This window comes from Leptonotus elevatus, chromosome 5 (genome assembly GCF_054856555.1).
Source record: "Leptonotus elevatus isolate MCC_2025b chromosome 5, RoL_Lele_1.0, whole genome shotgun sequence".
Taxonomy (NCBI): Eukaryota; Metazoa; Chordata; class Actinopteri; order Syngnathiformes; family Syngnathidae; genus Leptonotus; species Leptonotus elevatus.
The window spans coordinates 18966315-19224147 of NC_141243.1; the positions used below are offsets into that span (position 1 = coordinate 18966315).

General features: G+C 40.0%; 5 protein-coding genes, 1 long non-coding RNA gene and 93 other non-coding genes across 102 annotated transcripts; 4 read left to right on the plus strand and 95 right to left on the minus strand.

The window, feature by feature from the left end:
- Nucleotides 1–11604: 11604 nt before the first annotated feature.
- Nucleotides 11605–15586, minus strand: LOC147174026 (uncharacterized). The gene is made up of 3 exons (XR_015094910.1): nt 15460–15586; nt 15239–15395; nt 11605–12188 (listed from the first exon to the last, which is right to left on the minus strand). It is a non-coding gene; the product is annotated as an uncharacterized LOC147174026 (long non-coding RNA).
- A 61898-nt stretch (nt 15587–77484) lies between these two features.
- Nucleotides 77485–87330, plus strand: ccdc92 (coiled-coil domain containing 92). Its single transcript, XM_086077230.1, has 4 exons — nt 77485–77814; nt 81025–81162; nt 81926–81967; nt 84783–87330. The coding sequence occupies exons 2-4, from the start codon at nt 81027–81029 to the stop codon at nt 85589–85591; spliced, it is 987 nt and encodes a 328-aa protein (XP_085933356.1). The 5' UTR covers nt 77485–77814; nt 81025–81026; the 3' UTR covers nt 85592–87330.
- Nucleotides 87331–89060: 1730 nt separating this feature from the next.
- On the minus strand, nt 89061–93649 carry chmp7 (charged multivesicular body protein 7). The gene is made up of 10 exons (XM_086076239.1): nt 93172–93649; nt 92654–92825; nt 92119–92304; nt 91900–92033; nt 91529–91577; nt 91313–91432; nt 91142–91240; nt 90997–91054; nt 89671–89863; nt 89061–89573 (listed from the first exon to the last, which is right to left on the minus strand). Exons 1-9 carry the CDS (start codon nt 93432–93434, stop codon nt 89673–89675), a joined length of 1272 nt encoding a protein of 423 aa, XP_085932365.1. The 5' UTR covers nt 93435–93649; the 3' UTR covers nt 89061–89573; nt 89671–89672.
- A 410-nt stretch (nt 93650–94059) lies between these two features.
- Nucleotides 94060–102278, minus strand: lgi3 (leucine-rich repeat LGI family, member 3). The gene is made up of 9 exons (XM_086075984.1): nt 101875–102278; nt 101402–101473; nt 99105–99176; nt 97643–97714; nt 97462–97533; nt 97184–97353; nt 96942–97106; nt 96755–96845; nt 94060–95745 (listed from the first exon to the last, which is right to left on the minus strand). Exons 1-9 carry the CDS (start codon nt 102075–102077, stop codon nt 95016–95018), a joined length of 1647 nt encoding a protein of 548 aa, XP_085932110.1. The 5' UTR covers nt 102078–102278; the 3' UTR covers nt 94060–95015.
- Nucleotides 102279–112837: 10559 nt separating this feature from the next.
- trnam-cau (transfer RNA methionine (anticodon CAU)) lies at nt 112838–112910 on the minus strand. Its single transcript has one exon. It is a non-coding gene; the product is annotated as a tRNA-Met (tRNA).
- A 695-nt stretch (nt 112911–113605) lies between these two features.
- Nucleotides 113606–113678, minus strand: trnam-cau (transfer RNA methionine (anticodon CAU)). Its single transcript has one exon. It is a non-coding gene; the product is annotated as a tRNA-Met (tRNA).
- Nucleotides 113679–113993: 315 nt separating this feature from the next.
- Nucleotides 113994–114066, minus strand: trnam-cau (transfer RNA methionine (anticodon CAU)). The gene has a single exon. It is a non-coding gene; the product is annotated as a tRNA-Met (tRNA).
- Nucleotides 114067–114382: 316 nt separating this feature from the next.
- trnam-cau (transfer RNA methionine (anticodon CAU)) lies at nt 114383–114455 on the minus strand. Its single transcript has one exon. It is a non-coding gene; the product is annotated as a tRNA-Met (tRNA).
- Nucleotides 114456–114769: 314 nt separating this feature from the next.
- On the minus strand, nt 114770–114842 carry trnam-cau (transfer RNA methionine (anticodon CAU)). Its single transcript has one exon. It is a non-coding gene; the product is annotated as a tRNA-Met (tRNA).
- Nucleotides 114843–115429: 587 nt separating this feature from the next.
- Nucleotides 115430–115502, minus strand: trnam-cau (transfer RNA methionine (anticodon CAU)). The gene has a single exon. It is a non-coding gene; the product is annotated as a tRNA-Met (tRNA).
- A 314-nt stretch (nt 115503–115816) lies between these two features.
- On the minus strand, nt 115817–115889 carry trnam-cau (transfer RNA methionine (anticodon CAU)). The gene has a single exon. It is a non-coding gene; the product is annotated as a tRNA-Met (tRNA).
- A 314-nt stretch (nt 115890–116203) lies between these two features.
- Nucleotides 116204–116276, minus strand: trnam-cau (transfer RNA methionine (anticodon CAU)). Its single transcript has one exon. It is a non-coding gene; the product is annotated as a tRNA-Met (tRNA).
- Nucleotides 116277–117142: 866 nt separating this feature from the next.
- On the minus strand, nt 117143–117215 carry trnam-cau (transfer RNA methionine (anticodon CAU)). The gene has a single exon. It is a non-coding gene; the product is annotated as a tRNA-Met (tRNA).
- Nucleotides 117216–117911: 696 nt separating this feature from the next.
- On the minus strand, nt 117912–117984 carry trnam-cau (transfer RNA methionine (anticodon CAU)). Its single transcript has one exon. It is a non-coding gene; the product is annotated as a tRNA-Met (tRNA).
- Nucleotides 117985–123932: 5948 nt separating this feature from the next.
- On the minus strand, nt 123933–124005 carry trnam-cau (transfer RNA methionine (anticodon CAU)). The gene has a single exon. It is a non-coding gene; the product is annotated as a tRNA-Met (tRNA).
- A 314-nt stretch (nt 124006–124319) lies between these two features.
- On the minus strand, nt 124320–124393 carry trnam-cau (transfer RNA methionine (anticodon CAU)). Its single transcript has one exon. It is a non-coding gene; the product is annotated as a tRNA-Met (tRNA).
- Nucleotides 124394–124706: 313 nt separating this feature from the next.
- On the minus strand, nt 124707–124779 carry trnam-cau (transfer RNA methionine (anticodon CAU)). The gene has a single exon. It is a non-coding gene; the product is annotated as a tRNA-Met (tRNA).
- Nucleotides 124780–125583: 804 nt separating this feature from the next.
- Nucleotides 125584–125656, minus strand: trnam-cau (transfer RNA methionine (anticodon CAU)). Its single transcript has one exon. It is a non-coding gene; the product is annotated as a tRNA-Met (tRNA).
- Nucleotides 125657–125970: 314 nt separating this feature from the next.
- On the minus strand, nt 125971–126043 carry trnam-cau (transfer RNA methionine (anticodon CAU)). Its single transcript has one exon. It is a non-coding gene; the product is annotated as a tRNA-Met (tRNA).
- Nucleotides 126044–126357: 314 nt separating this feature from the next.
- trnam-cau (transfer RNA methionine (anticodon CAU)) lies at nt 126358–126430 on the minus strand. The gene has a single exon. It is a non-coding gene; the product is annotated as a tRNA-Met (tRNA).
- Nucleotides 126431–126745: 315 nt separating this feature from the next.
- trnam-cau (transfer RNA methionine (anticodon CAU)) lies at nt 126746–126818 on the minus strand. Its single transcript has one exon. It is a non-coding gene; the product is annotated as a tRNA-Met (tRNA).
- A 702-nt stretch (nt 126819–127520) lies between these two features.
- Nucleotides 127521–127593, minus strand: trnam-cau (transfer RNA methionine (anticodon CAU)). The gene has a single exon. It is a non-coding gene; the product is annotated as a tRNA-Met (tRNA).
- Nucleotides 127594–127907: 314 nt separating this feature from the next.
- On the minus strand, nt 127908–127980 carry trnam-cau (transfer RNA methionine (anticodon CAU)). Its single transcript has one exon. It is a non-coding gene; the product is annotated as a tRNA-Met (tRNA).
- A 314-nt stretch (nt 127981–128294) lies between these two features.
- On the minus strand, nt 128295–128367 carry trnam-cau (transfer RNA methionine (anticodon CAU)). Its single transcript has one exon. It is a non-coding gene; the product is annotated as a tRNA-Met (tRNA).
- Nucleotides 128368–128682: 315 nt separating this feature from the next.
- trnam-cau (transfer RNA methionine (anticodon CAU)) lies at nt 128683–128756 on the minus strand. Its single transcript has one exon. It is a non-coding gene; the product is annotated as a tRNA-Met (tRNA).
- A 314-nt stretch (nt 128757–129070) lies between these two features.
- On the minus strand, nt 129071–129143 carry trnam-cau (transfer RNA methionine (anticodon CAU)). Its single transcript has one exon. It is a non-coding gene; the product is annotated as a tRNA-Met (tRNA).
- A 314-nt stretch (nt 129144–129457) lies between these two features.
- trnam-cau (transfer RNA methionine (anticodon CAU)) lies at nt 129458–129530 on the minus strand. Its single transcript has one exon. It is a non-coding gene; the product is annotated as a tRNA-Met (tRNA).
- Nucleotides 129531–130337: 807 nt separating this feature from the next.
- trnam-cau (transfer RNA methionine (anticodon CAU)) lies at nt 130338–130410 on the minus strand. The gene has a single exon. It is a non-coding gene; the product is annotated as a tRNA-Met (tRNA).
- A 314-nt stretch (nt 130411–130724) lies between these two features.
- On the minus strand, nt 130725–130797 carry trnam-cau (transfer RNA methionine (anticodon CAU)). Its single transcript has one exon. It is a non-coding gene; the product is annotated as a tRNA-Met (tRNA).
- Nucleotides 130798–131111: 314 nt separating this feature from the next.
- On the minus strand, nt 131112–131184 carry trnam-cau (transfer RNA methionine (anticodon CAU)). Its single transcript has one exon. It is a non-coding gene; the product is annotated as a tRNA-Met (tRNA).
- Nucleotides 131185–131499: 315 nt separating this feature from the next.
- trnam-cau (transfer RNA methionine (anticodon CAU)) lies at nt 131500–131572 on the minus strand. The gene has a single exon. It is a non-coding gene; the product is annotated as a tRNA-Met (tRNA).
- A 315-nt stretch (nt 131573–131887) lies between these two features.
- trnam-cau (transfer RNA methionine (anticodon CAU)) lies at nt 131888–131960 on the minus strand. Its single transcript has one exon. It is a non-coding gene; the product is annotated as a tRNA-Met (tRNA).
- A 315-nt stretch (nt 131961–132275) lies between these two features.
- trnam-cau (transfer RNA methionine (anticodon CAU)) lies at nt 132276–132348 on the minus strand. Its single transcript has one exon. It is a non-coding gene; the product is annotated as a tRNA-Met (tRNA).
- Nucleotides 132349–133051: 703 nt separating this feature from the next.
- Nucleotides 133052–133124, minus strand: trnam-cau (transfer RNA methionine (anticodon CAU)). Its single transcript has one exon. It is a non-coding gene; the product is annotated as a tRNA-Met (tRNA).
- A 304-nt stretch (nt 133125–133428) lies between these two features.
- Nucleotides 133429–133501, minus strand: trnam-cau (transfer RNA methionine (anticodon CAU)). Its single transcript has one exon. It is a non-coding gene; the product is annotated as a tRNA-Met (tRNA).
- Nucleotides 133502–134307: 806 nt separating this feature from the next.
- On the minus strand, nt 134308–134380 carry trnam-cau (transfer RNA methionine (anticodon CAU)). The gene has a single exon. It is a non-coding gene; the product is annotated as a tRNA-Met (tRNA).
- A 314-nt stretch (nt 134381–134694) lies between these two features.
- On the minus strand, nt 134695–134767 carry trnam-cau (transfer RNA methionine (anticodon CAU)). The gene has a single exon. It is a non-coding gene; the product is annotated as a tRNA-Met (tRNA).
- Nucleotides 134768–135080: 313 nt separating this feature from the next.
- On the minus strand, nt 135081–135153 carry trnam-cau (transfer RNA methionine (anticodon CAU)). The gene has a single exon. It is a non-coding gene; the product is annotated as a tRNA-Met (tRNA).
- A 314-nt stretch (nt 135154–135467) lies between these two features.
- Nucleotides 135468–135540, minus strand: trnam-cau (transfer RNA methionine (anticodon CAU)). Its single transcript has one exon. It is a non-coding gene; the product is annotated as a tRNA-Met (tRNA).
- An 845-nt stretch (nt 135541–136385) lies between these two features.
- trnam-cau (transfer RNA methionine (anticodon CAU)) lies at nt 136386–136458 on the minus strand. The gene has a single exon. It is a non-coding gene; the product is annotated as a tRNA-Met (tRNA).
- A 314-nt stretch (nt 136459–136772) lies between these two features.
- trnam-cau (transfer RNA methionine (anticodon CAU)) lies at nt 136773–136845 on the minus strand. Its single transcript has one exon. It is a non-coding gene; the product is annotated as a tRNA-Met (tRNA).
- A 313-nt stretch (nt 136846–137158) lies between these two features.
- trnam-cau (transfer RNA methionine (anticodon CAU)) lies at nt 137159–137231 on the minus strand. Its single transcript has one exon. It is a non-coding gene; the product is annotated as a tRNA-Met (tRNA).
- Nucleotides 137232–137545: 314 nt separating this feature from the next.
- On the minus strand, nt 137546–137618 carry trnam-cau (transfer RNA methionine (anticodon CAU)). Its single transcript has one exon. It is a non-coding gene; the product is annotated as a tRNA-Met (tRNA).
- Nucleotides 137619–138463: 845 nt separating this feature from the next.
- trnam-cau (transfer RNA methionine (anticodon CAU)) lies at nt 138464–138536 on the minus strand. The gene has a single exon. It is a non-coding gene; the product is annotated as a tRNA-Met (tRNA).
- A 314-nt stretch (nt 138537–138850) lies between these two features.
- On the minus strand, nt 138851–138923 carry trnam-cau (transfer RNA methionine (anticodon CAU)). The gene has a single exon. It is a non-coding gene; the product is annotated as a tRNA-Met (tRNA).
- A 313-nt stretch (nt 138924–139236) lies between these two features.
- Nucleotides 139237–139309, minus strand: trnam-cau (transfer RNA methionine (anticodon CAU)). The gene has a single exon. It is a non-coding gene; the product is annotated as a tRNA-Met (tRNA).
- Nucleotides 139310–139623: 314 nt separating this feature from the next.
- Nucleotides 139624–139696, minus strand: trnam-cau (transfer RNA methionine (anticodon CAU)). Its single transcript has one exon. It is a non-coding gene; the product is annotated as a tRNA-Met (tRNA).
- A 315-nt stretch (nt 139697–140011) lies between these two features.
- Nucleotides 140012–140084, minus strand: trnam-cau (transfer RNA methionine (anticodon CAU)). The gene has a single exon. It is a non-coding gene; the product is annotated as a tRNA-Met (tRNA).
- A 314-nt stretch (nt 140085–140398) lies between these two features.
- On the minus strand, nt 140399–140471 carry trnam-cau (transfer RNA methionine (anticodon CAU)). Its single transcript has one exon. It is a non-coding gene; the product is annotated as a tRNA-Met (tRNA).
- A 314-nt stretch (nt 140472–140785) lies between these two features.
- trnam-cau (transfer RNA methionine (anticodon CAU)) lies at nt 140786–140858 on the minus strand. The gene has a single exon. It is a non-coding gene; the product is annotated as a tRNA-Met (tRNA).
- Nucleotides 140859–141171: 313 nt separating this feature from the next.
- Nucleotides 141172–141244, minus strand: trnam-cau (transfer RNA methionine (anticodon CAU)). Its single transcript has one exon. It is a non-coding gene; the product is annotated as a tRNA-Met (tRNA).
- Nucleotides 141245–141959: 715 nt separating this feature from the next.
- Nucleotides 141960–142033, minus strand: trnam-cau (transfer RNA methionine (anticodon CAU)). The gene has a single exon. It is a non-coding gene; the product is annotated as a tRNA-Met (tRNA).
- Nucleotides 142034–142347: 314 nt separating this feature from the next.
- trnam-cau (transfer RNA methionine (anticodon CAU)) lies at nt 142348–142420 on the minus strand. The gene has a single exon. It is a non-coding gene; the product is annotated as a tRNA-Met (tRNA).
- A 314-nt stretch (nt 142421–142734) lies between these two features.
- trnak-cuu (transfer RNA lysine (anticodon CUU)) lies at nt 142735–142807 on the minus strand. The gene has a single exon. It is a non-coding gene; the product is annotated as a tRNA-Lys (tRNA).
- An 806-nt stretch (nt 142808–143613) lies between these two features.
- Nucleotides 143614–143686, minus strand: trnam-cau (transfer RNA methionine (anticodon CAU)). Its single transcript has one exon. It is a non-coding gene; the product is annotated as a tRNA-Met (tRNA).
- Nucleotides 143687–144000: 314 nt separating this feature from the next.
- Nucleotides 144001–144073, minus strand: trnam-cau (transfer RNA methionine (anticodon CAU)). Its single transcript has one exon. It is a non-coding gene; the product is annotated as a tRNA-Met (tRNA).
- A 314-nt stretch (nt 144074–144387) lies between these two features.
- Nucleotides 144388–144460, minus strand: trnam-cau (transfer RNA methionine (anticodon CAU)). The gene has a single exon. It is a non-coding gene; the product is annotated as a tRNA-Met (tRNA).
- Nucleotides 144461–144774: 314 nt separating this feature from the next.
- trnam-cau (transfer RNA methionine (anticodon CAU)) lies at nt 144775–144847 on the minus strand. Its single transcript has one exon. It is a non-coding gene; the product is annotated as a tRNA-Met (tRNA).
- A 704-nt stretch (nt 144848–145551) lies between these two features.
- Nucleotides 145552–145624, minus strand: trnam-cau (transfer RNA methionine (anticodon CAU)). Its single transcript has one exon. It is a non-coding gene; the product is annotated as a tRNA-Met (tRNA).
- A 6976-nt stretch (nt 145625–152600) lies between these two features.
- trnam-cau (transfer RNA methionine (anticodon CAU)) lies at nt 152601–152673 on the minus strand. Its single transcript has one exon. It is a non-coding gene; the product is annotated as a tRNA-Met (tRNA).
- Nucleotides 152674–153374: 701 nt separating this feature from the next.
- On the minus strand, nt 153375–153447 carry trnam-cau (transfer RNA methionine (anticodon CAU)). Its single transcript has one exon. It is a non-coding gene; the product is annotated as a tRNA-Met (tRNA).
- Nucleotides 153448–153760: 313 nt separating this feature from the next.
- On the minus strand, nt 153761–153833 carry trnam-cau (transfer RNA methionine (anticodon CAU)). Its single transcript has one exon. It is a non-coding gene; the product is annotated as a tRNA-Met (tRNA).
- A 314-nt stretch (nt 153834–154147) lies between these two features.
- On the minus strand, nt 154148–154220 carry trnam-cau (transfer RNA methionine (anticodon CAU)). The gene has a single exon. It is a non-coding gene; the product is annotated as a tRNA-Met (tRNA).
- A 314-nt stretch (nt 154221–154534) lies between these two features.
- trnam-cau (transfer RNA methionine (anticodon CAU)) lies at nt 154535–154607 on the minus strand. Its single transcript has one exon. It is a non-coding gene; the product is annotated as a tRNA-Met (tRNA).
- Nucleotides 154608–161300: 6693 nt separating this feature from the next.
- trnam-cau (transfer RNA methionine (anticodon CAU)) lies at nt 161301–161373 on the minus strand. Its single transcript has one exon. It is a non-coding gene; the product is annotated as a tRNA-Met (tRNA).
- A 314-nt stretch (nt 161374–161687) lies between these two features.
- On the minus strand, nt 161688–161760 carry trnam-cau (transfer RNA methionine (anticodon CAU)). The gene has a single exon. It is a non-coding gene; the product is annotated as a tRNA-Met (tRNA).
- Nucleotides 161761–162074: 314 nt separating this feature from the next.
- trnam-cau (transfer RNA methionine (anticodon CAU)) lies at nt 162075–162147 on the minus strand. Its single transcript has one exon. It is a non-coding gene; the product is annotated as a tRNA-Met (tRNA).
- A 312-nt stretch (nt 162148–162459) lies between these two features.
- trnam-cau (transfer RNA methionine (anticodon CAU)) lies at nt 162460–162532 on the minus strand. The gene has a single exon. It is a non-coding gene; the product is annotated as a tRNA-Met (tRNA).
- Nucleotides 162533–162845: 313 nt separating this feature from the next.
- On the minus strand, nt 162846–162918 carry trnam-cau (transfer RNA methionine (anticodon CAU)). The gene has a single exon. It is a non-coding gene; the product is annotated as a tRNA-Met (tRNA).
- A 313-nt stretch (nt 162919–163231) lies between these two features.
- On the minus strand, nt 163232–163304 carry trnam-cau (transfer RNA methionine (anticodon CAU)). The gene has a single exon. It is a non-coding gene; the product is annotated as a tRNA-Met (tRNA).
- Nucleotides 163305–163617: 313 nt separating this feature from the next.
- On the minus strand, nt 163618–163690 carry trnam-cau (transfer RNA methionine (anticodon CAU)). The gene has a single exon. It is a non-coding gene; the product is annotated as a tRNA-Met (tRNA).
- Nucleotides 163691–164392: 702 nt separating this feature from the next.
- Nucleotides 164393–164465, minus strand: trnam-cau (transfer RNA methionine (anticodon CAU)). Its single transcript has one exon. It is a non-coding gene; the product is annotated as a tRNA-Met (tRNA).
- A 314-nt stretch (nt 164466–164779) lies between these two features.
- trnam-cau (transfer RNA methionine (anticodon CAU)) lies at nt 164780–164853 on the minus strand. Its single transcript has one exon. It is a non-coding gene; the product is annotated as a tRNA-Met (tRNA).
- A 312-nt stretch (nt 164854–165165) lies between these two features.
- Nucleotides 165166–165238, minus strand: trnam-cau (transfer RNA methionine (anticodon CAU)). Its single transcript has one exon. It is a non-coding gene; the product is annotated as a tRNA-Met (tRNA).
- A 314-nt stretch (nt 165239–165552) lies between these two features.
- On the minus strand, nt 165553–165625 carry trnam-cau (transfer RNA methionine (anticodon CAU)). Its single transcript has one exon. It is a non-coding gene; the product is annotated as a tRNA-Met (tRNA).
- A 314-nt stretch (nt 165626–165939) lies between these two features.
- trnam-cau (transfer RNA methionine (anticodon CAU)) lies at nt 165940–166012 on the minus strand. Its single transcript has one exon. It is a non-coding gene; the product is annotated as a tRNA-Met (tRNA).
- A 313-nt stretch (nt 166013–166325) lies between these two features.
- Nucleotides 166326–166398, minus strand: trnam-cau (transfer RNA methionine (anticodon CAU)). The gene has a single exon. It is a non-coding gene; the product is annotated as a tRNA-Met (tRNA).
- Nucleotides 166399–167486: 1088 nt separating this feature from the next.
- Nucleotides 167487–167559, minus strand: trnam-cau (transfer RNA methionine (anticodon CAU)). The gene has a single exon. It is a non-coding gene; the product is annotated as a tRNA-Met (tRNA).
- A 313-nt stretch (nt 167560–167872) lies between these two features.
- Nucleotides 167873–167945, minus strand: trnam-cau (transfer RNA methionine (anticodon CAU)). The gene has a single exon. It is a non-coding gene; the product is annotated as a tRNA-Met (tRNA).
- A 313-nt stretch (nt 167946–168258) lies between these two features.
- trnam-cau (transfer RNA methionine (anticodon CAU)) lies at nt 168259–168332 on the minus strand. The gene has a single exon. It is a non-coding gene; the product is annotated as a tRNA-Met (tRNA).
- A 312-nt stretch (nt 168333–168644) lies between these two features.
- Nucleotides 168645–168717, minus strand: trnam-cau (transfer RNA methionine (anticodon CAU)). Its single transcript has one exon. It is a non-coding gene; the product is annotated as a tRNA-Met (tRNA).
- A 700-nt stretch (nt 168718–169417) lies between these two features.
- Nucleotides 169418–169490, minus strand: trnam-cau (transfer RNA methionine (anticodon CAU)). The gene has a single exon. It is a non-coding gene; the product is annotated as a tRNA-Met (tRNA).
- A 313-nt stretch (nt 169491–169803) lies between these two features.
- trnam-cau (transfer RNA methionine (anticodon CAU)) lies at nt 169804–169876 on the minus strand. The gene has a single exon. It is a non-coding gene; the product is annotated as a tRNA-Met (tRNA).
- Nucleotides 169877–170190: 314 nt separating this feature from the next.
- trnam-cau (transfer RNA methionine (anticodon CAU)) lies at nt 170191–170263 on the minus strand. Its single transcript has one exon. It is a non-coding gene; the product is annotated as a tRNA-Met (tRNA).
- A 315-nt stretch (nt 170264–170578) lies between these two features.
- trnam-cau (transfer RNA methionine (anticodon CAU)) lies at nt 170579–170651 on the minus strand. The gene has a single exon. It is a non-coding gene; the product is annotated as a tRNA-Met (tRNA).
- Nucleotides 170652–170965: 314 nt separating this feature from the next.
- On the minus strand, nt 170966–171038 carry trnam-cau (transfer RNA methionine (anticodon CAU)). The gene has a single exon. It is a non-coding gene; the product is annotated as a tRNA-Met (tRNA).
- Nucleotides 171039–171351: 313 nt separating this feature from the next.
- On the minus strand, nt 171352–171424 carry trnam-cau (transfer RNA methionine (anticodon CAU)). The gene has a single exon. It is a non-coding gene; the product is annotated as a tRNA-Met (tRNA).
- Nucleotides 171425–171737: 313 nt separating this feature from the next.
- trnam-cau (transfer RNA methionine (anticodon CAU)) lies at nt 171738–171810 on the minus strand. Its single transcript has one exon. It is a non-coding gene; the product is annotated as a tRNA-Met (tRNA).
- A 313-nt stretch (nt 171811–172123) lies between these two features.
- Nucleotides 172124–172196, minus strand: trnam-cau (transfer RNA methionine (anticodon CAU)). The gene has a single exon. It is a non-coding gene; the product is annotated as a tRNA-Met (tRNA).
- A 314-nt stretch (nt 172197–172510) lies between these two features.
- trnam-cau (transfer RNA methionine (anticodon CAU)) lies at nt 172511–172583 on the minus strand. Its single transcript has one exon. It is a non-coding gene; the product is annotated as a tRNA-Met (tRNA).
- A 315-nt stretch (nt 172584–172898) lies between these two features.
- Nucleotides 172899–172971, minus strand: trnam-cau (transfer RNA methionine (anticodon CAU)). The gene has a single exon. It is a non-coding gene; the product is annotated as a tRNA-Met (tRNA).
- Nucleotides 172972–173285: 314 nt separating this feature from the next.
- On the minus strand, nt 173286–173358 carry trnam-cau (transfer RNA methionine (anticodon CAU)). Its single transcript has one exon. It is a non-coding gene; the product is annotated as a tRNA-Met (tRNA).
- A 313-nt stretch (nt 173359–173671) lies between these two features.
- Nucleotides 173672–173744, minus strand: trnam-cau (transfer RNA methionine (anticodon CAU)). Its single transcript has one exon. It is a non-coding gene; the product is annotated as a tRNA-Met (tRNA).
- Nucleotides 173745–174057: 313 nt separating this feature from the next.
- On the minus strand, nt 174058–174130 carry trnam-cau (transfer RNA methionine (anticodon CAU)). The gene has a single exon. It is a non-coding gene; the product is annotated as a tRNA-Met (tRNA).
- A 314-nt stretch (nt 174131–174444) lies between these two features.
- On the minus strand, nt 174445–174518 carry trnam-cau (transfer RNA methionine (anticodon CAU)). The gene has a single exon. It is a non-coding gene; the product is annotated as a tRNA-Met (tRNA).
- Nucleotides 174519–179768: 5250 nt separating this feature from the next.
- trnar-ucg (transfer RNA arginine (anticodon UCG)) lies at nt 179769–179841 on the plus strand. Its single transcript has one exon. It is a non-coding gene; the product is annotated as a tRNA-Arg (tRNA).
- A 529-nt stretch (nt 179842–180370) lies between these two features.
- Nucleotides 180371–180443, plus strand: trnar-ucg (transfer RNA arginine (anticodon UCG)). Its single transcript has one exon. It is a non-coding gene; the product is annotated as a tRNA-Arg (tRNA).
- A 12745-nt stretch (nt 180444–193188) lies between these two features.
- fgfr1a (fibroblast growth factor receptor 1a) lies at nt 193189–221143 on the minus strand. 4 transcript variants are annotated; one of them, XM_086075420.1, is made up of 18 exons: nt 220523–221143; nt 214383–214563; nt 208331–208594; nt 208153–208242; nt 207830–208002; nt 206034–206157; nt 204673–204863; nt 202873–203017; nt 200081–200271; nt 199619–199761; nt 197941–198062; nt 197610–197720; nt 197203–197393; nt 196972–197094; nt 196821–196891; nt 196605–196742; nt 194467–194572; nt 193189–194373 (listed from the first exon to the last, which is right to left on the minus strand). In XM_086075420.1, exons 2-18 carry the CDS (start codon nt 214534–214536, stop codon nt 194197–194199), a joined length of 2514 nt encoding a protein of 837 aa, XP_085931546.1. In that variant the 5' UTR covers nt 214537–214563; nt 220523–221143; the 3' UTR covers nt 193189–194196. The 4 variants fall into 4 exon arrangements, with proteins under 4 accessions (XP_085931546.1, XP_085931543.1, XP_085931544.1 ...); XM_086075417.1 differs by having other exon boundaries at nt 199619–199760; nt 200074–200271; XM_086075418.1 differs by lacking the exon at nt 202873–203017 and adding an exon at nt 203775–203925.
- A 27068-nt stretch (nt 221144–248211) lies between these two features.
- On the plus strand, nt 248212–253423 carry npy8br (neuropeptide Y receptor Y8b). Its single transcript, XM_086076362.1, has 2 exons — nt 248212–248478; nt 251803–253423. Exon 2 carries the CDS (start codon nt 251928–251930, stop codon nt 253023–253025), a length of 1098 nt encoding a protein of 365 aa, XP_085932488.1. The 5' UTR covers nt 248212–248478; nt 251803–251927; the 3' UTR covers nt 253026–253423.
- Nucleotides 253424–257833: the final 4410 nt, after the last annotated feature.

Below are 257833 nucleotides of genomic sequence, written 5' to 3' on the forward strand. Positions count from 1 at the left end.
TTTTGCAAGGTCCACAGAATATTCTGTTATATTGCTATAAAAACATGGAACCTACCTAAAGAAAAATTTGAGTTTATTCTTTCATCAGGAAAAACACATATATTTGTATCTGTTCCTGTTTTGCAGCGATTTGCATTAGAATATAGATAAGTTTCATCATTTTTCACAAACCTGCTGAAAATACTGGCAAAAAGAGCTTGTTGCAACATGACTCTGGCTGATCTCTTATACTCTGCTGCCACCTGCTGGGCTTTTTTGTTGTTGTTGCAATAACTCCCATTGCTTTAAGCGACCTCTTCATGCCAGAAGCTGTATCAACGCTTCTGTATGGTCTAGCATAAAAAAAAATGTATAACTACATCTTTGGGACACTTACAATATTTGAAATATAACTTATTTATACGTTTTTGGGAGCAAATGAGTTAAGCATTTACACTTTGAAGCGTTAGGTACAAGTCGCTAAATTGATGTGTTGAGTCTGCTGTTCTCAGACATTCACTTGCATTTACCTAAAGTCTGCTAGCTTCTGATTGGTTAGTGTTAGTCAGCTGACGCGGGGCCAGGAAGTGTTGTCGCTGTAGCTTACCGTGTGTAACGAGTAAAGTTTAGAAATCCGTCTCCATCCTTCCTTATCATTTTATTAAAAATTGTTCTATTAACCACCTACGGAAAAAATACTTTTAGAAATGTCTTTGCATATGAGCTTGTTCAATTTGTTTTTGTTTTGTTTTTTGTTCTCAATAAAGAAGGGTTCGGCGAATGTGCATAGGAAACTGGTGGGGTTCGGTACATCCAACAAGGTTAAGAACCACTGTGCTGTTTCAGGAATGGGTGGAGGTCGGTGTGAACGCTGTGCTTCCACCATTTGCTGAACGAGTAAATGTTTCACGCACACGCCGAGAAAGAATTGAATGCCTGTTGACGCTTTCCTCCACATCATGTTTGGCCTCTCTGTACGTGCTCTTACAAACAGCAACTCTGCCAAAAAGGAAATCAGAAGGAAAATTCGAGCCTGGCAGTGCGCAGGCGACCGCGTGTGTGTGTTTGCTGTGTTTGATTGTGAGCGTGATGGTCCAGCAGCTCTCCATGGTGATGAACACGCAATTGCCAGGAAATCATGCGTGATGTTTGTTCACTTCTCATTACGCGTGTGCAAGATACACCTAATGGCACCCAAGCTTTTACTGCGCTTCCCTTTCCCTGCCTGCCGTTATTGTTTGGGATTTGCAGCAGGCTGTCAGATATCACGTCAACCTAAAGGGAGCAGTATGTCGATCCTTAGGCATTCGGGGAATTAAAGATGAGATCTGCTACAGATTACCCAAAAGACACTGGGATACACATGGTGCGCTTGTGGGGGTGTAGTGGGCGTGTCTGTGGGCGGCTCAATAATTGCAGCTTCAATGAGAAAGAACGACAAGAGGGAGAGCTGAGAATGACCAGAAAGAAATGCATGGAAATCTGCAGAATAATTAGAGTGGGGGTGTCCAAACTTTTCATTTGAGGGCCACATACAGAAAAATTGAAGGATGCATGTTGAAATTCTTTGACAGTACATCTTTTTTTAAACTTCAAATAACCTAATGTATTGCTATGAAATTATTGTATCAATGACCTAAAAGATACAACCACATTTGCATTAGGTTAACATTTTTCCACTTTTGTTCTGAACAAGATGTATGAGTATGAAAACTGTGATTTTTATTGTATATTTATAACATATCAAATGTGTGTTTAATTTGCGATTAATCACAAGTTAATTATTAAAACCATCTGACTATGATTTTTTTTTTTTTTAAATCAACTAACAGCCCTAACATAAACCAATTTATTAGTATTAGTGATGCCTATTTTACAACATTCTTTTATTTATTTTTAACCTAGCCTTGCAGGGTATGTCAAATGTAATTTTTAGTATGTGCCACACGCCTCTGAAAAATGTATGATGGGCCTCAAATGGCCCCTGGCCCATAGTTTGGACACCACTAATTTAGAGTGCTAATTAATCATTACGGGGCACTTATTGAAACACTTTACATTTGCTATTTCAAGTCTGACTTTTTCAATTTGCTCTAATAATATTTACTCAATTACATTTTGCGTCATTTCATTGCAAAATAGAACCGTAAAAATGCCATTATATTAATTAGTTTCATTCATCCTTTTTTTTTTTATAGTGCTATTATTAGGGTTGCAGGTACTTATTTGCACATGTACAATATATTCAGCATGAAACCAATACATTTCTTAGTTTGTTTGTTTTTTAAATGTATTTATTATGAACATCAACGAATGCGACTAAAGACAAAACTATACAAATTATTGTATGCATTTTTTAATTGATTTGTACTCTTAATATACTCAACCCAGTTTCATCTCCATTGAGTCGGGTAGCCTGTTTTTTATTCAAATAAACGGCTGAGGAGTATTTATCATTATTTTCAAATGGCCCCCCGTTTTCACCCAGCTTGTTTCTTTAGTTAATACACTGTTACTGAAACCTTTGACCTTTTCCATAATGGATTGTGGATGTGAGACTATGCGGAACAAACACTTTCCACTTGGCCAAGAGGTTGCCTCCATTATGTAGCAGTTGATTGAAGAGTTGTGCCATCAGGATTGTGTTCTTGAGCACTTTGAGGTCCCGCAAGACTTTTAAGAGAGACACACGCTGAAGGGGAGGACAAGTTGTCTGCTGCATCATTTTAGACTCTTTTTAAGACACTCATGCTGACCTTTGCAGATGTACTCTATATGCATCATACCCCCCTAGATGCAAAAACTGTTTGTTGCTAGAAATGCACAATCAGGACTTTGGAATATTTGAAACGTGAGTGAGAGGAGAAGAAACGTGCATGTGCTGTCTGGACTGCCTCTCAATGTAAACAAAGCACAGAGCAGGCAGGAAGGTTGCTTGAGTCGGCAGGGACGTCAGCAGTGGTTTCCGCACACAACCTTCTTCTTCAGACTCACAGGCAATCATTCTCAACATCTCGCAGATAGGTGACCATTCTCCACTTTGCTTTTCACACAATGCACACGTCAACACTGGACACTCGCTCGCTGGCAGCCTTGGCGTGCCCATGCAGCTGTACACGTCTGCGTTCGGATTGTGGGAATGTTTTTGACAGATGACACTGGTAGGATCCAAACTTCAGAGTTGGATCCACAATGCATCTCATTTCTCTGGATCTGGCTTTAATGGCTGGAAGACACCTTCCACCCTTCAAATTAAGAGCAAACACAGCCAGATAACTATCATTGATGATGTTTTTTTTTTTTAATAATCTGATTTATTACAATTATTTGATTGTTTTTAAACAAAACAAATCGGATTATTTGATGATGTCTTATTTTGAAAAAAATCGGATTTATTACAATAATTTGATGTTTTATTTATTTATTTTAAATCTGATTTATTACAACTATTTGATGTTTTATTTATTTTAAATCTGATTTATTACAATTATTTGATGTTTTTTTTAAGAATCTGATTATCACAATTACTTCATATACGCTGTCTCCCAAAATTCCTTGTAGACCTCTTTTTTTTCATAGCAAGTTTCTTGAAACAGGATCTGTTCTTGATAAACCATGCAACTCCTAGAACAGGCATTTATGTGACGCCTGTGGAAGTCAGGAATCATAACAGGAATGTTCTCAGAACAAATGAAAAGAGCCAAAGTAGTCCCCCTCTTCAAAAAAAGAAATAAGAATGTTTTTTTTTTTTATTACAGAACTACTCTCTCTACTCTCTACTCCCAGCTGTCTAAAACATTGAAAAAATTGTAACGATATTACAACTATTTCGAAATTGTGTAAATGTATTTTGTTTCCAGATGAAACCACTTTATTTTATGCCGGGAAAATTATATAATGTATTACAAACAACAGAGAAAGAGTTTAAGAATATTATGAAGTGGATCAATGCCAACAGACTGTCTATAAATATTAGTAAGAAATATAGATGTGCAAGCGACACTGAGGGTATAGAATTAGATAGGACTAATGAAATTAAGCTTCGAGGTATTATTATTGATGAACATATAACATGGAAATTACATATAGAATAATTTTCCTAGGGTATCCCAAACTGTAGCCGTTTTGCATGAGGTTAAAAAATCATTGAACAAGAATGCCTTTTTATTATATAATTCATTGATTGTTCCACACCTGCATTGAAGTGTGGGGGTGTGCTGGCAAAACTTACACCGAGCCCATTTTTCTTTTACAGAAACATGCTATTTGTGTCGTTTTCGGATGTGGATACAGATACATCCAATATTTATACAACTAAAAACTAACATTAAATGAATTGATGGAGTTTAACCGCCTTAAAATAATGTATAAAGCCCATCATGAAATTTGACCAGTAAATATACAAATCAAATAAAAAATATATATATATTATTTACGCATCCATTTATTTTGGTATTTTTTTGTACAAGTATCTAAATTGATGTGTCGAATCTGCTGCTCTTGCATTTATCTATTGTATGCTAGCATCTGATTGGATAGTGTTAGTCAGCTGATAGGGGATCAGGAAGTGTTATCGCTCTGGCTGCGCTGAATAACGAGTAAACTTTTAATTTAGGAATGAATCCGTCTCCATCCTGCCTTTTCATTTTATAAACAGTGTCCCATTAACCACCAATGAATCTTCACATGATTAGACTATAGCTACGCTACGTGTATTCCTCGTAAGTTTTTTTCGCGCAAATCTGCCACTATATAAAGTTGCAAATTTGCCACTTTATAAAGTGCGAGAAAAAAACTCGGAAATTTGCGAGTTTATAAAGCAGCAAATTTGCGAGGTTTTTTCTCGGAATATTGTCCCTGCCTTCTAAAAATATGTATATATACGTGGCCCTAATACGCCGTCGTACCGAAGCATCCGATGAATCTTTTTTTGGGGGGGGATGATGATGAGTTCCACTGCAGCCCTCTGGATAGATTTTCCCTGGCTTTGCACAAATGCCTGCTCTATGAGTTAACACCATGAATTACCAACCACAATATTTAATTCATTCTTGTTCCAGGATACTTAAAATGGGCAAAGACATCCTATACTACACTGACGACAACATTACCACCACTTGCGCAATGTAATGATATCCAATACTGTACTATATATTTACTGTTGTGGTTGTAGTTTGCAGTACTATAGAACTGAATTGCGTCATAACAAGAGTTCAGAGATTAGGAACCGATTTTATAACGATCCTCACCACCACAAACTAGAGCCATAATAATAAAAATTTTGTTAAATCAGTACCTCACTGACAGCATCAGTATAAAAACGTTCCAATATTCTTATTAAAGGCAGAATATTTGATACTGCTCTTGTATCGGATATTATACTATTCAAGTTGTCATAATTTAGTAGCTGGCTTCCTTATTTTGTGAGCCAGTTGCACAGACAGAAGCTGCAAATATGCCATATTGATAGATGAAATGTTTCCACGTTGGCTCTACTGCTACTGTGTCAGCAGGATTAGATAAAAGCTACTAACCGCAAACGTTGCTGGGGATTGGAGTATGGACCAAGGAAGGAAGGAGGAACTATTCAACTTTGGGGCTGATCACAACAGAGGGACAGATCCAGGAAAGTTTATTTTCCACCATGTTTATGAACGGCGGTCTGTGCACACTAAAGAGTGATAAAATTGTTTTTTGTGTAACCCAAATAAACCACACACGCACACGCAGTCACACTATTGTTAATAGTCAGGTCTTAATTGGCATATAATTAGATGGAGAAAAAATATTGATTTTAATTGCATCAACTTACATCAACTTTATTTCGGTATTTAAAACATTGAATTCCCAAAGTGGATGCACACAAAGCAGAAGGCAGTGAAGCACAAACAAGCTCAGGTGTGCTTCCAGCTGGTGACTGCAATTTTGCATGTTGCTCCTCCACGACACTTCACCTGACATTTCACTTCCTCTTGGCTTTATGCCAACATTCAGTAGTTAAACATGAACATTTATTAGATTTAATGTTTAAGTACATACATATGACAGACTGTCTTTACTGATATGCTTATATATGTATGTATGTATGTATGTATGCAAGATCGCGCACCTCACGTTCGCAGTACCAAGACTGACCTATGAGAGGCAGCATGGTTGTCACAGGGCGTCCAGATGGCTGGAAAATGCAAAGAAGAAGAACAAGTAGTAATAAAAGGAAAAAGCTATTAACTTTTTAAGAAACCAAATTTTGCTTGTGAACTGATTTTTGAGTGACAAACGTTCCCCGACTTTGATTGGAGTTTGGGAAATATGTTAACATTTAGCCCAATTAGCAGTGCAAAGTATGTATTTACCTTGTTATAGGAATAGGACATATTATTTAAAACAAATGTCACAACAATAAAGGACAATGACAATCAATCAAAAAAATATATAATAATAATCTTACGGCCATGAATCTTTTCACCATGTCAGACTCAGTAGGTGGCAAAAGCCATTGTGCTATCCGCTAGCAAACAAACACTTCTACATACACTATGTATTTTCTAGCTTAGAGCAGGACACTATTAAACATTTAAGAACACAGGCTAAATAGCTTGAATGATGATTTTAGCCTTGGTCCCTATTGCCGTAGTTTGAATATGTGAAGTCTTAGTCAAAAGATGTTATTTGAGGTACATCGCTTTGAAGGGAGACGGATGCTAACTATAATTTTACATTTCAACAGGGAAGTTGATAAAAAAAATAATAGACAGATAGTTCACATGATCATTGCGGAATGTCTAATTATTACTTTTACCGTCTGCTACTCTGATTGTTTTTGACGAGCTGAGATTAGCTAGCTACTTAACCCTAGCCATTGTTTTGCTAGTTTGTCCTACTCAAAAACCCAATCAAAATTTTATGCATACCATGTACAGTGTTGGGAATAACTAACAGCTTTTTTCATAAACGGACTAATTATTCTACCCGTATTTGAAACACCATTATCGTTATTGTATGTGAAATGCGTTGCGTTAAAATTCATTTATTAGTTTCAAGGCTCGAAGTAAACTGCAAGACGTTGTGCAGTCGTGTGCTGCTCCTTTGCCAAATCTTGCTCTAAAATGTCATTTGCGCACAGTTAGAGGCAATTTTGTTGTCGGACCTCGTCACAATAATAGTGTCTTGACAGCTGAAATGTATGGTGACTTTTATTTTGGAGGTGCCGCGGGAAGTGTGTCATGGCGTGACGAACGTGTCTTCCTTTTGGAGCTTAGTTTAGCTTTGTAGTAAATGTGTAGAATTATAAACTGAAGATATATCACCATACTCTTAATTTAGAGTATACACAAGTTTTTCAGAGAGATGAAGTGGAAGCTGATGATTTTGAAGCTGATTTCATCTTCATTTCATTTTATTTGAAAGGGACAATGCACATTGATGAACAACAAACTAAGTTGTATTGTAAATATGCCAGATTCTAGCAGCAGTTGCTAATTTGCAACTGTAGTAGATATTGCAATGATTTTGGCCATAATAGCATTAAGCACTGTATATTTCATAGCATTGGTGATTTATTCTATATATTATTATTTTAGCCCGCAACAATCAAAAAAATGCCCATGACATCCTGGAGGGACTGGCTAGGACTGGCTACACATTACCTATAGTTGACATATGTGCCACAAATCCCCATATGTCCACTATTTATTTTATTATTATTATTATTATTATGATTGCTGTAGTAATTGGCAGTAGTAGAACATAATGAACATCACCACTCCAAATGTAATGTAATGTATTATTATTATTATTATTATTATTATTATTATTATTATTATTATTATTATCCATCCATCCATTTTCTTAACTGCTTTTCCTCACAAGGGTTGTGAGCCTGTCCCAGCTGGCTTCGGGCAGTAGGCGGGGTACACCCTGAACTGGTTGCCAGCCAATCTATTATTATTATATGATATGTCATTATGGATTAAAGCATTTGTGTGACATACATTTTCACAAAAATAAGGAAACACCCTATAGCCTGGACATTTGAATTCCTTGTATAAAAATATAATAATAATAATAATAATAATAATGTAAAAAAATTAAAATCCAAATTATGTATGTTTTTTTCCCCAAAGACGAATATCCACTAAGAAAAATGTACTTTTAAAAGGAAATTCTACTAAATTCACATGAGAACGGTGTGTTTATGAGAATGACGGTAGCGCCGTTTCAACAGTTTTACACAAAGAACATGAAGCTACAGGTACAATCTGTGCCTTGTGTAAGTGTCGATTATTTATTGAGCGAACAGTGAACAATGCGCACAGTGGTTGCTGGGTGGGTGGGGCAGAGCGGAGGAGCAAACAGCTGAATGCAGGAGGAGGTCACAGTTGGGGTATTGGACGGAGAGATAAGAATTGTTTATGTTTCTTGTCCCATTCATCTGACTTCAAACACATTTATTGACATTGGAGAGAAAAGGGCACTTTGCCTCTCTGTGCTTTTTGAGGATAAACAAGAATGGCTTCTAACTAACTTGGCTAATAAATTAGGTTTTTTTTAGGTAGTCAGTTTTTTATTTTACAGTGACAATGAGGCATTCATAATCTCCTACTTAATTTGATCATATAAAGCGTTTTTCAGTCAGTTTGATGTCAAGCCAAATGATGCACGTCATACTGTGCATTGATCTCCGATTTTCACTGGAAGTCACGGCAAGTTCACGAGTTCATGACTTGACTTCTGCCTGTCTGACAGCACCTCCATGCATTTTGCCATCAGGGAAGGTTTCCCATGGTGCTTTGTGTTTGCTTCCTCGCCTGCAGCGATATTATAATGGCAAGCAAGGACCACCCGTGTCTGTTTTGCTCTGCATGTTATTAACAGAATCCCCCTTGCTTCTCTCCGTGTGTAAAACAGGGGGGGGGGGGGGGGGTGATTATATCCTTTTATTTTGAAAGGTTGGAATTATGTTGCTTACATGAAACACACACAAAATGACTATATTCATGAGATGAATATTATATAGATCCTCATTTTGTAACTGGGACCAATGGTGCCATGTTGCAATAATTATGGAAAAGCGCGTTTGTTTGTTGTGTATCCTAGATAAGCAAAAAGTAGTACTTACTGGACAATTAACTGTATTTGAAATTTAAGTTAGTAAGGAGGTAAAAACAAAATATTCTTTACACAAAAAAAAAAGAAGTCAATGATACATGCCAACGTCTTTACACTCAAATAATTTCATCTATTTTTCAGGGCAGTGATGTAAAATAAGTTGTAAAATATTTTGCGCTGTGTTTATTTGTAAAACTGCCTCTCGGGATATCAAATATGTGCAGATTTTTTACAAATTGTGTCTGGGTTGGGTTCCAAACCCATGCAAACAACGATTGTTCACTCCATATCATTGTGCAACATTTTGTCACTGTCACAAACCAGAACAAGATGAAGAAACCGCAAAGAATGTTTGATGTCTCATTAAGACTTACATCATTCAACTTAATGCAGTCAAATTTACACATAAGCAAATGATTCTAGCTGATGGCTTTCTGCACACGCGTAGAACGTCTGGGATGCTACATCTTATATGTTTAGTATTCCCTCCCTAAAAGTTGTATACGACCCAACAGTGCAGGCCAATCTGAAACAAATAATCATTTGCCTGATTTCGATGCCATCTGACTTGGACTGATTCTCTGCCAATCACAATGTGATTGTGAATGACAAATTGAGTGGGAACTGATCTCAACATTTCAAGTTGAACGGTTTCTATTATTGATGAGAAATAAATCATAATGGCATTTGGGAATAGTACTTAATATAAGTCATTTCACCAAACATAAAAATTTGTTGTTCTCGCAATGGCTTAATGATTGATCATAAAGGCTCGAAATAAGCAGCTTCGCATCATTACAGTTTGCAAGTCAAAATTTGTATTTTGTGCTTCATCAAAACCCCATGAGTAAAACAAATGAGAATCACTGATTTATTTATAATGGAACCGCTGAGACAGTCCCAAAAAGCTTCACTGGGCTGGACGCGCGAGCAGTTGGAGGTCAAGGAAAGTTATGATATTTACACTGCGCAAGCTAGCTAGCAACGAGTTTTGGCTGGCTACTAGTGCAACATTGCAGAGTTGCTATTAAGTCTGTAATCATCGCCTCCATGGCAGCGAATAAACTACAATTATACTGACAAGTATCATCCCATTGAAGGGATTACGCGAAAAGACAGAGAAGTCGTGCTAATACACTTTTCACAGAAATCTGTCTGGAAACGTGATTAAAGCAGAGCATATCCAACTTTGAGCAGTAAAATAGCAGGGAATTCAATAAGTGTCTGGAGATAAAATTACACAAAATGACGCTTAACTGGAGAGTGTAAATGAATTATGTTTCACTACAGCGTACATCAGACAGCTAGGAGTGGCCTATAAGCTTAAAAGTATATCAATGTAGTGTAAAATACTTATAATATTAGTAATGCTATTTGTTTGTTTTCAAAATAGTCCTGAGTTTTGATTTAGACTTTTGAGGTATGCACAATAAACGTTCTCAAAATTACATTACAGTAGATCTGACCTTTTGTTTTTTACTATTATTATTTTTTTTTTATGTAGCTTTGCTAAAGACACCACAACACATTCAGAAATATTAGGTTTAAACTGAAATGTATTGTTATGTTTGAAATTGCCCCACTGAAAATGTTTCTAGACAACAAAATACAGTTTGCTGCGATGCGCAATGTGAATTTGCGGAGTAGTAACTCTTGATTCAAAGAAAACCAATTGTTCAGGCGAAATGTTGTATCTTTACTGTTTACTAGAACCGTTGCTTCAGGTCCCTGGGACTAACTTCTCGAAAATGTATTCCTCAAAACTTTAAAGGTGCTCCTCAAATGAAGTCATTGATTAGCAAAACGATGAAAACAAGTTATTTCAAGGCCATCAGAGCGCAGACCTTTGTCATGGCCAAACTATTAACACAAGTGAAAACGATTCATAGAAAGCTGCGCTGTATTTGTCTATTTGTTTAACAGTCATCTTCAGGCTACTTCCTGGTTAAATGCGGACGACGAACCAATAGGAAGTGCCAACCTGATTGTGAGAGTTGGATGGTTCCAATGATGCCATATTGCCTCATATTAAAACAAAAAGATAAATTATCCCTTCCCCAGATGTTTACCAAAATAGATTGAAATGTCATTGGTTGTTGAGATGTAAACTTTTGTGGACATCGTTTTGTATGTATTTGTGTTAACCTGCTGTAAACTGAAAGACTTAATAATTCCTCCATGTCAACTTTTTCTAATTCATTTCAATTTTTGCAGATGATTCGCATTCACACACACAGACACACACACTCAAAATTGTCTAAATTGTTATTCGTGGTATTTATTACTTGTATTACCGGCAATTGCCTTCATGTAATGCCACGCTGTCATCACAAAAGTCAGCATGTGCTTCACAATTACTAAGGCGTTGCGTAATCTATTCAGTGTAAGGGACACAGGGGGCTTAGGCGTCGCCCCCCCCCTCACCCACCACCACCCTCGTAGAACCACCACTGATCATTTGTACATGTTTAAACTGCACAATAAATACATAATGTCAACAAAATGAGTTTGAATTCAAGGTAGAAATTTTACCGTTAATTTATGTCAGATCTGATCATTAAAAAAAAAAAATCATACCAAAATTGTTTTGGTTAATCTTCAAACATTCAGTGTGGACTGTTCATCTTTGTTGCTTTACACAACTCATTAAAGAGCTCCTGATGTTGGCTCAATTTGTGAATAACGGGAAGTGACAAGACATAAACGCATCTTTCATCTGAGGCCATGATATCTTTTTCCTCCACTAGTCCCTTTGTTCCATTCCTTTTATTGCGCTTTTTTTTTGTTTCTCTCCACTCACTTGCACAATTTTCCATCTTCAGAAAAAGCATCAGCTCTTCACTGAAGTGTTGACCTTTCACCTCACTGAAATGGACCTGGTTTCCACTGGATGACGCTTCCTCTCACGCTCTGGTCCTTCCTGTGTGTGTGGGTGTGTGTGTGTGGGGGGGGGGTGCTTATTAGGAGACTTCCGCTTGTCCATGTGCATTTTTTGGCACATGTGGAGCCTCGAGCCTCTTGTTTGTGTGTGGAGAAGACACACTAGTTGGCAACAAACCGCAGCCCTGCTTTACATCTTGGACTGTGTGGAAAAGCCTCGCCTGCCAAGTGAGAACATGAAAAGAGAAGAAATTCCTGACATTTTTCCTTTCCCATTGTCGGCTCAAGTATGAAAAAATGCAACTAAACAGAAATATTCATGCCAATGGAGATCACTTATTGCGTTTATATATATATATATGTGTTCGGCTCATATTAAAAACAAATCATTCATCATTGAAGAAATTTTGCATTGTTTTGTATCTATTTGTCAAAGCTCTTGTTTTTTTTGTGCCGCTGTCTTGCCTCAGGCCTCCCCCAACTGACTCACACACACACTTCTGAACGCTTTCTGCAAGTAAACAGCTTGTGTTTAGATACCCGTCTCAACCTGCACATACGCAGACACGCAAAAAGGCAACAAACACATGGAAGGTGGGAGCGTGTCGTAAGGCGCCACACCAAGCCTCTTGCCACGACGTGTTCCACAGAGTAAACATACAATCTCACACACATGCCAAAGAAAAAGAATGGGAAAAAATATATGTTGACCTTTTCTAGATTCCGTCCCAGACTAGTGAGAACAACATAGACGATTATATATCATGCATGAATCCACAGCAAATCCCTGTCCTGCAAAGATAAACAGCTGCAGAGCAGTAAATCGTAAGCATTGTGCTGCTGACTGCCCGAGAACCCAGCTGAGAGATATTGAAGTAAAATATGATCATGTAGCATGTTCACATATGTAACAGTAACAGTCCCAGCATGCACTTGACACACTATTCATTCACCCGTTCACCTTGGGAAAACATATTGCAGCCTCCAGGGGGAACATGTGCTTTTACTGCATGGAGACCGCTTTATTAATTAGCACACATCGTTAGAAAACATCGGGAGAGTCTGAGAAATTTGGTTATTGTTATCCAAAAAGAAGACATTAAGAAAAACTTTAAGGTTTAACAATGAATTACATACATTTATTTTTTTAAATAAAAGTAAATTATCTATATTGGAGCGCATCACATTGCTTTATTTTACATCATAGCAGTGGTGATTGCTCAAAGACTGCAAAGGAAGCTCAGCTTCCCCTAAATGCCCCTCCCCCTGAAAAAAATGAAGTGAGGAAATATGCACTGCTGTATGTACAATTTATGTGCTGTAATGCCGCCACATTTTGTTCAGAATCAGCTACTTATCACAAAAAAACGGTTACGAATTCCTTCTAATTCATCCCTGCAGTTCCACGGCACTTTTATTTATTTATTTACGCAGTCAGACGACGCTTCGTAGAGTGGGTTGGTCCACTGCGCAAAACTGGACGGTCGTTGGATAATTGCCGGGCTGGCCTAGACATTCGGCCTACTGCTTGATGATTGGATGATCTGTCTGAGGCATAAAAAAAAGAGCTTCCCCTCATTTGAAAGACCAGCAGCCGCCACTGCGTTACACTATTGATTAGTGGTGCAACGGATCATCATTGATCCGTGGTCGGTTCGGATCAGGCCCCACGGTTCGGATCGCGTACGATCCATACCATTTTGACATGTCAAGCAAACATATTCGATGTAACACGCTAAGCCTAACTTTAAAATAACGTTTACATAATACAGTAATACATTGACGGCAATGCTAATAGCCGTAGTTTTTATTTTTAAGTTGGAAGACGTCGTGGTGTGATGGCTAGCTTGACTTCCCTTCTAGACGTTTCATGATCATAGTTGATTAACATTGTAGTTGCGACCAACATCAACACAATGCTATCCCAAACTCATGTTAGGATGCTAATTAATTATGCCGTCATTGTATGATACGGCAGAAGTATCCGACGCAAGTGCAGCGGCTAGCTGTTAAAATTACCGATGAGTGTCTGGCTGGTAAGTGAGTTTGACAGCTGGTACCTAGCTTACTTTAATTCTTTAATTCTTCAATATTCTGAACCAAGGCTACTTTGTAATTCACTCTCCATGTTTAAAGGAAGGGAATGTGCCTTAAATTGCGCATTGAGGTCTTTTCATTATATAAAAAAAATAAAGATAAATAGAACTTTTACTACTTTATTTTATAAAACACTTTTGCCCGTTAAAAAAAGAAAAACATTCAACTCAAAATGTAAAACTTAGATATTCAGATTATAGGAACACTTAATAGCCATTAATACCTTGTTATTTTACATATGGCCTATGTAAAAATAAGAATGTTTCTACCTCATATTGCACTCAAAGTTGTGTTCTTAAATCCTAAACAGCTATATTAAACATTTTGAATTGATTTTTTTTTTATGAATGGGGAAAGGCATTTTACAAAAAAACCCACAAAGTACTAGTTACATTTTTGTTTTTTTGATGATCCGAAAAACAATCTGATCCGTGACTCAAATCCGTGATATGATCCAAACCGTGACTTTTTGCACCACTACTATTTATATTTTTAGATATTTTTATAATTTAGATTTGGCCCTTCTTCAATTACAGTACTGTCAACGTTTTTCTTCCTTTGTAGCTCGGACGGTTTGTTAGTTTGTCTTCTCTCTCAGAAACTAGAAGAACTGCAAACAATGCCAGGTAGAATAGATTCCAGCTGTGGTACTGTAGTATTAGTATTAGTAGAATGAGGGTTCGCATCAGGTAGTGTTATTTCACACTCTGAGCCAAAGAGGCTGCCCTGAAAGCAGATGCAGTCATCCGTCAAAATATATGTTTGCCTTTGCCTTGAGAGTTGTTTCCTGAAAGCAGGTCAGTCAGTGTGGCCCACAGCTGCTGACAACAGTGCCCACTGAGACTCACTGTGGAAGCAACATATTCACACCGAGCTTTTGAACTGGTGCTAATATCAGCCAGCAATGGGCTAAGCTTGCTTGGGAGCATTGCATAAACAGTTTGGAGTCAAGCGTGCTAAATTAATGGATACGATTGCAAATACTTGACATCACTTGTGCAGTACAAAACCATCTGGTGCTAGTAGTCAAAAAATACAAGTCTGATATTGTGGAAATGTTACGTTAGAACGTGATCCTTTGTTGCTCTGTCTGGACAGACTGTGATTACGTATTGTATTAGTAAAGTGTCAATGCTATTGTGGTGCGTTTTTACACAGGCTGGGAGTGACTCACGTTGCTTCAGTCTGATTTTGGCAGCTGTGTCTGTTCAGCTGTGTGGTACTGGACTCATGTCAAGTCCTAACCGCTGTCCCAACCGACCACGCCGACCCCGAGTGACCCTCCATAACAAGCAGCCAACAGCAGCACCATCACAGCTGCTGCATTCAGTCTGTGAGAACAAGCCACGAAGGAAGATTAGGCCATATGTTACTTATAAAGAGTCTCACCTTTACCTTTGGACTATTGGGCCCTATTTCTTTTGGCAAGGTGGAATTTTGGGATGGATGTGCTGCTATTGGCTGTGCCGCGTGGATCATTTTCCCTCATCCAGTTTCACGGGCTGCATCACAAAGCCAAAATACCACAAAGAAAATGATCCGGGCAGAGTTCAAAGACTGTTTAAATTTCATATTTTTTCTTTTTAAAGGAATATGCCGCCCCACACCCCCTCTCTACCTTATCGTGGTAGAGTGGTTTGTGTGTCCCGATAATCCTAGGAGTTAAGTTGTCTGGGGCAGGGTCACACATGGCAAACAGGTGAGGGACCAGACAAAGTATGGCTTTTAAACTGCCTATGATGACTGATACATTTGGACTTCGATTTCCCTTGCCTGGATGTGGGTCACTTAACATACGGCTTGGGCTCTGGTACCAGTCCTCTCAAGAGAGACTAGGCTCTACTCCATTCTAGAATTGCCCACAGTGAGAGGTTCAGAGCAGGTGTGGGCATACTTACTAGACCGCGGCTCTGTGGCTGAATGTTGGAGTTCACCCCGGTGGACGAGAGGATAGCCTCCCTCCGCCTTTGCATTTCTGACTGTTGTTTGTGCTTATGCACCAAACAGCAGTTCCAAGTACCCACCCTTCTTGGAGTCTTGGAGGGAGGTTGCTGAGGCAAAAACTTGGGCATGGAAGGAGTTCGGCAAGGCCATGGAGAATGAATTCCTGATGGCTTAGAAGAAATTCTGGTCTACCAACCACAAGAGGGGGAAGCAGTGCACCATCACCCCTGTGTTTAGCAGGGATAGGCGCTGCTGACCTCAACTTGGAACGTCGTGAATCAATGGGAGAATACTTCAAATAACTCCACAATTCCACCAACATGCCCTCTCAAGTAGAAATCTAGTCTGGGGTCTCTGAGGTAGACTCTCCTATCTCTGGGATATAATGTAAGTCACCGAGGTTGTTCAAACGCACCTTGATGGCAGGCCCCTAGGGGTGGATGAAATCTGGATGTTGTGGGGTTGTCCTGGTTGACATGCGTCTGCACCACATCGGAGACAGACTTGGGTGGTTATTAAACTTTTTAAGACGGTCGACCGGTGGGTGTGTTCCAATTATAGGGAGAGCTCACACTCCTCAGCTTCTTTAGTAAGGAGAAGAGGGTCCACTGGGAAGTCCTATCTCAGATTCAGGTGGAGCAGTGTGGTTTCTGTCCTGGCCATGGAACACTGGACCGGCTCTGCTCAGGGTCTTAGAGGATGCATGGGAGTTCACCCAACCAGTCTACATGTGCTTTGTAGACACAGAGAAGGCCTTCGACCGTGTACCCCAGGGTATCTTGTGGGGGTTCTCCAGAAGTACGGTGTTCCGGACACCCTAGTATGGGCTGTCATGTCCTGGTGTCAGAGTTAAGTCTGCATTCCCGGCAGAAAGACTCTTTTTTTTCCCAGTGAGGGAGGGGCTCTACCTTGTGTCACAGATTCTGTTAATTAGAATCCCTTGATGCAGAAGGTGTTGAGGGATTTGCTGACACCGTATAATGGCTCTGCTTTTTGCAGATCCTGTTGGCTTCATCAAGCCACGATCGTCAACTTTCACTGAAACGGTTCACAGCCAAGTTTGAAGCAGTTGGGATAAGAATCAGCACCTCCAAATCTGAGACCATGATCCTCAGTTGGAAAAGGATGGAGTGCCCTCTTCATGAATTCCTGCCTCAAAGGGAGGAGTTGAAATATCTTGAGGTGCATCGGTGCAGTGATGCAGACCCTATCAATCTGTCATGGTAAAGAAAGAGCTGAACCAAAAGACAAAGCTCTTTATTTACCGGTCGATCTACGTTCTTACCCTCACCTATGGTCACAAGTTGTGGATCATGACAGAAAGAGCAAGATCCTGGAAATAACTGGCCAAAATTAGATTCATCCACAGGGTGTGTGGGTTCTCTCTTACAGAGACTGAGATTTGACTAATCGTAATGTTTTCCCAAGGGGAAGAGGGTTTGGAGATATCATTATAAGAGCTGGCTCCTCTGCGTTGAATGAAATAATGTTCACATAAAAGCAATTTTATTTTTTTCAATGTCTTCTTTTGCAGTTATATAAAATAATTGTCCTGTTTTGTTGCAGACAGTTCTTGTTACAGTACAATATTTTACAGATATATCTTGAGTCGCTGTCAATCTTCACGTCATTTGAAACGACACTATGCAAATTGAGACAACTATATATCAGAAAATATGGTCATGCTGTTCCTTCCCCAAAAAAGGTGTGATCTAATCCTGTGACCAACTGAAGAAGTTGCTAATAACCCAATGGCGCTAGTGCGGTATATTCAATTATCCATCCATTCTTTTACGCTTACCCGAGGTCAATTTGGAGGTGCAGCACCTTAATCTCCCTAGCCACTTCGTCCAGCAACTGCTGTGGAATCCTAAACTGTTTCTAAGTCAGCCGGGAGACATAGTCTCCAGCGTGTTCTGAGTCGTCCCCAGGGCCTCCTTCAAAGTGGGACATGCCCTGAACACCTCACCAGGGATGCGTCCAAGAGGCTTGCTCCTCTCAATGCGGACGAGCAGCTAGCTCAAACACTGCAGGGTTCTACACTAACTTTTGCACTGGTGGCGCAGGTGATAAGAAAACTGTTTTCGTTATAAAAGATGACCACTTTTTTCTATGACAGTTTGGGGTTGCTTTGTGTTCTATTGATATTTGCTCTCCTCGTGGTTACAATACTAAATCCGTCTGTCCAATGTGATGCATGCTGGTGAAATATTGCGTATAGGTTGTAACATGAAGCTAGCTCCGGGCGGCTAAGTGACAGATTGAGAGTTTGCATTGATGCCTGGGATTTGAGATGAGATGTTTATGACAGCAGCCATTCATTAGGCTTACAACACTGTCAAGGATGTAGTCCGCCTTTCACCCAAACTCTGGATGCATGATGTACAGTATTTCTTCAGTCTTTTACCAGTCTGGTTTAATACCAAGTCAAACAGAAGCAAAAACTCATCTTAGACTCTGACCACTTGAAGGCACATGGGCCATGGACAAACACAAATTTTGGGGCATATTGTTATGAAGCATTTCTTTTCACATTTACTCTTTGATTGTTGCCAACTGGGGCAGTCATGGGGAGTGACATAGTATTACCCCACAATTCAGGATCGTTTCTTAATCATGTGACACATTTTTATGGACTTGATGCAGGTCTATGCTATACTCAGCTGTAAGAGCTCTCTACTCAGTTCTATTCTGGTTGTGGTTGTACTTGGCAGGGTGTGGGTAGACTAAAATGTACTCTAATATTCTGTCCCTCTCATTTAGCTAAAAATGGTAACCAAACACCTCTTGGCATTATATAGAGCAGTTTCTCACCATCATACATACCTTTCAGAGAGTGCCACTCAAAATAGCATTACATTACACTGAGTAGTGTTTCTCATTTTTGGGATTCAGTGTGGTACCTCACTATGTGTTTATACAAAAAGAGAATAGCTGATGCTTACCTTCTAATTAATCTTGTTAGATGGTGCAACTGTACCTATTCCGGTGCAATTTGATGAGAAATATGCTAAAGCTGTTGGCAGAAACATGTCAAAAGCAGAGTAGACAATTTTGTTTTGAGGGGCACACACAATCATACGCGCCTGCACACCTGAACTGGTTTGTGTCCCAGATTCATGTATTGCTGACTTTCAACTGCGTGTCAAAGTAAACAGGCTTGGCTTTTTAATGTTTCCTCCAAATGTGACAGCATGTGGCTCCGTTTAAGGAGGGACACAAAACTTCCAGCAGGACACTTTTAAGTGTGCGAGCTTGCTGCTTGTTAAGGGGCACGTACGTACACACTCCCACGAAGAAAGTTCTTGGTTTGAATCCCCCATTCTATGTGGTGTTTGTATGTTATCTCTGGGTTTTCCCTTGCTAAGTTCATTAAAGACTTGAAACTGTCCATGGGTGCAAACGATCGCCTGTATCTCCTCTCAGAGTCAGCTGTGATAGGCTCTGGCTTCTCAGTGACCCGCTACAGTTTACAAATGTTATAAAAGATGAATGGATGTTTTGCAGAAATTTGAAGTTTGACATGTAACAAATAGACCTACGTTTGTGCTTATATTTGTGTTAACTACAGCATTTTGACCAACTGAGGTGTAGTTTTTTCCATTTATTTTGGTATATTGCATGTTCTTTGATAGGCCTGATTTTGAAGGTCAAAGTTCCCAGAAGTAGGTTTTAAACCAATTGCTACTTAATCCAGCTCTGTGCAGTGAATATTTTTCATTTGTGACGCGCAGTAGCTCAAGAGGGGCGTTAACAAGACTCCCTTATTGGTAAACATAAGAGTTCAGGATTCAGTTGCACAAACACAAATAGCTGACTATTGATAATAATAATAATAATAATAACAATAATAATAATAATGCATTGGATGTATATAGCACTTTTCTAGACACTCAAAGACGCTTTACAATGGAATGGATACATTATTCATGCACTCACACATTCACACTGTGGTGGCGGTATGCTACTTAAGTAGCCACAGCTGCCCTGGGGCAGGCTGAAGGAAGCAGGGCTGCCAGTGTGCACCTACGGCCCCTCCGACCACCACCAAACATTTGCACCTTCCATACACCAGTGTGAGTAGCACTGGAGACGATGTGTGTGAAGTGCCTCGCCCAAGGACACAACGACACATGACTTGGGGAGGGCGGGGATCGAACAGCCGACCTTCTCTACACCCTGAGCCACGGCCGCCACGCCGATAGCACGAAGCAGCACATCCAGGAACACCAGCACGCCATGAAACTCAGTGTTGCCCCTCAGACCTGTGGAATGAATCATTGGCTTTTTTTGTGTGTGGGACTGGAGGGTAGATGTGTTTCAATACAATTACCTCTTTCTGGATACGTTGTTGTCTTCTTCCTCTAGTCACTTTGTCTTGGCATGTTACCTCCAACCTGACATACATGTAGTTTGAGGACAATGAGAGATCATGCAGCAGAGTGCATTATGGAGGTATCAAGTCTGTTTCGCAGTAAGGTGGCATTTTCATGGTGAGGCATCACCTTGCAATTACCCCCCACAAACCACAGCAGGGGGTGTGTAATTTAGCACTGCAATGATTGATTGGTCTGTTTATATTTTACTTTGGCCTGACAGGAATCTCCCAAGTTCAAGTCTCAAACTCCAAGCAGATGGCCCAGGCAGGTCTTTGAAGGAAAAGCGTAATTAACCTTTGCAGGAGAATAACAAACTGGAACACAGTTTCGCTGCGGCCTGGCTGGGCCGCTTTGATGTGGTTTCTGTGTTTGCTCCATCATGCTCTGGATGGGGGCAAATTCTGGTGACCTGGACTGCCGAGGGGGATGTCTCACCCCGTGGGTCCATTCGCAAACAGTCCAATCTACAAGGAAATATAGAGACATGTACCGCTATATTTATTTACTATGGAGTTTGGACAATAATAAAACTAGCTTAGCTTTATTTGCACATGAGATAGCATCATTTATAGTCTTGTTCAGAAAGGTTACAGTGTTTGAATAAGTGAGCACAATTTGTTTACCTAAAACTGGACACTATATTCCAAATTAAAATGTTTGCTTGATTTTATTTATTTATTCTTTTACGAGCTTAAACATTTACTGTATATCCCTAGCTAGCTATTGTGATATGTATTTTTTATATATATGCTATATATAGCTATTGTTTCTGATTGTCTCCATCTGGTTCCAGGAAAGATTCTGCTAAACTTCTTGTCGGGTTGATCTCTGACCAGTTGTCTTTGATCTTCTTCTGCTTTGCTTGCGGATTCCACTCAAAGGCCAGACGTGCTCTGTTTGTTGTTGGTTTCCTAAGTGTGCGTCCTACCATTTCCTCTCCGAAAAAAGGCAACATTACCTCAGGTATTCTGATGAATGCAAACTATTCCATGGTGCCCGGCATGCGATACAAGCCATTCAAGAATACCATTTGCAAACCTTTTTCAACCTCTGTTCAATTGAATACACTACAAAGGCAAATATTTAATGTTCAAACTGATGAATATTAGTTACTGTTTTGTTTTGTGTTCTTTTGTAAATATTCTCTCATTTTGAATTGGAGATCTACAGCACGTTCCGAAAAAATCTAGGACAGGGCCAACAAAAGACTGGGAAAGTTTAGGAATGCTCAAAAATTTGGAGCATTCCAAAGGGGAACAAGTTAATTGGAAACAGCTGAGTGTCATGACTAGGTATAAACGGAGCGTCCCTGAAAAGCTCAGTTGTTGACTTGCATGTAAGGGGGTGAGGTTCACCAGTTTGGGAACAACTGCTTGAGCAAATTTCTTCATTTTGTTTCTCAGCATACAATTGCAAGGAATTTAGAGATTTCATCATCTATGGCCCAAAATGTCCTCAAAAGTTTCTGTGAATCAGGAGAAATCTTTGCAAGTACGCACTTGAAGGCCGAAAACCAACACTGAACGGCCGAGCCTTCGATCCCTCAGATCCACTTTATGGGTCAATTTGACTCAACTTTATGGGTTGTTTTATACAAAATGACCCAATTGTTTGATTCAAGTAAAGGATCTTACCAATATTTATGAGTTGCTTTATGCTGAAAAACCCATTTCTTGACTCAAAGTTGGGTCAAATCGACCCAAGTAGAGGATCGGTCAATTTTTGACCCATAGTTGGGTTATTTTTGACCCAACTGTTTTTAGATTTTTTTGTCTTTAACAAAACCTGTGAGAAAATACATAGACGGTGTACTGCAGTACCATGAACTTCACAATAATTATCATACTGTGAGTTTAATACCACGATGAAGCCAAACCGTGAGCTTTATATAACCAGCACCTGTACTTGGAGAAAATGAGTTATTTTGTAGTCTGAATATGCTAACCCTTGGGTCAATTGCTTCAGAATGCCAATATTCGCTATCGTGGCTATGCATATGATAATTGGGGGCGGCATGGCTCAATGGTAGAGTTGTCATCTCCCATCCGTGACGTTGCGGGTTCGATCCTCACCCCTAGTGACCATGTGGAAGTGTCGTTGAGCAAGACACTGAACACTGATTTGCTTCCAGAGAACCTGGCAGCGCCCTGCGTGGCAGTAGCCGACCACTGGTGTGTGTGGTTTAGAACCCTGTAAAGTGCTTCGTGTCTGTAAAAAGTGCTATAAAAATGAAGCTTACTTACGTACTCTAAGTATATTACATCCCATAATGATATTCTTAGTAGGAGAAGCAGGGTTTGCCTAATGAAAATATCATTTCAGCCTGCAATTGAAGTGTTAGGAAATAATTTGGCCCTCGGCCAAACTTAGTTGCCAATCCCTGTCGTAAAGAATATTGCCATGTGTGCTCAGGAACACTTGAAAAAAACATTGTCAGTTCACACTGTTAAAACTCTAGCATGCAAAGCAAAAGCCATATATCAACACCAGTCAGACATTCCGCCGGCTTCTTTGTGCCCAAGCTCTTTTGAGGTGGAATGACACAAAGTGGAGTAGCGTTTTGTGGTCTGACAAGTCCAGATTTCAAACATTGATCTTGTGTTCCCCAGGCTAAAGAAGAAAAAGACAATCTGCATTGCTGTCAACGCAAAGCTCAAAAGCCAGCATTTGTGATTGCATGGAGGGTGGGGGTGTTTGTGCCTATGGCAAGGGTAACTTGTGCATCTGTGCAGGCGAAGGTGGAAGCCAAATTCTGCATGTGGTACAATGGCGTGCAAGTACTCGACTGGCCTGCCAGCAGTCCAGACCTGTCTTTTTGGAATGTGTTGCAGTCATCAATTTCAAAATGAGTGAATATTTACAAAGAAACAAAGTTTATTAGTTTGACCATTATTATTGATGCCTTTATTAATTAAATATAGGTTGAAAAGAATTAGCAAATCAATATTCTATTTTTATTTATGTTTTACACAAAGTTACAACAATAGTTTATAACGTGCAAAAAAAATTGCTAAACCATACACATGAGTTATGCCTGCAAGATAATCACTTTGTACCTGCCACATTTATGCACAATCCTCTCCTGCCACATTATCCGGTGGGTTTTGTTTTTACTGCAACTGTCAGATTATAGACTGCAAACTCTAAAAGACTCCATCAAGCAGTGAGAGCTGGAGGCTATTTTCACTCTCAGTGGTGGCTTTTAATTTGTTGGATTTTTGTGGGAGCTCCATCACCAGCAGACCGTAGAAAATGCAGTGCTGGTTCTCTGCTCATTAGCCCTGTGGTGCAGCTTTCCGCACGACAGCCTGAAATGTTGCGACGCATTGCAGACACCTTCTTTGAGCTCTGTAGTGATCACCGCAACGTGCGACATTCACTCACTGGACTGGTGCTTGTCAGTAGTTCTTGTTTCAGTTCAGATCAATAACCTGATTTAGTTTGAATGCTATGTGATTTGTAGTTATCAGAGGTAAATTAAGTACTAGAGACATTCTGTTGAAATCAATTCAGCGTTCACAAACTCTGGCTTTACATGTGACACATTTTTGTGGAGTAAATGCTAAACCGTCCCACTGGATTCTTGACATTGCCTTGTTTTGCTTCTTACTTAGCATTAGCCGCGTTTTCACCGCAGGGCGTTTGGGTTTGGGGAGGGGGGTAGGGACTTTCACAGGAACCGTCCTCTCAGCCGGCCCGCTTGTGGCTGTGTCCCCACTGCGGAGTACGACCTATTTCGCGACGTCACGAGTTTCGATCGACACGTAAACACCGTGCGACGGTTTCTCCCGTGACGTCACCCAAGCACCGCACGACAAAAATCACAACGAGGAAAGAGAAAAACTTTAGGTGGTTGCTGTTTTTTTCAGCTTTTTTTCTGTACTTGGAGTTGATGGATGGTTTGAGTGAGAGGAGATGGCATCTAGATGAAGAATTTGAAAAGGCTAACAGTAGAGTGGAACGAAAATAGGCAAAGGATTAAGCCGAGAATGCATGCAATGAATTGTCGCGCCTGAAGGTAAAACAATTTTTTATACTATATCATTTTTAGCCGATGAGCCCGAAAGCCCGATCAGGAGTTTATCGGGCCAGCGTAGTACCTACCCTCAAGTAGGACCTGCGCTCATCCCCGTAAGTTCCTGTAAAGGCCTAGATACACCAATCCGACGTCGACCAAATGTGACCAACGCCTACCCCCTGTGGCGTCGGCCCAGACGGTCGGCACGTCGCGTAAATGATGTAAATACATACCTTCAGCGCATGCACGAGAAGTAATTCCCCTCCGTACCATCGACAGCGGTAGTCATTATTCCTTAAGGCAACCGGCAACCTCTTTACGGGGGCGGGATCCCTCGTGCTGTTTCAGGAAGGGACGAAATAGAAACGTAAACTCATAGAGATGTTGACAGCGGCGCCGGGGTAAACGCGGCGGCCAGCTGGTGAAGCGAATACGGGTGCTGGAACAAACTTTGTTCCCTTCTCGTTCCCGAACGCATGGATGTACTCCGTTGTGGCGTATCCCGGATCCTGTAGACTCCTGGCTGCTACTAATCGTCGGTTTACCCGAAAAACTTTGACCGTGCTGCCCTCCGCATTTTGGACGCGGTGCCGACCTCTAGCTTCTGAAGGAGCTTCCTCGAGAAGGGCCATGCATCCCTGTTGCTCCCACAAAGATCATTGACTAACAAAACCTTTATTTTGAGGGAGTTTTTCCTTTCCAACAACTTGGATTTCCTCTGCCTGACGGAGACCTGGACTGTCGCTGGTGTCCACCGCTATGATTGAATTACTACCGCCTGGTTGGCTGGGCTTACTTGGACGATCCGAGGACGTCGGGCTGAGGTGGTGGAACGGCGACTATTAAAAACAAAACAGACAAAAAAACAAATTTAAATGTAAACAATGTCTATTTACCACATCGATCACAGCTTTGAAGCCACCTTCTTTGAAATCGGCCAAACTGTCACTGTGCTGTGCTGCTCATTTACCGACCTCCAAAATACAAGGACCTTACTTTTTTGCAAATCTTCTTGCCGAAATCATGATGAAATATGATCATATCATCTTTATGGGGGACTTTAATATTCATGTGTGCTGTCCTGAAAAAACATAAAGTACTTGAGTACACTTGCTCTTCTTGCCCAGTGCGCTGATTTGCTAGCTAGCAGCCAATCACAGTGATCAAATGCGCCCGACTGATCAGACGCCGCATGCCGTCGGCCCAACGCTGTCCGACTCCCGACGTGTGATTGGTGTATCTAGGCCTTAAATGTGACCCGGTTGGGAAGGCGACGAGCACATACGGGGCTGGCCCCGTATATTTACCCCGAAGTTCCTGCGGTGGAAAAGCGGCGATTGTGTGTTAGGCATTAGATTAGTTTTTTCGCACCCTGCTTGTCGAAGTGAAATTTCATAAATATTATTCACTAACACTACTGCAGCAACCCTTGTATGTGGTTCACGGATTGTCTGGTTTCCAATGGACTGGAGGGACTGTGAAAGCAGTGTGAGACTTTTTTGTAAGCTAGTTAGTGCGTTGTTGTGGTCTTGGCCAGTAACTGTTCCAAATTGTTATTAAGAGTTGTTGCTAGCTTGCTTCTCTGCCTGATTATTTCCTAGACGCTACAGTACTAATTAGTGCCTCTTACAAATAGAAACTGTGGTTTATGGAATAGTGATTTAGATGATACTTTATACAGGAAAGGGTGATGTTGTTTTCTCAAGATGTTATCTTGCAGCAGCTTGAAGTCTCTCCCACAGAGCGCTACAGTATTTTTTCCCCCGTCAACGACGTCTCCATGCGCATTTTTAACAGGCAGAAGGAACAATGTGGGCCTTGTGAGGGCTTTCCATGAGGTTTTCTTTTTTTTTGTTAAGGACGTGGCATTTCAGAAAAACGGCTTGCTTTCACTCCTCTACAATGGAAACGGCTTTTATGTGTCAATTCGGTGCACAGGCTGCTGAAGAGGAATCACATGTCGTTTACTTGATTTTGATTCAAACATACAAATTGACAACTTGTATGTGCTTCTTTCCCCTTCCATGAGTGTTAGTCTTTGAAAAGATTGTGTCCACAGTGGGGAAAATGTCTGTGGGGGTGGAGAGCAATGGTTGCAATGTGTACAGACTGACTGCTACTCATTTCTATTTGCTGCAGTGTATAGCTTATATTTTGACTAAACGGGCCATTTCAACACCTTGACACACGACCCACATGGGTTTCAGTTCCTCTGTCATCTCATCATGCTGTGACTTGAAATGAACCCATTTGGAACGCCACTTGATTTGTTTTTGTCCGCGGTCAGGTTGTTACACTTGACTTACAAGTAGTTTTAGACAGTATGGATAGGTTGGTAACACTTTATAATATTGATTGTTAGTTCATCATTTGTGATGCATGTGTTGTTTGTTGATAACAAACAATAGCATGGTAAGCAACTGAACATGATTATGTGTTGTCACTCGACTAGGGGATGAAAAAGATTGGGAAATAATATGTTGTTGTTTTGAAAAGATAGTTTGTTAATGATAACAACTAGTAGCAGAGCACATGGTCAATTGAACATGTGTTGTCCTCAGCATCTTCTTTTGGACACACCCAAGTCTTGAAATGCTTCTGTGTGTACGAGATTTGTTTGAGGAACTGAAGCTTCTTTGCTTCCGTCCGGACGGGGTCTAGTTCTCATGACTTCATCTTTAACTAATACATTGCAAATGATTAACTAACAATTGTTATTTATAAGTGTTATCAAGTTGTTGTTTTTTTTTTAAATATAGTTTTGATTGACAGGAAGCATTCATCTTTGCAGCCCTAGTGATGCATGGCGTGCCTTCAGGGCCAGGCGGTATGCAGCATCGGAGATCACTTGTCAGAGAAGTTGTATTTGCACCTGCATCACTGATGAATTGTTACCATAATATTACTTTAATGATAATAATGCATGCTGGATTATGAGTATCAATGATTGATTTTTGTGCGTATTGAAGCAGTTGCACCAAAATGGAGTGTGCTGCTACTACTACAGAAATTGTTATTGATTCAGTCTTCGACTACTTTTAATGCCAGTCTGGTCTTCGCATTCTTCTTGCTAAATGAGTGTGGAGTATTTTGTAGTGTAGCATAGCATCTGTACTTTGTTTATGTTCGACCTTCCCTCCTGCCTTCTCGAGGTTGTTCCTGATGTCACTAACAGCTGTATTAGGGTATTTCTTTACAACTATCAACTTTTTTTTCCATGGGCCACTGCTGGGGTTTTTTCCGTGGTAAACCCTTTCGACATCTGTTACTTAGTATACCAGTGATTTGTTTATTCTTCAGAATATTTCAAATGGTTGTATTGGATATGTATGTTGCTCTGATTGATTTCCTGATGTTCTCTCAGCTTCAATTGCATGTTTTTCACTCACTTGACAGCATTCTGTTTTTCACTACACCTTGAACGAGTTATAAATATTATGTTCACATGGGCAAAACCTTACAGACAGCCAAATCCCCTACAAATGCACTGTATCTACGGCTAGCACCCATAATAATCATATACAAATATGCCCACAAAGTTTGACAGTTGAGCGCAGTTTGCACCTGATTTGCTACACATAGCAATCCTGGATTTGCTCCAAAAATACCATGGCAGAATAATAGCGGTTGGGAGAAAGATTAAATGATCGGAAAGCGAGTTTGGACCGAGGAGGTGCCAAAGCAGGACTGTCGGAAAGCAGCATATGGGCATACGTTTACCTCATTAAGAGCTGTTAAGCTGTAGTGAGAAGAGAGGAATAAACGTCATTCATTTATTCATTCATTTAATGTCCCTAAAATACAAATGATCCCCACCCCCCTACTTGATCGTTGATCAGCTCAGGCTACATCATGTCTTGCAGCACTAGCTACTAGCGCTAGCATGTTACAACAAAAACAACATTGTTGATTCATCACTTATTTGCATACACTTTAACTACAATTTAAACTTTTGGGCTGCTGGGAAAGGAAAATAGAGACCTTAAGGAGAGTATTTGGAGAGATTTCAAAATCTTGACCACTAGATCTATTTTTAGCTAGAGCTAGCCATGGATAATCATTTTTACCATCTCACAATGACACTTACCTTAACCAAAATGGTCAGAACACACTTTGGTAGACTATGTCGGTTGGAAATCCTTTCGATTTATCTTTGCAATTCCGGACTAACCTCAGAACCAACCGGCAGATCTGTTTGGGAAAGTAGGGACATTTTGTACAATACTTTGAGTTGATTGGACGATGCAGCATCTTTGCACGTTTGTTTTGACCAATCACGGCAACGGATGAAAATTTCGGTCTCGTCTTAGGGGGGTAAAAATGAACTAAGATAACCTGATAAAAATGCATGAAACACCTCTCGCTATTCAACATTCAACAAGGAAACGGTGAGTAATTCTGCGAGAACAGAATTAATTGCAGCGTCCATTCATCTGTCGACAGCAAAATGGAAGGCGAGCATTGAGGGGAGCACTCTACATCGAATTTCCTTGTTCCCTTCTCCTAAAATAAAGAAGTGTAGTTAGCATTTAGTGCAACAGGTGACTGACTATACATGCACTGAGGGACCATATAATTACTTGTTAAGTGTTAAATCCATATCAAGTGGCTTACATGAATAAGCTGCTCTATTTTTTTGCCTGATGGTCTGCTTGCCAATTTTTGCTTGTTGCCCTGTAGCGGGACAAGTTCCCACCTGAGCAGTTATTCCGCTATGTACAATAACACGCGATAGAATTTATGACTGAAAGGCTCAGTTGTAATCAAGTGGAATTTTCCTGAAAGTGATGACGGTTTTAGTTTAAAACAAGCATGTCAAGTCGTTGAGAAGCCAAGGAGTGATGTTTGCTCTCACAGTGTTACCGGCTCTCAACTGATTAAAAGTATCGGTATGTTACTTATTTTACAAATATCATTGCACATTTAAAGTTTGTGTAAAGTGTTAAACACAATACTTGTGTAAGATAAACTGAGTAGACACTGCACTTACCACAGTGGGTCTCAACAAACATTCAGTGATTCAACCATTTTGACCAGAATGGGCAGTAAGCTACTTAATGGAAGCACAAAAATAAATGCTCATTTTAAAACCAGACTACAGCTACATTTGTTGTGGATGCATAGACCGATAAAAGAAAGGATACATAAGACACAGAACAGTATGTCTATAAGGGACTGGACTCGCTCCTAAATTCCTGACTCACTAAATCATGCCAACGTCAGCAAATGAATTCCAATTGGATTTGTAAATTAATATGACGTAGTTACTTGGGGTGGAGACGTATTGCCCAAGGAAAAAAAATACTTTTTACAAAACCATTAGACAGACAGACTTTCAATTATTTCTACACCTATTTATTATAATTAGCAGACACATTGCTTCCGTATTGTTCTTCTAACTATGAAACAGTTGTGCTATTAAGTTTCAAATGGCTTAAGTAGAATATTGTGTTGTGTCGTGACCAACGGTAGAATCTGGGTCGTTTATTACACGCTTTGGCTTTGTAAAATAGTGGTAAATAGTCCTCGTGGCAAAAATCCTGAATGCTTGATGGGTTAGCATATGCATGCTACCTGGTACAGTAGCTAGCTGCTAAATTTAGCTAGCCAGAGCTAGCTTTGCCGTGTGTTTGGCTCCAATAAGTAAAACATTCTAAGTCATTGAATTCTTTAGCGATTTTGATGCGGATTGTTTTGTTACAAACTTTAGACATGCAGCTACGATAAAACTTAAGTGTCATTTTATAATAGGAACTTTAACGTAGAGACCACTGTGGGGCTCTCCACTGAGTGAAGGCTCAATATGTATGCCGACAGCTGCTTGCCTGAAATGCATGTGTTTTGCTTCCTTTTTTGAAATCATTGTGAAGCACTTCAAAAATGTCTTGCGCATCTTGGCTACTTGCTTCTTTCTATGTTGGCGTTTGAACTAACAACCGGGTAGAAAAAAGCTTCAGGATCAACACGCACATTTGAGAATATTTGCAGAGCATTGTAAAAAGAAAATGAGGTATCATTTCATGTGTTTGGACACCATACACATTCTCTCTCTTAAGATGCGTCAACTGGCGTTCCCACATTGTTTGTCTGTAACTGTCATAGAAAGTGGGCTTGCGCTAAACAGTGACCATGTAAACGAAGCACAGGTTCCGGTGATGTCACACCATCTAAATTAGGATTGGATTCTTTATTTGACACGCCCAGTTGAACAAATGTCCGAATTACCGCCCATTCGTGCGCAGCACTAATGTCTATCACTTTGAACTGCCTGAAAGATGAAAACGTTAGAGACTTTCTACAGTGTTTAACCTTCAGTCACCAAATGCGGTACTCTACATTATGATATTTAATCGACCCCTCCTCCAAGACCAGTAAAAATCAACTCTTGTTTTTAAATCCTGCAGCAGACAACGAAATGAAGACACCCTGCTGTGTGGAGTCTGCGCCTCTTATGAGTGAAGATAAGGTCAATGGATTACTGGCACGGAAAAGATCCGTTCTGGTTCCCCACTTTGACAGGCCGCTGTTGGTGGTCTGAGCAGGACTCGAGTTCTGTATCATTCATATCATGTTGCCCTGCTAAGTCAGTTGCCCTCTCCACTCACGAGCTAACGTTGCTGCAAGAACAGCCCCCACCACTGACCATCAATCACCTCCCTGACGGCAACAACAACCGTGAATGGCCAAGCCACTCGTGCGCTGTCTTCGCAGCCATCTCATCTCTCTATTTGTGTCTTTTTACATCTCCTTTTCCAGAACCGCTCATTGCAATCATGCCTTTTCTTTTCATCGCACTCTTCTCATGTGCCACTGTATGTATTATGGGAAACCGTAGCATGACTTTACCGAAAAACTGAATCCTCAGTAGAGGACCAGGAGAGGTTTATGGTCGGTCATGGTGGGCCCACCTTTAAGAGTCTGGCTCCAGCACACGTCTTAAAACAGACAGATATGTGTTTTGATCATGTGCCGCCACTGCTTCGCCATCCGGTGCCCTCCAAGAACTTTTCACATTATGTAATTAGGACCACACATACGGGCCAGCTCAGTGCTGCAGTTCTGCCTGCAGGTGTGACCCGCTGTCCCACCTCAATCTTGTGATGGCAGGCCATTGGGATGGTGGTGGGCATGTGAGCCATGCTTGGAAGGTGACTCCTGGTGCCAGTGTTGGGTTTCAAACTCGACCTACAAAGGGAGAAGCTGTCAGGCCAGCGAGGGAGCAAAAGGGGTCCTAAGAGGGTGATGGAAAGGTTTTGGGAAAAAAAAAACAGAAAGAAAGAGAAGCTCGCACTTTAGAAAGCCCCCTGCTGTTGCTATTCATGCTGAGAACTAATGTCTTTCATCAGAGAACCCAGTCGTCATCACCTGTAACAGCCCATTTTTTTTAAATGAAGCACCCCCGCCCTTTTTTTTCTAGCTGGTTGTTGTTTGATACATACTGTCCTGCTCACCATTATTGGCACCCAAGAAGGTGAAATATTTATCAAGTAAAACTTTTTTTTTTTTTTTTTAAAGAACTTGTGTTTTATCGGAACGATCAAATAATTAAAAAACAATAAACAATGGGCGGAAATAATAGAAAACTTCCAGATGCAATGTGTACTCTATAGTACACTCTAAAAACAGTTGGGTAAAAAAAATAATAATAATTGGGTCAAGAATGGACCAACCCAATTTTTTGAGTTATTTGACCCAAAAAGTTGCATAACCCACAAAGCAACCCATTTTTGTGGGTTGTTTTGTGGGTTATTCATTTGACCCTACTTTTGGGGTTAATTGAACCCAGTTGAATTAGGTCCAAAAATAAACAATAATAATAATAACTGACCGACTCTGAGTTATTTAACCCAAAATGTTAAAAAACAAAATAACCCCAAAGGTTGGGTGAAATTCAATTAATAACCCACAAAGCAACCCAATTTTGGGGGGGGTTGTTTTGTCTGATATAACCTTTTGGTTAATTGAATAACCCAATTGAACTGCGTCAAAAGTGGACTGACACAACTTTTTGAGTTACAGTATTAAAGCCAAAAAGATAGGTCAAATACATTTTTGGGTTGTTTTGTGGGTTATTCATGTAACACAAGTTTTTGGCGTATATTGAATAACTCAAAAAGTTTGTCCCTTTTCGGTTACTTTTCATTCTACCCAATTGTTTTTAGAGTGTACTGTTTAATTTTAACTGATTTCATTACACACGTCAGTACGTTGGTGCACGTATAATGTTGCGTTCATGTGCGCCATGGAAAATCGTCAACTCTTCCACTGCCGCACAGTCACAACTTTGAAAGACGTGCTTCAGAACCGAAACTTGGCACCTAGGGGTGTAACAAAAAACAATTTGAACCTGAAATCCGGTTTTGAGTTTAACGATGCGAGTGCGCTGGCACACGGACTAATGAATTGGTCCAAAAATAGCTTGAACCGGCCGACAACAACATTGGTCAAATTATATTCTTTATGCTCGCCCTTTGTATCAGACCAAATTATTAATATAATATTTTTATTATTAACGTGAACGTGAATCGGCAGGCAGGAGCCCACACATTAGTTTCAAAATCACTCATTTTGAAATCCGCATGTAAATAAAGAGTATTAACATCATCTTAAATTGACTCTTATAGTTGATCAACAGCAACTCCAAATTTAAATTTAGGCCATTATATTATATATAGCACTGACTGCCTGCCTTTATTACTAAGGGTGTCTCAGAGTTGCAATAATTTAATATAAAAAGTAGCAAAACTTAAATCCATTAATAGAAAAATTAACAACATAACTATATTAAACCTTGTCTGTACAAAAATAACCCATAAAAGAGGCAAAACACAATCTCAAGTGTTACAAGTAACAGCAACAAAGCATGATGGGAAAGCCTTCTAAGATTACCGTTAGCATCAGTCAACTAAGTAGTGCACCAAAAGTGGTGAGAATACATTTCAGAATAAGAGTACAATGTTAGCTACATTAATCTTGCTGGTTTAACTTCATTTGGTAAGTTTGTCTTGTGAAATGTAAAATGTCCTTTTTTTGCCCATTTTATGTCCACATTCTTGTTCAAATAAACAATGATCGTGCCCTTGTAAGAGCATTCAATTGTAAATGACATTTTTGATCAAATGCAATATGAATATCGTTGGAGGCAATGCTCATCTATTTTTACATTAATACACAAACTGTAAAAGTGTGTATTTTCATTAAGATGTGAACTAAAGTGGGCCGGTCTGAGCTGTGAAATTCCAGGGTTGAAAATGAGTCCCAGTCATGACGGTAAATTGGGAGTACACAAAATATTTTCTTTCTCCCCTGTGGTGGGTGGGGCGTAACAAAAAACACTTAAGACGCATTGCAATATATACATTTATTTTTTCAATTTAAATGTGCAATATGAGAATATTACTAGAAGCTTATCCTTAAGCCTGGTTCACATGGCAGGAGAATTGGCCCGATTTTAGCCCCGAATTTCCCCTCCCGACAATCGTAATGACGCGCCGACACGCAAACGATAATCCTAACAGATAATCCTGCCGTGTGTGGTGTCACACACGGCCCGTACAGATATCGGCCCTCGGAAGGACCGCCGATTTGAAATCGGGGCTATTCAACATGTTGCATTGTTTTGGCAGGACTTTGCTCCGTGTGCGGTGTGCCCCGAGGACAAAGCACCGCACAGACGGTTGACGGTGATGTGCAGCCAATCAGACAGCCGGCGGGGAATCCAAAATCAAGACAGTCATGACGCAGCAGAAAAGGCTCCATACACGCATTCTATTTATTCTCGTGATGTTCATGAGGAGCCGTTAGTGTGACGTGACCACCTACAAGAACTGTGAGGTCTCGCGAGAGTCGAGGCGGGACATTACGAGAACTACGCCTCAGAAGCAAATCACTCTTCAATGGAAACACCTACAAGTCAAAACGATCACTCGATATCAGCAAAAAAAAACATCACCTTTGCCGCCATGTTTCTAACCTCTTAAGGCCGAAGCAGTCGATTAGACAAGATTTGAGTGAATCAGCCCTGCCCACTAACTTTGACGGGCGAGTTTGACAGATAAAATAAATTCATGAAACGCTGCAACGCAGGAACATGAAATAAATAAATACAGAAATAATTATATATATATATTTTTATATATATATATGTCAAAACTAATTTAAAATCAGTGTACATTATTGTTGTCTGAACATTGTGCACATTAATTATTTTTGAATAAAGGAAACCTTTAAATAACTGTTTGCTGGGTTTATTAGATTAAAATCGATTAAAATCGTAATCGTCCTGAATATCTGTAAAAATCGAGATTTTATTTTTGGCATATCGCCCAGCCCAACTGTGTATCGAGATTCATGTCGTATCGGACTCATGTCAGAGATTCCCACAACTAGTATCGACCAACCCTACTTTATAGTGTATTACTAAAATGGCTGGATGGCCTCAATATGTTCTTGCAGTGAAAAAGCTACAAACAGTTATTTGACGTTTGCATGTGACGTCATAAACTTTCTTTCAAATGCTGCTTCTATCGGTCACATGACGCTCCGCGGCAACTGTATCCACACAGCAGACAAAGTTCCCTCTTCTCCAGTGTCTCTCAATTGTCCGTTTATAAACAGCAAAGTGAAAGAGACAGGGATACGGTAGTGTGATATATCGCCGCTGGCGACAGATTTGACGCCAACACTCTGCCACCTCTGTTGCCTGGCCTCCCACGCTCCCCAGGAGTTGCCGGCTCAACTGGGCTAAACTTAACTCCGAGCCCAGCCTGAATTTTGGACGCTCATTACCGCACCCTTCCTTGTCAGTGCCGCCGCCGCCGCCGCCTTCTTCCCAAACACATGCGTTTGTGTGCTCGCAGCCAAAGCAAAGAAGCAGCTGCCAACCTGCTGTTGCTGGCTAATGGTGAGTCTTGACACGTCCAGAGCAGAAGAGAAGAACACGCCATGTCAAATGTAAAAGTGAATTCTAAATAGAGCCCGTCTATAAATACTTTGGAGCTGCACCAACTAGGAGACCGGTGGCACCATCCAGAAATATATTGTATTGTTATTGATGGGGACTGCGACCTCCTCTATTTGGCTGTGTGTTGGTGTGGGTGGGAAAGTGGAAACAGGGCATGGCTTCTTCTTGTCATCCACGCAAACAAGTTAAGCAGTTTTCTCAGAGGTATGACTGAAAGGAACATTGCCCAGAGGTGTCAAACTCATTTTGGTACCAGACAAGTTTAGGTACGGCTTCATTTTATGTTATTGCTTGTTACGTGGAACTAAATAGGTGTTTAACTCATTCACTGCCATTGACGGCTATAGACGTCAAAGATCCATTTTAGCTGCGTTGGCAGTGAATGGGTTTATAATCGAATTATATTATGAGATATGCACAACAAATTGATGGATTCCTAGTTTTGAAATCAAAAGCCAAGGATAACAGTTTGTTCAATTTATGTAAAATTGGTAACTAAAACTAATAAAAAAAACAAATTGCAACATTATTTATTACACATAACAATTCGAAATGTTGGTACAGATTTTAGTAAGGAATTTTTTTTTTCTTACAGTTATTCAGGACGATTACTATTGTAATCGATTTTAACCAAATAAACCCAACAAATGTGTATTTAAACATTTCATTTATTCAAAAATAATTCCTGTGCAAAATGTTCAGACGACAATAATGTATACTGATTCTGAATCAATTTAAACACAAACTTAACATTCGTAGTTTGTGCTTAATTGCCACAATTTAGTAGTTGGTAGTTATTGTAAACATGTCTTTGCCACTTGTGGAAAATTACAACTCACAATAAGATCTGGATGTAACAGAACATAAGAACAAAAGCTTTTAACTCATTCACTCCCAGCCATTTTCATTAAAGCAACCCCCTTCACTCCTGGCTTTTTTACTGGATTTTGACTGATTCTGTAAGGCCCACAGAATATTGTGTTATTTTTCAATAAAAACATTATAGTCTCTTATTTCATCAGGAAAAAAAATATATTTGTATCTGTTTCAGTTTTGCAACAATTAGCATTAGAATATAGCTAAATGTCATCATTATTCACAAATCTGTTTAAAACTGTGGGGAAAACAGCTTTGTTGCAACATGGCCCTGCTTGATCTCTTATACTCTGCTGCCACCTGATGGATGTTTTTGTTAGAACTACCATTGCTTCTACCCTTCTCTTAAGTTCAGAGGCTGCACCAAAGCCTTCTGTATACTCTAGCATAAAAAAACAACAACAAAAAAACATATAAATCCGTTTTTGGGAGACTGGTAATATTTAAAATAGAACGTAATTATATACGTTTTTGGGAGCAAATGAGTTAATAGTCCAGAAGACATAATTCAATTTTAGACAAGAGAACTATCATTTCATCACTTTTTAACAGGAATATTATAAATGTTTATATTCGAATCATTTTTAGCTGAAAGAAAGACTGACGAGTATGCGAATGAGTGAGTGTGTTTGCATATCCCAGAGTTGTTATCAAGAGTAAGAGTGAAATTCATCCAAACGTGCCATCATATATCTTCGCTCTGACTGTTGAGCAGTTGAGTAACTGGGGAGAGAATGATGGATGTTTTCATGTTTTCAAAATGGACGAAGCAAAACACAATCTGTTACCTAAAATAGGCTCTTAAATGCCCTTTATTTCATCTAAGTCCTACAATTCAATAATTCCTGCATTATTTCATCATTATCTTATCACACTCAAATATACTGCCCGTGTACCCATCGCTCGAACCTGTACGTTAACCGCAACAGCTGGAAAAAGTTCAACAGCCAGATGACAATCCTTCATCTTTCACACTGACCCGCATGGACGACCAAAAACACTTGAGCATGCGTATGCCAGCACTGTTGATGTACAGAAACACTTCACACATGCGCGCCAGCTGCACGTCGTCCCGCTGTGATATGTGTGACATTTCAATGAAGACTTTGGTAAGTAATGCGCCTTCACCGGCTGCAGAAGCGCCGCAGTAAATCTTTCCTGGAGATGCACACATGCCATTACAGCGCCGTCTTGCGCCGTGATTGCTTTGTCATGTGACACTTCATATGCACGCAAATGTGTTCAGAACCGCATCAGTCACATGAATGATGATGTTGACGATGTTCAAGTGGTAAATAATCAAATGGTTGAAAACAGTGCAATGTCTTCGGACTATTTTTTCAATCTCTTGTTTGGTCATGTCCATGCGTATTTTTCCAGGTGTTTTAATAATAGATGTCAGTGGCACACTTTTGTCGAAATACCCCAAAGGATAAGTAATTACAGAAATAGGGCCCGATTTACTTAGATCCAAAACATCTGGCGCTAAATTGCATGTTCACTCACTCTAACAGATCGCAGCAACAGCAGGTGTAAAAGTGGTGGAGACCGCTGTGTTTAAAAAAAATAAAATAAAAAGGGTTATGCGCTTTAGGTAGTGCTTTTAACAATGGAATATTTAGGAGCAAGATCACAATGACGATGATTAATGGATTTTAGAGGAAGAAACAAACATTTTACTGAGTTAAAGAAAAATATATCATTCCGATAATTATAGAAAAGCCAGAAACCTTTTTTTTTGCCTGCCCACTTTTTTTTTTAAACCAGAGATAACGCTGGTCAACAAATGTATACTAAATGTTTGAATCTGAGATGCATACTTTTCTAGATGAATTTTTTGTGCTGTTTCTGGATCTGCCCTTATTTTTTTCTCTAGCACCTAAGGTTTTCATAATAATAATGATAATGATAATAATAATAATAATAATAATAATAATAATAATAATAATAATAATAATAATAATAATAATAATAAGGCCTTACACGATTTTTGGGGGCCGAAAAAAACGGAAAAAAGCGATAATCACCGATCTGATCAGAAGATGGAGTAATTAATCTTCAGTATTTAAACTACCTCCATTTACGGGTGATAGGTAAAAAAAAACAATGAAACATTAAACTATGCTAAACATGAAATATAACATGAAATGTCTTATTTCATTGAGCCAATTTATGACGTCATTGATCAATCGGCCAAATTAAGACATTACAGCCGATCACTGATTTTGCATGTAATGCGAAATATCGTCTGATCCCGATCCAGCCAATCAATTTCTGTTCCGAAATGTCATAGCTATAAATTATGCATTTTTGAAATGAGCATTAAAAATACACTTAAAGCCATCTCTGATTAAAATTTGCTGTTGACCAGTGAAAATGGAGTGAACATTGCTGTGGACGCAATGGGCCGAATGCAAGCCGATCTACTCTTCTGGAAGCCACAACATGTGTGATAGCTGATCCAAGGTCAGCAAAGACGCTACTTGTGAAGGAGAATACGCTCACCTTGGCTGCTCACCTGGTTGGGCGGGCCTGTTGGTGGCGTCCGGGGACCGATTTACCAATTCCAAATGTTTGGTACTAGCTGCAACTTATACATAGACATTACTCAAGATGAACTGAGCGAGGAGTGTGTAGACTTAAGTCTGGGATTGATAACGATATGAATCAATGACTATCATAATCAATGTATATGACTGATGCGTATAGTAAGAATCAATGGGGACGGGTTACTAATAAGCCATGGCTTCTACCCGTCAGTTCTTCTTTCGGATGTCAATGTTGCAAATGATATGATGGGATCGATGTAACCTGTAATAATGTGTCTGAAAGGGAAAAAATGAATAAAACTAATAAATAAAACAAAGGTAATTTAATATATTGCTTATCTAATATGGCTATAATATAATATATAAAAAAAAGAAAAAAGAAATACAAATATAATATAAAATGGCTACAACCTCAATATTGAAGACAAAAATAACAAATATTGTAAAATAAATAGTTGAATACCTCTCTGGAAGTGTCTTTGAAAAGGAATAATTTTTAACTCCGCTTTTGTTTAAGATCTTATTAGATTATGCAGGCAGAAGAAATATTAGCACTCATGTTATGTAATCCAATTTCCAAGTGTTTTAGTGTTCGCGGCAGTGCCTAATAACCTCCTGCTGATGGAAGTAGTCATGTCATTTATTTTCTATGAATTTGAGCTGCTTTGATATTCTAACAACATTGACCGAGCTCCCAGTGAGAACAACCTCAACTTACTGTGTCAACAAGGTTTGTCCGGTGCAACCATGAGAACGGACGTCTGCTGGACGAGTCAGCCGGTGGTCACGGAGGGGCTCGCTGACTCGACTTGCACTACGTAGAAGAAGAAGAGGAAGAGGAAGAAGAGGAAGAAAAGGAGGAGGGGAAGAAGAAGAGGAAGATTTTTGATTTTGAAAAAATGACATTTATTTGCCGCACTTATTTACATTCTTTTCATAACACACAGCTCGGGCAAGAGCAATTAAATAAATAGATAAAAAAATTAAAATAAAATGCGTTTACATCAGAACATCACTAAAACATAGCGCCTCCTCATTCACGCCGCACAGTGCCCTGTTAACAGTCCACATCTCACAAAAACTATCCAAATCTCCTGCTCTCTTGTAAAAACTAAAATCAATAGTGGAATCGACTTCTGCCCCATCGTCAACTTTCCTTTTACGGGACAACCACACACCCATCTTGGCCTGGCTCAAAACAAAGTTTAAAACCCGGCTTTCTCTCTTGATCTCTTGTGGTTAAAACCATAAATAAAAGAGTGCTTGTGAAAAACGACTTTACATTGGGTAAAAACCCAATTAACCAAATCAAAAACAGATCGCAAACGCTCGCACTGATAGAAACAATGAAAGACTGTTTCCCTGCGTCCACAGAAGGGGCAGGCATCCTCCACGGCTGGATTTATCGCGGATACAAAGGAGTTCACGGCCACGATGCCGTGGAGGATCCGCCACTGAACATCGCCGTGTTTTTGGACCACTGGGCCCTTGTCTAAGGTGCCCCAAGCTGGCTTCAGTTCATCATCCATAACTCTCCTCCATGGAGAGTCCAAGCGTCCATTAAGTTTATTTTTATGTAAGGTTTTAACCATTGTTCGGTAGAATTGTTTTCCGGGCGCGGCACCCAAAGAAACTGCTGGATTGTTCTCCAGCAGGGGGCCGCCGCAGTCACCCAAGTCTGGGAGCAGGCCGATGTGGGGGAAGCCGTCCTCTGAGTTCGGAGTTAGGGAACCACTGCCATACAGACTGAGGAGGGAGCGCTCATGTCCAGCCAGTCTTCTTTTCCAGTGGTTCAGCAGCTGTTTAACGACCCTCAAGGAATGTAGCCCCAGAATGGAGGCCAGCGGAACGGGGTCCTCGAGACTGGGACCGGTCAGCTCCACCACTTTGCCAAGCGTTGCGATCCCTGCAGCTTGAAGGGTCTTGGACAGAGTCGCTCCCCCCCAGCTAGGGTAGTCCAGTAGGGTTCCCTGTAGGACAGGTTCTTGCATGAGCCAGTACAGTGAGTCGGCCTGCTCCGCCCGCTGTTTTTTCAGGAAGTTCCAGACTTTGAAAGCACTCTGATAGAAACAAGGCAGAGAAGCTGTGCTCGTGCGAGACAAGTCCATTAAAAACGAACTGAAATCCAGGCCATGCAAACCTAAACGCTGCAGGGTGCATCGGGCTAATGGTCTCCACAGAACATCCCTGGGGCCAGTCAGGAGCCTTTGTATAAACTGGAGTATGAAAGCAGCGCCCCTGATGGCCACATGCACCAAGCCCTGCCCCCCCTCCCCCCCTCTTCTTTAGGGAGGAAAAGGATGCTCTGTGGAACCCAGTGCCTCCTGCCCCCCCCCCCCCCCCCCAATAGAAATCAATTAAAATGCGCTGCAACTCTTCCAGGAGAGAGGCTGGAGGATCCAAGACCATTAGTTTGTGCCACAAAGAAGACGAGACTAAGTTGTTGACAATGAGGGTTCTGCCCCTGTAAGACATTTTTGGCAGCAACCATTTCCACTGTTTTAACCTCCCCCTCACCGTCTCCAACACATTATCCCAGTTTTTCTTTTTGTAGGTCTCATCCCCCAAAAAGATGCCCAGATATTTAAAACCCCCTATTTTCCATTCCAGTTCGCCCAGCAATTTGAGCTCGGTCTTCAGCCCCTCTCCCACCATGAGAGCCTCGCTCTTCCCCGAGGGTGATGATGGCCCTCCTGCAGCTCAACGGGAGTTTCCACTTTTTGATGCTGTCGTTCATCACGGCAAGCAAGTCTGGTCCGACAATCGGCCAGAAGGACTTGTAAAAGTCCACCGAAAGGCCGTCAATGCCAGGAGCCTTGCCACACTTGCAGGCTCCCCATGGCAGCTTCCAGCTCCTCGAGCCTCACCGGTGCCACCAACTGGGGGGTTTGCTCCTGGCTCACCTGAGGGAGACCGTTTAGAATTTTGCTGTGTGTCTCTGGATTGTTTGACCACTCATTCCTATAGAGGTCTCTGTAGAAACCGGCAGCATATTTCCTAATCCCAGAAGAATCAGAGACTTCGGAACAGCTACCCGTACGTAAGCAATGAATGATCTTCCTTTGTCCATTTTTCTTCTCAAGCCCAAAGAAAAACTGAGAGGGGGCATCCATCTGCGAGATGTTCATAAAACGCGACCTGACCAGCGCCCCCTGTGCAGAAACCCCGAGCAGGCTGGCCAGCGCCAACTGTTTGGACTTGAGGGAGTGTTAAAGCCCTCGATTTCCTGTAGAAGCAGCTAAAGACTGTAACTCCTCTACCTGTCTCTCCAGACCCCTTACAGTCCGGGTCAACTCACCCGTGGCAAAGCGAGTGAAATTCTGGCACAGTTGTTTGGTCTGAGTTTTTCCGTAATCCCACCATTGCTGGATGGTGGGAAAATTGGGTCTGCTCTCTCTGTGGGATAACCCCAAAAACTTAAATGCTGTTTTAAAAGCCTGGTTATTCAAAAGAGCTGCGTTAAAATGCCAATAGGCGCTATGTAAGCGAATGTTCTGAATAAAAACGGAAACAAGAGACAAGAAAATTATCGCTAAAACCAACAGGCCGAATCGAGCACCTTTTAAAAATATTTAAAAGGTGACTAAAACAGTAAAAACGATCCAGTCTGGCGAGGGATAAATAATTCTCATTCCGATGGCTCTATGTGTACTGTCGTGTGTTATGATGAAAGACTCTCCATAGGTCAGACAGCTCGTGGTCTTTAATGAGCTGCCTGAGTCTGTGAGACAACCCAGGATGTGGCTCAGGATGATTCCTGTCCAGAGCGGGATTTTCAGTGCAATTAAAATCACCAGTGCTGTGCGTTTCTTGAAGAAACAACACATTTAGTCGATTCAATTCCATCATCTTAAAAAGAGCAGCTCTTTTGTACCATTCACGTTCAAAGTTCCCATATTGAAATCACACATAAATGGAAAAAATATATAGTGACCCATTAGGACAACACAGCAATGACAAAAAAACAATAAAAGGGGATTAATCACCAATTCCATCATTATTCAATTCATCTCTGGCTTTTGCTATGCTCTTTCTGAGCCGATAAATTTCTTGGTCGGTGAGCATGTTTGCCGTACCCCTTTTGTATCTTCAAGAAACCTCCTAATCATTTCGACAGAGTAAGGTACATCGTTGTCATCTTTTTTTTTTTAATTCTTTTTTTTTATTATTATTATTATTATATTTTTTTTTATAAAGAGCTCAGTATTGTTCATTCGGTAATGTCATCATCATTGCTCTTTTTTTGTTTTTGTTTTTTTTTGTATGTGGGTGAGTATGTGTATGTGCGTGCGAGTGTGTGTGTGTGTGTATTCGTCACCAAAAACCTATTTAAAAAATCCCATACCGTTCACCTAAACCGAACACCGCCGTCAGGAGACCCGAGGAAGGACCAAAGAAAAGAAAGGAAAGTGAAATCCAGCACAGACCAGACACCACCCACCCGGCCACCAACCAGAGTTCTTCACCAACCCCAGAAACATCTAAATTCCAACAAATCAGGGAGACCTCAAGAGACCAAAGGAGAGACTGAGGAAAGGAAGGAAGGACAAACAAAGCAGAGTGAGATCCACAGACACCAGACTCCACCGATTCAACGACCAGAGGAAGAATCAGATTGTGTCTGAGTTTCGATAGATGCTGGTGTGGTGGATCTGGCATGCATGAAAATCTCCACCAAAGAGGGGAGCCGTCGACCCCTGCCAGGACAGAGCAAGCGCAACACCTCAGGGTCCCCCAGGCCGCGGCAGCGCCAAAGGACGACCCCCGGGCTCCGCCAGGGCCACCGGCCGGAGAGCAAACCCAGGAGCAGGACCGCCCCCCACCCCAACACGGCCCGCGCCCCCAACCCAACGCAGCAGGACGGGGCACTGCAGGCCTGCCAGGCACCCCACCGGTCCACATCCCACGCTCCCCCCACAACCCCCCGCCCCCCATCCACCCCAACCCAGCCCCCAGACACCCCCTCACCCCCAGCACCCAAGCAAACAAACACCATGTACGGAAAATTATCAACTTTAAAAGTGCATGTCAGGTTCAGCTCGCCTGTCGTGTCTTTAAGCACCACGTGCACCTGTCTCCGGTGACACACAACGTGCTTAAGCTGCGGTGACTTGCAGCCCAAAGACACCATTTTTATCGGCGAAACGAGTTGACCAAATCTCGACAGTTCTTTAGCCATTACCTCGTTTTTAATGAACGGCGGAGCATTCGAGATCGTTACCTTCCTTGCAGGGCTCACGAGGGGGAGAACGGGAGTGAAGGTGTCGCTTATCACAACACCGCTTTCGACCACCTGGCCCACCTTGTTAGTGTCATCAAGGAAGATAACGATCGCTCCATTCATTCGGGACGCAGATTTGATGCTGCTGTATCCCACCACCTTTCCAACGGCCAGTCCTGCCTCCTCCACCGAGCAGCCCACTGCCGGCAACAGTTTAACTGCGTGCCGGCGAGTGAGACGCTCGAACTCGGCAGTGGGCGTTTCCACCACCGGCATGTTGCCTACCGGCGACGCCGGTCCACCACCAAAAAAACACAGACACTAACCACTACGTTTTTTACAAAAATAACTACAAGATAAAGAAAAACCTATTACACAAAAATTTCAAAAAAATATGAAAAAAGTACTTAGAAAAAACACCAAAAAACGCTCAAAATTCCTCACTTCTCCCTCTCTCTATCCCTCCCACTCCTCACAGAAGAAGAAGAAGAAAACGAGGAAGAGGAAGAAGAAGAAGAAGCTTGTCTACCTGGAAGCTTCTGTGACGTTATTCCCCTGTAGTGGCTGTCTGAGTACTGGAGAACGATTGAGAAAGCAGGCAGCTGTGCAAACATCGACTCCAGCAGGTTCGTAACAGATGTTGAAGGTTCCATTGTGTGTAGGAGATGAGAGCCACAGAAGGAGACTTTATCTTTGCTACCTGATGCTCACTGGCCTGATTAAATGTTCGCCCAGACTGCAAATGTGGATTTCATCAAAGTATGGGAATGGAACTTTCACTTCAATGGCTGATGGCTGTATGAGTATTGGAATTGTTTCTTGTTTGGAGGTTTTATTTTTCCGTAGCCCCTTCACATCTTATTTCTGCTGCGCAAACTTTTGACTCTTTAAGAACATGGAATTTTTTATTTTATTTTTTTCATACGGCTGTAGCGTGTTGTAAACTTACCAAGCTTATATGCAACATTTTTAACATGAACATCATGCAAATCAACTTGCGATTGTGATTGGTTAGTTGAGATCCAATCATGAACCAGAAGTGGTGATATCATCCAAATGATGCGTTTTATTGGTCTAGACACGCAAATATGTCATGTCCACTGCAACCATCTGTGGGTCTGAAGGGGTTAAGAAAAAGGGCGGCCATACATGCACAGGATGAGCCCAGGTGCAATCACATCAAATATCCACCATGCAGTAAAAAAAAAAAAAAAAAAAAAAAAACTCTGGCATTTTCCTTTTGCTGATTGCCAGATTAACTGTGGCCACCACAGTGCACATTTTTCCTTTAATCATTCCCATGCACGTTCCTGGGATTGAGAAAATTGCTGTCATAAGCGGCATACAGAAATATTCGGTCCCCATGTGAAAGTAAACACAGACCAAATTCACCCTCATTTGTTTTTCCAATTGTCTGTAATCAAATCATAGTAAAAGTGCAAATGGTTTTTGAACAAAGGATTTTTGTTATTGTTGTCAATCTACATAAAAAAATAATAGTCCGAGGAGTCTTCCCATTCATTCTTCCTGCATCTCCCTCTTTCTTTTCAAGCCTCTCGTCTGCGCAGCCTCTCATTTCCCCATGGCCATTAATTAGCGCACACTTATAGGAAACAGATGACTTAATACATTAGCGGCATGTTTTAAATTACTTTAGTACCTCCATTGTGGTTCTCAAGCAGAAACAAGAAAGCATTCCTCTGCCCGCGGGCCAAAATTCACAGGGGTTGAAGAGTGGCAGGACAGCTGGGCTCGGCCTTGTGGACCCACGTTCACAAACGCGGCTCGCCATCCTTCTTCTTCTTCTTTGTTTTCCCATGCACACAACTGTGTTGTCCCACACGCATCACTCACGGCTTGACAGGAATCCGTGTCTTAAAAGTAATTCCTCTTTTCAGATGTGATACTGTACCTTGACTCCCCCCCCCCCCCCAACTCCTTGCAGACATTCTGCGGTTTCATCTCAAGTTCTGCACTTCAAGGAGATTTTCCTGATTAGTGTCACAGAGCCCGGTGGATGACATGCCTGACATTTTGCTCCACTTCAGCCTCTGTGCAGCTCGACCCATGTGGTCTTCCATCATATACTGTACATATACAGGATTAGTCACGCATGGCTTTCCCTATTTTGGCCCGACAAGGAGCTCTACAAATGCAACTGTGATCCTCCTCAAAGATTTCCAATGTTATGTCCGCTTCTCGATTGGTCAACAACTCCCACTGCCTTTCATTCTGCTACTGGACTTGAGCTCTGGTTTGACCTATGTTACAATTCTTACGCTAATATTACCTCTGCCAAGCACGTCACAGAGGTATACTGTTTTGATGGTTTGTTGGTTGGTTGGTTGGTTACTTTCGAGGATGGTCGGAAGTCGGATATATCAGAGTTGTTTTTTCCCAGTTCCGACCCGAAAGCGTTCGAGGCAAAAGTAAACAACCAAAATGGCGGATAGAGATCAATTGTTTTTTATTTTGGTCCTCAAAAGTCATTTTGACCTCCAGCAAACTTGCCTTATCGCAACTTTGCAATTTTTATTTCATAAGCATTCCATACAGTTCAGTAGTTTACCGTATAATTTCATGCAGGGAGATAGCAGCATACTGACACTTACGTTGTGTTACGTCAAGTTATGTCGAATATTTATGAATGAAGAAAGCTATCGTTTTGTACGTGAGAAAAAAATTTGTTTTACCATTCACATTGTAGGCCGTCGGTGAAGTCGGGGTTTCACAAGTGGGATTTCCGAGTTTCCGTACAAACTTCCTGGTTTGAGCTCGAAAAAGTCCGAATTCCGACCATCCTCGAATGCAGCATTAGTAGACTTTACATCGATCTGATAGACTGGATCGTGATCGGATGATATTTTGCAAAATCGGTGATCGACTGTAATGTCATAATTTGTGCGATAGATCAATGGCGTCATTGATCGGAGCCATGAAATAAAACATGATAGTAAAAGCAACCTCGATCACTCATGACAAGATTACGTATGAAGTCAATGCAATTTGCGTAGATAGAAGCAAATCTGTGCCAGACCGAATGGCTTCACAAAGCGTCCTGTGAACAGAATGTGGAACCAAGATAGCAATCGTAGTTAGCAGTAGTGTTCGCAAAACACTCAGCGATATTCATGCATTTTTTCCTATTAACGTCAGAGAAAGAGATGTTGTAAACATTTAGACATCGCATGTTATATTTAATGTTTATCAGCATTTAATAAAGCAAATAATTTGTGGAGTTTAATTTATTATTTTTTCCAATGCATTTCAATGGGAGTCAATTGTACGTAGATTTTCTCTATGCGGGGGTCGACGGTATGTAGGCTAAATCTACAAGTTATTTAATAGATATTTTCATCATCTTCTAATCGATCTGATGATCGAGTATTGTTTGTTTTTTTCAAATTCGTTGAACAATCCCAAAAATCCTGATCATGTAAAGCCTAATTTTTAAAAACTGTACAAACAAGTTATTTAAATAATATTACTCCATCTTGTGATTATATCGGTGATCGTCTTTTCTTTTCTTTTTTTTTTACTGCCTTATCGTGTTAGTTAGTCCACCCCCCGCCACCACCACAATGCAAATGATACAGTCTCGATCATTTCTTGCTATATGATGTCATTCTCCATTAACAAAGAAGCAGCCAGCTGATTATAACACAAGCAAAAGAACACTTTTAATGAACTTAATTTCAATTGTTGCCTTCCACCGACCACAGGATCAAGATTGGTACACACCCAACGGTCATCATGAACAAGGAAGTAGCCTGCTAACTATCAAACAGGCACTAAAACAAACAGAAATTTGAGACTCACCCCCCCCCCCCCAAAAAAAACCCCTTTATTTTAGGGGAATTTATTTTTCTTTTTACTGTTTGAATCATGATGGAACCATTACTCCTCCCCAGAATAAAAAAAAAAAAAAACAATCCGTTCCCATCATTCTTCATGAACCAGGAAAAGGATTCCTCAAAATTTTTATTGAAAAACACAAGCAAATTGTGGCTTGTACTTGTTGCCAATATAGCATCGTACTATAAAAAATATAAACACAATACATTTAGAATTTACATGCAAATGTACAAAGTAATGAGAGGCATATAGTGCACAATATTGTAGTACTGTATTAGGAGTATGCAAATAATTATGTGACCTTCCAGTGCCACATGGATGATTGCAGTAATCACCAACTTATGAGTCAATGATTTAAAAAGTAAACGGCAAGCGTAAAGAAGCTGTTGAAATGTCCGGTGCTTTTGTTTGACAGTCGTAACTTGGCGGCGGGCTCCAGTCTTGACTGCGCTTGGTCACCTACAGCACCAGTGAAGCTCTTTTCTTTTCCAAATGAGACAGATCATTTCTTGGCACCGGCTGAATGTGGTTACACTTTCTTATAAGCCAACTTTGGGTTCCAACTTTTAGGGTTTGAAAATACCACAAACCGAGGGAATTACCTTTAAATGTTTGAGCTATTGACATTTGATTTGGTTTACAAACTATTACTTAAGGTACTTCTTTTTTTTTTTGGTGCGGTGTGAATCAACAGCTATTATACATTTATGACTCCTCCATCTGGTCCTGATTAAGGTAATTGAAGTTCAAACTGTGTATTTAACATTTATATTATTTCTCTAACCTCCTTTCGTGTGCTAGCAAAACTAATGTAGCTATGCTGATGTTTTTGTTGGTTGTTAGGATAATGCTTACTTCATTCATATTGCCCACTTTCACGCTAATAAAAGAAAGGTTAGTGTTAACAGCCAGAGCTGCCTGGTTCCGAAATGTAGCTCAAGTAAGCTACGTGAACTTCCCAACACCAGCGGCCATGCTAAAAGAACCTGAACACTGGATTTAGAATTTTGTTTCTAAAAACATTATACATAATTGAAGGAGATTGCTGAGTACGTAGTACGTTGTACTCAGTTGTGGAAATATAGCATTAAAGTGTCACTGTTTCACTTTTCCTGATTTTTTTAGGCTATGGCTAAAATGGTGCCGAGCGACACACTTCGGTTCAGGCATTTGAGTCCCCCCCCACACACCACTAAATAAGAACTCGAGGGCCTTTCGTCTGCATTGCTGGCTATTCGGCGCAGTTGCAAGTAAAAGTTATAATTACTTGGCCCAATTCCAAAAATACAGTGTGTAGTTAACTAGCTAGGATGCCACAAATGACAAGTTCCTTCTCCGGTTCCTCCTGCCTGCGAGTTAATCTCTGCTGTCGAGGAGGACACCTGATTCTCTGCTGCAGTCTGTTATGCTAGATAAATGGGTGTCTCTTTCAAAATATAATTTAGTTTGTGTGGTGCAGGGGTGCAGCTGGGATTTTTGAACTGGGGTGTAGCTACACACTAGGGGTGTGAATTGCCTAGTACCTGGTGATTCGATCTGTATCACGATTCATAGGTCACGATTTGATTCGATACCGATTAATCCCGATATGAATCTATAAATCGATTATTGATATTTTTTTCAGTAAACTTACAAGCATGCTAAGATTTGTATGAAAATGTTCTTCAGGCTCATAACTGTATTTAACAGTACTTTGAACATGATTGAAATAAAATATTATGGCTTAATTTTCCATTAATATAACATTCTTCCATGCTTAACTCATTCACTGCCATTGACGTCAAAAATTCATTTGAACTATTTCTATTAATTTTTTTCCACTTTTGTTAACACGAGTATGAAAACCTAGAAAAAATGTATTGTACATTTAGAACAGATATAAAATGTGATTTAAGTTAATTATTGAAGTCATGCGATTATTTACGCTAAAAAAATTTAATCGTCTGACGCCTCAAATTTTTTTCTTTTTTCTTTTTTCTTTTTTGTTTGATTACTTAATTATTTAAACTCAAGATCTGTTCTAAATGTACAATAAACATTTTTTTAGGTTTTCATACTCGTTCCGTTCCGTTCCGTTCCGTCTTCAATTCCTCTTATCCGGGGTCGGGTCGCGGGGGCAGCAGCTTTAGCAGGGAAGCCCAGACTTCCCTCTCCCCAGCCACTTCAGCCAGCTCCTCCGATGGGATCTCAAGGCGTTCCCAAGCCAGCCGTGAGACGTAGTCTCTCCAGCGTGTCCTGGGTCGTCCCCGCGGCCTCCTGCCGGTAGGACATGCCCGGAACACCTCCCCAGGGAGGCGCCCAGGAGGCATCCGAACCAGATGCCCGAGCCACCTCAACTGGTTCCTCTAAACGTGGAGGAGTAGCGGCTCGACGCTGAGTCCCTCCCGAATGACCGAGCTTCTCACCCTATCTCTAAGGGAGAGCCCGGCTACCCTGCGGAGGAAACTCATTTCGGCCGCTTGTATCTTGATCTTGATCTTGTTCTTTCGGTCACGACCCACAGCTCGTGACCATAGGTGAGGTCAAGAACGTAGATCGACCGGTAAATCGAGAGCTTTGCCTTTCGGCTCAGCTCCTTCTTCACCACAACGGACCGATACAGCGTCCGCATCACTGCAGACGTTGCACCGATCCGTCTGTCGATCTCCCGCTCTAACCTACCCTCACTCGTGAACAAGACCCCAAGATACTTGAACTCCTCCACTTGGGGCAGGACCTCATCCCCAACCCGCAGAGGGCACTCCACCCTTTTCCGACTGAGGACCATGGTCTCGGATTTGGAGGTGCTTATCCTCATCCCAACCGCTGGAGATCACGGCTTGAAAAAGCCAACATCAGCACATCATCTGCAAAAAGCAGAGATGCAATGTTGAGGCCACCAAACCGGACCCCCTCGACACTCCGGCTGCGCTTAGAAATTCTGTCCATAAAAGTTACAAACAGAATCGGTGACAAAGGGCAACCTTGGCGGAGTCCAACCCTCACAGGAAACGAATTCGACTTACTGCCGGCAATGCGGACCAAACTCTGACATCGGTCGTACAGGGACCGAATAGCCCGTATCAGGGGGCCCGGTACCCCATACTCCCGAAGCACCCCCCACAGGACTCCCCGAGGGACACGGTCAAACGCCTTCTCCAAGTCTACAAAGCACATGTGGACTGGTTGGGCGAACTCCCACGCACCCTCAAGGATCCTGCTGAGGGTGTAGAGCTGGTCCACTGTTCCACGGCCGGGACGAAAACCACACTGCTCCTCCTGAATCCGAGATTCAACTTCCCGACGGATCCTCCTCTGCAGCACCCCCGAATAGACCTTACCTGGGAGGCTGAGGAGTGTGATCCCTCTAAAGTTGGAACACACCCTCCGGTCCCCCTTCTTAAAAAGAGGAACCACCACCCCGGTCTGCCAATCCAGAGGCACTGTCCCTGATGTCCACGCGATGTTGTAGAGACGTGTCAACCACGACAGCCCCACTACATCCAGAGCCTTTAGGAACTCCGGGCGAACCTCATCCACCCCCGAGGCCCTGCCACCGAGAAGCTTTCCAACCACTTCAGTGACTTCGACCCCAGAGATAGGGGGGCCCACCTCAGAGTCCCCAGACCCTGCTTCCTCAAAGGAAGGCGTGTTGGTGGAATTGAGGAGGTCTTCGAAGTATTCTCCCCACCGATTCACGACGTCCCAAGTCGAGGTCAACAGCACCCCATCTCCACTATACACAGTGTTAATGGCGCACTGCTTTCCTCTCCTGAGACGCCGGATGGTGGACCAGAATTTCCTCGAAGCCGTCCGGAAGTCGTTCTCCATGGCCTCACCGAACTCCTCCCATGTCCGAGTTTTTGCCTCAGCGACCACCGAAGCCGCATTCCGCTTGGCCAGCCGGTACCTGTCAGCAGCCTCCGGAGTCCCACAGGCCAAAAAGGCCCAATAGGACTCCTTCTTCGGCTTGACAGCATCCCTTACCGCTGGTGTCCACCAGCGGGTTCGAGGATTGCCGCCCCGACAGTCACCAACCACCTTACGGCCACAGCTCCGATCGGCCGCTTCAACAATGGAAGCACGGAACATGGTCCATTCGGACTCAACGTCTCCCGCCTCCCCCGGGACAATGGAGAAGCTCTGCCGGAGGTGGGCGTTGAAACTCTTTCTGACAGGGGATTCTGCCAGACGTTCCCAGCAGACCCTCACAATACGTTTGGGCCTGCCTGGTCGGACCAGCATTTTACCCCGCCATCGGAGCCAACACACCACCTGGTGGTGATCAGTTGACAGCTCCGCCCCTCTCTTAACCCGAGTGTCCAACACATACGGCCGCAAATCCGATGACACGACTACAAAGTCGATCATCGAACTGCGGCCTAGGGTGTCCTGGTGCCAAGTGCACATATGGACACCCTTGTGCTTGAACATGGTGTTCGTTATGGTCAGTCCGTGACGAGCACAGAAGTCCAACAACAAAACACCGCTCGGGTTTTGATCGGGGGGGCCGTTCCTCCCAATCACGCCCCTCCAGGTCTCACTGTCATTACCCACGTGAGCGTTGAAGTCCCCCAGCAGAACGAGGGAGTCCCCGGGGGGAGCACTCTCCAGCACACCCTCCAAGGACTCCAGAAAGGGTGGGTACTCTGAGCTGTTGTTCGGTGCATAAGCACAAACAACAGTCAGGACCCGTCCCGCCACCCGTAGGCGGAGGGAGGCTACCCTCTCGTTCACCGGGGTAAACCCCAACGCGCAGGTGCCTAGCCGGGGGGCAATGAGTATGCCCACACCTGCTCTGCGCCTCTCACCGTGGGCAACTCCAGAGTGGAAGAGGGTCCAGCCCCTCTCGAGAGGATTGGTACCAGAACCCAAGCCGTGGGGTGGAGGTGAGTCCGACTATATCTAGTCGGAACTTCTCAGCCTCGCACATCAGCTCGGGCTCCTTCCCTGTCAGAGAGGTGACATTCCATGTCCCCAGAACTAGCTTCAGTAGCTGAGGGTCGGACCGCCAAGGCCCCCGCCTTTGGCTGCCACCCAACTCACTGCGCACCTGACCCCTTTGGCCCCTTCCACCGGTGGTGAGCCCATGGGAAGTTTTCATACTCATGTTGACAAAAGTTAACTAGTAGAAATAGTTCAAATGAATTTTTGACATCTATAGCCGTCAATGGCAGTGAATGAGTTTTAAAGTGTGAACTCTAACCCTAAGTAGGATGTTTTGTTTAATATTTCCATCAAACATTGATGTTTAAGCATCGATTCGGCTGCATATTGAATTGATACGAGAATTGCACGCTGTATCGCGATATATTGCCGAATCCATTTTTTTTAAACACCCCTACTACACACTAAAAAGCCGTTGTCAAATTCTTATTTGAAATAAAACAAATTTAAATAAATAAAAAAGAATTGTGTAAAATCTTCGTATGTGAAATTCACACTTAATATAAAATAAATATAGCAGGATTGGGATTTTTCTCAAGTGCATTAAAAAGCAAAGCGTAAAAAAAAAAATTACATTAAATATGACGTGAGGAGCAGATTATGTTAACTCCACTGTTTCATAATAGTGGCTCAAAGGTGCATGAACGGCTCGCTTACAGACACGTTTTCAGAAATCGGCAGATCATTTACATGGTTGTTTAAATTAACACTTAACGTGTGGGCAGGCACTCCTGACACCCAACTGTTTACATAAAAAACGTTTAAAAAAAAAAAGTTTCCATAATATATCCCTCTAAAACAACTAACTCAAACAGATTTTACAGGCATGTAATGTTTTTAACAATGCATTTTGTTCACACAAAATGGCGTGTAAATTGAGGTATGGTATGGATTGGTGGCAGCTGGCAGCTCCGTAGTGATTTCTGTATAACTAGAAGCATACTTCTTTGCTTCCCCCTTGAGAACAGAACACATTCCTGCCACCTCCTGTTTCACAATTCTGTGAATAAAGACGCATTTTGCTGTGCTGCATTGCAAATGAGAACTCAAAGAGAAACGCACACTTCCAGTAGTTAACTTCCACTTTTATTGCTTTTAGGTACCCACACGGGGAAGGTGCCATGTGCATGCATGTTCACTATCCACAATTCACAAACATGGTCAAGTAATGTCAAGCAGTCATTGTCATTTGACAAAGAAAATGTTGTGTTTTTTTTATTAGGAGTTATCAAATCCTCGGGGCCTATAGGTTTCTAAAAGAGTGATTGGAGCACAATGAGAGGAACACGCCAAGGGAAAGCCCAATCCCCCAATTCTTTCACCCCCCCCCCCCATCCTCACATTGAATGTTGGCAGCCTCACACTGAACAAATATACAAGCCAGTCTGCTCCTGCTTTGTTTCCTATCCCTCCCTGTGAACCTTCACTGACTCTGATGTCCTTGACGTTGTACTCAATGTCTTTGGTGCTTAAACCCTGTAGCTAGCACAATAAACACCTCGCGGATGGGCCCAAACATTGAGGAGGTTGCACTTCCTGTCAGCATGCGGTATTGCAAAGAAAGAGGAATGACAGGAAAGGTGACTGAAAACAAAAGTAGAAAAAATGTAAAGGGAGAAAACGAAGCAAGCCCGAAGGCAAAGGCCCGATTATCGTATGTCACTGAAAGATTATCCTGACTTCCTGTGGTTTGCTTAAGAAAGGCTTGAGCTCACAATCGTAAATATTAAGTCATTCACCACAAAAGAAATGTCAAGTTAAATGGTTTTCAATAGCCTAGCTTCTTCTATATCTTTTCCCGCTACTTTCTCTTCTTTGTATTTTCTGGCTGTCTGGAATCCCTGTGGCACCATGCTGCCTCTCACAGGCCAGACTAAGTACTACAACAAAAATCTGTCATTGTAGACTCGTGGTTGTCGATGGGGACATCGTTATGTGTGACGTGTGCACACTACAAACGCAGAAGCACGCACTTATCATGTGTGGAGTCTGTTTCATTTTTTCTTTTAATCTGTTGTTACCCAACAAGATGTATCTTGATACATTACCAGCAATATAATATTCACTCTACTTAAGAAGCACACACTTAATACTTTGAAGCCTGGTCACTCTTTACATCAGTGTGGTATGATACGATGCAATGCGATGTATATATAAATATGGCCTCACATCACCTGTTTAACAGTAAGTAAGTAATCTGGTGGTGTTACTTTGAATAACTTAAACACTATTTTCTGCCATCCAAGCATGACGAATGTTAAAGACGTCCTCACAAATTTGCCTACCTGACATCTCTGAATTCTTTTTACTCCATGTTTATTTTTAGACGGATAAGGATCGCCGATGATCACAGCGCGTGCTTGTCAGGATTTACGACGGCGAGTCTATGCAGGACAGTGTGTACGTTGCCTCCCTTTCGTTTCAGATATTTGGCCGCGCGCTGCTTTAACATTTCGTGGCTAGGCCAGCAAAGCAGGGAAACCCCAGCACTGAAATAAAGCAGTCAGCAGTCTGAGGCCAGACAAGCTCATATCAGCTCTTCGGTTCCTGCCAAGAGATGAGGTCCAGAGGAATGACAGGCCTGGTGTGGAGAGAGTTCATTTCAGTGTCGTTGAAATCAGGGTGCGCGTGTGTGTGCGTGCGTGCGTGCGCGCGTGTGTGTTTGAATGGCAGCAAGGCAATCCAGCTGTTGTGCACCATTAGCTCTAATCAGCTCTCTGAGCACTCTGGGTGTTCTGAGACACTTCCACACACTGGCACTCCACAGGATATCACTCAACACGCACACACAAGACCACAAGCACTGGGTTTTTACCTTGAAACCAGCAAACAATATTGGTTTGTATCAACTTCCTGTGGTAAATGAAACTTTGGAAGAACTTGGGAGTTTTGTACAAATGTGTGTGTGCGTGGTTGTTTGCATCCTGGTCTGAGCGTGCTAGCTATCCGGTCTGTGGCTCTTGCTGCGTTCAAGCGTCAGCATGTGTTGCACACATGTTTCCAGGCCTGTGAATCAGTCTTTGTGTAGAGCTGCATCCTTTACAGCAGTTAGTGTATTTCCTCCTTTTACAAAACTGCCTGAATGAAAGCATTTTCAGTCCTTTATGGGTCCACGTGTATGCTAACAAACCTTGAGCAAGGAAACAAGTTGTGACTCCTCACACACACACACACACACACACACACACACACACACACACACACACACACACCCACACACACACACACACACACACACACACACACACACGCAAACATATGCACACAACGGATCGGCGCTGATCCCCTTTCAACTTGGACAGTGACTGATCCTCATGGGCCGTTGGGGGCCTGTCCATGACATTTCTCGTTCCCTCTGTGTGTGGGCCCATTCAGCCCGCTGAGGTTTCCCCAGCAGACATGAACCACCGCTGCTCTGCAACAGCTGCCCAGAAAAATCAGAGCGGAGGAATTCCAACTTCAGAAAAGCCTGAGTGAAATATAATGTGTACATTGTAAATGAATCAATTATGTTCATGTTGAGCCTGTGTTGATTTTTTTTTTGCTTATCTCATTCACTGCCATTGACGGCTAATTATTTTTAACTATTTCTATTAGTTTAACATTTTTTTCCACTTTTGTTAACAAGAGTATGAAAACCTAGACATTTTTTTTTAAATAATCTTCTTTTCTTTTTTTTTTAAAGAAAAGATTATTAGAAATTAGGGGCGTCAGGCGCTTAAAATTTGTAATTGTAATTAATTGCATTTAACTTCAATAGTTAACTCACGATTAATCACAAATTGTATATGTTCTAAATGTACAATCATTTTCTTCTAGGTTTTCATACTCTTGTTAACAAAAGTGGAAAAAAAAGTTTAACTAATAGAAATAGTTAAAAATTATTTTTTGACGTTTACAGCCATCAATGGCAGTGAATGAGTTAAAGAAAGTATCCAAATTCAAGGAGATGAAGGGGTTACATGTGTGTATGGGGGAGGAATGGGGGGGGGGGGGCGGGGTTACATTTAGCTACAGTAATTTCTGGACTATAAGCCACTACTTTTTTCATTGCATTAGACTCTGCGGCTAATACAAAGGTGCGGCTCATCCATCAGATCACAAGGGGTCGCACTATAAAGGAAGCACAAGAGCATCAGGCAGAGCAAAACAAACCAAGTGAGCCCAAACACAGTAGGAGAGACAGAGCGAGACAATTTGCGCCCTTATTATGGAAAAGAAAGTAGCGGGAACCCGGTGCGGTAACATTAAAACACATGCGGCTTACAGTCGGGTGCGGCTTATATGTGTAATAAACTTGAGTATTCCCCAAATTTAGCTGGCGCGGCTTATAGTCAGGTGCGCCTTATAGGCCAGAAATGACTGTACATAGTGGTTGTGAAAACGGTGTTCTTTTAAGATATGTAATGCCCAAATTTTTTTTTTATTATTTATAAAAATGCAATGGTTTTGACATAATTCCTCCACGGAACTAAGGACCAATCGAGTATGGTTCGCACGCATGTTTTTGGCGTGCCGGACTTATGGGTGACTTCCATGTTCATCTTTGAGTAATTTTGAGAAGAATGTACAGTCAAGTGTTACGTGACACACCTCTTTGGTATCACAACAACATCATTTTCGCTGACAGTCTTGCAAGGATATTTGTCCTGAAATGGATCGCGCAAGGAAGCAAACGGCTGTAAATAAGCAGCCATATGTCCCTATGTATTTTCAAAAGCAAGTCTTTTTACCACATAGCCATATTTGCAGAGATAGGCACTGGCGTGGTCAGCACGTCTGGCATTTGGTTCTTCTTTTTTTTTTTTGGTTCACATTTGCACATCACGTAAACTAAGCCCACAACATTATATATACATGCATACAAAATAATACATGTTTTAAATAAATTATAAAGATGAACACATTTCATTTACAGTCTCACTGTAGACAGTAAATCACAGACGGCAGACAGGAGTCAACAACGTTTTCATTTTTCACCCACCAATCAGTGGAGCACATGCAAGCCGAACCGTGCATGGAGTGTAATCCATACACATCACGGATCAAAGATGATCTGTTGCAAACGCCAAAGTGGCTAAAGTTACAGTGTCAACCGCCACAGCTGAAATTCAACTGCATTGGGCGGGTTGGTGGGTGTTAATTTCAAACCCTGCTGTCAACCTGTGCACACATGCACAATTGATCTAAGTGGACATGCATACAGTAATGGAGAGAAGTTAGAGAAGGTCCGAGTGCTGGTGCCTCAAGAACCAATTTCCATGCTTGGTCTGCAATGAAGCTAAGTCCTTAGACTGAGCTACTGTCATAAAGAAATAATCAGAAATTCTTATGGAATTTGAAGGAAAAGGCGCCTGCTGCCATGGTAACAAGGACTCAAAGTGTTGTGTCCTTTTTAACTCATTCACTGCCATTGACGGCTATAGACGTCAAAAATTAATTTGAACTATTTCTATTAGTTTCACATTTTTTCCCACTTTTGTTAAGAATATGAAAACCTTTAAAAAAGAAGAAAGAAAAAAAAAAGGAAAAAAAATAATAATATGAAAACCTAGAAAAAAATGTATTGGACATTTAGAACAGATATAACATTTGTGATTACTCTTGAGTTAACTAGTGAAGTCATGTGATTAATTACAATTAAGAATTGTAATCGCCTGATGCCCCTAATAAAACAATTATCATTAAAAATTTAGGGGCGTCAGACGATTTTTTTAAAAATTGTAATTAACTTCAATAGTTAACTCACGATTAATCACAAATTTTATATCTGTTCTAAATGTAATTTTTTCTTTTTTTGGTTTTCATACTCTTGTTAACAAAAGTGGGAAAAATGTGAAACTTATAGCAATAGTTCAAATGAAGTTTTGACGTCTATAGCCGTCAATGGCAGTTAATGAGTGAAAGTGTACGTCCCCTGGTTACTGTTAATTAGCAGCTGAGCGCCTTCAGAAGCAAACAACGTCCACAACGCAAGAGCCGAGTCGTCTCACATGGCCTACTCCTCTTCACATAAACATGCTGTTCCAGCTGACTCACCCGAAGCTCCCCTCACACACATCTACACACTCTCACAAATAAACATACACACAAGTGATGCGCACACCAACACTTGGCCAGGACGCAGCTCGGCACATTCTTGCGGGGCATGTTGACACCCCGACAGGCAGGATCTATGAGGACTTTCTGGCATGGCGAGCATTTTGTTATTCCAACAAATACTGACTCCCATTGCTCGCAGCCACAGAGCAAATAAAGAATCAAGACAAGTTTTTCCGTGGCACCACACGCAACATTGGTGACTATTGACACATGTGATTACTTCTCAGAGGCAGAAGGTTTTGTGTCATATTTAGTCAGAAAGGTATCTGCAGACCATGTAAAGACCGTTAGGACCCACACAGTAAATTCTGTAGTATACATTTTACTCTAAACAGTCTATTTGGTCCCACTCTAAACAGAGTAAAATTTACACTTGGAAGAGCGTAAAATATTCAAAGTAAATTTTGCTCAAAGTATTTTTGCTGTGTAGCCTACACGAGAGAATTTGCCTATCCCGTGAAAAAAAAATACTGTATTGAAGAGTTTTCACTCAGAAATTAAAATTTTGCAATGAGAGATTTGGACTCAATCTTACTGTTTAAATAAATAAATAAAAATAAAGTCACTCAAGTGTTGAGGAACAAACCCACGACTTCAATCTTCTCCCTGAGCCACGGAGCTCTTGCTGTGTGTTAGTATATCACTCGTCAGCCGAAATCTTTGTAGCCTACCTCCAAGACATTGATTCGGATGTTAGCGTTTAGCAAACAGTAAGAGTGGCATAGCTCAGGTGGTAGAGTAGCAGTCTCCCAAGTTGAAGGTTTGTGAGTTTGTTCCTCAACCCTTGAGTAACTTTAAATAAATAAATAAATAAACTAGTCAAATGCACACACAAAAATCTCTTCTAAAATTTACTTAGAATTAAGGAGTGAAAACAACTTTACTGGGTTTTTGTTATGGGATAGGCAGTAAAAATACTTTGAGTAAAATTTACTCTGAATATTTTACTCTCTTCCAAGTGTAAATTTTACTCTGTTTAGAGTGGAACCAAATAGACTCTGTTTGGAGTCAAATTTACTGTGCGGCCTGTGCAAAAACATAGCTAAAGGTGTACAACCAATAGGAACACTAATTCCTAAATCCTATGATAATCAATTAGACTGGTCATAATCAAATGTAATTATTTTAATGTAACACTTTTGGGTTATCATTGGAATGTGCCGTTAGTGATAATGTATGGGCATATTCAAACAAACTGCATAGTTTGACAAAAGGAATGTACTCTTAATGTTTTATTTTTTGCCAGATATGACAGGAGTGTGTAGAAACATAAAACTGCACACACAAAGTATATGACTACCCAGTAATTTAGGAATCAGATCGAGTTGTGCAAGTTTCGAAATGCTGGAATTACAAAGCCCTGCAATTGTCCAGCCTCTCACCCAAAGTCTGCTGGGCTAGGCTCCAAAGCCCCGTGACCCCAATGAGAACAAGATGGATGGTTGGAAATTACAGAGCCTAGAAAGCAAGAATCTCAATACAATTGGAATGCAGAGAGTTGCAATCTATTGGGCTACAGTATTGTACAGAACATTACCGTACAAGTAGGAGGCAAGCGTGTTCACACCCACAGCTGTGGTGCCTTTGAGCAAGCCGACAAAACCCTGAACTGCTTCCTAAGGGTGACAATTGTCACACCATGCTGTCGTGTCACAATTGGTGTTTATACTGTTAAGTACAAACTTTGCTACATTCTTCATTTTAAGTGGAAGTCAACCTTAAACATTTCTTGACAATAATGACCTCACTAGTCTAAACATGGCATTCCTATTAAAATTATTACATTTGTGGAAAATGAGTTATGCAGCAAAATCCAACCGTTTTTATCCATCCATTTTGCCACTTGCTGTCGACTGATGATGACATCACAGTTGCTGAGGGCTTAGGCAACGACCAATCACAGCTCAACTGTTTTCTGAAACTGACTTATGATTGGTTGTTACCTGAGACCTGAGCAACTGTGATGCCATTTTCACTTGCCAGCAAGTGGCAAAATGGCCGCCTTCAGATAATGATAAAAACTGCTGTATTTTGCTGCTTAACTCATATTCCACAAGTGCAATATTAACCAGAATACCGTATTTAGACTAGTGGGGCTGAATAGAACATGTTATTGTTGAGAATTTTTTTTTTTGTTGATTTTCCCTTCTTTTTTTTTTATAGGGTGAACAAATGTCCTCTTTTTCCATCCTGTTGGGCAGAAGTGGTTATAAATTCAATTCATAAAAATGTCTGGTTTTCATTGTGGGACAAACGGTGATGTTTCCACAATTGGTGGACCACAATCTGCTCACAAGACAGAGATCGCGAGAGATGTAGGGGGGAAAAAGTGGGTTTTGGGTGTGTGTGTGTGCATGTGTGTGTTATTATTGTAGTTACTATTGGTCATCTTTTTACATACCTCACTACCTGAGCTTTCAAATAAGGTCTTGAGCTACTTCAGCGGCCCGGAATTTTAGCTCACTGGTAACACTCTGAGCTCACAAAGCGGAGCTATTGTCCAAAAAAAAGAAGACGGTTGGGGTTAGAACTTTGTGTCGTTATTTATTCATTTGTTAAGTAAGACTTCAAAAGAGTTATGTTTTTTGTTTTACTTTCTACCCATACATAGGAGGCATACTGTATGTATGTATATATATATATATATATATATATATATATATATATATATATATATATATATATATATGCACAGTTGAAAGGCTTGGCAGTAGTAAAAAAACAAAAACATTACATTCACCCATAATCAATAGTCTCTTGTCAATGTTACAAATATCAGAAGTACGTACAATTGAAGGATTTGTGATCAAAAGGGATATCATCCGTGACACAGCCGCTGATTTAGGGAGGAATTTAATCTGCTCGACGACTTTCACTACGTCTCCTGCTCTAACTTGCAATGCACCAATTATCTTGTTGTGGTCTTTTCTGCTTTCATAAATAGACTTTCTTACGCCTGAGGCTCCTTTCAGGCTCTTTTAATGATCATAGGATGTCTATTCTAATGTGAGGCAAAGAAAGGACTGCTAATGCTAAACACATGCGCGCAGGGCTTTACAGTGAAGACGGCTCGTCTTTTAAGTGATAATTATTTGAATCCTCCTCTGCTTCTCGCAACATGTGCTTTACATGTGAGCCAGCCTGCAAGACAAGTGTAAAATGTTGGAAGACTTTCAAAGCCACAAGTGCGTGCGTGTATGTATTATTTCATGGAGATTAAGAGAATCGTGCCTTTCTTCGTTTATTTCGCCCTTATTATTGACAGTTTCTCTCCATAGTGTGTGTGCGTGTGTGTGTGTGTGTGTGTGTGTGTGTGTGTGTGTGTGTGTGTGTGTGTGTGTGTGTGTGCAGCCCACTGGTTCTTGGCACACTGAGCGCTGGCTGGAACATGACTCAGATGCCACTGGAGCAGGGTGCGTCTCCTGTTGCCAATTGCACACATTTTCAAAGTCAAGATATGCAAAGGCCAGAGTTACCCTTGTTTGTGAGGAGAGTCAAAATTGCTTGAGCATTAACAGCAATGTTTAAATTACTGTATGTTATTTTGCTTCGTGTAAATGCAAAAGAGAGCTCAAAAGGCCAGTGAGTGCTGCAAAGGCTGATTCTCGGGCCTTGTGTGCCTCCAGCCCATGTCCTGCCTAATTCTTCACTTCCCACACAGTTTTCCTGCCTTTGAAGCCGACGGCCAGACAGGATGGCCCACATCCTGTACGAGACAGGAAGGAGCGCTTTCTGTGCAGCTCCATGGATGACCTACAGCACAGGTAACAAACTTAAGACTTGACAGCCGAATCTGGCATGCCACATTATTTATCAAGCATTTGTGTGTCTACTTTGTTTCTTGCAAAAATCTGTTCTAAAAGTTTTTTCACCTGTAATAACTATTGCAAGCGTATTTTTGTTACCATTAAAAAAAAAAATACAGTAAAGTAAAAATTTTCGTTGACATCTGATTTCAGATAGCCATCAATTTGTTGAGGGCCGTGGATAATTAACTCATTCATTCCCAGCCATTTTCACTGACGCAACCCCCTTCGCTCCCGGCTGTTTTACTGGATTTTGACTGACTTTGCAAGGCCCACAGAATATTGTGCTCTATTGCTATAAGAACATGGAACTTACTAAAAGAAAGATTAGAGTCTCTTCATTCATCAGGGAAAAAGTACATTTGTATCTGTTTCCGTTTTGCAGTAATTAGCATTAGAATATAGCTAAGTTTCATCATTATTCACAAGCCTGGTGAAAACACTGGGAAAAAGAGCTTGTTGCAACATGGCCCTGGCTGATCTCTTATACTCTGCTGCCACCTGCTGGCCGTTTATTGTAATAACTACCATTGCTTTAAGCAACCTCTTCAGGTCAGAAGCTGCATCAAAGCCTTCTGTATGCTCTAGCATAAAAAACTTTTATTTTCTTTTTTAACAAACATATTAATACGTTTTTGGGACCATGGCAATTTTGTAAATAGAACGTGTTTACATGTATTTGGGAGCAAATAATTTAAAGGGGAAATCAACCTTAAACATTTCTTGACAATATGTTATATGTGACCTCACTAGTCTAAATATGGTTTTCTGATTAATATTACATTTGTGGAATATGAGTTAAGGAGCAAAAGCCAGTCGTTTTTCTCCACCTCAGGCAACGGCCAATCACGGCTCCCCTGTTTTCTAAAGCTGAGCTGTGATTGGTTGTTACCTGACACCTGAGCAACTGTGATGTCATCTTTAGTCAACAGTGCCAAAATGGCAGCCCCCTGAGATAGAGAAAAACGACTGGATTTTGGTGCTGAACTCATACTCCACTAACACTATATTAACCAGAATGCCATATTTAGACTATTGAGACTGCGGATGTCTGATACCATTCAACTCTTGAGTAGTCATTGATACCAAGTACCGATACCACTGTGATACATAAAATGTCCCGCCTAAAAAAAGATGACAGATAATTTTAAAGACCTGCTGATATTGCATTTTTCCTTACAATTACTTGAAATTAAAGGCAATTTTATATTCTTCTCATTTCTATTTCCTGGAGGTAAAATGGCCACAAGAGGGAGGCCGATAATGGTACAGTTAAATTATTTTATAAGAATTCATGATTTAAATGAAACGTAACATTCGGGTTTTAGGATATATCACAGTCCTGAGACAGCCTTGATCAAGGTTTTAAAAAATATTAGAATGGATATGGACATGGGCATGCTCTTGTCTTAGTCTTGCTGGATCTAAGTGCTGCCTTTAACACTGATGACAGATAATTTTATGTAACCCTGGGTGAAGGCTCCTCTTCAGAGAGACACGACAGGGTCTGTGGTGTTCCCCAGGGCTCAATTTTAAGCCCATTACTTTTTAATTTATATCTCTGTGTCTCCTGATGACCCAGGATCACTTGATGTCCTCTTCAACTGTATTTTAGACATGAAGTCCTGGATGGCAGCACATTTCTTACAGCTCATTCAGAACAAAACTGAGGTTTTAGTAATTGGTCCTGAAGCTCAGAGAGAGAAACTTTTACCTAAACTATAACATTATGTGTTAACCCCTCTCAACAAGTTAAAAACCTGGGTGTTATTTTCAACTCTGATCTTATATTCCACATATTAAAAATGTTATAAAAACAGTTTTTTAACACTTAAAGAATATAGCATTGGTTCCCTTTGTCTTTTGGGATCGATTTTAAGGTTCTGTTATTGACTTATAAAGCTCTTAATGATCTGGGTCCCTCATTTTTATTAGATCTGCTTTCACCATATCAACCCTCGCGGACTCTGAGGTCCTCTGGCACTCGTCTTTTAACAATTCCAAAATTTAGAACTAAAACCCATGGTAAGGCAGCATTTCAATTCTATAGTCCACATATGTGGAATGGCCTGCCAGAGGACCTCGGGGCCGGAGAAAATGTCGATATTTTTTAAAGGAAGCTCAAGACCCACCTTTTTAGTTTAGCGTTTGGGTGGTTTTATTTAATTTATTTATTTTTATATATCTCTTACTTGTTAATTTTATTTCATTCATTTATTGTTTTAATTTTATTTTCATTCTGATTTTATTTATTTGTATGTGTTTCTTACTTGTTCATTTTATTTTACTCATTTATTTATTTCTATCCTTTTCTGTTTTAGCTCCAGTGTTCCTCACTGGGGACTGTTCACGTTGGGGGCTGTGTTTGTCTCTGGCTGTGGGGTTACCACCATGTTGGGTGGGGGGGGGGGGGCTGGCTCGGCAGATGATGGTTTTCTCTGTTTGCCTGGGCTGGGGTCCTCCCTGGGGTGGCGTCCTTGCGGCTGGGGGCTGGGCATAGCTCCTGGTGTGGACGTCCCCCAAGGTTGGCGTATCCTCACTTGTGTGGCAATTAGTCAGTTTGTTATACTTATGTGTGGGAATATGATGTTATTGGATTATGTGTCTAGAGGTTGGGTGGGTGGTGGAGGGAGTGTTTTTTTTATTGTTTTTTTTTTTTAATATGTAAAGCACTTTGAGTTGTTTCTTTACATGATAAGGTGCGATATAAATAAAGTTGACTTGACGATACCTGGTATTGGTACTCGCCCATTCCTGTGTCAGAATGTGATGAGACAATTATACATTGTACCATGACAAAAATTGCTTTGACCTACATTACCTTTTAAAAATAGACATTCTTGAAGCCTCTTATTAATATCAAGAAAACATACCCAGTTTATGGCGGTCATGTTTGTGATGGACCATACATCAGCAAGGAACAGCTGACTTTTTATTTCATTGGACACGGGCCCAACATTCATGTTCATATAGAAAGCTGATTTTTATAGCCTAGATCACAAGCAGTTTTGAATTTGGATATTATCTTCCCACAAAGCTTTCAATAAAAAGAAATGACAGCATTATTTATGCCATTATTATTTTTGGATGCAATTAAAGGGGGCAGTAATATACACATTTTTCCACTCATGTTTCATGATTGCAATTTGCAATGATGATCTGGGTCATTTCAGAGAGAAAGATGTAACATTAGACTTTATTTTTTTATCGGGTTATGCATTTAGATTTTACTACCAAATGTGATATGCACCCACTATATTCACTCTACACCACCATCAACCTAAGCTGTCTTTTTTACTACGCTCTACACTGGGGTCTGTGTTCCCATCCGTCTGCAGTTTGATGTTAAAAGGAGCCAAGTTGAGAGTGCAGTTCCTTCCAAACCCTTTTTCATGCCCATCGCTTGTTTTTGGACATGCAGGCATGCCACTTTTGCCAGACTATTGCTTTTCAGTGTAATGAAAACGGGCACACGTCCAAAATGCTTGGCCGCCATCCAGGAAGCAAGAGTGACAGTGGCTGTTGTGCAGTTCCACAGCTGAGGGCAAAATGATTGCTGTGTGTTTAGCGGCAAGAGTCCCACCTCTGGCAGCACAAATCGGATTTGCTGCCCAGTCAGCGCTCAAGTTTGGGAACCTGTCTCTGCCAAATATACAGCTTTCATTTAGACTATCAAGACACAGTGCAGCGGTTTTGAAGCCACAGCACTGCAACTAGAGACCCCAAGGTTAATAAAGAGAATAAAATAAGCTGAAAACGCACATCACCACTTTTTTTTAATATATATATATATTTGTAGTGCAACATATTTACTTCAAGTGTAAGTTAAGATTTGTTTTAAGATTTGCTGCATTTTGTTGACAGTGTACAACCAAAACAGCTCAGAGCCCACTGTGAATCTAAGTGAAAAGAGCCCCCTTGTGGCAGTGGTGAAGTAGAACTTCCTCAGTTAAATTTAAGTTAGTCACATTTGTATTATCTTATGTGGTATCAAAAAGTTCTGCCGCTGCAGACCCAACTGTTTAAACGAGCCTGGCGCTATACTGCAGTGGATGGAAAAGCAAACCTCTTCGACCTGTGCAGATTCTCCAAGAATGCATATTGATCAACTCTAACCCAGAAGCCAGAACTCGTCAAGAAAGTTTTCCCAGAAAGCTGGTGGGAATTGGCAATGAAAGTTAAACACCTGGGGCAGTACAGGAAACAGAGCAAAGTGTTGCAAACTGTTTGTTTGCCAAGCTGAGGCTGCGGTGCAGACGTGTCGGCGAAGAACAAGCTGAGCAAGCGCGGATCCCTGCGTGGATCCAGCAGTCATCCTCTTCCTGGCACTTGTCAATGCACGCCCCAGCGAAGAATATGAATAGAACAGCTGGCTGACTAATAAAGCGGGATTTGGATGTGTGTGTTGTTTTTGGAGGGCAGTTATATGTCAGATCTGTTTGGTATGCAGATCTCATTATATGGTTTGTTTTATGAGGGGAGGAAATTGTGTTAATCAAAACTGAACTTCAAAAAAGGAACTCTCCTCTTAGCTCCACAACGTTACGTCCTGCCAATGAAAAATGAGCGTCTGGGATAGGCTCCAGCGCGCCAACACCCCCCGCGAACCTTGTGACAAGCGGTTAAGGAAAACGGATGGATGGAGGTGGATTTGCTGCTTAATTCATATTCATATTTATAGCAAAATTAATCAGAATGTCGTGTTTACACTATATTGGGGGTGGAACATATTATTGTAAACATTAAAGAACATTTTCGGTTTATTTCCTCCTTTAAAAAAAACGTAACCATTTTGAAAAGTGATATGCCAGTAACAAAGCGCCTCATTGAATCATGGCAAGAATATTTGTAAACAACATAATAATAGATACACAAGAGTGCGTTTGAAAACCAAACATAGGCATATAAATATCTGGTGTGTGCAATGAATCAAAGAGCAGAGGGAAAGGTGACAGGGGCCATTTGTTGTTGTGGCTTATAGTCTCAAGAAAGTGACAGCAGTACCCGAATGTCAAGCGGTGCTCAAAGTGGGTCGGTGCTCAATCACACAGTGCCTGTATGATATACGTACTACATCACAAGCGCACCTGTGCAAACATTGAGAAGGAGGGGCAGCAGAGGCCTTACCTTCGAGTAAGTTGCGTTCTGCACACTGTAATTCTCTATATCTTTGTTTATGTCTGTTTGGTGCAGTAGTTGCGGATGCGAATCAGGATAAAATAGTCTATAGTGGCGGCTCTGTCTGCAAAAAAAAAGGGAAAAAAAGTAAATTTTCTAATTTGTCAGCGGTGGATGTAGTCTCGTCTCAGGAAACTGCTGTCTGACTCAAAAGATGAACTTTTTCCTCTCATGACTGCCAAGACCACAGCAATTTATTTTATAGTTTTATTTGCATCCTCAGGTTTATGTTCTTTGTATTTTATGGTTGACAGCCTATATGGTTTCTGTGACTCACCCCCACCCACCCCCACCCCCCAAAAAAGTGACTGATGCCAAAGCACTGTGGTGTGAGTGATTGTATGCTTAGGCGTGTCTAGAAGGACCAGGGTGTTATTTTATGTCAAAGGTCTCTCCATTGATGGATGCAGAATATTTCTCAGAGCCAAAGGTTTCTTTTACAACTTATAGAAGAGGGAAAGCAGACTACAATACACTATTTTATTTGAGATGAGACAGAAGAGAAACATGGAGCTTCACGCTGCACATTTGAAGCCGGAATGAATAAAATACTGCTCATGGAGAAATTAAGGGAACACCTAAATCACACATCACAGTTGTCAAATCTAACCTTTTAAGAACCAAACCCACCCAGACCACTGACTTAGGAAGGACTAGAATCAGTGTCCATGTACTAGTAAGCTCTTTGTTGTTACTAGTAGGCCAACTTTTGCAGTGGAGTAGGTCAATTGCAGGTTGCCAGTGACAATTGTATGCTATTAGTGACATTCTCGAATTGTGTTCATTAACATCTAGTGCAGTGGTTCTCAAATGGGGGTATACGATTATCCCTGGGGGGTGCATGGAGGTACAGTACTTCAGGGGTTACGAGCAATATATTGAAATTGATTTAGAGCTTGATCACAGCAGTTTCCTGCAGGCTGCCAATAGGAATGACAAAGATTCCCAGTGAAGCACAAGCCCAGTGGCACACTAAAATGTCTCATTAAGTTCAAAACACCCAGTTCAGCGCAACAATTAAAAGTTTTAAAATTGTCAGTCTAATTTTAAATTATTATATACATTAAGTTTTTTTTTTAAGGAGTTTCTGCGTTTATTAAGAATTAAATTATTTTTTTCTTTTTGAGAATGGATCTCAAAGGTGGACACCTTATGATGATTTTTTTTATGTGCACAAATCTTTATAATTATTTATTGTTATTTGTTAGTTATATAGTTTTATTAGTTATATTTTATTAGTTGTAGTCTAGAGATACTTCTACAAATGGAGTTACAAAGTTTGATATATCAGACAGGTCTTTTTTTTCTCTTTTTTTTTTAACTAACTTTGCTTTGTGCTAGTTAGGTGGTAGTTGGTTTAAAAAATATTCCACAGAGGGTATATCATTGAAAAATGTTTTAGAGCCACTGGCCTAGTACATCGCGTACTAGTAGCAGATGTCAATTAGTGCACAGTTTTGCCTCACTGTCGTTTCCCTACTAGTATGTCAAAGTTGTCCCACCACGAGTGTGCAGAAATATCATACGATAGTGGGAGACAGCAGTGCAAGCAAAATATTAGTAAGACGCAGTCGTTCTAAATGTGTGCTCGATGATCTGAAATGCAAGCAGGAGGATTTTGAATTGGATGCATGACTGAACCAGGAGCTGTTGGGGGACAAGGGTGATGATGTGTTAGATGGAGGGAGCTCGGGTTATGATGCGGGCTGCTGAATTCTGGGCCAACTGAAATTTATGGAGGTATTTGTGAGAGAGGCCAAAAAGGACAGAGTTGCAATAACCCAGACGAGAGTGCGCACAAGGATGGCGGCAGTGTGAGGGGGGCATGGAGGGGCGGAGACAGTTGATGTTCAGTAGACGGAGGTCGGCGGAGCGGGTAATTTTCTTTAGTTTTGATGTGGGATTGGAAACATGTCAAAGATGACTCCCAGACTTTTAACTTGGAGTGAAGGTGAAACGGTGGCGATGTCAATGGTGAGGGGGAAAGCTGGCTGTTTTGGAAAGACTGGAGTTTCACGAAGTTTAGCGTAAACCAAGTTTTTCATTTGGGAAGAGGAAGAGGGTTTGGTGGGGAGGTATAGTTGGATGTCATCAGTATAAGAATGGAATTTAATGTTAAATGTATGGAAATGATTGCAGATGAGGAGGAGGAGATCGATGAGGAGGAGGTGGGGCCCCAGGACAGAACCCTGGGGCACACCTGAAGTGCCAGATGGAGGGAAGGATTCCAGGGATTTGAGTTGGATGAACTGATTTTACTAGTATATGGACCTTAAGCTGGATATTGAAGAAATTCTCAAACACTTTTTCCTATGCCTTGTGTTTAGTGCAAAAGTGTTTCCATCTGTGAAGCGAACAGGAGCAAATAGAACATCAGCTAATTGTGTTCTCTAGCAAAGGACAAACAGGCTGCATGTGCCAGGCTGTGAGCACAGGTCCTACTACGTGAGGAGTCTGTGTCTGAACATTTTGAATTTGGAAAATGGGTCCATCTGAGAGAGCGCCTAAAAGTGGTCCTGCTGGAGGATCCGCCTGGTGTACTGGCCTGTCTTCTGTTATCATCTCCACCTACTTGACACTGTTCCTGGGGAAGTGACAATATTGACACGCTCAATTTTTTGTGTAAAAATGTGTAAGAGTGTTTTTTTTTTTCCAAGACCAAATAAAGCCAGAAAGCTCTTTGGGTCAACGCTTGATAAATTCCAGACTCTCGCAGGACTAAACATAACAAATGAAGACCAGCAAGTGTCACCGTTAAGTCAGGGATTCTGGATAGGGTCAAATTGGGGGACGGTCACATTCATGTCGCTGGAGTCTTTCAACAAAGTTGCTCAAAATTGATCCTGATATAACCGGGAGGGAACGGCCTGTGTTTGACACACAATGTACATGTTTGAGCCTTTATTTTTCTTGGTTTTCCTTTTTTTCAATCTATTTATACTGCATTGATCTCTCCATCTGAGAAAATGTGTGTAAAAAGTGGTGCAAGTCTCTCTGTCCATGTCTCTTGATGTGCACTACTAAGTCAAAAGTTTTACCCCAGAGTGTAAACACTTATACAAGGTTATTCAAATTGTCAGTTTGAAGGGGAAGGTAGCCGCCCCACAATATTTTCAATAACATCCTCTTTAAAGTTTTGCTATTTTCGTGTGTAAAGAAACTACTTAAGAATTGTACATTTTAAAAGCTTTATTTCCTCATTTGCACTTTCCTTTTTGGGTCACATTCCGTGTGGAAAATGTCCTATAACCGTTTACTTGTTATGAATGTACGTGTGCTCATAAACATCTTTTTTTTCCCCCTTTTTTTTTTCTGCTGATTTTTTCCAAAGGCTAGACTCCTGGGCCAGACTTGCCAACCCCTGTCATTAAGGGAAGAGAACGTCTTATAAAGTGGTTCATTAAAAGTGTTTATAACTCCAAGTACATTAGGCAGCCTTTTATTTCAAAACACATAGAATTATTTTATATCAACTAAACATTGGCATAAGATGGAGTAAAATAACATGCTGTATAGCAGAAGGTGACTTTATTTCGGATTTGACCGTTTCTCTGTAAGCTGCTAGTTTTCTTGCACTTACGTTGAAAATCCTGAATAAGCAGAGAAGAGGGGAAAAATCTATAAAGAGGTCTTGTTCACCTGACCAAACAGCTTCTGAACAAACAGCCGTTTGTGTTGTAATTTTGGCTTCCCCATCCCCACTTTTAGAAAGAAAGGTAAATATACCTCTCCGGGCTATATAGGGTGCACCATGGCAACCAGCAGATCTCCAGTTCATCGGAGCCAGATCTGGCAGCTCATGGCAAAAGTGCCACTAATGCATACATGCACTCTCAAATTCCCCAAAACACAATTTGCAGACCACATACTACATATCCTTGCATACCTTCAATATGCTGTTGATCAGAAGCGTGTCATACACATGTTGCTACGTTGTCGTATGTGTTGGCAGACACAGGCCTTCATTTTCCCAGCAGTAATAAGTGAGTTCACGTGCGGTAATCATCAGCTGTGTTGTCTGCAGATGTGTCCTCTCCGCCCCTGGTGGCTCGGTACTGTGGGAAAACCTGTCGGATGATAGAAGACCCCGACATACGTAAAAAGGTTACTGAAAAGAATAGAATGTTAGCATTTTGCTGAAATTATTCTTATTCTGCTGTAGGAAGAAACTCTAACCAATTCACCGTACCAGAGTGTACTGCTATTAATGTGGGGCCATGGTGAGGCCAGACTAAGTGGCTTCTGTTTATTTATGTATGAAAAATACTGGAATATAAGATGGCTGGCCTGCAGACACAGAGGCCCTGCAGACCTTCTTCCAATGGCAAGAAAACCAACTGGGCCAAAGAAACTCTCCATGACACCACAGCTTTATTTTTAGCCAAATGTACTCATTCAACCTCGTACAGTAGCAAATATTTCTGTCAGTGAAATAAATAAATCATGACATTTATGACTTTAATGCTTGCTATACAATCCCGTGTGTATTGTGTGGTATAAAAGCTCAATTTCATACTGAATCCTCAGAGGGGAATACTGCAAGCCGGTTTAGGAGAAGAACGTTAAAACCAGTCCTGAAGCTTCTCAATAAAGTATCCTGTGAAAGAAAAAAACAAGAGCTCTGCTATTTCAACAACATTAGAACATTCTTCAGTGGCATTAGAAAATATTTGGAGAAACCCAAGACATGAGCCCGTGGTGCTGGGAGAGCTATCGGGCACGAGCTGCCAGGAGAAGATGTGGCTTGGAGGAATGTGCACAAACACAGTTGCTCTTTTGCTGCATTGCAACTGCGCCTCTCTTGATGTGTCTGGATTTGCACTTTTCACATCAATTTCACAAACTTTACCAGCACAAACCACTTGATCACTACCTTGTGATGGATAAATGAAGCTTCATGAAGCACTTGTGATATTTTTTGACTCCTCTAGATGGCACTCTTGGATTAAAGATGCAGCGGAAATGTAATCAATTTCCATTTTAATAGCATTTCTTTAAATCAAGAACACCGTCTAGAGGAGTAAAAAAAAATGATTGCAAGCGCTTCATGAAGCTTCATTTTCCCATCACAACGCACAAACGACATACTTTTATGGTATTTTGTTTAACTAATCAGATCCCAAATATAATGCCAAAAAATGTCGATATGGCAACAAAAACAATCACATTAAGCAAATGTGCACTTATGTAGCACTATGGCAGTTTAAAGATGCTATTTTTTTAACACAATTTATTGTATTAGGCCAACAATAATCCCTCAAGGAGAAAGTCAATTTACAGTGTACAAAGCAAGGTCTGGAGTTTGGTGTGGAATAACCTGTAAGCCCTGACTTAAACCCCATCAAACTCTTTTTTTTTTGTGGTTAACTTGAAAAAGATTGAGACCGAGACCGTCTCGTCCAACAGTGACAACATTCTGTTTTGACCAGGTGTCCCAATACTTTTGTCCATGCACTACTTCTGGTTAACTCCGTTAGGCCTTCCTAATTATTTTGCGGGCAGATGATGGTTTGTGGCTGTTGTTTCTGGCCCTTTTTATTGCACCCTGTCAGGTCACCAGCTGCCCTCTCAGCAGACAGCAACTGTGTTTACACAACCTCCAATTCCAGCGTTTTCATCTGTCAAGTTTGTGTAAATGAGTCAGTGCGAGTCAAGCTTGACGGCTGTTATTTTCTTCATTGCACAGCGCGGTCACATGCCGGTTGGTGCTCGCACAGAATCATACCTTTGTGGAGTCAAACTTGATCTACTGTGTAGTTTGCCACGTGCTATGTGGTAGGTCTTGTTTTGGACACAGCTGGACCATTTTTGATGCACCAGGTTCAATTTTCACGTTGCATTACCACGGCACAAGGCATTTGATGTTACACACAGTGATGCCGGTAACACGTTACTTCTAAATGTGCAGTTATCACGGAGCCATTTTAAACTAATGATTAGTAAAATATAGAAAAACACCCGATTCCTAACACTATATATTACTCACTAAAGTCACTAAACAAATAGATTGTAAAACACCAAATAAGGGGAAACTTGGGTATTGAACAGAGAAATGCATTGTGGGAATATTCAAATTAATATTGCATGTGACATCGTTTTCAGTGCATTGACCTGACCATTCTTGTGTCCATAAACAGCAAGAAAGCGAAAAAGTTAAGTACAATCACTGATTTGAGTTTGTATCAGCTAAAACCAAAATATTAAGGTTATCTACATAGCTTCAATGACAACATGTCAAAATTATTTACAGTCTCACCCGATTGTGACAGCAGGAAGTCTCCAAATGAAATTGTTATATTTATGAACAATGTACACTCGAAATGTTGAATTTTGCCATTACATCAATAGTTAATTGTTAAGTAAATAAGAATGCTTTTAATTTAGAAAATATTACAAATGTATTATTTGCATCATGAGATGATTTTGGCAAAAAAAAAAATGCATAAAAATGACTGAGGCAATTATTTTAAGAGGGTGACGATATCATAAAAACAAGTATCAAATGTGTTAAGTGAAATCCTGAAAATATTTTGTAATTGACATAATTATAAGACAAAGAGGTTGCTGTCTTTATTTATTTAGTTAAGTATGGTGGTCAGTAACTGCTAAATATAACTATTAAAGTAACTTGAAATCTAACCAACTTACTTTTATAGCAAGTAATCAGTAAAGTAACTAAGTTACGTTTTCAAGGTAAGTGTGGCAACACTGGTTTTAAATAAAAGCATGCGGGAAATGTATGTGTGAAAATGCTGGTTTACTGGTGGTTTGTTTTGGATTAATAGACGCTTGAAGTAGTTCTGGCAAGGTGTCAGTTATGTAATATGTTGGAGTGAATGGCAGATTAAGGTTCTTTTCATTGCGCACCCGTGGGGACTTGTAATAGAATTTCAAGGCAAAGCTGTGCCCTTGCCTCAGTGAAAATACAGCATGGAAGGAATTTCCTGAAAAGAAATTCAATCCATTTGCCACTAAACAGCACAATATGCACTGTAGGAATCATCAGCATACTGTAGCATCGGGTTTGAGGTACATATGCAATAATATCTCAAATAGTAGCTGGTACAGTTTGCATTTCGAGCATTAAAGCATTTGTTTCTTAGACAATGTAGATCGGTCGCGTATGGACGGATCAACGGGCAGTCAAGGATGTCAGCGGCTTCACTGAAGATGGCTGAGGAAGAAGCGGTAGTAATCCACGGCTTTCCTGTGCGGGTGAGTCTCATGGAGCGCGGCTGGTGTTGAGTTTCCATTCAAGCAGCTGGGCCAGGGTGTTGTTTCGTGGTCATCCTTCAGCCCTCTTTTGAAAGAGGATCGTCAAGCACGAGCCGCTCTGTGGGGCCCGAAGGACTGGGCCACCTCTGTCCTTACGTGCCTGTTGTGGACATAGCACCTGTGATCTTGGCCTAATGTGGGAACACGAGATGGTGTGAAGGCGGTTCAGGTGATGAGGAAAGACAGGACGGCGAAAGTAAATGTTCTGAGCTCAGACAGGGTGTGGACAGCGAAGCTGTGAAGTAGCTCTCTCGCTGGGAGAAGAACTTGACGCTGACTTTTGCAAGATTAAGATGAAGCTTGACCATGTGGTGATGGGAATTTCCCCAACATGGGAAAACTTCAGGGTTCATTTTTTTCCCTTGTATTTTGTCTGGACACACACGGTAGAAAATAATTCTGTATTTGGTTTTGTTTGGCAGGGCTCTCATGTTTTATTTGGAGCCATGAACTAAAGGATGAGTAGTGCAGTTAGACCAGACGGAGCCCAGACACCACTGGAGATCTCAGAAGCACTAAAAATACTGTGTGAGACATATAAAACAGTCTTTTTTATTTGCAGCCTTTCATCCTCAGGTGCCTCCTGGGATATGGAGTCCTACCATTGGCAGCTCTAGTGAGGAGCCCCTAACCCCTGTGGAAAGCCCCCTTATAGTTTTTTTTTTTCATCATGAAGTCAAATCTACAACGCCACTGAACCCCATGTGCTGCAAAAGCTCAAATCAAAACTCCCAATTAAAGCAACTATTTCCTGGTTTGTTTAATCAATGCCAACGTGAAGATTTGAATTTCCCTTCAGACATGGTCAAATGTAAGCAAATTGGCTGCTAATTGTACACTTGACCAATATCACAATGGTTGAAATATATAAATTATGAATAGGCCTATTGTATTAAATACTTAAAGACTAAGCCAGATACTGAGCCCTTGTTTTTATTCAAACGTACTTTTCTCTCCCACCTGGAGAATGTTATTACCATCCCGTGAAAGGGGTAATTTCCCATTTGACAAAAAATAAATAAAAAATAAAATTCGTCCAACCCAAGGAGATAGCTGCTAGCAGTCAGATGATAAAACAAATGGCTGGAAAATAATTGTTGCTCTTGAGAAAGTGTTTGTTCTCCGCCTCACTTATTCTTCAGGCTGTGGATGTAAATCATTGCCAGCCTGAAGAATAGGTGAGGTCAAGGCTGTAGGTAGGCAACATGCCACAAACACTTAAACTAAAGACACTAGATGAATTTAAAAGCTATCACAATCTAATGCTGTGCCAGGAAGGACCTAAAACAACATTTCAGCAGGTAAACAATACTATACATAATGAATCGATGGTTTTATGTCTTAAAACTGAGATTACTTGGTTGGGGAATGTATCTATCTATCTATCTATCTATCTATCTATCTATCTATCTATCTATCTATCTATCTATCTATCTATCTATCTATCTATCTATCTATCTATCTATCTATCTATCTATCTAACTAACTAACTATCTATCTATCTATCTATCTATCTATCTATCTATCTATCTATCTATGTAACTATCTAACTATCTATCTAACTAACTAACTAACTAACTAACTAACTAACTAACTAACTAACTAACTATCTATCTATCTATCTATCTATCTATCTATCTATCCATCCATCCATCCATCCATCCATCCATCCATCCATCCATCCATCCATCCATCCATCCATCCATCCATCTATCTATCTATCTATCTATCTATCTATCTATCTATCTATCTATCTATCTATCTATCTATCTATCTATCTATCTATCCGTTTCCTACTGTTTATCTTCATTGTGGTCTCTGGTGAGCTGCAGTTGATCTCAGCTGACTTTGAGCGAGAGATAGATGGGGCGTCACCTATCAATACACATTCATACCAATTGACAATTTAGTCTTCAAAAAAAAAACTAGCATACATGTTTTCGGATTGTTGGAGGAACCGAGTTACCCGCTATGAGTTCAGATTGCCTTAATCTGATATTCCATATTTACTATTTTATATCATTTCAAAAAGTATTTTAAAATGCCGAGTTTAATTATATATAATGCACTATGTATGGACGATCACATATTTGGCAAATAAAGAAACGTAATCTTGATATTAAAACACGCCTTACGTAATCAAGTAAACGTCAGAAGAACCCCTCCCACTTGCTTTACCTACAAAATCCAATGCTGCCACTAGATGGCGGAACATCATCATTTATGAACATGTGACAGTCTGTCGTTATGGCAATGACGCTGACCAGTGCAAACCGTAAGCACCTCACATTATCTTACTAAATATGATTGTCATTTCACCTGAGTACATTTCCATGGCTTATTTGCTTACATGTACTGGTGTTGTTGGTAAATAAGATCATATCAAACTTTCACTAAACACCTCGAGCTGAGATGGTCTCTCCTTGCTTCCCATGATGCATCGCTTTATTTAGCGTTGTCGCTTAGGGAGATGATAGGAACCTGATCCAGACAGCCAGACGGACACAGCCGTTCTCCGCTCTCCTCACCCTTCGGCAGCATCAGCGACATGCTCGGCGAGGCACAACATCCTTAAGCCGCGGTGGCTTGTCTTGTTTCACCACGATTTGCCCGTCTTCGGTCAAATTGTCCACGGCCGGAGTTCGTTTCAGCCTCAAGGTAAGCAAGCACACGACGTCATATGTTACCGGGGGCGAGGGGTGTGTTATATTATCGTTAGCTGTCCCCGGCTAAGCTAACATCCTCACAAAGCGTCACACGGGAACTTCCCATTCTATGGACGCGCAATTGTTTCATTCAAAGAATGTCGTTATCGCCTTCGTATTGTGTTTAAATGGCCCGTGCACATGCGTATATTGTCAGTTCCGCATTCCAAGCGGGTTGCCAACTCTGATATGTTCAATGCGAAAGGCTTTTATGTCTTAGAAATGCCCTTCATCAGTGAATAAACGATGATGGTATGTGTCCAAAATGCTGATGGGTGCCTTCCTGTGGGCCTCGTCTCCACGTATCGTCCACAATGCACAAACCACCTTGCATTAATTGCACCCGTTTTCATTTTCAGTAACAGCTACTAGGACGTCTCTTTTGACCCTTTCCAATGAAGATACGAGCATAAGACAATGTTCGTTTTAAGGCTGCACTGGTGTCCTGATAAACAAATAGGAAGCGATCTGCTCCAAATGTAGGTTAAGCTGTGCCGCTCGGCACGGCCTTTTGTTTACCACTACCGGGACTTGAACATTTTTAGCTTGGTACCGATAAAGATGCTCGTGTGTTCGGTTTGGACCTTGGCAAGATTATGGTACGGTGTCGTCCGGTTGATGTATGCCGCCTGGATGCAACGTCACGTTGTGTGTGGCTGGCTTTGGGTGCTGTCCGCAATGCAGAGGTGCTGAAAGTGGAAGTGCACTGCGAAGTATGCAGCATCCACCCTTACACGCACACGCACAATCATACACACACACACACACACACACACACACACACACACACCCACACACACACACGCGTATTAGGTATACTTGCACAATGATCAAAAATGAATATGTTCCTTGCTAGTTAAGTAGACATTTGGCTTCATTTTTCTGACGATATTTTGATACTTGAAAACAGACTTTGTCAAAATAGGATCAGAACTTTTTTCAGCCTTCACTGTTAAAAAAATGAAAAGGAGGAATCTTGATTGAAATACTTTGCCATCACAAATCCAAAACATGTCAATCATGAGCTCAAAGCCGTACCTAATGTTGTGTCTACGACTGTGGGAGTGCCGTGCTGAGGCTGTTAGCTGGTGGCTAATGTTTCATGCTGCTGCAGTTCATTGATTATTAATGTTGTATCTGGAACGTTCAACACAAGCAGGTTTTGGTACACAGCATTAATTTCAATGCTATCTCTATCATTTGGCTGATTATAATCACTGAAGGAGGAGCTTCACTGTCATATCCTACACAATTGTCCGTCTGGAGTCACCTTGATGTGATGGCATGGCTGGTGTGAGGTTATGCCTTAGCAACAACACGGAAAGCAATCTGAGCTATTCTAGGAAAGGGGCTGGGGTGAGAGCAATGCTTTACTGGAAGGACTCAACATTACTCATCAATAATAAATCACCTCCTCAGCCTTTATGGCTCACCAAATGCAAATGTTTTTATTGAATTTTATTTTTATACTGCCTGTGTTTTGAAGATTCTCGCAATGCTTCCCTCTTCAAGCAATACGGTCAAAGGCGTGTGTCCAGTTAGGATGCGTTATATATTATTTATAGTATAGTGATGTTATCCGAGGGCTGTGGGAAGCATGTATCAGATGTATGCAGACTTAAAGATGCTTGCGTCATTCTCAGGAGGCCTGTTACATGTTAGATCAATGTGCTCCAAGCTCTGCACCCACTTTAGTTTCAATTTCCTTTCTTTAAAAAAGGCACCGCGTACAAAATGCATTTGTCTCCGAAGAAGAGGTGATCCCTTGTACCAGATTTTGATTTATTGTTTTAGGCAAACAAATATAAAATTCACAACAGTCAATTATAACAGAAGCCATTTTTTAACATCACAGGAGATGTGAAAATCTGCACGTTGTCAGATTAACTGTTGGTGTATTCAGTATGTTTACCATCTCCGTGCCAAACAAACCTTGAAGCCTACTCATTTGGCCCAAATCGAGCTGGACCAACTTTTAATGATGCTGGATCAGCTTTATGGTGTATTCCAGGTTACAATACAAACGCCATGCAATGAACTTGGTGTCATAATGTCATCAGATCATGCAGCACAAGAAGACACATGTCCGAGAAGTGTTTGTCATACAGATATTGACTATAACTGCTCCTGTGTTAGTGTAAAGACTATGTAGTGTTCTGATTTATGCACATATTGGAGTTACATCGCAAACCAAGAATACCATGGCCCGATACTAAAAGGAAATTACTTGTAAGTTGTAGAAGAAATAGAGCCTTCTTCTCAAGCATACCTTTCTTTTGTTTGTGTTGCTTGTACTAGGGATGGTCATGATGATCAATTAACTGAGAGTTAAGAATTCTGTTCTGTTGATTGTGTGGTATCGATTGTGACACGTGTCCTGAAGCATTTCAAGAAAATAGAGTGCACTGAACTAGAAGAGCAACATTACGTCAGCTATGGGAAGTTTCATTCACATCATGGCTACTACTCCAGGCACCATTATTGTGTTAAGTACAATATTAGCATTGAAAAGGGGTTGCTCAAAACATTCAAGCACCTTTTTATGCTACAGTAATTTCTGGACTATAAAGCGCACCTGACTATAAACAGCGCTAGCTAAATTTGAGGAATACTCGAGTTTGTTACATATATAAGCCGCACCCAACCGTAATGTTACCGCACCGGGTTCCTGCTACTTTTTTTTATTTTTATAATGAGTGCGCAAATTGTCTCGCTCTCGTTCTGTCTCTCCTACTGCATTTTTTGCTCATTTGGTTTGTTTTGCTCTGCCTGACACTCTTGCGCTTCCTTTATAGTGCGCCCCCTTGTAATCTGATGGATAAGCCGCACCTTTGTATTAGCCGCATGGTTGAATGCAAGTGAAAAAAGTAGCGGCTTATAGTCCAAAAATGAACTTGTACTTGTTTTTGCCAAGGATGTTTGGTGGAATCTCTGCATGGCAAGCTTCAGAGAGATTCTCACATCTCGTACTGTTGAAAAAGTAACAATTCATCTAAAACTGGTGTTCCTCAAGGAGTCAAATCATGCCCACCCTATTTAAATTTGCTAGGTTATTTCATTTCTATTTTTACTTCCATTACAGATAGATTATAAGAGACCTTAAAATTACCCTTGTTTACATGATAACATTTTTCTTCTTTTGTGTGTGTGTGAATGTAATCAGCCATGGCATCGGCCAACGTTCCGCTGGAGAATCAGCTCCACAGTGCACAGAAGAACCTGCTGTTCCTCCAGCAGGACCACACCAACACACTGAAAGGGCTGCATGCGGAGATACGCCGATTACAGCAGCAATGCACAGGTGACTTTCCCGCTTGATGTGTACTTTAAGAATCTTTCTTTTTTTTGAGAGAGAGAGCTCAGTATTGTTCATTCGGCAGTCTTACAGAGTCAACAAGTCACCATGTCATCATCATTGCTCTCTTTTTTGTGTGTATGTGCGTGTGAGTTTGTGCTCATTAATTCACATGAAACCTGTTAAAAATACCATACCCCTTCACCTTAACCGTGTACTTCAGAGTCCCGCCAGTCATGAAGTTGTCAGGAGACCAGAGGAAGGATCAAAGAAAAGAAAGATGAAAAAAGTGCAATCCAGCACCAACTAAACAAGCACCTACTAACCACAGATTTACAAAACCAGAATCTTTCACCAACCCCAGAAACATCTAAATTCCAACAAATTAGGGAGACATCAAGAGACCAGAGGAAAGACTAAAGGAAGGAAGGAAGGATAGATGTTTGAATTTCAGAGGAATCTCATTCTGTCGCCAAGAGGAATTTCAAGGGCAAATAGCATTGACAGAGGAATCTCTTTAATCTTGTATCGATCCATATCTCTATTTGCCTAACACCTTTTGGTTGAAACAGTTAATTTTGGTCCCAAAAACTGCTTAAAAAGCAAAACACATTACTGTACACACTTGTTGAACTGCTTACAAAGCATATCGTTTTCAAAATGTGTAAAATGTGAAAAGAGTAGAGTGACTTTCATAATAGCAGTAACCGCTTCTTGGTTGAAATGTGCCTGCGAGCTGCCTGATGATCACCTTCTTGTATTTTCCCAGACCTGACATATGAGCTGACAGTGCGAAGCTCCGATCCTTCAGGTAAGCTCCCGTTACCAAGTGTGTTTCTCCATTTCTAAATCTGTGTTAAACATTTATAATTTCTAAGGGATTTCTTTGAATCTGATCACAAAATTGTAAAATGGCGAAAGTGTACGACATTCACAGCAGGCGGCGAGCTGTGAATCATTGCATTGTGGGTCGCCTCATTGTTCATTAGATTTGTCTGCTGTTTGCCAAGTGCCCAACCCCCACGTTGCCATGGCTGTGACATCATGTGACTCAAGTACTGATACTGGCTAACAGGACAGTTGTTTAACAACCAGGGAAGCTCCAAGCAGGCGACACGCAGCTCTAGTTATTTTAAGCTATGTATTTGTTTGTATACAGCCTGATCCTGCGTGTTGCTGGCTTCTTTTTTACTATGGCTCAGAACAGATTTGTAGAGTATCATAAGCGGCTCACTCATGAGAGGGCGAGGGAGAGGCACTATCATGTCAATATGGGCCATCAGAGATTGGAGTGCAGGAAATGAGATTATGTGTCACAGCCCTAATGCACGGCTTGCTCAGCATCACGGCGCCTGCCAACACACTACAAGTAATTCAAAACATGTATAGCGTTTCGTCTCAATAGACAGTTTTCATTTTGAAAAACTGGAATAAACAATAATCACGATTCTTTCTCACTTAATTATATTAATTTTACATATCAGTAACGGAGCCATCATATAGTTTGTCTGGGGTGGGGCCATGTTGAAAAACAACAAAGGTCATCAGAGAGCGAGGTCCTTGGTGTAATGTGAGACAAGAGCGTTCTGTACACAGCACGAGTCTCCATGTGACTGTTCTCATAATGATATGCTTGTCACCTTCAAAATACCCCTGGTTTGCTCTCTTCACATGGTTAAAAACAGGTTGGCATCGTCATTGACTGGACTGGATGACTGATGGAAGTGCCCACCTTTTGGCATGTGCATCAGCATTTTCAGCGAATTCTTGATCATGCAAAGTTTCACAAAAATACACCGATTGAGAAGGACCGCGTGTACTCACCGCGATCGACAGAAGTAATGTGTGCATTTTTTTTTCAAGGCTTCGCATTATCAAGCATTCGCTGAAAGTGCTGAAGCACTCGCCAAAAGGTGGGCACTTCCATCAATCATCAATTCCAGTCAATGGCGATGCTCACCTCTGGTTAAAAAATACCAACAAGCCATATGACAGATTAAAGATAGAGATAGACCGATATGTTTTTTTCAGGGCCGATACTGATGCCGATTATTAGTAGTCAAGGAGGCCGATAACCGATATTTGAAGCCAATATATTTCAGTCCAGATTTTAGCAAGGAACATGAGGTAGACATATGAATTTATTTTAAGGGCCATATAAATTGATGATGTAATGTGTACATTATGTAAACATACATGATTTACAGTGCATACTGTATTATTGTGTATATCACTGGGGTCGCACCTGAATTCTATGCTGTGGGCGTTATGTTTACTAATTATTAACCAGGGTTTCCCCCGATGCTTTATAGGCCTGGTGGGCCGGCATGCTTTTATTTTCACCCCGTCAATGAATATTAGGGATGTAGCGATAATGACAATATCGCGATATTAAAATTGCCCGAATATCGTCGTCTTCATGTCACAATATTAAAAACAGCACAGCTGTTAAAAAAGTGAGATTGTTTTCCATTTGTGTAGTTCTAGCACTCTCTGGTGGTTAGTTTATTAGTGCAGTTTAATTGTATTAATATTTTGGCTACTGCGGTGGTTTTCTGTCATACAACAAATACATTTATTTTATTTATTAATTTCTGCAAAATCGTGAGTTTTTACTAAGGGTGTCAGCCGATTACATTTTTTAATCGTAATTAATCACATGACTTCAATGGTTAACTCACAATTAATCACAAATTTTATATCTGTCCTAAATGTACAATAAAATGTTAAGTAAATAATTTTTCCTATGTTTTCATACTCGTTAACAAAAAATTGAAAAAATGTTCAACTAAGAAATAGGGCTGCATCTTTTAGTCATTGATACAGTAATTACATAATTTATAAAATTTAGTTAAAATATACAAATATGTACTGTACTGTAAAAAACGAGTGTGATATTGATTTGTGTTGAGGTCATTTTTCTGCCACTAGATGGCATAATTGCATTTGTAAGACGGTGACAGTACAGTGAATTTTTCTTTTCATTTTTAGAGCTATCTAATCTTTAGCATGAAGTAACTTGTGAAATTCTGCACATTTTTAAAATTGTCAAATACAACTTGACCCAAGTCTCCCCAAACATGCATTATTATTACATTTATTACTGCAAATTTTTGACGTGGCAGCTGCATTGTGACTAGAATTCCCCCAGTACAGGCTTTCCATGTAGGGGGCGGTCATTAATCGCGCGTTAAAGGAATTTTAAATTAACTCAAAATTAATGCACTCATTTTGACATCCCTAGTTTTTACACAGTATCGTGACATTTCTCTTTTTTTTATATCGCCAACCTCCCCACAATATCATGATAATTACCCTATCATACTGTTTGGATATCGTTCGACATCAACGGATATTTCCCGGGCTAAATTTTGTTCCTCGTCCATTCCTGACCACCAGGCTTGGCAAGTTTTCCGGGGGAACCCAAGATTGAGCAATGCAAAATGTTGAAAATGGCTTGCTCTCTTTGATGGTGCAATATTTATGATTGAACAAACTTGAGTTTTTTTGGGAGGGTTGGGCGCAATGCTAGCAATATGTACTGTACTGTTCCATTAAATGATATCAAAATGTCACAGTTATATTGTTTTCATCATTGTCCTAACTGGTCGGTTTGGCACGTGCAGACAGCGGCGAGGTGCGATGCCTAGAGCTGCAAAGGAGGTGCGAGGAGCTGGAGGCGGAGCTGAAGAAGAAGGAGGAGGAGAACACGGAGCTGCTCAGGGACCTGGAGCAGAAGAACGCCATGATCTTCGTGCTGGAGAACACCATCAAGGAGCGGGAGAAGAAGTACCTGGAGGAACTGAAGATGAAGAGCCACAAGCTGGCCGTCCTGTCCGGAGAGTTGGAGCAGCGAGCCAGCACCATCGCTTACCTCACGTCGCAGCTTCACGCCACCAAGAAGAAACTCCTCGCGGGCAGCTCCTCGGAGGCCAGCCCCAACGTCAGCCCGGTGGCCTCCTTCAAGCCCACGCCTCCTCCGCCCAAAGACAGGCAACCCGAAACCCCGCGCCGCCGTATGAGGAAGAGCCTCTCCCAGCCCCTCCACCCCGAGCTGACCGAGGTGTACCGGCTCGGCGCCGACGGCAAACGGGTGGTGCTGCGTGCGGCCTTGGACGCTATGCCCGACCCGACGCCCTTCCTACAGGCAGGGAGAGAGTCTCCGGATCTGCAGGTGGTACGAGAACGACCCGCCGTCATCCCGCCTATCGCCTCGGAACGCCCGCCCGTCACTCCCTCGGGGGCCATGGCCAGCCCCCGGCACAGCCCGGCTCGGGACCGCCAGTATAGGGCTCACGTGGGGGTGGCCCACCGCATCCCCCATGGGACCCCACCCATGGCCGCACCCCAAGCAGAGCTGGAGACTCTGGCAGTGGACCAGGTGAAAGACGAAAAGGTTGTGCGGAAGCGTACTGGGGCTGACCGAACAGTTTAAAGTAGTCGCACACGCACATGAATGCACACACGTAACGTACATTACTCTCAAAATATTCTGGATATTCGGCTTTGCTGTCCCTTTTCCTGAAACTCAACAATGCACTATTTTTGTGCACCTTCTGGCGGCATCTTGGTGCCCAAGCAACTATGTTGAACTGAGCGGAGGAGCTCCATTTAGTAAGGCCTTCTTGTGGCATTGTTAGGCAAGTGCAAACCCTTTTGAGCTGTGTCAGTTTCTCACTTTAACAGTGGGGACGAGGGGGTAGTCACTGTTCAATTTGACCTCTAAAATTTTGAATGCCCCACTGTCGACGTGCACTTCTATGCCTTTCAGTGACTATTCGAGTCTCTCTTGAGTAAATCTCTAACTTACAACCTGTTGATGACACTGAAACTCTAAGCTCAGCATGTTGAAGAGGACTTTGATTGTACTGGTTGATTCACGTGCATTCACAAGTTCCGATTTCAAATGAAGTTCGGGTGACGTCCATTTTAGGTACATCCTGAAATTTTACGCGACCAATTATGCCAAAGCCTTTGTGAGTAGTGTATACAGGGAGTCCTCGAGTTACGTTCCTACGTTGGCAATGTAATCGGAATTTCGACTTGAGTCGGAATTCACTGTTAAAGTCAATATTGACATCAAAATACTTTGTACGGTAATCTTGCGGTAATTTTCAGGCTCGTGCTAGCCGGAACCAATATTTCGTGTTTCCGCACGGACATACGTTGCTGACGGGACGGCAAAGCGGAGCTAGTGGGAAATGTGACGCGCCTGATGGCGGGCCGACCTGCTCGATGTACGTCCGTTGCTGGAGTTAACAACAACACAACTTTAAATAAATTACTGTGAGGAATCACCAAAAAAGAAGGTGCTACGGACGAGGCACGGGCGCCGTCAAATCGAAACGACGTAACTCGAGGCCACATATACACACGGAGGCTAGAGAGGAGCCCAAGCACTGTGTAGCCTGCTTTCTACGCAAAAACACTGCAACGTAAACAGAAAATGACGCAACAGATCAACAGACGTTTCTTCCTGCACATTTGAAAAGGACGACTGTAGCGCAAAGCATGCCAAATGTTTCTTCTTTACAACCCAAGCGAGTGTTGTATTATACACGCATCATTCTGTCCTGTGCGGTGCAATCAACACACCCTCAGCCAAATATCTGCATCAGTGCCTGCTTGGTGCAAACGCGCACACCCACATGACGTAGTGTAGTGACGGCGACCGGTTGTCTCAGGACGTCATGACAAACGATATCATTGAGATGTCTACAGCTGCAAAGGACAACGGCAACCGTTCAGCTAATAGTCTGAATGTCTTTCACCCTCTTGCAATGTCAGTTCGAATATATGACTGTAGGTTGCATAATCAAGGTGAACTGGTAACGGCACATGTATTTATGCTTCAATTCAATGTGAGCTAAAAGTCGTGTCTTTCTGGGAAGAATAATAAGGACTGAAACATCTCTAATATCTCTGTGTTATTTGTGATAAAAGGGCATTTGGAAAAAAAAACACTGCTGTAATAGGATTTTGTGATATAATTATACTTTATAAAGGCTGTACATTTGTAAGTAATTCCTTTATTTTATTTTATTTAGTGTTTATTAGAGAATACAACGACACCTCAGATGGTAATTATTGTCACTTTATATCCTGCTTTTCACACAACACTTGCCCTTGAATAATAATATAAATCCACACAATAAAGCTTTTTTTGGTTGCCTACTTGATTCTGTAGATGTTGACATGCATTTTCCTGCAGCACAGCAGGCTACTTACTCAATGGAGCCGAGTTGCTTGAAACCCTCACATAACGGACTCCTCCAAATAAAATTGGTGCATCTTCAAAATGGCCGCTATATAATAATTCTCATCGATACAGTGAGAAACACATCCATTTTCTATGCTCAGGGTCTATCCCAGCTGAATTTGGGCAAGAGACCACCCTACACCTTGGACTGCTTGTAAATCAGACAATCACAAGAGCGGAAGAGGAAGAGTGGGACACGGGACAAGAAGGAGAGCAATAATTTCTGATCAAATCCTGACCAGGTCCTGAATCATGGTCTGAGCATGAGAGAGGCACACCTGAGAGTCCAGCCAAATCTCAACCGTTTCACTGTCGCTGAAATCATCAGGACCTTCAGAGTAGAGAACAGGTACTACAGTAAATCTATTTGCCTTGTCAGTGTCAATACAGTGTGCTGACAGTTTTTGTATTTTGTAGGACTGAAGGACGAACGCGTTGTTTCTGCAGCACATGAAACAGAAATTGTGAACATGGTGAGGGGAAACAATGCCATCACACTGAAGCAAATCCAAAGGAGGATCCTTGCAGACCATGCAATATTCCATAAACCATGCGAGAAACAGAAACCATCCTCTGTGATGTGGGATGGATGAGGCCCTGTGGCCAGATAGAAACAGGAGACTTGATGTGGTGTAATTCCTCCTGTGGGGGTGTTTGAGGCAAACTTTTGACTTTTTTTCTCTTTTTCTTTTTTACATGCATTTTCTGTAAATAAAACAATGAATTCTTGCATACTTGTGTGATATTTTATGCTTGAAGAAGTGAGCCAACACACCCGTTTTCCAAAAGGAAAAATCGGTAATTCTCATGAGGCATTGCCATTCACATTGTATGCTGCATTTTTATAATTGGGTTTTCAATTTCGCACTTCAGTGTGCTGTGAAGTCTTGGTAGTGTGCAGCAAATGCTGAGCTTTGTGTATCAATTCACTGGTACGTGTGTCATTCAAGAATGTGGTTGTGTGTACCAAATGAGACACACGAGTTCCATTTTGTGACGTAAGAGATTTGATGGCAAAGAGTCATCTTGAAAAGGGAGTGTCAGGTCTAGCATTTTGTGTGTGTGAGGTTTTCAGGTTTGTGTGTACAATGTGAAGGAATGCGTTCAATGTTTTGAGAAACGTGTGTTACGAACTGTGGAAAACTGTAAATTGAATCCATGTCTTGGAACATCCGAAATTAATGAAGGCTCCAGTCTGGAGGGCCTTATTTGGGCTCAACTGTTGAGTCAGACTTGTATCCACTACGTCAACGTGCCATAATACAGTATGTATGTAATATGTTTTTTTTAACAATGTTTTGGATTGACGAACATGTATTATCTCATTTTAATTAGGATAGATTACCATGAAAACAGTATTTGATACTGCAAATATATATATATAGATATATATATACACACACACACTTATAGATATATAGATATATTTGAATATATACTTATAATTTTTGTTTTCATTGTTAAAAATCGAAATTCAAAGTAGCGTTACGTGATTAATGTCCTCGACTGCAGTGTACACCAGAGACCCCTGGTGGTCAAAACTATAAAGACATGTAAATCCGGAAATTTCATAATGTAATTTACAGATTCACTGAGAGTGAAGAATGTTCAGGGACAATGTCATACAGCTGACAAAAAACACCAATCTGATTAAAATAAATTTTATTTGCAGGAAAAAAATATTGCATAAAACTCACTTCTCAGTCTTGACAAGTACACTTAAGCAAGACGTGTGTGTGGTTTGATATGCATCATTTGGCAAACAACATTATGACAGGAAAACCAATACATAACATTTACTACAACTATGCATACACTCAAACACAAACTGCTTTTAATTGTCAAAGTCATCCTAAATTAAAAGCATTCCCAGTGGTGGCATACCAAAGAGAATACAGTATTTCAAAAACACTCTTTAAAATTTTGACCACAGCCAGATGAGAGATAAGCGGAAGGTTTCTTATTTTCTTCTTTGGCATGCATCCACAGCAAAGGCATTTAGAATTTAGACTGAATTAAGTGCCTTTAACCTGTCTTTACTTAGTAACAGCGTTAGTTTTACTCTTCTGCTTCTAGCTAACAGCTCAAAGCAAAATTCCAGGTTGCTTTAGTTTGCCTTCACAATGCAAAAATCTTCTTTCTTTGTACTGCACGAGTCCTGCATGGGGAGGAAAACACCTTGTGTCATTTTTATATTTTTGGTTAGCGGTATTAATCCATTGAAAAGGTGATGGCAAATGACAGCCCACCCGAACCTTTAGAGTGTCAGCAGCTCAAGTTCTTCTTCCAGCTGCTTGGTGCTAATATTCAAGTCAGTGTCAGGCACGGCGGGCAGTGAATCCAGCAGGTCGTCACCCGGGATGCTCGGCAGCAGCTGACTTGGAACCTCGGGATTTGTGGTGGATTCACCCAATAGCGATTTCAGTTCTGCCTCCAACTCATCATCATCTACAAACATCAATAATAAAATTGTATCTTTTATCCTCAAATAGATGGAATAGTGACATGCTTCAATTGTGTTGTTTACAGAAGTTTCCAGTACACACTCCTGTTTAAATGCCAGGTGTTGGTGATATTAAAGGAAAACAGGACAAATCATCTTTTCCACTCTTAATGTTGAAAAGTAATTGTGATCTTTTAGAGGGGGAAATAAAAATAAACTGTGGTTGCAAAAGTATGCACACCCTCATAATTGGGGATGTGGCTGTGTTCAGAACTAAGCAATTGCATTCAAACTCAGGCTAAATGGCAGTCGGCACACACTTGTCGTTGAACGTGCCTCTGATTATCGACAAACGTCCAGCTGTTCTAGTAGGCTTTTTCTTTCTAGCAGAAGCCTGAGGTTTTGTGATAACACTCACTGCTATTAGGCACTGTTCAAAATTCCCTCCACCTTGACTAAGGCCCCTTTTCCAGATGCCACAAAGGATGATGCTGGACCACAATATTTTCCAATGTGTGGAAAATATTGCCTTTCACACAAATATTTACTTTACAGTTTTTCTCCATAGGTTTGGCACATTTCTTGAAACTGAGATGACATTTTCAAAACTGCAAGCTCATTTGGCCAAACAGACTTACATTTGTGCACAACCTATCAGTTCATTAGCAAAAGCACATATCTATCCCAAAACTGGTCACACATGCTTCACTCCAACTTCAAGTTCCGGTACTGTCACAACTGCAGAGATCCTTCTAAATTGTTTTGGCTCATCTGCATTCACTTGGTGCTTTTCCCAAAAGTAACTTGGATGTTTTTTTACACCATGGATCATCTGCAAAAGCTCATATATCTGCCAAAACAGCTTACCTATGTGTCAAAATCTAATTTCTGTGCCCCACAATGCATCGTCCCTTTGGCATTGTGTGAGCACTGCAAGTCAAAATGATTAGATGTTTTGTCACAACAGCAGAGGTGCCGCTAACAAAATACAATTATATATAAAACTGAGGGGGGGAGGGGTGTTACAAGAGCAGTTTTCAAAGTTTGCGGTTAAGGATCCTGAAACACCCTGCAAATATGGCAGCTCCTTTACCTGATACTCTCTATATTAGTTTAAAAAAAACAGTTTGAGATGTACCTGTGCCGGTCACTGCTCCAGATATGGCTTGATTCACCTCATCTTGTTTGTCACATAACTGGGTCAATGACAGAGGATTTGTTTTAGCACCCAAAGTGTCAAACTGAGTCAAAAGTATGCAATATTACTTTTCAAATGAACTTGCCTCCTGGATTTGATCAAGAAGGCTTTCAGCGCCTTCTACCGTCACGTCCTCAAGAGAGAGTCTGAGGCTGGCCATTCCCGCTTGGTACGCTTGGAGAACCTACAATAAGACACCATTTCAGCATTGACAGACAACGTTCATTTTCAGCCTATTTGTTTGGTACGAAGCTACCGTTTTATCCGTCTGTGACTGGGCGATGCGATCCAGGATGCCTCTGACGGACTCTAGCTGTCCAAACAAGTTGTCCGCTCTCTTTTCCACCCTTTTCCGGCCTCTCAGACACCTCAGTGCCTGTTGAAGGGACAATAAAGAGGAAGACTGAGTGTAATGAATTTGATTGGTTTGTTGTTGCCTTTGATCATGTTTTGGAGCGTCTTCAGCCCTCACCTGCGTTTTTTTCCCTTGCCGAAGTAGAAATCTTGCCTCTTCTTTGCACCTGAGCACGAGTAATACAAAGCAGCTTTAAAAGAAAATTACCTCATCAATCGTGTGACTGCTTCGTGGGTGGCGGTGACCAAGCAGTAAGTCAAACAAAGACATGTGGACTACAATTGCTGGGTAATACATCACAGCACATTTTAGCAATGCCCAGAAAACACACATTATGAGCAGTAAAGAAAGAAATCAGCATGTGTGACTACACAACGTCACTTATTTGGGCCAATCATTATTTACTACTAATAATCTATCTTTGTTTATCTCTATGCCAGCGTCACGTGACAGGCAGAAGTTGTGGCTGTTATTATGAGTTGATGTACTTATCAGCCTCCAGGCCCAGTTTCTCCAGATGCTCCTCCAGCAGTTTCTCACTACGCTGTAACTGGTAGATTCCGATATCAACATCACTGACAATGGAAACACGACCCTGTCCCGGCTGGCAAAATTTAACAATCTGTTAAATAAGACATAAAAAGACAGCTAAGTTGGAAAAAAGAGGACGAGAGGTCGTTTATGGAGTGATGCGTTATGTAGTTTACCTTCTCCCCCTCATGCAAGAAGACCGCCACTTGTTTCTCCCTCTGCAGCTGCAGAAGAGCCATGCACAGAGTACTTTCATCAGCACACTCACTGGAGGAGAGTGTATACAGCTCTTGAAATGACACGACAGAGCGGCTCGCAAATTCGCTGCTTTGGTAAATTCTGAGAACTTCAGCTGCTTTCTCCTGGGAAGAAAAAAAACACAAAAAAAGAGTGGAGTTACCATAAAACAACATAAAAGGAGAAAATACACCATGCTCATCTGTTTGTCTACAATTACACAAAAAAGTAATTGCAAAACACACTCCTGGAGTTAATCATTTAGATGCTCACAGCTTGTATATTTGCATAACATCACACATGACTAGGATTGTTTGTTTGAATGACCAAGTTTCATTCTGTAAATGATGGTCAAACTCCCAAATTGGGCAACATTTGAGACATCAATTTTGGAGGTTCCTCCCTATATCATCTCGTTGCCAGTGACTCTCTATTCTGATTCTGGTGCACATAAATGGAAGCTGAGCAACACACCTTCACCAGTTCGATGACAACAAAAGACTCCTCCAAAGGTACTCGGCTTCCTCCTAGTAAAGAGGAGAAAGTCCATTTGAGAGGCTTCACCAGCAGGAGGCCGACACCCCATGACAGCCAGCCACAATCAACATTGGCAGCAAACTCAGACTCCCTCTGAAGCTGGCCACATCTGGAAATCCGAAGTGAAAGGGAAATACATGTGAATGTTGATTTAATGGAGGCCATTCAAAACACCATGTTGTCAAAAGTCTGTTAGTTCCAGAGTTGGCCGCTGTTGTTTACTAGCGCTGTGGCTCAATCAACAGACAGACTGGGACACGTATTTTCAGGTTGAGTTGAAGTCACCACATATATATAGTAAGACTTACGTCATGTTTATTATGTGGGAGGAATTTTGGGATATCGGAAGAAAATAGCATGGAGAGAACATGCAAACACTGACATTCAGTTGTGAAATGTAGCAGACCACCTCACATTGCATTGCATGAAATCGGAGCGTACAGTGCAGTATTTACCTAGACATGGACTGGATGACAGTTGTCAAGCCCAGAGGTGATTTTTCTTTCCTCCTGAAGGTCTTGTTGAGGTCCTGCAGATTGACACACACAGTGCGGCTGTGTCTACAGCTTTGGACGACCAGAGCCGTCCAGAAGTCCATTTTACTGTCCCAGTCCATCGTGTTCACGTCGCGGTTCTCTTTGAAGTCGGAGAATAGAAAATTCATCCGTTCGTCGTCGTCCCATTCTGAAGGTAGTGTCGTTTCGACGGTGCTTGACATGTTTGAGGCAAATAAATTCAGAAAGTGCTAACGCATTTTGTTGCAGCGGAAATTTGTTGCTGCGCTTCCGGTGACAGCTGGAGATACCGGAAATGGACGACGTACTCGCAAATCCTATTTATTTATTTATTCGCAATCACAACATCCTCATTACTTTATCCTGTTACATCTTCGTGCTTCTCAGCAGAAATCTAATCGAGACTAGAAAAACAACAGAGGAGCGAGGCGGGACTTTTTCACGTTATTTAATGAAGACGGCAACTACATATGACGTCACACAATTGAACATGCGTCACAAACTAACCCTTTTTTTTTTTAAGTATCACCTTTACGTTTTATGTTTCAAGTGCTTAACACCACCCATCTCCCATCGTAAAACTGTCAAAAAGTTTGTATTTTCTTATTGTGGCTGCATGCATTTGTCAAAATTACATCCGAAACAGCCCGGAAATGGACCAGCCGTTCACATTTTGACAGCGCGATCATATGCAGGGGCTGACGAGTCGTCCACGACTTTGAACTTTGATTTAAGTGTAGGCTACTATATGTCTGAGTGTAAAATAACCAATGTCTGGTCATCAGCACAGATATACAGTACGTCAAAGGAAGACTTTTTTTTCGGAGGTGGTTATAAAGCGTGTTTTATTCATACTTTCCTGTCAATAACTTTACATTGCAACACTGGAATAAAGATTTTGGACTGATGTCCAAAACATACATTAGTTCAACTTCAAAGTGGTTATGGATACACAATCCATCCCCTGATATTGAAGTTCCACTCCTAATTTTGCCAACGCACCCCAAAAATATATATATTTCTTTGAGATTAACACTATTACAGCATATTTTAAATAACAAAAACAAGATCTATGACAAGCAACTAATTTGTCCTCTCCAAGCATCTTATATTTTAAGCCATGTGAATAAAATGTTTGTTACTGCAAAAAAATTAAATGAAGACAATCATAAGGATATAAATTGCCATATAAATATGATTATTTTTTAAATGTGAAGTGCTGCACTGATGATTTTAGTTGTTTTTAAATTTTTACATGCATAACATTCTTTCTTCTTTTTTTAAACCGATTTCAAACAAAACATCATTTTCCAGTAACTGATTCAATAAATGCTCATACATTTCAACAATAGCAATATATACAGAAGCAGTGACTTGATATTTCAGTCAACATGGCACTGAGGCTGAACTATAACATTAATGTAAGATTTCCTAGGACTTAACTTTTTGAAGTTAGTCATTAAAAAAAACATGTGAAATAGCAAAACTTCCATACCAGTACATCTCAATCAATTACAATAGTACAAAAGTTCCTTTATTTCAGTTGTTGAAATCACAAGGTGAAACTCATTATCCAGATTCATTATATCTAGCTAATGTAAGCTATAATAATGAAAGTAATACAAACTGAGCATTTTAATATTTAACTGTGTATAGTGGATTAATATACAGTTATACATCTTTTTTTCTCTTTTAGAATTAAATTAACAAAATAAATGGAGTCATCCACAACAAAATTATTGAGATGCACCCTTTGTTGGCACGTCATATTGTCTCTCACATTTCTACTTCGCACTGAGATCGACCAGCAAGTGCTGATAGGCCAGGGAATTGCCCTTGAAGCTGGCAGCCAGCACGATGTCCTTGTTGTCGACCGACACCAAGCTGAAGGCCCTTGGGGCCCTCATGTTGATTTCTTGGAACGGCTGAAAGCGCTGAGTGAGATCATCCCACAAGTACACTCTTGAAAAGGAGAAATCACTCCCAAGGATAAGATAGTGCCGAAGTCCCACCGTGAAGGGATACACTACCATCGAGCCGCGAGAGGGAAGAGTCTGGATCTCGATAAAACGCTGACCTTCCCAGCGGAGAATCTTTGAGTCTCCAATGAAGCGTGTGAGGCAAAGGTAAAGCGCCTTCCGAACCCAGAAGTGTTTGACCATCTGCACGTCAGCTTGCTCTGTGATTTGGGAGAAGAAATCAAATTGCTTCTGGCCACGGTTCCACTGGTAAACCACTGGCGGCTGAGTGGCGCTGGAGAGGATGAGGTGAGACTTTCCTCCGACATCGAGGAACTCCACATGGGTGTCGCGGTGCCAAGGATGGAGGGACTGATGGGAGTAAAAACCATTGCTGTTCCATCGGTAAATGCTGGTTGAACCGGCCTTGGAACTGTCTGCTACTACAAAATACCATTCGCCGTCCAGCTGGAAGGTCTCCACAAAGTTGGGCTTCTTTACCCGAGTTGTGTCAATGTCTTGTATCTTCACAAATCGAAGAGGGTCCTCTTCCCACCTGCAATTTCATGAAAATCCTTATTGTGGTATGGCATGACAGTTAGCAAACAAACTGGAAACGGTATCTATATTATAGGGTCTTGATTTGAGCTCTTGTTTTATATTCATATTCTGATGCCAACCAAATATCGTCAATCTATAGCAAAACTAAAGGAATTGGTGCCAAGTTTCCAAAACCTGTGGAGGCTAGTGCATACACATGATGTCACATGTTTTTATTTCTTTTCAACAAACTGTATATGAACTTGATAGGCTCCTGCACCCCTGCGAACCTAGTGAGGAATAAGCGGTTAAGAAAATGGATGGATGGGTGAATATGAACTGCAAGCCAAAACAAGTGTACATATTTCTCATTTAAAATGGAAGTCAACCCGATCATTTTTTGGGGGACAATAATATGTTCTATGCAGCCCCAGTGGTCTAAATATGGTATTCTGGTTAATATTGCGTTAGTGGAATATGAGTTAAGCAGCAAAATCCAGCCGTTTTTATCCATCTCAGGGGGCGGCCATTTTGCCACTCGCTGTTGACTGAAGATGACATCACAGTTGCTCAGGTCTCAGATAACAACCAATCACAGCTCAGCAGGTTATTTATTTATTTATACAATAGTATGTTCTCTGCAGCCCCACTAATCTAAATTGATTAATTTTGCGTTGTTAGAACGTGAATTAGGACGCAAAATCCAGCCGTTTTTATCCATCTCAGGGGGCGGCCATTTTGCCACTTGCTGTTGACTGAAAATAACATCACTGTTGCTCATGGCTCACATATCGACCAATCATGGCTCACCTGATTTCTGTAGCTGAGATAGGTTGTTGCAAGTGGAAAAATGGCCGCACCCTGAGATGCAGCAAAACCGGTTTGCTGCTTAACTCATATTCCACAAACACAGTATTAATCAAATGAATGCGATTGCCCTCCAAAATAATTATTACTAATTATTTGACGGGTGAGCTCATAAAACCGAGAGTCTCCACATGGCAACAGCTGTGTGCGAAGCTTACTTATAGATGTGAGAGCCACCAAAGAGTTGAGCCACAACCATGTAAAGTGTGTTGTTTATCACCACTGGTTTGCAGTACAGTGCTGAACGAGCTGTCAAGACATACAATGTAAAGGCAGAATTTTTAAATGACACAATAAAACAGAAGGTCACAGGAAGATTGTTACATATTTGTCACCATAACTTACACGTAATATTATGAAATGTCCTAAAGGTCATCTCTACGTGATCCCACACATAAAGAGTGCAGAAACCTGATTCAGGTTGAGAGAAGGCAACGAACTGATCTCCGTTGAATTCATAAGACTCCACGGAGACGGAGTGGAAAGGAAACGTTTCATAAACAGCAAAATCTAGAAGAACAGAAAAATCGCAAATCACAAATTTGCCATGAGATTTCTCTTAATATTGAAGATGAAGAAGTTGAAACCTGCACTGATGCAGTTGAAGTCTCTCGGGGCAAGGTCATGGATTCGGCGTCCCTGGAATTCAAAGGGGCTTGCGCAGTATATGGGAGGAACGGAAGTATTGGTCTTTTCTATCCAGTCAACCAGCCACTTGATCTTACAGTCACAGCAGAAGGAGTTTCCTCGCAAGTCCCTGAAACAAGCGATGCAACACGGGAACCATTTTTTGTCTTAAAGTCCGTTTAGTAGCTGAATGACAGCATCATTGTCAGCTCAGACAAGCTTACAAACGGACACTTACAAATCCGTGAGGATGTCTAGATGTTTAAAGAGATCTCTGGGCAGCTGTTGCAGCTTGTTGTTAGAGAGGGATCTGAAAAAGTTCCGTTGATGATTCAGTTATGCAGAGCTCACCTTAAATTGAGACTACAAATATTAGACCAGAGTGCAAAATGGCATGCCAGGAGTGATGACATACTCACAAATGAGTCAGAGATTTTAGTCCTCTGAAGGTATACTTTGAGAGAGTTTGGACATCATTATTCTCGATGAACCTGGGATTAAAATACAAGTTATTGATTTGGAGCACTAGATGATGTCTTATGAACTCATTCGCTGCCATTGATGGTTATAGACATAAAAAATTCATTTGAACTTTTTCTATTTAACATTTTTTTCCATTTTTGATAACAAGAGTATGAAAACCTACACATTTTTTTGTACATTTAGAACAGATGTAAAATGTTTGATTCATTAAGTTAACTAGTGAAGTCATGCGATTAATTACGATTACAAATTTTAATCGCCTTATGCCCCTAATTTTTAAATAATATTTTCTTTAAAAAAATAAAAATTAATAAACTTTTTTTTTTCAAGAAAAGATTATTAAAAAATGAGGGTCGTAATTAATCGCATGACTTCACTAGTTAACTCACGATTAATCCCAATTTTTTATATCTATTTCAATACAATAAAACATTTCTAGGTTTGCAAACTCTTGTTAACAAAAGTGGGAAAAAAATGTTAAATTAATAAAAATAGTTCAAATGTATTTTTGACGTCTATAGCCGTCAATGGCAGTGAATGAGTTAATGCAGGCCAAATGAACAAAAAGCAACTTTTAGAAGCTAGTAAAAGAGATTTACAAATATGTTATTATTATTATTATTATTATTATTATTATTATTATTATTATTATTATTATTATTATTATTATTATTATTATTATTATTATTATTATCCCGAGCCATGACTTTAAGTTGGCCACAAATTAAGATGTTGAAAATGCAGACTAATAATAATTTATTTTCAAGATTTAAATACTTCTTATATGTGCACTTTTTGGAAAAGTACACAAATGACAGCATGTAATACAGCATTGAATCTCCTTTGTTTTGCATTTTAATACATACAGAGAATATGCTGTGCAATCGTTCATAGGAGAACAAGGTTAACATTTACAGCAAATCGCATAGATAACGACATTCATCACAAATGCAAGTGACCCACTGGCTTTTGTCTGCAGTCAGAGGCAATAATCAGTACACATCAAGTCAACCTCTAAGTGCTTTCCGAAGGCAAATAATTCAAATGGCACATTCATCACTTTACATTGTGGTCTTATTATTGGCTGCTTATTATTTATTGCTCACCTGAATTATTAAATCAGCTTATAAATGAACCAAACATGACAAGCAGAAAAAAACTGTGCAAGGCTAGAAATGTCTCAAATCAAAGTAGGATTATGTGTTTTGCCTAATGTTGATAATACGTCCTCAAATTCCTATATAATGATTAAAATGCAATGCACCAGTAACCCATGTTGTGAATAATCAGTCTCTGATGCATCGTCACCTGACGTTATTTGCATTTACCACCTAAACGCATCAACTTGTCCATAGATGGCAACTACCTGTATGTTAAAGTAATTTCATTTGTACTCACAGGTACTGCAGGTGAGATAGGCCAGCAAAAGCATCATCCGAAATGGTGGAGAACGTGTTGGAGTTCAAGAGTCTGCAGATACAATCAAAGTTGCAAAGGAGATGCTTTAGTAAAACAAAAAAAATACATGCAATAAACTACAGTATATTCAGATTCAAGATTTTTTTTTTTTTAATAAATGGAATATTTAAAAAAGCATCTTCAATATGATTTCCAACATTTGAGATGCGCAGGTTAATACACTTTGCAAGATTCATGTGAACTCCACTTTGCTGTTCATTGCAAATGTGTCCTGTATATTGTGCAATGCAGTACTATGGAGTTCAGTGCACAGTAGAGTTGCACACTATAATAGTGTACTACTGTCATTACATTTTCAATACATCACAATACATTTAATGTCATGTCTGAATATAAAAAAAAATAAAAATAAGAGAGGCACTCTTGATTGCATGTGACAGACAAATGGGCTTTTGTCAGGCCACAACTGAGGCGCTCAGTCATCAGGGATGACACTGATACAGAAGCACTACTCGTATTCCTGCTCTGTCACCACAGTTTTCAAATGCCATTCATTTCAAGTGGAGTGCTTTCATTGTGAAGAGGGTCTTCTGCCCAGATTTAGTCATAACTGTTTTAATTTCCTTACTTCCTCAGTAGAGCTTTGTGAGTGTTATCGCAATTTCTGCCAGGTGCCGTCATGACTGGGACCTCCTCTATTTCCACATCAATGGGCCATTGGCAATGTGTTTGAAGTCAATGTGTATTGAATGATGTCTTTAAAAGTCTTATCTCATGTCTGGTGAACTCCGGGTGAGCTGGGGGCTTGTTTTTTTTTTGTGGTACCGCCCTTCAAGATAGTATAAGAATGTTGTAAGTCCTCTGAAATCTTCGCACTTGTGAGAAGCTGCAGCCATTGTCTGTCACTCATAGGTGCCCGGAATATTCTGTAAATAAAAGCTTCGAAGACACTGTTCATCGATCTCCAGCCTGTATTCAGATAATCAACATTCTCTCTACCCGAAAGAAAACGAACACGTGGAGGAAAGATCTGCCTCCTAACAAAGTCAAAGCACATTAAAAGATAGATGTATGTTCCTATATGGCTGGTTCTCAGGAGTGATGGGAAAATGAAGCTTCATGAAGCACTTGTGATATTTTTTTACTCCTCTAGATGCCACTCTTGGTTGAAAGATGCAGTGGAAATGTAATCAATTTCCTTTGCGCTAGTCTTTATATTTAAACCAAGAGTACCATCTAGGGGAGTCAAAAAATATCACAAGTGCTTCATGAAGCTTCATTTCCCATCACTAGTTCTCAGGAAGTATGATCCAGCCAGATGCTTGAAAGTCCGTATTTTTTTCCACTTTACAATTAATCACCAGATTTCACTGCTTGTGATATTTGTGAACGTTCTGCAGAGAGAACATAAACAGCCTTACTGAGATTTGTGGTGTCAATTGGTGAAAAATTGCTGTCGTGACCTCTTCCTCTTAAAGTGACATGCCATCTCACCCACGTAATTAAGGGCCCTTTATATTCTTAAAACCTGTTACTTACTTTCAAAAATAGTTATTCACCAATAAAATGCTAGAATGTCAATGCAACACAATACCATTTAATCAAGTCCCAGGCTGTCCATAATTTGACAATACATCTGCATAAAAAATGACGTTACACGTTCTGTGTCCACGCGTTACCTCTGGCGATTTACTACTGTGGTGTAATGTATACTTCCACCAGAAAAACTTCAGTCAGTTGAACCACAAGGTCACAGTGAAATATGATGTTACATTAAAAAAAATTAACAAGCAAAAAAAAAATACAGTAATAATAATTTTAAGTAAGCTGCGTGTCGAGCGTGGTGTCTAGTTTTATTGGTAACGCGGCATACAATAAAATCAAAGGATGTATTTTCACTCTGGTGGTTACATGCACTATTTCTTCAGTGTTTTCTTACATGTGAGTAAGCAATATTTGAGGCATTTCGTACTTTACGAAGAGAACAGCTAATAAGTTGTGTGGCGTTAACGTGCTCCTCGAAAGCAACATGGCGGCCATTGTTCACCGTTCAGAGGTAATTTTCTTTATATAATTGGTCATTTGTACCAGTTTTTCAACTGAATATCTTTGTATGAAGGTAGTGAAGGTCAATTTCTGGCTTTGAACCAAAAGTTAATTTTTGGGCCCTCATGTCACAATACCTGAGCCATACTTTCTGAGGCCCTTAAAAAGAGAGAAAGTAAATCGGTTACACATGTTTGAAATGAAGTACACTGTCGTTGTGATACACTTACAGGAACTGGAGTAGGTGAAGGTGTGAGAAGGCTCCCTCTGGGATGGTGGTAAATGCCGCGTTCACCATCGTCCTGTGCAGACGAGCAAGGGCATCCATTAACCAGGATGGAGATTTTACAGGCAGGGCCGGAATTCACAAGTGTGACGTCATGAGCTTTAATGAGTTTTCGTTCCCAACTGTTGACCCATTTCATTACATTGAGTGATCCTTAGAGGACAGGCAGAGCCAGCGGATCTATTGCCAAGCGCAACAAGCGGGTTCATTCTGTGTTCCGTGTTTGGCATATATGGGAATGTTAATACACGTGCAAAAACATTGTATAATAAAATAGCATGCTTTCTGTTTTCTCAGCTGATGAAAACACACAGCGCATGCATTTTACTTGTCAGGACATAAAGCAGGATGACATCATCATCAATGACCTCAGCTATGACTTCACACAAGTGCAGGAAGAAAACAGTTTCAACTCACAGAGAAATGATCCCAGGTGGGAAGCTCTTTGGTATTGCCTTTGTATCCACACAAAAGGCACTATCTTTGGTACAGGAACAGCTCGCAGGACAGCGGGGAATCTTGATGGCCTTTTTCGTGTTCGTGTCTCCAGGCAGGCAGAGAGACAGACACAGAAGCAGCAAGTAGATCGCACTCAGGCATCTCGGTCCAAGTTCCGTCATACTTGAGCAGGAGGAGAAGGTGAAGCCGCGCGAGCAGAGAGCAGGTGCCGTGTTGGGAGACAACGAGCGCACTGCCTAACAGCCGAGCACTGATGTTGAGTGCCGAGTTGAGAGAGAGGGGACGGGCTCAGGAGGGGGGCCGAGGGGGCTTCTTGTGTCGCCTGGGTGCCCTGCCGTTTCCCTGGTTTCATGTTCGATGCTGTGAGAGAAACTGTGCAGCAAGAACGATGAGAAATGATGCTTTCTTGCACCAGGCAGTACCACTGAATTATTTACTATCACTCAGAGAGTACACAAAAAAGTTGAAGATACATGAGGCACAAATTCAGTCTTTTACTTTTTTCATACTGTACATAGACAAACAAGTATCCATACTCACATTCACAATTAAGGATCATTTAGAGTCTTCAATTGACATAAGGAACATGTTTTTTGGAACGGGGGAGGGAAGTTGAGTACCTGGAGATAACCACACAAGCACAGGGAGATCATGCAAACTCCACGCAACAAGGCCGGAGCGGCTACATTTGAACCCACGACCTCTGAACTGTGAGGCGGTAGCGCTAACCAGTCTGTCAATGTACTGTAAACCTAATTACTTCAACATTTTTCATTTTGAGCATGCACAAACAATTTAATTGTGGAATAAAAAAAGAAAGAAAAATAATATAGCCTACAGTAGATAATTTTTTTTTAAAAAAACGTCAGGTTTTTGTGACCTATATAACATATGCATCATTTGAAAAAAAAAACTTTAGAGTGGGGGAGTAAAAATAAACAATTGAGATACTGTACTGTGGTTGCACAAGTGTGCACACCGTCTCATAATTGAGGTTGTGTTCAGAATTTACCAATTACTTTCAAAATCATATTAAATGGGAATCAGCACACACCTGCCACCATTTAACACACCTCTGATTAACCCTAGCTAGAGTTCTGTTGATCTAGAAGGCTAATCCTGACATTTTTTTCACGTTACATAGAGCAGCACAAGCCATCATGTGCAGTGAGCTTCCGGAGCATCAGAGAGATCTCATTGTTCAAAGGTATCAGTCAGGAGAAGGGTACAAAATCAATTTTTGCACAAATACATTTTAAATCTCCAAAATGTATGTGGGGAAATATGTTATAGTCTAATTAAACCAAGTTTGAACTTTATTGCTGTAATTCCAAAATACTGCCTTGCTCCTCAACAAATGTACACCATACAATGAAGCATGGGGGTGGCAGCAAGCTTTGAGGCTGATTATGATGCAGGTGGGCAGCAAATCAAAACGTGAATGAAGATAGCGTTTTCATATCATTAATCTCCGTCAGCCGCTCCCAATTGACACCAAGATAGAAGTTAAGATGGACCATTATTAGTTGAGTGAGTTTGCCATACCGCCAAAAGCATATTGCAAGCTAAAGGTTGAGCTGCACCATATTGGTTTACAGCAGGGGTGTCCCAACTTTTTCCTTTGAGGGCCGCATACTGAATAATAGAAAGATGTCAGGGCTACTTTGACATTATCTGACTTTATTAAACAAACTAAAACTAATAAGGCAAGTAATTATGTACTATAGTTTATCTCGTTTTTAGTTGTTTTTAAACATGACAGTTTAGGATTTTTCTTGATTTTGGGGTGGCCCACACTCCTGTATCCCACAAGAATAGATCCGGCCCAGCCTTCAGCCAATCTCCATTCAGAGAATCAAAGGAAGAGTAATCGGTAACAAAATCAAAATTTTTAAAGCAGTGCTTATACTTGAGGATCTTAGTTAATCATTAATGTGATATGTTCATAAACTAGACCTTGACACAGACAGCGGAACATGGAAGAAATTATTTTTGCTTCTGGAACTGAAATATGTGACTTTAATTAAATTACAAAAAAAAGTATTTCTATTTTAGATTCAAACCGTTTCTTTGCATATCTAGTAAAGCAGACTGTGTCAAAAGTTATTTTTCTGTATATGCTGAAGGCCGCTTGAAAAGGGATGGCGGGCCACAAATGGCCCCCGGGCCGTAGTTTGGACACCACTGGATTGCAGCATAGCTAGTGATGACTCAGCACACGTGAGTAACATTTCCTGATGCTTCGCCAATATTGTATGTTCTATGTGGGAACTAAAGCCTCAGTACTGTTTTGAAAAAATAAATCTGAATACAAATACTGTACAGTACATGTAATTTTTTAGATGTTTAGATGTCCGCGACTCACCCAAAATGAGTCAGCGACCACCTTTCGGGTCCTGACCCACCAGTTGATGAACATTTGTGTAGACAACAAGCTAGGGCTCGTTAATACATAAACATAATTGTCCACAGTCCACACATTTCCAGTCCTAAAATGAGTCTGATTCACTTAATCTAAATTCATCAACTCTATATTGCCAAAAGGTGTTGATATGATGACTATTAGTGGTTGTTTGCATCATCCATGTGATTGACAGGTAATCAGCCCAGGGGTACACTGCCTCTCACCCTAACTCGAGACTCAATCTTCAAATGACGCAAAGGGCATTAGCGGCTCAGAAAACATGGACTGCTGCTGCTGCACTTTGGAAGAAAAACAAACACCACAAGAGGGCGCTGATGGCCATCAATTGAAGCAGCATGAGACATGCAGCGTTCATGGCTGGTGCCAGGCATTACCAACCTCCTCTTACAAGGACTCTGTTGTCACAATCACAAGCAAGGAGTCCTCACGAGATCAGTCAGGCAGTCAACAATTAAAAATTAAACACAGTGTCCTCTGTGTCCAAAGCACAATTGCATCATCCAGTTATTTGATGTCCGTCCGTCTTCAATAAAATCCTTCTTTAAAAATTCACCATAGCCATGTGCTTTCTTGTCTGCAAGATGCAGCACTTCTTTTCGGTGATTAGAATATTATCTTTCAAAGATGAAAAAAAGTTGAGCGCAGAAAGTCTTCAGTGGCTTAAGTGGTTTAAGGTTTGTTTTTGTTTTGCTGTAGTTTGATGCCAATCAGAGGGCTTGTTGCAAAGTAGGCCTATTTGAGCAATTATCCCTCAAGCCTGATATACCGCTCGGTAATGTATAGTACTGAGAAAGACTGAGAAAGAATTCAAATGTCAGTGGGCTACAAAATTATGGGTGGTGCCTTAGCTATTTCCCGGAAAGCAGCTATTGTTATGGTTTATTTATTTTTGTGATTTGCTTCAAAGCCCTCGGTTTTGTCTTGCTTTTAACAAATAGTGCAAGTGGTTGCAAGTTATGCTCAGTGTTGAATATTTAAGCCCTTCCAACTCTGCTTGAAAGAGCAGCTGGCAGGCCCAACTTGAGCAATCAAAAAGACTTGCTAAATAACCACACACAAACCTCATTCATTCAACTGTTGTAAGAAAACACTTCAGGCAAGCTGAAACTGACACCCGTTTTCACATTTGCAGTGAATATATAATTATTTGAACATTTTAACAGTTCATCGAAGATCATGACATTCTTTGTCAGAGGTGCTGGAGAGGAGGGTTATTTGTGAAAGCAGAGATCAGTGTGGCTTTCATCTTGGTTGCGGAACAGTGGACCAGCTCGACAACCTCGGCAGGGGTACTATAGCCTCCCAAATACAGGTTTTGCGGTCCCTGTACGCTAGATTTGGCAGCAATAAGTTGAATTGGTTTTTAGTGAGGGTCGGACTCTGCCAAGACTGCGCTTTGTCACCAATTCTGTTCGTGGACAGAATTTAGAGGTATTGAACCAGGCGGTTTAGTAGTGTTGCATCTGCTTTTTGCAGATGATGTGGTTCTGTTGGCGCCATCATGCCGTGATCTTCAACTTTTGATTGAGCTGTTGGCAGTTGAGTGTGAAGCAGTTGTGATGAGGATCAAAAGCTCCAAATTTGACACCATGGTTGTGAGTAGTTAAAGGGCGGCGTGCTCTCTCGAGGTCAGGGATGAGATCCTGCCCCAAGTGGACGAATTCAAGAATGTTAGGGTCTGACTTTTGCTCAGGAGTGAGGGAAGGATGAAGATGGAGCGTTGCAGCCTTTGCATTGATGCAGACTGTATCGTCGTGGTGAAGAAGTAGCTGAGCCAAAAGGCAAAGCTCTCGATTTACCGGTCAGTCGACGTTCCCACGTTATGGATTGTGACTATAAGAACAAGACAAGGATACAAAAGCTGAAATAAGCTTCCTCCACGAGTTTCCCCCGAGCTCTCCTTTAGAGATATAGCGAGAGTGAAAAGAGGGTCCAGATGAAGTGGCACAGGCATTTGATTTGGATGCCTCCTGCAGGCGTCCCCGGTGATCTATTCAGGGCATGTCCCAGGAGACCATGGGGATGACCTATTTGACCACATCAAGAAAATAAAACGTTTTGGTGGTTTTACTGTTTTGCAGTACACGTAATACAAAAGCAACATGTCACTACGAATATGAGCTGAGAGCCAAGGATGAGTCGTACTCAGTAAATTCTGTATACATTTTTTTTGACTCTATTTAGAGTAAGACTAAATAGACTCAGTTTTAGAGTAATATTTGCACTTGGAAGAGAGTAAAATAAAGAATTGGAGAAAAAAAAGTAATTCAAGGGATGAGGGACAAGCGCATCTCCTTCAGCTTGGGAGACTGCCACCTGAGCTATACCTCTCTTACTGTTTGCTTATTTTCAACAGCACATTGTTTGGTCTCGGCGTTACGAAGATTCCAGCTGACACGAGCGATATACTAACACACAGCAGGAGCTGCGTGGCTCAGGGAGTAGATTGGCTGTCTCCCAAAATGAAGGTTATACGTTTGTTCCTCAACCCTTGAGTTGCTTTTATGTTTTTCAATTCTTTATTTTACTCTCTTCCAAGTGTAAATATTACTCTAAAACTGAGTCGATTTGGTCCCACTCTAAATAGTCAAATTTACTCTACAGAATTTACTTTGTAAGGGGATGGGTAAGCCGACTCAGTATTAGCTCTGCACATGCACAGTTGTGATGTCATATTTGAGTTTAATTTAATCCCACTTGAAACAAAGCATTAAGTGGACATGTGTTGTGATAGTATTAAAGTGTGTGGGATGCTTTGGGACACATTTTAATATGTTGTATTAAATAATATAATAAAAACGCCAAAATGAACACGGAAGAATAGCACCTCAGTGCTGGTCTTGACCAGTCTTTGCGGAAAAATCCAGAGTCTGGCCAGTCCGAGATCAAGACAAGACTAAGAACTTCAAAATGTGATCTTGAGTGCTATACTACTACAAGTTACCGCTCATTCCAAGAGCTCAACATTAGTGATTGCACTTCAGCGAGCAGGATTTGGCAGTACTAGTCAGGTATTGGTAGTCAGTCATTCGCTAAAAGATCTTATGCCCGACTCTCATCACATCTGCCACCACAGTACTGTTATTTTTAGTCTTTTAGACTTTTAAGACTCCAAACCCAGCATTGAAAGAATTGTTCTTAATTATAAAGGATCGTGTTAGAATGGAATTTTCCACCTTAGAGCCAGTACTGTAGTCCTCAGTTTTAAACCCACATCCCATTCTGATTATTGGCCAAGGAGCCTGAAAAGGACTGTCTGTCTGTTTCCACTCCTTTTTCATTCATGGTTTGGCCTCCTGGCCGCACAGGAAACAGGAACAGCAAAACAAGAAGAAAGACTAAATCTGTTTCACCTAAGTTCTTTTCCAGGGAAAATCCCAGCTGCTCCAGGCAATGCATTTCAGACAGGAGCCACAAAGGTGTTAAGACCTCAGACATGTACACACACAGGCGCACACTTTTATAGTGTCGATTGTTTTGGAGACTTGACTGCAGCCTGTCTGGCAACAACAAGAATGTAGTGCATAGTGAAGAGCAGACATGCACAAGGGCACAAATAACTGGCTGATTCAGAAACATTAACTCATTAACTTCATGAGGCCACCAACTGCTAGATGGTTGGCCGACCCTGAAAGCGAGCCCATAGCAAACGTCCTTTGAAGCGCAAGTGATGCATTCACATATGACCATGAAATTCAATTAGTTAAGTGTTTGTCGAGAAAAGTTTAAATTTAATGGCCCATTAGAGCATTGCGAGTATGCAAATAAAATTCACATTGGAGGGTATAAGCATTATTCAACCTGTTGCGGACGACCAGGTGGTGTACAACATTTAATTTAGCTGTGGGCCTTTTTAGCAAAGTGACCATCTCAGATTTCTCACCTGGCCTCTTTGCTAGTTCAAGGTAGCTTAGCCACTGGATGTTATGTCTGCCAATCTCATGACTGGCTCAGTTCGATTAATGAAAGTACAAAGACATTTGGCTTTTGGATGAGTGACATGATTAGAGTCCTGTGCACATTGCTCATCAGGTCATCAGCCACACAAGGCCTTCACGGTTGGAAGGAGCTGAAATGAGCGAGACATGCAGGATAGCCAAGGTGATGGCACTATCATTAGTGACTTTATAATCAGTCCTCATTCATCTGTTCTATTGACTAATTTCCAGTAGATATTGTAAGATTCCAGGTAAGGATAACCTCCCCAAATAAAAGGGCATGTTTCTTTTAACTGTGGAGATGTATTCCACTTGTCCCTTGCCTCCACCCTCAAGCAAAGCTGCCATAAAAGACAGGTGATACGCCTCTTACACAGGGATGTGTCGGAGGAATGCATGTGCAGGTATCCTGCTGCCTGTAGGGACTGTGGAGAAAGGCCCAACACTCCCATTGATCCTGCGTGACAAAGACCCTGACAGGCCCATATTATATGTCGGAGCCTGGAGGAGGTGTCTGGATCTCAGACTTGTGCTGAAGAAAGTCGATCTGGTGAGAAAGAGGCGGAGCCATACCCGGAGGCATAGTTTTTTTTTTTTTTTTTTGTAAGGATGTCAACACACACCTTGCAAGAAGAGAATCCACTACAAACTGACTAACCTCTCTTCACTGACAAAAGAAACAAACCCATTTCATTTTAACTGACCACACCTGTGTCACTAAATACGATGAAAATGCTTTTCAAAAACAACACCAGATTTGTTTGGCTATGAGACAAAGTCCTCGCAGCTTTCAGCTTCTTCACTAGACCCAGGCTAATAACACGGCATGTACACTAACAAGGACACTATCAAGCCACCACCTCAAATGCTCAATAATCTATAAATTTAAAAAAATCAATACATTATACTGTACAGCTCTGTCTTCCAACTGCCAACACGCAATAGAATCAGATTAAAATTATTTAGTTGGAGAAATGTATTTGGGGCTTACAAAATACAATAACACATATACCCCATTAAACTAAATGTCAAAATCACAATTTCAACTTCAATCTCACAGCACCCTACAAAAATGTCCCAGTCCCACACACGAGCACCCTCTCCAAGAACTCCAAAAAAAAGGTGGGTACTCGTAGCTGCTACACTTACAGGACAATACAGACAATCTAGTCTTCAATGAACCTAACAAGCATGTTGTTTGGAATGTGGGAGGAAACCGGAGTACCTAGAGAAAACCCATGCAAACATGGAAGAGTACTCTACATACAAACTGTCAAGATGTCCAGATTCAAACCCTTGCCTCAGAACTGTGATGCTGATGTGCCAAGCACTCATCCACGAAAGGGCACGAAATGTGACTGCTCATCCAGATCACTTCAACGCGGATTCTGTTATCTTAAATACGCCATGAAATATTTTTTAAAATTTAGTTTTGCACATAAAAAGCCAAGTTAGCTCTTTCGGTAGAGCACAAGACTCTTAGGGCTCATCAATCTCTCAATTGTAACGTTCCTAGCTCCTCACTCCTCAAAACATTGAAAGCGACCTGGAAGTTGTTCTAACACCGGCATATTAAGGAGCGTCTCAAACACACATGGAGGTGTGATGATCGAGCATCGAGGAGCTTCCACCGTCTAGCTTAAATTGAGGGGTGTCTGATGTATACTTTGCCAAAGTCTTGTAGCTCCTTGGTGGTGGCGTTTGAAAATGGGCATGTACCAGATGAAAGCTCGACTTAAAATGAAATAGAAAATTAAATAAACCATGTTCGTCTCATTTCATGATTATTTTTAATTGAATACTATAATCTACTGAGTGTCTGTTCTATTTGGAGCAGTACTTGATACCAAAATTATTTGATTACAAAGGCTTATGTTTGCTAGGTTCAATCAACTACCAGTATGTAGTTTTGAAGTAATTAGACTGATATTTTTCTCAAAAACATTTGGCCACAAGAAGGAAAGGTTGGTGGTTTTACACAGCTTTTGAATTCAGTGTAATGCATAAGCAACATGTCCACATTGTTTACATATTTTTACAAGTCATTCCAAACATGCACTGCTCTCATTGGAGAGGAGTGGGCAGGGAAGATTGGCTCGGGACCGACCAATCGCACGCCTTTGTATCTGCAAAGTTGTGAAGTGTTGAAATTTGATTTTAATTGAATCCACTTAAAACATAAAACATATATATATGTATATATACACACAGTGAGAGAATGGAGGGATGCGTTGCACTAAATGTACATTTCACTCATTACTTCTGTTATGCATCCTTATTAGAGCAGTAGCACGTCAGTCTTATAAACTGAAGGTCAGTTCAATCCTCATACAGGGCATGGCTGTCTACCTCAAAACCTTACTCAACAGCCAGTAAGTAAACGCCTTCATTGGTTCTTATGCATTTGCTTTATTCTCATGACTGGTTAATTTGTAGATTCTCACTGAAGGCATCAACATTTTGTATGAACTGATGTGGAGTTATGTACTTAACAAAAAAAAGGTGTAATAACTGAAAACAAGTTTTATATTCAAAATAGCCATCCTTTGCTATGGTTACTTTTTGCATACTCTTGGCATTCTTACCTTAAATACTGTTGGAAAACCCTTTTGTGTGACCACCTTTCAAAGCTCATCGAGAGAATGTCAAGAATGTGCAAAAAAGTAATCAGAGAAAAGGGTGGCTATTTATGTATTTATTTTATTATTTTTACCTTTTTTTTGTTAAGTACATAACTCGACATTTGTTCGTTAGTTGTCATCATTTTTGTGATAGTTTTGATGCCTTCAGTAAGAATCTACAATGTATATAGTCATGAAAATAAAGCAAATGTATTGAATTAGAAGGTGTGTCCAAATTTTTGGCATATATATATATATATATATATATATATATATATATATATATATATATATTGTTAGAAAACTATCTATGTTTTCTGCGTGTTAATCAGAGTTGAGATATGTGAACAGTTTTTCCTTCGAAGGTTTTATTATCAGAAATTTCTGAGACACAGCCGAGCTCACTCATTCAGTGATTTCCCTCAGTGTGTGTGTTTACAGCGGACTCACAGCATTCTTATACAATATTGAAAAAGTAGTACAAGCCTCCTACAGGATACACCTAATCTAAACAGTTATAATTAAATTGAAACAGAAGATTGTCTTCAATATATATATATATATATACATATACACACACACACACACACACACACAGCTAGATAGGCTCCAGCGCCCCCCCTCGACCCTTGTGAGGCCAAGCGGTTAAGAAAATGGATGGATATGACTGCAAAAACATTTCTCGAGATCACTGGCCATTATAAGACAGCTACTCACTATCTGTTTTAAGATAGACAGCCATACACCATATGAGGGTTGAACTCATGACCTTCAGATTATGTGACTAACTCGCTAGCTAGTGCGCTAATGAGGATACGTAACGATTGAGTGAAATATGGAAGTTTGTTTTTGTACCTTTAATGCAAAGCATCCCTGCATTATTTTAGTGCGTGACCATGTGGCCTAACGTCTGACTTCGGATCAGAATATTGAGGGTATGATTAATTTCATAATCAGCCAGTGGCCAGACTCTTATGAGCTGGCTTATGCTACATTCAAATCACACATGAGGCTAGTGTTTCTGGTGATACCATTCCATATTTAGTCAAAATGATGTGTTGCGGATGATGAACTTGAGTCTGAGCACTGAAAATCTGCACATTTCTTCAATTTCGAAAAATTATTGCAAACTTGACCACACATGTACTCAGCAATGACATGCACACACACATAGACAATCGAGTACACTGTGTTCCAACTATGCTGTTTCCCCCACCACACTGTAGAGTAGGAACACCCATGTAACTAGGAACCGCCCTTAAGAAATAAAAAGAGAGGGCTCGGCAGAGTGTGCTTCAGAGCGGTAGGAGGTTGTAACTGATGCACACCTCTGTCCGTTCTCCTCGCTAGCTTGTGAAAAGGTACAAGGTGTCTTCTCTCCTTCATTGCGTTTTTTTTTTTTTTATGTTTATTGAACCTGACAGACAGCTATTCATGTGCTTACTATCCGGTCATGAAGGTTTTGAGGCAGGGATGTAATGCCAAGAAGCGATTAAATTGGCTGTACATGCGTTTGTGCATACTTTCTTCCACCAATTTTAAATGGATATGTTTGGGAGAAGACAGCCATGCCCTGTATGAGGTTTGAACTCATGACTTTCAGTTTATAAGATTGACACGCTACCAACTCCGCGAACAAGGATACATCATAACTGGAAGCAAAGACTGAAAGGTGGAAGGGTCCAATGGGCTCAAACCCGTACATGAAAATAGGCTTAATGAACTAATGTTGACAAACTGTTAAAGAAGTGGATTTTTTCGGACTGCAACTATAACCAAAGAAAACATTTCCCTTGAACACTTGCCAATATAAAACAGTTATTCACATGCTTACTCTGGTCATTAAGGTTTTGAGGTAGGAGGTGGGGAAGTAAAGCCAAGAAGTGACTGATTCGGCTGTATGTGCATTTGTGCATACATTCCTTAAACCAAAACCATGCCCTGTAAGAGGCTTGAACTCAAGACCTTCAGATTATGAGACTGACGCGCTACCAACTGCGCTAACAAGGCCACATGAAAACTGGATGCAAAGAGTGAAAGGTGGAATTGGCTCAAACCCGTAAATGAAAATAGGCTGGTTGAACGAATGTTGACAAACTGTCAAATAAGTTGACTTTTTTGGACTGCTGCTATGATCAAAGAAGACATTTTCCTTGAAAATTTACCAATATAAAACAGTTATTCACAAGCTTACTATGGTCAATAAAGTTTTGAGGTAGGGAAGTAAAGCAAACACGTGACTGAATCCGCTGTACAAGGATTTGTGCATACCCTCTTTACACCAATTTGAACTTATGATGTTTGGAAAAAGGTAGCCATGCCCTGTATGAGGTTTGAACTCATGACCTTCAGATTATGAGACTGACGCGCTAACAAATGCGCTAACAAGAACACATGAAAACTGGAAGGAAAGACTGAAAGGTGGAATGGTCCAAACTCGTACATGAAAATAGGCTGGTTGAACGAATGTTGAAAAGTTGTCAAAGTAGTTGACTTTTTTGGACTGCAACTATGACGAAAGAAGACATTTTCCTTAAACACTTGCCAATAAAAAACAGTTATTCATTTGCTTCCTCTAGACATTAAGGTTTTAATGTAAGAGGTGGGGGGAAAAAGCCAACACGTGACTGAATCCACTGTACAAGGATTTGTGCATACTCTCTTTATACCAATTTTAACTGAAGATATTTGGGAAAACAAAACCATGCCCTGTATGAGTCTTGAACTCACAACCTTCAGATTATGAGACTGACGCGCTACCAACTGCACTAACAAGGCCACGTTAAAACTGGAAGCAAAGACTAAAAGGTGGAATGGGCTCAAACCTGTACATGAAAATAGGCTGGTTGAATGAATGTTGAAAAGTTGTCAAATAAGTCGACTTTTTTGGACTGCAACTATGACGAACCAAGACATTTTCCTTGAACACTTGCCAATATAAGACAGTTGTTCACATGCTTACTCTTGTCATTAAGGTTTTGAGGTAGGCGGTGGGGAAGTAAATCCAACACGTGACTGAATCCACTGTACAAGGATTTGTGCATACTCCCTTTATACCAATTTTAACTGAAGATATTTGGGAAAACAAAACCATGCCATGTATGAGACTTGAACTCATGACCTTCAGATTATGAGACTGACACGCTACCAACTGCGCTAAAAAGGCCACATGAAAACTGGAAGCAAAGACTAAAAGGTGGAATGGGTTCAAACCCGTACGTGAAAATAGGCTGGTTGAACGAATGTTGAAAAGTTGTCAAAGAAGTTGACTTTTTTGGACTGCAACTATGACGAAAGAAGACATTTTCCTTGAACACTTGCCAATATAAAACAGTTGTTTCACATGCTTACTCTTGTCATTAAGGTTTTGAGGTAGGCGGTGGGGAAGTAAATCCAACACGTCACTGAATCCACTGTACAAGGATTTGTGCATACTCTCTTTATACCAATTTTAACTGAAGATATTTGGGAAAACAAAACCATGCAATGTATGAGACTTGAACTCATGACTTTCAGATTATGAGACTGACGCGCTACCAACTGCGCTAACAAGGCCACATGAAAACTGGAAGCAAAGACTGAAAGGTGGAATGGGCTGAAACCCGTACATGAAAATAGGCTGGTCTAATGAATGTTGAAAAGTTGTCAAAGAAGTCGACTTTTTTGGACTGCAACTATGACGAAAGAAGACATTTTCCTTGAACACTTGCCAATATAAGACAGTTATTCATTTGCTTACTATAGTCATTAAGGTTTTGAGGAAAGAGGTGGGGAAGTAAATCCAACACGTGATTGAATCCACTGTACAAGGATTTTTGCATACTCTCTTCTTCCAGTTTTAACTGAAAATGTTTGGGAAAACAAACCTATGCCCTGTATGAGGTTTGAACTCATGACCTTCAGATTATGAGACTGACGCGCTACCAACTGCGCTAACAAGGCCACATGAAAACTGGAAGCAAAGACTGAAAGGTGGAATGGGCTCAAACCCGTACATGAAAATAGGCTGGTCTAATTAAGGTTGAAAAGTTGTCAAAGAAGTCTACTTTTTTGGACTGCAACTATGACGAAAGAAGACATTTTCCTTGAACACTTGCCAATATAAAACAGTTGTTTACATGCTTACTCTAGTCATTTAGGTTTTGAGGTAGGCGGTGGGGAAGTAAATCCAACACGTGACTGAATCCACTGTACAAGGATTTGTGCTAACAAGGTCACATGAAAACTGGATGCAAAGACTAAAAGGTGGAAGGGGCTCAAAATCCGTACATGAAAATAGGCTGGTCTAATGAATGTTGAAAAAATGTCAAAGAAGTCGACTTTTTTGGACTGCAACTTTGACGAAAGAAGACATTTTCCTTGACACTTGCCAATATAAAACAGTTGTTTACATGCTTACTGTAGTCATTTAGGTTTTGAGGTAGGCGGTGGGGAAGTAAATTTAACACGTGACTGAATCCTCTGTACAATGATTTGTGCATACTCTCTTCTTCCAGTTTTAACTGAAAATGTTTGGGAAAACAAAACCATGCCCTGTATGAGGCTTGAACTCATGACCTTCAGATTATGAAACTGACGCGCTACCAACTGCGCTAACAAGGCCACGTGAAAACTGGAAGCAAAGACTAAAAGGTGGAATGGGCTCAAACCCGCACATGAAAATAGGCTGGTTGAATGAATGTTGAAAAGTTGTCAAAGAAGTCGACTTTTTTGGACTGCAACTATGCCGAAAGAAGACATTTTCCTTGAACACTTGCCAATATAAGACAGTTGTTCACATGCTTACTCTTGTCATTAAGGTTTTGAGGTAGGCGGTGGGGAAGTAAATCCAACATGTGACTGAATCCACTGTACAAGGATTTGTGCATACTCTCTTCTTCCAGTTTTAACTGAAAATGTTTGGGAAAACAAAACCATGCCCTGTATGAGGCTTCAACTCATGACCTTCAGATTATGAGACTGACGCGCTACCAACTGCGCTAACAAGGCCACATGAAAACTGGAAGCAAAGACGGAAAGGTGGAATGGGCTAAAACCCGTACATGAAAATAGGCTGGTTGAATGAATGTTGAAAAGTTGTCAAAGAAGTCGACTTTTTTGGACTGCAACTATGCCGAAAGAAGACATTTTCCTTGAACACTTGCCAATATAAGACAGTTGTTCACATGCTTACTCTTGTCATTAAGGTTTTGAGGTAGGCGGTGGGGAAGTAAATCCAACATGTGACTGAATCCACTGTACAAGGATTTGTGCATACTCTCTTCTTCCAGTTTTAACTGAAAATGTTTGGGAAAACAAAACCATGCCCTGTATGAGGCTTCAACTCATGACCTTCAGATTATGAGACTGACGCGCTACCAACTGCGCTAACAAGGCCACATGAAAACTGGAAGCAAAGACGGAAAGGTGGAATGGGCTAAAACCCGTACATGAAAATAGGCTGGTTGAATGAATGTTGAAAAGTTGTCAAAGAAGTCAACTTTTTTGGACTGCAACTATGACGAAAGAAGACATTTTCCTTGAACACTTGCCAATATAAGACAGTGTTAGAAATCATTCATTTGATTTCCTGCGTGTTCAAAATAAAACTCAAAGTTGAGATCTCGTGAAGAAGTTCTGGCCAGCTTTTATTATTCAGAAATTTCCGAAGCCACTTTGGATCCTTGCTCAATCAGCAGTGACCGCAAAGTGTGCCTCTCGCTCTCTGCTCTTGCACACTTATACAAAAACAGTGTTTAGAAAGAATACTCCCCCCCTGTCATCTTGTCCTGTCAGCAGAGTGAAATACACAACTTAAAATCCTAAACCAGTTCCTATCTCAGTCCACTCCAGATGTGGGTAAACAATTGGTCCCCGGCACCTCCTTGCACCAGGAAATGTATGGACAGACCTCTGCTTGCACTTCCAAACATCCCCTCATTTAGATAACTCAAAAACCTTACTAGACATTTCTTTCCCAGAGAGGAGAACAAAGGACTATAGATTGACTAACATTTGAATTAACTGTTGTCTTATTATTACACAGCTCTAACTAATATCAAAAACGATTAAAATATAAATTGAAACAGAAAAACAATGTTAATAATCTAACAACAGTTATTCATTTGCTTACTATAGTCATTAAGGTTTTGAGGTAAGAGGTGGGGAAGTAAATCCAACACGTGACTGAATCCACTGTACAAGGATTTGTGCATACTGTCTTCTTCCAGTTTTAACTGAAGATATTTGGGAAAACAAAACCATGCCCTGTATGAGGCTTGAACTCATGACCTTCAGATTATGAGACTGACGCGCTACCAACTGGGCTAAAAAGGCCACATGAAAACTGGATGCAAAGACTGAAAGGTGGAATGGGCTCAAACCCGTACATGAAAATAGGCTGGTTGAATGAATGTTGAAAAGTTGTCAAAGAAGTCGACTTTTTTGGACTGCAACTATGACGAAAGAAGACATTTGCCTTGACACTTGCCAATATAAAACAGTTGCTTACATGTTTACTGTAGTCATTTAGGTTTTGAGGTAGGCGGTGGGGAAGTAAATTTAACACGTGACTTAATCCACTGTACAATGATTTGTGCATACTCTCTTCTTCCAGTTTTAACTAAAAATGTTTGGGAAAACAAAACCATGCCCTGTATGAAGCTTGAACTCATGACCTTCAGAGTATGAGACTGACGCGCTACCAACTGCGCTAAGAAGGACACGTGAAAACTGGAAGCAAAGACTAAAAGGTGGAATGGGCTCAAACCCGTACATGAAGGCTGGTTGAATGAATGTTGAAAAGTTGTCAAAGAAGTCAACTTTTTTGGACTGCAACTATGACGAAAGAAGACATTTTCCTTGAACACTTGCCAATATAAAACAGTTGTTTACATGCTTACTCTTGTGATTAAGGTTTTGAGGTAGGCGGTGGGGAAGTAAATCCAACAAGTGACGGAATCCACTGTACAAGGATTTGTGCATACTCTCTTCTTCCAGTTTTAACTGAAAATGTTTGGGAAAACAAAACAATGCCCTGTATGAGGCTTGAACTCATGACCTTCAGATTATGAGACTGACACGCTACCAACTGCACTAACAAGGCCACATGAAAGTTGGAAGCAAAGACAGAAAAGTAGAATGGGCTCAAACCCGTACATGAAAATAGGCTGGTCTAATGAATGTTGAAAAGTTGTCAAAGAAGTCGACTTTTTTGGACTGCAACTTTGACGAAAGAAGACATTTTCCTTGAACACTTGCCAATATAAGACAGTTGTTCACATGCTTACTCTTGTCATTAAGGTTTTGAGGTAGGCGGTGGGGAAGTAAATCCAACACGTGACTGAATCCACTGTACAAGGATTTGTGCATACTCTCTTTATACCATTTTTAACTGAAGATATTTGGGAAAACAAAACCATGGCCTGTATAAGGCTTGAACTCATGACCATTGTTAAGTTATTAACATTGTTTTTCAGTTTTAAATTATATTTTAGCCGTTTATAATTTAGTTAACTCAGTATGGCTAAATGAATAGCATTTTTTTGTGTCTCACACTCCTGAGAAAATAAGGGAGTGTATGGGTCTGGTATCTGTCTCTTCCGAAGGAGACGGGCCGATGTGTGATTGTTTCTCTCTAATCTGATTTATAGCCATGGGAACTTGCTGAACTTGCAGAAGGGAGGAGAGAGGGATTTTCTTGTATTCATTTCGTTGTAACCAGGTGTGTTGTGGGCTGACCTTTTTCTGAACCCTTTTTGTGAATAAATAACGATGTGAGCTGGAGAGAGGGAGCCACATTTGAACAGAGACATCGCTTGGGTGACTTTAAATGTGCGACCAGAAGCTTCTGTTAATTAAAAACCTTTGCAAAGGAACTCCTTCAACAGAATCTCACCATTCAGTTAATTGAACACGCAAAGAGTACAATACTTAATATTGTCTACTCTAACAAATGGTGACCGCCGACGCTGAATTATAACGAATGGTCTCCTCCGTTGAACCAAACGGAAGGTGTTATTCTGACGTGGAACAAGCTGCGGCGTTCAAAGACGGGCGGAACTTCTAGGCCTAAATAAATAAAGTACGGTAAGTGGAGATCTTTATCCACGTAGAAGAAGTTTTGTCTGTCTGGTCCGCTGCAGCTGGTTTTTTCGTCTTCCAAAATTGTCTAAATTTTAAAAGAGATCTGTGTGAACGAGTGTAGTTTGATGTCGTTCTATTGTGAGTTGTGATAATTCCGACGATATTGAACTAAACACGTCGTGGAGTGGTGCATTTGAAGGTGACGTGATGCAGACTCGAAGTGATGAAGCTTTTTTTGTACAGGAAGAAATAGCGGTTAATTTTTTGATTTGTTTTGTTTTTCGTCAACGCTATGAAGAATCCTTAGACCATAATATATATTGAAGATTATGGTATGCGCTCTGCTTTTTAAGCAGTTTTGGCCGATTTGGGGACGAGTATCATATTTGTTCATGGCTCTTATTGAAAAAGTCCTATTTACACGTAATATGTTTTTTTTTGAAAAAGCGCCTGTTTGAAATTGAACAGAAAGGGGTCCAGGTTGATTACAGCGATGATTGGATTTTGTATCACTGTATTTGCAATCGAGAGATTACGTGATTTATTTTATTTTGTAGGCGCTTCTACAATATGTAGTTTTGAGGTCAGGATTCCCGTTTGAATTCCTTTTGTTCCACGGTTGAATTCGTGAGCGCGTGACAAATTTCTTAAAAAATAAGCGCCTTGCAAAAATTTTGCAATAAAGGGAGAACAGTTTAGCTCAGCGGGATTGGGTAACCGCTGTGTATAAACGAGAGGTCACGTGATTCTTATGTCTGTCTGTGTGTGGCCATATGTGTTAACATATTGAACTATTAATACTAAAAGTGAGACGTCACTGTATTAAAACCGAATGTATACATCAAAAACTACAAACAAAAATGGAGGCGATTTCGACCCGGATACAGAATGGTTTGTCCTGAATGCGCTTCCGGTTCAGCGAAAAATAAAAGCGTCGATGAACAATGAAAAAACGAACTATGGATCGATTGTATACAAAGCTTTCGCTGGACAAAATGGTATGTCAGACTTTTGTATTTTCTTTGTTGGTAATGGAAAAAGGCTGAATTTGATGCTAAAATGACTCCAGCATTTGTGGAGCAGTTTACGGATGGGTTGTTCAAAGTTACCAGTTTATTGAAATCACCGTATAAAACTGCAGTTTAAATGCTATAAGATTTGTAGACAACGAATTGAAGGAATAACACCGTTTATTTATTTTTTTATAATGACTGAAGAGTGTGCGTATGCATGTGAGTGTGTGACCTAGCTTCTAAAAAAGGTGGGGGTTTGTAAGTGAGAAGTGTGCATATGGGGATTTTGTTTGTTTTTCTTTAATATTTTAACTAAGTTTGGTGTTGTTTTGTGTGAGATGATACTGTTGTGATAGTGGCGTTTGTTTTATTAATGGGAATATGATAAAATAGGTTTTGCGATTTATAATGTTAAGAAGAAAAAAAAAAAAAGAGAAATGAATAAAGAGGCTGTGTTTTTTACGAAAGCAGGGAGTGAACTGTCTTGCTATGATCCCATGTCCTCAGTCTGGCATTTTTAAAGCATTGTATCAACGAATGTGCATTTTTTGATCAGGTGAGCTCTCAGAAAGACTGTGTGTCATCGGATCCACATTGCAGACAGCGTCTGAATGGATGTGGCAGAGATCAAAGGTCAAAAGCCGCAGAGCAACAGTCTTCTCGTCCTGTGCCTAAGAAAAACATGATGTTCAAATTCCTCAATGCCCAGTGACTGTGTATACGCCTCATTCTAGTGACTTCTCCCCTATGGCTGTTTTGCATCCAGAGGAAATCTAAATGCCTGCTCTGAACATTGCTGCCACAACAGCCGCCATGCTGGCCAGGACTGAACATTGACAACAGCTGCCGTCCTGCCTTTTGCTGGGGGTCTGGACAAAGAAAGTTGGTGGTCGGAATGAGATGTGATCCATTCAGTAAAATGCTACATAGTGATATGCAAGGCATTTTTAATGTTTTGAGTGGGGAACTGTGATCTATAGCAAGATATTTCAGGAAATTGAAAACGACATATGTAAATTTGAAATAAGGGATTGAGAAAATTTATTTCAATCTATAGCCTACTAAATTTTTGCCTATATTTTTGGGAGAATCAGTTTCTGAATTGGTATAATGGGAATTTTATTAATATGTTATGATATGATATATTTTTATTTTCCCCGTGAGGAACTTTTTTGGACTTCGTCCAGCTGCAGCTATAGTATAAAATAAATAATAGAATAGAATAAGTAGTAACGAGTAAAAGACTAACTAAGAGTTTGATGGCTAAATTAGATTTTTTTTTTAACAGCACTGTGATTTATAAATCCCAGAAATATTTTGTGTGCTGTGTTTTTTATGAGCCCCGCTAATATGTGAAAGATTAGATTTTATCCTCAGCCCCACTAATCTGTAAAAGAGGTGAGGTTGATTGGCAGTTTAAATAATTTTCGGGACTCTAGGAGAATTAGAGTAATATGGTTATCTCTATTTTTTATGGCCCCAAAGTCATCATATATTAGTGTCTTAAGTTGTATCTGCTTATGTTTAGTTTTATAGTGTTTTGTAGCTCTTTTGTTTATCTCATAGCCTGATTTAGAGGGTTGAGTTATTTATGACGTCTTTTGAGTCATGGGGTCTTTATTTTGTCCTCCCTTTGTCTTGACGTGTTTGAAAAAATCAGTGGATCTTTGTCAAATGAGGGAGTTTATGTTTAAGAATTTAACCAATGTAGACGAGTTAGAAAATTAAAAACGAAATTAAAAAGGTTGTGGGGTATCAGCCTACACTCCAATTGACAGGATGAGTTTGAAAATGATCATTCACAGTTTGAATATGAAGAAATCTATCAGAGGAAATCGATCGCAAAGTAAGTCTGAAGCAAGCAAGGACAATAATGCATATTCGCCGAATGAAGGTAATTATATTATATTATATCTTTTATCTTAGAATCACATTTGAAAAATGTAATGTTTGGAGCCCAGTGTTTGCAAAAGAGTATAGATAATATGAATATATGTGAGTTTTTCCCAGCATGCCAGGATTCGGCCGGTCATGGGATTCTGGGAAGAGAATAAGAGATATGAAAGGCACAGTTATGCAAATTTAGAACAAATTTAGTCATGGTAAAAAATTACCTATTATTGAACAAAACCTATTTGAAAGATAAATATTTACAAGCTCTGTCTTATATTAATGAATGAGCGAATGTCATTCAACTCAATCAAGGGCTGGGCTCTATTTTAATGTCACAAAAATAGATCTTTTCCTGTTCCAACAGCACAGGACCTACGGATCTTAATCAAATAACATTTACTAATCCCAACTAACAAAACTATCAGGGTTTTTTCCTCCAAATAAAATTTATGTGAGTTTATGAGAAACTAAAAATGAAAAGTTTCTGCACTCAGGAGAACGGCCCCAGGGGGTTGGTGAGGAAATCTTGTGCAGTTCTCTGCACAGAGAAAATTCCACATCTGGTCTACAAGGCTTCCGGAGACGTGCCAGGCTCGGCCATCTCATCAACTGATGCTCTCAGGTTGAAAGGAGAGACGAAATTCCACAACTGGAGCATCAATCTTATCACCTCCGACCTGGAGCCACGTCAGCTGAATCCGTGCCCGGTTCCGGAGCTGCCGTTTGAGGACATCAGTCAACGGATCAAGAGCAAGTGCCTTTTCTTGGGCAATCATTCCTTTGATCAGTCACATTTTGGGCAGAATAATCCCAGGTGACAAATCGAAGAATTTGGGTAGTCTACCCCAAATTCTTAAAGAAGAGACGAACTATTGCGACACTCTTTTCATTTAAAAAAAAAAAAAAAAAAAAGACCTTCAAAGAACTTCATCACAAGATGGCTTCAAAGAACACATATTCGTCTGCCGATACATTGCGACACTTTTCAATGAACAACATTTTATGTTAAGCCTCACATATGCTATGCTTATTCCACTAAAAATCTTTTAAATGTATCAAATTGTTTTTTAATGTCATATGATTGCTAAATTACCTCCTCTTCTGCTAAAGGGATGTTTTAAGGATAATTATTTTTACCACACAACCATTGAAAAAAAAATGTTTTAATGTGTTGAGCTCTTATGAGCTCAAATGAGGGATTGTTAAGTTATTAACATTGTTTTTCAGTTTTAAATTATATTTTAGCCGTTTATAATTTAGTTAACTCAGTATGGCTAAATGAATAGCATTTTTTTGTGTCTCACACTCCTGAGAAAATAAGGGAGTGTATGGGTCTGGTATCTGTCTCTTCCGAAGGAGACGGGCCGATGTGTGATTGTTTCTCTCTAATCTGATTTATAGCCATGGGAACTTGCTGAACTTGCAGAAGGGAGGAGAGAGGGATTTTCTTGTATTCATTTCGTTGTAACCAGGTGTGTTGTGGGCTGACCTTTTTCTGAACCCTTTTTGTGAATAAATAACGATGTGAGCTGGAGAGAGGGAGTCACATTTGAACAGAGACATCGCTTGGGTGACTTTAAATGTGCGACCAGAAGCTTCTGTTAATTAAAAACCTTTGCAAAGGAACTCCTTCAACAGAATCTCACCATTCAGTTAATTGAACACGCAAAGAGTACAATACTTAATATTGTCTACTCTAACACCTTCAGATTATGAGACTGACGCACTACCAACTGTGCTAACAAGGCCACGTGAAAACTGGAAGCAAAGACTAGAAGGTGGAATGGGCTCAAACCCGTACATGAAAATAGGCTGGTTGAATGAATGTTGAAAAGTTGTTAAAGAAGTCAACTTTTTTGGACTGCAACTATGACGAAAGAAGACATTTTCCTTGAACACTTGCCAATATAAAACAGTTGTTTACATGCTTACTCTAGTCATTTAGGTTTTGAGGTAGGCGGTGGGGAAGTAAATCCAACACGTGACTGAATCCACTGTACAAGGATTTGTGCATACTCTCTTCTTCCAGTTTTAACTGAAAATGTTTGGGAAAACAAAACCATGCCCTGTATGAGACTTGAACTCATGACCTTCAGATTATGAGACTGACGCGCTACCAACTGCGCTAACAAGGCCACATGAAAGTTGGAAGCAAAGACTGAAAGGTGGAATGGGCTCAAACACGTACATGAAAATAGGCTGGTCTAATGAATGTTGAAAAGTTGTCAAAGAAGTCGACTTTTTTGGACTGCAACTTTGACGAAAGAAGACATTTTCCTTGACACTTGCCAATATAAAACAGTTGTTTACATGCTTACTCTAGTCATTTAGGTTTTGAGGTAGGCGGTGGGGAAGTAAATCCAACACGTGACTGAATCCACTGTACAAGGATTTGTGCATACTCTCTTTATACCATTTTTAACTGAAGATATTTGGGAAAACAAAACCATGACCTGTACGAGGCTTGAACTCATGACCTTCAGATTATGAGACTGACGCGCTACCAACTGCGCTAACAAGGCCAAATGAAAACTGGAAGCAAAGACTGAAAGGTGGAAGGGGTTCAAAATCCGTACATGAAAATAGGCTGGTCTAATGAATGATGAAAAAATGTCAAAGAAGTCAACTTTTTTGGACTGCAACTTTGACGAAAGAAGACATTTTCCGTGACACTTGCCAATATAAAACAGTTGTTTACATGCTTACTCTAGTCATTTAGGTTTTGAGGTAAGAGGTGGGGAAGTAAATCCAACACGTGACTGAATGCACTGTACAAGGATTTGTGCATACTCTCTTCTTCCAGTTTTAACTGAAAATGTTTGGGAAAACAAAACAATGCCCTGTATGAGGCTTGAACTCATGACCTTCAGATTATGAGACTGACGCGCTACCAACTGCGCTAACAAGGCCACATGAAAGTTGGAAGCAAAGACTGAAAGGTGGAATGGGCTCAAAATCCGTACATGAATATAGGCTGGTCTAATGAATGTTGAAAAAATGTCAAAGTAGTCGACTTTTTTGGACTGTGTTAAAGTAGATAATATTTATCATTCTACTCTTTGCGTGTTCAATTAACTGAATGTTGAGATTCTGGTGAAGAAGTCCCTTTGCAAAGGTATCAGAAATTTCTGGTCACACAATGAATACACTCAAATCGTGTTCTGTTCAGATTGTGTCCCTCCTTCTGCTGCACATCATTATTTATTGAAAAGTGGGTGAATACGAAAAGTCTCCTCCCATCAGCAAGTTCAGCAAGTTCCCAGGAATACAAATCAGCCTGTCTCTCCCCTCTTCCGACAGAGACCGGTACCAGGCTATACTCCCTTCAAGATAGCAGTGGAAGAAACCCGTTGCCCTTCTTTTCTCATGAGAGTGAGACAGATAAGAATACAATACTATTCATTGAGCCATACTGAGTTAACACAATCATACCTACATCTACACAGCTATAACTAAAATCAAAACGGCTAAAATATAAATTGAAACTGAAAAACAATGTTAATAATTCATCAACTGCAACTTTGACGAAAGAAGACATTTTCCTTGACACTTGCCAATATAAAACAGTTGTTTACATGCTTACTGTAGTCATTTAGGTTTTGAGGTAGGCGGTGGGGAAATAAATTTAACACGTGACTGAATCCTCTGTACAATGATTTGTGCATACTCTCTTCTTCCAGTTTTAACTGAAAATGTTTGGGAAAACAAAACCATGCCCTGTATGAGGCTTGAACTCATGACCTTCAGATTATGAGACTGACGCGCTACCAACTGTGCTAACAAGGCCATGTGAAAACTGGAAGCAAAGACTAAAAAGGTGGAATGGGCTCAAACCCGTACATGAAAATAGGCTGGTTGAATGAATGTTGAAAAGTTGTCAAAGAAGTCGACTTTTTTGGACTGCAACTTTGACGAAAGAAGACATTTTCCTTGACACTTGCCAATATAAAACAGTTGTTTACATGCTTACTCTTGTCATTATGGTTTTGAGGTAGGCGGTGGGGAAGTAAATCCAACATGTGACTGAATCCACTGTACAAGGATTTGTGCAAACTATCTTCTTCCAGTTTTAACTGAAAATGTTTGGGAAAACAAAACCACGCCATGTACGAGACTTGAACTCATGACCTTCAGATTATGAGACTGACGCGCTACCAACTGCGCTAACAAGGCCACGTGAAAACTGGAAGCAAAGACTAGAAGGTGGAATGGGCTCAACCCCGTACATGAAAATAGGCTGGTTGAATGAATGTTGAAAAATTGTCAAAGAAGTCGACTTTTTTGGACTGCAACTATGACGAAAGAAGACATTTTCCTTGAACACTTGCCAATATAAAACAGTTGTTCACATGCTTACTCTTGTCATTATGGTTTTGAGGTAGGCGGTGGGGAAGTAAATCCAACATGTGACTGAATCCACTGTACAAGGATTTGTGCATACTCTCTTCTTCCAGTTTTAACTGAAAATGTTTGGGAAAACAAAACCATGCCCTGTATGAGGCTTGAACTCATGACCTTCAGATTATGAGACTGACGCGCTACCAACTGCGCTAACAAGGCCACGTGAAAGCTGGAAGCAAAGACAGAAAAGTAGAATGGGCTCAAACCCGTACAAGAAAATAGGCTGGTTGAATGAATGTTGAAAAGTTAACAAAGAAGTCGACTTTTTTGGACTGAAACTATGACGAAAGAAGACATTTTCCTTGAACACTTGCCAATATAAGACAGTTGTTCACATGCTTACTCTTGTCATTAAGGTTTTGAGGTAGGCGGTGGGGAAGTAAATCCAACACGTGACTGAATCCACTGTACAAGGATTTGTGCATACTCCCTTTATACCAATTTTAACTGAAGATATTTGGGAAAACAAAACCATGCCCTGTATGAGGCTTGAACTCATGACCTTCAGATTATGAGACTGACGTGCTACCAACTGCGCTAACAAGGCCAAATGAAAACTGGATGCAAAGACTGAAAGGTGGAAGGGGTTCAAAATCCGTACATGAAAATAGGCTGGTCTAATGAATGATGAAAAAATGTCAAAGAAGTCAACTTTTTTGGACTGCAACTTTGACGAAAGAAGACATTTTCCTTGACACTTGCCAATATAAAACAGTTGTTTACATGCTTACTCTAGTCATTTAGGTTTTGAGTTAGGCGGTGGGGAAGTAAATCCAACACGTGACTGAATCCACTGTACAAGGATTTGTGCATACTCTCTTTATTCGAATTTTAACTGAAGATATTTGGGAAAACAAAACCATGCCCTGTATGAGGCTTGAACTCATGACCTTCAGATTATGAGACTGACGCGCTACAAACTGTGCTAACAAAACCACGTGAAAACTGGAAGCAAAGACTAAAAAGGTGGAATGGGCTCAAACCCGTACATGAAAATAGGCTGGTTGAATGAATGTTGAAAAGTTGTCAATGAAGTCGACTTTTTTGGACTGCAACTTTGACGAAAGAAGACATTTTCCTTGACACTTGCCAATATAAAACAGTTGTTTACATGCTTACTCTTGTCATTATGGTTTTGAAGTAGGCGGTGGGGAAGTAAATACAACATGTGACTGAATCCACTGTACAAGGATTTGTGCAAACTATCTTTTTCCAGTTTTAACTGAAAATGTTTGGGAAAACAAAACCATGCCATGTATGAGACTTGAACTCATGACCTTCAGATTATGAGACTGACGCACTACCAACTGCGCTAACAAGGCCACGTGAAAACTGGAAGCAAAGACTAGAAGGTGGAATGGGTTCAACCCCGTACATGAAAATAGGCTGGTTGAATGAATGCTGAAAAATTGTCAAAGAAGTCGACTTTTTTGGACTGCAACTATGACGAAAGAAGACATTTTCCTTGAACACTTGCCAATATAAAACAGTTGTTCACATGCTTACTCTTGTCATTATGGTTTTGAGGTAGGCGGTGGGGAAGTAAATCCAACATGTGACTGAATCCACTGTACAAGGATTTGTGCATACTCTCTTCTTCCAGTTTTAACTGAAAATGTTTGGGAAAACAAAGCCATGCCCTGTATGAGGCTTGAACTCATGACCTTCAGATTATGAGACTGACGCGCTACCAACTGCGCTAACAAGGCCACGTGAAAGCTGGAAGCAAAGACAGAAAAGTAGAATGGGCTCAAACCCGTACAAGAAAATAGGCTGGTTGAATGAATGTTGAAAAGTTGTCAAAGAAGTCGACTTTTTTGGACTGAAACTATGACGAAAGAAGACATTTTCCTTGAACACTTGCCAATATAAGACAGTTGTTCACATGCTTACTCTTGTCATTAAGGTTTTGAGGTCGGCGGTGGGGAAGTAAATCCAACAAGTGACTGAATCCGCTGTACAAGGATTTGTGCATACTCTCTTCTTCCAGTTTTAACTGAAAATGTTTGGGAAAACAAAACAATGCCCTGTATGAGGCTTGAACTCATGACCTTCAGATTATGAGACTGACGCGCTACCAACTGCGCTAACAAGGCCACATGAAAACTGGATGCAAAGACTGAAAGGTGGAAGGGGTTCAAAATCCGTACATGAAAATAGGCTGGTCTAATGAATGATGAAAAAATGTCAAAGAAGTCAACTTTTTTGGACTGCAACTTTGACGAAAGAAGACATTTTCCTTGACACTTGCCAATATAAAACAGTTGTTTACATGCTTACTCTAGTCATTTAGGTTTTGAGTTAGGCGGTGGGGAAGTAAATCCAACACGTGACTGAATCCACTGTACAAGGATTTGTGCATACTCTCTTTATACTAATTTTAACTGAAGATATTTGGGAAAACAAAACCATGACCTGTACGAGGCTTGAACTCATGACCTTCAGATTATGAGACTGACGCGCTACAAACTGCGCTAACAAGGCCACATGAAAACTGCATGCAAAGACTGAAAGGTGGAAGGGGCTCAAAATCCGTACATGAAAATAGGTTGGTTGAATGAATGTTGAAAAGTTGTCAAAGAAGTCGACTTTTTTGGACTGCAACTTTGACGAAAGAAGACATTTTCCTTGACACTTGCCAATATAAAACAGTTGTTTACATGCTTACTCTAGTCATTTAGGTTTTGAGGTAGGCGGTGGGGAAATAAATCCAACACGTGACTGAATCCACTGTACAAGGATTTGTGCATACTCTCTTTATACAAATTTTAACTAAAGATATTTGGGAAAACAAAACCATGCCCTGTATGAGGCTTGAACTCATGACCTTCAGATTATGAGACTGACGCGCTACAAACTGCGCTAACAAGGCCACATAAAAACTGCATGCAAAGACTGAAAGGTAGAAGGGGCTCTAAATCCGTACATGAAAATAGGCTGGTTGAATGAATGTTGAAAAGTTGTCAAAGAAGTCGACTTTTTTGGACTGCAACTTTGACGAAAGAAGACATTTTCCTTGACACTTGCCAATATAAAACAGTTGTTTACATGCTTACTCTAGTCATTTAGGTTTTGAGGTAAGAGGTGGGGAAGTAAATCCAACACGTGACTGAATCCACTGTACAAGGATTTGTGCATACTCTCTTCTTCCAGTTTTAACTGAAAATGTTTGGGAAAACAAAACAATGCCCTGTATGAGGCTTGAACTCATGACCTTCAGATTATGAGACTGACGCGCTACCAACTGCGCTAACAAGGCCACATGAAAGTTGGAAGCAAAGACTGAAAGGTGGAATGGGCTCAAAATCCGTACATGAATATAGGCTGGTCTAATGAATGTTGAAAAAAATGTCAAAGAAGTCGACTTTTTTGGACTGTGTTAAAGTAGATAATATTTATCATTCTACTCTTTCCGTGTTCAATTAACTGAATGGTGAGATTCTGGTGAAGAAGTCCCTTTGCAAAGGTATCAGAAATTTCTGGTCACACAATGAATACACTCAAATCGTGTTCTGTTCAGATTGTGTGTCCCTCCTTCTGCTGCACATCATTATTTATTGAAAAGTGGGTGAATACGAAAAGTCTCCTTCCATCAGCAAGTTCAGCAAGTTCCCAGGAATACAAATCAGCCTGTCTCTCCCCTCTTCCGACAGAGACCGGTACCAGGCTATACTCCCTTCAAGATAGCAGTGGAAGAAACCCGTTGCCCTTCTTTTCTCATGAGAGTGAGACAGATAAGAATACAATACTATTCATTGAGCCATACTGAGTTAACACAATCATACCTACATCTACACAGCTATAACTAAAATCAAAACGGCTAAAATATAAATTGAAACTGAAAAACAATGTTAATAATTCATCAACTGCAACTTTGACGAAAGAAGACATTTTCCTTGACACTTGCCAATATAAAACAGTTGTTTACATGCTTACTGTAGTCATTTAGGTTTTGAGGTAGGCGGTGGGGAAATAAATTTAACACGTGACTGAATCCTCTGTACAATTATTTGTGCATACTCTCTTCTTCCAGTTTTAACTGAAAATGTTTGGGAAAACAAAACCATGCCCTGTATGAGGCTTGAACTCATGACCTTCAGATTATGAGACTGACGCGCTACAAACTGTGCTAACAAGACCACGTAAAAACTGGAAGCAAAGACTAAAAAGGTGGAATGGGCTCAAACCCGTACATGAAAATAGGCTGGTTGAATGAATGTTGAAAAGTTGTCAAAGAAGTCGACTTTTTTGGACTGCAACTTTGACGAAAGAAGACATTTTCCTTGACACTTGCCAATATAAAACAGTTGTTCACATGCTTACTCTTGTCATTATGGTTTTGAAGTAGGCGGTGGGGAAGTAAATACAACATGTGACTGAATCCACTGTACAAGGATTTGTGCAAACTATCTTCTTCCAGTTTTAACTGAAAATGTTTGGGAAAACAAAACCATGCCATGTATGAGACTTGAACTCATGACCTTCAGATTATGAGACTGACGCGCTACCAACTGCGCTAACAAGGCCACGTGAAAACTGGAAGCAAAGACTAGAAGGTGGAATGGGTTCAACCCCGTACATGAAAATAGGCTGGTTGAATGAATGCTGAAAAATTGTCAAAGAAGTCGACTTTTTTGGACTACAACTATGACGAAAGAAGACATTTTCCTTGAACACTTGCCAATATAAAACAGTTGTTCACATGCTTACTCTTGTCATTATGGTTTTGAGGTAGGCGGTGGGGAAGTAAATCCAACATGTGACTGAATCCACTGTACAAGGATTTGTGCATACTCTCTTCTTCCAGTTTTAACTGAAAATGTTTGGGAAAACAAAACCATGCCCTGTATGAGGCTTGAACTCATGACCTTCAGATTATGAGACTGACGCACTACCAACTGCGCTAACAAGGCCACGTGAAAACTGGAAGCAAAGACAGAAAAGTAGAATGGGCTCAAACCCGTACAAGAAAATAGGCTGGTTGAATGAATGTTGAAAAGTTGTCAAAGAAGTCGACTTTTTTGGACTGAAACTATGACGAAAGAAGACATTTTCCTTGAACACTTGCCAATATAAGACAGTTGTTCACATGCTTACTCTTGTCATTAAGGTTTTGAGGTCGGCGGTGGGGAAGTAAATCCAACAAGTGACTGAATCCGCTGTACAAGGATTTGTGCATACTCTCTTTATACGAATTTTAACTGAAGATATTTGGGAAAACAAAACCATGCCCTGTATGAGGCTTGAACTCATGACCTTCAGATTATGAGACTGACGCGCTACAAACTGCGCTAAAAAGGCCACATGAAAACTGCATGCAAAGACTTAAAGGTGGAAGGGGCTCAAAATCCGTACATGAAAATAGGTTGGTTGAATGAATGTTGAAAAGTTGTCAAAGAAGTCGACTTTTTTGGACTGCAACTTTGACGAAAGAAGACATTTTCCTTGACACTTGCCAATATAAAACAGTTGTTTACATGCTTACTCTAGTCATTTAGGTTTTGAGGTAGGCGGTGGGGAAGTAAATCCAACACGTGACTGAATCCACTGTACAAGGATTTGTGCATACTCTCTTTATACCATTTTTAACTGAAGATATTTGGGAAAACAAAACCATGCCCTGTATGAGGCTTGAACTCATGACCTTCAGATTATGAGACTGACGCACTACCAACTGCGCTAACAAGGCCACGTGAAAACTGGAAGCAAAGACAGAAAAGTAGAATGGGCTCAAACCCGTACAAGAAAATAGGCTGGTTGAATGAATGTTGAAAAGTTGTCAAAGAAGTCGACTTTTTTGGACTGAAACTATGACGAAAGAAGACATTTTCCTTGAACACTTGCCAATATAAGACAGTTGTTCACATGCTTACTCTTGTCATTAAGGTTTTGAGGTCGGCGGTGGGGAAGTAAATCCAACAAGTGACTGAATCCGCTGTACAAGGATTTGTGCATACTCTCTTTATACGAATTTTAACTGAAGATATTTGGGAAAACAAAACCATGCCCTGTATGAGGCTTGAACTCATGACCTTCAGATTATGAGACTGACGCGCTACAAACTGCGCTAACAAGGCCACATGAAAACTGCATGCTAAGACTGAAAGGTGGAAGGGGCTCAAAATCCGTACATGAAAATAGGTTGGTTGAATGAATGTTGAAAAGTTGTCAAAGAAGTCGACTTTTTTGGACTGCAACTTTGACGAAAGAAGACATTTTCCTTGACACTTGCCAATATAAAACAGTTGTTTACATGCTTACTCTAGTCATTTAGGTTTTGAGGTAGGCGGTGGGGAAGTAAATCCAACACGTGACTGAATCCACTGTACAAGGATTTGTGCATACTCTCTTTATACCATTTTTAACTGAAGATATTTGGGAAAACAAAACCATGACCTGTACGAGGCTTGAACTCATGACCTTCAGATTATGAGACTGACGCACTACAAACTGCGCTAACAAGGCCACATGAAAACTGCATGCAAAGACTGAAAGGTGGAAGGGGCTCAAAATCCGTACATGAAAATAGGCTGGTTGAATGAATGTTGAAAAGTTGTCAAAGAATTCGACTTTTTTGGACTGCAACTTTGACGAAAGAAGACATTTTCCTTGACACTTGCCAATATAAAACAGTTGTTTACATGCTTACTCTAGTCATTTAGGTTTTGAGTTAGGCGGTGGGGAAGTAAATCCAACACGTGACTGAATCCACTGTACAAGGATTTGTGCATACTCTCTTTATACGAATTTTAACTGAAGATATTTGGGAAAACAAAACCATGCCCTGTATGAGGCTTGAACTCATGCCCTTCAGATTATGAGACTGACGCGCTACAAACTGCGCTAACAAGGCCACATGAAAACTGCATGCAAAGACTGAAAGGTGGAAGGGGCTCAAAATCCGTACATGAAAATAGGTTGGTTGAATGAATGTTGAAAAGTTGTCAAAGAAGTCGACTTTTTTGGACTGCAACTTTGACGAAAGAAGACATTTTCCTTGACACTTGCCAATATAAAACATGCTTACTCTAGTCATTTAGGTTTTGAGGTAAGAGGTGGGGAAGTAAATCCAACACGTGACTGAATCCACTGTACAAGGATTTGTGCATACTCTCTTCTTCCAGTTTTAACTGAAAATGTTTGGGAAAACAAAACAATGCCCTGTATGAGGCTTGAACTCATGACCTTCAGATTATGAGACTGACGCGCTACCAACTGCGCTAACAAGGCCACATGAAAGTTGGAAGCAAAGACTGAAAGGTGGAATGGGCTCAAAATCCGTACATGAATATAGGCTGGTCTAATGAATGTTGAAAAAATGTCAAAGAAGTCGACTTTTTTGGACTGTGTTAAAGTAGATAATATTTATCATTCTACTCTTTGCGTGTTCAATTAACTGAATGGTGAGATTCTGGTGAAGAAGTCCCTTTGCAAAGGTATCAGAAATTTCTGGTCACACAATGAATACACTCAAATCGTGTTCTGTTCAGATTGTGTGTCCCTCCTTCTGCTGCACATCATTATTTATTGAAAAGTGGGTGAATACGAAAAGTCTCCTCCCATCAGCAAGTTCAGCAAGTTCCCAGGAATACAAATCAGCCTGTCTCTCCCCTCTTCCGACAGAGACCGGTACCAGGCTATACTCCCTTCAAGATAGCAGTGGAAGAAACCCGTTGCCCTTCTTTTCTCATGAGAGTGAGACAGATAAGAATACAATACTATTCATTGAGCCATACTGAGTTAACACAATCATACCTACATCTACACAGCTATAACTAAAATCAAAACGGCTAAAATATAAATTGAAACTGAAAAACAATGTTAATAATTCATCAACTGCAACTTTGACGAAAGAAGACATTTTCCTTGACACTTGCCAATATAAAACAGTTGTTTACATGCTTACTGTAGTCATTTAGGTTTTGAGGTAGGCGGTGGGGAAATAAATTTAACACGTGACTGAATCCTCTGTACAATGATTTGTGCATACTCTCTTCTTCCAGTTTTAACTGAAAATGTTTGGGAAAACAAAACCATGCCCTGTATGAGGCTTGAACTCATGACCTTCAGATTATGAGACTGACGCGCTACCAACTGCGCTAACAAGGCCACATGAAAACAGGATACAAAGACTGAAAGGTGGAAGGGGTTCAAAATCCGTACATGAAAATAGGCTGGTTGAATGAATGTTGAAAAGTTGTCAAAGAAGTTGACTTATTTGGAATGCAACTTTGACGAAAGAAGACATTTTCCTTGACACTTGCCAATATAAAACAGTTGTTTACATGCTTACTCTTGTCATTATGGTTTTGAGGTAGGCGGTGGGGAAGTAAATCCAACATGTGACTGAATCCACTGTACAAGGATTTGTGCAAACTATCTTCTTCCAGTTTTAACTGAAAATGTTTGGGAAAACAAAACCATGCCATGTATGAGACTTGAACTCATGACCTTCAGATTATGAGACTGACGCGCTACCAACTGCGCTAACAAGGCCACGTAAAATTGGAAGCAAAGACTAGAAGGTGGAATGGGTTCAACCCCGTACATGAAAATAGGCTGGTTGAATGAATGTTGAAAAATTGTCAAAGAAGTCGACTTTTTTGGACTGCAACTATGATGAAAGAAGACATTTTCCTTGAACACTTGCCAATATAAAACAGTTGTTCACTTGCTTACTCTTGTCATTATGGTTTTGATGTAGGCGGTGGGGAAGTAAATCCAACATGTGACTGAATCCACTGTACAAGGATTTGTGCATACTCTCTTCTTCCAGTTTTAACTGAAAATGTTTGGGAAAACAAAACCATGCCCTGTATGAGGCTTGAACTCATGACCTTCAGATTATGAGACTGACGCGCTACCAACTGCGCTAACAAGGCCACGCGAAAGCTGGAAGCAAAGACAGAAAAGTAGAATGGGCTCAAACCCGTACAAGAAAATAGGCTGGTTGAATGAATGTTGAAAAGTTGTCAAAGAAGTCGACTTTTTTGGACTGAAACTATGACGAAAGAAGACATTTTCCTTGACACTTGCCAATATAAAACAGTTGTTTACATGCTTACTCTAGTCATTTAGGTTTTGAGGTAGGCGGTGGGGAAGTAAATCCAACACGTGACTGAATCCACAGTACAAGGATTTGTGCATACTCTCTTTATACCATTTTTAACTGAAGATATTTGGGAAAACAAAACAATGCCCTGTATGAGGCTTGAACTCATGACCTTCAGATTATGAGACTGACGCGCTACCAACTGCGCTAACAAGGCCACATGAAAACTGGATGCAAAGACTGAAAGGTGGAAGTGGTTCAAAATCCGTACATGAAAATAGGCTGGTCTAATGAATGATGAAAAAATGTCAAAGAAGTCGACTTTTTTGGACTGTGTTAAAGTAGATAATATTTATCATTCTACTCTTTGCGTGTTCAATTAACTGAATGGTGAGATTCTGGTGAAGAAGTCCCTTTGCAAAGGAATCAGAAATTTCTGGTCACACAATGAATACACTCAAATCGTGTTCTGTTCAGATTGTGTGTCCCTCCTTCTGCTGCACATCATTATTTATTGAAAAGTGGGTGAATACGAAAAGTCTCCTCCCATCAGCAAGTTCAGCAAGTTCCCAGGAATACAAATCAGCCTGTCTCTCCCCTCTTCCGACAGAGACCGGTACCAGGCTATGTATACTCCCTTCAAGATAGCAGTGGAAGAAACCCGTTGGCCTTCTTTTCTCATAAGAGTGAGACAGATAAGAATACAATACTATTCATTGAGCCATACTGAGTTAACACAATCATACCTACATCTACACAGCTATAACTAAAATCAAAACGGCTAAAATATAAATTGAAACTGAAAAACAATGTTAATAATTCATCAACTGCAAAATTGTCAAAGAAGTCGACTTTTTTGGACTGCAACTATGACGAAAGAAGACATTTTCCTTGAACACTTGCCAATATAAAACAGTTGTTGACATGCTTACTCTTGTCATTATGGTTTTGAGGTAGGCGGTGGGGAAGTAAATCCAACATGTGACTGAATCCACTGTACAAGGATTTGTGCATACTCTCTTCTTCCAGTTTTAACTGAAAATGTTTGGGAAAACAAAACCATGCCCTGTATGAGGCTTGAACTCATGACCTTCAGATTATGAGACTGACGCGCTACCAACTGCGCTAACAAGGCCACATGAAAACAGGATACAAAGACTGAAAGGTGGAAGGGGTTCAAAATCCGTACATGAAAATAGGCTGGTTGAATGAATGTTGAAAAGTTGTCAAAGAAGTTGACTTATTTGGAATGCAACTTTGACGAAAGAAGACATTTTCCTTGACACTTGCCAATATAAAACAGTTGTTTACATGCTTACTCTTGTCATTATGGTTTTGAGGTAGGCGGTGGGGAAGTAAATCCAACATGTGACTGAATCCACTGTACAAGGATTTGTGCAAACTATCTTCTTCCAGTTTTAACTGAAAATGTTTGGGAAAACAAAACCATGCCATGTATGAGACTTGAACTCATGACCTTCAGATTATGAGACTGACGCGCTACCAACTGCGCTAACAAGGCCACGTAAAATTGGAAGCAAAGACTAGAAGGTGGAATGGGTTCAACCCCGTACATGAAAATAGGCTGGTTGAATGAATGTTGAAAAATTGTCAAAGAAGTCGACTTTTTTGGACTGCAACTATGACGAAAGAAGACATTTTCCTTGAACACTTGCCAATATAAAACAGTTGTTCACTTGCTTACTCTTGTCATTATGGTTTTGATGTAGGCGGTGGGGAAGTAAATCCAACATGTGACTGAATCCACTGTACAAGGATTTGTGCATACTCTCTTCTTCCAGTTTTAACTGAAAATGTTTGGGAAAACAAAACCATGCCCTGTATGAGGCTTGAACTCATGACCTTCAGATTATGAGACTGACGCGCTACCAACTGTGCTAACAAGGCCACGCGAAAGCTGGAAGCAAAGACAGAAAAGTAGAATGGGCTCAAACCCGTACAAGAAAATAGGCTGGTTGAATGAATGTTGAAAAGTTGTCAAAGAAGTCGACTTTTTTGGACTGAAACTATGACGAAAGAAGACATTTTCCTTGACACTTGCCAATATAAAACAGTTGTTTACATGCTTACTCTAGTCATTTAGGTTTTGAGGTAGGCGGTGGGGAAGTAAATCCAACACGTGACTGAATCCACAGTACAAGGATTTGTGCATACTCTCTTTATACCATTTTTAACTGAAGATATTTGGGAAAACAAAACAATGCCCTGTATGAGGCTTGAACTCATGACCTTCAGATTATGAGACTGACGCGCTACCAACTGCGCTAACAAGGCCACATGAAAACTGGATGCAAAGACTGAAAGGTGGAAGTGGTTCAAAATCCGTACATGAAAATAGGCTGGTCTAATGAATGATGAAAAAATGTCAAAGAAGTCGACTTTTTTGGACTGTGTTAAAGTAGATAATATTTATCATTCTACTCTTTGCGTGTTCAATTAACTGAATGGTGAGATTCTGGTGAAGAAGTCCCTTTGCAAAGGAATCAGAAATTTCTGGTCACACAATGAATACACTCAAATCGTGTTCTGTTCAGATTGTGTGTCCCTCCTTCTGCTGCACATCATTATTTATTGAAAAGTGGGTGAATACGAAAAGTCTCCTCCCATCAGCAAGTTCAGCAAGTTCCCAGGAATACAAATCAGCCTGTCTGTCCCCTCTTCCGACAGAGACCGGTACCAGGCTATGTATACTCCCTTCAAGATAGCAGTGGAAGAAACCCGTTGGCCTTCTTTTCTCATAAGAGTGAGACAGATAAGAATACAATACTATTCATTGAGCCATACTGAGTTAACACAATCATACCTACATCTACACAGCTATAACTAAAATCAAAACGGCTAAAATATAAATTGAAACTGAAAAACAATGTTAATAATTCATCAACTGCAAAATTGTCAAAGAAGTCGACTTTTTTGGACTGCAACTATGACGAAAGAAGACATTTTCCTTGAACACTTGCCAATATAAAACAGTTGTTCACATGCTTACTCTTGTCATTATGGTTTTGAGGTAGGCGGTGGGGAAGTAAATCCAACATGTGACTGAATCCACTGTACAAGGATTTGTGCATACTCTCTTCTTCCAGTTTTAACTGAAAATGTTTGGGAAAACAAAACCATGCCCTGTATGAGGCTTGAACTCATGACCTTCAGATTATGAGACTGACGCGCTACCAACTGCGCTAACAAGGCCACATGAAAACAGGATACAAAGACTGAAAGGTGGAAGGGGTTCAAAATCCGTACATGAAAATAGGCTGGTTGAATGAATGTTGAAAAGTTGTCAAAGAAGTTGACTTATTTGGAATGCAACTTTGACGAAAGAAGACATTTTCCTTGACACTTGCCAATATAAAACAGTTGTTTACATGCTTACTCTTGTCATTATGGTTTTGAGGTAGGCGGTGGGGAAGTAAATCCAACATGTGACTGAATCCACTGTACAAGGATTTGTGCAAACTATCTTCTTCCAGTTTTAACTGAAAATGTTTGGGAAAACAAAACCATGCCATGTATGAGACTTGAACTCATGACCTTCAGATTATGAGACTGACGCGCTACCAACTGCGCTAACAAGGCCACGTAAAATTGGAAGCAAAGACTAGAAGGTGGAATGGGTTCAACCCCGTACATGAAAATAGGCTGGTTGAATGAATGTTGAAAAATTGTCAAAGAAGTCGACTTTTTTGGACTGCAACTATGACGAAAGAAGACATTTTCCTTGAACACTTGCCAATATAAAACAGTTGTTCACTTGCTTACTCTTGTCATTATGGTTTTGATGTAGGCGGTGGGGAAGTAAATCCAACATGTGACTGAATCCACTGTACAAGGATTTGTGCATACTCTCTTCTTCCAGTTTTAACTGAAAATGTTTGGGAAAACAAAACCATGCCCTGTATGAGGCTTGAACTCATGACCTTCAGATTATGAGACTGACGCGCTACCAACTGCGCTAACAAGGCCACGCGAAAGCTGGAAGCAAAGACAGAAAAGTAGAATGGGCTCAAACCCGTACAAGAAAATAGGCTGGTTGAATGAATGTTGAAAAGTTGTCAAAGAAGTCGACTTTTTTGGACTGAAACTATGACGAAAGAAGACATTTTCCTTGACACTTGCCAATATAAAACAGTTGTTTACATGCTTACTCTAGTCATTTAGGTTTTGAGGTAGGCGGTGGGGAAGTAAATCCAACACGTGACTGAATCCACTGTACAAGGATATGTGCATACTCTCTTTATACCATTTTTAACTGAAGATATTTGGGAAAACAAAACCATGCCCTGTATGAGGCTTGAACTCATGACCTTCAGATTATGAGACTGACGCGCTACCAACTGCGCTAACAAGGCCACATGAAAACTGGATGCAAAGACTGAAAGGTGGAAGTGGTTCAAAATCCGTACATGAAAATAGGCTGGTCTAATGAATGATGAAAAAATGTCAAAGAAGTCGACTTTTTTGGACTGCAACTTTGACGAAAGAAGACATTTTCCTTGACACTTGCCAATATAAAACAGTTGTTTACATGCTTACTCTAGTCAGTTAGGTTTTGAGTTAGGCGGTGGGGAAGTAAATCCAACACGTGACTGAATCCACTGTACAAGGATTTGTGCATACTCTCTTTATACCATTTTTAACTGAAGATATTTGGGAAAACAAAACCATGCCCTGTATGAGGCTTGAACTCATGACCTTCAGATTATGAGACTGACGCGCTACCAACTGCGCTAACAAGGCCACATGAAAACAGGATACAAAGACTGAAAGGTGGAAGGGGTTCAAAATCCGTACATGAAAATAAGCTGGTCTAATGAATGATGAAAAAATGTCAAAGAAGTCGACTTTTTTGGACTGCAACTTTGACGAAAGAAGACATTTTCCTTGACACTTGCCAATATAAAACAGTTGTTTACATGCTTACTCTAGTCATTAAGGTTTTGAGGTAAGAGGTGGGGAAGTAAATCCAACACGTGACTGAATCCACTGTACAAGGATTTGTGCATACTCTCTTCTTCCAGTTTTAACTGAAAATGTTTGGGACAACAAAACCATGCCCTGTATGAGGCTTGAACTCATGACCTTCAGATTATGAGACTGACGCGCTACGAACTGCGCTAACAAGGCCACGTGAAAACTGGAAGCAAAGACTAAAAGGTGGAATGGGCTCAAACCCGTACATGAAAATAGGCTGGTTGAATGAATGTTGAAAAGTTGTCAAAGAAGTCGACTTTTTTGGACTGCAACTTTGACGAAAGAAGACATTTTCCTTGACACTTGCCAATATAAAACAGTTGTTTACATGCTTACTCTAGTCAGTTAGGTTTTGAGTTAGGCGGTGGGGAAGTAAATCCAACACGTGACTGAATCCACTGTACAAGGATTTGTGCATACTCTCTTTATACCATTTTTAACTGAAGATATTTGGGAAAACAAAACCATGCCCTGTATGAGGCTTGAACTCATGACCTTCAGATTATGAGACTGACGTGCTACCAACTGCGCTAACAAGGCCACATGAAAGCTGGAAGCAAAGAGTTAAAGGTGGAATGGGCTCAAACCCGTACATGAAAATAGGCTGGTTGAATGAATGTTGAAAAGTTGTCAAAGAAGTCGACTTTTTTGGACTGCAACTATGACGAAAGAAGACATTTGCCTTGACACTTGCCAATATAAAACAGTTGCATACATGCTTACTGTAGTCATTTAGGTTTTGAGGTAGGCGGTGGGGAAGTAAATTTAAAACGTGACTGAATCCACTGTACAATGATTTGTGCATACTCTCTTCTTCCAGTTTTAACTGAAAATGTTTGGGAAAACAAAACCATGCCCTGTATGAGGCTTGAACTCATGACCTTCAGATTATGAGACTGACGCGCTACCAACTGCCCTAACAAGGCCACGTGAAGACTGGAAGCGAAGACTGGAAGCAAATACTAAAAGGTGGAATGGGCTCAAACCCGTACATGAAAATAGGCTGGTTGAATGAATGTTGAAAAGTTGTCAAAGAAGTCGACTTTTTTGGACTGCAACTTTGACGAAAGAAGACATTTTCCTTGACACTTGCCAATATAAAACAGTTGTTTACATGCTTACTCTAGTCATTTAGGTTTTGAGTTAGGCGGTGGGGAAGTAAATCCAACACGTGACTGAATCCACTGTACAAGGATTTGTGCATACTCTCTTTATACGAATTTTAACTGAAGATATTTGGGAAAACAAAACCATGCCCTGTATGAGGCTTGAACTCATGACCTTCAGATTATGAGAATGACGCTCTACAAACTGCGCTAACAAGGCCACATGAAAACTGCATGCAAAGACTGAAAGGTGGAAGGGGCTCAAAATCCGTACATGAAAATAGGTTGGTTGAATGAATGTTGAAAAGTTGTCAAAGAAGTCGACTTTTTTGGACTGCAACTTTGACGAAAGAAGACATTTTCCTTGACACTTGCCAATATAAAACAGTTGTTTACATGCTTACTCTAGTCATTTAGGTTTTGAGGTAGGCGGTGGGGAAGTAAATCCAACACGTGACTGAATCCACTGTACAAGGATTTGTGCATACTCTCTTTATACCATTTTTAACTGAAGATATTTGGGAAAACAAAACCATGACCTGTACGAGGCTTGAACTCATGACCTTCAGATTATGAGACTGACGCGCTACCAACTGCGCTAACAAGGCCAAATGAAAACTGGATGCAAAGACTGAAAGGTGGAAGGGGTTCAAAATCCGTACATGAAAATAGGCTGGTCTAATGAATGATGAAAAAATGTTCAAGAAGTCAACTTTTTTGGACTGCAACTTTGACGAAATAAGACATTTTCCTTGACACTTGCCAATATAAAACAGTTGTTTACATGCTTACTCTAGTCATTTAGGTTTTGAGTTAGGCGGTGGGGAAGTAAATCCAACACGGGACTGAATCCACTGTACAAGGATTTGTGCATACTCTCTTTACACGAATTTTAACTGAAGATATTTGGGAAAACAAAACCATGCCCTGTATGAGGCTTGAACTCATGACCTTCAGATTATGAGACTGACGCGCTACAAACTGCGCTAACAAGGCCACATGAAAACTGCATGCAAAGACTGAAAGGTGGAAGGGGCTCAAAATCCGTACATGAAAATAGGCTGGTTGAATGAATGTTGAAAAGTTGTCAAAGAAGTCGACTTTTTTGGACTGCAACTTTGACGAAAGAAGACATTTTCCTTGACACTTGCCAATATAAAACAGTTGTTTACATGCTTACTCTAGTCATTTAGGTTTTGAGGTAAGAGGTGGGGAAGTAAATCCAACACGTGACTGAATCCACTGTACAAGGATTTGTGCATACTCTCTTCTTCCAGTTTTAACTGAAAATGTTTGGGAAAACCAAACAATGCCCTGTATGAGGCTTGAACTCATGACCTTCAGATTAAGAGACTGACGCGCTACCAACTGCGCTAACAAGGCCACATGAAAGTTGTAAGCAAAGACTGAAAGGTGGAATGGGCTCAAAATCCGTACGTGAATATAGGCTGGTCTAATGAATGTTGAAAAAATGTCAAAGAAGTCGACTTTTTTGGACTGTGTTAAAGTAGATAATATTTATCATTCTACTCTTTGCGTGTTCAATTAACTGAATGGTGAGATTCTGGTGAAGAAGTCCCTTTGCAAAGGTATCAGAAATTTCTGGTCACACAATGAATACACTCAAATCGTGTTCTGTTCAGATTGTGTGTCCCTCCTTCTGCTGCACATCATTATTTATTGAAAAGTGGGTGAATACGAAAAGTCTCCTCCCATCAGCAAGTTCAGCAAGTTCCCAGGAATACAAATCAGCCTGTCTCTCCCCTCTTCCGACAGAGACCGGTACCAGGCTATACTCCCTTCAAGATAGCAGTGGAAGAAACCCGTTGCCCTTCTTTTCTCATGAGAGTGAGACAGATAAGAATACAATACTATTCATTGAGCCATACTGAGTTAACACAATCATACCTACATCTACACAGCTATAACTAAAATCAAAACGGCTAAAATATAAATTGAAACTGAAAAACAATGTTAATAATTCATCAACTGCAACTTTGACGAAAGAAGACATTTTCCTTGACACTTGCCAATATAAAACAGTTGTTTACATGCTTACTCTTGTCATTATGGTTTTGAGGTAGGCAGTGGGGAAGTAAATCCAACATGTGACTGAATCCACTGTACAAGGATTTGTGCAAACTATCTTCTTCCAGTTTTAACTGAAAATGTTTGGGAAAACAAAACCATGCCATGTATGAGACTTGAACTCATGACCTTCAGATTATGAGACTGACGCGCTACCAACTGCGCTAACAAGGCCACGTGAAAACTGGAAGCAAAGACTAGAAGGTGGAATGGGCTCAACCCCGTACATGAAAATAGGCTGGTTGAATGAATGTTGAAAAATTGTCAAAGAAGTCGACTTTTTTGGACTGCAACTATGACGAAAGAAGACATTTTCCTTGAACACTTGCCAATATAAAACAGTTGTTCACATGCTTACTCTTGTCATTATGGTTTTGAGGTAGGCGATGGGGAAGTAAATCCAACATGTGACTGAATCCACTGTACAAGGATTTGTGCATACTCTCTTCTTCCAGTTTTAACTGAAAATGTTTGGGAAAACAAAACCATGCCCTGTATGAGGCTTGAACTCATGACCTTCAGATTATGAGACTGACGCGCTACCAACTGTGCTAACAAGGCCACGTGAAAACTGGAAGCAAAGACAGAAAAGTAGAATGGGCTCAAACCCGTACAAGAAAATAGGCTGGTTGAATGAATGTTGAAAAGTTGTCAAAGAAGTCGACTTTTTTGGACTGAAACTATGACGAAAGAAGACATTTTCCTTGACACTTGCCAATATAAAACAGTTGTTTACATGCTTATTTTAGTCATTTAGGTTTTGAGGTAGGCGGTGGGGAAGTAAATCCAACACGTGACTGAATCCACTGTACAAGGATTTGTGCATACTCTCTTTATACCATTTTTAACTGAAGATATTTGGGAAAACAAAACCATGCCCTGTATGAGGCTTGAACTCATGACCTTCAGATTATGAGACTGACGCACTACCAACTGCGCTAACAAGGCCACATGAAAACTGGATGCAAAGACTGAAAGGTGGAAGTGGTTCAAAATCCGTACATGAAAATAGGCTGGTCTAATGAATGATGAAAAAATGTCAAAGAAGTCGACTTTTTTGGACTGCAACTTTGACGAAAGAAGACATTTTCCTTGACACTTGCCAATATAAAACAGTTGTTTACATGCTTACTCTAGTCATTTAGGTTTTGAGGTAGGCGGTGGGGAAGTAAATCCAACACGTGACTGAATCCACTGTACAAGGATTTGTGCATACTCTCTTCTTCCAGTTTTAACTGAAAATGTTTGGGAAAACAAAACAATGCCCTGTATGAGGCTTGAATTTATGACCTTCAGATTATGAGACTGACGCGCTACCAACTGCGCTAACAAGGCCACATTAAAACTGGAAGCAAAGACTGAAAGGTGGAAAGGCTCAAACCCGTACATGAATATAGGCTGGTCTAATGAATGTTGAAAAGTTGTCAAAGAAGTCGACTTTTTTGGACTGCAACTTTGACGAAAGAAGACATTTTCCTTGACACTTGCCAATATAAAACAGTTGTTTACATGCTTACTCGAGTCATTTAAGTTTTGAGGGAGCTGGTGGGGAAGTAAATCCAACACGTGACTGAATCCACTGTACAAGGATTTGTGCATACTCTCTTTATACCAATTTTAACTGAAGATATTTGGGAAAAAAAAAACATGCCCTGTATGAGACTTGAACTCATGACCTTCAGATTATGAGACTGACGCGCTACGCTACATACTGCGCTAAAAAGGCCACATGAAAACTGGAAGCAAAGCCTGCAAGGTGGAATGGGCTCAAACCCGTACATGAAAATAGGCTGGTTGAATGAATGTTGAAAAGTTGTCAAAGAAGTCGACTTTTTTGGACTGCAACTTTGACGAAAGAAGACATTTTCCTTGACACTTGCCAATATAAGACAGTTGTTCACATGCTTACTCTTGTCATTAAGGTTTTGAGGTAGGCGGTGGGGAAGTAAATCCAACACGTGACTGAATCCACTGTACAAGGATTTGTGCATACTCTCTTCTTCCAGTTTTAACTGAAGATATTTGGGAAAACAAAACCATGCCCTGTATGAGGCTTGAACTCATGACCTTCAGATTATGAGACTGACGCACTACCAACTGCGCTAACAAGGCCACGTGAAAACTGGAAGCAAAGACTGAAAGGTGGAATGGGCTCAAACCCGTACATGAAAATAGGTTGGTTGAATGAATGTTGAAAAGTTGTCAAAGAAGTCGACTTTTTTGGACTGCAACTTTGACGAAAGAAGACATTTTCCTTGACACTTGCCAATATAAAACAGTTGTTTACATGCTTACTCTAGTCATTTAGGTTTTGAGGTAGGCGGTGGGGAAGTAAATCCAACACGTGACTGAATCCACTGTACAAGGATTTGTGCATACTCTCTTCTTCCAGTTTTAACTGAAAATGTTTGGGAAAACAAAACAATGCCCTGTATAAGGCTTTAACTCATGACCTTCAGATTATGAGACTGACGCGCTACGCTACCAACTGCGCTAAAAAGGCCACATGAAAACTGGAAGCAAAGCCTGAAAGGTGGAAGGGGTTCAAAATCCGTACATGAAAATAGGCTGGTCTAATGAATGATGAAAAAATGTCAAAGAAGTCAACTTTTTTGGACTGCAACTATGACGAAAGAAGACATTTTCCTTGACACTTGCCAATATAAGACAGTTGTTCACATGCTTACTCTTGTCATTAAGGTTTTGAGGTCGGCGGTGGGGAAGTAAATCCAACATGTGACTGAATCCACTGTACAAGGATTTGTGCATACTCTCTTCTTCCAGTTTTAACTGAAGATATTTGGGAAAAATAAAACCATGCCCTGTATGAGGCTTGAACTCATGACCTCCAGATTACGAGACTGACGTGTGTTAAGTTATTAACATTGTTTTTTAGTTTTAAATTATATTTTAGCCGTTTATAATTATGTTAACTCAGTATGGCTGTATGAATAGACCTATATTCTTATCTGTGTTACTTTCATGAGAAAGAGCAACGGGTCTGTCTATTCATTCGTAATCTAAAAGGGAGGTTTCCGGGGATTTTGCTGTGTCACCAAGGGAGTCAGGCTTATTATTATTGTATTCTTTTAATCTGATTTATACCCATGGGAACGGATTCTCTTGTATTCAGTTGTAACCAGGTGTGTTGTGGGCTGACCTTTTTCTGAACCCTTTTTGTGAATAAATAACGATGTGAGCTGGAGAGAAGGAGCCACATTTGAACAGAGACATCGCTTGGATGATTTGTCTGATGTGGACCAGAAGCTTCTGGTAATTAAAACCTTTGCAAAGGAACTTCTTCAACAGAATCTCACCATTCAGTTAATTGAACACGCAAAGAGTGCAATACTTAATATTGTCTACTCTAACAAATGGTGACCGCCGACGCTGAATTATAACGAATGGTCTCCTCCGTTGAACCAAACGGATGGTGTTGTTGTCGATTGAGCAGGCTGCGGCGTTCCCTGACGGGCGGAATTTCTGGCGCCATATTAATTCCGGTAAGTAGAGATCTTTATCCACGTAGAAGAAATTTTGTCTGTCTGGTCCGCTGCAGCTGGTTTTTTCGTCTTGCAAATTATCTAAATTTTAAAAGAGATCTGTGTGAACGAGTGTAGTTTGATGTCGTTCTATTGTGAGTTGTGATAATTCCGACGATATTGAACTAAACACGTCGTGGAGTGGTGCATTTGAAGGTGACGTAATGCAGACTCGAAGTGATGAAGCTTTTTTTGTACAGGAAGAAATAGCGGTTAATTTTTTGATTTGTTTTGTTTTTCGTCAACGCTATGAAGAATCCTTAGACCATAATATATATTGAATAAAAGGGTTTGCCGGATGACGTAACAAGTCCTTCTTGTTACTAAGGATCGCGAAGATTATGGTACGCGCTTCTGTTTTTTAAGCAGTTTTGGCCGGATTTGAGGACAAGTAACATAATTGTTCATGGCTCTTGGTGTGAAAGTTCTCTACACGTAATATGTATTTTATTTGAAAAAGCGCCTGTTTGAAATTGAACAGAAAGGGGTCCAGGTTGATTACAGCGATGATTGGATTTTTGTATCACTGTATTTGCAATCGAGAGATTACGTGAAAGATTTTATTTCAGTTTTGGCGTTCCTACTTTTGTAGTTTTGGGGTCAGGATTACCGTATGAATTCCTTTTGTTCTACGGTTAAATTCGATGGTACGTGACATTTTATTTTGAAAATGAGCGCCTTGCAGAAATTTTGCAATGTATGGAGAACAGTTTAGCTCAGCGGGATTGGGTAACCGCTGTGTATAAACGAGAGGTCACGTAATTCTTATGTCTGTCTGTGTGTGGCCATATGTGTTAACATATTGAACTATTAATATTGAAAGTGAGACGTCACTGTATTGAATCCGGAAGTAAACATAAAAACTACAAATAAAATGGAGGCGATTTCGACCCGGATACAGAATGGTTTGTCCTGAATGCGCTTCCGGTTCAGCGAAAAATAAAAGCGTCGATGAACAATGAAAAAACGAACTATGGATCGATTGTATACAAAGCTTTCGCTGGACAAAATGGTATGTCAGACTTTTGTATTTTTTTTGTTGGTAATGGAAAAAGGCTGAATTTGATGCTAAAATGACTCCAGCATTTGTGGAGCAGTTTACGGATGGGTTGTTTAAAGTTACCCGTTTACTGAAATCACCGTATAAAACTGCAGTTTAAATGCTATAAGATTTGTAGACAACGAATTGAAGGAATAACAACGTTTATATTTTTATAATGACTGAAGAGTGTGTGCGTATGCATTTGAGTGTGTGACCGAGCTTCTAAAAAAGGTGGGGGTTTGTAAGTGAGAAGTGTGCATATGGGGATTTATTTTTTTTTTTTTTAATATTTTAACTAAGTTTGGTGTTGTTTTGTGTGAGATGATACTGTTGTGATAGTGGCGTTTGTTTTATTAATGGGAATATGATAAAATAGGTTTTGCGATTTATAATGTTAAGATTCCTCCCCCCCCCCCCGTTTCTAGGTTAGAAAAAAAGGTGGGGGCTGAGCTGTGCGCTGTGAGCATAATGTGTCCTCGTAATGGGACTCTTTTTTTGTCAAAATGGTAAGAGAGGAATGATAAACAATATAAAATAAGTAATAGTATTTGACTGAGCTAATAAATCTTTACACTTTAATGATTGATGACGATGGTTAATTTGTTAACTTTCCCTTTTCGGGACAAATGAATAAAGAGTAATGATAAAATAATGGCATTTTGTTTGAGAGTTGATATAATTATGCCTACATCTTTATAGCTGTGGCTGGAAGTAAGATAGTTGAATAAGGAGTTATGAATGTTTTTGAAATTGACATGTTGATAATGATTTTTAATATTTGTTTTTTCTCTGAGTGTGTCATTTCAGAAACTGATGTTTGAGTTCCAAGGCAGATGAGGGTTTGATGGCCTTCACTGATTATAAACTGCGAACGGGATGCGCCCCAGCTGCTGATACGTTGTATGGCTAGTAGCTATTTGAAGGGGTATTGAAAAAAAAAAAAAAAGAGAAATGAATAAAGAGGCTGTGTTTTTTACGAAACATTTTTGAGAAAGCAGGGAGTGAACTGTCTTGCTATGATCCCATATCCTCAGTCTGGCATTTTTAATGCATTGTATCAACGAATGTGCATTTTTTGATCAGGTGAGCTCTCAGAAAGACTGTGTGTCATCGGATCCACATTGCAGACAGCGTCTGAATGGATGTGGCAGAGATCAAAGGTCAAAAGCCGCAGAGCAACAGTCTTCTCGTCCTGTGCCTAAGAAAAACATGATGTTCAAATTCCTCAATGCCCAGTGACTGTGTATACGCCTCATTCTAGTGACTTCTCCCCTATGGCTGTTTTGCATCCAGAGGAAATCTAAATGCCTGCTCTGAACATTGCTGCCACAGCAGCCGCCCTGCTGGCCAGGACTGAACATTGACAACAGCTGCCGTCCTGCCTTTTGCTGGGGGTCTGGACAAAGAAAGTTGGTGGTCGGAATGAGATGTGATCCATTCAGTAAAATGCTACATAGTGATATGCAAGGCATTTTTAATGTGTTGAGTGGGGAACTGTGATCTATAGCAAGATATTTTGGGAAATTGAAAACGACATATGTAAATTTGAAATGAGGGATTGAGAAAATTTATTTCAATCTATAGCCTACTAAATTTTTGCCTATATTTTTGGGAGAATCAGTTTCTGAATTGGTACAATGGGAATTTTATTAATATGTTATGATATGATATATTTTTATTTTTCCCGTGAGGAACTTTTTTGGACTTCGTCCAGCTCCAGCTATAGTATAAAATAAATAATGGAATAAAATGAGTAGTAACAAGTAAAAGACTAACTAAGAGTTTGATGGCTAAGTTTGATATATATATATTTTTTTTACAGCACTGTGATTTATAAATCCCAGAAATATTTTTGTGTGCTGTGTTTTTTATGAGCCCCGCTAATATGTGAAAGATTAGCAGTTTGAAGATGATTTTTAGTTTGATTGAATCTAGGAAATGGTAGATATTTGTAAATTTTGTGTGATTTTATCCTCAGCCCAACTAATCTATAAAAGAGAGGAGGTTGATTGGCAGTTTAAATAATTTTCGGGACTCTAGGAGAATTAGAGTAATATGGTTACCTCTATTTTTATGGCCCCAAAGTCATCATATATTAGTGTCTTAAGTTGTATCTGCTTATGTTTAGTTTTATAGTGTTTTGTAGCTCTTTTGTTTATCTCATAGCCTGATTTAGAGGGTTGAGTTATTTATGACGTCTTTTGAGTCATGAGGTCTCTATTTTGTCCTCCCTTTATCTTGACGTGTTTGAAAAAATCAGTGGATCTTTGTCAAATGAGGGAGTTTATGTTTAAGAATTTAACCAATGTAGACGAGTTAGAAAATTAAAATCAAACTTAAAAACGAAATTAAAAAGGTTGTGGGGTATCGGCCTACACTCCAATTGACAGGATGAGTTTGAAAATGATAATTCACAGTTTGAATATGAAGAAATCTACCAGAGGAAATCGATCGCAAAGTAAGTCTGAAGCAAGCAAGGACAATAATGCATATTCGCCGAATGAAGGTAATTATATTATATTATATCTTTTATCTCAGAATCATATTTGAAAAATGTAATGTTTGGAGCCCAGTGTTTGCAAAAGAGTATAGATAATATGAATATATGTGAGTTTTTCCCAGCATGCCAGGATTCGGCCGGTCATGGGATTCTGGGAAGAGAATAAGAGATATGAAAGGCACAGTTATGCAAATTTAGAACAAATTAAGTCATGGTAAAAAAAATTACCTATTATTGAACAAAACCTATTTGAAAGATAAATATTTACAAGCTCTGTCTTATATTAATGAATGAGCGAATGTCATTCAACTCAATCAAGGGCTGGGCTCTATTTTAATGTCACAAAAATAGATATTTTCCTGTTCCAACAGCACAGGACCTACGGATCTTAATCAAATAACATTTACTAATCCCAACTAACAAAAACTATCAGGGTTTTTTCCTCCAAATAAAATTTATGTGAGTTTATGAGAAACTAAAAATGAAAAGTTTCTGCACTCAGGAGAACGGCCCCAGGGGGTTGATGAGGAGAAATTCCACAACTGGAAAGGAGACGTGCCAGGCTCGGCCATCTCATCAACTGATGCTCTCAGGTTGAAAGGAGAGACGAAATTCCACAACTGGAGCATCAATCTTATCACCTCCGACCTGGAGCCACGTCAGCTGAATCCGTGCCCGGTTCCGGAGCTGCCGTTTGAGGACATCAGTCAACGGATCAAGAGCAAGTGCTTTTTTTTTGGGCAATCATTCCTTTGATCAGTCACATTTTGGGCAGAATAATCCCAGGTGACAAATCGAAGAATTTGGGTAGTCTACCCCAAATTCTTAAAGAAGAGACGAACTATTGCGACACTCTTTTCATTAAAAAAAAAAAGACCTTCAAAGAACTTTATCACAAGATGGCTTCAAAGAACACATATTCGTCTGCCGATATATTGCGACACTTTTTAATGAACAACATTTTATGTTAAGCCTCACATATGCTATGCTTATTTCACTAAAAATCTTTTAAATGTATCAAATTGTTTTTTAATGTCAAATGATTGCTAAACTACCTCCTCTTCTGCTAAAGGGATGTTTTAAGGATAATTATTTTTACCACACAACCATTGAAAAAAAATGTTTTAATGTGTTGAGCTCTTATGAGCTCAAATGAGGGATTGTTAAGTTATTAACATTGTTTTTTAGTTTTAAATTATATTTTAGCCGTTTATAATTATGTTAACTCAGTATGGCTGTATGAATAGACCTATATTCTTATCTGTGTTACTTTCATGAGAAAGAGCAACGGGTCTGTCTATTCATTCGTAATCTAAAAGGGAGGTTTCCGGGGATTTTGCTGTGTCACCAAGGGAGTCAGGCTTATTATTATTGTATTCTTTTAATCTGATTTATACCCATGGGAACGGATTCTCTTGTATTCAGTTGTAACCAGGTGTGTTGTGGGCTGACCTTTTTCTGAACCCTTTTTGTGAATAAATAACGATGTGAGCTGGAGAGAAGGAGCCACATTTGAACAGAGACATCGCTTGGATGATTTGTCTGATGTGGACCAGAAGCTTCTGGTAATTAAAACCTTTGCAAAGGAACTTCTTCAACAGAATCTCACCATTCAGTTAATTGAACACGCAAAGAGTACAATACTTAATATTGTCTACTCTAACACGTGCTATCGACTGCGCTAACAAGGCCACGTGAAAACTGGAAGCAAAGACTGAAAGGTGGAATGGGCTCAAACCCGTTCATGAAAATAGGCTGGTTGAATGAATGTTGAAAAGTTGTCAAAGAAGTCGACTTTTTTGGACTGCAACTATGACGAAAGAAGACATTTTCCTTGACACTTGCCAATATAAGACAGTTGTTCACATGCTTACTCTTGTCATTAAGGTTTTGAGGTCGGCGGTAGGGAAGTAAATCCAACATGTGACTGAATCCACTGTACAAGGATTTGTGCATACTCTCTTCTTCCAGCTTTAACTGAAGATATTTGGGAAAATAAAACCATGCCCTGTATGAGGCTTGAACTCATGACCTTCAGATTATGAGACTGACGCACTACCAACTGCGCTAACAAGGCCACATGGAAACTGGAAGCAAAGACTGAAAGGTGGAATGGGCTCAAACCCGGACATGAAAATAGGCTGGTTGAATGAATGTTGACAAGTTGTCAAAGAAGTCGCCTTTTTTGGACAAAAACTATGACGAAAGAAGACATTTTCCATGACACTTGCCAATATAAGACAGTTATTAATTTGCTTACTATAGTGATTTATGTTTTGAGGTAAGAGGTGGGGAAGTAAATCCAACACGTGACTGAATCCACTGTACAAGGATTTGTGCATACTCTCTTTATAACAATTTTAAATGAAGATATTTGGGAAAACAAAACTATGCCCTGTATGTGGCTTGAACTCATGACCTCCAGATTATGAGACTGACGTGCTATCAACTGTGCTAACAAGGCCACGTGAAAACTGGAAGCAAAGACTGAAAGGTGGAATGGGCTCAAACCCGTACATGAAAATAGGCTGGTTGAATGAATGTTGACAAGTTGTCAAAGAAGTCGACTTTTTTGGACTAAAACTATGACGAAAGAAGACATTTTCCATGACACTTGCCAATATAAGACAGTTGTTTACATGCTTACTCCAGTCATTTAGGTTTTGAGGTAGGTGGTGGGGAAGTAAATCCAACAAGTGACTGAATCCACTGTACAAGGATTTGTGCATAATCTCTTTATAACAATTTTAACTGAAGATATTTGGGAAAACAAAATCATGCCCTGTATGAGGCTTGAACTCATGACCTTCAGATTATGAGACTGACGCACTACCAACTGCGCTAACAAGGCCACGTGAAAACTGGAAGCAAAGAATGAATGGTGGAATGGGCTCAAACCCGTACATGAAAATAGGTTGGTTGAATGAATGTTGAAAAGTTGTCAAAGAAGTCGACTTTTTTGGACTGCAACTTTGACGAAAGAAGACATTTTCCTTGACACTTGCCAATATAAAACAGTTGTTTACATGCTTACTCTAGTCATTTAGGTTTTGAGGTAGGCGGTGGGGAAGTAAATCCAACACGTGACTGAGTCCACTGTACAAGGATTTGTGCATACTCTCTTCTTCCAGTTTTAACTGAAGATATTTGGGAAAACAAAACAATGCCCTGTATGAGGCTTGAACTCATGACCTTCAGATTATGAGACTGACGCGCTAGCAACTGCGCTAACAAGGCCACGCAAAAGCTGGAAGCAAAGACAGAAAAGTAGAATGGGCTCAAACCCGTACAAGAAAATAGGCTGGTTGAACAAATGTTGACAAGTTGTCAAAGAAGTCAAATTTTTTGGACTGCAACTATGACGAAAGAAGACATTTTCCATGACACTTGCCAATATAAGACAGTTATTCATTTGCTTACTATAGTCATTAAGGTTTTGAGGTAGGCGGTGGGGAAGTAAATCCAACACGTGACTGAATGCACTGTACAAGGATTTGTGCATACTCTCTTTATACCATTTTTAACTGAAGATATTTGGGAAAACAAAACCATGCCCAGTATGAGGCTTGAACTCATGACCTTCAGATTATGAGACTGACGCGCTACAAACTGCGCTAACAAGGCCACATGAAAACTGCATGCAAAGACTGAAAGGTGGAAGGGGCTCAAAATCCGTACATGAAAATAGGCTGGTTGAATGAATGTTGAAAAGTTGTCAAAGAAGTCGACTTTTTTGGACTGCAACTTTGACGAAAGAAGACATTTTCCTTGACACTTGCCAATATAAAACAGTTGTTTACATGCTTACTCTAGTCATTTAGGTTTTGAGGTAGGCGGTGGGGAAGTAAATCCAACACGTGACTGAGTCCACTGTACAAGGATTTGTGCATAATCTCTTCTTCCAGTTTTAACTGAAGATATTTGGGAAAACAAAACAATGCCCTGTATGAGGCTTGAACTCATGACCTTCAGATTATGAGACTGACGCGCTACCAACTGCGCTAACAAGGCCACGCGAAAGCTGGAAGCAAAGACAGAAAAGTAGAATGGGCTCAAACCCGTACAAGAAAATAGGCTGGTTGAACGAATGTTGACAAGTTGTCAAAGAAGTCAAATTTTTTGGACTGCAACTATGACGAAAGAAGACATTTTCCATGACACTTGCCAATATAAGACAGTTATTCATTTGCTTACTCTAGTCATTAAGGTTTTGAGGTAGGCGGTGGGGAAGTAAATCCAACACGTGACTGAATGCACTGTACAAGGATTTGTGCATACTCTCTTTATACCATTTTTAACTGAAGATATTTGGGAAAACAAAACAATGCCATGTATGAGGTTTGAACTCATGACCTTCAGATTATGAGACTGACGCGTGTTAAATTATTAACATTGTTTTTCAATTTCAATTCATATTTTAGCCGTTTTGGATTTAGTTAACTCAGTATGGCTCAATGAATAGAATGGCATTCTTATCTGTTTTAGATTTATGAGAGGAGAAGAGCAAGGGGGTCCTTCCATCCGCTATTTGGAAGGGAGTATATGGTGTCTGGTACCTGTCTCTTTCGAAAGAGACAGGCTGATGTATGATTGTTTTTCTCTAATCTGATTTATACCTATGGGAACTCGGAGAGGGAGTAGAGAGGGATTTTTCTGGTATTTACTGAGATGTCAACAAATGTATCGTGGGCTGATGGGAGGAGACTTCTAGTCTCCCACTTATCTGAATAAGTATTGATGCCCCACGTTGGAGGGGACAGACAACCTGATAGAACACGGCTTCAGTGTCATCAGCTTTTTGTCCTCAGAAGCTTCTGATAATTATTTACCTTTGCAAAGGGACTTCTTCACCAGGATCTCACCATTCAGTTAATTGAACACGCAAAGAGTACAATACTTAATATTGTCTACTTTAACAAATGGTGACCTCCGACGCTGAATTATAACAAATGGTCTCCTCCGTTGAACCAAACGGATGGTGTTATTCTGACGTGGAACAAGCTGCGGCGTTCAAGGACGGGCGGAACTTCTAGGCCTAAATAAATAAAGTGCGGTAAGTGGAGACTGTTATCCACGTAGGGAGGTTCTGTCTGTTTGGGTCCGCTGCAGCTGGTTTTTCGTCTTCCAAATTGTCTAAATTTTAAATGAGATCTGTGTGAACAAGTTATAGTTTGATGTCGTTAGGGAGTTGATAATTCCGACGATATTGAACTAAACACGTCGTGGAGTGGTGCATTTGGAAGTGACGTGATGCAGACTCAAAGAGATGAAGCTTTTTTTGTACAGGAAGAAATAGCGGTTAATTTTTTGATTTGTTTTGTTTTTTGTCAACGCTATGAAGAATCCTTAGACCATAATATATATTGAATAAAAGGGTTTGCCGGATGACGTAAAAAGTCTTTCTTTTGTACTAAGGATCGCGAAGATTATGGTAAGCGTTTCTGTTTATATATAACAGTTTTGACCGGATTGGGGGACGAGTATCATATTTGTTCATGGCTCATATTGAAAAAGTCCTCGTTACACGTAATATGTCTTTTATTTGAAAAAGCGCCTGTTTGAAATTGAACAGTATTGAGGGGTCCAGGTTGATTACAGTAATAATTGGATTTATCTTACTGTATTTGCAATCGAGAGATTACGTGATTTATTTTAGTTTTTGCGTTCCTACAAATTGTAGTTTTGGGGTCAGGATTACCGTATGAATACCTTTTGTTCTACGGTTGATTTCGATAGTGCGTGACAATTTATTTTGAAAATGAGCGCCTTGCAAAAATTTTGCAATATATGGAGAACAGTTTAGCTCAGCGGGATTGGGTAACCGCTGTGTATAAACGAGAGGTCACGTAATTCTTATGTCTGTCTGTTGTGTGGCCATATGTGTTAACATATTGAACTATTAATACTAAAAGTGAGACGTCACTGTATTGATAAATATTAATACTACTTGCGTAAAATAGAAACCGAAAGTAAAAATAGCCTATAAACAAAATGGAGGCGATTTCGACCCGGATACAGAATGGTTTGTCCTGAATGCGCTTCCGGTTCAGCGGAAAAATAAAAGCGTCGATGAACAATGAAAAAACGAACTATGGATCGATTGTATAAAAAGCTTTCGCTGGACAAAATGGTATGTCAGACTTTTGTATTTTCTTTGTTGGTAATGATGTAGTGGCTGAGTTTGATGCTAAAATGACTCCAGCATTTGTGGAGCAGTTTACGGGTGGTTTGTTCGAAGTTAACCCGTTTACTGAAATCACCGTACGAAACTGCGGTTTAAAATGCTATAAGATTTGTAGACGACGAATTGGTAGAATAACACCGTTTATTATTTTATAATGACTAAAGAGTGTGTGCGTATGCATTTGAGTGTGTGACTTGGCTTTTGAAAGGTGGGGGTTTGGGAGTGAGAAATGTGCATATGGGGATTTTGTTTGTTTTTCTTCAATATTTTAACTAAGTTTGGTGTTGTTTTGTGTGAGATGAGACTGTTGTGATAGTGGTGTTTGTTTTATTAATGGGAATGGGATAAAATAGGTTTTGCGATTTATAATGTTAAGATTCCCCCCCCCCCCCCCCGTTTCTAGGTTAGAAAAAAGGTGGGGGCTGTGCGTTGGAGCATAATGTGTCCTCGTAATGGGATTTTTTCTTTGTCAAAATGGTAAGAGAGGAATGATAAACAATATAAAATAAGTAATAGTATTTGAAAGATATTGTTGAGTTTTTGAAAAAAGAATATTAAATTAGTGTTTTATTTATTTATTTATTTATTTTAGTGACTGAGCTAATAGTCTTTACACTTTAATGATTGATGACGATGGTTAATTTGTTAACTTTCCCTTTTCGGGACAAATGAATAAAGAGTAATGATAAAATAATGGCATTTTGTTTGAGCTATGTTGAGTTGATATGATTGTGCCTACATCTGTACAGCTGTGGCTGGAAGTAAGATGGTTGAATAAGGAGTTATAAATGTTTTTGAAATTGACATAATGAAAATGATTTTTATTATTTGTTTTTTCTCTGAGTGTGTCATTTCAGAAACTGATGTTTGAGTTCCAAGGCAGATGAGGGTTTGATGGCCTTCACTGATTACAAACTGCGAACGGGATGCGCCCCAGCTGCTTATACGTTGTATTTGCGAATATGGCTAGTAGCTGTTTGGAAGGGGTATTGAAAAAAAAAGAAAAAGAGGCTGTCTGTTTTTTTACGTAACATTTTTGAGAAAGCAGGAAGTGAACTGTCTTGCTATGATCCCATATCCTCAGTCTGGCATTTTTAATGCATTGTATCAACGAGTGTGCATTTTTTGGTCAGGTGAGCTCTCAGAAAGACTGTGTGTCATCGGATCCACATTGCGGACAGCGTCTGAATGGATGTGGCAGAGTTCAAAGGTCAAAAGCCCAGAGCAACAGTCTTCTCCTCCTGTGCCTACAGACAGTCGTAATGCTCAAATTCCTCAATGCCCAGTGACTGTGTATACGCCTCATTCCAGTGACTTCTCCCCTATGGCTGTTTTGCATCCAGAGGAAATCTAAATGCCTGCTCTGAACATTGCTGCCACAGCAGCCGCCCTGCTGGCCAGGACTGAACATTGACAACAGCTGCCGTCCTGCCTTCTGCTGGGGGACTGGACTAAGAAAGTTGGTGGTCGGAATGGGATGTGATCCTTGTTCAGAGATGTGCTGCACGGTGTATGCAGGGCATTTTTAATGTGTTGAGTGGGGAACTGTGATCTATAGCAAGATATTTCAGGAAATTGAAAACGACATATGTGAAATTGAAATGAGGGATTGAGAAAATGTATTTCAATCTATAGCCTACTAAATTTTTGCCTATATTTCTGGGAGAATCAGTTTCTGAATAGGTACAATGGGAATTTTATTAATATGATATGATACGATATACTTTTATTTTCCCCGTGAGGAATTTTTTTGGACTTCGTCCAGCTGCAGCTACAGTATAAAATAATTAATAGAATAAAATGAGTAGTAACAAGTGAAAGACTAACTAAGAGTTTGATGGCTAAGTTAGATTTTTTTTTTGACAGCACTGATTTATAAATCCCAGAAATATTTTGTGTGCTGTGTTTTTTATGAGCCCCGCTAATATGTGAAAGATTAGCAGTTTGAAGATAATTTTTAGTTTGATTAAATCAAGGTAATGGTAGATATTTGTGAATTTTGTGTGATTTTATCCTCAGCCCCATTAATCTGTAAAAGAGGTGAGGTTGATTGGCAGTTTAAATAATTTTCGGGACTCTAGGAGAATTAGAGTAATATGGTTACCTCTATTTTTTATGGCCCCAAAGTCATCATATATTAGTGTCTTAAATTGTATCTGCTTATGCTCAGTTTTATAGTGTTTTGTAGCTCTTTTGTTTATCTCATAGCCTGATTTAGAGGGTTGAGTTATTTATGACGTCTTTTGAGTTATGAGGTCTCTATTTTGTCCTCCCTTTATCTTGACGTGTTTGAAAAAATCAGTGGATCTTTGTCAAATGAAAGAGTTTATGTTTAAGAATTTAACCAATGTAGACGAGTTAGAAAATTAAAATCAAACTTAAAAACGAAATTAAAAAGGTTGTGGGGTATCGGCCTACACTCCAATTGACAGGATGAGTTTGAATGGGATAATTCACAGTTTGAATATGAAGAAATCTACCAGAGGAAATCGACCGCAAAGTAAGTCTGAAGCAAGCAAGGACAATAATGCATATTCGCCGAATGAAGGTAATTACATTATATTATATCTTTTATCTCGGAATCACATTTGAAAAATGTAATGTTTGGAGCCCAGTGTTTGCAAAAGAGTATAGATAATATGAATATATGTGAAAGGCAAAGTTATGCAAATTTAGAACAAATTAAGTCATGGTAAAAAATTACCTATTATTGAACACAACCTATTTGAAAAATAAATATTTATAAGCTCTGTCTTATATTAATGAATGAGCGAATGTCATTCAACTCAATCAAAGGCTGGGCTCTATTTTAATGTCACAAAAATAGATATTTTCCTGTTCCAACAGCACAGGACCTACGGATCTTAACCAAATAACATTTACTAATCCCAACTAACAAAACTATCAGGGTTTTTTCCTCCAAATAAAATTTATGTGAGTTTATGAGAAACTAAAAATGAAAAGTTTCTGCACTCAGGAGAACGGCCCCAGGGGGTTGGTGAGGAAATCTTGTGCAGTTCTCTGCACAGAGGACATTCCACATCTGGTCTACAAGGCTTCCGGAGACGTGCCAGGCTCGGCTAGCTCATCAACTGATGATCATCAATCTTATCACCTCCGACCTGGGAGCCACGTCAGCTGACCCAGTGTTCGGTTCTGGAGCGGCCGTTTCGACATAATTCGACATCGTTTTGACATCATTCAACGGATCAAGTCAAGTGCCTTTTCTTGGGCAATAATTCCACGAACAGTCACATTTTCGGGCAGAATAATCCCGGTGACAAATCGAAGAATTTGGGTAGTCTACCCCAGATTCTTAAAGAAGAGAAAGAACTATTGCGTCACTTTTTTCATTCAACAAAACTTCATCACAAGATGGCTTCAAAGAACACATATTCGTCTGCCGATACATTGCGACACTTTTTAATGAACAACATTTTATGTTAAGCCTCACATATGCTATACTTATTCCACTAAAAATCTTTTAAATGTATCAAATTGTTTTTTTATGTCATATGATTGCTAAACTACCTCCTCTTCTGCTAAAGGGATGTTTTAAGGATAATTATTTTTATCACACAACCATTGAAAAAAAATGTTTTAATGTGTTGAGCTCTCATGAGCTCAAATGAGGGATTGTTAAGTTATTAACATTGTTTTTAAATTTCAATTTATATTTTAGCCGTTTTGGATTTAGTTAACTCAGTATGGCTCAATGAATAGAATGGCATTCTTATCTGTTTTAGATTTATGAGAGGAGAAGGGCAAGGGGGTCCTTCCATCCGCTATTTGGAAGGGAGTATATGGTGTCTGGTACCTGTCTCTTTCGAAAGAGACAGGCTGATGTATGATTGTTTTTCTCTAATCTGATTTATACCTATGGGAACTCGGAGAGGGAGTAGAGAGGGATTTTTCTGGTATTTACTGAGATGTCAACAAATGTATCGTGGGCTGATGGGAGGAGACTTCTAGTCTCCCACTTATCTGAATAAGTATTGATGCCCCACGTTGGAGGGGACAGACAACCTGATAGAACACGGCTTCAGTGTCATCAGCTTTTTGTCCTCAGAAGCTTCTAATAATTATTTACCTTTGCAAAGGGACTTCTTCACCAGGATCTCACCATTCAGTTAATTGAACACGCAATGAGTACAATACTTAATATTGTCTACTTTAACACGTGCTACCAACTGCGCTAACAAGGCCACATGAAAACTGGAAGCAAAGACGGAAAGGTGGAATGGGCTCAAACCCGTACATGAAAATAGGCTAGTTGAATGAATGTTGAAAAGTTGTCAAAGAAGTCGACTTTTTTGGACTGCAACTATGACGAAAGAAGACATTTTCCTTGAACACTTGCCAATATAAAACAGTTATTCATTTGCTTACTGTAGTCATTAAGGTTTTGAGGTAAGAGGTGGGGAAGTAAATCCAACACGTGACTGAATCCACTGTACAAGGATTTGTGCATACTCCCTTTATACCAATTTTAACTGAAGATATTTGGGAAAACAAAACCATGCCCTGTATGAGACTTGAACTCATGACCTTCAGATTATGAGACTGACGCGCTACCAACTGCGCTAACAAGGCCACATGAAAACTGGAAGCAAAGACTGAAAGGTGGAATGGGCTCAAACCCGTACATGAAAATAGGCTGGTTAAACGAATGTTGACAAGTTGTCAAAGAAGTCGACTTTTCTGGACTGCAACTATGACAAAAGAAGACATTTTCCATGACACTTGCCAATATAAGACAGTTATTCATTTGCTTACTATAGTCATTAAGGTTTTGAGGTAAGAGGTGGGGAAGTAAATCCAACACGTGACTGAATCCACTGTACAAGGATTTGTGCATACTCCCTTTATACCAATTTTAACTGAAGATATTTGGGAAAACAAAATCATGCCCTGTATGAGACTTGAACTCATGACCTTCAGATTATGAGACTGACGCGCTACCAACTGCGCTAACAATGCCACATGAAAACTGGAAGCAAAGACTGAAAGGTGGAATGGGCTCAAACCCGTACATGAAAATAGGCTGGTTAAACGAATGTTGACAAGTTGTCAAAGAAGTCGACTTTTCTGGACTGCAACTATGACAAAAGAAGACATTTTCCATGACACTTGCCAATATAAGACAGTTATTCATTTGCTTACTATAGTCATTAAGGTTTTGAGGTAAGAGGTGGGGAAGTAAATCCAACACGTGACTGAATCCACTGTACAAGGATTTGTGCATACTCCCTTTATACCAATTTTAACTGAAGATATTTGGGAAAACAAAATCATGCCCTGTATGAGACTTGAACTCATGACCTTCAGATTATGAGACTGACGCGCTACCAACTGCGCTAACAAGGCCACATGAAAACTGGAAGCAAAGACTGAAAGGTGGAATGGGCTCAAACCCGTACATGAAAATAGGCTGGTTGAATGAATGTTGAAAAGTTTTCAAAGAGTCGACTTTTTTGGACTGCAACTATGACGAAAGAAGACATTTTCCTTGACACTTGCCAATATAAGACAGTTGTTCACATGCTTACTCTTGTCATTAAGGTTTTGAGGTCGGCGGTGGGGAAGTAAATCCAACATGTGACTGAATCCACTGTACAAGGATTTGTGCATACTCTCTTCTTCCAGTTTTAACTGAAAATGTTTGGGAAAACAAAACCATGCCCTGTATGAGGCTTGAATTCATGACCTTCAGATTATGAGACTGCCGCGCTACCAACTGCGCTAACAAGGCCACATGCAAACTGGAAGCAAAGACTGAAAGGTGGAATGGGCTCAAACCCGTTCATGAAAATAGGCTGGTTGAATGAATGTTGAAAAGTTGGCAAAGAAGTCGACTTTTTTGGACTGCAACTATGACGAAAGAAGACATTTTCCTTTACACTTGCCAATATAAGACAGTTGTTCACATGCTTACTCTTGTCATTAAGGTTTTGAGGTCGGCGGTGGGGAAGTAAATCCAACATGTGACTGAATCCACTGTACAAGGATTTGTGCATACTCTCTTCTTCCAGTTTTAACTGAAGATATTTGGGAAAATAAAACCATGCCCTGTATGAGGCTTGAACTCATGACCTTCAGATTATGAGACTGACGCGCTACCAACTGCGCTAACAAGGCCACATGAAAACTTGAATCAAAGCCTGCAAGGTGGAATGGGCTCAAACCCGTACATGAAAATAGGCTGGTTGAACGAATGTTGACAAGTTGTCAAAGAAGTCGACTTTTTTGGACTGCAACTATGACGAAAGAAGACATTTTCCTTGACACTTGCCAATATAAGACAGTTGTTCACATGCTTACTCTTGTCATTAAGGTTTTGAGGTCGGCGGTGGGGAAGTAAATCCAACATGTGACTGAATCCACTGTACAAGGATTTGTGCATACTCTCTTCTTCCAGTTTTAACTGAAAATGTTTGGGAAAACAAAACCATGCCCTGTATGAGGCTTGAATTCATGACCTTCAGATTATGAGACTGCCGCGCTACCAACTGCGCTAACAAGGCCACATGCAAACTGGCAGGAAAGACTTAAATGTGGAATGGGCTCAAACCCGTTCATGAAAATAGGCTGGTTGAATGAATGTTGAAAAGTTGGCAAAGAAGTCGACTTTTTTGGACTGCAACTATGACGAAAGAAGACATTTTCCTTTACACTTGCCAATATAAGACAGTTGTTCACATGCTTACTCTTGTCATTAAGGTTTTGAGGTCGGCGGTGGGGAAGTAAATCCAACATGTGACTGAATCCACTGTACAAGGATTTGTGCATACTCTCTTCTTCCAGTTTTAACTGAAGATATTTGGGAAAATAAAACCATGCCCTGTATGAGGCTTGAACTCATGACCTTCAGATTATGAGACTGACGCGCTACCAACTGCGCTAACAAGGCCACATGGAAACTGGAAGCAAAGACTGAAAGGTGGAATGGGCTCAAACCCGTACATGAAAATAGGCTGGTTGAACGAATGTTGAAAAGTTGTCAAAGAAGTCAATTTTTTGGGACTGCAACTATGACGAAAGAAGACATTTTCCTTGAACACTTGCCAATATAAAACAGTTATTAATTTGCTTACTATAGTGATTTATGTTTTGAGGTAAGAGGTGGGGAAGTAAATCCAACACGTGACTGAATCCACTGTACAAGGATTTATGCATACTCTCTTTATAACAATTTTAACTGAAGATATTTGGGAAAACAAAACAACGCCCTGTATGAGGCTTGAACTCATGACCTCCAGATTATGAGACTGACGTGCTATCAACTGCGCTAACAAGTCCACGTGAAAACTGGAAGCAAAGACTGAAAGGTGGAATGGGCTAAAACCCGTACATGAAAATAGGCTGGTTGAATGAATGTTGACAAGTTGTCAAAGAAGTCGACTTTTTGGGACTAAAACTATGACGAAAGAAGACATTTTCCATGACACTTGCCAATATAAAACAGTTGTTTACATGCTTACTCCAGTCATTTAGGTTTTGAGGTAGGTGGTGGGGAAGTAAATCCAACACGTGACTGAATCCACTGTACAAGGATTTGTGCATAATCTCTTTATAACAATTTTAACTGAAGATATTTGGGAAAACAAAACCATGCCCTGTATGAGGCTTGAACTCATGACCTTCAGATTATGAGACTGACGCGCTACCAACTGCGCTAACAAGGCCACGTGAAAGCTGGAAGCAAAGAGTTAAAGGTGGAATGGGCTCAAACCCGTACATGAAAATAGGCTGGTTGAACGAATGTTGAAAAGTTGTCAAAGAAGTCAATTTTTTGGGACTGCAACTATGACGAAAGAAGACATTTTCCATGACACTTGCCAATATAAAACAGTTGTTTACATGCTTACTCCAGTCATTTAGGTTTTGAGGTAGGTGGTGGGAAAGTAAATCCAACACGTGACTGAATGCACTGTACAAGGATTTGTGCATACTCTCTTTATACCATTTTTAACTGAAGATATTTGGGAAAACAAAACAATGCCATGTATGAGGCTTGAACTCATGACCTTCAGATTATGAGACTGACGCGCTACCAACTGCGCTAACAATGCCACGTGAAAGCTGGAAGCAAAGAGTTAAAGGTGGAATGGGCTCAAACCCGTACATGAAAATAGGCTGGTTGAATGAATGTTGAAAAGTTGTCAAAGAAGTCGACTTTTTTGGACTGCAACTATGACAAAAGAAGACATTTTCCTTGACACTTGCCAATATAAGACAGTTGTTCACATGCTTACTCTTGCCATTAAGGTTTTGAGGTCGGCGGTGGGGAAGTAAATCCAACATGTGACTGAATCCACTGTACAAGGATTTGTGCATACTCTCTTCTTCCAGTTTTAACTGAAGATATTTGGGAAAACAAAACTATGCCCTGTATGAGGCTTGAACTCATGACCCCCAGATTATGAGACTGACGTGCTATCAACTGCGCTAACAAGGCCACGTGAAAACTGGAAGCAAAGACTGAAAGGTGGAATGGGCTAAAACCCGTACATGAAAATAGGCTGGTTGAATGAATGTTGACAAATTGTCAAAGAAGTCGACTTTTTTGGACTAAAACTATGACGAAAGAAGACATTTTCCATGACACTTGCCAATATAAGACAGTTGTTTACATGCTTACTCCAGTCATTTAGGTTTTGAGGTAGGTGGTGGGGAAGTAAATCCAACACGTGACTGAATCCACTGTACAAGGATTTGTGCATACTCTCTTTATACGAATTTTAACTGAAGATATTTGGGAAAACAAAACCATGCCCTGTATGAGGCTTGAACTCATGACCTTCAGATTATGAGACTGACGCGCTGCAAACTGCGCTAACAAGGCCACATGAAAACTGGAAGCAAAGACTGAAAGGTGGAATGGGCTCAAACCCGTACATGAATATGGGCTGGTCTAATGAATGTTGAAAAGTTGTCAAAGAAGTCGACTTTTTTGGACTGCAACTATGACGAAAGAAGACATTTTCCATGACACTTGCCAATATAAAACAGTTGTTTACATGCTTACTCTAGTCATTTAGGTTTAGTGGTAAGAGGTGGGGAAGTAAATCCAACACGTGACTGAATCCACTGTACAAGGATTTGTGCATACTCCCTTTATACCAATTTTAACTGAAGATATTTGGGAAAACAAAACCATGCCCTGTATGAGACTTGAACTCATGACCTTCAGATTATGAGACTGACGCGCTACCAACTGCGCTAACAAGGCCACATGAAAACTGGAAGCAAAGACTGCAAGGTGGAATGGGCTCAAACCCGTACATGAAAATAGGCTGGTTGAACGAATGTTGACAAGTTGTCAAAGAAGTCTAATTTTTTGGACTGCAACTATGACGAAAGAAGACATTTTCCATGACACTTGCCAATATAAGACAGTTATTCATTTGCTTACTATAGTCATTAAGGTTTTGAGGTAAGAGGTGGGGAAGTAAATCCAACACGTGACTGAATCCACTGTACAAGGATTTGTGCTTACTCTCTTCTTCCAGTTTTAACTGAAAATGTTTGGGAAAACAAAACCATGCCCTGTATGAGGCTTGAACTCATGACCTTCAGATTATGAGACTGACGTGCTACCTACTGCGCTAACAAGGCCACATGAAAGCTGGAAGCAAAGAGTTAAAGGTGGAATGGGCTCAAACCCGTACATGAAAATAGGCTGGTTGAACGAATGTTGAAAAGTTGTCAAAGAAGTCAATTTTTTGGGACTGCAACTATGACGAAAGAAGACATTTTCCTTGAACACTTGCCAATATAAGACAGTTATTAATTTGCTTAGTATAGTGATTTATGTTTTGAGGTAAGAGGTGGGGAAGTAAATTCAACACGTGACTGAATCCACTGTACAAGGATTTGTGCATACTCTCTTTATAACAATTTTAACTGAAGATATTTGGGAAAACAAAACAATGCCATGTATGAGGCTTGAACTCATGACCCCCAGATTATGAGACTGACGTGCTATCAACTGCGCTAACAAGGCCACGTGAAAACTGGAAGCAAAGACTGAAAGGTGGAATGGGCTAAAACCCGTACATGAAAATAGGCTGGTTGAATGAATGTTGACAAGTTGTCAAAGAAGTCGACTTTTTTGGACTAAAACTATGACGAAAGAAGACATTTTCCATGACACTTGCCAATATAAGACAGTTGTTTACATGCTTACTCCAGTCATTTAGGTTTTGAGGTAGGTGGTGGGGAAGTAAATCCAACACGTGACTGAATCCACTGTACAAGGATTTGTGCATACTCTCTTTATACGAATTTTAACTGAAGATATTTGGGAAAACAAAACCATGCCCTGTATGAGGCTTGAACTCATGACCTTCAGATTATGAGACTGACGCGCTGCAAACTGCCCTAACAAGGCCACATGAAAACTGGAAGCAAAGACTGAAAGGTGGAATGGGCTCAAACCCGTACATGAATATAGGCTGGTCTAATGAATGTTGAAAAGTTGTCAAAGAAGTCGACTTTTTTGGACTGCAACTATGACGAAAGAAGACATTTTCCATGACACTTGCCAATATAAAACAGTTGTTTACATGCTTACTCTAGTCATTTAGGTTTAGTGGTAAGAGGTGGGGAAGTAAATCCAACACGTGACTGAATCCACTGTACAAGGATTTGTGCTTACTCTCTTCTTCCAGTTTTAACTGAAGATATTTGGGAAAACAAAACAATGCCCTGTATGAGGCTTGAACTCACGACCTTCAGATTATGAGACTGACGCGCTACCAACTGCGCTAACAAGGCCACGTGAAAACTGGAAGCAAAGACTGCAAGGTGGAATGGGCTCAAACCCGTACATGAAAATAGGCTGGTTGAACGAATGTTGACAAGTTGTCAAAGAAGTCTAATTTTTTGGACTGCAACTATGACGAAAGAAGACATTTTCCATGACACTTGCCAATATAAGACAGTTATTCATTTGCTTACTATAGTCATTAAGGTTTTGAGGTAAGAGGTGGGGAAGTAAATCCAACACGTGACTGAATCCACTGTACAAGGATTTGTGCTTACTCTCTTCTTCCAGTTTTAACTGAAAATGTTTGGGAAAACAAAACCATGCCCTGTATGAGGCTTGAACTCATGACCTTCAGATTATGAGACTGACGCGCTACCAACTGCGCTAACAAGGCCACATGCAAACTGGAAGCAAAGACTTAAAGGTGGAATGGGCTCAAACCCGTACATGAAAATAGGCTGGTTGAATGAATGTTGAAAAGTTGTCAAAGAAGTCGACTTTTTTGGACTGCAACTATGACGAAAGAAGACATTTTCCTTGACACTTGCCAATATAAGACAGTTGTTCACATGCTTACTCTTGTCATTAAGGTTTTGAGGTCGGCGGTGGGGAAGTAAATCCAACATGTGACTGAATCCACTGTACAAGGATTTGTGCATACTCTCTTCTTCCAGTTTTAACTGAAGATATTTGGGAAAACAAAACAATGGCCTGTATGAGGCTTGAACTCACGACCTTCAGATTATGAGACTGACGCGCTACCAACTGCGCTAACAAGGCCACATGGAAGCTGGAAGCAAAGAGTTAAAGGTGGAATGGGCTCAAACCCGTACATGAAAATAGGCTGGTTGAATGAATGTTGAAAAGTTGTCAAAGCAGTCGACTTTTTTGGTCTGCAACTATGACAAAAGAAGACATTTTCCTTGACACTTGCCAATATAAGACAGTTGTTCACATGCTTACTCTTGTCATTAAGGTTTTGAGGTCAATGGTGGGGAAATAAATCCAACATGTGACTGAATCCACTGTACAAGGATTTGTGCAGACTCTCTTCTTCCAGTTTTAACTGAAGATATTTGGGAAAACAAAACAATGCCCTGTATGAGGCTTGAACTCATGACCTTCAGATTATGAGACTGACGCGCTACCAACTGCGCTAACAAGGCCACGTGAAAGCTGGAAGCAAAGACAGAAAAGTAGAATGGGCTCAAACCCGTACAAGAAAATAGGCTGGTTGAACGAATGTTGACAAGTTGTCAAAGAAGTCAAATTTTTTGGACTGCAACTATGACGAAAGAAGACATTTTCCATGACACTTGCCAATATAAGACAGTTATTCATTTGCTTACTATAGTCATTAAGGTTTTGAGGTAGGCGGTGGGGAAGTAAATCCAACACGTGACTGAATGCACTGTACAAGGATTTGTGCATACTTTCTTTATACCATTTTTAACTGAAGATATTTGGGAAAACAAAACAAAGCCATGTATGAGGCTTGCACTCATGACCTTCAGATTATTAGACTGACACGCTACCAACCGCGCTAACAATGCCACATGAAAGCTGGAAGCAAAGAGTTAAAGGTGGAATGGGCTCAATCCCGTACATGAAAATAGGCTGGTTGAATGAATGTTGAAAAGTTGTCAAAGAAGTCGACTTTTTTGGACTGCAACTATGACGAAAGAAGACATTTTCCTTGACACTTGCCAATATAAGACAGTTGTTCACATGCTTGCTCTTGTCATTAAGGTTTTGAGGTCGGCGGTGGGGAAGTAAATCCAACATGTGACTGAATCCACTGTACAAGGATTTGTGCATACTCTCTTCTTCCAGTTTTAACTGAAGATATTTGGGAAAACAAAACAATGCCCTGTATGAGGCTTGAACTCATGACCTTCAGATTATGAGACTGACGCGCTACCTACTGCGCTAACAAGGCCACATGAAAGCTGGAAGCAAAGAGTTAAAGGTGGAATGGGCTCAAACCCGTACATGAAAATAGGCTGGTTGAATGAATGTTGAAAAGTTGTCAAAGAAGTCAAATTTTTTGGACTGCAACTATGACGAAAGAAGACATTTTCCTTGACACTTGCCAATATAATACAGTTGTTCACATGCTTACTCTTGTCATTAAGGTTTTGAGGTCAATGGTGGGGAAATAAATCCAACATGTGACTGAATCCACTGTACAAGGATTTGTGCAGACTCTCTTCTTCAAGTTTTAACTGAAGATATTTGGGAAAACAAAACAATGCCCTGTATGAGGCTTGATCTCATGACCTTCAGATTATGAGACTGACGCGCTACCAACTGCGCTAACAAGGCCACATGAAATTTTGAATCAAAGCCTGCAAGGTGGATTGGGCTCAAACCCGTACATGAAAATAGGCTGGTTGAACGAACGTTGACAAGTTGTCAAAGAAGTCTAATTTTTTGGACTGCAACTATGACGAAAGAAGACATTTTCCATGACACTTGCCAATATAAGACAGTTATTCATTTGCTTACTATAGTCATTAAGGTTTTGAGGTAGGCGGTGGGGAAGTAAATCCAACACGTGACTGAATGCACTGTACAAGGATTTGTGCATACTCTCTTTATACCATTTTTAACTGAAGATATTTGGGAAAACAAAACAATCCCATGTATGAGGCTTGAACTCATGACCTTCAGATTATGAGACTGACGCGCTACCAACTGCGCTAACAAGGTCACATGAAAACTGGAAGCAAAGACGGAAAGGTGGAATGGGCTCAAACCCGTACATGAAAATAGGCTGGTTGAATGAATGTTGAAAAGTTTTCAAAGAAGTCGACTTTTTTGGACTGCAACTATGACGAAAGAAGACATTTTCCTTGAACACTTGCCAATATAAAACAGTTATTCATTTGCTTACTGTAGTCATTAAGGTTTTGAGGTAAGAGGTGGGGAAGTAAATCCAACACGTGACTGAATCCACTGTACAAGGATTTGTGCATACTCCCTTTATACCAATTTTAACTGAAGATATTTGGGAAAACAAAACCATGCCCTGTATGAGACTTGAACTCATGACCTTCAGATTATGAGACTGACGCGCTACCAACTGCGCTAACAAGGCCACATGAAAACTGGAAGCAAAGACTGAAAGGTGGAATGGGCTCAAACCCGTACATGAAAATAGGCTGGTTAAACGAATGTTGACAAGTTGTCAAAGAAGTCGACTTTTCTGGACTGCAACTATGACAAAAGAAGACATTTTCCATGACACTTGCCAATATAAGACAGTTATTCATTTGCTTACTATAGTCATTAAGGTTTTGAGGTAAGAGGTGGGGAAGTAAATCCAACACGTGACTGAATCCACTGTACAAGGATTTGTGCATACTCTCTTTATACCAATTTTAACTGAAGATATTTGGGAAAACAAAATCATGCCCTGTATGAGACTTGAACTCATGACCTTCAGATTATGAGACTGACGCGCTACCAACTGCGCTAACAAGGCCACATGAAAACTGGAAGCAAAGACTGAAAGGTGGAATGGGCTCAAACCCGTACATGAAAATAGGCTGGTTGAATGAATGTTGAAAAGTTTTCAAAGAGTCGACTTTTTTGGACTGCAACTATGACGAAAGAAGACATTTTCCCTGAACACTTGCCAATATAAGACAGTTGTTCACATGCTTACTCTTGTCATTAAGGTTTTGAGGTCGGCGGTGGGGAAGTAAATCCAACATGTGACTGAATCCACTGTACAAGGATTTGTGCATACTCTCTTCTTCCAGTTTTAACTGAAGATATTTGGGAAAACCAAACAATGCCCTGTATGAGGCTTGAACTCATGACCTTCAGGTTATGAGACTGACGCGCTACCAACTGCGCTAACAAGGCCACATGGAAGCTGGAAGCAAAGAGTTAAAGGTGGAATGGGCTCAAACCCGTACATGAAAATAGGCTGGTTGAATGAATGTTGAAAAGTTGTCAAAGAAGTCAAATTTTTTGGACTGCAACTATGACGAAAGAAGACATTTTCCTTGACACTTGCCAATATAAGACAGTTGTTCACATGCTTACTCTTGTCATTAAGGTTTTGAGGTCGGCGGTGGGGAAGTAAATCCAACATGTGACTGAATCCACTGTACAAGGATTTGTGCATACTCTCTTCTTCCAGTTTTAACTGAAGATATTTGGGAAAACAAAACAATGCCCTGTATGAGGCTTGAACTCATGACCTTCAGATTATGAGACTGACGCGCTACCTACTGCGCTAACAAGGCCACATGAAAGCTGGAAGCAAAGAGTTAAAGGTGGAATGGGCTCAAACCCGTACATGAAAATAGGCTGGTTGAATGAATGTTGAAAAGTTGTCAAAGAAGTCAAATTTTTTGGACTGCAACTATGACGAAAGAAGACATTTTCCTTGACACTTGCCAATATAATACAGTTGTTCACATGCTTACTCTTGTCATTAAGGTTTTGAGGTCAATGGTGGGGAAATAAATCCAACATGTGACTGAATCCACTGTACAAGGATTTGTGCAGACTCTCTTCTTCAAGTTTTAACTGAAGATATTTGGGAAAACAAAACAATGCCCTGTATGAGGCTTGATCTCATGACCTTCAGATTATGAGACTGACGCGCTACCAACTGCGCTAACAAGGCCACATGAAATTTTGAATCAAAGCCTGCAAGGTGGATTGGGCTCAAACCCGTACATGAAAATAGGCTGGTTGAACGAACGTTGACAAGTTGTCAAAGAAGTCAAATTTTTTGGACTGCAACTATGACGAAAGAAGACATTTTCCATGACACTTGCCAATATAAGACAGTTATTCATTTGCTTACTATAGTCATTAAGGTTTTGAGGTAGGCGGTGGGGAAGTAAATCCAACACGTGACTGAATGCACTGTACAAGGATTTGTGCATACTCTCTTTATACCATTTTTAACTGAAGATATTTGGGAAAACAAAACAATCCCATGTATGAGGCTTGAACTCATGACCTTCAGATTATGAGACTGACGCGCTACCAACTGCGCTAACAAGGTCACATGAAAACTGGAAGCAAAGACGGAAAGGTGGAATGGGCTCAAACCCGTACATGAAAATAGGCTGGTTGAATGAATGTTGAAAAGTTTTCAAAGAAGTCGACTTTTTTGGACTGCAACTATGACGAAAGAAGACATTTTCCTTGAACACTTGCCAATATAAAACAGTTATTCATTTGCTTACTGTAGTCATTAAGGTTTTGAGGTAAGAGGTGGGGAAGTAAATCCAACACGTGACTGAATCCACTGTACAAGGATTTGTGCATACTCCCTTTATACCAATTTTAACTGAAGATATTTGGGAAAACAAAACCATGCCCTGTATGAGACTTGAACTCATGACCTTCAGATTATGAGACTGACGCGCTACCAACTGCGCTAACAAGGCCACATGAAAACTGGAAGCAAAGACTGAAAGGTGGAATGGGCTCAAACCCGTACATGAAAATAGGCTGGTTAAACGAATGTTGACAAGTTGTCAAAGAAGTCGACTTTTCTGGACTGCAACTATGACAAAAGAAGACATTTTCCATGACACTTGCCAATATAAGACAGTTATTCATTTGCTTACTATAGTCATTAAGGTTTTGAGGTAAGAGGTGGGGAAGTAAATCCAACACGTGACTGAATCCACTGTACAATGATTTGTGCATACTCTCTTTATACCAATTTTAACTGAAGATATTTGGGAAAACAAAATCATGCCCTGTATGAGACTTGAACTCATGACCTTCAGATTATGAGACTGACACGCTACCAACTGCGCTAACAAGGCCACATGAAAACTGGAAGCAAAGACTGAAAGGGGGAATGGGCTCAAACCCGTACATGAAAATAGGCTGGTTGAATGAATGTTGAAAAGTTTTCAAAGAGTCGACTTTTTTGGACTGCAACTATGACGAAAGAAGACATTTTCCCTGAACACTTGCCAATATAAGACAGTTGTTCACATGCTTACTCTTGTCATTAAGGTTTTGAGGTCGGCGGTGGGGAAGTAAATCCAACATGTGACTGAATCCACTGTACAAGGATTTGTGCATACTCTCTTCTTCCAGTTTTAACTGAAGATATTTGGGAAAACCAAACAATGCCCTGTATGAGGCTTGAACTCATGACCTTCAGGTTATGAGACTGACGCGCTACCAACTGCGCTAACAAGGCCACATGGAAGCTGGAAGCAAAGAGTTAAAGGTGGAATGGGCTCAAACCCGTACATGAAAATAGGCTGGTTGAATGAATGTTGAAAAGTTGTCAAAGAAGTCGACTTTTTTGGACTGCAACTATGACGAAAGAAGACATTTTCCTTGACACTTGCCAATATAAAACAGTTGTTCACATGCTTACTCTTGTCATTAAGGTTTTGAGGTCAATGGTGGGGAAATAAATCCAACATGTGACTGAATCCACTGTACAAGGATTTGTGCAGACTCTCTTCTTCCAGTTTTAACTGAAGATATTTGGGAAAACAAAACAATGCCCTGTATGAGGCTTGAACTCATGACCTTCAGATTATGAGACTGACGCGCTACCAACTGCGCTAACAAGGCCACATGAAAACTTGAATCAAAGCCTGCAAGGTGGATTGGGCTCAAACCCGTACATGAAAATAGGCTGGTTGAACGAATGTTGACAAGTTGTCAAAGAAGTAAAATTTTTTGGACTGCAACTATGACGAAAGAAGACATTTTCCATGACACTTGCCAATATAAGACAGTTATTCATTTGCTTACTATAGTCATTAAGGTTTTGAGGTAGGCGGTGGGGAAGTAAATCCAACACGTGACTGAATGCACTGTACAAGGATTTGTGCATACTCTCTTTATACCATTTTTAACTGAAGATATTTGGGAAAACTAAACAATGCCATGTATGAGGCTTGAACTCATGACCTTCAGATTATGAGACTGACGCGCTACCAACTGCGCTAACAATGCCACATGAAAGCTGGAAGCAAAGAGTTAAAGGTGGAATGGGCTCAAACCCGTACATGAAAATAGGCTGGTTGAATGAATGTTGAAAAGTTGTCAAAGAAGTCGACTTTTTTGGACTGCAACTATGACGAAAGAAGACATTTTCCTTGACACTTGCCAATATAAAACAGTTGTTTACATGCTTACTCGAGTCATTTAGGTTTTGAGGTAGGCGGTGGGGAAGTAAATCCAACACGTGACTGAATCCACTGTACAAGGATTTGTGCATTCTCTCTTTATATCTTCGATTTGATCAAACTAAAAATTATCTTCAAACTTCTAATCTTTTACATATCAGCGGGGCTCATAAAAAACACAGCACACAAAACATTTCTGGGATTTATAAATCACAGTGCTGTTAAAAAAAAAAAAAAACTTAGCCATCAAACTCTTAGTTAGTCCTTTACTTGTTACTACTCATTTTATTCTATTATTTATTTTATACTATAGCTGCAGCTGGACGAAGTCCAAAAAAGTTCCTCACGGGGAAAATAAAAATATATCGTATCATATCATATTAATAAAATTCCCATTGTACCTATTCAGAAACTGATTCTCCCAAAAATATAGGCAAAAATTTAGTAGGCTATAGATTGAAATACATTTTCTCAATCCCTCATTTCAATTTCACATATGTCGTTTTCAATTTCCTGAAATATCTTGCTATAGATCACAGTTCCCCACTCAACACATTAAAAAGGCCCTGCATACACCGTGCAGCACATCTCTGAACAAGGATCACATCCCATTCCGACCACCAACTTTCTTAGACCAGTCCCCCAGCAGAAGGCAGGACGGCAGCTGTTGTCAATGTTCAGTCCTGGCCAGCAGGGCGGCTGCTGTGGCAGCAATGTTCAGAGCAGGCATTTAGATTTCCTCTGGATGCAAAACAGCCATAGGGGAGAAGTCACTGGAATGAGGCGTATACACAGTCACTGGGCATTTTGGAAGGTGAACATCATGTTTTTCTTAGGCACAGGACGAGAAGACTGTTGCTCTGCGGCTTTTGACCTTTGATCTCTGCCACATCCATTCAGACGCTGTCTGCAATGTGGATCCGATGACACACAGTCTTTCTGAGAGCTCACCTGATCAAAAAAAATGCACACTCGTTGATACAATACATTAAAAATGCCAGACTGAGGATATGGGATCATAGCAAGACAGTTCACTCCCTGCTTTCTCAAAAATGTTTCGTAAAAAACACAGCCTCTTTATTTATTTATTTTTTTCAATACCCCTTCAAATAGCTACTAGCCATACAACGTATCAGCAGCTGGGGCGCATCCCGTTCGCAGTTTGTAATCAGTGAAGGCCATCAAACCCTCATCTGCCTTGGAACTCAAACATCAGTTTCTGAAATGACACACTCAGAAAAAATATATATATATATTAAAAATCATTATCATTATGTCAATTTCAAAAACATTTATAACTTCTTATTCAACTATCTTACATCTAGCCACAGCTGTAAAGATGTAGGCATAATTATATCAACTCAACATAGCTCAAACAAAATGCCATTATTTTATCATTACTCTTTATTCATTTGTCCCGAAAAGGGAAAGTTAACCAATTAACCGTCTTCATCAATCATTAAAATATAAAGACTATTGGCTCAGTCAAATACTATTACTTATTTTATATTGTTTATCATTCCTCTCTTACCATTTTGACAAAGAAAAAGTCCCATTACGAGGACACATCATGCTCCAACGCACAGCCCCCACCTTTTTTCTAACCTAGAAACGGGGGGGGGATCTTAACATTATAAATCGCAAAACCTATTTTATCCCATTCCCATTAATAAAACAAACGCCACTATCACAACAGTCTCATCTCACACAAAACAACACCAAACTTAGTTAAAATATTAAAGAAAAACAAACAAAATCCCCATATGCACATTTCTCACTCCCAAACCCCCACCTTTCAAAAGCCAGGTCACACACTCAAATGCATACGCACACACTCTTTAGTCATTATAAAATAATAAACTGTGTTATTCTATCAATTCGTTGTCTACAAATCTTATAGCATTTAAACCGCAGTTTCATACGGTGATTTCAGTAAACGGGTTAACTTCGAACAAACCACCCGTAAACTGCTCCACAAATGCTGGAGTCATTTTAGCATCAAATTCAGCCACTACATCATTACCAACAAAAAAAATACAAAATTCTGACATACCATTTTGTCCAGCGAAAGCTTTTTATACAATCGATCCATAGTTCGTTTTTCCATTGTTCATCGACGCTTTTATTTTTCCGCTGAACCGGAAGCGCATTCAGGACAAACCATTCTGTATCCGGGTCGAAATCGCCTCCATTTTGTTTATAGGCTATTTTTACTTTCGGTTTCAATACAGTGACGTCTCACTTTTAGTATTAATAGTTCAATATGTTAACACATATGGCCACACACAGACACACATAAGAATTACGTGACCTCTCGTTTATACACAGCGGTTACCCAATCCCGCTGAGCTAAACTGTTCTCCATATATTGCAAAATTTTTGCAAGGCGCTCATTTTTTAAAGAAATTGTCACGCACCAACGAATTCAACCGTGGAACAAAAGGAATTCAAACGGGAATCCTGACCTCAAAACTACATATTGTAGAAGCGCCAACAAAATAAAAGTTACACGTAATCTCTCGATTGCAAATACAGTAATACAAATCCAATTATTACCGTAATCAACCTGGACCCCTTATACTGTTCAATTTCAAACAGGCGCTTTTTTCAAAAAAAAAATATTACGTGTCACAAGGACTTTTTCAATAAGAGCCATGAACAAATATTCTACTCGTCCTCAAATCGGCCAAAACTGCTAAAAAGGCAGAGCGCATACCATAATCTTCAATATATATTATGGTCTAAGGATTCTTCATAGCGTTGACGAAAAACAAAATAAATCAAAAAATTAACCGCTATTTCTTCCTGTACAAAAAAAGCTTCATCTCTTCGAGTCTGCATTTACGTCACTTCTAAAATGCACCACTCCACGACGTGTTTAGTTCAATATCGTCGGAATTATCAACTCTCTAACGACATCAAACTATAACTTGTTCACACAGATCTCATTTAAAATTTAGACAATTTGGAAGACGAAAAACCAGCTGCAGCGGACCCAAACAGACAGAACCTCCCTACGTGGATTAAAGTCTCCACTTACCGTACTTTATTTATTTAGGCCTAGAAGTTCCGCCCGTCCTTGAACGCCGCATCTAGCTCCACGTCAAAATACCATTCGTTATAATTCAGCGTCGGCGGTCACCATTTGTTAGAGTATACAATATTAAGTATTGTACTCTTTGCGTGTTCAATTAACTGAATGGTGAGATCCTGGTGAAGAAGTCCCTTTGCAAAGGAATCAAAAGCTTTTGATTGACAACAATTGAACTCTCAAGCGGTTTGTTCAGAATTGTGTGTTCGGCTCCCCGTAGCATCATCCTTTATTCAGAAAAGTGGGAGACTAGAAGTCTCCACCCATCAACCCACAATACACCTGGTTACAACTGAATGAATACAAGAGAATCTGTTCCCATGGATATAAATCAGATAAAAAAAAATACAATAACAATAAGCCTGACTCCCTTCCGACACAGCAGAGTCCGGCCCTACCCATTTAGAGATAGCGAATGATTGTTTGAACTCGTTGCCCTTCCTCATGAAAGTAACACAGACAAGAATACAATTCATTGAGTCAACTAAATCCAAAACGGCTAAAATATAAATTAAAACTAAAAAACAATGTTAATAACTCATCAGTGCTCAGCCAAGAAGTGACTGAACTGGCCAGTGGTGTACTCCAGGGTATATACGGCATATACCCACTTCTTTTTCAGTCAGTTTTGCGTCTACCCACTTCCAAATCCTCAATTTTGCGTCTACCCACATCTGAATCCTCCTGGACGCGCGCAGTTTTTTGCGCACCATTGAGCCATGACCCACCCTCCGCTGCCTCAAACTGGCTGGCCTGCACTCGCTGTCTTATTGGTTCATTAAATGCATGAGGACTGAGGCGCCAATTAGAAAATGAGTAGGGCGGGTCATGCCAAAGACTTTATTGTTAACGCGTGGGAGCCAATGCCACTCCAGTTGATTGACAGGTCACTCCATGCTATCCGAACATATTGTACATGCGATGAAAACATCATTCAAAGGTAAGTTTTAAAGTTGTTTCCAAATCAATAATTGTTTTAAGCTACTGGCAATATCACTTGAGGATTTTGTCCCCAATACATTTGCAGTTAAACTGGGAGTTTCGGCTAAGCTAAAGTTTTGAAATGTAACATTATCCTAACGTTAGCAGCAATTTAGCCCTAAACTAAATAGATTAGGATCATGTAGGTAGGGCAGTGGTTCTCAACCTTTTATCAGTGATGTACCACCTGCGAAATATTTTTTCAGCCTAGTACGCCCAACCATTTTGGATTGACAAAACAAAACAACCACCATTTGAGAACCACTGATGTAGGGAACCCGCGTAATTGCTTCAGTAATTGTATAATTAACCCAGTTTGCAAAGACTAGTTATGCCAGACTGCAATGTTAAATGAATGAAACTGTAATAAATGCCCAGACCAGAGATTATCTCAGTGACTATGAAGCCCCCCCCCCACCCTTATTTTTAGGTCTAAATTAACATTAACCAAGTTATTGTATACTGTATACAATAACTTAAAGTATTATAGCTCTAACTAACTTATATGATGTAGTTTAATTTTATAGTAGATAACATATTATTCATGCTTACCTCACAATAGATACATTTTACATTACAAACTGCTCCTAATTCATTCAAGATATTTTATTATTGTGCGTAAATACAAATGATGGCTTCCCCTTAAAATGTCACCGTTACTAAGACAGAGCGTTATTCGAGCAAAAAAATAAAAATAAAGTTAAATTGGCCCTACGTGTGTAAAAAAAAAAAAAAAAAGTTAAATGATGGCTTTCCCCTCACATGTCACCGTTACTAAGACAGAGCGTTATTCGAGCAAAAAAAAAAAAAAAAAATGTTAAATTGGCCCTACGTGTGTTTGTGTATAATTTGCTTATATCAAGGCCTCCAGAAGAGCCATGTAAAGACTGAAATCAGCCAAGCCACATGTAAGGATTGAGTGTTGTGCTACATACTGAAACAGCAAGGCTGGCTTTTTATTTCTTTTTGCTTTGTACAAGACTGCACTCCATTATACCTGCTCTGTGGCCATGTGGCCTAATGGATAAGGCGTCTGACTTCGAATCAGAAGATTGAGGGTTCGACTCCCTTCATGGTCAAATAAACTCATGACTCTGCAGTCATGCTGATAAGTAGTGATGGGAAAATGAAGCTTCATGAAGCACTTGTGATATTTTTTTACTCCTCGAGATGGCACTCTCGGTTGAAAGATGCAGTGGAAATGTAATCAATTTCCTTTGCACTGGCCTTTATATTTAAACCAAGAGCACCATCTAGGGGAGTCAAAAAATATCACAAGTGCTTCATGAAGCTTCATTTTCCCATCACTACTGATAAGCTATTATACCTTAATAACTTACACACAGCAGCAAAAGCGTAGACACACAAAGTTGTGAAATATAACGAATGTAAGACAAATATTATTGCAGTCTGTGAGTAACTTTAGGTACCAAAATAGCATTTTGCAGCCAAAGTAACACAACCACTGGCCACCATATTCACTTAGTGATGTTCAAACTTCCATCATGTTTGTTCTCAGCATTCACATTTTGTTTGGTTGGTTGGATTACAGTTTTAAAAATGTAATCAGGGAAAAAAACAACAACAACGAGGTCCTTGAAAAATAGTGGCTGTGTGGCCTAATGGATAAGGCGTCTGACTTCGGATCAGAAGACTGAGGGTTCGAGTCCCTTCATGGTCAATTATTTTCTTGAGATGACATCTACTGTCCATAACACATTCCTACACATACATACTTTTACGTCTCTTAAAAATACTTTTCTCTTGTATTATTCTGACTTTTTGGAAAAACACACAACTTTTGCTCACGAAAATGTTCTTTATTCCTGTAATACTAGGACAAAAAGGTTCCCCCTTGAAATAATACCTTGTAATTTTCCACACATCTGTCACTTTCACCATATTCCACCATTTTCTGATGGATATTTCTTCCAACTCCGTCAACCACATAGGAAGTCAAAGAACACAGAATCCCGTGAATATGAATAGATTCACTCCACTCACCCCGAGAAGGTGCTTGTTGAGATCCTAGGGCTCGACCTCCACCATCTTGATGGCCATGATGCCCAGAGACCAAATGTCCGCTTTGGGTCCGTAGGCCTTCCCGGTGACCACCTCCGGAGCCATCCAGTACGGTGTGCCCACTATGGTGCTGTGCTTGCTCTGCTCTAAGCACAAAAAAAGAAAAACGAGGCCACGTGAACCATAAACCAAACTAATACATGAAAATAGCTATATAATAACTAAGCTATTTAAAAGATGACTTTTTCAGACTGCAATTTCCCGAGAACTCTGACCAATTTAAGATAGCTTTTCACACAATGTTTTTCTCGTAGTATGCTAACAAAGCATTTGCATGACACATTGATTTTACACATTATGTTTTGCTTGAACAGATTACATGTTACATTAACCACATTGTGTTTTGGTAGAGTACTGCACACATTTGAATAATGTTACATTTAATCATTAGTTTCCAAGTATTTGCTGGAATGAATTAAGTTTGTTCACAGTAAAACAATATGTTACACTGACCAGTAAAATCGGTCAGTGCGCATTTACACTTTTGCAATATGATGTATATTGATAGTCACAAGGTAAAAAAGGGAACAACAACCAACTTTTTGGTGCTGATAAAAACAACAACTGATGCTTAATGTTTTGCTAGGATGTTTTTGAACCATTGTATAAATAAGGAGGGCCGATAAATGAACTTTGCCGTTTTTCTGTGAAAGAAAGCAAAAAAACGGACTGAATTGGCGATATGTGTGTTTGTATATAATTTGCTTAAATCAACTTGAAATGAGGAGGTTAGGGAAAAGACAGGTGTGTGACAGGTGCTACCTACTGAGACAGCACTATGGCTTTTTTTTGTGCTTTGTACAAGAGTGCAATGCATCCCTCCATTAGTTATACTATACAACACTAACTTACATCTTATATACCTTGTAAGTGTTTAAGTGTTAGTTTTATGTTAATTTTGTTTTCAGGTCCAATCAATAGTTCCTGTTCAAACAATTAAGACTTCGTATTTATCGTACTTAATTTTGGACAAAGTCTGTGCATGTCTCGTGCAGGCGAGAAGTTCTTCAAAGCTAAACAGCAGTCACACATTTTTGTTGGGATTCAAGAGTAAGTATATTATTTCCCTTTCGTTTTACATTTGCTATTTTATAGCTTCATATACATTTTGGTCTTGTCTATTTGACACTGACATTGATGTTTGTGGTTATCTAGAATTGTCCTTAGTAACTATTAACTTAATGCCATAATATTTAGTTAGGTGCTGTCGATGCCCAGAACCAATAAGAGTAAAGAAATTCCAACACCCAACCAGTAAGAGTTGAAATTCAAACAATAACAATAAACAAGTGCATTTTTTTGCATTTGTGGGCAGTACCTTTGTAATTTCTTGTGCACACCTGCAAACATGCATGCCTAAATAGACTGAAAGTGAGCTCAGACACATTGAGACCAAACTTTTTTGTAATGCCAACTGTTTTTATCGCATTCATTTTGACCAATCTGCAGCGGGCTTTGCACAAGCAAATTCATTTATTAGCCTATGCCGCCACCTAGTGTATTTTGGGTGTTAACACTCTCAACACACAAATTCCTCTATTTTCATGTTTATGACTCGTCAAAGAAGCGATTGCATCAGTAATCACGGAAAATGCATTATAACACATCAGGTTTACAGCATATCAAAAACTGTGATTTATAACGGGAGTCAATGAGCCCAAATAGGGCATTATTACAAGAATTTCGAGTGAATCTCTCCCTCCTGTTTGCAATAATTATAAATTGCAGCATGGCGCCATTTTGAACTTCTACATTTTTTAACAATCCTGGTGAAATGTCAGGTCCCTAATGTATTTTTTTCAAATGCTTTTTCTTTAATGAAACACAGAAAAACATAAAAAAGACTGAAAATGGACACATTACACCGACGGGCTAAACGTTGAAGCCAAGTTGCTAATGCTAACGGTCTATTAGCAATGAAAGCAAGGTGTGCTGTGTTGCTAGTATATGCGAGTAAGCTAACCAACTGCACTGAAATGGGACATGATGAGTGCTTAAGTACATAAAAAATTTAGCTTATTTCAGTTTATTTTTATTTTTACATGGTATCATAACAGTTGAAGACATAACATTAAATAACAATGGTAAAATATGTTACATGTTGTTAGGATTCGTTTTTTAAAAGTAAATTAAGCGTAATTGTGTAGAAATCTATTGATAAAGTTTATCTGTAGCTTGTTTTTCTTCTCATTATTAACTTCTTTCATCAGGAAACTAAGCAGAGACATGTCATGCTGCATGTTTTTCAGTTGATGAGGCAAGTAAGAACCTTTATATTAATTATTGAGCTAATGATGAACATTGCATTAGTTTCACACTATAATATAACAAATATGTAGATGTTGTACTTCATTGCTTTTAATATAATATATTTTTTGTTCATGTACAGTTTGTTGGTACTGTTTTGACGAGCCACGTAGTGTACGGGTGGTCACAGCGTCTTCAAAACAAGATGGCTAATTGTTAATTCACTACTTCTTGTCATGAGCTTGATGTAAACTCCATGAAAAGGAAATGGTCAGGTGAACAAACACCCACAGAGGTATTAGAAGAATCCAAAAAGAGCTGAAGCAAACTAACTTCCACCACATCCAAGTGTTTAAACTAGTGACAGGGATGTAACTTTGCACAGGTTTAATGGGGAGGAAGAAAATGTGCAGGTCTTACCCATGAAGACGACGGTGGCAAAGAGGAACATTTTCAGGTAATGTTGGTATCTTTTCTAAGTTATTAATGTAACATAATATATTAATAGAATGTTAATTGTGCTCAGGTTTCAAGCTGTGAATCTCCCCTCCCCCCCACCAAATGTTGGACTATTGATTTAAAGACACATTTTATATTTCTTTAACTAATATAGTTAAAATATACAATATGGTTCAATTGTTAATATAGTTAATACTTAAGCTGAGATAATGATTTTTTTTAACTATGTATTTTTAAATTACATTCTTTCTAAATGCTCCATTCCTTTAGGAAGTCCAATGAACATACTTAACTTAACCTATTCAACACTTTTATGCAACTTTTTATTTTTATTTTATTTTTACGTTGGGCCCACCTAACCATGTTTACAGTGTACAAATTTGACCAACTGTCCTCTGTTAAAAAAAAAAAACATTTTGCACGGCAAATGCTCATTGAGAGAATGTGATTTCATAAATTGTTGTCAGATATATGTTATGTATTGTTTTTTTAAAATATTTTTTCTAGTATAACATATCGTCACCCTCTTACATTAATTGTCTGTCATTTTTTTTTGTACATTTTTTTTTTTTTGCCTAAATCATCTCTTCATGATGCAAATGGTTCAATTTTTTGTGTTTCCTGGAAAACATTATGTAGGTGATTATTTTAAGAAGGCGCCAATTTGCCATTTACGGACATAAAATTTGTTAGAGAGTCATTTATGGACACTTTTTTGCCTAAATCTCTTTGCCACTTGCTATTTATCGTCCTGCCTAAATTTGGCATTGCTTCTAAACAGAACCCACTGTATCACATCGCTTCATTTACACTAATGTTTTGCTTGTTGAAATTTCCTCAAAGTGTAACTGAATTGGTATGAATCATAGAGATATCATTTCAATGTGAATTTTGTGATATCAGGAATTAAAGAGCTCTTAATACGGTCCTGGTTACTGCTGTTACATTATGCAATTTGTGCTTTCTTTTATTTTTACTATTGCCTTGCATCATGCACTGAAGCATAATGGAGGGATGGGCACCAGTTGAAAAAAAGTAAGATTAACAAAGCCTTCATTAACAAATGCCGCATGAGGGCATACAAAGACTCATTTGTTGTTCATGTTTAAAAAAACAGCTTTAAAATAGACTTTTTCATGTTAGGAGGCAGATGCAGTATCTGTTTTAGTTTGTAGTTAAAAGCATACTTGAAAATGAAACTTTTATCCATTCACCCTCATGTAGTTGAAGTGCTCGAAGAGGTTTCTGGATCTTCCCAACACACAACTACCGTCAGCCCTCCTAGGTGTTCGGATGATACAGAAACCTACGAACACTTGATATGCATGAGGGTGATTGAATAAAGGTTACATTTTCATTTTTGATGAACTGTTCATTGTTGTGTGTATAATAATTTTAGTTATAGTAATTGTATATAAAATGTAACTTTTGAGTTATTATTTTGTTCAGTGCTTTGTTGATTTTAATAAAGAAAATTTCGATTAAGTTGGATCCAGATCACTTTATTCATCCCAAAAGGGAAATCCATTTTTCTGTCATTATCTATAAAATTATAAAGCCAAATGGCTATATATCTGCTTCCTTACCTACGTTGTTTTAGTTAAGTAAAACTAAAATTGCAAAAACATTTTCACTAACAAAATAAAATAACAAAAATGCTTTTAAAAAAAACAACAAACTAAAACTACAATTTAAGCTTTCAAAACAAACTATAATTCAAGCAACAACAACAACAATTCATTTAATACATTTGCCTTTGAAGTTTATTAGCTTTGAGCAATAAAAAATGTTTCTAAAATTTTGCTCAATACCTTAAGTATCTCAGTATTGCTGATTTTCTCCTTGAAGTGATATCTCCAAAGTATCTCCAGTAAGTCTCACGTTTGACTCCCATCTATAATTGCTTTACTTCTCCTAGTGAATTTTAGGAGAAACACTTGAAAAACACTGGATATAAAAAAAAGAGAGTAAAATGTGAGACCGAGATGAGATTCTCACATTTGTCTCACGAGACATAGACGAGCAATATAGTACCTTTAAGCAACAAAGTAATATTTTGAGATGATGTCTGTAAATATTAAAAAAAAATTAGATTAAATATGCAGAATAAGCCAAAACATTTGACAACTTGAATATAGCTTGAGCATATACATTTTTATTTACTTTGCCGACTGATCTTGACGGTGAACAAGACAACAAGCAACCAAAGGTTAGCCTGACTTGCCATTGGAGTTGGAGACAAGGGAATTATGCCAGAGATCAATTTCAATTTCTTAATACATTAATTATACCGCTCCACATCAATACATGCCTTTGCTATTTTTCTAGTCAGAAGTTCTTCCTGGGGTGTGAGCTTATCCCGACCTTTCAAAAATGGGGGAATGTTCATCTTTACCTGTCTTGAAAAAGCCCCAATCAACTAACAGATCACCGGGATGTCTAGAGGTGGCAAAACCAGGTCTATAAAGTAAAAACCCTGTCACAGTTTGACTTTAGCCCCAGGTGCTAGCTAGCTAGCTCCCATGGTGTTTGTTTACCTGCTGGGATGCTAGGTAGCTAGCTAGCATCAATGGCTAAAGCCAAACTGTGGCAGGGTTTTTACTTTCTGGACCTGGATTTGCAACCTCTGTATACCACATTGTCCAAATATGTCTCTGTCACTTATACCAGTGCCATTAGGAGCAACCGCTATCAAACACTTTAATGTGCAATAGTGCTTATAATTACATAGGTTCTTAGTATAGGGCCAGGGGGTGGGGGTTTGTGGTGGGGTGGTCACTTTTTTTTTTTAACAAGTAATATAAAAAAATAACAAGTGGACGGTATGTGTTGCTTTGAAGACCCCCTTTTTCTTTTATCGCGCAGTTCATTAGACCCCAATATTAGATTTGGCAGCGGCATCTTTTGTTTAATTAGTTATAATTCTTTAATTTAAAAACAACAACATATATACAAGTTTCCTCCTGTAAACATCATTAACCATATATTTTATACATGTATTTAAGGCAAGTTGTAAAATGTCTGAAGTACTCTTGTTTATGTTTCACAAATGGAAGACATCATAAATCATGCTGTTTCTCCTAAGTACTGTCTCAAATGTTCTCCAATTTTGATACTGTAAATGTATAGGATCGTATGCCGAGAAAGGTTTCTTGGGAGGAGCAATATGGCGGCCTCGCGGCTTCAAAAGTCTTGGCCTATCGGCTATCCAGTAATATATACAGATCAGTGACTTAGAACAATGTTATAGACAAATGACACTATTATCATAATTGAGAGTATGTGGGGGAAAAGCACTGGTATAGATACACAATGTGGAATTTTAATCGCAGAGATGTAAAATGTGAAAACAGCACGGAGAAATCGATGTATTCAAGTGAGTGCATTTCTACTCCACTACAGTACTAGATAGGCCTATTCTATTAATTCCTATTGCACATTATTGGAACTAAGCAAATTTCATGTTCAGGCTAGCATGATGCACTGTAAATCTGAACATTCAAAATAAACAAGTAGATTAAGTACACTATACTCAAAGTTTTATAAAAACGACTTCTAACTTTTTTTTAAGTTGGTTTAACTTTGTATGCATTTACGAGTAATTTGTACTAATACTTTTTTTATTTATACTAGTATGGATAACTTAAAAACATAAATTACCTGTAACTTAATAACATTTTGTTTTTTCATGATAAAATCTTGTTTCTTTGGTTTAAAAAAAGGTAATATTTACAAATAAAGTTAATTTATATGAAAAATAAAACTTAAAGTATGTAATTTATAATTTTATGTTTTGTTTTATATTTTGTGAATGTGTTTCATAATTTATTTCACTTGTAATTTGTAATTTATAATTTACTCTGACTGCAGTTGACATTGTAAATGATCATCTGTTCTCAGTTTCCTTACCTGGTTAAATGTTTCAATAAATAATTTGTCAATTATGAAAACTTTTTTTATTCTTCTTCAAAATCTGACTCATCCTCATAGTAGGATGGTGGCTGACTGGTTAGCATGTCTGCCTCCCACTGCAGAGGTTGTGAGATCGAATCCAGGCATCCGGCCTTCCTGGGTGGAGGTTACATGTTCTCTCCGTGCCTGCGTGGGTTTTCTCTGGGTACTCCAGTTTCCTCCCACATTCCCAAGAATATGCATGGTAGGTTAATTAAACACTCAGAATTGTCCCTAGGTTGTTTGTCTGTGTGTGCCCTACAATTGTCTGACAGCCAGTTCAGGGTGTACCCCGCCTACTTCCCAAAGACAGCTGGGATAGGCTCCAGCATTCCTGTGACCGTGTACTTATTGCTTGGACTTAGGTTAACTTAATCCAGTAGTTTTAAAAACTAATATTTTTAAGGTAGTTACTGAGAATAATTGAGTTGCTGTAACAGAAAGTAGGGGTGGGAATCTTTGAATGTCTCACGATTCGATTAAATTTTGATTTTTGGGTCTGTGATTCGATTCTGATTCGATTTTCGATTAAGAAAGATTTTTGATTCAAAATAATTTGATTGACAATGATTTTTGCTTCAATCTATAGATGTGCAAGGAATTGTAATGATCTACTCCAGTCTGACTCGCTAATGCTAATTAGCGCGTTACTCGCGGCACTTTTATCACTCAAAAGAACGGCTCCGCGCTGAAAAAACAACAACACTTTTATTGGAATAACTTGATCGTGACTTTCTACTCTAATGTGGCTACAACCTAACAGTGTATTAGACCGCGTGGAACCACACTGCTCCTCAGTGGCCAAACCAGGTACAACACTAACAGCGCTCCAAATAAGGGCCCACACAGACAAAAGCAAGACAGTATAAAATTATTTAAATAAAATCGATTTTGGGACATTTAAAATCGATTCTGAATCTTACTAAACTTATGAGAATCGATTTTTGGCACACCCCTAACAGAAAGCTTCTAAGTAACTATGTATATATAAAAAAAATAAGTTGCGTGTCATCAAACCGTTCAAGTTCTGCAAAACTTTAACTTTTTGAGTTAATCAACTCCCCCCCAAAAAAGAGACAACTCAAAAAAGTGAGGCAACCGATTACCTCACTTTAATTCTGATAACTTATTTGGGTTAACAGTGTGGCTGAAGTGAAGAAGTTTAGGGTTGTTGTTTTTTTTTTGGGGGGGGGGGCAGAAAAGAAAGAAGGACCATCTCCTAGTCATAGACAAATGATTGACAGGGTTTGCCCCAAGCTCACCTCTGCTGTCATGTCACTTCTACAGAAGCAGCAGGGCATTGAGGCCCCGTCACGCAGATGGCTATCCCGCAAACAACAGGCTGTCAGTGGAGACGGAGCCACAAACAGCTGACGAGAACAAAAGAAACAAAGAAACCCACTGTTATCATCCTTGCCTCGCGGGAAAACATTTTAAGCCAAGGAAAAATGTTTACGAGTGTCTTGATGCCTAAAACTAAAACTACAATACACAGACAAATTGTGATACTTTACACATTGAATGCAAGAATTACAGAGGTCTTCAAGGGTCATAAAACTTAATATTAGTCATGTCAAGGACCTTTGCTGAAACAGTTCTTCCCAATTCAACACTACACCCAAAACCCCAGAAACAATAGGTCGTTACTTATGCCTTGTATTTTTGTCGCCCTCCATCTTGGTTGCCTGCCGTTTTAGTGGTACACTGTTGCTGCGTCATTGCACGTTCTAACAATGCCGAGGGAGAATAAGAGGACCATTAAATGACACATTAATCAAATTGATCTGATACCATGCTCTCTACAGAATATGTCAACTGAAGGTTATTGAAATGTACTTTTTATGTCTGTCTTTTACTAAAAAGGCCTCGGTAATCAAATAGCAGATAATTGGGATTAATGATCATGAATGTATGCAATGAAATAAAATAAAAAAGTGGTGTCGAACATCCTGCCATTACAATCAATATGCACTACACAGTCACACACACACACACACACGTTTAAATTAAAATGACTAAAGAAAGGGACATGTACAGCATACACTTCACTTTGCACATGGATTTTGGCCAGAATGATATTCATAAGCTCCAGTTTGTATACTGCAACTATCCCTTAATTCTACTAAACGATTTGCCCTCCATCTCACGAATAATTGTTTCATTTCGAGAAAAGGAAGGTGCACAGGTTGACGTCACCACTGCAGGACTTCTTCCCTCCCCCCTAACAAATCCCACGGCCTCCTCTCCCTGATCAACCAAGTGTCTCCTTGTATTGGGGGGTGACAGAGTTGAAGCGTGCCTCATTCATCACCAGTGAAGGGAGATTTCTTGCAAACTACTAATCCAATCCTGGCATACATCAAAGCCTTCAGGCCTCAATGGAGATAAGCCGATCCAAAAATTTTAGGGGAATAAATTGCATTGTGTGATGACCATTTTAGGAGATTTGTTTTGCCTTTAAACACATGAATTGGCATAAGGTGTAAAAAAAATATGACTGCTAGTTTGGATATGGTTGATGAGCAAATCGTGAGTTCTTCTTCATAATAATATGTTCCATGCAGCCCCACCACGGTATTCTGATTGATATTGTGTTTATGGAACATGAATTCTTACGGGGCGGCCATTTTGCCACTTGCTGTCAACTGAAAATGACATCACAGTTCCTTCGGGCTCAGCCGCTCAGGTAACAACCAATCACGGCTCACCTGTTTACTGAGTTTGGTTATGTGACGTTCAAAAGCAAAGTCGTGATCAATGGCCGAGGCACTTTGCTTTCTAAAGAAATCTATATAGAAAGTGCACACATGGATTATAGTTGTCAACTGACTAGTCAGTTTTACTGTTGCTGTGCTGGATGATAACCAAAGATCCAAATTCTTCCTGTGCCATCTGTCCCAAGTGATAACACCCTTCACCTAATAGTACCTGTACACCATTAGCAGCTCATAAAGCAAGATTTCTCCTGTCATTGCTATTCTTATATCGAGCTCTTCAGAATCACCTCAACCACAAAACGCACAGGGGACTTTTATTGCTCCCCGTTTCCAGGCGTGGAGAAAATGTCACCCCCAAAACAATGAGGTCATATATTTGTCTGACTCGACCATGTACTGCGTGACATAAGCTGATTCATCATTTGCTCTTAAATTGTGACGCATACAACCAATATACACTACTTCGTAAACAAGTGCTTTTGGCTAAAAGTATGTTCTTAAGAATATATAGCATTTGTACAACAAAAAGATGTACTCTGGATCAATAAAATATGTAAGAAGACGGTTAACCACCCTCCTCACAGTTCCATTTCAGCTAGCTCGCAGGATAACACAATCGGACTGTCATATGTCCACAAGATTGATTGAATTACAAGGCATGGTTTGCGTGAGATTTCTACATTAAACACTACTTTGTCCTTGGCTTTTGTGTACTGTGAGCAGGCTTGGGGACTAACGGAATACATGTACCCACCGTTACTTAATCAGATTGCAAAAAAAATGTAACTGTATTCCATTACAGTTACAGGAAAAAGCATGTAATCAGATCACAGGTACATTTATTAAAAATGGGGATTACTTCGAGGGATTACAATTTCTACGATGAGAGCGTGCGAAAGAGGGCGAGAGAGAGAGAGAGGACAGAGAGAGAGAGAGAGAGAGAGAGAGAGCAAGAGCGTGCACGCCCGCGCACGCCGGCGCGAGTGGGACCGTTACTACATGTCGGGTAGGTGGGAACGAACGAACTGACTAGTCGTGTCCTCCACACGCGGGCAGTTTGAAAAAGCTTCACGGACGGGAGGAGGAAATGGCGACCGGTATTCACTGGAATTTACTCGGAGCAAAAGTTTGAGCTGAGAGTCCAGCGGCATGCTTGCTAGTTCGCCCGCTAACCTACAATTATAATTTGAGTTACACCTTCCAAACAAATCTTCCTCCCACCAATTCACTATTTAAACATCATACACAACATATACTCGGCTAAACTTGTGACTGGAATAAAAGTAAATTTTGCAGTTGATGTCACGCATCGTCATCCTCATTGGATATTATCTATCTATCTATCTATCTATCTATCTATCTATCTATCTATCTATCTATCTATCTATCTATCTATCTATCAAACTGAGAGGTGTGGTTGCTTTCAGTGACAGTTCGAAAACAGCATATGGCCTTCAATCAATCAATCAATAGCCTACATGCTTTTTAATTACACAAGGATTTTTGCTATGTGTAGGCTGCCCGGGTCCCTATCACCCGCAAATAGCAGGGGCACATTGTATAGAATATATATTGTGGTTATTTTGTCTTCATGAGCATACTCAATATTGGAGTAATCCAAAAGTAATCCAGTTACATTACTTTAATATTATGGTACTTGGATTACGTTACTAACTACATTTTTTAGCAGGTAACTTGTAACTGTAATGGATTACATTTTAAAAGTAACCCTCCCAACCCTGACTGAGTCTACTTAATTTAAACAATAAAGACAATAAAGAGCGACCAATAATAGCTGGTCATCGGCCCGATCATGCCACACACGCACAGGGTCAAGCTAGGCAAGGCGGTGCAAAACACAGAGGCGTGGGTCAATGTGGGGTGAATCTAATTGTTTGGCCCTGCCCACATGGATTCTAAGTGTTTTGTGTATGTGTTTTTTAAACACACACAAAATAGTTTAAACTTTTTTTCTTTTTTTTCAAAATTCACAGATTTAATGATGCACCGTCACGTTTATTTATCTTTTTAACATTATGGAACATCCAAAATCACAAACACTTAACCCTCAGTCAGCCAGGGCGGAGCTAACAAGTATTTGGCGGAAGTGGTCAAAACTCGTTGGTTCTGAGTGTCCTGGGCATTGTGTTCAAAAGTTGTGGTAAAAAAAAAAAAAAAAAAAAAGTCCTCCATATAGAAATGATGTGTCCCCAGCTGATGGCACACTCCCTGGATGGTTGAGGTTAGTATGTTCCAACACTCGCACCCCCACACCCCCCAACCGGAGGGGGCGTTCCCATGAGGGCTGTGACGTCACATGCAAAAGGTCAATACCCCCTTGGGGTTCAGTCAGTTTGCAATTTTTCAATGTTCAATAAAGTGTGATTAGCATGTCATACGACTATGCACTATTAAAGCCTCCAAATAATTCAACCAAAAAAACAAAAAGGTGTTTAGAATCGTGAGAATCAGTGTGGGTGGAGTCAAACGTTTAGGACCACGCCACGTTGTGCGAGGCTCGAACCGCACTCACTCGTCACACAGCAATGACCATCTGCACTGACCCAAACTCTTAAGAGCTGGCTTTTAAAAAAGGGTCAACTGGTGCAAACACGGTGTGGTTAGCTTCAATTGGCTCCACGGAGATTGCAAGCCAGGTGATGCCTCCGTCAGTGGCAGGAAGCCAGAAAGTGATACGGGATCAAGGTTGGTGCAGCACTAGCAGTTGCCAAGCCATTCACACGAACATAAATCACGTTTATAGCGGGCCGTGACACGCAGCCATCACTAACATGATGTCAGTAGCACATTAGCAAATCTAATCAGCAACCAGAGAGAAAATGGCCGGGACAATAAATTGACAACTATTTTGTCCCTGTTTAAATAAATCAATAAAAACACATATACACACACTGCTTAATACATAGACCCATTCAAGGACTTGAGATCATTCTGTAAAAAGCTTTGCCATTTGTTTTTAAAAAGCATTTTATTTCATGTAATCCATTTATGAGGATGGAAATGTTCCACAAGCCATCATCCAAAGCCATTTGGCAGCAGACGCAAGTCACTTTAAAGCTAAAAGGTAAGTTTATCATACGGCATGCACACACATCTAAAGTGCACGGCATTTAATGCAGCTAATTAGGGCACATTTTAAAAACGGGAACTACATGTTGACAGTTGGAACTGTTACTGGACCAGATGTATAAAAGTCAGTTTTCTTTCTTCTCCTCACACTCGCACATTCAGTCCGTCACACCGATACAGTCATCATGGTGCAGAAGCGAGCACCCTCAAATATCGAGTTACACTGATATGCATGATGGACTATGAAAAAGCATGTTTAAAAAAATATAGAAAATACCGTATATATTTTCTATTTATGGTTATGATATTAAATGAGGGCAATCAAACCTGGAAAAAAAATAAAACAGTCATGTGACATCTCCCCTATGGACTATACTCAAGAATGCATCAAACAACCCTTGTACAAAAGAAAACTATTATGGTGATAAAAACAAGAGTATAGTGTAAATACATATTTATATATATATATATTCATATTTTCCTAGCAGTATTTACAAGAAGTTATAGCGAATGACGCAGCGTACCATGGTCCTGCATGTTCCTTGGAAATATTTGGTCTGTAAGGCAAAATGTTGTCCCGGTGAACCGAATGAATAAAAAAGGCCTGACGTGATCGGAGTCAATTCTTGAGTGTCCTGTCCTGCGCGGGGGTGCGAGACTCATTTCCGACTCTGTGACAAACGTCCACTCCTGATAATAGAAAGTGCCCCGTAAACATCGTTCCACCTTAGAATCGTGAAATGGCTGCGCTCTGCAGTCCTTGAAACCCAACAAATTCTCTGAGGTCGTGTCTGAACGAGCAGCGGCGGGTCCTTAGCTTCATCTCTGGGAATGTCGGGGAAGAACGGAGGAAATGTCAACGTTTGTGTGCGTGGTGATGATGAGGTATCAGCGTTTCTTGATGGCCGCTCCGTTGGAATGGGGCGGGAGCTTTGGGAGGCAGGGCTCCTCAGCACCGGCGTCGTGGGAGAAGACGGAGTCCTCGCCAGAAGAGCAAGTGGAGCTGCGGGTGTCTGGGTAGTTGGGGGAATATTGATCCGAAGGCACGGACAGCTCTAAATACTCCTGGATGCAGGAAAAACTCAGAATCAACACACTGTTCTTTCCACACAGAAAAACATGGCCGCTGCTTTCACCCCTGATGAGGAAAGGACTGACCTGGTTGGACGTCATGGCCAGACAGCGGTCCAGGTCCTCCACAAGCTGCTTGAATGTGGGCCTCTGCGTGGGCACAGCATGCCAGCAGTCCCTCATCATCATGTACCTGCATGAGGTCAAAGGTGAGAGGCTTAGCTCAAATAGTCCACTTTTAGATCTTGGAGTGTTAACTAAAGATAGACTGATTATCGACCGGCATTTTGACAAAACTCAGCTAAATTGGATGGTCAATAAGAGATGACTTAACTTCAGGGAACTATTACAGTATTAACTCATTCACTACCATTGACGGCTATATACGTCAAAAATTCATTTTGACCATTTCTATTATTTAACATTTTTCCCACTTTTGTTAACAAGAGTAAGACAACCTAGGGGAAAATATATTATACATTTAGAACAGACATCAAAATTTGTGATTAATCGTGAGTTAACTAGCGAAAGCATGCGATTAATTATGATTTAAAAAAATTAATCGCTTGATGCCCCTAATTTTTAATTAACTTTTCTTTTCTTTTTTTTAAAAGAAAAGATTACAAAAAAATTATTTTTTTTTTAAGAAGAAGAAAAGATTATTAAAAGTTAGGGGCGTCAGGCGATAATTTTTTCCCGTAATTAATCACATAACTTCACTAGTTAACTCACGATTAATCAAAAAATTTATATCTGTTCTAAATGTACAATATATTTTTCTAGGTTTTCATACTCGTGTTGACAAAAGTGGAAAAAATGTTAAACTAATAGAAATAGTTAAAATTAATTTTTGACGTCTATAGCCGTCAATGGCAGTGAATGAGTTAATAAGTTATCTTAACTTTATAAGAAATACTGATGACAAATGGGAGCTCCCTGCACTTTAAAAAATAAACAAGTAAAACAAAAATAAGTTTAACACGTCACTTGTAATGAAATTTTGTTTCATAAAAACTTTATTTACAGTAGAAACTTTAAAGAGCTGTTTACTACTTTAGGTTTTCATTTAACTGAAGACATGCTGATGACCCTTGGGAGATCCCTGCACTTTTTGACAGAATTTTAAAGGTATTATATCACGGTATTTTAAGCCCGTCCACAGTTAACTCTAGGCATATGATGATAGATAGATAAAGATTTTATGAATTTTTTGCTTTGAATTCATTTGGACAGAATGTTTACTGATAAATGCTACTTTTATCACTATCCTGCAAGCATGGAGCTCTCAGAGAAAGTGGGCGTGTGTTTAGTCCGCAGAGGGTCCGCACCTAATGATGTCATAGAGTGAGCACCTGTTCGTTTTCTCGGGTTGGGAGGGGCTGGTGCTTGGAGAGCAGAATGACCAAGAATTTCTCATGGAGGAAAACATTTTGGAGAGGAATTAGCATTTTGACATGGCTAAAAGCTAAAAAAAAAGAAGTGAGTTTTTCACATTACTGTCCCTTTACAACAAAGATGTCAATTCTCTAGGGATGTTCAATACTACTTTTTTTGCAGACCGATACCAGTATGACTACTCAAATTTTGAGTAATACCCGATACCGGATACTGCTTACTGGAATTACAACAAAGTTAAGAATTTGAATTTTTTTTAAATGTTCTTTCTACTGCAAATTATTAATGGCTCCAAATATTGGTTATCGGCCTCCTTTACTAATAATAATCAATACTGCCATCAGCCCTGGAAGAAGAAAAAAACTGGTCCATCACTAGTGTTAACCTCGTGTAAATAATTCCAGTAAATGCGTCAATTAAATGGAACCTCTTAAGTATCTTTTGAATGACTGAAAAATATGGCTTTTATGAAATGCCACTTTTGAGCCATGTTCATATCTGATGTACAACATTTCAATGTGATCCAAAAAAAAAAGTCCTCTGATCTAGGATGAATAAGATGGGTGGATGTACAGCCACATTTTGATTCTAGGGTGGGGGCTGAAAGGCAAACAGTAATAATAAATCACTCAATTGAACCTTTCGTGTGATGATTAATAAATGTGGTTATTCTGGGGAAAAACATGCACAAACTGAGGGAGTTAGTAACAAACTAGAACGACCAAACTAACGGAGCTCAGGCAACCCGGGAAGGTAGCAAATTGTCGAGTTTTTGGATTTGTTGCTAACATTCCGGGAGAAGATGCCAGATGAGGTCATCATTTCCTTACAGCTCATGAGTGCACGTGGAGGGTTTGTCCATGCGGTGACCTTCCTTCAGCAGCTTAAAAAGTTCTTCCACCGGGACGCCGGGGTATGGAGAGCCTCCCAGGGTAAAGATTTCCCAAAGCAGAACGCCAAATGACCAGCTGCACACAAACACAACATGAAGTTTTCACCATTTTGCACTGGGACTGAATGGAGAAAAACCACGACGTGATACTCACACATCACTTTGGTGTGTGTATATTCGATCAAATAGCGCTTCGGGAGCCATCCATTTGACCGGTAAACGACCCTGTGGTAAAGTATTTCCCTTATAGTTATTTGTGCTCTTCAAATTGAAAAGTATTTCCCCGAAATGATGAAAGGACTTGCATTGGTGGTCTTCTTGTAGTAATCAATGTGGTGTATGTCTCTCGCCAGACCAAAATCAGCAATTTTCATCACATTGTCTTCAGTTACCAAAACATTACGAGCAGCGAGATCTCTGTGGATGCACTATAGGGATGAAAAAAGAAAAAGAAAAATAATAATATTTTGCAATCAACATTATGAAGAGGTTTGAGTCAACGTTTCTTTCATCTGCTGTGGTTTTGCTTGTCTGACCTTTTTGGAAGCCAGGTACTCCATGCCTCGGGCCACTTGATAAGCACATGACACCAGGTCTTTGATGGACATGTTCTCCACAGGAACTTGGTCTGGGTTGTAACAGTACTCCATGCCTGGAGGGCGCCGCGCATGCAGAAACTCCCTCAAATTACCTTTGGACGCATACTCCACAATCACATACAAAGGACCTGCAGAAAAAATGGACACGATGACGGTTGGAAGTGTTAACAATTCAAAACCATTTTATCTATATGTACATCTATAATGTGTACCAGTGACATTGAGGCAAATGAAAATAGCTTTTACGCTCTGACAAGGGTGATAAAAATCCATGGATAGAGTGCCTGTCAACTATTACTCAAGATTCATTTCTATGCCAGAAAAGCGAAGCAAGCAGCTCTTACCATCCTGTGTGCAGGCTCCTAGCAGATTTATGATGTTCTTGTGTTTCCCAATGATCTTCATCATTTCCATCTCTGAAATCAGGTCTGACAGGTCTTTCTCTGTGGCATCAGCTGGAGGCCATCACACATATTTGCGGGATTAGTCCATATTCTGCTTTCTCGAAACCAAACGTGTAGCACTCATTTTACAAATGTGTGCTCTTATTGAAGACGATGAATGAGTACAACTTTTGTTCAATCCCCACCACGGCTATTCCAACTGTTGTTTACAGTGAGTCGGAGGCCACCAACTACTGCACTAATCCAAGACAAGTTTCAAAGTCTTACTTACACTTCAACATTTTCACTGCAACTTTTGTCTCGCGGTTTGGCTTCTCTTTGTCGAGACCCTGTGCCTCTCCCATCACCACCTGACCGAAGCAGCCCTCGCCAAGGGGCTTCCCAAGAACAAGTCTGCAAGCAAGACAGTCAAAGAATGAGTTACTTCACTACATTGATAGGTTTAAACTAGTGTCAGGCGATTAAAAATGTTTTAATTAATCACAATTTCAATAGTTAACTCATGATCAATCGCACATTTTCTATTCTATATATACAATAAAATGTACAATATTTTTTTTATAAGTCTTCATACTCTTGTTAGTAAATAAGTGGAAACAAATTAAACTCAATTAAATATGGCTGCATCTTTTGGTCATTGATACAGTAATTTCATAATAACATAAAATAGAGTTAAAATGAAAAAGATGTACTGTACTGTAAAAAAGGAGTATGATATTGATTTGTGTTGGTCATTTTTCTGCCACTGGATGGCATAATTGCATTTGTAAGACGGTGGTGCGATTTTCTTTTCATATTAAGAACAAAATTTTAACCTGAAGCAACTTGTGAAATTCGGCACATTTTAAAATTTGTAAAATACAGCTTGAACCCAGTCTTCACAAATATATGCATAATTATTAAATCTATTAAAGTGTTCCTTTGCTATAACGCGGTTTAGCGGTTTTTTTAGTACAATTTTACATGCTTTTTTTTTTTACAGTAATGTACAAATTTATGAAGGTTTGAAGATTGAGAATGTTTAAACAAGAGAGAAATGTGAGAAAATGTAAATGCCTTGATGAGAAAAGTGTATAAACTGTGTGGTGAGGGGTTTTAGAGCCTTAAAACATTTATAATAAATGTAAAACATAAAGCTACTTCGTGGATTTCCTTTACCGCGAGTATTTTTTGGAACCTAACCCCAGCGGAAAACAAGGGAACACTGCACTGCAAAATTTTGACGTGGACGATTCAGCTGCCTTGCAACTGGAATTCCCCCAGTAAAGGCCAATAATCGTGCGTTTAAAAAATGAGTGGCGTTAAAGGAACTTTAAATTAACTCAAAATGAACGCACTATATTTGACACCCCTAGTTTAAAACTCTGCTTTTCTTTCATAGCACTCTTGATTCATGGTGTAGGTGTAACCTGAACATTTTTGATGCATTAGACTTCCTTAAGCCATGTTTCCACTCCAGTTTGATTAGTGACAAAGTGGTTCACATGAGTAAATACACATTTTTGGTGGGATGTTGGAGGAAGCCGTAGCATCCAGAGATGAGCCATGCAAGCACAGGGACAACATGCAAACTCCAAAAAAGAAGGCCAGAGCCGAGAATCAAACGCCGAACTTCATCACTGTAAGGCAGACGAGGTAACCATTCCAGCATTTTTGTTCAATAAAACCATCATTATTATAAGAGCTAATGTAATTGTTGAGCATCATGAAAAACAATCACTTTAAATAAGTCATTTGGAAAAGGAACAAAATAGCATAGGCTTAAATTTGGAACAGTGTAAATCTATTCAGCACACAAGCTAACCGCACTGCACTGCTCTTTTTGTCCAATCAGATTTCAGCTTCCATGCAGTGTTAAACTTACCAACGCCTTCACACTCGAGATTGCAGGCATTGTACAATCGAACCAATCAGATTACAAATTGAACAGACATCAAATACGTGCATACCGATCTCGTGGAAGCTCCCAGCGGGGATCTTGCGGTAGTTCATACTCGGACACCCCTGACAACAATGGAGAGCCGCTTGAGGAAAGGCGAGGTCGAACCAACATCACACCAGAGTGGGCGGAGGAACTTGAATCCACGGACACCTGAGATAAGGAAGCCTGACATTACTCCCCTCATAGTGAAACAGACACAGATGACTGCCTAAACTGAAGAACAATTTGGGGGGGGGGGGTAGACTGAGACAAAACATTTTGTTGAAATAACCTCTAGTACCGGTTCAAGAAGAACACGATACCTACCTGATACAAAACTTGGACTCTTGACGATCTCTATGGAAGCATGCTTTTAGTAGAATTAAAGCATCAACATACACTCATACAGGTGAGAGCAAAAGGGGTGTTGTGAGAGAAAGGAGTGGAAAAATGTAAAAATGTTCCAAACCCCCTATCTACTTTCTGTTACCTGTCTGCGCAGAGGGATGCTTTTAGCCAGCTTGTGGACAGCCAGCTGGCTGTTGAAGTCACTCTTCTTGGAGGAGGTGCGAATCTTCACAATAATCACGACGGCAACCATGACCGCGATGAAGAAGAAGCCCACACAGTAGATGACCACCTCCAGATAAGTGTGGTTGGCCGGAGGATAGTGTGGGACGGCTACATGGAGGGGATTGCAGGCAGGGGAGTAGCATCAGCAAAGTGTACATATGGAAGGAAGCATGTTGAAACATACTCATAGCACTTACAGCATCCACACACACCAACATACAATCTAGCAATTGTGTCACACGCACACTTATAATGTTCTAGTGCCACAAGGCAAAAGCTCACATGTCGTTTAATTACTTGTGTAGAATTTTGTGTTGGTGCTAGTGATACACTTTTTTTTTTTTAATGAAAGAGCCAATAAAAGCATATAATTACACTGAGTTTAATGTAGAAGTGAATCTACATAAGATCTTGTTTTTATCCTCCCATTTGATAAAAAGGACCATCATGGACGTGTATGTATTATTAACACCAAGAGTTGTGTGTAGCCTTATGGACAACACACTGAGGCACACATTAGCTTGGGATGGGACTGTGTATTGGATCATTCAGAATGTGATTATCACATGTTGAGCAGGGGTATCCCAAATTCCAATCCGATATAACCCCCCACCCCCACCCCCACAAAAAAGTACCGCATTACACCAATCTACATCTAAAATTTGTGATTATACACACTCATATTTAAGCAGTTTCAGGTAACTCAAAATTTTTGAATAAATGGGTCATATTTTCCTTATGCCCTCTGTTGCTGACTATTGTTCTCTGAGCCCTTTCTGTGATTCCCCTTACAGTAAGCCTTCCTGTTTGCAGTGCAGTGCCGTTTAAGGGCCCGAAGATCATGGGCATTCAGTATGATTTTTCGGCCTTGACCCTTACACACAGATTGTTCCAGATTCTCTGAATCTTTGGATGATGTTATGCACTGTAGATGAGGATTACTTCAACCTTTTTGCAGTTTTTCGCTGGTAAACACCTTTCTGATATTTCCCCACTATCTTTCTGCGCAACATTAGAGGAATTGGTGATTCTCTACCCATCTTCGCTTCTGAGAGACACTGCCACTCCGAGAAGCTCTTTTTATACTCCAATCTAGTTGCCAATGGACCTCATTAGTGGTAAGCTGTTTTTTGTGTGTAATTGTGTAAGTGCAATGGACTTTTCCAGACTCTTATTGCTACCTGTCCCAACTTTTTTGAGATCTGTTGGCACCATGAAATTTACAATCAACATAGTTTTCCGTTAAAATTATACATTTTCTCAGTTTAATCTTTTGACCTGTCATCTATGTTCTATTCTGAACAAAATATTGAAATTTGGCACTTCCACATAATTGCAGTTTTTATTTACAATTTGTATAGTGTCTCAACTTTTTGGGAATTGGGTTTGTAAAAGCATGTATCATTTCTGCTGATAACAGATCTATATCGGACAATACTCTAGGCTGCAATACCGGTACCGTATCGGAAGTGAAAAAGTATTGGGACACCCCTAACATTGAGGTCATTATACCATTTATATACACATTTTTACGTACATACATACATACACAAACACATATGTATGTATGTATGGGTGTAGGGCTGGGCGATATGGGAAAAAAAAATCATATTTTGATATTCATTTCAGATATCTTGATAACGATATTACTATGGGTTCAGAGAAAAAGCTAAATATCAATCCAAAAGGATGTGAAAAATAGTTGTTTTTTATTACAACTGACAGTCATCAGCAATAACTAAATAATTTAATTCACATTGTACTGCAACTGTGCTTTACCTTTAACGATTAAATTTTGTTACACCAGAAGTGTTTGTTTGATGCAGTTAACACTCACACACTGTGGACACTCCACAACTGATTTTGTCGTAGTTTTCAATATTAATGTCTGAAATGTTCATATCTAGATATGCATATATCGTCCAGCCCCAGTATAATGTACAATGTATTTATGTACTGTATGTATGTATGGCAATTCTTAATTTTGTCTAACAAAGAGTTACATAATGGAGTTCCATCCGACCATCTGATGTTCTTTGCATCCCAAACCAAGTGTGCCGCTACACCCATCACCAACACCAGCATTGCACGAGTGAGCTGCACTTGTGTTAAGAGGCTGACAAGCAGCTTGATAATTGGACAAATGCCCATTCCAACACGGAGGAATGAGACACAAAGTACAGAGAGCCAATTATCAGAGTCGGCCGGACGACTCGCAGCAGGAAATGACACGAGGGATACATGTCATTTCAGGCGCTTGTCAAAGACAATTAGCTTTACGCTAAATGAAATGCAAACATCTATTTAAGTACAGAAAGGCTTGGAGAGTTCAAAGTGAAATCTGACCAGAGATGCCAAACGACCGTTTAAAAATAAACCTAGCTAAGGCCAAAAGGAATTCTTCACCTTTTTTCTGCCTGATTTTTAAATTGTTATTATTACTTTATCCAGACTAGCTTTGAGGCAGGTTGAGAGTTGTTTGGCATTCTTAGACTTCATGTAAGCACAGCAAGGCCCGCAGTGAGGAAGGAGCCATGCTGAGAGAAAGGAAGTCAAGTACAACTTGCTTTCTCACATGCTTTCTCACATTTGGACAGAATTCCATAAGTTTCAAATTCTGGCAAATGTGAAGGCAGGCAAACAGACAGACAGACTCTTGCAAAGGAAAATGACAGGAATATAGGGAGGGAGAGGCAGAAGCACTGATACCTTCAAAAACGGTCAACCATGCAGAGTGATGAGAGAACCCGATAGAATTTCCCGCCAAGCAGGTATACTCCCCAGCGTCATCAAAAGACACATTTCTCAGTTGCAGGACTTCCATTTCCTTGTCCGTGGTGTTAAGGCCAGCGGTCTAGAAAATAAAGGAAGTAGACCCAACAAGAGGCCCAATAGAAAGAAGGGAACCATGAGTAAAGAATTCTGAGAGAGAAAAGTGACAGAGGAGAGATTTCCTCCTCCTACATCAAACACCATTTTTCCCAAAAAGGTATGACTTGAAGCCTGTCGGGGCGAGCCCCCCGACACACAACAATCTGTTAGTGGAATAGCTAGTTAGGGTTACGAAACCCAACATTGGGCCATCCCATCACCATGTTGAATACCTCAGTCTCATCTCCCCATGCACGAGATGGGCAACATGGAAAACTCTCCAGCAGAACAGATCACATTCGCACTAGGGCACACCTCGCATTCCTGTCTGTGGACAGTGAGCAGCAGACAAACAACAGGACGTCTGTGAAAGAGGGAGAAAAACCAAAGGGAGTCCAGACAGTGTGAAGAGAGTGTCAGCATGTCGAAGGGCAAGGGAGCAAAATTCAAGATGGCAAAGTGGCTAAAGGTAGAATGTGAGGGCAGAGGAAAGAGTGAGTATTGAGAATGAGGTCCAATGTAAACCTGAGACTAAACACTTTCAACTGTTCTGCTGGGAATTTTCCATAGCGTCATTTACAGTCAGGAGCACTGAGGCAGGAGAGAAGGAGGGAGAAAACGGAGGGAGGGTGGGAGGAGAGAAACAGCTGAGGTTGTCTCCTGTTGTACGGGCCTAGATTTTCCAGGTGCGCTTGGGAGTGTCTCCACTGTGTTGTCCTGTACAGCTGCACGATGTTTACCTGTGGGCTCAAATCTGGTGACAGTCAGCCAGGCCGACTGATTGGCCTCGCCTATATAATTGGACACTTTACAAATATATTCTCCACTGTCCTCCTCAGTCACATTGGAGAGGGTCAGCAACTGAGCGTCCGAACTATTGACCCCAGAATGCTGGAAATAAAAAAATGTCACGGGCAACTCAAACAAAGAAGTCGCATGTGAGATATTTCATCAAAATCACTTTTTGACAAATTGCTTGGATTCTATTAGCTTTACTTTTTTATGCATTTAGCTCAGTGGTTCTTAACCTGAATTTGAGTCAGTGTCAAGGTCGCAGTAGAGCTTGGCCATCATTGGCTGCAGGTGATCCCGCTACATTGCTTGGCCTATGCAGCAGGGAATTTGGTGCGCTCAGTAGTCAACTTGTGACTGTTATGATGGTTGATGGTACGTCGTGATTTCTTTATTATTGTAATTCCTTCATATTATGTCGAGTGGTTAGATTTGTGCAATATGAATTCATATGTATAACTTGAACGTATGGCGTTCCACAGGGTTTAATTCCGGGGCCTCTGCTGTTTTCATTGTATCTGCTGCCCCTGGGTTTCATTTTAAGAAAAAAACAGTGATTGTTTTAAAGTGCTCTATAAATACAGAGTGGAGTTTAGTGATGGGAGTCAGCGTCCTAACCAATGCCAAGTTGAGCACTTCTAGTCCAGCACAACTAAAGGAACCCTTCCTAAAGCCGCATGGAAGATGGGGAATACAGAAACACTTTTTGAAATCAAAGTGAAGAGAGCCAGATTTGATGGTTTAGTACCTCCAACAAGGTTAAGAACCACTAATTGAGCTACTGCAGCAACATTGTAACAGCAGTGTGGGCAATTATAGAAAAACAAATCAAGAGTGAGCTCCTACCTTGAGGATGCGGACATAGGGTAAGCCGTCTGCACCGACGCGACTCCCGTTGACCTCGATGTGCTTTAACCACTGGATGTGAGGCTGAGGGTCGCTAAAGACCTTGCACTCAAACTCCACATCGCTGCCCACCACTGCAGTGCGATTAGCAGGCAGGCCAGCCTGCAGGATGGGCCTGTGTGGAGAACGCTCTGCAACACAACCAAAATATGTATAAATACATTGAAGATGATGACATTTTTTGTATAAATTTGACTTTTATTTTGAATACATATATGGATGAATGATTTGCAGATGCATTTTTTTGTTGAATGAAAGTGTAACTACACAGATTACAGGTTGCATTTCATATTAGTATGTCAGTACTTCTCTCCCTAAAGCAAAGATTATTGTCAGAGTTATGGGCCTTGTTGAGATCCAGCCACCCCAGGAGAAACAGGCACAAGGAATGTGATTTATAGCACCAGAGTGAGAGCATGTCAGGGCAGGACTGAGGTGCATCATCAGTCCTCCATTTGTGAAACTTAAGATGTACAGTATATACCAATAAGGGACAGATTCAGTATGTTCGCCTTGTGATGTTAACCAGGCTAAAATACACAAAAATGACGGCCTGGTCGATATGGGGCACTTTCAAAAGAAAATAATGGCGTATAAGAAATCTGACTCATGTATACTTCATGTATAAATCATGCCAATAACTTTCCTCATTGTGCCCTATTTTTAGGCCCAACGCAAGTCTTGGGCAAAGCGAGGTCTAACTAAACCCAGAATAGAACCCCAGTAGAGCTCTGAGATCTGTAGAATTGGGTCAATTAGTGGAGCCCCAAGTTCAAAGCAAGCATGATGAAGCTGCATTTAGCTGCTATGCTGCACGCAAATTCGAAAAGGAATTTTAAACATTTTTAAATAAATAAACATTTCTATTAGTAATCTTAAAAACCTACTTTTACCTACTTTACTTGCAAATGTTTTAGCTAGTTTTAAAGGTATTCTGTTATTGTGTTTAAATTTTGTTCAATGTTAGCAATTTTGCTGTTGTTTGTAAACGCCTTTAGGTGCCGTCTCTCCTTATGTGAAACACAGTTGCTTTATGAATAAAATTCACACAAAAAAGAGAGAAAAAAAGTTGCGTTACCTTGCCTAACTGTGCACTTGGTTGTGAAATTGAGGGCATAAACTAAAAATATCAATCTTCTAGGTAATTGATAAATAATCAATAATTGGCAGCTTATCAGATAATTGATAATGAAGTGTTGCATTTATGAATACTAAACTCCAGATGGAATTTTTTTTATTGTTATATTGAAAAAAAAAAGATTAAAAGTTGTTGTAAATAATTTTTTTGAGTCATCACCTACCGACAACATCCAGCTGGTAGGTGTGATTGATGCTCCCATACTGGTTTTCCACCACACAGGTATAGTTTCCCTTATCGGAGGGCACTACAGATTCCATGATGATGGTCCAAACATGGTCGCGAATCTAAGCATTGAAGAAAAAGGGCAATGGGCGTTACACAAAATTCTATGCATAATCAATTTAATCAACATGTCATTCAGAGTTTCCCCATTCTATCAAGAGTCCATAAAAATGATGGGAAAGTCAGTCAAGAGAAGAGTGAAAATCTTCAGCGGATCTCTTTTAATGAGGAAATGCTATATACTTTTGATTTTACAAGACTGCCAGTGCCTACTAATCTATTTTGAAGCCAGTCACAGATTTTTAAAAATAGATTATATATAAGATAACATGAATTGGTTTAAGTCTAGCTGCATTACAAGGGAAACCTGTAAGTACTCGTATTTTACATTTTGCCCGTGGCTTTCCATTTCTCTACAAGTAAGCCAATTAAGACAAAACAAGAACTTTTTCACATCTGCTTTCTGAATATGAATGGCTCACTAATATTGTGGTAAATGAAGTGGAACGGTAACAAGGTCCTACTTCCTGTAGGCAACATATCTTTCAAGCAGCAGATCTTTTCTACCCACAGGAAAATTTGGTACATATTATATACATGTATGCAGCAGCCTGTCTTATTAGCACCGACAGATGACTGGTTGGTTTTACGTTATAATTTTTCTTCCATAAATCAGCCAAGACCAGGAATGTGTGATTGGCAAACAGACCTCTAAGGCAATGGCAACATCAAACATGCATGTACAGAGCCTGAGCCCTGCGCTTTCCCTCATTTAGCCAACACAAGAGGAATCCAGCTGCCTGCCGCCAGATGTGTTGTGCTTAACTTCATACATGTGGTCCACATTATTCCCTTCTTCCTGCGCGTCTCTAAGCAGACGATATACAGTATATGAACAATACAAGTCCGGCCATAAAAGCAAGCGTGAGTGAGATGAGAGACATCCCGAGCCGCCAATGTGGACCTTTGCACCATGACTGAAAAAAACAGCAGCCAGATGGTAAAATGTGCTGCCTGGCTGTTGTGGGCTGGGCAAAGGGGGAGGGAACAGGCAGCTGAGAGGAAACTCCTAAATGTATCCCAGCTGGGAAGGAAGAAGACTTGGCGATGCATGAGGCTAAACTAGCCTATATTGTACATTGATAGAAATAGCAGACATTGAGGAGTGTTTTTGTTTTTCTCTAAATGTGTAAACACAGGCACCACACACCTGTGCAACTGGATCGTCCTATTTAAAATATAAGTTTTACGTGTGCAAAAGAAAATGACATTCAACAACCTGTTAGATGTTCCGTTCAACATGTAATTCATCCTTTGTGATCAAATATGTGTAGGAGCTATGACAAAAGAAATCCAGCAAATCTCCGAAAGACCTCAGCTTGAAAAAGCTTGCTTCAATCGGCAATCGGTCTTATCTTGACTACTGCAATCTCCCATTTGATCAACAGTCAGTCAACTATGAATTCAGCTTGCTTGGATAGAGGGCGTGCTCTGTGTTTGCTCAGTGTGTTGTCGGATCCGTGTCACTGTGTTATGCATCTATTTTACAACAATCAAAATATATGTCAAAGGCAGAGTTACTGATGTCCTGTGAAGATTAGAATACATTTGCACTCCTGCTCAAAGAGTTTGCGATTCCAGAATAAGCTTGCAAAAAAAAAAAAAAAAAAAAAATTCTAATTGAAAATATTAGAAGATCAATGGACTCTAAAGATCAATAGACATCAAACTGACCTTAAAACCTCCAATTCGATGGTCTCTCTTGAACTCTTTTCCATTCTTGTACCATTTCAATGTAGGTGTTGGGTTGCCACTGGCTTGACAACGGAACTTGACAGTCTTGCTGGCAGGGACGGCATGTAACTTTTTCTCCATTTTTTCCGGATGAGCCCACTGTGGAGCCATCGCTACAACAAAGAAATACAGACACTCAGTTAATCCATAGTTTAAATACAATAAAACAATACTCTGAAAGTTTCTGAATACAAGCAACATTTTTAAATTGTGTTTGTAAAATGTGAGTTTTCAAGTACAAATAAAGCTTTGAGCCAACTCACGAAGTAGTTTCTGACTGCCTAATAATTTAGCTTCCTCCGAGGAAGATTCTTCATCCTCATCATCGTCCTCCGACGAGGCCAGGGTGTCAACTGCTTAAACAGAAATATTTTATTAGGCATTTTAGTGTCTTGACTTATGATTACATGACTGTTATTGCATCCGGTTTCATTAGTATACCTGTGACGTTGAAAAAGACACTGTGGTTGCCAAAGGTCATGCATGCGTACAGGCCAGAGTCTGCCAGCTCCACCGTCTCAATCTCCAGCTGGCCATTACGTATGCGTGTGTGTTCTCCATCAACTACGACCGCATGGTCTTTAGTCCAGTTGACAGCATGTAGTGGGTCCTTGGTAGCATGTAGTGGGTCCTTGGTAAAGCAACTTAGGTTCAGAGGATCCCCAAGATAGAGGGTGTAAAGCTCAGCTTGTGTTTCCACGGCGACTAAAAGGAATAATGAGAGATGGTTTCGATTTAGTAGCTCTGATAATATTGTCATTTCCAAATAGTTATACACAATAAAAAAAAAATTGCCCAAAGCAGCAGCACACAAAAATGAGCCTGTCCATTTGAAAAATGTACTTTAATCATACAGCAATGACCAAGAGACACTAGAAAAGATTTTCTTTGATTTCCTTCTGGCACAATGCCCGCGGTGCCTCTTCCCCAAATTAAATTGCATCCTAAATGGGGCCCAATCGGCAAATAGGCAAGGAGCCACTTGGGATAGGAAGGTGAAATTCGATTTCAGGAATGAAGAGCGGGGAAGCGTCACAGGGCAGGACACCTGAGCCCCCCTGTTCCAAATTACTACATAGAGGGAGGGAGTAACCCAATTATGTTGACACACAGTCACAATGGCGTTGTTTGTGTGGTTAGAAAGGTAGGAAGCATCACAGGCCAACTTTTCTGAATTTGTTGCTCAAGGATACCACTTAAACTTTTGTAATTCATTTGCAAGTTATTGGCATTATTGTTAGCTATTATCAAATGTGTTGTTTATAACATGCCAGAAGACTAGTGGCCGTCTCCAAAAGTGATTTGCAGAAAACATACCTCATCACAACAGTAATCACGTATAAAGCATAACAACAACATAACCCCTCCCACCACCACAACAAAGTCCTCCTCACAAAAGTAACCAGGAAGCCCGAGAGAGTTAGCATGTGCACATGAGCGCACAAGTGAGGGCCTGCAGTGGCAGGTTCTAGTACCAGTTGCTATGGTGACCCCACTCGGGCCTAGTAAAGGTATTTCCTGAATCGCACATGTCTGACAGACTCTTAATCCCAGCAGGAAAAGGGGCCAGGGGGTAGGATCAACTTTCCCCTCCGAAACACAACATAGGGGTCCAAAGCAGAAGAGACATTTATAGTGATCCAACCTGGATGCAAGGAAACCTTTTACTCCGTGTGAGGGCCATTCAGTGTTTCTGTTCCTGCCCTCTAAACGGAGATGCCGCTGATAAAGCTGTGTCAACATCCCAGCTGTTAATCTGGCTGCAGACATCATAAAACGCCCAGAAATGTTGTTAAAAAATGGTTGGTAGACCACAGTCCAGTACATTTGCTTAAAGGAAAACTGCAATGAGTGTGACACAAAGTGTGTGGAAAAAGTATCCCACTAAAAAAGTTGTGTTGAAATTACATGATAAACACTCAAGAAGAATTTGTTTTCAACTCTTCACCCTCAGCCAAGTGTGAACCTCAGTGAATATTTCTTCTAAATATGAGCATGTTTGATCTCTGTGAAGCCTCATGCCGCAATGATTGGATTACGCTGGATTAAAGAACTTTGCCGCCCATCTGGACAGCCCCGCCAACTATTTGGTGAGACAATGATTGACATCGTTTAAAATCAGCCTAATAACAGAAATCCTTCAAAGAATGTATGTGAGGAGGTAAGCATGCTTACGAAAATGAGGGGTACAAAAAAAGTTCACTGGTGTGAAAGGAAGAGTTGGCGCCAGTTGCTGGAACACACTCTGGCTATGCGATAGGAAGCAATACGCTGCATGAATGACTTGTGGGATTTCCTGCTCCCACTGAAGTGAGGGCTAAATGCAGCAAAACCTGATGGCCGGTCGGGGCTCTGTAGTGGTACTCCGTTAAGCAACCAAAAGAGACTGAAAAGGCATTTGGGACAAAAGGCAGGACATGAAGGAAGCGCAAGAATAGCACAATGGCCATTAGCAAGTCCCCCAAAATTCACTTGAAAACTGTTTCTCATGAAAGCACTCCAGTGGAGGGCCCTTTCACTGCTAAATGAGCTGATGATAATTAGCATGGAATAACAGTTGGAGCTGACTAGGCTTTCCGTGGAGAGCAATGTAAAACTTTCGTTATCCTTCAAATGAGCTAAACATTATTTAGCTTCACTCTCAAACTCGAAAAAAATAAGAATACTTCAATGAAAAATCTATATATAAAACACCTTATTGTTTTATTATTCTAATTACCTATACCTTAACTAAAGTATTTCCCTTACAATCAAGAATTCAAAGCCATCAACAGTTTACTGCAAGCCACGAAAGAAATCAAAAATAGTAGTGATTGAACTGGTTCAACACAACAGTTTGTGCTAAGGGATTTTTCTCCCAAGAATGGGACTCACAACTCTGATTTAAGTTGCCAAATTTTAAGACCTGCAACTCGACTTAGATTCGTCCACTAAAGACTTGAGACTTGACCCGGACTCTTCTTTTGGTACTATTGAACATTACACGTCTCTATGGTCAACAATCTTAATTGCTCTCATTAATGCATCTCATTACTCCAAATGTCTGTGTGTGCGTGTGGCTCAGGTGCCGGCTTGTAAGATGTCCCTCACTCTCTCCCTACTTTTCGTGCTGTATGGATCTTGGCTCCAATGCTTTCAGGACAGCCACCTTCTTCGTGCTCTTCTTCTCTGGCACGATGCAGCTGTAACCTTTCATCACAGCTGCGGCCAGTGACAATCCAATATCAGTGTTGCCTGAGGTAGGCTCAATAATGGCGTCTCCTGGTTTGAGGATCCTCGCTCTCTCTGTGTCCTCCACCATTCACAGATGATGATGAACTCACACTTGGCCAATATTTCATCCATCCATCCATTTTCTTAACTGCTTGTCCTCACAAGGGTCGCGGCAATATTTCATAATATATTGTTTTTTTGTCCTTAAACTGGGGCGTTTGTGAACCAGGGTTTCACTGTACTTGCAGGATAATGAGATTCATACCAGGTTAAAAATGTAAACTTACAACTCAAGAGGCTATTCTTCACAATGCAACCATTAAACAGCACATATTAGAAGACATTGGGATACATACTGCAAAAATAAAAAATACTGAAGCAGAAGGTTCAACCAAAGCACATTTATCATTGAATGCTGGCCTCTTGGGGTAATCGGTGTATTTAATTTGATCAGGGGGAAAGCCTTTTTGTATCTGAGCAACACATAAAGCCTCTAGAACTAATGAAAGAAACATGCATACTAGATACTAGATAACAATTTCCATACAACTATTTTGTTTCCTTGTTCAAGACAAAAGGAATGAAACTAAATGCTTCTGCTGTGATTGTTTGTCGACAGCTGAAGCCATCCGTCACCCAGCAGGGAAGTGGGGGAAAATGAAGCATTCCCAAGCTAAAGTCAGAGGGGGGAGCAGGAGGAAAAGCACATAGGCGCATAAGCTCATACCTGGCCATTTGGTGAATAAGAACTGAGGAGTGTCTCACACTTCCCCACGTAAATACTGCAGCTCATCTGGAAGATAATCGTTCTCAATAAACCTTATTTCTAACGATGGCCCAGCATATAGCACATCACATTCACTGGAAACAAAAATATATGTTTCATTACTAGGAAAAACAGGAGCTGGAATAGTGGTAGGGCTGCCCTTGAGCTACAGATGGAACTCATTTATTCAGCATGTCCTACCATTGGCTTAAATGAAACCGTTTAGAAAAAGTTGATTTTAGGGCCCAAGCCCCTCATGCTTCATTATTCTGATTATAATGCTGAGCTGATCATATCCCTCTGCCGATTACCACTTCCGACTATATGGTGTGTCAACACCCAAAGCCATCTACCCAGGAATTTAGGCAACCATTATAGTTGGCGCCTATCCAAAAGGCACAATTATCGAGGTTCCGTTTCACCCCGTCTCTCCCCTTCATATGGAAGTAAATCCGTTGAAACTGTATCCGTCATAGAACGTCCTTACATTACACATTCCAGTTTAAAGCAATACACCATTGAAAACTCATTTTACAGTATTAAATTAATAAAATTGCAAATATCGCTGGCATCTTCTTCCCTAAATTGTAAAGCCAATTAAAACTGCTCCTCTCGTGATGTAGGGTTAAGCACGTTGAGCACAACAAAATGTAGCTGGCGCAGGGAGTAAAAATTGGCCGGATATTTACCGTCCAAGGTTAGAGGCCGCCCACAAATCACACGTTGCAGGGTGACGCATGTTAATGGTAAATCGAGTCCCACATACTGTAAAACGCAACTTGCGGACAGTCCTCAAATTTCACTCGCTATGCAGCGGCTGAATGCATCTTCAACATTGGCCACAGTTTCATCTTCACATTCGGCTGGACTCAAATCTTCTCCGAGTCCCCCATGGCTGTATTGCTTTTGAAGAAGTGCTTCGTTGCTGGCGTAATTCCTCTCCTTTATGTTTTTGTGGGACGCAATAATTCCTCGTGAGTGTCTGTGTAGTCATTCGAAGCAATGTGATTTCATGCGTGTTTACAGCACGCAATAAGTCACGATGATCCCATGACTGTCCTAAAATGGCCGCTACTGTACCTGTTTCACAGAATACCTGCATGGTTAGCTTTTAATAAATAATATATTACTTTAACCCATTAAGGCCTAAAGCGCCTGGCAAAACATGCCTCTAAAACCTAAGGGTGACTTTTGAGTCACCCCCCCAAAAACTTGGAAGTTTTCCTGGCAATTCAACAATATTAAAAATAATTGATATCTCAGCTCCTTAAGCAGATAGAAACATAATTCTAAAACATTTCAGAGCTTACATCTGTGGCGTTCACACAAACCTACATTTATTATTATAAACCTTCAATATATATATATATTTTTTAATTAAAACAAACAAATGTCGCATCTGCCGGTATATAACTCCAAATATATTTACCTTCAAAACTGGAGCAAAGTCATAATGACCTCGGGGGATCGAGTGGTAATTATTCGCCGTCCATTCCGTTACAAAGCCGTCAACATTTTCAACATCCTCATTATCTGCAAACATATTTCTTAACAATATGTCACTGTCGACTCCTTACACTGATTCGAGTTCTTCCCGCGCCGTCGTCAATCGCGTCATTTATTTCATAACTCCCGCGAATCTGCATCAACCAGAAACGAATAAAATTCCAGGACATGCTACGAGGCCCACGTCACCCTCTCGTGCATATTCTGATTCATTTAATCGGCTAAGAGACCAAGAATTGGTCAAATGACATATCCGCTGGTCACGCGCTCCCGGCCTTAATGGGTTAAGGTCTGTCAGTAGTGAAAATGTGGTTCTTCAAAAGAGAGATCCCTCCAATAAAAGACGATTCGATGCGCATCTCGGTATATTGAGAAATATGGTGACGTTTTCAGACTGACTGTAAAATGCAAGCCAGGCCAGTAGTTCACACTTTGTAAACACCCATTGCATGCACACCAGCTGCTTGTCCAATCTACACAAAATGCCTTTTGAATACTGTTTGCTGGCATATTTGTGTTATGTAATGACTTTGGTACGTAATGGATGTGGTAATGTACACTTTTGCTGGAGAAGCGTTACAACCACAAACATGATGATCACACTTTTTCAAGCAGGCAACAAGCATGTGTTTTCTTTCCAGATGAATGTTTTCACTGTTTCCATAGAGAAGAGTTTTAAGACCCTTATTTCAGCATACAAAATACTGTTGTCATGTAAAGAAACGTTCAAATGACACTGTTCCATTCTCAGATTTAAAAAGAAATGTGTAAACAAAACAAAAAAAGCCCCTAAAATCGAGGACACTGGTAAAAATAGCAAACTTCACTATTGTATTATGTGGTAGTGTGTCACATTCATTCCAGTTCAAACAACAACGCTTTGCTTATCAATAGACTGTAGAAGTGTAGAGTTGAGATAAAGGAGACTTAGAAGTTGAGTTCAATCAGCTCTAAAAATACAAAAACCCAAGTAGGTGGAGAAGTTGGAAGTATATCCCACAAACTTACCTTCATCTGGGATGGCGGGGCGGCAGTGTGTCCTTAAAACCTGGGCAGAAAAAGCCAGAAGCAGAAGTACACTTGGCCTCATCAGCATCCTGTTGAGGGAGCTATAATTGTTGGCTTTTCTGCGACTTGAACTCCATTCAGAACTTTGGGGCATCAACAGCTGGTCATTTGCAGATATAAACTGTGGAAAATAGGAGCACAAATGCATGAGTCTGCCTGTCTTAAAAATACAATTCAGCAGAGAGCAAAAGCCCAAACGAGGACAAGTAATACAAGTATAGAGTTGTTGTTTTTTTAACAAGAACATTGTAAAAAGTAGAAAAAAGTTCTCAGTGATTGCAAAGTTTAGGGAGGTACTTAAGGACTATGTGTGTCATTATTATTCATAAACACTGATGATGTGAAATGCAGACAACCAATCTTAGCACAGGCAGTGAACGTTAACTTGGGTTTGATTGAACCCCAGGGGTTCGGTGAGTCAGTGCCAGAGTTTCGGCGGAGGACAAGACACACCTCCTACCGACTCGTGATGATACGGCCCGCTTGGCCATCATTGGTTGCAGGTGATCACGCTACATTGCTAGGCCCATCTGTGCTGCAGGGAATTTGGTACGCTCAGTAGTCGTAGCTGTTGTGATGGTACGTTGTGTGATTTCTTTGTTATTGTAATTCCTTCATACTAACTATGTTGAGCAAGAAAAGAAAGTGGGCGGGCGAATATGATATCAATTCACATGTGTAACGGAACGTACGGTGTTCTACAAGGTTCAATTCTGGGGCCTGTGCTGTTGTCATTTACATCTGCTAACCTCTGGGTTCCGTTGTAAGAAAACGGTGCTCTATAAATATAAGTGATGGGAGTCGGCGTTCCTAACAGCTTGATTTGCAAAGCTAAGTTAAGCAATTCTATCCATCCATTTTCCAAACCGCTTATTCTAGTCCAGCACAACTAGCTAGCTAGCAAAACTCAAGGAACACTTTCTTAAGAAGCATGTAGATGGGGAATACAAGAACACAAAACTTTCTGAATTCCAGGTGAAGTCAGATTTGATTAAACGGCTACTCTCCCTGTTCATTTTGTTCACCAGTAAACCCTATGCCCACTCCTTGAATTTGGAAACAACAAAAATCTTATTTTATTTTTCAATAAGGAAGGTGTTGGTGACACTGGGCTAGACACATCTTACATAGATGGATGGAATGAGATGTTTTGTCCAAAACCTTTGTGTAACCGATGAATATAAAGTCATGAAGGTTTTTTTGTTCTTCACGTGTATACCCTACAAAATTGAGCACTGCGACTGACCCCCCACACACACAAACATCTGCTTGCATCATCACCCCCTAGCATCTGGCCTCAGAGATTAACACTTGCCCCTACCCCCCTCTTGAGGAATCTGTTAAAGACCAAAAAACTACAGCGTGTTATGTGACACCGTTGTAGAGAGACATCATTTCCACACTTCAAGATCTATTACCTAACATTTGGTTTTGGTCCAAGCCCAAGAGCCTCAACAACCATTTGCTCCCATAGGCTGAATGGAAAGGGAGAGGAAAAAACGCACGCGCACACCATTTGCGGGGCTGTCCGACAACAGCAGAGAGCTGGAAATAAAGTGCTTTGTAATCAATTGTGCTGCGAGTACATCAGTAAGTTAGTAGCAAAACAACAAACAACATCACATGTGAGTCAAAGCCCTAATTGGTTTTATTTGTTTACCCAGAGCAATGTTCTGATGCAGCTGTGCTTTCTTTCAAGCATTAATCACCAGTGAGTGTTGAGGTCCCAAAAAGGCACTCCGTTCGCCCCTAAACCATTTGATTTTCACTTTCCGAGAACACTTCACTATTCCAGCAGCTGAGTTGTGCCATGGGGAATCAAGGGTGACGAAGAAGCTTGGTCATCGCGGCTTTGTAAGAAGTGACTCACTCTTTGGGATGATTCCAAGAAAGTGCTTCTGCGGCAAGACCGCACGGTCCCTGTTCTCTTGGCATCACGGCGACCAGTCAGCGAGAAGGAGGAAGTCGCTTGTCCAAAGTATGACACAAAGCTCTGTCATCCTCAGTTCCCATGAGAGAGAGGGTCAAACTAAACTGTGTTTTACTATGCACACACTCAGCATAGGCTCTTCAACTTGGTTTACCAACGGCCATCTGAACTTGACCTGAATTAATATTAAGGATTTTATTGTATAATATACAAAATTGGCAGAACCTTGCCAAAGCAACCTACATCGGGCAAGATAGTTGATAGGAAATGAAAAAATGTGGTCAATGTGTAAGAATCATTTTGAGCTCAACAGGACATGATACATGGTTGTAGACAAATTCCCTCAAATCACTTTAATAGTACAAGACTTACTGGCTGTCGCGAGAAGTGAAGCCACCGGTGGCCTTCTTACGTTGCCACTCGCTAAGGCCGCCTAACTTGAATACATTGATTTCTCCGCAGCGTTTTCATGTTATTTTCTGCCTCGTTAGCGAAAATGCCACTGATTAGACGAGGTTAAGCGCTGCATGCACATTTCAATGGTAAGAATGTGCAGAATGTTGGCTATATTTGTTCGCCAACTACGACAACTACACTAGGTCAAAATACATAAGAAGTGCCCAGAAGACGTAACTTCTGTTCTCTGCTGATAACACGGTTCTTTCCACTGTCTGTTGGGTTAGCTTTGCCCCGCCTCAGAAATGCGCTTTGGGGAAGACTTACTCGCTGGTACAGCAATGAGTCTGGTGTCAAGGCTAATAAGACAGTACTGAGGACCTGAGCTATTAGTAGACTAGAGTATTAGGACCATTTATGGCAGTGAATGAGTTAAGTGCATAAATGCCACAAAAAAGCGGTTTCCATTAAAAAGGGGGGGGTTGGAATTTTTTGGGGGGAAGAAAAAAAATACAAACATTAGATTATTTATGAAAATACTGGATTCATTTTCTTTATAAAATCCAAATGAAAGGTTAACATATTATAACATACAAAGAACAGTTATATTTAGTTACATTTTCAGGTCGTGTTATGAGTTAGGCCTGTAACAAAGTCTAACCCATAACATGACCTGCACCGCAACTGCTGTTCACTGCCAATTGTGCATAAAATTCCTCAACTCTGTAATTCTGTCGCTCCTTTTGAGTTATTTCTACTCTTCAGATCGATCAGATCATTTACCAAGGCTAAGGCATACACTTGTACAAAAACAAAACCTAAAAAATGTTTTCCTACAGATTTACAATGCAGACTTGGTTCATCAACAGCATTCCACGAGATGACACTTAAATGTAAAAACAATCAGTGTCAAGCTGCTTGACACATTGCCATTTGCTTCACGTGCACATCCAAAATTCCTTTCACAGCAAGCCTGGTACATTGGGTGTTTACATTTCTTAATGGGTAGTTGGAATTGCATACTTTATTAATAGATAGTGGAAAGGTAGGGCCGAACAATTTTAGAAACATATCGCAATTTCTATTCAATTCACAAATTTCTTCAAATCAACATTCAGGGCAATAGTCACAATGTAAAGTAGCAATTACAAATATAACAGGAAAAAAATACATCATTCATACCATCAAAACCTTAAACGCTATTACTGTAATAATGCAATTGCCATCATACATGTATAAATGTGCCTTAAAAATTAGGAATGTTCAATACTACTTTTTTTCAGACTGATACCAATACGGGTAAACAATTCTCAAGTTCATTTTAATTTTGACATTTTAACACATCGGAGGAGAGCAAGACGCAGAAGAAGTAGCCACGGCAATTTCCGGTATCAGAAGTAGAAGGTTTCGGTTTTAGTAGAAGTAAAGGAGTTCCCTGTCTTTGACATGTTAGCGCCGGTGTTAGCTAGCTCCGTTCTTCAGCATTGGACTCAAGTCACAATCAGGCAAGTAAAACATTAATGGACAATGGCAATAAAAAAACAACTATAAAGATAAAGTAAGAATGTTGGTGCTGCTTTGTGGTGGCGTCTTCTGCAAACAAGTATTTACAGTGCAATGCTTGAGGAAGATGGACGTAAAGAACTTTACACATTACACTGCAGGATGAAAAATATATATTTTTTAACAAAACGGTGCACATTACTTAGTTGAAAATTAGTATTATTACCATATATTTTTGAATGGTATTGCTGTTTTATTTAATTAAATTAATTGCTTTTAATTTTATGTTTAATAAATGTAATTGTTTTGCTTATATCAAATAGATTTAAAAAGTCAATAATTATCAGTATAAACTTATATGAAATACTTAATAGAGGCGAAACCCAGATTTTTTGCAACATTTGTCAGAAAAGTTGCCAAATCTGATATTCACTTTCTTCGCAAGGATTGGCCACTCAGTGAGATGCCACCGTGTGTTTAATAAGACACTGCTCCTGCCTGAAAACCTTCAAGCAGTCTTGGTGAAACGTAAAGTTCACCAAGGAGAGTAAACTCTGCAAGTTCCCACCATACTTTTAGTAAAGGATGCACCCATTCCCTTAACTGCTGCTCGTCTCCTCCTTGGGCTTTCTTTGCAACAAAGAGATACAGTTTGTCACAGTGCCGTCTACTTCTCGGCAAAACCAGCGGCAAAAGCTTCCATGTTTACTGCCTGGCAGATAGCTACATACGCAAGCAGCGCTTGCAAATGAGGACATACTGGCACCGGTGTACCGTTGCCTTTCCGTGCTGCCGCGCGCAGACTTTGAGCGAGTGCAGTGTGAAAAGTATATGGCTGTTCAGTGTAATGAGTACTATATTCATTATATCATATCAGTTATGTAAACAAATTAACTTTATCAATCAAATTATGAAATAAATAGCATATTATTTACTGTTTTATTCTGTTTTTAATGAGTTTTATTAAAAAGGGGTTTACTTCTCTATACACTTGTATGACAGTTACGAATGTTAAAATGTTGCATTAAAAAGTGTGTAAAATATATATATTTTTAAAGGTTTCATGACAGGGACAGACCTTGACACAGATTGAACTGAACTGACTCTGCAAACTTATATTGTATGGGAACATCTTTTACAAAAGTCCACAGGATGTGTTGAGAAATTAGAATTAGCCAACCAACGTCACGACACATCATGTCACAGAACTGATTGTGTTAGACTTTGGAGCTTCCACTGGACAAAACTTTACAGCATTTCAAGTATGGCCAGTATCCATTACAAGCACCTGAACTAAGACCACTTAATCAAGCAAAAATAAATACCAAGGCAACTACAAGGAATCCAAACAAACCCAAAGAAAGAATACTTTCAATCACACAAGATGTAATTGAGTAATATTGTCAGAAGGAGAATTAGTACCAGGTGTAAATGTATTGCTAAACAGACATCTTTGCACTTAGGCAGAAGTTCATATAACATCACTCAGCCTCCTTGACAGATTTCATGACAGTTAGAGCAATAATGGTGTTTGACAAGCATAGCTTCACAGCATTTCCTAATGACTGGCCACAGTGTGGATTTTGTCTGAGCTTTTCTTGTGTTCGAGAATCGTTTGGCATGGTGGACAAACAACTGTAGAACATTAAAATGATGATGATGTACATGTATGTTGCTGGAAAAAAACAGCACAGCAGCAACTCAATTCATTGTATTTAGTACAGTATAGTATACTTTACTAACTTTACATCAATAACATTGTGCCTTACTATTTGCACATAGGTTAGTATTGTCTAAGGATAGTTTTTCTGTTATTTATTTATTTATACATGGTTGTTTTTTTTACAACACAAACACGGAGATGCACCCCAATTTCGTTGCATCTGCACCACACAATGACAATGAAGGCTTAAAATAAAACGATTTCAAATGTTTAGATTCGATTTATGGATGTAATGACTATGATATTTAATTGTTAGATATATTTTCTGTCATTTATTTACGACTGATACGTCAGGAACGTTATAGAAATACTGCAGTGTTAAATTGTTGTTTATAAACGTATATATTTCTTGAAAGCGCAAAATAAAGATTTGTCCAAGGGTAATAAAATGATTCATCTGTGCATTCCTTATGAAGAGAATGACCTTATCAGTAGGATCTCAAATTGCAGCGGGAAACAATGCTAGCCCCACAGCACGTCAACATACAATAAAAACGTGTTTGGGGAATAAGAAAAGGAGATGCTCACCTTACTGGCGACCAGCCAGCGTGGGTCTGATAAGAACACTCCGGAGCTGAGATTGGAGGGAGAAAAAGTTCCCCCAGAAAAAGAGAATATCCAGTCGGAATGAGTGGAAGCTGCGACACTCACTTTGGTCGCAAATGTGGAAGTTTAGCTAACAAGCTCGCGCATATTTTCCCCAAACTTGCGCGGTGAAGAGAGTGCGCGTGCAAGATTAGAGATCAGGGTGGGCGATGCAGGGGAAAAAACTTCGGTAGGATGAATCGGATTTGACTTGATCGGATGTAATGCGAGATACAGTCAGGCTTTTCTTTCCGATGTTTTTTTTTTTTTAACGCTGCTAACACAAACACTGTTGGCCAACTTCGGTTGTTCCGTCGTCCATTGATCTCATCGTCTTCACTCGAGATGAATCGCAGTCCTCTCACCTCCGGGGGAAAAAAACAAAAAACATAAGTTCCTTAAGTCTGTTGCTGTTTGTATTATTTCCTCGCGATAAAGGGCCCTCCAGTAGATTCTAAAAAGTTATTAGGAGTATTCCTAGTGGAAGAAAAATGTTCCGCAACGGGAATCCGTGCAATTCCAAACCTACCCCTTAATTTTCAGACTAGTGGATGTGCATCCTCTGGGGCATTGACTAAACGCAACTGTGATAACTTCCGGTCTGCGGTTTGAAAATAAAAGCATATTATTGTGAAACTGGAAACGTGAAAACTACCTCGTGTAGTGTCTGCTACACCGCATTTCATTCAGTTGAAGTATTTTTAACTAATATTTGACCATTCTGAAGAAAGAAATACACAGTTTAGGAAATAACCGCACAGAATAGTACATCACTGCATAATACCAATAATAATAATCATAATAATAATAATAAAACTATAGATTAAGGATAACGTATTCGGGAGTAATACGCCAAATGTTTTAGGACTCATCAAGAAAACAGATGGTGAGTAATGGCAGGCGCTTGTCTCACCTGACATATACCGTACACAGCTTTATTTTGAAGTTGACGTTACCGAGTCTTCGGGCTGTTAAGTGTATTTTGAGAATTGACGGCGCTTTGTTGAGTTTAAAGAAACCTGGCTCCCCCTGGCATCCATTGCACCTCTGCGGCTCCCCACAGGCTCACACTTTGCATTGTTAAGAACTTGAGAGGATTGAAAAACATTGTTTTGCACTGTATTTCTATTTGTAACGTTATATTATACACTATAGCTGACGACAATGCATCAAAAGACAACTGAAATAAAAATGATAATTCTAAATGTATTTAATAAGTGGTCACCATAATGACAGTTATCATCACTATTCCTTATGTCCCTGCATTTAATCATAGACCGCGGTTTATGTTGTTAAGTAAGATTTAGTGGACATTTATTTTAATGTATATCTATAAAATGGTCAGCGAAAGTAGCACCACTGTCCTCTGTTTAAATTGAACTGAGAGAAGCATAACCTTTTTTTGTCATGTCCAAGTGTTATTATTTAAGAAGAGGTGCTACTGAAAAGTAACCTCACAAGATGTATTCTCGCGGTATTTGTGAGTTCACAAACTCCTGAGAATCCATCTTGTACCGATCCCATTGATTTCCACCGATACGAACCACTGGTGGTTCGGACTAATCACAGAGCGACATTGTATGTGGGGGCGGGATATGCAGCTGTGACGAAAACAAGAAACGCCGAAGCCGTGGGAAGAAACAAACCAAACATGGCGACAGCGGTGGACGAATGCATGGACGCTGCAATTAATTCTGTTCTCGCTGAATTAGTCTCTTGTATCCGCATATCAAGATTGCAAAACCGACAGAAATCGGTAGTGTTACAATACGTTTGTTTTTTTCAATCCAAAACTTCTTCTCTTGTGGATCGACTTAATTTCGAATGAACTTTTATCGGATTTGATGATTTAGTCACAGACATTCCCCCAAAAAGTGTTATGGTTTCTTTTTCATAAATGCAAAAAATGTATTGCATAAAAATTTACGCAACAGTGCATTTATTTATCTTGACTGGAAAGGGGCTCCGCACCCATAAAACCTCTGATCCTATTATCCTAGACTCGCCCCTAGGGGGTAAGCAGATGCTGAAATAAATCTTCACTGAATGTGATGAGCATTGGTGTAAATAATTTTTGAGGAATGTGTTTTGCGCCGCACAAATTCACTGCACTTTACTCAGCTTCCTGTTCAAAGCAGCAAAGCAATCAGTTTTCTTGCGCTGGCGGACAGATCTCATGCTTTGGCATCATTTCAAACACGATCACAAGTTTGGAACACATCCACCAAGTCAACACGGTCTGATCAAAACAAACTTTTGACTGGTGCCTTTGAAAGCCTTTGACTTTATGTTACGGATTACAAATGATTGATTGCTGTTAAGCACATGAAGTCAGATAACAATGGAACAGATGTGGATTTGAACTCGTGGCAGCTTTTCGTCATATGCACAACGTTCACCCTGTGTGATCTTAAGGGCGTCTATAAATTCAGGTGAGTTTATCGTTACAGTAGAGATGTTACATACAGTATTTCCTTTTGGATAGGATTTTACAAAGTGGGTACTGTAATTCACCTCTGGCAGTCTCTGGCTTTGGCTCTTACAAAAAAAAAAGATACTACTGGATAACTTCTTGCAGACCCATTGCGGGTCTAATGTCAAATTCTATAGCATGAATAAAATATGTAGCTACTAATACAGCATTATTATCACTATGAGATTTTAAAGACCTCTTATCAAGAGTACCAGGAAGTCACTGCAACTGGCAATAAAATATTGCAACATGGTTTTCTTCAATTAATGCCTGGTGATTAATGTTAGTGAATGATTTTATTTTTATTTTGTTTTGGGTTTTTTTGGCGTGGAGGGGGCAGGGGGATCAGCCTAAAACTTACATCCGCATGACAGAAAACTGAAATGTTAGTTATTGTTTGTACGAATTTGTGACTATAGGCATATCTCTTTGTCCTCTTTAAAGAAACAGTGTGCAGAATTTAGCACCATCTACTAGCAAACTAATAGAATGCAATGAGCTTTGTTCAAAGAGCACTACGGTGCCTCAGAGAGACCACACTTTGCAAGCCTACCACCAATTGCAACATTCGTAAAGTTCTTCTCCTGGTAGAAAATGGCCGCAAATTGTCAGTCTCCTGTAAGGCACAGCACAAGTAGTATTTTTTATATTTAAAAAATGTACATTGATGTGGTAGAAGTTTTTTTTAATTATATATTATTGAAATTAACAGTGGGTTTTCAAAATGAGTTAATTATTAGTTCACCACTAGATCGCACTAAATTCTACACACCTTCCCTTTAACAATTTACTTATTTGTCAAATACACTTTTTGGTTCAAACAGTGCAAGTAATCATTGTAGTAGGAGTTCACATATGACAACTTTACACAGTACACTGAACTAGAGAAAATGGAAGCATGTTTATTGGTGTAACTAATGAAAGTGAAATTTGTGCATCCACATCTTCGAGAACAACAAAATTGCTTTGCTTCTATAAAAAAGACAAGATTTCACCCATAGTTAACCAATAAAACAGTAGGAAAAATGATATTTATTTTACAAAGATTCCCACATGGGCATCGTATGATCATTTGATTTGAAATCTGGAAAATTCTGTCAAATCTGTAACACTCCAGTTCACACAAAGCAATTGTGACTATTAAAGAACGGGTGCTTATTCATTTATTTATTTATTTGCAGCACACTGCCTTTCTTCTGCAGCCTTCTTCGTTAATTCAAAGACAGTCCAAAATCATTGTTTTGAGTTCCAAGTCACTTCGACTCAGTTTTACTTTTCACAAGTTTGTGTATTTTTACTCTCCATTTGGGACATTTGTATGGTATGCATCCAACAAAAGCTCTCTTTCAACACAGTCTATTTCAGAACGAGGTGGGGCATTTCTTGGTCACCGCTCACTCCTTTTCCGTCTCGTGAAATATGCCAGACCCTGTTAAAAGCCAAGAATACTTTATGCAAAAGTCAACCAAAGGCAAATTTGACCACAGATCACCACGAAAGTACACAGAGAACGCTGCAACAGGTAGTGTGAACAATATCTGTCCTCGGGATGCTTTGCATCGTCATTTTCCTAGGAGCTTCCGCATCATCCCGAAAGGATGCCTCATTGTCCGTCCTTGTGTTTGCATTCCATTGTTAACAGGCAAGTACAAATGTCCTCCTTTTATGCACAAAGCCCTCACCCTGGCCTTCCAATCCGTTGCTTGAGCTCAACCCTCATCCATCCATCAGCAGTGGCCCTGTCCTACACAGCACCCCCTCCCTCATCCCTGACCCCGCCCAAGCTAACCTCACCACCCCCAGCTTGGTCTTTGACACAACGCTGTTGTGATTTTCCGGGTCTTTATGCTGCCTATTGTCTGAGGCAGATTGAAGACCCTTTGTTTGCGTCCGCCCCTGTCCTGAGTGGCCGGGAGGAACCAGCTGGGCTGCGAGTGGAGAGACAGGAATGCGCATATGAATGGACCAGTGTGTGTCGGGCACCTGCTGACAGAGGGACGACGTGCCTGTATAGTTCTTCTTCTTCAGGCTCAAATCTGGAACATCGCGAGATGCTGGATTTCATCCCTGGTGATTCCTTGCCAGGCCTCTACTGCAACCGTCTTCAATTTCTGCTCGTTCTTGGGGCATTTGCCTTTCAGTTTTGTATTCAGTCATGTGATTGATTTGGCCATTGAGTAACATTCTACTTCTTAGCCTTAAAAACAGTTGCTTTCACGGTATGCTTTGGGTCATTGTCCATCTGCACTGTGAAGCGCTACCCAATGTGTTGGCTGAATCTTAGCGAATAACATTGCCTGAATTTTTTTTAATTCTCCAGCTGCTGTCAGGAGTCATATCATCAATAAATACAAGAGAACTAGTTCTATTGGCATCCATAGTACATGTCCACTTGGCAATGGGACATCTGTGACGCCAATGTCCCATTACTTTTGATCCCTTAAAAAGTGAGAGGTATAACATGCAATCAGCTCTCTCAGCCACGTGTGTCTTGTCTCGTCTCGTTAGTTGGTATATTTAGTTCCCTGCTTTTGTTCAGTCCTTGTTGGTTCGTTGTGTGTTTCATCCTTGCCACATCTAATTTTTTGTGTGTTCCGTACCTTGAATATTGTTTTGGATTTTCTGTTGTTGTTGTTTTTTTAAACCCAAGCAGCCTGCTTGCCTTTTGAATTGAATTACCTTTTTGAGTAGACACTTGCCTCGCTCCTTTGCATCCCAACATTTGGAAAGTCTGAAAGTCTGCAGTTTTAAAAAAACATGTTTGTTTTATTTCAGATCCATTGTTGTGGTCTTTAGAGCTAAAACGATAAGAACTGTGGCAAAGCACCAGTATTGTTGGACCAGACTGTAGTGACACCTGTCTGAATCCAATCCACACAAAACATCTTTTGACAACCTTTCCAAATTTGAGAGCTACTTCTTGGGCACTGATTAATGTGAAGGGCTACCAGTATAGAGTAATACACACTTCTGAAATAGCAAATTTGCTCAAATTACCTTTAATGGTGGTATTATTAGGTGTAAAATCATCAAAACAAAAACAAAAATGATAAAAATCAGCCTTTAAAAACACACACACACACACACACACAAATCCCTTATTATGCTTTTATACAATAGGACTTTTATTGGTTCGCTAATGAGGGAAATGAGCATGAATGTGTGAGAAATATTGTTAATGGCTTCAGCAACACTCAGTTTTAATGTATACTGTAGCCTAATTATAGTTCACTCATCTACACACATTGGTCCCGAAGTTCCACCAACACACTACCCCCATATCACTCTACAATTACAAAAAAAAAGTGGTGGGAGGTTGGGATCAAAAGTGAAGTTTTTCTTTTATGTTAAATGCAGTACAGTATATGCCATGCTCTAATTGGTGTTTTCTGCACAATGAAAGGGCCCTTGAAGCTGAATGCTGCACGTCATTAATGAAAGCTGTGTGATAGATCAGACTGGTGGGGAAGAAAAAAAAACCGGTTCTGGTTTATGTTATTTCAGAGAGCCCCTCAAACGGGCTCAGTCTCATGTACTATAAACTCAACATCTCCCCATCTATGTACATGGAGCACCTCAAACATAAAATTGTATAATAGATTTGGAAAAGAAAAATGCGAACAAACACGTATAAATACAAAAAATACAAAGTACAACATTGCAAGGAGCACGTTTGCCAAGTTTCTTAGATTTGGAAAGTGGTTTCTAACAGCCATCTGCTGTGATAGGATGTAGACATATGATCCCTCATTATTGCCGTCTGAGTCATATGGTATAGTTTATGACTTGTTTGTCTGGCCCTGCTTTTGGGAAGATTGCATCTCCATAATCAATAAAAAAACAAACCATCCACCCAAGCAATCAGCCCTATGTAATAAGTTTCAAGAAAAAGAAACTCCCTTCTCTAACATACCCACAACAAAATTCTGGCACGCTGATTGCATATTTATTCCTGAAGAAATCTGTTTGTGATGAAAGTTTCTTTGTGTGCGTGCGTGTTTGTGTGTGTCTATGTTCTGGTTGCCACATGAGGATGCAAACGCCTTATGATGTATTCAGCAGTCTCGAGACTTATACGATTCTTATCACCTGCTTACCTGGCGAATGGAAGATGTGTAGCAACACGTCAAACAGGAGATAACAAGATACTTTCAAGAGCGAGTGCGGACCCCGATTAGATTAAGCATCATCTCTGAGAAGCGGCTCCCACAGATTTGATTACATCCATACAACCCCGTCACCTCGCACCCACACTCCCACTTCTCTAATGCAGATGAGACAACATGCATGGGACGGGCCTCAATGCCAGTCTCTGATACTGAACCCTTAACTTGTGCCCATCTGCCAGCTTTTTACCTGATTACTTCAGGCGAGCACAGGCAGGTCCAGTTCTGCCAAGGGCAGCTGGAAGGCTTTGAAATTGGCATACATTTAGCACTGAAAAGAAAATAAAGAAGCAGCCATCCGTGTGGCATGCACAGTGCCATAGTAACGAGTAACATTAACTACTCTTCATCTCCAAAGTGTAAAAACATAGAATCACTGTCATTTCTACCCTCATCCGGGTTTAAAAAAAAAAAAAAAACACACACACACACACACACACACATTTAAATCCACCCAAGCATTGCAAACAGACCACCATCTATTTCTGATGAAAATAACATCCATTCCTTCTTAAACTTGGGCTCATTATGGTGGAAGTGGGTTCCCGGGCCAGGAAGTTTCATTGCTTTCCAAATAAATCTCACTAAACAGAGCTGTAATCCAAATTCCTCATCTCGTGGAGTCCTCCCTCGGTCTCCACACGACATGAAAGCTCTCAAAGAGCTCAAGGCATCAAAATCACACCTTTTCATTCTCTAAAGAGCAACATCTCAACAGATGAGGATGAGTTAGAAACAGCTGTTTGAAAGTAACAAATGTGAAAGAATACAATTTTGGACTGTTTTAATGTTGATTACAGGTGATAACCTGGCATAACATCAAGCGGCATGAGTGCCAGTCCAAACCTTAACTCTTGCAGAACCATAACCCAAAATGAGCTATTGCGTCAAAACATTATGAATGTTGACTGAATGATTCAGAGATTTATTTGAGTGGAAAAAGGCTCACTCATTCAAGTTGGGTGATCGTACGCCTTGGCTGTCTTTGAGGAAGAATTCGTCACTGAGCGTAAACAGCACTCTTGGCAAAGTACTCTGAACTAAAACACCCCCAATACCGCCCCATCTGCCCCCCAACACCCATTCTCCTTGTGCTGTGTGGCGTCAGCTGCAATGAGCTCCAGATGTGGCCTGGCACCCATCCAGTCGCTGCACTGGATGTGGTTTAGAAGGTAGTTTGGAAACACCACCCACCGGCCGACCCAATGAAAGTTGCTCAGATTGAACAGGGCAGATTCTGTCTGTGTCTGTGTGGTGCACTGCACTGTAGAGCATTTGTCTTCAACATGTACATGTGTTTCTTACTCAAGTAGAATTCAATTTGAATACGTAATAGATGTTTTCCCTATCTGTTTTAGTAGTAATAGAAAGACTAATCAATGTATTGCCAGTAAATAAACATGATAATGTTCGGTAGATACACAGTGGCTAAAACTGATACAGCATAACCACTTCATATTTTGTCATCAACAACAGCGGTTGTTAATAAGATAGAATAAGCAACAAAGACTCCACTGTGTTTATCAAAAGTATTTTTGCCCAGCAGCATCTGTAGCACAGCCCTTTTGCAAGGCCATTAAAAACAGACGGTTAATACTAGAGAATGATGACATTATAAATATGCCATGTACTTTTTGCCATCATGGAAAGACCCAATTCATTTTTAAATGTCAAATGGAAAATAAGTGTCAACCTACTATGTGGCTTTTCCAAATGCTGCTGTTTAGTTAACTTCCCTATGGTAGGCAATGTCTTGAAATTAACTGTGGAAGCCCCATGTGGTTCTGCGCTGACATGAGCACATACAAGTGGTCTTTGCTTTACAAGAAAGAACTTAATGACGACCAGATTGTTCGGTAATCATTTATCAGTCAATATTGCCTAAAAACAGTAGCCATGCTCATCATTACTATCAATGACATACAAGCGTCCGTTCACAGCAACCACTGGCCCGTCCGCACATGCTCTCCACTGGTTGGCCGCTGCGTCATCATAACAGTATAGGTCTCTCTTAGGTACGCCCGCCCTCTGCGCCCACAAGTAGCCTAGTGTACATTTTCCCATCTATTACAGGCTGCTCCACTGGCATGGGCGTAAACCTACACTCACGAATGAACAATTAAGAGAAGGTTGGCGTAAGTTCCTTAGGAGTGGTGAGTATGTAGCGCCCTCGTGTGCACACAGGCAGAGTTACAGCTCCCAGGTTAGTGTGCGGGTCGTAACGCTCTACCGAGAACAGCTCCTTGCTGTAGTCACGACCTCCGATGGCGTAAATAAATATGGTCGCCCGCCACGCACAAACAATGGTCCGCGTGCTGATGCTGAAAAGGTTGGATGGAGCACCAGCTGTTGTGACGAGGGTCGTATCTAGACAATAATAATAATAATAACAATTAATAATAATAATAATAATAATAAGAAGAAGAAGAATAACATATGAATGATAACAGGAGTAGATTATTATTAGGACTTGAAAATTAGTGCAGATTGGCGCGTGTCATCATAGAAGTCAATGTCGATTCCATGAACATTTTGACAATAGCATTCTTATTTACAGTATGTTGACACCCACATATTCAGTTTTTTTAAACCGGATTCCCCACTTTCGCGCATAATTTTTTTAAATTATATTATATATTTTTTCTATTCAAGGTCTGGCTCAGTTTCTAACCTCCAGCTTGGGTCCAAAGTGCATCTGCAGTTGGAAATTGAAATTCAATTTTAAAAAATTAATTCAATACTACTGTATTGAAAGGCTTGGTTAACTTTCATTATTATTATAATAATTATTAGTATTACTATTTTAATGCTTGATTCAATAGTATTTAAGTCATTTTTTGTCTTTGCATTTCAAATTAAATGTGCACGGTGCATGTAAAAATAACTGAGGCCCCTTTCTGTTAATATAACTTTTTGCCCCCTTTAAGGCCTTAGATAGGTGGCGCTAGCATTATTAAGACGACTTCCGATATAAAGTTAAAAAAACAACAACAGAACAACAACAACAACAACAACAACAGGAAAAGGAGTATGGGCTGCTGCCAAGGTGGTTATAATTCACTAGTCATGTCAGCGCAACAATCACAGTACATTCAAATAAACTGTTCAAATCCAAGTGCATGCATTCGAATCGATGTTCAGCTGTTATCTAACGTCAACACTCATAGAGGTAAAAACGCAGCTAGCCAGCTAATAAGCTAACGTTAAAACCTCACTACTTGAAGGTCCAAAAATAAACGTTTGTCATTAAAACAACGGCAGCAACACACAGTAGCGCTGGTGGAACTAAGCACGTTGACGTTTGCTGATAAGTTTGCTTTGAGGCGCTACTGTGATGATCTTGTGTCCTATTGGTCAGTCTTATCTTAGTCGCCCGCCCATTTGTCCGCGTGAGCCAATCAGAAACGCACAAAGTCAAAGCGTTTCAGGTTATTATACTTAGTTTTATGAAAAAAATATGCAGTCGCATCCACTTGATCTGTTTTATATTTTTGATGCCTTCACACTACTACACTAGTTAATTAAATTTTACGTGCATTCCAGGCGTGTCCTACTGTAATTATTTCTATCAAACACTAGAGGAGGCTCTTGACTACAGAATGATTGCGGTTGGTACTTTTTAGTGCACTCTCTTGATCAAGCTAAAGCCGATTATAACACCCAATATTAATTTGAATCGTTTAATTACGGAAGCGTATTGCATTCACTTGAATTATTTTTTTTAATAATAATAATAATAATAATAATAATAATAATAATAATTATTATTATTATTATTATTATTATTATTTTGGTGTCTAACTAAACAAAATAAAATAAAATAAAATAAGACATCGTTGAAATCAAATGTTTAACAAGTAAATACAATGTGTAGTGAAGTGGTATATGTGCTGCCTTTCGTTCAGATGCGTTGTATTCATTTCCCAGACAGTGTCATCGCCAGCTCTAAATAAAAAAAAAAGACAGAAAAAAAAGTGGGTAGTGTCAGGAGCCAGGATGTGAATCCGATTTACAAACAAAACCTGCGAGAGACTCATGGAAAAAGCTAAAATGGACAATGTTGTTTGCGAGAGCGAGATTCAAGGTTTGAACTGTGACCTAGCTGTGTTATGGTACTCTCGCTTCTTCTGACATAAAAAAAAAAAAGCATTATAAGTTCAAGAGAGAACTACTATCCAAATTGTCTAAATTCTGCTTTGTCACCATCTGGTTACAGTATTTTTTGGTTCTGCATGTTTAGCAAGAATAGATGCGCATGTTCTAATTGTATAAATGACAACCTATTTTATCTGCCTTAAGTAGCTCTTTGCTTGAAACAAAGTGTTGTATGTATCCATTCATTTTCTACAGTTTATCCAGTGTTACACCTGAGGTGGGATACACCATCTGGACTGGTTGCCAATCAACTTCAAAAGGATTGTTAACAGGAAGTGATCCTGTATTTGTGTTTATTTGTATCTGTGTTTACTCCCCCTAACCCCCAACCCCATTTCTTTGTTTCGTCATTTGTTTCAGTGAAGAGATTCACCCCAACTTGGAACCAGGAGGAATGGATCTCAGAGTTGATATGGAGAGGGATATGACCTCGCATTAAAACAAAATAAAGTGAAGTGAGAGAGAGAGAGAGAGAGAGAGAGAGAGAGAGAGAGAGAGAAAGAGAGAGAGAGAGAGAGAGAGAGAGAGAGAGAGAGAGAGAGAGAGAGAGAGAGAGAGAGAGAGAGAGAGAGAGAGAGAGAGAGAGAGAGAGAGAGAGAGAGAGAGAGAGAGAGAGGACTAAATGGGCAGGAGTTCGAACTATAATATTTCATTTTTCTTAATGGTGAATGTGAGGTTACTCGCCAAATAGACAAACTAATAGATGTCAAAAACAAAACTGCAGTTTGTTTACATTCAAACTTGAGCTGCTGCAGCCAACACAAGTGATGTCACACATGTTTCCAAATGTGAGGATTTTTTATTATTTTTTTACAAGATTTATATTTAACCTTTTGATTTTTACATAATGGTTGGAACTTGTATTACTTTATATATAGCTGTTTTGGCTTGTGGTTGAACATTTCTACTTTAAGGGTTGTTACTTATTATTGCCCTCATGTGTGCCTTAAAAAAGAAAGAAAATACAAACAACTGTTCTTGACCAACTCTAGGTGTTGGCGTCCATGGGTGCAGATTCCATATGGCTAGTCAATTAAGAAACTTATCAATACACACAGTTGGAATTTTAAGTAAAACGCTAGCTCTCATGGCTCCCACACATATCGGCACAGGATTTTAATTGCATTACATAAGCCAGCAAATACAGTAATCCAGACAGAGCCAATTGCAGGTGCAGGATGAGTCTCCCAGACAAATAAAACACATTTTTCTGATCAAGCAGTTAGACCATTGGTAAAAAGACATGATTCCGCTGGGCCTAATAATAATAATAATTTTTAAAAAAGTCAACAGTGTTGGGAAACTCTAGCAATATGCATGTCTTATTCATCTGTTGTAAACAATTGTGTCCAGGCATTAGTCCTACCAGGACTGACCAATCAGAGAGAAGGATGTTGTCCCAAATAACACCATTTCATGCATACATGGTGGGGTGGTTGGTATCTCAGTAATATACTGAGATTTTACAAGAATTAGCTGGCACCTTTTTTGCCAGTTATTTCCTGTAAATTCTACAGTAAATTCGTTACAGTGTGGTTAAACTGCGACTTCCGGTCACAATAGATAGACTTCTTCCTAGAACAAGAGCTTACAGTAAAAAATAATCAGACAGAGGGGCATTCTGCTTGTAACACAAATACACCGAAAAGCACGTACAGTATGCTTTCAGAATCATATTGGTGATGACTGTCTGTGTGGCAGTATAACCTTCAGACAATGCCAGGAGATCCGGTTTCACTTGACCTTTTGTGGCGGCCAATAAAGGTTACTTAGCCATCATTTGGAGATGAGAATTCCATCTTCTCTCATCAGGAGAAATCTGTGCTGGCCGGGGGGAAATGTGGGCTTAGAACAAGCGAAACACAGAAGACTGCACACACACGCACACGGGTCATTATCAGCCAGTCTATTCCACAGACTTAAAATGGCGTTGGCTTGTCAAAACTAGAGATAGCAAAGACAATTCACCTGAAAATCTGACATTTTTAATGATGCTTGCTGTCCATCCATCCACCCATTTTTTAAACCGCTTGTCCTCACAAGGGTCACAGAGGGCGCTGGAGCCTATCCCAGATGGCTTCGGGCAGTAGGCGGGCTACACCCTGAACTGGTTGCCAGCCAATCGCAGGGATGCTTGCTGTGAACGGAACAAATTTGTAAAAGTGCCATTAGTTGTCTGGAGTGTTTGTAAGGAGTAAGCGTGTTATTATCTCATCCAGTGAGGTGTAATTGTATTTTTTTTTCTCTCTTTTGGAAATTGTTTTGCAAAAATTTATAATATGGGTTGGTCTTGCGTCAATAGGAATTTCATTCAATTTTGATACAGTTCTAATGAATTCATCTCGGTTTGCTTAAAAACACTGCTCAGTATAAAAATAAGCGAGGTTTGAATTATTTTCGGGGGGAAAAAGCACAATAAAATGTTTTGGAAGTACAGTAACTTATGTCTAAATGATCATATTGTATACAACTAGAAAATATTTCATGTAATCCTCAACTATTACTATGCTAGACAGTACTACTAGTAGTATGTTTTTAGTCCAGTCATTTACAAATCCTTCCGTAAGTGTTAAAGTTAAAGCTGTTGTCTGCATTAGAAATGCAATGCTGCTGCTGGATTTCACTTTCCTTTGATCCTTCCTCTGGTCTCCTGACAACTTCACGACTCTGAAGTATCTGGTTAAGGTGAAGGTTTGGGATTTTTAACAGGTTTCAGGTGAATTAAAGAGCGCAAACTCACACGCACGCTCATACGTACAAAAAGCGATCATGATGATGTTGACATGTTGACTGGGGAAGGCTGCCGAATAAACAATACTGAGCTCTAAAAACAAAAACAAAAAAAAACAGAAATGCAATGTTGCAGCAGGTTGTTGTTGTGCTGTATATCAACACCAGTTGTATAACTAGTTCATGTTGAAAAGCAAAGGAAAACAACTCTACAATTAGTTGGGGACAACAAAACTCCAACTTTATATCCCAGATGGTTTCCATACCAACTACCTGCCATTTTATTCATGTGCCCCAAGAGACTTTGATCCCAATACATAAACATGGAATCCCAGTTGACATCTTCGACTAAAAGCCTATCTATTTGTAGTCTTCGGTTGTTGACCTGATTTTGACAGATTGAGTAGATTGCATTTCAAATTTTTCTAAATGGGAACAGAGTGAATCTGCTGCGTTGGGCATTTGCACTCCCTTCACTGTGATTTGGACGGTGAATGCGAGGTTGTAAAGTCAGTACGGTACATTCCTGGCAGGTGCAATTTTGCTGCGGCTGTTCCGCATTTAGGAGCCCGGCAATCCATTTCCCTCCGCGCCAAAGTCCTGTGGCAACTCACTCTGCTGTTTGATGCTGTCTGTTGTGTGCTTGCTGTTGGGTGACATTTATTCTCCCTACAATGAGAATGGGGTTTGCATATTGCACTTTAACAGGATTTGGATATTGGATCCATATGTTTGAAATATATACCACTGAGATATTTCCATGCCCCCTTGCGGAATTCCAAACAAAACACTATCAATCAATCCATCACCTTTTATCGTTATTGCTTGTCCTGTCCGACAGGAGGCGAGAGCCTTTCCCTTCTGAATTGAGGTGAGAGGCAAGGTCACCTTAGACAGGCCATTAGTCAATTACAGGACTGACACATACAGATGGAAAATGACACTGGCAACACCACTGGCAATTTAGCATCTCCAATTAAGTCACCTTGCATATTTTTCATCCTTATGAGACAAAGGGGCGGGGGGAAATGGTGTACAGTATTGTCAAATTGATGTCACATGGGGCCCACGTGTAGTGAAGCAGTAAGAACTATTATACAAGATGTCAAGAAGGCACTGTAGCAGCAGATAGCTTGTCTGGACTCTGCTTTGACAGCTGCTCTCAAAGGGGGAGGGAGGGAGGGAGGGAGAGAGGGAGGGATGGCTTTTGCATGGCCGACTTCTTACGGAATGTCCCAGCCAGGCAACAGAAGCAACTTTATGCCTCCGTCTGGTTTAACATGAAATGATGAATTAACATGCAGCTCATCGTGCAGAACGCGCTGCATTTCCTGTGAGATTTCATTTCACAAACACTGACACATACAGTAACCTTGGTAACAGCTGTCTGAAACATTAAGAAGAGAGCCCTGTTAGATTAGACTAATTGGGGATCCATTCTGGAACCTGAGTGGGTGCTTGGTCATATGTGCTACTGGAGTCACGAAGTTAAGAAATATGACCCCCGCAGCATCACATTGCAGCTGAAATTATTTGGTATATATGTGCTATTTATTAAAGGGGTGACAGGCACATTTTTATTTCCTGGAACAATGTATACACAATGCAACTACGGAGGAAGTCTGAAGGAAGATGGAGTATGGCAACAAAATAACCATCTGTAGGTCCATTACGCAGATGCAAGGATCTGTTTACAATATGTTTGCGGCAGGATTCATATGCACGACGATTTATATGAATTAAATCGAGTGGTCAGGTCCAATGCACACCGCATTGAATTTCCCCTTCAATCTGTTCATTCAAGTGTTTTAACAAGCCACATCTCGGGTCCATCTCCCAATTTCTCTTATGTTAATGGGATAACAACACATATCCTCAGCACCATGCACCAAAATTGTATTCTTTTTTTTTTTTTTTTGCTCGCTTTTATTTCTTACTAGACTTAATGGTCCATAGGAAAACGTGTATTTCCAAGTGGATAGTGATTTGGAAACATTAAGGAAGAACAAAATGGAGAAATTAAGTGTCAGTATTGTGCTTGACTCAGAGGTTCAACACTATTGTATGTGGTCCATTAATGAGATGCTACACACAGCAATTAGATCGTGCTTAGCACAAAGAACAAAAGCAACAAAACAAGCCTTCATTAGCATATTGATTGTTCACAATATTGTACACTACTGTTCTCTGTCTGATAACATTCTCTGGACAACCAGCAGATTATTTGATTCATGTACAAAATTGTCAATGTGGTAAGGGGAAAAAAAAAATAAAATAAGGTGGCTTCTTGGCAAATTGAGCTATGAAGTAGTTTCCATTTGAAACAGATTTGTTACAATTAGGGGCCAGAAAAAAGGTTGAAAACAAGCGCTGTATTGCCTTTACAAAGATAGTTATGCAAATTTTGAATTGATGCTGTCATAGAAGTACTGTACTAATTGAACAACATTTAGGTTTTACTTATTGTAAATTTGACTGACGTGTCAATCTCTGATCAATACTGGACTGTTCTGCTTATCTTTGAAGACGTTTTTTTCTGCTCAGGTCAGAGGTGAAATATCTAGAAGAGTTCAGTTGTGATCACTTCAATGTAATTTAATGAAAAGTCGCTAAATGTTGCTAAATCATGTACCCACAACCACTGCTGCCATGATCCGCAGGATCAAGGAAGCGCTAAGTTTACACCAGCTTTCCATAAACGTTACTTGCGTCACTCAAACTCAGATTACATTTATTTTTTACTGTATTCCCTTACAGTTACAGGGGGAAAAATGTAATCAGATTACAGGTACGTTTATTAAAAATTACAATTTCTACAATGACAGAGAGAAAGAGAGAGAGAGAGAGAGAGAGAGAGAGAGAGAGAGAGAGAGAGAGAGAGAGAGAGAGAGAGAGAGAGAGAGAGAGAGAGAGAGAGAGAGAGAGGGAGAGAGAGGTGGGGACAAATGAATTGACTGGTTGTGTCATCCACACGCGGGCAGTTTGAAAAAGCTTCAAGGACGGGAGGAAGGAAATGGCGATCGGTATTCACTGGAACTTACTCGGAGCGAAAGTTTGAGTTGAGAGCCCAGTGGCATGCTACGCGCTGTAGCTTCTTACTAGCTAGCCTGCTAGCCTACAACCATAATGTGAGTTACACCTTCCAAAAAAATCTATCTATCTATCTATCTATCTATCTATCTATCTATCTATCTATCTATCTATCTATCTATCTATCTATCTATCTATCTATCTATCTATCTATCTATCTATCTATCTATCTATCTATCTATGCTTTCAGTGACAGTTCGAAAACAGCATATGGACATCAATCAATCAATCGATCAATCAATCAATCAATCAATCAATCAATAGCCTACATGCTTTTTAATTACACAAGGGTTTTTTGCTATTTGTATGCTGCCCGGGTCCCTATAACCCCCCGCAAATAGCAAGGGCACATTGTATAGAATATATATTGTGGTGATATTTATTTTTATTTTGCCTTCATGAGAATACTCGGTATTGGAGTAATCCAAAAGTAATCCACAGTAGTCAAATTACATTACATTAATATTATGGTACTTGGATTACATTACTAACTACATTTTTTAGCAGGTAACTTGTAACTGTAACGGAACACATTTTAAAAGTAACCCTCCCAACCCTGCTGGTGAATTAGTGAATTAGATGCTGTTTATCATTTGCATAGCGATGGGCAATTTTCTCTGCCAAATGTATGCAAACCTCATTTACACACGCGCAAAAACCACGGAGTTCAATCTGATTGGCAGCGCAGTTCGTGCTGAATTTCCACATCTGCGCGTTCTTAGTGGATTACACGCTTCTGGATTGCTCATTTATGCCGGGTAGCGCCGTGCAAAAGCTACGCAAACCTTTAGTGAATCTGGCCCCGTGTTTACGGATGTACCGGTACATATGGTCAGCTATCACCTTATCACATGGATTTACATGTAAGCACATGCCTTATCATCTTATATCGCCAGAGCAGTGATACAACGAAACCAGAAAGCGCCAAAGACGTGGGAAACAAACAAAGCTAACATGGACAAATGCATGGACGCTGCAATTAATTCTGTTGTAATTCTGTTGAATGAAGAACAGCGAGAGGCGTGTCGTGCGTTTTTAACGGGGATGGTTCGTGCTTTTGTATTTTCAACCTACGTTGACAACAATAACGACAACGATAGCTTCACGCATTGTACTGAATGTCACGCCTTTCCCGAAAAGATCACTTGATAGATATTTTCAAGAACTGCCTTGAGTCAATCATAATTATTGCCAGGTTATGAATTTATACTATCACCACAAATGTCAACTTTGTCACCTTTGTGTTAGCCACAGGGTCGAATGCAAGTGAAAAAAGTAGCGGCTTGTAGTCCAAAAATTATTGTATACTTCATCTATTATTATTATTTATTTGTTTACTTTCATACATAAAAAAAATACATTGTGCTATTGATAAGAGGAACACACATTGGTAAGTGCGCATCCAGGCAGCGCGGTGCATTATGGGTAGGCCGGCTAGTAGCCTGCTACCAACTTTTCATTTAAAACGAGTGGAGTCTAACGGGAGAAACTCGGATTTGGACCATTTCAACAGTTGGAAAGTTAGTGTTTTTTATTTAATCTATTTTAAACATGTATAGCGTGTTGTTACTGACCGCCCTCTGCCGGTTAAAAATGGCACCAAGTGCACCTGTTGATTTGTCACTTAAGTCTGAAAGCCATTTAAACAATGCTTGCAAGGTTTACGGTGTACAGTTACGTAACCAGTTTCAGCACGCCAGTCTCCGCCATTCAAATGATGGCTAGCTATTTTGGTAGCCACGTTTTTTTTTTAAACTTGATTTTCACGCATGCACAAACGTAATGCACACTTCACTTATATAAACTCATTTTTCCCTTGCGTGTAAATTAATTTCAGTATGTTGATAATTTTATTTATGTTGTAAAGTCTGAGATTATTCATTTACTGGATCAAATATTTGGAAAAGTACCTCTGATACAGAATCAAAAGCAACGATCTCCCACCATAGAGTCAAAATATTTAACATTATACCACACGCTAGATAGTTAAAGGGCCTCATTAAAAGGTAACTTTACCAGCTATGGTTGCAACATTTGCATTTAAAAAAAATCTCAAAATCATTATTAACTCATTCACTGCCATTGACGGCTATAGTCGTCAAAACATTTTTCCCACTTTTCTTAAAAAGAGTATGAAAAACTAGTATTTTTTTATTGTACATTTAGAACAGATAAAATGTGTGATTAATTGTGAGTTAACTAGTGAAGTAATGTGATTAATTAATTAAATTAATTGCCTGACACCCCTAATTTTTCAAAAAAAATTTTTTAAATTGTGTCAGGCGATTAATTTTTTTAAATTGTAATCAATTGCATGACTTCAATAGTTAACTCACAATCAATCACACATTTTTATATCTGTTCTAAATGTACAATAAATAAAAAAATCTAGGTTGTCATACTCTTGTTAACAAAAGTAGAAAAAATGTTAAACTAATAGAAATGAATTTTCGATGTCTATAGCCGTCAATGGCAGTGAATGAGTTAAATAAATTAATCCCAGACGGTAATATTGTAAAGAAACGTATTACTTTCAAATGTATGTAACTAATATAAAATATATTACCGGTACATTTTGGAAGAAACTTGCCCAAGGGCAAAAATAAACTTTTGTAAGAGAACTCACAAGGGCATAAACTATTTGTTTTTATTTTTTATTCACCACTGGACTCCCATTGCAACTGAGTAGCAATAGGGTGAGCTGTGTGTCAGACGTGACCTGCGCGACTGATCGGGGTTGTTTGTCATCGGCGAGCACCGGTAGCATTTTGGCATTTGTTCTTGGCCGAGGTTATTTAAAGCCTCCGGGGATTTAAACGGCTATGTTGCAGTGATGGTGTCAAGGATCACTTCAACTTCCCTCATGAAAAGGGCTGTAATAAGACGGCCAAGATTGTCCTCCACTCAATCAAGTGCTGCGTGCACATAAAACACTGTAGCATGAGAGGTGCTCAGAGAAATATTGAGCCACATAATCAATGTTATTTTCCTTTTTTTTATTATTGAACTCAGATAAAAGAATGGATTGTGCACCATTTAAACACTCATAATTAACTTGCTATAAGCATTATTAGCCACGAAATTATGACTGCATTGCGAGAGCTCTATCAAATATTCCTCCTTTACACATTCAACATGTCAGAGAGGTATTTTATTCAGCAATACTGTATGTTAATTATGGTGGCTGTACAACATTAGCTACTGCATCATCCTGAGAGATGTTCCTAGAATTTCTGACTCACTCATGTAACTAATTAGGCAAAATAAATCAGTACAGTTCTTGATCACAAAAAGCATATTGTACATTTATACCTCTCTTAAAGTATCAACCAAAACATTTTTATCTTAGCCGAACATATTGATTGAATGTCGATATATTATATTGTGCAAAATGTAGTTGGGTGGTCAGTATATATGCATGTACTGCAGGGGTCCATTTTTTTTGTGTTATATCTTGTAGGGTTCACAATTCACAAACAAATTTTAGACCCATGGGAATGCCTTTCAAAAGAGCCCGCCGTTGTTTGAAATGCAGTTGAAAGAAATAAGCACTAAGAGTAGTAATCCAGATCAGGAATGGAACATTTATTGCACTTTAAACTAATTATTATGAATAAAAAAATCAGTTTGTGTACTTTTGGCAACTCCAGAGTGCATTGTGTCATGCAGTAATGAACTTTTTCCTTCCCAAGGTCGTTTATCGTTATCAAGTATGTTTTTGGTAGGATGGTGTTTTGCTCAATGGTTGAGCACCCGCACCATGTACTGAGGCAAGTCCTCAACTCAGGCAACTCTGGTTCGATTCCTGTACAGAGCGGGTCTTTCCCGCTCTCTCAGTCCTAAATGTTGTCCAAACTTCAAAAAACAAAAGGCAACAACAAAAAAAGTAATAACATGCTCATTCACCTGATGTCGCAGAATCAGGAGCAACTGGGGATTCAGTATCTTGCTCAAGGATACGTCAACGTGGTCACAACATCATGGGATTGAACCCACAACCTCAAGGATGGGAGATGACCACTCTACCACTTAGCCACGCCACCCAATGGTACATATTTGCCTACAAATGGTACGAATCACAAGTGTCCTGTTTGAAGGGTACAGCAGGTGTGCCCTTTAGGGTACCGCCCCAGTGACGAGGCACTGGACCGTTAAAGGTCAAATTTAGCCTTTTTTTTCTGCCAGTGTCGAAACGAATACATGTTATGGTTTTAACAAAAAATCGATTCTCATAAGAATTGCGATTCTCATTTAGTACGATTCAGAATCTATTTTAAATGTCCCAAAATCGATTGTATTTCAATTATTTTATACTGTCTTACCTTTGTCTGTGTGTGCCTTTATTTGGAGCGCTGTTTATATTGTACCCGATTTGGCCACTGAGGGGCAGTGTGTTTTCACGCGGTCTGATACACTGTTAAGTTGTAGCCACATTAGAGAGTAGAAGGAAAAAGTCACAATCAAGTTATTCCAATAAAAGTTGTTTTTTCGCAGTGTGGTGCCGTTCTTTTGAGTGATAAAAGTGCCGTGAGTAGTGCGCTAATTAGCATTAGCGAGTTAGACTGGAGTAGATCATTACAATTCCTTGCATATCTATAGATTGAAGCAAAAATCATTGAAATCAAATCATTTTGAATCAAAAATCGATTCTGAATCAAATCGCAGACCCAAAAATCGGAATCGAATCGAATCGTGAGACATTCAAAGATTCCCACACCTAGTTTTAACACATACAGAGGCTGAAGTGAGACAACTTTTGCTTTTGGTTTACACTGTGCGCTTACCACCTGCTCGGTCTCACCTGCAGCCTGCTTGCTCAACCAGTCTTGTTATTGTTCTCATTTTCCAGTGTCTGTGCTTAGTCAATTCATACGTGCACAGTGGTTCAGGTCCAAATATCAAATGTTAAACTAAATCTAAATGCAAATGTATGAAACTATCAAATCCTATCTAAAATTTGGTCACCTGTTTTTAACATTCAGACATGTACTTTTATAGCAATGCGTAAAAAGTTATTATAATGGCACCAACAAAGTGACAAAAATTATTAATAGGCTACTGAAATTATGATCTCACATATTCATTGTAACTTTAGCCATCTAATGGACACGCATTTTGTTGCTCTGCCTGGCATAGATTGATTAACATAGATGTTTTTAATGATTGTGTTAGGGTTCACAAGGAAATGACAGCATAGGACCCAAAAGCGAAATCAGGCGGAGTCGTTTTGGAGGAGGTGTCTGGTGTGTTTTATTGAGGTGGTGAGCAGGATGACCAAGGCCAGGACACGCGGTTGCCAGCGAGTGGCTAAGTTCTTGGCCAACTTGCCGAGGCGCAGATGGAGTGTCGAAGGAAGGGGCCAATTGAACCGGAGGTGGCGGGAAAAACAAGCAGTCCGTTTGAGGAAGCGTCGAGCAAGGCTGGGCAGGGAGGCACGGGTGAGACAATACAAAAGATTAGATACAGCAAAATTCACAGTGGAAAAAAATACCACTCGAGCAGTCTGAATCATCTGGCGCCCGCTTGCGGATCAGGTCTTATGGCCAGGAGTTGATTGCTGATCAGCTGCAGGTGCGCTCCCGGAAGCAAACAAGGCCACAGGCCCATCCTGTGGTGACTGCTTGGGAATCACTGCTGTATTGCCTTGCTGACATTTATGACTCATGCAATAACGCGATAACACCTTTGCCACCTGCAACCTGATTGCGAGATGCAGCTGAATGCATACTGCTGCATTAAAACACAGCTCAAAAATCGAAGGCTAAAGAAGAACTTTATTGTGTTTGACAATTTTACAAAAAGACAAATTAACAACCTGTTGTTGCGCATTGACAAAGGGAACAGTTTTCACCCCAAATTACAATGAATCAAGGATGTGGTGCACTGGAGCGAGCAAGTCACGCTCAAGGAATGTTTCCTTGAGATATACAGTCTGTGACACATTCAACCTTTAAAAAATGTCACCTTTGTGTAAATCCTGCTTTTTGTAACATATGTCTCCCTTGGAATCCAAATATGGTCGTTTGTCTCATTCATACCAATTTTATGTTTATGTACGTATAGAGGAACACTTGAGTGAACTGAAGAAGGCATCAGTGAGCTATTAACAATGGTTTACTTATTATATTGCAAATATTTTGTGCATGTTATCTGTTCTTGTTCTCCGTGAGCTCTTTGACTGGCATGTTTGTTTTGGAAAATCATAAAACACATTCCTCCTCCCCCAGATTACAAAAGCTTTTCTGACAAATTTCATGTCATCAACGCGCCACGTGACACTCACGGCAAACTTTGTTGGAAAACAATTTCATGTCATCCTAGACATAAGACTCTCATGCTGAAATGATTCCGCCTTCAATCAAGACAAGAGCAGAAAAACAAAACAAAAGCTAAAAGTGAGTGACAGTCGAGTGACAGAGGGAAGTGAGGGGTAGCCATCTTAACTCATTCACTGCCACTGACAGCTATATATGTCAAAAATTCATTTGAACTATTTCAATTAATTTTAATTTTTTTCCCACTTTTTTTAACAAGAGTATGAAAGCCTAGAAAAAAGTTGTTATTGTACATTTATAACAGATATAAAATTTGTGATTAATCGTGAGTTAACTATTGAAGTCATGCGATTAATTACAATTAAAATTTTAAAAAAAAGATTACAAAAAATTAAGGCCGTCCGGCGATTAATTTTTTTATCATAATTAATCACATGAATTCCCTAGTTAACTCACAATTAATCACACATTTTATATGTGTTCTAAATATACCAAAAAAAATCTAGCTTTCATACTATTGTTAACAAAAGTGGAAAACATTTTTAAACTAATAGAAATAGTTAAAATAATTTTTTGACGTCTATAGCCGTCAATGGCAGCGAAAGAGTTAAGATGGTGGAAAGTTGCTCATTAGGGGAACATGATTTCCCGGCTGCTCTCCCTAAAGTCGAACATTGTTTCTCGAGTGGCCTATCAACCCATGTGTCGGTGTCAAGTGAACACCTATGGAGTTGCTGGCGGTTGGTGCCGAGTGGCTTGGCAACAAACAGCTATTACTGTGCATGCCAGCAGCCTCCACTTGAGACAGCCGTGTGCGGGGACAGTGTGAAGAAGCAGTTAACTAAGAGACATGGAAAAGGAGGTTGAAAATAGAAGGAGGTTTTGCCGTCAGTGGTCGCTGGACACAGATTGTAAGTGTGATGATGTTTGGAGAGGGGACACGATGCAAAAGAGCAGGCTGCGCACAGAAGATCAAATTTTTCCGTAAAACTCGCTGGAGGCTAATCACCAGACATTTTGCAGATAATGACAAATGACAGGGGAAAAAAATCTGTTAGCCCTCAGAATGAACGCACGGCAATTCTTAATCTAATATCTGTGATGAAGCATTCAAAGCAAGCGAATATTTCAGCAGCGGTGACTTATGCATTCGGGTCAGTGGCTGACGAGAAGGCGCTCTACTATGTGCATTATACATCGAACAGGAGAGTTATTAAGTAGGGCAGCGCGGTGGCCTTATCGTTAACACATCTGCATCAGTTCTTCAAGGTCAGAGTTCAAATATGTTTTGAAGGGTTAGTCAGAGGAGCAAAATCCACCTGTTTTTGTTTATCTCAGGTTGCGACCATTTTGCCACGTCCTGTTGACTGAAAACGACATCACAGTTGCATAGGGCTCAGGTAACGACCAATCATGGTTCAGCTTCCGAACGTCACATGACCAAACTCAGAAAACAGGTGAGCCATGATTGGTCGTTACCTGAGCCCTGTGACATCATTTCCAGTCAACAGGAAGTGGCAAAATGGCCGCCGCATGTGATGGATAAAAACAGGTTTATTTTGCTACTTAATTCATATTTCAAAAATGTAATAATCAGAATGCCACGTTTAGGCTAGTGGGAACACATAGAACATATTATTAATTCATTCACTGACATAGACGTCAAAAAATCATTTGAACTATTTCTATTAGTTTAACGTTTTTTTTTTAAACTTTTGTTAACATGAGTATGAAAACCATGAAAAAAGAATTAGTGTATATTTCGAACAGATATAAAATTAGTGATTAATCGTGAGTTAACTAGGGAAGTCAGGCGATTGTATACGATTACTAATATTCATTGCCTGACACCCCTAATTTTTTATATATTTTTCTTTTTTTTTATGTTTCTATTTAAAAAAAGAAAATAATAAAAGATTATTAAAAATTTGGGGCGTCAGGTGATAAATTTGTTTTAATTGTAATTAATCACATGACTTCACTAGTTAACTCACGATTAATCACTAATTTTATATCTGTTCGAAATGTACAATAAAAAAAATCTAGGTTTTCTTACTCTTGTTAACAAAAGTAGAACAAAGCGTTAAACTAATAAAAATAGTTCAAATTAATTTATGGCAGTGAATGAGTTAATTGATGTCTTTGAATTACCCATGAGCGTAAGGTTTCAATAAGCGCTATTACTGGTTCTTAACGGTAATGAGCTCTTTTCTTTTGCTTTTTTGAAGGAATGTCTAAGCAGGACACAATATGATTGGCTACTTGCAGAGTTGAGTAAACAAGCCACCTCTTTGAAGTGAATTACTTTCAATTAACTTTTTTCTCTCCTTCTCAGTGAATACTTTGTTGGAGGGAGGGAGCAAGGCTAAAGAGACACTGCCAACACTGATGGCTTTTGGCTCTGATTGTATATTGTCCGAAAAAAATAAATGTAAAAAACTGTGCCAGTGGGTACTAGTTAGGTACAAGGACAACATGAGTAGCCTAAGAATCTGCAAAAAAGAAAAAGAAAAAAAAGAAGCTCACCAGTGATGGGGCACTGTGACTTGCTAAGAATGATTAAATCAGAAGAAACATTTTCACATTTATTATTTATTTATTTATTTATACCTAACATTGTATATGTGTCTTCTGTACCAAATATTGTATACAGTATTTTGTTAAAATAAAATTGATTGTGTTCAATGGGGAGACATTTTTTTTTTTTTTTAATTTAGTTAGGCCGACATCCAGCCATTACTGTTCAACATTTGTCCGTCGCCGTGAGAAGGGAGTGTGCACGGCGACTTGCGGCATGCAGCTATTAGTATTTATCGACTGGGGTGACCAGCTACTGAAAAATGGACAGGGCATTTGTGAAACTCATGAAATTCCCGATGGCCAGTCCGCCCCAGGTCAGGTGTCAGGTATCTGGTCGACTCTTTCATTATCCATCTCTGCTATGTATGAACCGCTGAACTGTTGAAAAGTATGAAATGAATGAACAAGCTGCAGCCGTAGTGAATATGTTGGTATTCAGATATATACGGAAAATTCTATTGAATAATAGGGTATTCGGATAAAGATGAAAATTTTATATATATTTGCTTGGTGAAAGAATAATTATGAATACAGAAGACAATAAAAACATATTTCCACTTAATAATGATTGACCAACTAGTTTTCATTTCTAGAATATAATATTCTATATATATATTTTTTAAACTGTGCTTAGCAGCACATTATTTTCCTCTCTAGAAATATTAAGCGTGAATGTTGCGCAGGCTTGCGAGGGTGAGGGCACGTAGCGTGCGTTGCTTTTTCGGCAGACTTCCTTCAGTGATGCAAAACGTTTCAAAGCCTTTTGCCACACTCTCTCAAACCCTTTTTATACACTCAAATCAAACCATCGTGAGTGATAAGCTAAGCTAGGCTAACAGCAAACAACAGCGCAGAGGGGAAGGAGAAGCAAAATAGAGGAGTTTGATAGCGCAAATGAATGTGACATATGAAAAGAAAGCCCCTACATTCTTCATCTTGAAGGACATACAGCCTCCTCAGAAATCACCACAATCCAAAGCCCCTTGTGTTAGAAGAAAGATTTCGCTTTCACAACAGAAATGAGTCTAAAGATGAAAAGCATTGTAGATTATGTTGCCGAACTACATAAGATGACTCGGTTCTGTCAATTTGGAGCAGTACTTTCTGATACATTACGTGACAGACTAATTAGTGGCATGTATTGCCACAGCAAGAGACTTTTGTCAGAAAAAGATCTCACGCCGGAACAAGTAATGGTTATTTTAATATCAATGGCGACATCGGCTAAAGATGCTCTGCAGCTACAGAAAAGGGCCATGGATAGTGACAAGATGGCAATGCAATACGGCACTGTTCATTTTGGACTTATTTCCTGGTCTATTGTGCTATAAAAATGCGTATGGAGTCATCAAGTATTGCCATAATTTAGATGGCACTTCTAACCATCTCAGGTTTCATATTCTTCTTTCAAGAAAGAATAAAAAATACATTTATTGCTGAAGTGACTGGCGAACACAGTCAACCCGTATAATAGCAACCGGTCCGTTACGGTAGCATATGAATGAAAACCGTGACTGATTGTCGCCTAAATTTATGGGTACATGTGCAGAAACATGCTAATGATAGACAGCAATATGATCGGTTTGTTTACGATTGGTCGTAGTTTTCTGAAATTAAGACACGTACAAGCCCCCCACAGCATGTCAAATTGTGCACACTGAAGAAATGCAATGTCTCAAACAGACTATGATACACTCTTGGCAACTTTATATTCTGTGTTTTTCTTGTGATCCAAAGGAGAATATTCCAAAATTAAAATGCAAGGAACCAAAATGCAATTCTTTTCATAGAATAACCCCATAAATCGAGCGTGGATGATTGACAGATGGATGATTTTGGACCACCTTTATTTTACAACAAATTGTAATTCTTCCTAGTATGTAGGCCACCTGTGCTAATTATCATATCCCAGTTAGACATGAATCAAGCCATATAATTTATATTTAGCAAGTTACATAGACAATAATGTATGACTATATTCAACAACATGTACATTTATTTATTTTAAATAATGCTTTCTTACTGGAAAATGAATGAAGATCTGAGATCGACATTTCTTCAGATTGGTGAAGCAGACCGTGTGTGCACACATTCTAATCATTCAATGTCCCCACTGGCCCCATGTGTGTGTGTGCGTATGTGTGTGTGGGGGCGCGTGGTTGCGCGTGCGTTGCGCGCGTGTGTGTGCCACGGAGGAATTGATTATGTAACATGTTCCCAATCACATCGTCGTCTGAGCGCGAGGATGTGAGTGAGGTCGCTTTAAGGAATATCTGTGCTGCCATCAGTCCCGAACAGCAGGACGCCCCCCACCCCCCCCAACCCTCCCTCCTACCTTTTCTCCGACACCACCACCAAAACTCTGTCGTTTTTTGGCTCACCTGGCGCCAAGCAAAGCGACTCCAAGTCAACGCAGGAGGCTGCATCTCGGTAAGAAATTACAGCTCAATTCTAATTAAATTCTATTGTTTTTGAGTGAAAAGTCGAACGGTCAAAAAAAAAAATGTTTTTTTTTCACATCCTTTTTTTTTGGGTGTGAAATTTGAGCCCTGGGCCGCTGTTAATATTCCATTGGAAAAGTCATTTTCAAGTGGATTGCCGTTTCCCCCCGTCTTTATTTCTTGTAACGAACCTTGTGTGATGCTTTGAGCAAAGTGGCGCGCTTCAGTTCAGGGTATGTGCCGGGCGTCCCACGTACGGGAGACGCACTTTTGGGGTGCAGCCAGAGAAAGACAAATCTCATCCACCTGCCCGAGATTACCCTCTCGAACACGCACGCATCGAAACTCGAGGCTCAGATGCAGACACACCACAGCAGGGATGGTGGGATGAACATGCACCCGCTCTCGCGTGCGCGCAGATTGTCACTTTCACACTTTTCATCCTGTCATGCTTCTCTTCCGCCACTGCTGTCTCCCATTTGTGCATGAGCAAGTCCAGAGCGGTGCCTGTTGTTGTTGTTGTTGTTGTGTGTGTGTGTGTGTGCGCGCGCGCGCGTGAGTGTCTGCTTCAAATGACGGATGTCCTTTTGCAAAAGTTATAGAATGTACCACAAGAAGAAAAAAAACATAAGAGTAAATACCACGTTAGCAACGACTTTTAACTTTACACCTTGTATTGTACAATTCAAAAACCTATAATTGGTATAATTTGCATATCAATCTGGATAGATAGATGGATGGATGGATGGATGGATCGATAGATAGATAGATGTAGTGACTCATATAGTGTCTAAATGTCTATATAATCTGTATAATTTCCTGCTTTTGTTTTAAATAATAACTCTACCCCCCCCCCCCCCCACCCCCACCACATTATGGGCCCTATTTTCTTACAAACGGGTGCAACTGCATTTCCGTGCCAAGGCAAGTGTAATTTCCCGTGTTTGGGACTCAGTTGCGCCTCACTGGGTGTATTCTATTTACTACAGCATGCCCCTGGTACATCTAGCAAAAGTAAACTAGATTTTAGACATGCTGTAACCAGGTCTAAGTGGTGACACAAGTGGTGTAACACAACACAGACGTGAGCGGTGGGTAACGCTTGATTGGTTTGGGCCGAGTACAGCCATGGATGTGCGCTACTGGATAGCCAAGTAGGGAGCATGTCCCACAAAGGCACACAGTGTAGTGTTGATTTCATTTACGAAAACTAAACAAAAATATTTTGTCAACACATATTTTTCACTGGATGAAACTAGGCTAGATTAAAACCCTCATTAATAAACAAGAACTGGGACTAAAATCAGTATGCATTTCAGTCGACTAATGAAGACAAAACAAATACTTCACTTAATAAAAACTGGACTAAAATCTATGGACATTTTAGTTCATGAACAAAGACGAGGCAAAAATTGTAGGATTTTGTAAAATCCTCTCTGTCACTGTGACACTCTCATGTGACATACAACGACACATCCACTTTCAAATCTGCAGCTACCGAGTGCAACATGCACAAACACACGCGACAGGCAGGCGGTGGATTCACTGTGAAAGGTTTAAAAAATAAAATAAAAGGAAATTATAGTTATAACAGAACATTAATCCAAAGGCTATAATGTTCCAACAATAATGTTAATCCGACCGCTAACTCACGCTGGTTAATTTTACTAGCTCGTAGCATGGAGCCATAGTAGCCACTTGTTGATATACTGTAATTGCGTGTGAAGTTGTTTTTCATCAAAAAGATGAGAGAACATTTTATGTGAAATAGTTTTAGATCCAAAACATTATCTACAGGGGGAAAATGATTGTCTTGACTAAAACTAGGCTAATTTTTTTTACTGTTTTTGTTGACTAGAACTAGATGAATAAAATTATGTTTTATTGGACTAAAATAAAGACTAAAATGCTAGATTCATATTTGATTAAAATTTGTTTAAATAAAAACGGGATGAGGTTACTTTGATAAAAACTATGAACTGTGATTGAAACTGGACTAAAACAGACTAAATTTAAGATGAGCACTCGCACACCGTAGAGCAAACGTCTTTTTTTTCCTGTGCTATTCTAGCAAAATACCCCCAAAAAAGAAGAAAGAAAACATCACACATGCGCACAATTAGAATGAACTTGTTACTTTACCTGCTCTGGGCAGAAAAATAGGGCCCCGGGTCTTTAATCTAGATCAATTTTTCTTTCACTCCAAATAAATTGGTTTGGTCAAGCTGCAGCTCTTCATTTGGTTTCAATATTGAACAAGTTGAAACAGCTTCGTTTTGGGCTCCAAGCCTCAATCATTGCCCGGCGCTTTGTTTGTAATCACCGCAGACAAAATAGCAGAGATAGCCGCCAGCAATTTATGTCCCACCTGTCAACAGCTATCAGCGTTTAGGGCTCTTTAAATGAAAGGTACGTAATAAATCTGCTATGCCGGGTAGATTAAATTCTGTTAGCATAGCTGTTAAAAGCAACACTTTTTGCAGAAGTAATCTGTGGACAAAACAGACTTAATCAGCATTGAAATGAATATGTACACACGCACACGCACACACACGCACACACACACACACACACACACACACACACACACACACACACACACACACACACACACACACACACACACACACACACGCGCGCGCGCACACACACACACACACACAAACACACGCAGTCGTGTGTGCTCCTTTTGTTTGTGTAATGGACCGTTCACCGAGCAGCCATTTTGGCAAACACGCACGTAAATGACATTAAGGAAGGCTCTGTTCTTATTTTCAGAGCCCTAATTAACATGATTAGGGATAGCTTTATTTACCTCCCGCATTGATGGTGAAAGAGCTGAACAAAGATGCAGGAATGGCTTCGCAGTTGATCACTCCGCATACGGCAAACGATTAGAATGATCAATTAACGAGTGATGAGAAAAAGGCCGGAAGTTCATGATATCAATGGCCATTTAGAAGGCTTGCTCCTTCAAACACAGAAACGGAGCACATTCTCCCACTCAAGAAGATTGAAGCGGCGAGACAGGACAATTGTCTCAGAGCAGTCATTATCTCCATCATTATGGTGGAAATCACATGCTATTTTAGAGACGCTATAAAGTCTCGATCTGCACAGTTCGCTGGATGATGCGCTCCTGCCGGGCAGGAGAGTGATGAAGACCAATCTGCCGAATGAGTGACATTCCGCATGTATGCAAATGAAATCAAGCTATCCTGAAACGATCATTCTCAGCAGGGCGCGTGATATTTTAATATCTCCAGAGAAGATTACCGTTTAATGATGAGAACTTTTTTTTATTTCCTCGCAGAAAATGAAGACCAATGCGCAGAGGAAAACTAATGCGAGGCTCCAGAGACTGCCAACGTTATTCATAAAATAATTACAGAACATTTGGCTCAGCAACCCGTGTGCATTTCAAGTGATCCCAATATCATGGAGCAACAGCCCAGCTACAACCAAGCCTTGTGGAAAGAGATTCCGTGGGACTTCACGGAGGACTGCTCGCTCTCGTTGAGCGGCACCACCTTCCTCATCGTGGCGTACAGCGCCGTTCTGGCGGTGGGGCTGGTCGGGAACTCGTGCCTGGTGCTCGTGATCGCCAGGCACAAGGAGATGCGCAACGTCACCAACATCCTCATCGCCAACCTGTCCTTCTCCGACATCCTGATGTGCATCGTGTGCCTGCCCGTCACCATCATCTACACGCTGATGGATCGCTGGATCCTCGGGGAGACTCTGTGCAAGCTCACACCTTTCATCCAGTGCGTATCGGTCACCGTGTCTATCTTCTCTCTCGTCCTCATCGCCATGGAGCGCTACCAGCTCATCGTCCACCCCACCGGATGGAAGCCCATGGCGAGGCAGTCCTACTTAGCGGTGGCTCTCACCTGGATCACCGCCTGTTTGATCTCCGTGCCTTTCGTCAAGTACAGCATCCTCACATTGCCGTTCCAGAATCTCACCGCCCCGTTCCCGGTCAACGATCAACTTGTTTGCATGGAGCGCTGGCCTTCGGTTCAAACGCGCCAGGCCTACACCACCTCTTTGCTCGTCTTCCAGTACTTCCTCCCCCTTTCCCTCATCATGCTATGCTACCTGCACATCTATCTGCGGCTGCGCAGGAGGAAGGATATGGTGGACCGCGGCAGGAACACCACCGAGAAGAATAACAAAGGCGCCACGAGGATCAACATCTTGTTAGCTTCCATAGTGGTGGCCTTCGCCCTCTCCTGGCTCCCCCTCAACATCTTCAACACAGTGTTCGACTGGAATCACGAGGCCATCCCGTCCTGTGGCCATGACATCATCTTCTCCTTCTGCCACCTCGCCGCCATGGCGTCCACCTGCATCAACCCGGTCATCTACGGCTTCCTCAACAGCAACTTCCAGAAGCAGCTCAAGTCCACCCTGTTGCACTGTCGCTGCTGGGCCGTTGCAGAACGCTATGAGAGTGTGCCGCTCTCCACTGTTAGCACGGAGGTTACCAAGGGGTCAGTCCTGAGCAATGGCTCCAACAGCATCAATACTTAAAGCCAAGCTTTTTGGTGGGGTAAAAGAAAGCAACAAAACAAGCCCGCTATTCAGCATCCTTTTATTTGATTATTTCAAGGCTTTTTCTTTTGTTCTACGGAAGAGGATTAGGGCCAGTGAAGAGAAAAAAAAATAAAGGTTTGCTGGATTCTGACTTGATTCTCACAATTCTGACTTTAAACTCAGATCAGAATTCTGACTTAAAAGTGAGAATTCTCACTTTATTCTCACAATTCTGACTTTAAAGTGAGAATTCTGACTTTATTTTCAGAATTCATGATCAGAATTCTGACTTTATTCTATTCTGACTTTAATCTCAGAATAAAGTCAGAATTCTCAGAATTCTTTAAAGTCAGAATCGAATCAAGTTAGAATTCTGAGAATAAAGTCAGAATTCTGAGAATAAAGTCAGAATTATGACTTGATTCTATTCTGACTTTAATCTCAAAATTCTGACTTTAAAGTGAGAATTCTGACTTTATTTTCAGAATTCATGATCAGAATTCTGACTTTATTCTATTCTGACTTTAATCTCAGAATTCTGATTTAAAAGTGAGGATTCTAAAAATAAAGTCAGAATTCTCACTTTATTCTGAGATTAATAATCAGAATAGAATAAAGTCAGAATTCTGATCATGAATTCTGAAAATAAAGTCAGAATTCTCACTTTAAAGTCAGAATTGTGAAAATAAAGTCAGAATCCTGCCAACCTCTTTTTTCTCTCTTCACTGACCCTAATCCTCTTCCGTATTTATTGTTCAATGCAGAAGCATGGTTGACATTTACAGTGGACCTGACGATAACTGTCCAGAGGGAAGTAAAGTCACGTCCCCGGCATGACTGGTGCCCTCTAATTGTTATGATTACTGACTAAAAGGAAGTGACAAAATGACAGGACAAAGGTCGGAAAGGCTTGAAGTAATAAAGGATGACTACAAGACACACTCCACATAAGAACTTTGTGCATTGGCACTCTGTATAGTGCTGTGGGACCATTAAATATTTATTATGGCCATCTACAACAACAAAAAAAGGCCACATCTTAGATGGTATCTCTTCATGCTGCTGTTATTGTATTTCAATATTTGCAAACTGTAATTCTGTGCATTGGAAAGCTCAGATGAAGTGACAAGGACAAGGTGGGTGTATGGCAAATGCTGACAGTATTGATGACTAAAAAAATAGATTGTGGCTCGTGATGAGTGACCGGGTAGATCACACCATTGAAGGGAAGAACATTTTTGCTGTGGCTCTGGGCATTTATGTGCATTATCTGTTATGTGTTTCTTTTTAACTCTACTGACAAACAGTGTAATGAACCTCCCAGGCTGAGACATTCCACATTGTCCACTAGGTTGTTTGCATCGATATATTGTGCAAGTTGGGGTAGTTTTGCTAATACATTGTGCCATGCAGCATATATCAAGTGCAAAAAATACAAAATATGGGCAATTCAGGCCAAAGTTTGATTCCTAAGCTGTATATAGGCTAACCCTACTACATGAATGTATGGCCTGTAAAATATGTGACAATTTCAGTTTATTGTGTGGTTGGCAATAAAAAGCACTGTAGCATAGCAGGGAAAATGTTACTCATTTTGGTATGTGGATTGAATTAAACATATTTACCATTATTTTGAGTGATGTAGTCATTTATAAATACACAATACATTATTTTATTGTATATGACAGAGTTCGTGGTCTTTCTTTCTTATTGCATTGTTTTTCTTTTTCACCTAAAATCGATCCATTATAGCTTCTACCGGCTAATTGGTCTTCTAAGGCAAACAATCACAGCCAGCCCAGGCTGAAAAACACCCTCCCCAGAGATGAAGCCTGAGTCACTTGCACCATTCTTTTTATCAGCAAAATGTAGAGCTCGGATTTTCAACTAAAATCACCCTTTGCCTAAGACAAGAAAGAGGATGTTGGACGGTGGGAAGGGAGAAATGACACTTATAAGTCATGGTATAGTTTTGGTCTGACCTATTCTGACAAATGTTTCAAATGTGGACATTTTAGCATGACGAAATCCTAAAACACAATATCCTATTATCTGTGTCATTTCCAATTCAGGGGAAAAAAATTGCTGGTTTAATACAAGTAACTTTAAATCAACATTTTGCACGGGTATGAATAATTTCGGGCTTGACTTGATACATTTTTTAACCCAGGTCAAAGCCTCTTCACTGTCTCTTTCTCAGATCACAACGCATTTTAGATGCAGAATAAATCAGTGTTGCACTTGGTGCCTGCAATGTTAAATAGTGTGGGGAGGAAGAAAACAACACTCAACTCAGAGCTCAGTGGGAATTGTGCTAAATATTCATGCTGAGGGAACGCATATCAACACAAATTCACTAGCCACTACATTAGGTACACTTGCATAATGCGATCTAATATGAGAACTATATTAAAAATATTTCTACAAAGATAACTGGGCTGTTTTGATGGACACTATCGGAGGTATAATCGATATGTATCGGATCACATTAAATTGTAGTGCATCGGAGGTCAACGAGTCTAAAATGACGACGCTTAAAGGCTACCAACTACAAATATGATGCCAAATGTCAATGTCATTATGTGTATGTTATTTTTAACCTCTTCTAAAAGTGCTTCTCACAACTCGTCTAATGTTGTTCCAGGGCAGCCTCTTAAATTAGCTCTCTGAAGGCCTCGTCAAGATAATTGACTGCACACGTTCTCCACCATGGCCTGTGATGACATCTGCTGACCTCTGCTACCCCCCGAGGCACGATGAGGGGCACAAAGGCAAACGGAGTCCAGAAACAGTTTATACAACGCTGTCTTACAATTGTTGAGAGGGGATGAAAGATTCTAGGGTCATTATGGTGCAATGAAACACTGAACAACTAATGAGTTCACAGGATCTGACACTCCCAATTTGTAGAGTTTTTCCAGAAAAGATTTGTAATCTGCTCTGGGCATGTTCATTTTGGGATATTCTCCTGGAAGCAATAGTCTTTAAATCACAGGAACAACACAGACTATAAAATCGGCATGAGTGCATTTCAAGCTGTTGTTAAAGCTGCATTAGGCAAGTTTAAATGTTAAAATTACTGATTTTTACACATCTATATGCGGAAGCAATGCCCTGATGTGTAGAGCAAGCCCTAACGTGTTTACAATAACTGCGTCGATAAGCCTATAAAGCTCTTCTAAATAGAGGCATTCGGGGCGAAAACGTTAAGAATGTGTTATGCGTGCTCCCGTCTCCGGGTAGAGTTTCCAATTATTTTCTTTTTTTTCACTTCCGCATTGTTATTTTAATTTCTTTCTTCTTCTTTTTTTTGCGTGATTTGAATGTATTGTAGAATGGTCAAAATATAAAATAAAATACAAATAAAAGTTTCCACTTCTGCGCCATAACACGTAGAAGAAGGAGTGCTCACCCTGAGACATTTTGCACCTTTTACATTGATGAGTATGGAATCTGCCGGGAGTAAGAAAAGGACGTATTCGAGCACACCTGGAACTCTGGCACGGACCCCCCAAAAAAGAAGAAAGGCAAAGTTTTACCCAGCGCGACAAAACGAGCCAAAAATATAGTCTGATAGGTGCAGACAGAGGACTCGTGTAAACATCAGAGCAGTGACAATGACAGTTGGCTTCCTTACTGAGAAGGTAAGATATGTTAACAAATAGGGGTGGGAATCCTTGGATGTCTCACGATTCGATTCCGATTTTTAGGCCTGCGATTTGATTCAGAATCGATTTTTCGATCAGGAACGATTTTTGATTCCAAATGATTTGATTGACAATGATTTTTGCTTCAATCTATAGATGTGCAAGGGATTGTAATGATCTACTCCAGTCAGACGCGCTAATGCTAATTACACTCTTATCGCGGCACTTTTATCACTCAAAAGAACGGCTCCACGCTGAAAAAAAACTAACTTTTATTGGAATAACTTGTTCGTGACTTTTTCCTTCTACTCTCTAATGTAGCTACAACTTAACAGTGTATTAGACCGCGTGGAACCACACTGCCCCTAAGTGGCCAAACTGGGTACAACGTGAACAGCGCTCCCAATAAAGGCACACACAGTCAAAGGCAAGACAGTATAAAATAATTTAAACAAAATCGATTTGGGGACATTTAAAATCTATTCTGAATCGTACTAAATGAGAATCACGATTCTTATGAGAATCGATTTTTGGAACACCCCTATTAACAAACAATAATGATGACAAATGAAGGTGGAAATCAAAAGCTAAAATTGCCTATGAGTGTTGTAAATGTGATCTGGAGGACATGATGTGTGTATGGCTGATACATAAGTGTTCCTGTGTTACACATTCTGGGGTCCGAGTGTTAGTGTACGCATCGCACGTCTGGCGGGGGAGAAGGAACTCAGCTACGTGTTGTTGTTAGCTCGCGTGCTAATTGGGCTTACGAATTAGTTTCTTGTTTCAGGCGTTGGCCGCGGCCAACAAGCTACTACTAACCGGTTGTGTGAAGACAAATAAGAAGGGGAGATTACCAACCACGTTTGCTGGCAGCATTCTTGTGAGACGTCACCGCATTATTCGCAACTTCAGCGTCTTTCCAGTCAACAGCTTATATAAACAGAACAGACACACGTTTCCAATGCTTACAAGAATACGTTTGAAATAAAGACTTCATTTTGAGTTGCTTGATTTGAAGTATTATGAGGAAATAATGAATTTGAGTTTTATTGTTTATTTGAACTACAGTATGATGGCCTAAAATGTTACGAGATAATAATAAATTCCTTGCAAGCAACTGCACTATATCACGGTATAAAATTAGATGATCTGTGC

What these genes read in the sequence shown, in the direction of transcription:
- fgfr1a (XM_086075416.1), bottom strand. Translation starts at nt 214,536, where the DNA reads ATGCCCCAAAGTTCTGAATGGAGTTCAAGTCGCAGAAAAGCCAACAAT. An exon ending in TGCAGTGAAAATGTTGAAGT is followed by an intron (nt 197,721 to 197,940) that starts GTAAGTAAGACT and finishes GATGGCCTCCAG; the next exon opens with CTGATGCCACAGAGAAAGAC. An exon ending in TACACACACCAAAGTGATGT is followed by an intron (nt 196,743 to 196,820) that starts GTGAGTATCACG and finishes GTTTGTGTGCAG; the next exon opens with CTGGTCATTTGGCGTTCTGC.
- lgi3 (XM_086075984.1), bottom strand. Translation starts at nt 102,077, where the DNA reads ATGACGGAACTTGGACCGAGATGCCTGAGTGCGATCTACTTGCTGCTT. An exon ending in CTAAAATCTCTGACTCATTT is followed by an intron (nt 97,534 to 97,642) that starts GTGAGTATGTCA and finishes GAACTTTTTCAG; the next exon opens with ATCCCTCTCTAACAACAAGC. An exon ending in CTAGACATCCTCACGGATTT is followed by an intron (nt 97,354 to 97,461) that starts GTAAGTGTCCGT and finishes CGCTTGTTTCAG; the next exon opens with GGACTTGCGAGGAAACTCCT.
- ccdc92 (XM_086077230.1), top strand. Translation starts at nt 81,027, where the DNA reads ATGGCATCGGCCAACGTTCCGCTGGAGAATCAGCTCCACAGTGCACAG. An exon ending in ATTACAGCAGCAATGCACAG is followed by an intron (nt 81,163 to 81,925) that starts GTGACTTTCCCG and finishes GTATTTTCCCAG; the next exon opens with ACCTGACATATGAGCTGACA. An exon ending in GCGAAGCTCCGATCCTTCAG is followed by an intron (nt 81,968 to 84,782) that starts GTAAGCTCCCGT and finishes TGGCACGTGCAG; the next exon opens with ACAGCGGCGAGGTGCGATGC.
- npy8br (XM_086076362.1), top strand. Translation starts at nt 251,928, where the DNA reads ATGGAGCAACAGCCCAGCTACAACCAAGCCTTGTGGAAAGAGATTCCG.
- chmp7 (XM_086076239.1), bottom strand. Translation starts at nt 93,434, where the DNA reads ATGTCAAGCACCGTCGAAACGACACTACCTTCAGAATGGGACGACGAC. An exon ending in TCTTGCATGAGGGGGAGAAG is followed by an intron (nt 92,034 to 92,118) that starts GTAAACTACATA and finishes CTTATTTAACAG; the next exon opens with ATTGTTAAATTTTGCCAGCC. An exon ending in CTGGGCCTGGAGGCTGATAA is followed by an intron (nt 91,578 to 91,899) that starts GTACATCAACTC and finishes ACTCGTGCTCAG; the next exon opens with GTGCAAAGAAGAGGCAAGAT.